This window comes from Melospiza melodia, chromosome 15 (genome assembly GCF_035770615.1).
Source record: "Melospiza melodia melodia isolate bMelMel2 chromosome 15, bMelMel2.pri, whole genome shotgun sequence".
NCBI classification, from domain to species: Eukaryota; Metazoa; Chordata; class Aves; order Passeriformes; family Passerellidae; genus Melospiza; species Melospiza melodia.
In genome coordinates this window covers 15,044,229-15,298,252 of record NC_086208.1, presented here as the reverse complement: position 1 = coordinate 15,298,252, position 254,024 = coordinate 15,044,229, and the positions used below count along the sequence as shown (strand labels likewise).

The 254,024-nt window shown below is 43.2% G+C and overlaps 3 long non-coding RNA genes across 4 annotated transcripts; all 3 read right to left on the bottom strand.

Annotated features, from left to right (window-relative positions):
* Positions 1 to 32,876: 32,876 nt before the first annotated feature.
* On the bottom strand, positions 32,877 to 38,491 carry LOC134425024 (uncharacterized). Of its 2 annotated transcripts, none has more exons than XR_010029566.1 (4): positions 36,624 to 38,491; positions 35,378 to 35,746; positions 33,859 to 34,021; positions 32,877 to 33,634 (listed from the first exon to the last, which is right to left on the bottom strand). It is a non-coding gene; the product is annotated as an uncharacterized LOC134425024 (long non-coding RNA). The 2 variants fall into 2 exon arrangements; XR_010029567.1 differs by having other exon boundaries at positions 35,391 to 35,746.
* A 16,487-nt stretch (positions 38,492 to 54,978) lies between these two features.
* On the bottom strand, positions 54,979 to 144,225 carry LOC134425025 (uncharacterized). The gene is made up of 4 exons (XR_010029568.1): positions 144,063 to 144,225; positions 61,007 to 61,149; positions 56,335 to 56,478; positions 54,979 to 55,048 (listed from the first exon to the last, which is right to left on the bottom strand). It is a non-coding gene; the product is annotated as an uncharacterized LOC134425025 (long non-coding RNA).
* A 2,302-nt stretch (positions 144,226 to 146,527) lies between these two features.
* Positions 146,528 to 234,743, bottom strand: LOC134425023 (uncharacterized). Its single transcript, XR_010029565.1, has 3 exons — positions 234,636 to 234,743; positions 152,029 to 152,675; positions 146,528 to 146,893 (listed from the first exon to the last, which is right to left on the bottom strand). It is a non-coding gene; the product is annotated as an uncharacterized LOC134425023 (long non-coding RNA).
* Positions 234,744 to 254,024: the final 19,281 nt, after the last annotated feature.

Genomic DNA, 254,024 nt, shown 5'->3' with positions numbered 1-254,024 from the left:
GCATGATGAATAGGACAGCTTTACTCGGCTCATGCAATCAAAAATCTAAGGGGAAGTTGGCTGAGATCAGAAAGCTAATCAACGAGCTCAGCTGAAAACAGAGAAGAAAGGAAACTTATGGCACTAATGTTTTTGTTTTCCTTTCATCTAAACCAAGAAAAATATCAGCTTCAGATAATTAGGTAAGTTTAGAACTAAAACAACACAACCTTTAAAACACTTTTCTCTTAGGTGTGTGATCCCACAAAATGTGTATCAAATATAGTTCTGTGCATGTTTTGTCAAAGGCTGCAGCCAAGAGAGAAAAAACTGTAGACATGCCCAAAGGCAATCTAATAAAGGTGGCTGCTGATTTAGGGAGCAGCAAAGGAAAGCAGCCTGTGTGTGCCTCTGCCAAAATGAAATGTAACAGTGCTCCTTGGATGCAATAGGAGAAAGAGATACAGAAACTAAATTCTCATAGCCAATATGAGAAAAGCTTGCCACAACATAGAGGCAATAAAGAGATAAATTGATTAACTGTCACAAGATTACCCAAATATGGGCTCTGCAAAACATGAGCTTGAGAAATTTTCTTGTCTTAGGCATCACGTAGCTGTATTAAAGATGCTGATAAGGCCACAGAATGCTGAATATCAAGTTCTTTGTTACTTCACTGCTAACTAAGAAAAAAAAGGAGGACAGTACTGGGAAGATCCTTGGCATAGGAGCTTTACATCATTGGCAGGCTGAGGGGAAGAGAGAAGGAAACACCAAACTTTGGAAATGTCACCAAGACATCAATCTGGGGGTATTTTTTTGGATGTATCTAATGTAATCTGAAGTCATCAAGAGCCAAGATGTGCATTATTATAACGATAAGTCATTAAGTAGGACTTAAAGATGAGCACTAATTAAATCCCCCTGTAAAACACTTTGTCAAAAAAAGACAAAAATGCACAGTTAAAAATCCAGCAAACAGAAGAATTTCAGCAGGAGAAATTGAAATATGTATGTCTAAACAAGATTTCTTATTAGCTTTCCATACTCACAAGGAGCCCCTGTACACCTTCTCTTCGTGCACACAAATGTTTTTCTTCTGGATTTTATTAAAAATGTCATTATCAATTCCTGTGAGGGAAGAGAAAATATATAATTGAGAACCATAGTTGGCGTTATCAAATCCTACTCATCTTTTGTGTGAATATCTCATTTTCTCTGGAGGGAAAGAAGACCTGTCTTCTCAGCAAAGAAAAAAAAAATCACAACTTTTCTTCTTTGCCTGCATTTTCTTACCCTGTATTCTTAAATGCTGTATGCATAACCCTGTATGCCGAAAGAAAAAATGACCTTCTCAGCCTTCACCAAAACCTGGCCAATGTGGATCAATGTGAGGCTGCTGAAAATAATGAGTTTAGCTCCTTTCTTAATTACAGGTTCAGCTGCAACCTTTCAGAGAGGCAGCAAGTGAAGCATTTATATCCAGCCCACCCCTCTGCACAGCCTGTTTGCAGCAGCATTTCTTTAGGGTTGTGAGGAAGAGGCATGAGGGCGCAAGGAGATCAAATCACAGAAGAAAAGAGTCACAGAATGGTTTGGGTTGAAAGGAACCTTAAAGTTCACCCAATTCCAGCCTGGGCAGGGGCAGCTCTCAATAGAAAAAGTTGCTTAATCCACTTCAGCTTGGCCTTGGACATTGCCAGGGATGGAGCAGCCACAGCTCCTCTGGGCACCATGTGCCAAGGTCTCATCAATCTCACAGGAAAGAATTTCTTGTGTATATCTAACCTGAATTTCCCTCCCATGTAAGTTAAAACTCCTTTTCCTGACCTTGCTGGTAGGGTATCTGCTAACAAGTCTTTGGAGCTCCATCAAGTTAAAAGCTTGTCATTAACTCCTCCTCTTATCTCACCTACAAGTGGAAGGTGTTCACTGGAAGCACCACCAGAAGCTTTGAAGATGTTCTTATCAGGATTTTGAGCAATTCTGTTTGCACCCACGTGCTCACCACCAGCTTTGCTGACGTGTTTACAGCACTTGGCTTGACAGATTGCTTGGGACATTTGAGAGCCTGGGACACAAGCCCTCTGCCAAGCAGCTGATAAAGGCTTTTCAAAACCCCAAAGTGAAATCTCCTGCAAGAGTTGAGTGTTATGTTTCATTTCTTTTGGACAGGTGGGTCCCAGAGACCTGGTGACCCCAAATACAGAATTACAAGTCCCAAAGTTGCAGCCCATTTTCCTTGCAGCTGAGCACCTGGTTTACAGGCAGAATTTGGAGCAGGACCAAAGGTGTGTTTGCTCCCAGCTCTCAGTGTTAAGCCATTCCCAGAACACAAACTAAGCCAACTGCAAGGTTTAAGTCATTCTGTGCAATTGCACAAATAAATGCACTCAAGACTTTAGGAGACTTAAACATGCCAGTAAGTCTGGGATTAATAAATGAATAATGATAATTAGTTATGGCTTGACTACTTTCTTTCAGCTCCAACAGGTTACCTTGAAAAACCACATATTTTCAATCCCACTTAATGTCATTATGATTCACCTTATCAGTTAAACGTGTGATGCATTCTTGAGGGGTGGATTCTCTGCCCTGAAATGTCACTGACCATTTTTTTGTCTCTGCCCACGTGGCATTTCCGCAGCTAACCTGAGCTTAAACTGCTCAGAAATGAAACCATCACAGCCTCAACCTTCCTCCTCACTTTTTTTCAATCCCATGCCCATGTTTGTGTGCAGCTTCACCATTTGAGCAGCACTGACAACATTTCCATCAGCTGTACAAGGAGAGAAGGAACAAAGATGTGAGACAATTGTTTCAACCGCTCAGGATTCATTATTAGCTTTTAAATGCCATTTAAACAGGCTGTATTTTGCGACAGAATTTATAATTCAGAATCCATGCAGTCATTTTCCTGACAATCCATTGAGCAGCAATGCTGGGGACTGCTTCTTGTGCAAACAGTGAGCTTTTAGAACATTTGAAAATTCAGCCTCTGGTTCATCCCCAGAGCAGAGCTGAGCAGTGGGTCTGTGGGCTCCCGAGACCAGATGACAACTTCTAGAACCAAAATGTAGTCAGGGATTTAAATAAGGGGTTGTATCCTGGAATCTCCAAGGAATTTATCAGCATTAATCAATGCAACCTAATACATCTCAGAGTATTGTCAGAAAAAAAGGCTGATACAAGCAAAGGGGTTTTTTCATGATTGGCTCAGGATTAGACAGGAAACCAGTGAGAGACAGGGATAAACCATGAAATCTTGATCCTTCCAGCAATATCAAAGTGTTTGGTAGGGGAGGAGATGATGAGAGACTTATTTTGGTTGGGGTTTTCTGCTTGTACTTCTTGAAAGGGGAAAACGGAACCCTGGTGTTTGTAGCTCCCAGCCCCAAGCTCTTACCAGAGCTGCAGTGAGACATTTGGTCCTTTAAAGAGGGGAGGTTGGCACCTCACAAGCTATGGAGTGTCTGAGTAATGCAAATAAGTTATGAACACAGGGCTGGAAAAATGGAAAAAACAAAACAAAACAAAACGAAGCAAAAAAACAAAACAAACAAAACAAACAAAAAACCCAAACCAGTCTTTCAATATTTTTGTAAAATTTCCCCTGAATATCCTCTCCCCATTCCTTCAAGTACAGAGTTGTTACAAGCTGATTACTGGTGTACCATCACCTCTGTTTTCTCACAAAATGAGAAGAAAATCTTCCTGGGAAGAAGATGCAAACACAAACTAGAGATTTATAGTGTGCTCCAGACCTAGTCCTGGATCTAGACAACAGAGCATGGGGCTGGGAGTGAATGTAAGGAAGAGTTTTATTCTCTTCCAGACTCTACCAAGTAAGGAATTCTTTTCCTTTTTGTGTCTTTTAAGCAAAATGTGTTCAAGAAAGACAGTATTTTCCTACCTTGAACCACACCTGTTGGAATGGGCATTTGCTCATAAATTGTCATCTGGGGTCGCTGAAGGAAAAAAGTTACACAGGTTTTAACACAACAGTTTTCAACTGTATTTTCTAAAAATTGACAGCTTAAACTCAAGGTTTACATTCTTCACAACTGACTTGAATCAGGAAAAATAAAAATAGCTATTTGCCTTTTTTTTTTTTTTTTTTTTTTTTTTTGCTACTGCTATTGTTTTGGGGATTTTTATCTCTTGATTATAGCAGAAAACTCTCACTAAGCTGAAATCCATAGCTTAAAACTGGAGCACAGCAGATCCCATCCCTGCTGGTAATACATATTTCCAGTTCATTGTTTAATCAGAATAACATATTACTACTGACACTAAGGCTTAGTCTTGTACATCCTCCTAGATGTTGAAAGAATTGAATTATTCAATGTTAAGGTTCCTGGATCAGAACAAGTGTTTACATGTAGGCACGGCCACAGATCTACTTAGAGCCTCACCTACTATTGCTCTCCAAGTGTTATCCCATGAGCAAATAGAAAGGCTTGGTTTTACAAAGCACTAACCTATGGACTCTTGTTAAATTCAATTACTTGAGTATTTTAAAGTCAATTACTTTTTAACACTAAAGACCCAGAAATTACCAAAGGTGAGCTGAGAACTACCACAACCAAGCCAAATTTGGTTTGAGAATGGCAAGCTAAAGGTGACAATCCTGCAAAGCCAGGCCAGGTGTCATATACATCCTCAGAGCCACTAGCAGACAGATCCCTGAGGGTCCTGCTGGAATTGTTAGAGCCTCCCCTGCTTCCCATGCCAAGGACAGCTGCACTTGCCAAGGAGGTTATCAATCCCATCTGCACACTGCTCCCCGTGCCAAACATTATCACACACAGACCTGTCAGCAGGGCTGCAGCTGGGAGAGCTCATTAATCCTCTCCTGTCAGAATAAACTGCACTGGCAGAGCCCTGCTAATTAAACCCCTTCACCTACCTCCCCTGGCTGGTGCAGACATGTCCTAACTACCTCGTCCAGGAGCATCTCCTGTCCTGGGCTGCCCCAGGGAGGCTGCAGATGACTAAATCTGCAGGAGGGGTAATAAAACTCACCAAGCAAAGCACAACTCCTGTGCTTCACTGTGACATGATCAGAAATGCTAAAACCCAGCAGTGCCCAGGAGCAGGTCCCGTTTGGAGACGTGCCAGGTGTGATCAAAGGCTGCCCCTCACCCTGCTCCCAGCCATTGTTCTCCAGGACAGCAATTCCTAACGGGAGAGGTGCTCTGCACAGGGGCTGACAGGCTTCAAAGTGGGTCTGTCATCCAGGCAATCTTCAGAACAGCCTGAGAGGAGGGCAGGAAATTGTGTCAGAACAAGGAAATGATAAGAATAACTGCCTATTTTTGTAACTATGGATTTGTTGGTACTGGATCATCCCACTGATCCATCAATTTCCCTGCCCTGCCTCTGTCAGGGACCAGAATTTGTCAGGGCTGAGGAAAGTGGAAACCCCACAGAAGGCATAGGGGCAATTGCACAATGCTGGAAGTTCAGGGAATTTGTGCTCAGCAGCTTCAGGAGTGGTTATGTTTGTAAATGAAAGCACAATACCCAGGAGCAATTATTCTAGCTGTGTTTTTCCTACTTCGTCAGTCTGCGTGCTCCAGAATATAAACAGGAATACTGAATTACAGTAACTGGTGAGTGCCTGTTTCCCAGCAAAGCCAGTGGGCTCTGATTCTCATTCTCTTGGCTTGCTGCGAACCAGATCTGACGGTTTCCCAGCCTACCTAGGAAAACCTACCAGGGATGCAGAGCAAAGAGTTCTCGTTGTGGAAAGGTGAAGATCTGGGGTTATTACAGAGAGTGTTGGTGGAAGAGACACAGGGTGGAGCGTGAAGTGCTGGGGTAAGGCCTCAGCTGCTATGATTTAAAACAGCCCCTGAGGCTGCTCTAATTTACTTTGGAGCCTTTCCTAGAACAAGGTTGAACATTTTACAGAGAGGACACGAAACACACAAAAGCGTTTTTGCACAGGCAAAACCAAACGAAACAATCCCTAGGCACAAGTGTCTAATCCCTCCTCTTTAAAAGCCCAGGTGTTTTGACTGGGAGTTTGAACCCTTGCATAAATCAGGGGTTTCCAGGTGGAAACCCCACCTCTGTGTACACAGATATGTTCCCTTTCCTCTGGGTTTGACAGAATCCAGCTTGAGTATAGATAATTAGAGGGGAAAAAGCACAGAGCAGCTCGGATATAACATAAAAATAAAAAATGGGAGAATTTGAGGTGTAGAAGCAAGAGGTAGCACTTAGCTTTGAGAACACTCGTTAAAATTCATCTTCCACATGTCTGAGTTGTTTATGGAGGATCACCTCAGCCACTCAGCCCCGATAAACTATAAGAGCCAGTCTGGAGATTTATGGCACTGCAGCCTGAAAAAAACCCACCTAATTCTTGTCTCAGCAGCTTGAGGCTGATACACAATATATATGTATAACAAAAGTGCTTTGAGCTTGCTTTTCCCCCTGTTTCTCTGATAAACCCAAAAGGTTATTGTTAAGGTTTTTAATACAAACCTAGGGACCACGGGGGTGAAAAAACACTAAAAGTTGAGGAATGTTTCCAGGAAACAACCAGAGCTGCAAGCCAGGTGCTTTATACATCCAGCTTCAGCAGAGCTGATAAGAGATAGGCAGGCATCAATAAGTTGAGAAAAAAGTGTATTCTGCTTTGCACAGAATGACCAAACCCATTTATGTCTGTACATTTACCATCCTCAAAACCTAGAACTAAGATGCAACAAAAGAAAGCAGAGGAGAAAAACAAACCTATTGAGTGTGGGTGTTTTAAAGGGTTTTGTAATGTATAAATGCATTTGTAATGTATGTATGCTTTTTTTATGGCATTTCAATAAATCACATGGCAAGATGTTCCAAAATGATGTATCCTTTAAGCATCTTGTTGTTAACTTTCTTTATAAATCTCCAATTGATGCAAATAATTTAGTACTGAGCAGCCAAGTTGGGAGACACTTTGTTCTTCAAAAATCAGGATTTTTACCACTATTGCAGTGCAGCCCTGACACCAGGATGTCTTATTTTCTCTAAATCCTGGGGACAACTGATGCAATCCCATTGTTCATCTATTTCAGTGGAAACCAGGGCTGCAAATCCCTCAAGATTCTGGGGAAAGTATTCCTGCATGTTAAAACTTTCAAAACTTTCTTTCACCACAGACTGCATTTCCATGCTGCAAGCTGTGACCAAGCAGCCAGTGAAGGAAGTTGTGACATGAATCCTCTTGCACCAGGGGGAAAACACCAGAGCACTTTACTTTCCTTTTAACCCCCACAAGCAGTTTCCCAAGCCTTTTCCTGGGTGATGGGAGAGGAAGAGGAGGAAGGAAGGGGGAGAATTGTCCAGCAGTGGCACAATAGGCCGAGGGCAGATCTCAGCACTGCTCCTGGCTGGAATCACACTGCAACCAAAGCTGCATTCCTGGCAGCCAGCTGCTGCTGCAGCCTGCCTCCACCTGTGCTTCATAAAGGACTAAAGAGAGCAATTCTCTGGGATCAAGGCAGAGGGAAACCAACCTAGACCATTTGCAAATCAAATCTCTACAGGGAACGAGGAAAGTTCACGAGAGCTTAAACATCTTTTTCACACAGCAAGACAAAAACTGCACTGGTGTATGTCTGCCTGAATTTAGTGCTGGAAAGAGTCAAATGATGCCAGTGAAACATCCACAGAAATGCCAATCAGCATGCACTACACTCAATATCCTTGAACTTCGAGCAGTATAATTCACCAGGCACCAGCTGGTGAGTGCTTTTATTTGTTTTCCTATGAATATTCCTTTCGAAGAGATGAGACACTCTGTTCTGCTGAAGGCCAAATGTGAAATTATAATTGCAATGATGCCTGAGTGGAGCAAACTGGGAATCCTTCCAGACTCTTATTTTGAAAACATGTAAGTAGATTGGAGAGTTAGAGAAGGAACCATGGAAAGAAAGGGAGAATGTACTGGGTAAAGGAAACAAATATTTGTTTGCTTGTAAAGCACAAATTCTTCTCCCCATCACCAGTAAACACCTTAAAATTTAGTATAGGAAAGAAGGTTTGCAGTCAAAAGCAGCCCTAGAACAGGTGATCAGCCCAGGGGGATGTCCACAATTTCACTTGCTGTCCCAGATGCTACAAAACACCCTTGGTACCTTAGGACCAATCTACATGTATTTCTTAGGAGATCACAAGGTATAGAAAACAAAGTTCTGCAGAAAAACATTGGACAAAATTTTTCTCTTTTTCTATATTCCTTTAACAGAAGATATTTTATACATGAAGATGATAACTGTGTAAATATAAGAGGTAGTTCCTGAAAGCAGACCCTTGTGCCACATTGGAATAGAGACTCTAAAGGTCCATGCCAATAATGGAACAAAACCCTCCAAAAATGAGCAATATTCTCTGGTCAGTCCCTGAATTATTTCCCATGCCCAGCCTGGCTCCCATTGCACCATTTGTCCGCCTGTGGCCAATACTCCAGAATGTTCCATTTCTAGATGGGGAAGACGCATTCCAAGACTGATACATAATCCTGATGGAACAGCAAAGGCACTCTGACCAAAAAAAAAAACCCTGAAATGAGCAGGGATTCAGCATCCAAACACTTACCTGTTCCACCTGGGAGAGGAGAGAGGCCCCAGCTCTGAGCATCCAGGGTGTGGGGTGACAGGGACACACAGGAACAGAGAGCTCCACTGCTCTGGGACAGCACAAGGGGAAAACTGCAAAACATCTCAGTGCCTTCTCATATGGGTGCAGCTGAACATCATTAATTAGGAGATGCCTTCAAGGTTTCCCTCCCACTGCCTCTAATCCTGTATTCAAGCACCCAACACAGAGCTTCCTTCCCTTCACTGCATTTTGCTAAAGAATTGCATCCTCCAGAGGTGAAAATCTGTTCTAGATTCTTTTCTTTCTCACAAAACTCTTCCCAGATAGCCTGGCCTTTGAGTTCTACTGTTCATTCTTCTCTGGAAACCCTGAGGATCAGTGAGACTCTCCCACTTTGCCTGGTTTTGCATCGCTTGGAAAAACCCAAACTGCTTGCATAAATTCAAGTGGTTATTTTGGCTGACACAAGCTGACAATCAGGTTTGCCTGAACCCTTCTCTTCACTAGCTGGGAAAGGGAAGCTGAGCTTCAACAGCATTTTAAACACTGGTTTAATGGGTCTGGTCAGCAGAAAGGGGCTCTGCCTCCTCCCCAGCCCCTTCAGAGGCTCCCTGCACTTGCTGCTCACTCAGCTCAGCCCACCTGGCACCAAATCCCTCTGCCAAAGCCCCCAACAGGGAAACCAGCACTGAGATGTGACATGGACCACCTGGGAACAGAAATGATTTCCAGCATCTCAGCTCTATGGGGATGACCCCACAGGTCACACCACAGGGCTCGTTATGGTTTCTCTTCAGGTCACACCTTCTCAATAGAATTATTGGTCCTGCCCTGGTTCCCAAAGACAGGGCAGATTAACTGGTTCAGATGCGGATTCTTACAAAGCAAATCACTTCCCACCTGAAGAGAACTTCCCTTCTAAAAATTGTTATTAATATTTGGGTTGAATTTGTCTGCCTAAAAACAGTGCCAGATGAAAACATTTCCCCTTTTTGGTTCTCAACGCACAGGGGAAAAAACCCCACATGAGTGTGGGCTATTGCTTCATTTGCCTTTATGAATATTTCACATGGCTGCATTTAACATACCTTTAAACCTTTGTGAGAAGGAGTGGGAATGCTGAGAAAGTCTGATACAGCATAAAACCTCTTAAATCTTAGACACTGGCTCCAATTTGTGGCCAAATCCAAAGTGCAACTGCTGCACCATCACCTTTTGTGCTTTTAGAAGAAATAGTGAATACTTACATGGGTATCTAATTTAGTTCCAGAATTTTTGAGAATTCTGCAACTAAATTAGATACCCATGTCAGTTTTCACTATTTTCACAGAGAAACTACATTTAGGACTGTTTTATTTAAAGAGTCAAAATTTCAGAATTCCAGAAGGAAATAAACTTTTTGTAGAAGTCTGAATATCAAAAAAAAAAAAAAAAAAAAAAAATTCAAGAGTAAGGAATGAACTCTAATCTAAAAGTGAAGGTTAGTACACTGATTTTCAAAATTACAACACTAAGAATGAAAGAAAATGCTGCTTCTCTACAAGTCTATCACTCCTAACAGCTGATATATCAATGATGTACACTGACAATCTTGTTTCTAAGATTGGTAGTTAAATAGAAAATATCTTCAGGAATTTGCCAAATTTCATTACATAAACCCAAAAAGATCTTTACGAGGACTCAACAGAATCAAAACTGGGAAAGTTATTTTTATAGCACTAGAAGAATTACAAACATCCTGTACAGCATCCAACATTCATTTCCTCCAATAGCTGTAGCAAGTCAGAGACTTCAAGGATAAACCTTAAGAGCAGGGAAAACAGTTTCAGGAATTGTGCGTGCCCAGAGTTGAGCTGTGCTTACAGTAAAGCAGATCAACTTTTGAGTCATTCTTTTCCTCCATGCTACTCTTTATTCAGAGCCTGATGTTCCCATATGATTTAGTAAAGTTATAAAAAAGCATGAAATATTTCTCTGGGGTGTTGACAACACTAGACAGACTTGATGGAAGTCTCTCCTTCTCCTCTGCCTGAAATGAATATTTCCTCTCTCTTCCTTTGCCTCTCTCTGACAGGGAGAAACCACATCAGAGCCCTCTTACAGAATATTATTTCCTTCTGGTTAGAGAAGGCCATGGGTTCTGCTGCACATCTAAGTGCATGTGTCAAATACATGTTTTCACCATTCACTGTATTTCCATTTTTAAATGGTCACAGCATCTGAACTCTACAGAAAATAAATAGCTGTTATGGTAAAAACAACTCAGATCCTCCATTTGTTTATCTTGCATAGGAATTGCTCTGTACCTGAATTAAATAAGGTTAAAAAGGTTTTTTAGCCTCTACTAATAGGCATCACCACATTTCTTCCACTTTCTATACCACTAAACTTCATATCATAGCACTAAGAAAAGCACCACTCTTACATGAGGGAGCTGAATAGAAAACACACCTGGAGCATCTTCCAAGGCTGATTTTTGGCTGCCTGTGTGTTTTGCCAAAGGCCATTTCTGCAGCATTCAGGCAACAAATGGGCTTTCTGTGCCCTTACAAAAACACTCCTCCTTTCTGGATGGTTTTACCCTCAGATGGGCTGGAAGGTGCAAACACCAGAGAGAGCAGGTCTGATGACAGAGGAGACAAAAGGTACCATGGATGAGCAAAGTGTAGTTGTGCAGCTCTGGTGCCAAATGCACATTAAGTGTCAGCCACAGAAATGGCAAACACAGGAGGAAAAGCAAAGAAATTGTCTTCTGGCTTGCCTGAGACACTAAAGATGATCAGTTGACAGCAGATGGATGGCTCAGAGGAAGAACTGTGGTCTGCAAGAAATCCACAGTGAATCTGAAATCAGATGGATAACAAATGGGTGTACAGAAATATCAAAAGCTTGAGCTCAAAGGGTATTTGAGCCATTATTACTGTTCAGACTCCCTAAATGACTCTATATCCTGAAAACTTGGCTTTCAAGACAGTCTCAGTTTACAGCTGCCTGGTGAGAAGGTGGATAATGTTTAGAAACTTTTGAGAGGATCTGAACCAGGCAATGTGGTACCAGGCATTTTCCCTCAGATCAACATCAGGATCACATCTGGGAATCTTATCTTTGTACAAATTCCAAGCACAGTGATATTTGGGGTGGAGGAGAGGCCAGAAATTAAATCACAAGGTGACTAAATGGGACAAGGAGTTAAGCCCCTGGGATGCAGTGCATGTGAAGCACAATCCCAGCACAGCTCTGAACACCAACTCACCCCCATCCAGGATCACTGCTCATACACAGATCCCAGGGCCATGTGCCAGCCAGGAAATACACTCCTGGTTATGCAAACAGCCAGCAAAAGTTCAGGGAACGTGTGCAAGCAGGAATTACTCCAAAGAACAGGATCCAGGCACATTCAGGGAAAAAACCCAACCTCAGACTGACTGAGCTGATGGAAATGGGCCCTGGAGAAAGGGAAATGCAAGGACAGCTCACCCAACCCTGCTCCAAAGCTGGCATGGCACTGAGGGGCTGAAAGTCTGACCACCAGCTGAGGGTGGGAAATAAGAGATGTATCATGGAGGTTAAGAGTATACAGAGAAGAGGAAGAAAAACAGTGAGATGCATGAAAATGTATCAGATGCTATCCAGAGCATTTGTGCTACCTCTGTAGAGGTGTTTGTACCTTCCCAAGAACAGCAAGAGGCTGTTTGGGGATTCATCAGGCTTGTCTATGAATGGGGTGGTAAGGATTCCTTTCTCTAAAAAATATACCAACCTTCCAGGTATCCATGTTACCTTCATGGTCAGAGTAGCCTTCCAAAGGCTACTTGCAGTGAAATAACTGCAGATTCCGTGCTAGAACATTCATTTGCAAAGTATAGTGGAAAATCATTAAGAGTCTGCAGAGGCTGCGCCAGTGTTCAGCCATGAACACAGATAAGCATTAATTTTGATCAATAGCACCTTAAAGAAATTCCTGGTTTTCTGGACAAGAAAAGAAACCATAGAGATTTATGAACCAGAACATGAAGATCCATTTTGGGTGGCACTATTTTTCTTTTATAATCAATGGTTAGTGATCAAAAGGAAAGTTTAAAATTGCAATACACCCTTTATTGCATCCAGCTGTCATAAGCTGCAAGATAATTTATCTCCATCTCAGCTGCAGAATCATGGAATTAAGGGTGGAAAAGACCTCTTAAGATGACTGAGTCCAACCACTAACCCACCTTGGTGCTGAAGGTTTTACTGCAGTCTGGGTTGATAACATCCCTTTCCCTCAGCCCCTGGGCAGGTCACAGGAGACCAGGCTTCACACAGCCTGGGCCTGATGCTCTGGTTCTCCTGCAATCCCACCCAAGATGATCTCTCCATAAAGTTTCTTGGCACCCACATCACTCTGACAGGTATGTGTACCTCATTTCTGCCAAACTGGAATAGACAAGAGGACAAAAGTGTGAAACAGGCAAGAGGTACAGCCCCAAGTGACAGCCTGTGCTCTGGGGGTAAAGCATCTTGAGATACCCCTTCCTACAGGACAGGCAGCCTTGCTCCCTTTGATGAGTCATTTAAATAAATTGCACTCCATTATTTCCTCTTTAAACTAGTAAATTACTCCATCTATAGGAAATGGTGCTAATTGAGGGAGGCATTCAAGTTGTCTCTAATCCATTTACAAGGAAAGCAGAAAAAATTGCTGCAGAGCTCACACACCTGGTGGTGCTTTGCCCTGCTTTCCTGTGTGACCACATTCCTGCCACCAAGGGCTGTCCCCTGCTGCTCCCTCAGCTCACTTGGTGATTGCTTAGCAAACAGCTTCTCCCTTAACCAGTGTCCCATACTGATTATGGCTGCAAATAATGAACGAGCTTCTGCTGAGCTGGACATGCTGCAGACACAGCCAACATCTTTTCTTCTGGTTGCAAAGAAATTCCTGTCCTTCTAGACAAGCAGAGGAATCATGAAGATTTATGTACCAGGACGCAAAAATCCATTTTGAGCTGCACTATTTTTTTTTAATAATAGATTATTAGTTGCCTTTCAGCCCTGTCCTTGCTTATTACTTAGGGCTCAGGCCATGGGGCAGCAAGTGGTTTTGGTACCAGGGCTGTGGTAAAACTTTGTTTTCCCTCCCAAGGATTTCCAGTGTCATTTTAGGCAAGAAGCATTCAAACCCTTGAAGACTTTATCCCAAGACTCAGTTTCTTAGTTGTCTCTAGAGAAATTCTTAGCTACAGAAAGGAAGTTTCCTCTGCCTCCATGCCTTTGTAACTTACCTGTAATGGAAGAGTCCTTTTCTTGTTGCTTTTTATTCAGGCTTCAGTGATTGCTCAGGGAATGGTTTCATGCTGTGTTTGTAGAGCCTAACAGGACGCTGAAGCTGCAATGACAATATGACAGCGCTGAAGTAAAGCACATATGCTCCAAAGCCGGGCTGATTTCTGCTATGCCTTTAATTCATCCTCAGAGAGAGGCTAAAAAAAATTATTAATTGCCTCAAAAAACCATGCAATTCAACCAAAACTTACTGGAAATGTCTAGAAAAGTTTGTGTCACTCCCACCCAGCCCAGTTCCTGCAGGAGCAAAGCACAAAAGGAGTCGAGTACTGCTGGAGGTGAATCCCCACCAGCCTTTCCCCACAGCAGGACCCAGCTCAGTCAAGCATCACCTGGCAAAGCTCTCAGGGACTGGTTCCTGACGCTGCTTTAGGACAAAAATCCAAAACATAAAAATCCTGTTTGGATTTTGCTGCCTCACTGTGGCCATGGGGAGCTGTGGCAGCAGCTCTGTCTGGTCACAGAGAGCACAGATAACATTTCCAGGCATGGTGCTGGGAAAAGTCTGAGAAAATCAGAGAAAAGAATGACAATTCTTATCTTCACTTGCTACACCTGGTATTGCAAACATGTAGAACGTGTTATAGAAATTTGTTTATCAAAGGATAATTTTTTAATTAACCAATAGTGATAGTGTTTTACTTAAAAGACCAATTAAGTCAACCTGTAGTGAACGAGTCTATAAAAGAGCAATAAGTTTCTTAATAAAGATATTATCGATCAACCTTCTGTAACACATGAAGTCTGTGCCAATTATTGCCTGGCTGGGGGCCCACCTACCATAATAGGGAGCAAAGATCTTGAGGTGAGATGCTGCAACTCAGACTACTCCACAGCTACACAGACTCCAGCCTTTGCATTTTCTTACACAAGTGGCTTATGTGGCTCATTTTCAAGCAAAAGTAGATATTATCAAAGAAATACACGGGTTTTTTTTCTGATGAGAAATCTGAAAATTAGGCATGACCATGCTGGTGAGAGTTCAGCAAGACATGGTATTGGTAGAAGCTCTTGGCATCCCAAAGAAACAGTTTTCAGCAGCCCTCAGGTGAAAGTGGATCCTGAGGGACCTAAAATGACCACCAAAAAAAGAAAAAAATAAAGTCTTCTCTCTACTGTACAGTTCCTAAATAAGAGCCCTTGTGGTTTTCCTGTAGCAGTTTCTATTCTAGATCCTCTAAATAGATCAGTATCATTCAAATACTGGTAAATCCTTTCCCACCCCCAAGTATAACCATCTCTGGGTCAAACCACATGGAAATTTTGAGCAAGCCCAAAAACCAAATCAGTTGAGTGCAAAAGAGTGCAGAGGCAATATAAAGCAAAATATAAAAACTCTCATGTTGCTTCCCAGTGAGTATTAACACTGATGTATTAAAAAAATAAAAACAGCAAAAATCTTCTTCAAATCCCACTTTGGCCCTGGCATTGAGGCTTGTCCCCATGAAACTGAAAGCAAAGCTCACTCACAGGTATCTGCTGACCACAGAGGAGCAGCACAAAGCAAAAGCAGCTTCTCCAACCCATCCAGTTCCCAGTCCTGGGGGCCTACAGGAGGTGAAAGGAAATGCAGAAAATTGCAGGCAGTGAGAGCAGCCAGTGTGAGACCTTCCACGGGCAGCTGCTTCCATTTGACTCCTGAACTTTTGTTTCAGTTTTAACAGCAAATCAAAGCTGGCTGTTTCATAAGCAGCCAGAGCATCCCCCAGCTTTGTCAAGCTCCCCCAAAAGTTGTGCAACAAGAGTGTGGATAAGATGCTGTTTCAAATCCCACAAATGAAGGGCCTTTATAAGTTGCACCTCTATCCTTCCCATGATTTAGGACAGGTGAAATTCCCTTTAAATTACACACTGAAATAATTTCAATGGCTGTGGCACTCCCTCATTTCACCCTGCCAGGTAAACACCATTTTAAGATGATGCCTGTTACAAGGTCTGATCACTCAAGTATTTCTCCATATATTTTTTTTTTTATTTGTTCACTGACCTGGAAGAGGTGACAACATCCTTATGTGACTGTCCCAGGATATAAACACATCCCCTTGCAGACATTCAAATTACCTCTAAGGTGGAACTGAAAAAGTTCTGTCTTAAAGCAATCTGGTCCCATTAGTGCTCCCAGCTTGCTGGCAGTTTATCATTTTCCTTGAAAACGAATCAGGCTGTTCATGTCAAAACAATGGTTTGCATGCAACCTGCAAGGAAATGAAAAAAGAAGGAAAAAAAAAAATAAGAAGGGAAAAAAAAGGAAGGAGGGAAAAAAATAAAGAAGGAGGAAAAAAAGGAAGGAAATAAAAAGAAGGAAATAAAAAGAAGGAAAAAAAAAAGAAGGAAAAAAAAAAGAAGGAAAAAAAAGAAGGAAAAAAAAAGAAGGAAAAAAAAAAGAAGGAAAAAAAAAGAAGGAAAAAAAAAGAAGAAGGAAAAAAAAAGAAGGAAAAAAAAGAAGAAGGAAAAAAAAAAGAAGGAAAAAAAAAAGAAGGAAAAAAAAAAAGAAGGAAAAAAAAAAGAAGGAAAAAAAAAAAAGAAGGAAAAAAAAAAAAAGAAGGAAAAAAAAAAGAAGGAAAAAAAATATTCATTTGCAGAGACCTTCTTGGACTTAAAGCAGCAATTCTGGGCATCCTCTCCCAGCTGCCCAATGTTAAAACATGAAAAGTGATGGATCTGAAATACTATAGAATGCAAAGTGCTTGATCATTACTTCTTTTGGGTTAAATATTGGCTCAAATTCAAAATGGAGGCAGTATGTCAGCTACTGCTGAGTTTTTACACTGCATTTCTCAGAGGAAAACTTTGTATTTTGTAGAAAACAAATACCTGCAACTCCACTATGAACTTGCTCAGCTCCTCTCATCCTACAGGAATGTCAGAATATCTGCAAACATGTTTCCAGTGAAAGCTTCTAAACAAGGAGGTATTTCCATCCAGTAATGTGAGAGCAATGCTTTTTGCATTCTGTCATCTCCAAAAAAACAGGTAGCCCATCATAATATCTACAAATTCTTTTTACTGATAAATATTCTGTATTAATTTGAGTCATTTTGATAAACATGACAGCAAACACAAGTACCAATATCCCCCAGCAAAAAATCAGGTGCTGAAACTCAGAAAAGCTGATTTATATAAGTGCAAGATAGAGAAAACCACCCTCAAATGTGGCCACTTATTGACCAGTGAGGGGGAAAAAAATCCATTTCCACTACAAGGTTATGCTTCTGCTTTGGCATCAGCTATACTAGTAATGGGCTGAAGATGGAGAATTTCTTTACAATATTTCCCCAATTAAGAGAAAGAAATCTCTGGGAGATCTGTCCAGCAGGATTACTGGACTCACTTGGCAAAACTAAATTACTTCATTGATCCTCACAGACATCCTCCTTCCTTTTAAAGAGAGGGAGGCACAAAGGCTGAAAAATTGAAGCCTAGAGGTAGCTGAAAAACAGACTAGAAGGCTTGATTACATTTTCCATCAAGTTACCCTGGTTTATTGCATTGCAGCCCTGGAGAATTTGATTAGCAATTTCTCCTCTTCACTCATCCTCATGTCATCTGGATTTCAAACCTCTGATCTGTATCTGCAAACATGCTAATACAGATCCCAGCCAGGTCTTGTCACTACCCACTCCTGACATACCAGAATTTAAGTGTCAGAAGCTCCACTTTATTTGTGGTTAACTGGTGCAAGTTCCCCACGGGCAGAAATAAGGGAAGCCCAGGGCAAACCTGGACTGAAGTCAAAGCAAGGTGCATGAAGCAAGTTTATATACATTTTTTTTTTTTAATATTGCACAGAATGATGTATTACCTCTAAAAAATTGAAGATTTAAAAGTGAATTGCCTTTGACACACATCCTGTCTTTAGGCTTGTGCAGTGCACATGGGCACCATCAGGACTCTGACTCACACCCAAAATGTGCTTCCCAGCAGCAAGGAGGATAAAAAGATCAGTCCCCTTGCAGCACACACCATCCCAGAGCAGATGCTGTGATAGAGGCAGTGAAAAATGTAAATTTAAAGTGCAAATTTAAAGCATAAAAACAGCTCTACTGGGTTATCTGGAGTGCTAATTGCAAAAGGCAGGGAATATCACCAACTAACGTTGTTATCACAGCTCATCTTTGCTTGGACACATCCCTTTCACATACCAGATAAAGGAAAACTTCCCTAATCCTCTGTCGCATGGATGTGTTTGGGTTTTTTTCCTTTTTTTCAGGCCATTTCAGAGATTTGTCCAAAAGTAAATCTTCCATTGCTCTGAAAGCTTTCCAGCAGTGTCTTTACAGCCCTACCTCAGCAGTGTCATTGGTGTCACTCTGCACGAAAGACAAACCCTATCCCTCAAAACCACATGGATTTAGAAGTTCAGCCTGCTAGGTTACAAAAAAATAATCTCCATCTGCATCTCCCCTTGGATCTAGGTCTGCTGCCATGGAGCAGACAGAATCCCAGCAGCACAAAGGCAGCTGTGGAAAGCCCAGCTAAACAAAACTCCAGGAGAGAGAGAGGTTTTGCAGGTGCTGGGCAGCAGGGAGAATTTGCTTTGCAAAGCCCAAGGAACCACCCAGCGTCACAGATACATTTTATGGAAAATCCTTTCATTAAGATCTCTTCTCCTGAGAAGCTGAGAGGCCTCAGAAACGAAATGTAACCAAAGATTATCTGCTGCTTTGGAATGCAACAAGTCGATTTTTGATTGGTCTCATGTGGTTGTTTTTAATTAATGGCCAATCACAGTCCAGCTGTCTCAGACTGTCTGGTCAGTCACAAGATTTTATCATTCTATTCCTTTCCTTTCAAGCCTTCTGATGAAATCTTTTCTTTTATTCTTTTAGTATGTATTTTTACACATATATTAATATAATATATAGTATGTTACAGTATACTATAATATAGTATATGTTAGTATATATACTATATAGTATATATAGTGTATATATAGTATATATGCTATATATACACTATATACCATATATATGTAATATACATCTCATGTATATACTATATATGCTAATATGTTATAGTATACTATAATATACTATATTATAGTATACTATAACATATTAGTGTATGTAGTATATATATGCACGATATATATACTATATATAGTATATATATTATTTTATATATACAGTATAAATATTATATAGTATTATATATTAGTATATGTATATATACTAATATATAATACTATATAATATTTGTATTATGTTATTAATATATTAAATATAACATAATAAGTTATATTTAATATAATATATATAAAATAAAATAATAAATCAGCCTTCTGAAACATGGAGTCAAGATTCTCATCTCATCCCTCACCCTGAGACCCCTGTGAACACCACCACAGTCCAGGAGGGGTGGATGGGGGTGACACCATCTACAAAGAGCTGCAGCATCTGCTCAGGAGAGGAGCTGGAGAGTTCGTGCACATCCAGTTGTGCTGACTGAGCTCTGTGCCAGCAGATGGCACCGGGATCCCATAAATCCATAACCTGCAGGATCGCAGCTGCTGCTGCTGCCTCCAGCGATCCTGCACTCAGCCGGGCTGAGTTTGATAAATACGCTGATAAGTGGAATCGTTCTGCGTTAACTCGTGAAGGGTTTTTTATGCTGCAGCGCCATTTATTTACTTCCTGCCCTTGCTGTGGGAAGCTGATAATAGCTGTGTACAGAGAGGGGAAAAAAGGAAGTGGGAATTCAGTGTCTTAACGTTAAAAATTTATAATAATACAATATATAACATATAACATATAACATATATAATATAGCATAATACTTCATATAATATATAATATAATAATATGTAAAAAAAATAATTCAGTGTCTATACTACAAAAAAGTAGCATGGCAAGGGCAAAAATTCTCCTCAGCACTCTTGTCTCAGCTGCAGGAAACATGATGTGAGTTTGGTCTCAGCATACCTGCATATACAGGCAGGTGGGGAGACTGGTAAATATTGTGGTTGAATTTTATTTCAGTTGTTTTTCTTCATTTGCACTGTATCTAGGCACTTCTTCATGAAAATTCCTCTCTTGTTTATCATATCATGGAGCACCTGAAACTCAGCTCAGATTTTCACAACCTTCTCAGAAAAATGACACCAGGAACTGACAAAAGGTGGGAGGGAATCACTTGGCTAAGTACAACAAATATTTTGTTTCTAACTTTGTCCCACAGCAAGAGGCCAGTATAGTTTGTCCAGCAAAATCTCTAAAAACTGTTCCCAGCAATTGCTTCAGAGGCTGGGGTATGGGAAAATGCTGCCTTGGTGACAGCAAAGGGAAACACGGGAACAGAAGAGAGCAGCTGTGATTGCAGGGCTAAGCCTTGGCCACGAGAAACTGTACTTGCAATATCCCTGAATTTCTGGATTTTATCCATTCCAGGTACTGCTCTGTAGTCTTCACCTCCAAATCATATAAAGTTTGCTCCAAATCTAAGGCCTTTTCCTCGCGTTACTATTTCCTTCTATAGATTACTCAGAGGGCTTCCAGTTTTAAGAACAGCAATATTTACATTTGCTGCTGCATACCTCCTCCCAGAGCCATGTCTTGGAGCTTTTAGGAGTGTGCCTGAGCAAACACTACTCTTTATATAGACTTCAAGAAGAGGTAACTCAAGTAAACACTGTGCAACTTAAAACCTTGAAAGCTAATATTTGGCAAGCTCTTGTGTTCACAACTGTGGAAAGGCTCACCTCTGGAAATAAAGCAAGAATATCTTCTCCTTAGAGAAAAAAAAATAAAAGCCAGTGTGGCAAATCCACACCCAGGACTAACAGTGGAATTCCTGTTATTATTCCATACATTATCCTATGCTGGGAACAACCATACCCAGATGCTGTTTGATAGAGCCAGGTTTTACAGATGCAGACCCCCAGGACAAGACTTTCAAGAGGAGTCTTTGTACCTGCCTGATCTGTATGGGCAAGTTGCCCCAAGGCTTGTGAAAAAGCTGAATATCAGCACAGCAAAAGTGGGAGGAGTGGAAGAAGTCAGGGACTGATTAATAAAACAAAATTAAACAAACAACCAAAAAATCCCAACGACCCTGGCACTAAAATAACCCAAAACTGAGCACTTGGGGAAGCAGCTGTGAATGCATTGAGGGCTGTAAAGAGTGCCCCAGCCCTAACTGTGCTCCCAATAAGTAAATTCAGGTCTCTCACAGCTTTAGCAGATGCTCTAGGAAAGGCTGCATCTCTAAGCTGAGCTCTTTTGTAAACTCCTGTGATTTCATTGCTCTCCATGTGAGCCCACCACTGCGGCAAAGCTCTCAGTTCCATATATTAGTGATAAGGAGGGAGGGTCCCACAGAAGAAACACTCAAACATTTCTTTCTTCTTCCAGACAAAATAATCCAAAGATCAGCATCATCTCCCACATTTCAACATGAAAACTGAGGCACAGAGCAGGGGATGGGCTGTGCCAAGCAGGCTGGCCAGCAGTTTGATTAGCAGATCATTCCAGATTGTGTTTGCTGTGCATTGGCTTGGCCCCACAGTAACTTGGAGAAGAGGCAGTGCCCAGTTACCATTCTACCATTCTTCTGCCACTGCTTCCAAACTCCTCAGCAGAAAAGGAACACAAAAATAATTTTCCCAGGAGGATATTGATAGCAGGATAGAAACAACACAGTAAACATAATTATCCTGAGCTATCTGGCTCAGTGTAGAAACCAAAGGGGGCAATTTGCAAAACAGCTGCACTCAGCTCCGTAGAGGTCTGGGGGAATAATTTCTCACACATGCAGGACTGGATATTTATCTGATTTTTTTTCCCTGCTCTTCCAGAGACTTTGAACACAGTTCCAGCTCTCCCAGTGTCTGTTTAGGAACTGCTCTCAAGTTGCAGGTGGTCCTTGCTGCAGTGAATGGCACTTCCACAGGGACACAGCCTGTGAGCTACCACAGCCAAGAGCACTGCTGAGGTCTATGCCAGGGCAACACAAACTATTGCAATGCCACATCTTTGACAGGCTCTCCAGGGACCTCCACAGATGTTTTGGAAGCTATTTTGCAGCAACAGCTTCATTAGAAGAACTCAGCAGGAACTCTGTGCTCCCTTCTCCTTGCAACCTCCCCCTGCCACATTATAACACTGCTAAGTCTTAATTTTCTTTGCTGACTCTGTGACAGGAAGAGATGCAGAGATGATGATGGGGAAGCCCTGCTAAGAACCCCATCTGTAGGTAGCTGTTTGCAGCACTCGCTGTCGCTCCCCAGAGCCAGCAGCTTTGGGAGGTGATAAGTGATCTCCCACGTCACAAAAAACCCCACAACATTTTCATTTGGACACTGGAGATCATGGCAGCACAACCTTGCTCAGAGCACAGGCTTTAATCCTTTTCAACATGGCAATAAGGAAGCTCGACAGCAATGAGAAAAAAAAAATCTCTCTGCATGCAGGTATTTGGTTAAGCACAAAAAGGTTCTGGCATCTCTCCAGCCCAAATTGCTCTTTCCTTTGATGCAGGATTCCATCTACCTCATGTAATGGCCCATTGGTTTGGCTGTCAGCAAGAACTGGACCTGAGGCACATACCTCTGGAGGTAGCTGACTAATCCAATTAAGTGGAAGCAACAGAAAGGTGAGATCCCTCTTGTATTCTGGACATGGGCAGGAAAGAGGCATAAACAAGGGATTTTTATTTACCAAAAGAAGCTAACTCAATAGTTTAATTTGGGAAACTTGCCACAGACAATCATGGAAACAATTTTACTATTATAATTAATAACTTTCCTTCAGCTTATCTCCACATGTTTTCATGGTAGCTGATATCACTGCTTTGATTTTACAGGAAATCAAAGACAGATGAAATATCCCCTCCAAATTTCTTCTTCCTTCCAGGCCAGTAGCAGAGCCGGGAACAAAACATGGATCTCAAGAAATACCTGAAAGCTTAGATCCTGCCAGGCTAACCTTCTAATCCACTTTCAAGTTTGTGTTCAGACAAGCTCTTCAGAAGCTGCTAAATAAGCCCAAAGAATTGCTGAATTACATCACTTATCCATACTTGTTCTGATGCAATTCCTTTTTGCAGGCCAGTTTGGTATCCCTTTTTCCCCCCATCTTCTGCAATTAGTGCAAAGCCACCCACATGGTGCCTGTTTCATGGTGAACTGGATCATTTTAGCTGGCCCCAATTCTCCCATAAGCAAGAGCAGCCAAGCTCTTGAGCTCAGGTCTGTAAAATCACAGAATGGTTTGGTCTGGAATGGACCTTAAATCTCATGGCATGGCCAGGGACAGCTTCTCTGGGTAATATCTGCTCTGAAAACACTTAGAGGACAATAGCAGTATCTGCTTTTTTTGGATCTATTTTTTTACTTTTTCATTGAATGCAAGTTGTCATTGATAAACTTGAATTTTTGCCAGCCCATTCCTTCTGGCAACTCTAGGTCCAGATTCCCTGCTCCTCCAGGCACTGGAAAGGATTGCAGGAACTGGCTGAACACCAGAGCAGGATGCATTGCTGAGCAGGTACCCAAAGGTGTCCCAACAGCAGCTGCAGTGGTGGCTGACCTCTCCACTGCATCCTCATGGAAAACACTGGGAGCACCAGGAAACACCAGAGCAGGCCTTCATCTGCCACATTTTTCTGAAAACTTCTTTATAGTTAAAAGAAAACCAGTGTCCCAAAATCCCACACAGCCTCACTGCCCCCTTGGGGGCAACAGGATTTCAAGGAACAGCTACTCCACCCCAAACATGATCACAGCTACCTCAGTCACAGCCTACCCCAAACATTCCATGTTAGAGGTCACTGTCACCAGCTTTTCAACAAGTTGAACTTTTATTACCTCCCACAAAAGACACCCCAGCAGTTTTGGGGCATGACAATTAACACTCTCTCTACAGGATAACTCCTGTGTGTTTGTAGGCTTGTTAAAACTTATCAAACTTGAGTGAAGCTTCACCATAGGAAAAACAAACCCTTTAATATCGGTAAAACCCTCATATCAGATCAATAAACAGTAACACAAGGCCTGAACAGGAAGTCCCTTTCAATAGGGACTCTTGATAAGTAACAAAAATTCACATAAATCAATCAGCATCTTTATGCCCATACACTTCTGATTCTGCCAGGGGAAGCCACAGCCATCACTGCAAATATTGGACTTGAACAATCTGCTCCAAAGGATGGGAGATAAGCAGCAACCACAAAAATCTGCTAACACACACAGGTAATCTGAGAACTAAACTGCCAGCTGCGTCTGCAAACCAAATTTTATTTATTTTCCCCATGTCCTACATTTAGACATAAACCCCAGAAATTTAGGGAGGATTCTTCCAGAGTGTTTCTGCAAAAATTCTGTAACTACTAATTGAATCATCCTTGGCCATAGTCCTGACATTTCTCTTCAGAGTTTATGCACACATAGAAGAGCTGCACACAAGGGCAAATTTAAATTTCACATTTTGGACTCTGGGGTGAAAGATTCTTCGGAGGAATATCACAGGATTTTCATACCACCAGTCTTTCTCTCAATATTTATAGCAGAAAAACTGGGCATGGATTTGGGAATAGCTGATGAATTTTCTATTGGCTTGTCCTGCACTTATTCCCCCAAATTTGCCTCAAAGCAATTAAAAATATAAGTCTTAGTATGAGCAAAATATTTTCTGTGAAATTTCTGGGGTCTAGGTGATCATTCCTCAATTGAAACTCTTCCAGCACATAGGGAATGTTTGACACTTCTGCATGAGGAGCAGCTCCCACTGCATGGGGGCACAGGGCACCTGACTTTGCAGAAATGTTCAAATTTCCCTGAAAAATTACACTGGAAGCCCCCAACCATGTCTCTGAGCTCACCTTTCACACTCCAAATCCATTCTCTCCAGCAACCCCAGCTCCCTGAGAATGACTTGGCTTCTGGGTTGGGATTACCCTGTTTCACCAAATTTTGTTCAGCCTATTTTAGGGATATTGCTCATTAAAGAATTTGTTTAGAGAGGTGGGAAAGAATCTCCCTTTCCTTTGTTGTTAACTGGATCAAACACAACATAACCCCAAGCTCTTTTCTATGGCTGGAACCAGCCAGCACAGGTAGCCAAGATGTGCTGGCAGGCAGCAGATCACCACTCAGTAAATGCACATTACTCACCTCCTAGCAGCCAAGCAACCCAACTCTTCATTTCACCTTTCAAGCTCTAATTAATTGCAACAGCGTGGAAATGTAATCCATGATCCCCCTATAAGCTGTCAAGTGTTTACAGAGGGGAAAAAGGAAAGTTTTTACAGAGCTGGGCAAAGGCAGCTCCCACTCCACACCCAAATTTCTGCTCTGCCTCACAAAAATCTGCTTTTATTTCATTTTTATCATCACCACGTGTTCACACCAGAAATGCCTTGGTGGGAAGTCAAGGACAGAGACAGGGCAATAGGAATGGCTCTAAAATGTTTAGATTTCATAGATCCCCTCCTTTGGATGAGCCATCTCAGTGCCTTTGTTTCTTCCCCTTGCACACCCTGAAGGGGAAAAAGTCATTGAAAATTCAAGAGAGGAGGAAAAAGTACTTCTGGCCTTGCCTTTCCCACAAGCAGCTGTGCCAATGCTTCCCTGCCTGGTCCAATTCTCAGCAGACAGGGATTTGCAGCAGACAAATCTCCTGCACTCTGGCACTTCGTTGGCAGCATCACCAGGACTAGCAGCCCAAAGGCTGGAACAGCCATCCCAATTAAACCACTGCCACCCCGGAGAGATTTCTTTCTTTGAAGGGAGAAAGCAGGCTCCAATTCCTCTGGCACAAAGCTGCCATCTCTGCCACAGATAAACAGCCAGCCTTTTTCTCTGCAGGTGCCAGCTTTGCCCCTCTGCACTCAAAATTCAGCTTTTTTTTCTTCCTCTTGTTCTGTCATCACAACTCACTGCCAGTGGCACTTTATCACATCCCATTTCATGGGTCACATGTGCGGCATTGTCTTGTTCAAATTATGAAGGCACAAACACCACCTGCCACTGGTTTGTGGGTTGTTAATCTGCCTTATCTGTGTTCAGGTAATCCATGTGCCGTTTTCTAAGCACCAAAACTCCATGATTTCTATTTGTTTTACCCAAAACTCCATATTCTGAAATCTTGTGGTTATGAGAACCCTGGGTTTGATTTAAAATAACAGTAAAATCAGCAAATTACAGAAATTACTTTTAGTCACATGAGTGACCCTGTGCTAAAACCAAAAATAATTTAAGGCAAGAGTCAAAAGGAAGAAATGGAGAGGAAAAAACCACTAGTACCACCAGAATAACATGTACTGCAGTACAGACTACAAGGGCAATAATAAAATCCAGATACAAGGTACTTCAGGCTAAGGTTAATTCCCAGTGAAGTTTCCAAATTGCATTTGCCTTACACTCATATCAGCACAACTCCTCTCAGGGTTGGAATGGTATCACTGAAGGAAAAATAAATAGTATTTAACTGCTCAGAATTCCTCTTTTTTTTCCCCTCTGCCTGAATTTCCTATGACATTTATCTGGGATCAGTGCAATACCCCCTGATTTCCAGAAATGTGCATTGGACACCCAATACATGCATTTTCTTCAGGGATTTGGTAATATCTAGCCCAGAGAATTTGGGGTCCAACCCCTTTCCAGCATGAGTGTCCCCTCTCCATGGATCCTCCCACACTCCCTGTGTGTGCACTCCTAAACGTGCCTGCAGCATTTTCAGGCACCTTTACAGGAACCAGTCCTCCAGCTGAGCCCATTTCCAAAGAGGAACAAAGACACATTTACCCAAGCAAAAAGAAATATTTGAAAATTCAGATGATTAAATACAGCCTGCTGTTCATTTTACCTCTGTGGTCTCTGCTAAGTACCATAAATCCTGGTTTCCCTTTGAGACAAATTGTCACATTATAGCCCTGCTATACAGGCATACACACATTCCTTGCTATAAAGAGAAGGAGAGAAATCCATGCCAGATTAGGACATATGGAATCTCTGTTTATGGATAAATCATTTTTAACCCCCCCCCTCTCTCTCTCCCTCCATGAGTCATGTGTGAATTGCTTAAAGTGTCCTGTCAACAATAGTTTATTTACATACAGAACTAATTAGCATTATTATGGCAGATTGTAGAAGCAGGATTATGGCTGGGAGACATCATCAAATGAGTGATGCCATTTTAGGAAGGTTGGGGAATGGAGGTTTGCAGCTCTCCAGCCCAGAATTCCATAAATTGGCCACCTTCCAAGGGTGTCAGGATGAAACCCATTTTTAACATTTCTTCCATTACTGATAATATCACTTCACAATTAAAAGCCTGAGTCCTAATTTGTATTATCTTGATTTTTTTGTAGTATGCATTTCAGAGTAGAGCCTGATCAGCTTATTTTGCTTGTAGCCCACTTTCTCAGTTCCATATCTTAGCACCACAAAGTTGAGTTTAGATTTGCAGTATTACAGATCTATTAATAATTTTTAAAAGCTTTAAATGCCCTAAAACATTTATATTCTCTGTTTGAAGATTATTTAAAGTCAGCAACTAAATTTTAAACTAAATTAAATTTATATAGCCTCTTTAGGTTAGTGAGCATAGTACATACAGCTACTCTGGGACTTGCATGGACCTTTCATCATTAATAAGTGGAACAAGATAATTACATGCTCCAGTAGCTCTTAGGGGTCTAGAAGTTATCACCACATAACCTGCTTTATAATGCAGGGAGAAATCATCTGTGCTAGAGCTGGGGGTATAACTCAAAGAAATTTCCATAAATATATAAACACTGAGAAATGAATTCATGTGATGTGCAGGCATTTCATTTCAGAGCTGCTAATGTGCTTGCCCATTAATTTGTCAGGAATGTTCACTTTGATTTGCTCCATTTACCTTAGGAGGATGTTCAACAGCAAAACAGCCAGAACTGCAAAATTAGTCCACAAAAGGGCATCTCAGGTAAGTGCTGCTGAATTTGCTCTGAAAGGTCCATGCACAGATGTCTGCTCAGGTAGAAAAATGCACAAAGAGCAAGGGCCAGAAGCTGCCTGGAGCTGTGGAGAGGATGTCTGGCTCCACACACACACCTGACTGAGGGAGATGCCTCCTCCTTTGCTCCACAGAGAGAGGATCCCCTCTTCCACACCTCTTTTTGGCAGGATCACTCTGCTCCCATCTTACTGCCTCCCTTCTGGGGCTACACCTCCACACCAGCTGGGACAAAGCACTCAGAAAGCTCTGGGAAAAAACTGTCACATTATTGGGAATTTCAGCTAATAAGCGCTTTCTGGCTGGTTCCAGATTTCCCTGGGATTATTTCCAGCAATATTCAGACTGTGATGGACAAGTTTTCCTCGCAGAGCTTTGCAAAGCTCCCTTCACAGGCAGAGTGGCTCTGTGAGAGGGCACAGCCTCCCTGCCATGGGATGGAGCCCTGCAGCTCCCTGGGGTCAGCAGGCAGGGCCTTCCAGGACCAGAGAGGAGCTCTTTGCTGGAAGATGCTTCACTTCTCCCCACAAACAATAAAACAGGGATTCCTCAAGCCTTCTGCACCCCTTTGGATGGACAAATGTAGGAGTGACAGGGGTAGGACAGTCAGGATGGATGGAGACAAGAGATCTCTCCAGCCAGATCAGGAACGTGGGTTTATTGCAAAGGGCCTGGGTGCAGGGCCCTGCTGGGATTTGGGGTTCATTGCAAAGGGCCTGGGTGCAGGGCCCTGCTGGGATTTGGGGTTCATTGCAAAGGGCCTGGGTGCAGGGCCCTGCTGGGATTTGGGGTTTATTGCAAAGGGCCTGGGTGCAGGGCCCTGCTGGGATTTGGGTTTATTGCACAGGGCCTGGGTGCAGGGCCCTGCTGGGATTTGGGGTTTATTGCAAAGGGCCTGGGTGCAGGGCCCTGCTGGGAGCTGCCACAGCTCAGAGCAGGTCCAAGAGAAGAGAGGGGGAGAGAGGATGAGAGGGTAAGAGAGTAAAAGTGGTAGGAGCATCAAAGGCAAGAGCTAAGACAAGAGGTAAAAGTGTGAAGTTCCTGTTACAATACAATAAATCTCCTTCTGTGTTAAATATTCTCTCACTAACCAATCTAGTACAACATACAAATCCTACAGCATTTCCACACAGCCTATAAGAATCACTGCTTTACCATACTGTGCTACATTTTAAACCCTAAAAACTCCTCTTTGGGCCCCTTCTGCCAAGCTTTAGAGTCTGCTCTGACCCTTGGAGCTGTCTGCAAGCAGAGGGTATCAGATGGGTATCCTCCCATCAAAAGGGGATTACCTTCAGCTGGCCATGCCATTGTTTTCCCATTGTTCAGTAACTAAAGGATTTCAAAGCTTGCTTTCATTTCAGTCTCACTTATAGTTTCCATATTCTCAAAATCTTTTGCCAGGCAATCATATTTATAAGGCTTTCCTGTTTCATCTTCCCCAACAGACAAAAATCCCTGCAAGACCTGTGAGCTCTGCAGCTGCAGCCACTGGCACGGCCGTGGCAGTCACCCCAGGCTCACTTTGCTCTCTGTCACCCCTGGCTTTCACACAGCCCCTCAGGGCTCAGGGGGGTTGCAGGAGGCCCTGCCAGGTCCCCACACATCCAGCCTGTGCAGGCAGGCCCACACAGCTGGCTTGGGAGCATCACCCAGTCCGGGCACGGCACCTGGGGCTGGAAAAGCAGAAAGCATGGCCAAGCTTAGGAACAGGCAAGTGGAAACCTGCACAGCCTTGGGCATCTAGAAGTGGTCTGAAGAGGTATTAGATAAGCACAGGTTTTGCCATCTGAACAACTTCTCTGTTTCTGTTTGGCACAGATGTTCACATTTTGGGGTGTTTTGAAGGGTTTTTTTGCAAGCATGTTCCTAATATTTCCCCTTGTCCTGATTTTTCCAGTTTCTGACCATTTTTAACAGTTAACAAGAGCTGAGCAATTACAAGATTGAGACCTGGAGAAGTTGCATTGCTCAGAAGCCAAAACAGGAAGTTTTAGTCCTGCTAAGAACTGAACTTGATAGCAGTGAGGAACAGAGCCCATTCCAGCACCATGAGCATTTCAAAGGGCATTAAAGGACTACAATGCCTTTTCCTCAGGGAAAGAGGACTGGCACACAAGCCCTGGGCTGGAGGCAATAGGGAAGAATACTGAGAAGAGCATTGCCAATCCTTCCTCACCTCCTTTGGGATCTAGAAAGGGATGCTGCTGTTGGAGATAGGAATGGGTGCGAAGAAAATGGAAACAAATACTGGGGACCTCAAGAAAGTGTTTGCAAAGCCTGCCAGGTGAGATTTCCACACAAGCTGACAGGAACAAACGCTCTTAAAAGTTCCTTCCTTCACAGCACCACCCCACAGATCCGCTTGGAATGGCAGCCCCCTCAGATTCTCCCTCCCAAAAGCAGAGCAGCCAGATCTGCCCTGCAGGTATCAGGCAGATGTGCTGGGCTGGGCTCCCAGCAGGGACCACTGCTGTTTGCCTTGCACACTCCCCAGGCTGATATTTGAAACCTCAGCTTCCACTCATTCACATCTTCAGAGAGAGATAGCTTTGTTCCTTTGCTCTTGGCATTTTGATCCCCAAACACTTGAGCAAGGAGTGTTTTGATTGTGCGAGGATGAGGGCAGCAGGGATCCTCTCCTGTCACTACAGCACATTCACTTGGTGCACAAGAGGCTCTCAGCGAGTCAGGTTTCACTCCTGACATTAGGTTTTCTGTGTGAACCATTTATTTTGCTGAGTTGGCATTTATGCACCCTCCCCCTTTCACCATTTGAAATCCGAGACAAGTATGAGCTTGAAGTCCTGGCTTTTTTTTTTTCCCCCCAAGAAAGCTAAGCTGGTGTGGCCACCCAAATTCCAGACCAAGCTGCTGAAACCCCATTTCACTGTTCATAAAGCGTGTAAGGTCTGCCTGGTGCTGGTTCCCACATTCCTGATCCGGGCAAGCTGGAATAAAGTTCCTCCCTCACAGCCTGCACCTCTCCTCCCTGCATCTAAACTTACAGGGATGAATCCACACAAAGCAAAGCCTGGACAAGTGCAAACTAATTTTTCCACAAATTTAAGTGCAGGACAACCTCCCCTCCCTGGCTTTCTCCCCACCATCCAGCTGTGCCCATAAAGCAGAGTCTGACCAAGCAAGGCAGGGGTTGAAGGCAGCTATTAAATCTGCTCCCTGGAGCTTTAACACTTGGAGCAATTTGTAGTGGAATTACTCTCCCAGCTCAGCTTGCAAACCACCTCCACACAGGGTTCAGTGCTGGGGTTGAGAAAGCTGCTCTGTGCCAACCTTTCCTCTCCAGAGGAGGGGCTCAGATGGGCACACATCCCCACACTGCCCTTCCAGCTGGCAGGGGAGCCCAAATCCAGCCCCTTCTCCTTCTTGAAGCACGTTATTGTTAGTGTGAGCTAATCTGCCAGATATGCCAACTGCCTGGCAAGCAATCCCAGGCAGCATTGTTTGTTTAGGATAGGACTGGGCTCTATGAATCCAAATTAGACATGGGGTTTTTTTATAACCACCTCAGCCAGGAATGTCTGAAGGTGTGTTGGGCTTGAGGAGGCGGAGAAAAAGCAAAACAGGCCACAAGCCTAGAGCTTTATAAGGGTTTGTGTGTGTTTCTTTTTTTAGTTATTACCTCGCCTCTGCTTTAGGTTCTTTGGGAAACCAGAAACCAGAGTGTACCTGTATACCAAATTCTCCTTATCACCACACAACAGAGACACAGATTTGCTTTTTAGCAATGGACTACAGAAACCAGATTGTTTATTGTTTGGGTTCTCTTGTTTGTGTTTTCTTTCTCTCTCTCCTCTGGAGGGCCCTCAAACACTTTAATGGTGAGCACTGGAAATGTGAAAAGAGGAGTCCATCAGTACCTCAGCTCCCCCTTCTTTGCCACCTCTGCCCCAGAGGGAACGCAGACCCTGCAGTCTCATCAATAATTAGAGGATGAACTAGTTCCTCAGCAGGGCATCAAGCTGTTCTAGAGCCACATCCCATCCCACTTGGACAGCTCTCAGATGTTCATGGTCACATACCTACACAAAGTTCACAAAAAACCCAGGCAGCTGAAGAGTTGTTGCTATTTCTCTCTAGTCCCAACATTGCCAAGGAAAGGGAAAATGGGGGACTTAGTTGAAATGGGGACTTAGTTGAAATAAGCTGGAGCACTTCTTGCTCCATCCCCATGCAAAGCAGCCAACCTGGGAAACCTCTTGCAGCCAAAAAACACAGACCGGCCTTCAGCTCAAGGACTAGAAAGTGGCTCCATCATAGTTATAGAAGATGAACATTATACTCAAGCTTCAAAATTACTCACCCTTAACAAAAAACAGCCATTGCCAGCTCCTTCCTGAGACGAGCTGCCCTTGGGATGGAGCAAGAGAGGTGCTGGTGCCAGCCAGGAGCCCTGCAAGCCTGCAGGCTGCCTCCTCCAGGCAAGCCTAACCCACCCTTTAACACACACAGCCCCTCTGGGCTCACCCCTCAGGCCAGCTCTGCCTCTCAGGTGCTCAATTGCAGAGTTCTTGGTGCTCTTTGGCCCTTCCCAGGCCATGGGGGTGGAGACCACCAGCACATCCCTCCTGCCACAAGTGGGCAGATCCCACCATTCTCCAGCAGGACCATGTGTCCCTCCCTGCAAATCAGCAAAGTGCTGTAATTAATTAAAATCAGTTAATGGGGGTCATTTCCCCAAACTCAACCTCAGCCTTTTTGCATTCACATCGTTCCCAGGCATGTGCCAAGGCAGTAAAAACACATTTTACATTTGCTTCCTTCACAATCCACAGCATCACTGTAGGCTTTTCTCTTAGCTTAAGGAAATCTCTCTGCAAGAAAACTGTGTGGAATTGTTAAAGAGCTTTGTTCACCAAAATTAGCATCATAAAATACAAAGCACCAACCTGTCCCTGAGCAGCCCAGTGCCTTGAAGAAGTGAAGCAGAAACTCACATAAACCTTGAGCAAGCACACACCAGGGAAAACTGCCCTGAAATTACCCTCTGAGATCTGCCTGTTGAGACAGGGTGAAGGCTCTGTGCAAAATGAACTTGCATTTATTTGGAAATAAATGACAAATGGCTCCATTTGTCTTTTATTCTCCCGTTAACGCTTGAACCTGGGGATTATTATCCCTGCAGTGCCTCAGGCTTGCAGATGAGGTGACCTCTTCATCTGGACAGGATTTCCTTCATTTGGGGAATACCTTTCATCAGCCCATCCAGCCTTTTCACCTGTACCTTTGACCAAATTCTTACTCCTCAAGTAATTGTGAGGAGTTTGCCAATTTAGTTCCATGGCTGGGGTTGAGCTACACAGCTCTGGGGCAAGGAGAACTCCTGTGCTTGACAAGCAAGATCCACAATATAATAATTAATTCCATCAGCATGAGCTGGAGCACAAGCTCCATAAGGAGACACTCTGAGCTATCATTATTTTTGCTTTTGCCATTTCTAGCCACCTCAAGCCATTTATCTGGTGTCTCTGTTTACCTTCCTCCCTCAAAGAGGAAGTGATTGGCAGTATGAACAAATAAAACAACCCAAAAAGAGCATGAAAATGTGATTTTATCATTTTGTACATTATCAGTGATATTTGTTATGGATTTGTTATCGAGTTTTCATTGTATCTTTATAAAATCTAGATATTTTAACTCTCATTTCTTTCTCTCCCAGTGCAAAGAAACACAAGCACCAAGATCTGTTTTGTTTTCTTCCATTTTCAGTCTTCAGTTTTTGTTTTCCCTTTTTTTTTTTTGTCTTTTCTGTTGAGAAAGCAAAGTGCACATAGACAGAAAACCTGGAGGGAAAAAAATGGAAAATAGAGATTGAGAAAACTTTAAAATTACACTCAAAATGAGTCATGTTTCTGAAGTTCAATTTTGATTTTTGTGGGGTTTTTTCCACTGCAATATCAAAATACATGAAGACAGTAAGTTTATAATGTTTGGACTATAATAGAATATTGACCTATTTTGCCTTTGAGAGAGGGGAGGAATAAATCTAGGAATAAATCTAACTCACAGCACATCCTGTTGCAGTCAGCTCTTTTCTTGCAGCAAAGAGGAGGGAAACAGTGGCCATCATCATCATCTTCATCATTTTTATGATACACAGAAATGTTGATTGCAATTATAGCACGTGCCAGAGAGAGCTGTGAAGTGCATTTTATTTCTCACAAAATATCCTGGAGGTGCAAAATAGACCAAAAAAAGATTATTTCAATCTCTTTTGTTCGCACATTTCCATGCTGATTTTAGGCACTTTTAAACGTGTTAGAGAAAAATCATCAGCAACAGCAAGATACATAAAAATATATATTTTTAAAGGAGTAGCTTCCAGGAATGATATAAGTGTGATGGATGTATTATCCTGATTCATGTACACAGAGGATACAGAGGAACAACAGGTAAACTGAATTTCCAGGCATCAAACCATGGAAATCAGGGGGTGGGGGAAGCCTTAGAGGTGAAGAGGTGCTACTGCTTCTTTCTATGGCTGGACATACATGTGTCACACCACTGACACACAAATATTTTACATCAGTGCAGTGATGAAGTGTTTTATTGTGAAAATTAGCAGAGAGGAGTACAGTACCAAAGGAGTCTGGAAACAAAGACAATTCCATGCTCTGGAAGGACTCTGAGAGAAGAGGAACCAAATATCCAAGATTTTGTTATGAGCAGGGTTTATTGGGACAGAACTGCTCAAAATGCTGCCTGAGAAAAGCAGTTTATTGAACTGGGTCTGAGATGTGTGAGTGCCCAAGCTTTTCCCTCACTTGGCTCTCTAAAATCAACAACAATGTAAGAGACACTGAGATCTAAATGTCTGACTCACAATGCCCAGATGTGCCCTGTTAGCACATCTCTTGCAGCTGCTTTGCCACTCTGTACTCTGAGCAAACAACCTTTTCTTTCACCTGAAATAACCTTTTCTTTCACCCTGAACCCCTTCCCCACATTTCCTTGGCATTCTTTTTCCTCTGTTAAAACTCTGGGTCCGAGCCCGGGGAAGTTCACACCACATCTTGTATTCGACTTTCCATCCTGTATCACCACATTCAGGGTTTTCCTGTCCACTGGGGCGTTTGTGATGATTGGAAGAACTGAATGAGGAGTCAGCTTGGACTTCATCTCAGCAAAAAGACCCAGCAGGCCTTAATGAACCAGACTTCCTTCATCTTCTTCACTTCTCTCAGTCCCTTCTGACAAAACCAGGAACCCTTGGGCCATATTTCCTATTATTTCACTATCTGAAGCTAATTTGAACAGATGCACGGAGAGTGACAGTTAAACAGCCTGAAAAATAGGTTTCCAACCCCTGAGGCAAACTTTAAACAAATCCCCTTTTTTAATTTTCTTTTTGGTTTTTTTTTTTTTTTGCTTCTATCAAAACAGCCTGAGACAACCCTGCTGCTGAGCTAATGGCCAGATTAGAAATTGCTGCATTCTCTTGTTTTACTCTTTAGCCAGGTTTAGAGTGAAAGCTTTGTGTTTCAGATACAACAGAAGAACTACAACAAGAAGTAATTGTACATCACTGTTGGGTATCACCAGTCAAAGAAGATGAAGCCATTTGTGAAATGCTCCTATTTTCCAGGGCTGGTGTAGCTTGTAAGCTGTTTTATTTCTTCATTACTGCTCTCCTTAAAGCTCACTCATGCAGTTCAGGCAATTCACAAGCAATAGGAGCTCTAATCCTGCTGCCTTCTTTAAGATCTCATGGTACTTTCTGAAAAGAGCCCTCACAAATCAAATTCTTCCCCTCCATCCAATTCTTCTCTCTTGATTTTCCTTTTTTGTCTAAGAAACAGATCTGCTTTGCATCTGAGCTGGAGTTAACCAGAAATGTTTAAACCCAGAGGCAGTTGCATCACAGCAAGGGACTGCTTTGTTCCTATGGAAATCACCTGAAAAAGAAATGAGAGAAGGTAAAATATCCTTGAACACAGATTATGCCATTAAAAGTGAATTATAACTTCCTCAGAATCTGAAAAAAAAAAAAAAAAAAAAAAAAAAAAGACATTTAGAACACCCATTCCTTTATACTAAAATAATTTTGGGTCATGCTGTCTACTCTTGCATCCTTCTAACAATTTGTGTGATCACCTAGGAATCTCTGATTTTTCACTCTCTGTTTTATAGTGTTTTCAGGTCTCCAAGTATAAACTTCTACATGGATACTGAATGTCACACAAATGACTTTAACAGCCCTGCATACAGCTAAACAGCACTTTACTACCAGGGTTTTGAAACATGTTTATACAAAATATGTATACAGAATTTCAAAGAATATAAATGTGCACCAAAAATGCACACAAAAATAATTGCAGGATACCAAGAAAAGCTAGACAGGTCTAAAACCAAACATTTGCCATGAACATTTACCCAGTTCTACTCCTAACCACCAGTTAGTGAATAGAGAGCTCCATCAACCCATTTGTTTCTTTCTGATTGCTTTGTTTGGCTTTTACTCTAATTAAAGACATCCAGAAAACTTCAGGGGGTTATTGGTCCTCAGAATATATTTAGAATTCAGGTCCAATATTGTTATTTATTTGTGGAGATGAGAAGATAGAGCTGTTAAAGAACCAGAGCCATGCAGGAAAAGCACTGATAAACAAACACATTGATGTTACATATGTGTGGCATCCACACATACACATATGTAAGTGTGAATGAGAACATCTGAATATTAAAATAAATATTTCTCCTTTAGCTTTCCCACAAGCTGTTGCAGAGCTGAGTCAAAAGCAGAGCAGAAGCAAGGAGCAGTGGGTAACTCACTTAACTGTGGCTTCTCCCTGTGCCCAGAGGAGCTGTGTGTGACACCCTGCAGGCTGCTGTGGCATCTCTGAGCCACCAGAGATCAAACCCCACAAGGCATGGCATGGGTCAGGTGTCAGTGCCTGCTGAGGTTCTTGGTACCACTGCAGTTATTCCTGGATCTGGTCCTTTCCAGACACTCAGAGCTCACAGGACTCCTCTTTGGAAGTTAAAAGGACACAAGCTGCTGTTCTCAAAGGCAAACTCCTCCCAGGGATGCTGAAATCCCACTCCTGTCAGCATCACCATCACCAGTGCAGGTGATGCAGAGCAGCTCACCTTGGCTCCCATCTCTGTGCAGGTGTGAGCCTCCAGGGCCTCTGCAGTGGCCTGAGGAGGAGGGGGAGCACTGTAAATCAGTGTAAATCTATCAATAACACCTGTTCTCCTTAGGTGCTCTCCAGCATTCCTGTATTCCAGCAGCAGGAATGCAATCCTCACTGCTGCAGAGGCTCAGGCTGAGCTCTCCTCTGGGGACCAGGCACTGCACCTCTGTGCTGGATCAGCCTCGGTCAGCTCAATAGACCTGACAGGAGATCCTACACTGGTGACCAGCCCATACAGCCTTCCCTCCATTTACTCCATTTCTTATTTTTTTCATTCCCTGCAGCATTCTGCTCTCCATACATCTTGTAGCCACACTCCTCTTCCACTGCAAGTCAGGAATATACATGTTCAGTAGAAAAAAAAGACCTGTTCTGTTAGTTAGGTGCTGTCTGTGACAGGATTGTTTAGTTCCTTCCTCGTGCCTGAGCTTGTGCTCCTACAGCTAAATTTCTGACAGCATCACAGGAGGAACTCTGATGCCACCAAGCTTCAAGTCACTTCAGAAAGAAGCTGTGCCTGAGCCAGATGGCTGGAGCTGGTGGAGGCAAATCCAGGGCCTTGGAACCAATGCTAAAGTATTATTTCATCTGAGCACAGCACACCTGGCAGTCCCTGTGGCTGGATAAATGCCTTTCAATCCAAAGGAGCTCAGTAAATTCAAACACGTCATCTCTACGATAGGAAATCAATGCCTACTTTTAGTGCTCAGCTTCCAGACCAGCTTTTCCCTTTCCTTTTCTCACTGCCCTTCCAGTGGCTGCCCTGTGCTTACCCATGGGAGTTGAAGAAAAGGCTGATGTGAAGGAAAATGACCATTGACATCTATGTCACAGTGAGGAGCTGCAGGTTAATGGCAGATTGGTGACAGCCCTGAGGTGACAGGTTTCTGCCTGCACTGTCAGCCTGTGTAGGAGATGCTGGCTGTGGCACTCACTGGTCAGCTTTGCAGCTAAACACTTTACAGTACTGTTTTCAAAATCTTTCAAAATGCTCAGAGCCAACAAAAAGAAAGCAGGGACTCAAACATCCACAAGGCTCCTGACAGCAATGTCTGTGCCAAAGAAATCTGGCATGTCTGAACTCCTCATCCTGAGAAGGCTTTTTCCCCTTTCTTCCCCACTCTCTTTCTTTTCTTCTTGGTTCCCCACCATATCCTGAGGTTTGAGTCACTGTGGGTTGTACTTTTATCAACAATGAAACACAGAGACACCTTTCACAGCTGCTGAGCTCGTTTCTTGCTTGGAATTTGGCTTTCTAAAGGTGAGTTGTTTGCCTTTGGAGAGTTCACACACGTGTACACACAGCCTCAGACTTGCACACAAAGAATGCTCCTTGCTGTAGGAAAACAAGAGCCTTACACAACTGGGTCTGTCACTGGGGGTGCTGGCTGCTGCCCTGTGGCAATAAGAGGATGCCAGATAAGCACTGCCAACCTAATTAGAGCCCTGCAAAATAATAAAATTAATAATAATTTAAAAACCCCAATGGATGATGAGCCTTTTACAAGATGCCGCATACACTGAAAAGTGACAACAGCCTCAAGATTAATGTTACTGGTTTGGGATTCTCACATGGAAAATCATTTTAGAACTGCATTTGCAGCCTCTCATTTCATCCTGCTGCATTCCTCAGCCACAGGGGAATGTTATTACCTGGGCTGGAGCAGTGAGGGGGCTGAGTTCCTCTTCCAGAGGCACATCCTGCTGCTCCCTGGCACAGCATCCCATCCCCACAAGTGCTGATACCTTTCAACCCTGGCATGTTTCTGTGGCATTAGAGAGCTTGATTAACTTTCCCTCTCAGTATCCCTTCTTCCCACTCATCCCAACCCCAGTACTCTGTTTTACATTCTGTCTCAGCCTCTGCACTTTCTAATTCTCTCTCCTACCAAAAGTTTTGAACTCTGGTGAGAAAGGCTCGTTGGATTGTAATTTCCTGCCTGTCAAACAAGAGGAAGCATCAGCAGCCTTGTGAGAAAAGCACTTCTCATGGCCATGAGGTGAATGAGCTGGGCCCAGAAGACTTGGAGAACTTTGGAGAGCATCCACTTTAGGATTTAAGTGTTAGGATGTTTATCTGAGCTTTTGATCCTGTAACTCTTTCACATTCCCTGTAAACTTTGACTCTGCCTGCCATGTTTTCCCTGGCCAAGTGCATTACATGAGGAGGGTTGTTTTTACCTCCTGATCAGCTCAGGGTATGCACAGTGCTTCAAACTGCTCTGCTTGCAGAAAGATACTTCCTGGTGGTGCTGCTCCTTTTGCTTTGCTCCAACTTGTGGGGCATCAGCTCACACATATCCTGACAAGTGGGGATCTGTGTATGTTGACAAACCCCTTTGCTAATCCTTTTGACATGAGCTAAAACTCTTCCAAGTAAAGAAAATTTTCTCCTTCATTGTGTTTCAGTCAGCTAAAACTGGGAAAAAGAATTATATTGTGTGGTTCAGTTCACTCATTATGTGAATTGAATAGGAAACAACTGATTCAAAGAGTACACACCATCCAAGCCTGTTAATGAATATTGGGACTTGAAAGAGGATAGGTTCACTTTCCAAATAATTTATGAAACAGAAAAGGAGCTCTGGTCCTGCTTGGAAAAGCAGTGGGTCCTTGCTGGATTAAAAATTCACCCTTAACAATAAACACATGCTTAAATCCACCTAAGACAAGTGAGACTAAGGAGTGCTGAGCTGGGACTCCATTGTAGAACATTTTCAGCTGTTTTCAACCCTGGAATTTTCTCCCCACATTCTGCAGACGCTGCCGGAAATCCCCAAGACAGCCGAGGGTATTTGGGTATTCACTTCTGCACGTCAAAATTTCCCCCTAGGCTTTGCAAAACTCCAACCAGCTCTGCTTTGTGTTTGTCTGAATGACAATGTTAGCTACTGATTTCTGTTGGAGATGGTATAGCTCCAAAAATCAAAGGTTCCATTTTGCTGTACTGGTTAAATGGAAATAAAAAACAGGCAAAATACCAATTTCCTGCCTGAAATGAAAGTTGCTACCAAGATGAAAAAAAAAAGTCAAAGATTCAAACTGTGTTATTGAACAGAGTTTCTCAAGAAATACCTTAAAGTGACTCTTCACTTTATTTTCCTCATCTATTTCCAGGTAGAACAGTCTTTCTTTACTGCAATGTGTTGGCAGCAAATAACATTTCATGAGACAGATACAGCCTGCAATGTCCTGCCTGCAGTTCTTATTAACAATTTTTCCTGCTCATTTATGTCTGTGTCATCTGAAACAGAGTCTACATGTCAGATGTTCATTATATTGATGATGTCCCAATGACAACCAATTTATTTTCCTGCCTGCACCTCAAAGAATTGTATTAGTAATGATGTCTATCTGCTCTAGAGATGCTTTGTTAAAACTGATGGTCTGCCATGAGGATACTTAATTTTATCTTCTTAAAGGAACACAATTAAGTTTTCAGGTAAAAGATGGCTCTAGAGTTAAAATGTATTTATAAATTTGTTTTCCTGGTGGATAGGATGTTTAATTTTCATTTTGGTAGTCAAACTGGAGGATTGGTCAGAGCGATCTAGTAAGATGAATGCTCTGGAAAGCAGAGCTGCCACTCATCAGAATTCTCTTTTAACCTTCAGCCAGTGTGATATTTGGTGGTTAAAAGGGAAACAACAGACACACCTGGCAGTGAGAGACCCAGTGTGGAAGGGACACTGCTGATGGGGACAGGGCAGGCATCCCTTGGGGCTATCAACCATCAGACAGGACTCTGCTGAAACTTGCAGAAATTTGCATTTCAATCAAGAAATGCAGAAATTTCCATTTCTGTCAAGGCTTCCTAGGACAATTTCAAGGAACCTTCATTCCCAGCCAGATCTCCAATGCTACTCGTCCTGTAACAAGAAGTTCATCCTGCACACCTGTGTGTGTTTGGCACTGGAACTATAAATATTCCTTGCTTGAACAGGCCTCTTGGGGACACTTGGCCATCCCATAATGGGGTTCAGGGCTTGGGGCACCACCCACACTTCAATCCTTTGCCCAGAAAGGGTCAGTGGGTTGGCCAAGAACCAACTCATTGACCAAAACCAGCAGAAAGTCTCCTCTTCTCCTGAGCCCTTAATGGAACCAGGGCTCTTTCATCTGTGGTTTCCAAGCTGTCCTGACACTGGCAGAAATAAGACTTTCTGTAACAGCTTCATTTGATTCCTTTATGGGATCATTTGTCCTCCCAGTTCAGTGTGATCCAAAGTTTTCCACATCACCTCTGACATATTGAGTTTCCACATTAGCTGTACCATATTCATTATTTTTAGCTGAGCAATTACTTTCTGAAAGCAAATCACTTTTTCTTTTTTTTTCATAGCATCTTGGAAACAACCTCCAAAAGATTCCTGAAAGGAATGTCATGAAAATACATGTAGCAATACTTTCCTGCAATACAAAACAGAACTCACTTAACATGCAGATCTCTGCAAATGTTGGAAGCCACCTGCCTCCCAAAGCACACAACTTCATAGTCCAAACCAGAAAAAAAAATAAATAAAAGTATCTACATGCACACACATACTTCTATGGATCCTTATCCAAGTCTATTTTAGTCCTGCAGAAACCAGAAACTGTGGATGTAAAAAAGGATATAAAGAAGAAGGTCCTTTGTGCACAACTAATTTAAAAATAGTCTATCATAATTATTTCCAGAATATGTCAACATATAATTTAAAACAAATGTTTTGGATGAAAAAGTAGCTTTTCAAATTACTGGTGGCAAGTAATATTTATAATAATATTGATTTTATTTGTGGTCTTTCCTCTCCTGCTTTCTGGTAAGCCACTCATTACTGGAATATATTTACCATACAGTTTGGACAAGAAATTGCCAATCTGTTGTCTTTTTGCAAATTGTACAGTATGATATTTTGTTAGTTAATTTTAATAATGATGATGATACCAGCTGGTTCAATCATGTGCTAATATTTTTGTTTATTAACTGGGGAGACAAATCAATTAATATTAAATCACAGAATGGTTTGTGTTGGAAGAGACCTTCAAGATCATCTTGTTCAATGGACAGGGACACCTCCCATTATCCCAGGTTACTCCAAACCCCATCCAACCTGGCCTTGAACACTTCCAGGAGTGGGGCAGCCACAGCTTCTCTGGGCAAACTGTGCCAGGGTCTCAGCACTCTGACAGCAAAGAATTTCTCCTGCATATCTAATCTAAATTTCCCCTCTTTCAATTTGAACCCATTACTCCTTTTCCTATCACTACAGGTCCTGATGGAGAGTCCCTCTCTGATAATAAATGATAATAAATGCACTTCCAGGTGCAAACATCTGGTTGAAATCAATGAATATAATTAGTTTAATGAGTTGCAACTCATTAAAAAAATCCTGCAGAGAATTGGCAAGTATTAATCACAATGTGACCAAAGTCTTCATGCTGATTAAATTTTCCATGTTATTCATGAGTCAATTTTTGAATCAGGCTTTAAGTACTCCACCTGAAAGAAAAAGAAAGAAAGAAAGAAGAAGAAGAAGAAGAAGAAAAAGAAGAGAAAGAAGAAAAAGAAGAAGAAGAGGAAGAAGAGGAAGAAGAGGAGGAAGAGGAGGAAGAGGAGGAAGAAAAAGAAAGAAAAAGAAAAAAAGAAAAAGAAAAAGAAAAAAAGAAAAAGAAAAAGAAAAAGATTATTGTTTTGAAAAAAAGCCAGATGAGAAATTTGAGCTGGGCAGTGTTCAGGGACACTGGGAATATTCTTTGTTCCCTTGGTTCTCATGGCTGGAGATCCCTCACAGATGCTGCTGATGCTGCTTAAGCCACTCTCTTCCCAGGTTAAAAGTTTCCCTGGAACACCAGATCCAACAGATCTTATCCACTGAGGAAACTCCGTACTCCAGAACTACGGATTTTCCATGCAAGTACAAGAGATTAAATCAAACCTCCAGATACAACAAGCAAAAAAAAAAAAAAAAAAAAGTCCTCCTGTTCTTTAGCAAAGCTTGGATCAAGGTTTAGATCCAAGCTTCATGGCTTGGGATCATTTCCAGTTCTGTCATGTCTTTCCATTCCTCTTTCTGGACACGATCGATAGCGGCCGTGCCAGTAGAAATGAGTGTTGGAGGCCGTTTTTAGAACCCTGGTGATTTGTGCAAAAGCAAAAGAAAGAAAAAAAAAAAAATAGAGCAATACTCCAAGTGAAGCCTCACAAAATTTCCATCCCCGTCCTGCAGGCTGGGGTTTGGATGAGGTTCAGGTTTGAGGTGCTCAGCACTCAGCTCACCACCTAACAAGCGCCGTGCCGGCCAAGACCGCGTTCTGCTCCATTTCAACACAGCTCCAACTCGTCACCAAATCAATGGATGGGCTTGAGATTTCACCATAGTTACACACAAGGAAAATTCAAGAGCCCTAGGAATTTGCTCCTTTTGCTAGATTTTGAATGCTTTAGTCTAATTCTTCACTACAATGTGCTGACCCTGGGCTAAAGCTCTTGAGATCAATGCATGGACCAGCTTTGGCGAGCTCTGCATTCAGCTTACTCCGAGAAAAACATCAACCCTTCGTATTACAAGAGGACTGAAATTGTGTGGGTAGGTGTCCCTGTGAGAAAAATGTTAAAATTATTCTTGTTCTCTTACACATTTCAAACACGAACCACAGAATTTGTGTACTCTTTATAAACAAGCCGTATATGAGACTTCAACATAAATATTGCATTCAGTCAGGTTCCTGACACATTATTAATAGGTTTTCTGTTTTCACCCAACAGATTTGATAGAAAACATTGTCTGCTCTGTGAGGAATACACAAGAACTAGTTGGCATCCATGCAATATATGCTGCTTGATGTAAATTGCTTCAGAGCTAGACTTACAAAATGTTTATTCAAGGCCTTGCAGCAATCTGTTTGGATACATGGCAGCTAGGGAATGTGTCACCTACAATGCTGCTGGGCAGAGTCTCCATTTAAATCATTTTAATGGTAATAAAAGCCATGCTGCACAGAACTCTGTGCAGAGACTGCCAGCCAAGCCATGTTCAAGCAAAGCTGATTTTTTATTTATCTTTGTGGGGGGGCTGACAAACTGAGGCTTTTGCTGGATCTCCTCAGCAGAACACATGGGGCCTTTTGGAGTGAAAAGCTGGGGGTGACACTCCCTGATCACCTCCCCATGGTAGTGCCCCCACCTGCATTCAACAGTACCACTCTGCCCACAGTTTAATTTTAAAGGTGTTTCAGAATATTTTTTTTAATACTATTTGTGATACTAAATTACCTGCTCATCTTGAGGCTTGCAAATCAAAAACTTTTGTGGTGCACGAGGGCTAAAAGGTCACCCTCACATTTACAAACCAGCAACAGGCTGAGCATCCTGCAAGGAATGTCACATGGGAATGACAACCCACAGGGAAGCTTGCCATCCTCTGTTACCAGATGTAGCAACATCTGGGGCATCCTTTTCATTTGTTTTCTCAGTGGGAATCTCACCAGGGTCTGATCAAAGAGCCCAGTGGAGCCCACTCAAAGCCAGGTGCTGCCCAGGGCACATCCAGGTGACACAGAGCCATGGGGACAGGAGCATCATGTCCCCACCAGGCTGAGCTGAGTGGTGTGGTGGCTGTGTGGCTGCTGTTGTGCCACACTGGCTGCCAGTCACAACCAGAGCAAGCTGCTGGTGAGGTGGGATGAAGCACTGATCCCTCACAAGCCCTGGCTGTACCCTGAGAGCCACCACGGGGGTTTTGGGTTGTGCTTTGTTCCTCAGCTTGACTCAGCACGGAGCAGGTGCAGAGCTGGCAGCCAGAGGCAGCAAATGTTGAAAATGTTGAGCTGAGCAGGGAGGAAATGATGGTGACCCACCACATAATTGCTCTGAGGATAATCTTTCCTCCCCAAAGGCCCCGCAGCCCTCCTCTCAGTCGCTCACACACCGAGCTCACAGGGTCACAGAGGCTCTTGCAAACCAGTGCAGCCTCCAAGTTTTGGGTAACAGTATTAGCTCTGATAGCCCTACACCACTCTGTGCAGCTGTCAGATGCATGGCTGTACAGGGCTAGAGCCACATCTATCCCCTCATCTGTTTTCTGTTCAGATCTGCAGATTTTTCTATTCCTCGCTGCCTTTAACTCATTGTCTCCTGTTAAATTGATTGACAGGCTTGGCATGCCCTCTTAAAAAAAAAAAGAGAGAATAATAAATAAATAAAAAATCAATCTCTTGCCAGACAGAGTTTAGAGATGGTTCTGCATACATCTGGAATGTAGCAAACCATGAAACACTGGTGTCCTCTTAAAGCTCCCCTTTACCCAGCCAGAGGTTGCATAAAGACAGTGCTGTAAAGGTCCTGCCCAGCTGGCCTGTAGGTAATGGACCAATGTTGGAGGAAGAACATTTTAAAAAGGCTGGATCACTCTGCTCCTTAAGCTCCCTTGTATTCTCCCTGTAAATCTGGCCACACTCACCATGACTGATCTAAAATATTCCATTTTTAATTAGTTCCAGGCTCACGAATGTGATTGCTACATCTGCACGACACAGCAGTGCCAAATCAAAGTCTGAGGCTGATGAACAAGTACTGCACAGTTTCAAGACCTGTGAAGGAGAAAATAGGGCTACTCTGCTATTGGAAATGCCTTTTGGAAAGTTCAGAACAGCCAGGTCTCCACCTCAATCTCACAGGCCCACTAAAAATGAGAAACTGGGAGATACTCTTTAACTTCTACCAGATTGAAACAAAACAGGTCTCAGAAATAATAGAAATTTATAAATGTTGTGCTGTTCTGAAGATGTCTCTCTACACAGATACCACCAGGAATTGTTTCTGGAGGCTGAGGAATATCTTGACTCACTGATGTCATGTTTTAAAGCTGTCACTGACAGTGTCTGTGTTACTTTCTCCTCCATGGGGCATCTCACGACACAGGGGTGGAACAAACATCCCATCTACTCCCAGGTGACACAAAAAACTTCCTTTGCTCTGGATGTCTGCTTTCAGTGCCCTCTTTGGTGGTTTCTAACTCAATGCTGTTAGTTCTTTGTCAGAGACACAAGAGGTTAATAATGATGAGACCTAAATGGGTCTGATGGGAGCCCTGCTGGCCCAGCAGCCAGGTGCAACCTTTTCTCCAGAAATACAAATCCCTCTGCTGTGGAGCTCTGCTGAGCAGCTACTTGAAATGCAAGGCACTTGAGGGGGAAGTTAAAAGAATTCCTTGAGGAATTATCTTATAAGGAAGACAATAACTTGTGTATTTCTCACAGAGTAGACAATAATAAGAAGGAATGCATCACTAATAATAAAGCATATGAGCATGGTTGATAGACAGAGAGACAGATAGACTGAGAGATAGTCCCAAGTATTACCCTGTGGAATTTTATGCCAACTGAAACTAACATTTCTGTGGTTCACAGAAATCATTGCTGTCCCTAATTAGATGTCATGACTAAGCCACCCTAAGTCTGTACATATGGGTATTTTTTTTTCTTTTATTTTTGTAAATGTTCTGTGTTACTTTTTTACTCTCTTGAGAGCAAGGCTGAAACTCTCACAAGGACTAGGAGGTGAAATCTAAACCATTACAAAATGTGGCTTACATAAATCTAACCATATGCACTTTTGGAATGTTTCTCTATATTTTAAACTAGAGGTCTGTGTGTAGCTATTCTGGCTTTCAAGCTTCAAACCCAGGATGTCTCTGGGCTCTAATAAGATCTCCTGTGCTAGGATACTAGCACCTGGCTTCCCACTGCAGGATAAAAATTTATTTCCTCCTCTTCTCTGCCTTTGTGAGACCCTATCTGGAGTTCTGTGTCCCCAACACAAGGAGGACATGGACTGATGTAGGTCCAGAGGAGGCCACAGAGATGATCTGAGGATGGAACACCTCTGCTCTGGAGCCAGGCTGAGAGAGCTGAGGTTGTTGAGCCTGGAGAAGGCTCTGCACAGACCTTAGAGCACCTTTCAGTACCCAAAAGGCTCCAGGAGAGCTGGAGAGGGATTGTGGACAAGAGCATGGAGTGACAGGACAAGGGGGAGGTTTAGATTAGGTATTAGTAAGAGATTGTTCCCTGTGAGGGTGGTGAGACCCTGGCACAGGGTTCCAAGTAAGCTGTGAACATCCCTGAAAGTGTTCCAGGGCAGGTTGGATGGGGCTTGCAGCAACCTGGGACAATAAGTGGCATCCGTATCCATGGCAGGGGAGGTTGGTCCCTCCCAACCTAAACCATTCTACAAAATCTGATCCCAAAATCACTTTGCAATTTCTTACAGCTCCTGTGGCTGGGGGCTGCTTCCAAGGAGGTGCTGAGATGAGGCTGAAGGGTGAGTTCCTGAGGTTCAGAACTGTCTGGAGGCAAAATGCCTTTGCTTCCCAAAGGCTCGAGGCTCTGGCTAGCTGGAACACAAGGCTGTCTGTTTCTGCCTTGCCTTGTCAGGATTAGCAGTACCTACCTGGGATCTGCAGTGTTGACCATGGCTGTCAATTAAAACTAAACACATTTCAGCGTGGCTGCCAGCCAAAAACACAGAACCTGCCAAGTAGTAAACACAGAAGATCTGCCTAGTTTCAAAACAATTGTGCCACCTCTGCGAGAAGAGAGTGCACGTAACTCCTCAGTAATCCAGGGGCTGCCAGTGCAAATTCCCAAATGACAGATGAGGTCTTCAAAAGCAGCCCTCCAGAGCTGACTGACTGCTACCTTTCTTCAATGTGAGATTTTTTTATTTTGTCATTACCCTCCTTAAAATATTCCTGATTCATGGCAGCACTTTTGTTCAGTAAGCAGCGAGGACACTGAAATGCATCAGACGCAAGTAAAGCCACTGCACTTCAGCAAAAGACCACAACAAGTGGATTTAGGTTTGTAGAATGGATATCTATTTGTGATGTTCCATGAAAGAATACATTGAGCTTTTGTAATTAAATAATACAAGAAATTATTTTGATAAAACTATTACTGAGGGTGAAACTTTCCCATAAGCTCCATTCTGAAAGGCACATGACAGTCGTCATATGGTGGTTCAAACTAAAAAAAAAAAAAGGTTAATCAACTATAAAAAAAGTAATCTGAAACTTCTAAACTGCAAATGGATTCTCACTGAAAGAAATATGTCTAAAATAACAGTGATGATTGAAAAAATATCTCAGAAGATGGAAACAGATTGAGCTGTGCCTGAAAGCTTTGGGATATTTTGACCAAAGTGCCTCAAAGCTGCTTGTGCTTATGGCAGCAGGGAAGAAATGGGGCTGCTCTCATCCCACCTGCATGGGCCTCCAGCCCAAAGCTTGGCTCCAATCCTTTGGAACTTGGAAGCAAACAGTTTCTGCTTCCTGAACTATTGCAGAGCAATAGGAAATACATAAGAAGATGATGAGGAATGGTGACAACTCTACACGCTGCCCATAAGGTGATGGGTAAGGCAGCCTGCACAAACTCTTGTGGAGATGACACTGTGGAGATGAGGAGAGACTTATTTCCTGGCATGTCAAGGGCCAGACCTTGGAAAGCTGTAAAGTTCTTTTTATTTTTTTTAAGTTTGTAAATCATCCTTAAAACCTACAACAGATGAAATATGTTTTTCATTTTATATTTAAAATGGAAACCAAACAAAGATGCCAGAGCACATTCTACTCTGTTTAACTGAACTTGGTAAAGCCTATGACAGCCACGTTTTCTTTTGCCAGAGAAACCCACTTGCCTTTTCAATTAGGCTTAGATTCACTCCAGAAATATGATGGTGCTGGGTTTAAATAGGGCTCACATGTTCCAGCTTTCACCATTATTGACTCAAATCTCAACCATGAAGATCTGACAACACGATGGGACAGGTAGATCAAGGGAAAGAAATATGGAGACACTAATAACCAAATACTCTACTTCAATCCCTGCCTTTCATTCTGAAAGCCCCTAAAGCACATTACAAATTGGGTTCTTTATCTCCCAAAACAATTTAATTCACTCACGAAATAAAACCATCTCAGGAGCTGGGGTATGAAGGAGGGCAGAGAAAGAGGCAGATGTTTAACATCAACCCAACAAAATAATTTCCAATTGGAAAAAAAAAGGAAAAAAAAAAAAAGAAAACTAGCAAACCCAAAGACTTATTTATGCAAACACCAGATACTGTGTGTCTCACCTCTTTCCTTTGAGTTTTCTATAATGCGGGTAATGGAGCCAATACTCAAAATTTACCAAGTTCTCAAAATGTTTTGGCAGCCCACAGGGAGTTAAATATTAAATATGACTGAATGCCCTTCTGCCTGTCCAGCAGAGCACTCACTTGCTGCTACAGCTTTCCTCCAGGGAAGTACTACAATGTAAACCCTCAATCCAGACTTCATCAAAGTACAGCAAGATGCCTTGGTTATCCTGATTTCTCTAATTTTCTGAGTGTAAATAACTTCACTGGGGAGGCAACAGAAGAAGAATCACCAGTGTATTATGAGAGCACTCATCATCTCTCCTTCCATCTGAGATGATGGGCAGCAGTGGCACGGAATTTTTGGCAGCAAACAGAAAAACAGGTTTGCAGTCCCTGGACTTGCCCACCTTCTCTCAGCAGCAGCCTCAAACGCTGTTTTGTTTTGACACGTGTTTCCAATAAAAACACAAGGTTTGTATTGACAAGAGGAATGCTGGAGCAGACCACTAGCATTTCAGAGCAGCCACAAATCCTTCTTTCTCTGAGCCCCCAAGGGTCAATTCCTCACAGCAAGAATCCTACTCTCTAATTATTCACGTTCCTCCACTACCAGCCTCATTATCTGGTGAACTACTGTCAGCTGAAGCAGATTTTTTCAATTATTTAAAGAGACATTGTCAACTCAGCTATGCTCTATTTACATACATAAAATCAATAATCTGTTTTTCATACCTCTGCTGTATCTGTTTTAAATACTGCTGAATTTTGGAGAGGGCCAGTAGAGGTTTTCTTCTTTACAGTAAATACCCCAGAGAGATATTCTGGTGACCCACATAAGGTCTGGGCTACTAAGATGTGTGAATAAAAACAAAATGTTGCCACTGGGATATGTTGCTGAAATGTCCCTAGTTTCATGCCCAAGATTTATTTTTGTTTCTTAGGCTGCCATCTAAGAGTTTGTGATCTAGAGGGTATTTAGCTCCTGACTTAGAAAAGGGATCTTCTTGTAACCTAGCAAATGACAGAAATTTGTCAAAGTGAGGGAAGTTGTTCCCAAAACCATGGTTCCTGGCTGTCATCAAGTCAAGTGATCAGAGTATTAAAGAATCAAACTCCTAGTCTGTGTTTCTGCCCCACTTCCTCGCACACGTGAGAGAGGAGCAGGAAAAGCTCTGAGGGTCCCTCAGAGTTCATCCCTCTGGAGCAGGGATGTGCGAGCCCCACATGGTCTGGGAAGGCATCAAACCCTTCTGTATCCTCAGGCTTGCTAAAGGGCATTCCCAGCTTTGCACCTCTTCAGGCACACAAAAATTCCCCTCACAACCTTCCAGAAGAGTTACAATGCCAAGTCTGCAGACTATCACCAAATGGACTGAGAAGAAATGCAGCCAGTGTGAGCTAAATGTCCCAAAGAATCCCTCACAATCCTAGCAGAATTACTGGGAAAAGGGCACTGGCTCCTTTTCATTTCCTTCAGGGGCAAGAGGGACATTTTTAGTGAGGCTCCTTTATTCATCAGTCTCAAAGACATATCCTTGTGTTAAGAATCCTTTCTACATAAGAAACAAGGAGTATAAGCAAAACAATTGATACCACAGGACTTTTGCCTCACTGACAAGTAAAAATGGTGGGATTTTTTTTTTTTAATAAATTCTACTCAGATTTCCAAAAACAACCAAAGGAAAACAAAAACACAAAGAACACAGAAAGAAAAAAAAAAAAGCCATTCCTGAGACACATTGCTGTTACACACCATGAATTGCCATGTCTTCCCATTTCACTTCACACTGGCACAAACCTTTAATGGAAGCCCGAACAAATTTCTTGAACCAGCAAGTCAGGCTCTCAGGAGAACAATTCAGAACTTTTTTTTTTTTTTGTCTTTCTGTTTTGATGTGTTCTACAATCTCACACGAAATCAGGCCACAGTGGGAACAGCCAGGCTCAGAGCACCAAAGGCAATGGGCTCCCCTCCTAGGGAGCTAATCAAAACCATCCAGTGTCAGCACAGGGAAGGCAAAAGCAAAGCACCAGCAAATAACTAAATAAATACAATTGCTACCCCTTAAATAACCTTGTCACTGAAACACAGAAGTACACTGATAACTCCATCCTTCTTCTGGGCAAACACACTGTGTGTATTTAACTTGACAGGTTTTCAAGACTCATATTCCATAGCTTTCCATATTGTCCTCAGCAGGACATAGGCAACAGCCTGGAAAATAATGTCTTCTCTAACTCCACTACTCCCTCCCCCACTTTTTTTTTCTTGTAATCATCCATATTATTAATAGGAGGCAGCTGGTTCCCATTAATGTTGGGAAAAGTGGTCTATCTCAGGAATTATGGTTTAAATTGGCTTGTAGTCTGGGGGAATTAGCCATCTGCACCTGGCCTAACATGGATATTTTCAGCCATACTAATCATAAACAGGGCTTTGTTCTAGTTGTGTCCACTCAGGTCTCTCACTCTCTCTTTTTTTTTCCTACTTAGAGAGTGGGGAAAAAAAGAATAAGAAAAAAAAAATAATCCCATTAACCCTTTCACAGAATTAATAAAAACCTAACTACTTTATTACTATCCTGCATTTTATTTTGTGCTTGTAACTGAGCACATCATTTAAGTTTGAGTGGGGCCCAGCACAAGTCCTGCAGCTTTTCAGAGGCTGAGCAGAATTGGCAAGAGGAAGAGGCAGTTGTTTGGCAAGGCAGCTGTGATTTAGCAATAATTTCATGACGTCCACACGAGGCTGAACACCACGTGGGCAGGACAGGCCGAGCACCAGGGCAAAGCTGCAGGGAGGGAGGGTTGCACAATGTAAAGCAGGAACACCAGAACATTCCGAATCACGCCAAAGAATGCACTATAATGTAAAGGGAATGTAGGTTTTGGGGTAGCTTTTCCCCCGTCTTCCATTTTATGTCCATATTTGGCAAAATGGTTGTGTTTTCCAGGGCTTTGGGGCTGAGGAAAGAGTGGATTCAAAGGTAAGTGAAAATAGATGACATCATCAGGTCAGGGGGCTGCTCTCTTTGTCTCACAGACTTGGCAGGGAAGGTATAAGCTCCATCCCACCTCCAAACTCTGTATGGAATCCATCCACAACTGCAGTTATAGGAATAAGGAGTTACTCTGCTGAGCCTGTCCAAAAGTTTGACCTCTTTTTTTTTTTTTTTTTTTAACAGCTGGATCTTTACAGAGATTTTTATAAAAGACAGGATTTTCTCTCTCTGTCCCCATCAATCTTTCTGCCTTAGTGATCATAAATTGACAGTGCTAATGTGTTTAAAAACTGTATAGACAAAAAGTCTGGGAGAATAGGTTCATCAGTGGCCCTTAATGATCTGGACAAGAGTTTTGGCTTGAAAGCCACTGGACTACTGCACACTGGAACTGCTGAGGCTCTGCCAAGGAACTGCTCAGCCTGATCACATCCAAACCTCCCTCCAGACAGGATATTGCATTAGCCATGACACTGCAGCTGTTTGTACACACACCATTATGGGGGCTTGTAGTGCAAGCAAAAATCCACTCCTTAATCTGTCAGTCTATAGATCTGGGGTTTTGTCTGAACAGAGCCAGCTCCAGCCAGACCTACCCCTGGGCTACTGGCCTGAGTTGCCAAATCCAACGTTATGCCAACACACAGTCACTCCATCCCCACTCTGTCAAATGCCTGCAATCACTGGCAATGCACATCTCAAGCAGAAGGAATCAGAGAGCTCCTTACAGCTGCCTCGTGTTTCCACCTGGTTGATGGGACCACCTAGCTCTAAATGGGCTTGTTTGCTTGCTCACTCCTTTTTTAGGATCCAGCTAAAACAAGCAGCCAAAACGCTGACCTCTCCTGCAAGAGCCTGTTGCCATGCTATCTGCAGCTTCTCTGGGATCAGGAAGTGCCAAAAGCTCAGAAAACAGCCTTCCCAGCTGGTCCTCCAGGCCAATTTAGAGTCCCAAGAGGCCCGGATAGTTTGGATAACCTACAGTCGAGCATTACAATTTATGGGAGCTTGTCCAAACCAAACCGGGAATCAAGTCACTCACCCATCAGAAACTGAAACACCTCTGAGAACAAGGTGTGCTGCCAAGGGCTCTGAGGTGGGGCCAGGCAGCCTGAGAAGGGACAGGGTCAGCTGGGGATGGACTGCTGGAACCAGGCTTTGGAGGGCAGGAGAGGTGCAGTCAGCCTTCCATGGAAACGTGGGCAAACAGCTGGCAGCAGAAGGAAACAGAGCAGAAGGGAGGGAGGTTTTAATAAGCAGCTCTGAAAAACTCCTTCAGCTGCCCCCAGACAGATGTAAATCAGGAGGAACTGGTTTGGGAGAGTAGGGAATAGTGCTGAAGCCATAAAGGGGGAAAATCCACAGTGAATGTCAGTGTAGGTCCCAGGGGACTACAGCTGAACATGAGCACCATGACTGCCCCAGTGTAGGGTTTGGTAAAAAGGAATGAAAGGAAGGAGGTGAGGGCAGAAAGACATCCTTAATCTTGGTGAGCTCTTAAGTTCACTGAGACAGCCACAAATTCCTGGAAATGAGAGTTGCCACCTCTTCTGGGAGGAGGATTGAGGCACAGAAGCTAGAATAATGATTCTTGCACAAGAAAGGTATATTAAAAACAAAATAATAGAAACTACACAATGTAATAACTGAGAGGAAAGGCACCTGCAATCCCCAGGTATGTCATGCTGAAGGTGTGCACAGTATCCATGATTCAGACATAGCAACTCAGGAGAAATAGAAACCAAAAGCAAAGACTCCCCTGTGGCTTGGTCCTTTGCCTGCCTCCACCAGCAACAAACCAGCCCAGATTTCCACCTGCTCCAACTCTCCTCCTCCTCCTAACTGAGGTCCTCAGGGCTCATCTTTGGAGTAATTGGTGCAGTGTCTGGTGCACTGCAAACCTGCTCTCCATCTCTGCTCCAGCTGGACAGTTAAAATTATTTCTTCTTCCTGACAGCGCCAATCACAAAGTCCAGAACAAAAAGTGCAAAAGTCAAAGTATCCTGGCTGGAAATGCAGCTGTGGAACAAACTTGCAGAGGAAATGAGAGAAATCCAGTTAAAGCACCTTTGGGACACAATGAAAAACGTTTTCCATCACAAGCAGGATGATGTTCACAACATCACCATCCCTTCACATCTGAGGAGAGGGATATTTTTAACCATAAAAAAGACGAGAACCAGAGAGACCCAAATCTTGCATTTGCTGACCTCTGTTTTCTCTCATGAGCAACAGTTCTGTATTAAATTGCTGTGATAACCAGGAGGATAAACCATCAGGAAGCTCAGTATAACAGCAAAGAAAGGAAATCCACACACAGATGGGCCATCCACATTTTTACTTTTGGTTTGTGTTTTGGGGTGTTTGAGTTTTTTTTCATTTTGCTCCCTGTCCAGGAAAATCTTGAAGTAAATAGGTAATAAGCTGACAAATTCATGAAGACCAACATTTATTCCCTGTTGTGCCATGAATATCTGGGCTTCAAAGAAAAACACAGATGGGTCACAACACAGCAGCAATCAGAGCTTGCCACAGAGAAAGGCAGAGAAATCAAGAGCCCAGAGTGTTGTTGACTATTTAAGGTCTTTGAAGACTTCATGAAACTTATTTCTTTGTGTCATGGTGACCAAATAGAATGGAGAAAGCTCTTATGTACATTCAATGATGAGGGGAAAAAAATAAACAGCTATAGGGACTGGGAACACTATATGTGACTTCCTTCCAGCTTTCCCTGCCTGCTGCTCTCAGAGCCACCTTAACCCCCCCAGGCCCACAGATGATTTTTAGCAAATAATCTACCTGTAAAAAATGTGTTTATTTCCATCTCATTCCTGAATTTTTGTGCACATCCCAAATAATCCTTCTTGGTGCATTCCAAAACCAAACCTCTTGGAACTACCTGGGGTTTGGAGACTGATATCCTGACCATAGCTTGTCCTGCAAGAAGAGAGATCCATGCCACCAATCTCATCACACGAGCACCTCTGAAAATCCAAGCTTAACATGCTGCTGGACTCCAGCAAAAATGCAGTCTTGTAACAAAATAAACACAAAAAAACCTCTCAACAGCACAAAGACCTAATTCAGGGAGTAGATTTCATTATGGGAATAGCACATGTCTGTCTCACAGACCTTAAAGTATCCCACATGCTTCGCTTATTTCAGAACCTGACTCCATAAAACAAAACACTGCAGGATAATCATATTTATTTGTTTGGTTTTCCACTTTGTTCAGTTATCCTAGCTTAAATCTAAGCCAAATGTTACACTCCAAAAACCCCATGGATATACATGTTTTTTGATTTACCAACAGAAGTAACAAAATAGGTTCGGAAAGCCAAGAGCAGAGGTCCTCATTTGTAACCATTTATCCTCATGTAGTTAAAGGTCACCCACAAATTACAGACTGTGGGTTCTAGCACCGTTTTTTGTATATAAATATACATGTATATTTACAGCTGCTGCATACTTATTTTCCACGGTGTGGTGCCCAATGTTTCTGCTGCAGCCTGGAAGGAGCTGCCTCACAGGCAGGCAGTGCCTGGTGCTATATTTAACACACAAGAACTGTTTTCATTGCTTACAAGTGGGAGGAGGAGAGGTAACTTGGTTAAATCAGTTGTGCCCGAGACAAGAAAAGGTAACTGTTGTGGTTTGTGAGCTGAATGGCTGCTCGTGTCCCACATGAAATAGAGAAACAAACCTAGGAAACCATCCCATTAAGAAATGACTCACTCAAACAGAAAAAAAAAATGTTTGCAAGTACCCCTATATTTCCTTAAATAAAGAAGAATTTGGAATAACAAGCTGAAGTTTTAAACAACAGAATGTCTAAATAGCAATAAGATTTGTGAAGAATTATAGAAATGGTGGAATAGTGTATTCTCATTTATGATTCTTTAAGCATGAACCTTTCAACATTTCTCTGCAGCTCCTGCCACTTGAAAAACTGAAAACCTGCATTCTCAGGGAAATACATGACTCAGGAAATCAACACTTTAAGAAAAACTGCAAACACTGTGGGACCAGCACTAGAACTGTGAAAGTGGGCAGCAAGCCTGTGTAAATTGATTACCCAGCAAGTTTATAGGGCCTGTGAAATTATTAAGGAGTAATTTGTAGTCACCTCCAAAAAAGAGATCTCAGGTTAAGCAGATGGTGTGTTAACATGCAGGGAACACTTAAGCCAGTTAGATGGAGCTTCTACATTATTTACAACTTACCATTTAAATTAGACTTCAAAGATGACCACACTTCTACAGGTCTCTTCCAACCTGGGACATTCTGGGAGTTTAAGATTTTGGCATGTATCTCTCTTCAGGTGGGATGAGGAGGAAGGTTCTTCAAAATGCAGGAAAGTGGCAATCCTAGTTGAAAAGTCAGAGGTGAGAAAAATGAGGGGTTTATGCTTGGGCTTTATTTAAAGTCCTTCCTGCAAAATGTGTTTTGAAGTTTTGGGATTTTCTAAGTGGTTCTTCGAGGAAATTATACAGACCCTTCAGTTCTGTGCTGCTGGGTGAGGTGCAGCACAGTGTTGTCACTACTGTGAGGGATTTCACACATTCTGCACTATTAGACTTGGTGCAGTATGAACAGACTGATGATCTCTCCCTTTGAATTCCTACAGTTCCTTCCCTTAGTTTATAGTTTTATTTCTGATCAGACTTCCCATGAAAAGTCACCACAAAGTTCCTAAGTCCCCAAAGATAACTTAGGTTTTCTTGCAGACTCAACAGCCCCACATACTCCACCTGGGAATAATTCCGGGAAAAATTACCTAACCTTGACTTTCATACAAAATATGTTTATCTCATAAAAAACCATCCTTTATATTCCAGTTTTAAATGGATATTTCTCACTTTCCTTTTCTCCTTTTCCTCACCTTCCATCCCTGTGCAAGCACAACAGACCCAGGAAAGAGAATCAGAGAATGGTTGGGGTTGGAAGAGACCTTAAAAATCATTGAGTTCCACCTCCCTGCATGGACAAGCACAACTTGCACTAGACCTGGTTGCTCAGAGCCCCCAGGAGAGTCCCCATGAACAGAAGTGGGACAGTCCCCATGAACAGAAATAGGACAATCCCCATGAACAGAAATAGGACAATCCCCACAGATTCATGCTACTGCCTGTGCCCCATGCTCTTCCTCTGAGTGCTGTGCCAAGAGGGCACAGAGGAAAATACATGACACTGCACCCCAAAAGTGGAAAGCCCAAGTGGTACACACAGGGAAAAGGGAGAAGAAACCAAGCCCTGCTTCTCCCAGCTTTCTGATCCCTTAGAGAATCACACAAGTACAAAACCATGAAAACAATAACCCCAGCTGCAAAGGCAATGAAGCAATTTGTTAGGGAGATGACATTTTTAATGAGAAACACTTGCTGGAGGAGAACAAAAGACTCTGTTTGGTCAGAGAGATGCTCTTGATACTCTTCTGAAGTGCATGAAAAAGTAATTTCATTTAAGCGTCATACACAGAGCAGCTGAATTTCCTGGGGCTCCAGATGTTGTCCTGTGCAGATGCTGAACAAATGGAACTCTGTCTTGATGAAATGAAAAGAAAAAAGCAAGCCTTCCTAAACCAAAACCCATGCACCAGAGTATTTCATGTCTTAGAAGAAGAAAAAGAGAAGACAAAGAGAGAGAAAGCCATGCAAAGTGGGTGAAAAGGAAGTTCTTGAACGCAGCAGCATTGCCCATAGGATGGACTGTTCTTAATCACCCCATGGGTAATTGAAGGAGAGACAATCTGGATTTGCAAAATACCAAGATCTGGCTCTGTCGCCTCTTTTTCTTGGCTTTGCTCCGTTTCTCTCTGACAGTTATCTGGCTGTGACTACCCTGAGTTTGTTCCTTAAGAAGGGACAGATTCTGCAAGCTTTCATTAGGCCAGAAGTTACTGGAACATTCCGGGGTGAGTGACAGACTCAGAATCAACAACTGCAAAACTACAATCAATGTTTCCCTGTATTGACAAAGGGGAAAAGCTCCTTGCTGAAATGACACGAGTTTCTTTCCTGAATTTTGGGGAGGGCAAGGGGTTTGGTGCCTCAGTAGTAAAAGCTTTTGAAATAAGAGATCAGACCAATATCAGCTCTCACGTTAATGAAGACTAATGAAGAATAATGACCTTGATATTCACACACTTCATTCCTGAACTTTGGGGTGGGTGACAGAAGTAGATGGAGATGATTCCTAGGCTTTGTAAGCCATACAGGGCCTGTAGAGATCCTGATGCAAATCAGAATGGCCTCAGGCCTGCTGGCTTATGCTCTCATTTTTTTTCTTCTGCCTTTTTAGGCTCTGAAAAAAAAATGGACACTATTCACTCTTTCTTCTAAGGCACAAGACTCCTTCTGACACAACATTATCCTTCTGCTAAGTGGTAGCAGATGACAGAGTCCAAAGCACTGCACAAACACGAGAGCATTCCTGCCTCTCACACAGGGCCCCTTCCCAAGAAGGCAATGCTGTCTCAGACAACTCTGCCTTTGAAAAGAAAAAAAAAACCCAAAACAGTAATAAAATCCAGGTTTGTGATGCTGGTCCATCAGCAGGTGGTACTGTGTAGTCAGTTTACAGTGAGCGAAGTGAGAAGGATAATATTGTTTTAAATTGGGATTTGGAAAGGTTAGCATCACATCTGACACCTCCCTGAAGGGCAAAACTGAAGAGTGACACACCAGAGTACACACCAGAGGAGGGGCAAGCACACAGTGGGTGTGGTAAGTAGATCTGAATAAGAATAGAGCTAAAAACCTGAAAAAGAAAGCAATGTAGTGCACGCAAGTTATGAGAAACCAGGGACTGACCTTTTGCTTCTCTGTTGAGAGGCAGAGACAGGCAGAGAGCAGCTGCTCTCCTACTCACAGGGAAAAAGCTGCTTCCAGTAAGCCTCACCAGTCAGAAATTCAGGCAGAATTCAGGCAAGGAGCAGATAAGAGGGTTGAAAAAGAGCATTCCTTGTTATTTTTTTTTTAAAGCAATGCATCATAGGTCAAATGAGCTAGTTTTGTCCAAGCTCAGTAAAACCTAAATCTTAGATGACCTAATGTAAACATCAGCAAACCAGCCACGGTGCTGGTGGCTCACAGAGGAGCATTGTGCTTTGGGAGAAACCTGCTTGAAGCAATGCAATAAAATGAATTGACCTTAGGATGGAAAAATCAATTTTTACAGAATTATTGGGTGTGATCTAATGACTGCACTGAATAACCCAAATTCCAACAATGGGTAATGCTTTTAAGCACGTTACCAGGTTTTGTTTTGTGTGTATGTTGCCAAAGTAATCCCTTTGCACACACAGAAAGTAGTCAGTGAAACTTCACTTCTGCTGAGCACTCATGAGAGCCTTCCACAAGCAAGCAATCTGTTATTTTATATTCTAAAGAGGTTTGCCTTAAGGCCTGCCCCCACCAGCAGTCAGCAGCGTGCTGACAGTCTCCAAGGTCTGATTGCTAATGAGGAGAAAATAATCACTGGGGAAGAGGGAAACTGGAGATAAATAAGATATTTTGCCCTCATTTTTTCTCCAAGCACACCCTCCATGCTGGAGCCATGTGGGACACAGGTTTGATCCCACTGAGTTTTTGCTGCAAGGATTTTGGGGCAGGGAGCGTTTTGGAATTTCCAGAGCAGCAGCAAATGCTGCCACACGAGCCAGCACAAAGGAGACAAACAGGGAGTGGTGCTCAGGGGCTGGGGACCTCAGGGCACTGAGAATCACAGTATTTTTAAGGGTGTGTTTTTATGGGTGACCCTCTTATTAATGATAACACCATTCCAGAGCAGGCGCCCTTAAATCCTGCTCATGGGAGCAGAAAATGCGGAATGCCACTGCCACCCCATGTTGCCTCTCTCCTGTGTTGTTTGCCCCAGAAATCCAAGGATCATCTGCATGGCAGATGCTGGGTCTTCATCTGACAGAGAAGCCAAGGGAAATGGGCTGTGTACCTCTCCTTAGAACCATGGAATTATCTCTCCTTGAGCATCTCCAAGCAATGGACAGCCAGGCAAATCTTTGGTAGTGCAGCAGCATCCGGGGTATCATTAAAAACAGCCTGGATTCAAAATCCAAACTGTCTGTATCCATCTTTTTAGGGACTTCTTGGCTTTCTCCGTATTTCTTTTGGTATTTTAGAATAATTTTTAAAATTCCCCTAGGCATAAATAGAAAATAATTTCTTAAAATCATCGGGAATACCCAGCTTCCTCACAGATTGCTAAGTGAACACACTTATCCCCTCAAAAACACCAGGGAATGATGATTTCCTCATTCAGGAATCAAATGTTCATTTTCATGGATCATTAGAGATGGATAGCTCTAAAGGTAGTCTAAACCTTTAAACTCCCCTGTCTTTTAGCAAGGGGAGAAAACCAGGAGAAAGACAAAGAGAAAGGAAATAATGAACATTTGCAAAGCTACTAATGAGCTATTGTGGGTCATTACTTCTATTTCCAACAGGAATTTAAATTACAAACTGTTTTGAGAATCACTTGCACTAGGCATTTACTTCATAATGAATGTGACTGCAATTTTAAAAAGCTGGTGTGCAGGATGGTAGAGAGGCCATAAAAAACCCAAGTTACATATTGAATTCAGTGTACACATAATGACCACATTATTTCTAGGGAATTAACTTTTTTTTCCCCCCTAACTTTCCAGACTCTGAATCATTTTCTAATAGGATCTCAACAGGCAATAGTATTAAAAATGTGTTAGATGTTAGCATCTGGGCCAGAAAAAGCATGACAATCTAATAGAGAGAGTCTAACTAGGGCATTCATCCAAGCCTGCCATCCATCTTTCCATTCTCTGTGGTGTCTCTCCCACTTCAGGGTACACAGATTGAGCAAACCCTTGGAATAATGGCATTTAAATGAGCTCAGACCTACCTGATGAGGCTTCCTTGCCAGGCAGGTTGCAGGTCCCAGAGAACTGATCCCCAAACTGCAGTTGTCTCCCTGTCAGCAATGCCAGTTTGAACGCAGGAGTAGTTTCAGTCCATGGAAGCAGATTAAAACCAGCAATCTCACTCCTTTAAAGGGAAAATAGAGCCCCAAGGAGAACCCCAGCTGTCGTGATCTTGAGACTTGATTTTCACTCTACAGTGGAACCAAAATGAAACATTTCAACAATTCTCATGGAAACTTTCAGGGGAGAGAGGCAAGCCAGAGTAATGAACTTGCTGGGTGGGTAAGATCAGCAAACTGGAACAGCCACGTTGGGATAAATTTGAAAAAAGGTTTGCCACCTTCCTGTACTCAAGACAGAAGATTCAGTTTCAAGATCCTTGTTTATATTAAACAAATCTAATAATGACTATAAAGCACTCTGATCTGCAAAACTCATTCTTTTCCACTTTCTGATAAAATGGCTTCTTTGATAGAAATATATTTTTTTTGTGGTCATAATCCTTAAGACTTCAGGGAAAAACACCCAAAATCTTATTTTGACTAGCATGAAATTCCCTATCAAGATTTAAGATGTCCATTTACCCTCTTCCTATTTATCACAGTAGAACAAATGAGGTAAGGTTGGGGAAAGAACAGTAAATAGCTAAATGAAAAATATCTGCATCTTTCCAGTATGTGCACTTTTTCTGAGATACCCAGGGAGGCTAAAAATTAATCAATTAGCTGCACAATGTACAGCTGCACATCATATTTGGATGCTAGCGAGCTTGATTAAAGTCTTACTTCAGTAGGGCAGACTGCTAAGAAACCAAAGCTGTCTTTGAAGGCTTAAAATTGCCAAAGGCAATATGAAGAGAAAGAAGAAAAAGCATTTTAAACAAATTAGCCCATTCACGTGTTTTAGCTTAGGAATCTTTGCAGAGAATAAAAGAAAGCAAATCACTCGAATATACTTCCAATGGGTTCTGTATGCAATGATTATGTTCCCTCCCTTTGGAACAGATTTGCATAAAGGAGCTGAACTCAAGTTTTGTTCAAAATTTATAACTAAAGCCTTAGTGTTTAGAGATATTTGTTTTCCTCCTCATACACACAGAATGTGGTCAGAACAGTGGACAGGATCTCTCTGAACACTGTGTCCAGTCCCTTATACTGCAGGTACTTATCATTTTATAGAATCATTCAGAAACAGTCTTCGTTTTGAAAAGCAATCTTAAAAGATCAATATAACATCAAGATGCTGCCTCTTTTTCTAACATGGACATTCCACTTTATGCCAGTCCACCTGCCTGTATTAAAAAGCAAACCTCTTGCAATCATTAATCTATAGGGAGACACAGAAAAACATGAATTTGGCAAACATTTCCTTTCCAATTGCTGAGCTTCACTTCTAATTTGCATGTGTGCTTGGATGACCCCATAAATACATTAGCCCAGTTGAGCTGGGGTGCTCTAAAATCAAAATCCATTTAACTGAGTACATTTTGTATCCTCAGTACCCCATTCTAGATGCCCCAAGAACATGAACATTTCTGTGTTTCTAATATCTCCAGTGGCCAATAGAAAGTAATTTCTGTGCTTAATTTAGTACTGACTCAGGAAATGCCTAAACAAGTCAGAATGGGCTTTGTTATTATTATTGTTATTATTATTGTTATTAACATTATTATTGTTGTTGTTTTAAGCAAAAGACAAAACAAGAGGGAACAAAAGTTGAAGCCATTGAGAGTGAATGGTGTTTATTTTCATTCCAAAGGAAAAAGATTTACTTCCAAGGCTTGAGTACTTGCAATGTCCTCATTAGTCAGAGTGCATAAAAACAACAGAGAGAGGAAACAACATCTGAGCTGGAAAAATGGGCTACCCAGATGTTACAGGACTTTGAATTCCTACCTGTGTGTGGTTATTACCTTAGTAATAAGGTAAAAAGCAGAGCAGTGCTCATTTTTATTGCAAGAGAAACTACATGTAAGCATGTGAATTATGCTCTAGCATGTTCCATCCCTTATTCACTGATATTTTTGATGTTCAACTTTGCTTCTGTCATGGATATTTACATCAAAACAACTTGTGAAGAAGCTGCTGCATAAAGTGCTCAAATTACTGGGAATCCCAGGAAACATCAAACATTCGGTTCTGCGTTTTGTTGAGAGTATTTTCAGAAAAACTCCAATTTTGGTCTGGTGTTCTCATCTGAAAACATTCAGGCTCATAATATTTCATGAGAACATTTACACAGAGCTGCTTTGAGGAAAAATAACTTGAAAATGAGCAATAGAAACTTCATTTTGGCTTTAATTATAGTTATTATTGCAGATCAAGGGAAATTAAAGTAGTCCACTGCAGATGGACTCACACATATATTGAATCAGAGGTTTGAAGGGAAATATTTCATTGGCAAATTGCTCATAACTCCTTATTGTTACACCGCAGGGGAAGCCAGTCAGTCAGACAAAAATCTATTAAAAACCCCTTTTTAGGTATTACTCCCACACCTGGAGAAGGGCATATCTCATTTTCAATTGTGTCCTACAAACTTCAGCACAGGAGCAGTGGATGAGAGTTAGGTGGGTAAGTTTGGGATGAGGGAATGAGTTGCTGAGCTAGATGAGGATTTAAAGGAAAACAATTTGATTGAGAAGTTTGTTCTGCAGAGAGGGTCCAAAGATAGGACCAGAGCAAGAAGTTTTAGCAGATTGAAATAGCCAAACCAAGTCCTTCAGCCAGCATGAGCAGTCAGAGCAATCTGAGAAGATAAATAGAAAAAAATAAAATTAAATTTTCTCTCCTTCTGTGACTGCCTTGCTGATGTGATTTTGCATGTTTACTGTCATGCCCAAGCACATGTGGAGTGCAGTCAGAGGCAGGGAGGAGGAGGGAGAGGCAGTAGGAAATCAAACAAAAGTCCTATGAAAAGAAAGTCTGGAGTAAAAATAGCATGAAAGCTCTGTTCTGTTATCACAGGGCCAGATGTGGCAGGGCAACATATCTAGAAATAGTGTGGGCCTCAGATGGTGTTTATGTATCCATCTCTGTTTGTGCTGGTGATATATTGCCTTTATTACTGCACTCCTGTGCACCCACAGTGCTATAGTGCAAACCTGAGTAATTACATTAATTTATCACACACACCTTTGGCTGCCTCAGCACCTCCTCCCTCCTGAATTATCTCAGCCTTCCAAACAACACTTTGTGTGAGAAAATTTTAAAGTGCTTAAGAGGGAGGAAACCAGTGGGGTTCTATAAAACCTGAATAAGGTATTACAAAATATACCCTGGCAATATGTTGGCTCCTTCCTTCTTCTCTAGCAGTGCAAACCAAGAGTAACAGCAGTGTAGTCACAGTGCTGCTCTACAAGAGGACAACACAGGTCAGACCCAAGAACCACAAGGAGAAATCGCCTCCAGCACTAATAAAGCTTAATATCTCTGGTAAAATTATTAACCCTAATTAGGGTCATTACAGCTTCTTAGCACTAGCACCTCACTCATTCATCTGTGTTTCAAAAGCAGACCAGGCTTTGTCACCACTGTTGGTGTTCAGGGGTTACTGCAGAACATTTCTGTTGATGAAGAACCCCCTTAATTTTTACAGCCTAAATTAACCATCGTTTTTTCAGTTCTTTAAAAAAATTAGATTAAAAAGGGAGCTAAAAAACCTCTCACAACAAAAAAATCCCACTCCAAGCAGATCAACCTTAGACTTGCAACATCTAAGGACAGACAACAAAGAGCAGCACTGAGCTTTTGGAGTTTGGGCAGTGGAAGCTGCACGTAACTGGAACACTACACCAGGAAAAACAGATGAAATTTGGTATTTTCAGGAGTCCTCCCTGGCCCCCCGCCACCTCTTTAGTGTGGCTGCTGGTACTCACAGCTTCCCCAAGGGCAGGACAATGAAACAGGTTTTGCTATTCATTTCACATCTGCACCACAAAGGCTTCCTGGACACTGGCAGCAAGAAAAGAGCTTCTTCTGGCTCAGGAATCCTCATCTTCTGGGCTTTCCTTCCACAGTCACCAGGTGAATGAGATTTTTCAATTGTCCCCCATCACACCTGCAAAATCATGGCCTTTACCTTCTGTGAATAAGATATCATTCATACATTTACACACATAGATCCCAAAGAGATTTTTGGGTGCAAGGGGGAAAAATTCATCTGTTTCTTTGAATGCAAAATTATCTACAGACTCTTAGACCTGCTTTAAATGTTCAGGCCACCTTCCATAGAGATAGATCCTAAATTTCATTTTCCTCTGAATCAATATAAATTCCCAAGAATCCATAATTCTGCCTGTAGCATTCCAACACTGACCAACTTAATATTTTACACTCCAAAAATCAAATTAGAAACTTCCACAGATATCATTATCATTATCCCCATTTTCCTCATAGACCATCTCTCCTTCATCCCTTTTTGAAAGTCCTTTTATCTCATGTTAACAGTCATGAATGCAAACACAGAGAGAGGATGGTTCAGCTCTCTGTGCTCATGCCAGCTGAATTCATCCCACTTTTAAAGAAGTTTAATTCCACTTATAAAGAAGTTTAATTCCACTTTTAAAGAAGTTTAATTTCAGTTCTAAAGAAGTTTAATCCTACTTTTAAAGAAGTTTCTATAATGGTCTCTATCTGCTTCAAGGTTACGTGACTGAAATCCTGAGATCAGAACCAGACACAGGAGCAGCTTATTCAGCAAAGCAAGTGAACTATTTTAATATAAATCAAATCTAGCAGAGAGTGTGATTAGCTATCTAGTTTAATATCACACAGCAGGAAAGAAGATTGAATAGTAAGGATTTTGCATCTGAAATACACTGATAATTCAAATTCTTTGGTTTCTGATGGCTGGGCATGTTTGTGTATAATTATTTTAGTCTGGCAGTCTCAGTTTAAGAAGAAATTAAAGAAGCCAGCCTATAAGAAACTAAGATCTTGTGATTTCCATCATCTCAAAAGAGAGATAAGGCCTCTTTAAGCTTCTGGTGACAACTTGACAGCTCAGAGAGAAGCAGGCACTTGGTTTAACACCAGTGCACAGAGGTGATGCTCAGGGTCACCCCACAGCATCACCCACCCTGGAGATTCCTCCTTGGGGACATTTAACAGACAGGTGCTGGGGCCAGCTCAGCTGTCAGTGGGAAAATGCCCACATGGGAGAATCAGGCTGTGCAGGATGGCTCTCAGTGCTACCTACAACAGATCTCTCAAAAATATAAAATTTTAGCATCTGAAGATTTTTAATCTTGAATAGTAACTTTCAAAGCTGATCAGACTGAGCCAAGGAGTTGTTTGACGGCTGAAATACCTGGGAGAAATTCCTGCACCCCACTTTGGTCATCATATTCAAGATGTTTCTCCCCTTCTCTGACTCTGTTTAGATGTTAAATAAGAGAAATGCCCTTCAGTGATGGCATCACACCGTGCTGCTGGATAAAACCTGGCCTCACAAATTCCAAGAAATCAATTCTGCACAGATGAATCCTGCCACCTTTGATATGCAGAATTTGTACATAGCAGAGGGGAAGCCTGGCAATGAATTCCTATTGCTCAAAATCTGATCTCGATGCACAAAGCATAGCCTTGAGATTAGAAAAACGCATTTGCTTCTGGGAAATATTCTACATGCAGGAACGTGTTCAGAAGGCAGCTTTTCCTAGCACAGGATTGTGATCTCTATCTGCAGCCCTTTGTTCAGAAGCAGAAAAAGGAGGGAAAAGTGGAGAGATCTGGGTAAGAGGCTTCAAACTTACTGATACAGCTCCAAAGCTTTCATAACTCGCTCCCACTCCTGCACAGGCAGGAGACCCACAGAAGCAATTCCCCAAATGAACCCTCAGAAATCATTTCTTCATCTAATTAAAATCTCTTATGATCCACATAATCCAAGAACAGCAGATGACAGAGCATTACTATCCACCTGTTTTAGTGCATAAGCAGAAGTGGAACAAAAGACAGTTCAAGTGAAGATTTCCAAATACAGAGACATGCCCAGGTTCTACCAGATGACTCCTAAAGATTGATTTAATCAGGGCTGACACTCTTTTGAGGACCCAGTCAACCTTTCTTAAGTGATGCAAAATAAATGGGGGCAAAACTCACATTAATCTGAAACTGAACCCATAGGCCTTATGAAGGCTGACATCTGCATATGAGAAAATTACACATGGCTGATCAAAGTTTTCTCTCTGACATGATCTATTTCCACATTTATAGATTTCAGGATTTTACGTTTGCCAGCAGACATGCATTCCTCACACACACTGGGCACACTCCCCAAGGCCCATCCTGCAGAGATGCTCTGCAGACTCCAGGCCTGAGCCTCCTGCTGCTGCTGCATGGAATGGGGAGCAGGACTGGGTTGAGTGAGGGAAGGGCTCACATTTGCTTCATTACCGTGTCCCATCAAAGTGTCCATGCAAACCAGAGCCACTCTGATGGTCACACAAGGGCTCAAGGTGCAAGTGCAGCATTTTCTCCTCCAGGGAGATGGAATGTGACCGTGCTCCCTCTCAGGCTGAGGGAAGAGATGAGGATCTGACTCCATGTTTTAGAAGGCTTGATTTATTATTTTATGATATATATTACATTAAAACTATACTAAAAGAATTGAAGAAAGGATTTCACCAGAAGGCTAGCCAAGAATAGAAAAAGAAGTAATGATAACAAAGGTTTGTGGCTCAGACTTTCTGTCCGAGCCAGCTGACTGTGATTGGCCATTAATTAGAAACAACCAACATGGGCCAATCACAGATCCACCTGCATTCCACAGCAGCAGATAATCAATGTTTACATTTTGTTCCTGAGGCCTCTCAGCTTCTCAGAAGGAAAAATCCTAAAAAAAAGATTTTCCATAAAAGATGTCTGAGACAACGGAACAGCAAACTCAAACTGTTGCCTGCAGAGGTTTATATTCACAAAACAGTGGCCAACTGCTTTGAATTGATGTCAGCCTCCCAGTGCCAATGAAGATATTTAAGCAACCAAACCCTGCAGCCAGGAATTACAGCTGTTTTCCTTACCCTGGGGACAGTCAGCTCCCATTAGCTGAGCAGGAGCTCAGGGAACAGGCAAGCTGAAAGGAAAGGTTGTGCTGTGATGATGGGATTGATGTGTCTCTTAGGGCACGATGTCCCACCAGCAATGCACAGAGCTCACCCCAAATTCCCTGAAAGACACAGAAACGAGGACACCTGTATCTATCCAGACACCAAAAGTCCTTCCAGCATTTCAATCCTGAATTCTGAACAGCCTCAGGAAGCACACACAGTATCTAAGAAATCTCCCAATATCCGGCCATCCACAGGCACAAGACAGAAGCATCCTGATGAAACAAGCTCAAACTGGTCTTTCCAAAGGGTGCACAAGCACAGATGTTCTGACAAATGTGTGCTGCAACTGGCAAAGCTGCTTCCTCTGCCTTCAGTATCACTGCATCCAGAATTACTTCCATATTATTTCCTTAGACCAAGACCTTAAGGGAGAAATAGAAGGGGAGAAGTGAGGCGAGTGAAACAATCTCTGTGTTAAATCCACCTCATGTGTGAGCACATGAAGCCAGAGGAGTTTGCTGCCTCATGCTGTGAGTGTGAGTCCCAGCTTTTGGCAGAGGAACAAAACCCTGGGAGCAGTCTGGAGGCATTCACATGTTTTGCTGCTTGCTTTGGCTACTGTCAGAGCAGCCTAAGCCCTGTGTGCTCTGTACAGAAACACGTTTGCACGGCATTTTTCTGAAAAGGGTCACAATGAAAATACCTGCCATTTAGACTCCTCCATCCACCCCCTCCTTAAAAAAAATATATATTAAAAAAGCTGATTTTCACATTTTTCAAATAACAACAGCAGCCTTATCCATAAGGAAAATCCAAACAACTGGTTAAAATTATTCTTTTCTAGACTACCCTCTGCATGCCTCATTTATTATTCATCACAGCACATATTCTCTCCTCCCTGAGATCTTACCAGAATATAAAATATATTCGGCCTTTGCTGCCTAAGGAAGGCCTGGAAGCCTCCAGAGCTCTTCTGAGGCCGTGCATTTGACACGGGAGGAAGGCAGCACACCTGAACCAGCCCTTTCAGGAGTCACAAGGCAGCAGCAGATGGCTGTGGGGCATCAACCCAACACTCACTCTGCTTCTGAAGCTAATTTAGCAATGCCTTCTCTGCTGCCTTGGCTGGGCAGCCCCTGGTGTATTTTGAAGCTGTGCTTTGACTTTTGGTGCCACACACAGAGCACGTTTTGTTCCAGCTCTCCAAAATGCCTGGACTGGGAGTGGGGCTGTGGTCAGCTGCATAATTGCCCTCAATACCTGACACTGCTTTGTCTGGGCAATTCAGGGTTAGGAATGGTCACCAGTTACCTGAGTCAGATGCCCCCTGGAATGAGTGCTGAGCACATGGGAGAGGGAGGACTTCAATCATGAACAAAATTACAGCCTGGACCATGAGCCAGTTGCTCTGATGAGCTGTCCCAAGAGGGGCAGAAGAAAGGAAGCAAATCAGGAGCACATCACTTTGGAAATTTCCATCATCACCAAGATCACTTTACACCTGAAGTGACGGGAATTAAATTATCCTGCTGCTATTCCCCCAGCAGATCATAAAGAGCTGTTAAAATGTGCCCATGAGTCCAAACCCAGTTTCTTTCAGTCCTATTCATTGCTGCAACTCTTCAAGTTTGCTCCAGCTTCCACTGGCTCAAACTTTCTCCTAGTGCTGTAAAATACGTGAAGTATGGCATAAAGAGCAAAAAAGCTGAATTTGATTGTTCTGGGTCTTTGCTCATGGTCTGATTGAAATATGAGGCATTATCTACTCTTCCTTTCCATCAGAGGAGCCTCAAACCACTGGCTCTGAAATGAACTCCTTTGAGGCTCTCTGATAATGCACTTCTGCAAGTATTTCACAATCAAAATGAGTCTTGGTATTTCTGAAAGACGCCAGGATCATGCCAGCACATCTGCTTAGGCTGGATGACTGACTCATTTGGCCAAGTTCTGCTGCCTCTGTTTCCCTTTCCTAATAAAATAAGGATAAAAATTAAACCCTCAGTTGACTGAAGTTCTCATCCCAGTTCCAAATATTTTTTCCTCCATTTTTTTAATGGCTTTCAAGAAAGGAGAATGCTTGGGTTTTTTTTTTTTTTCATTGTTGTCATTCTCATCTGTTGTTCATCACAAAACAGATTGCGGGATTTTATTGATAATGATATATGTCTGATTTTTACATGACAGACAGCAAGGCAGAAAAGCATTTTGGAATGTGAAAAATACAAGAGATATAAAGAGGGAATGGAATGGAATGGAATGGAATGGAATGGAATGGAATGGAATGGAATGGAATGGAATGGAATGGCAAAGGGAAATTTCTATGTGAAATACAGTTGATTAAGAAAAATGCTGAGAGAACTCATCCTAAGCTTGAGATAACAATACATATTAAATAAAATGAAGTGGCCTCTGCAAGTGTAATAAAATGAGGAACGCTCTAGGATCTTTCCTAAGGTATCAGCTATTTAGGAAATGGACTGGAAGATATCACTCAATGAAACAGGTAGGAGAATATATTAAAGGGGCATCTAAGAGTTTTAATTTAATTAGATTATGGCCTGATGATGGGCACTGGCCCTTCATCTGCATGGTGCCTTGGTTTTAGCTCTCTCTGGAAGGCAGAGTAAGGAAAATGGATTGGGTAGGTTGTCTTTAAGGCATAGAACAGAGAGAGCAATGTCATCTGTAAAAAAAATCACAAGTGCAACAACCGCGGGACTGTCTTTGTTTCCCCAAATCTGCTGAAGCTGTGGTGTGTTTTACACATTAATCTCTCCATCCCATGGGCAGCACAGGGCCAGATGATGCTGAGGTGATAGGTCACTGAGGCAATAAAGCTATGCCTTATTAATGTCTCTGCTCCTAAAAAATGAATGCACCCCCAAATTCCTTCCAGATATTCAACCACGTGATGGAAGTTTTATTTGTGGGTTAAACCATAGAGCAAACTGCAACCCTCCTGCCCTCTTAAATCATGCAGCCTCCTTGGAATGACTAAAATTCCCTCTGAGTTGCATTACCCAGAGTTTGTAAATGTCTGGAAGGCATAAACCACTAATGCATGTAATTTTTCTTTTCTCTCCCGCCATTTCTCCAGCTTTCCCACATAGATCTCTGCTTTTTTCCCAACCACTTCAAGAACGGCATAGATTTCTGTCTCCAACCCCTTGCACTATCTCTCCCGATCCAGGGAGTCAGATTTCACTGAGATCCAAAACATGCTTCCTCCCTGAACAAATTGGACATTCCTTCTGGCCCTGCCAGGGGCTGTGTGCTCCAAACCAGGTGTGACTCAAGAGCGGGCACCCCCAGGGTTTCCTTTAGGAAGGGTTGGAAAGCTTTGAAGAGAAGTTATTGATTGACTACAGCCAAGAGCAAATCCCTCCGTGCACGTGCAGTGCTCAGCACGGGATCACCTGCCCTGTTTCTCTGTGGATCCTCTCCTTGGATGAGGTGTTCCCATGCGAAGCCCTCTGCAGGCTCCCTGCCGCCCAGCACTGAAGGTTTCCTCCTGCACAAGACACACACATCAAACCTGTTCAGCAGTTCTGTTCTGCTCCCCATCACTTCTGCCAGGTGCACTTTGCATAATGCCTAGCACTGGTTCCCAAGGATATTTTTCACATGGAAGGAGCTTCCATCCCCTCTGAATACTCTCAAGTTATTAGCATATTCAGAAGGCACTTGTTTCTGTACTCTTCTTTCAAAGTAAGGCACTCAAAAGACTCAGGCACCAAAGCCAAGGTGATCTGGGCCACTTCGCCTTTAATTTTGCGTCTCTCCAGCTCAATAAGATAACATGCTCTGCATCAAAAATCTGTTGCTTGGGTTTGAGCATTTGGATTAATTTTTATGCAGAAGCTTTGCCTGGATCTCTCTCAAAAATAATTTTACAGTCATCCTGTGGAGGAGCTTAGCATGAGCTCAGGCATTGCTTCTCATCCTTTCTTAATGCAAACTCTGGTACATCTCAGAGCTGTGTGCACCCAAGGCCTTTTCTCTCTTAGTCACCAAATCCCTGCTCCATCCAAGAGTTATTCACAACCACCACACTAAAATCACTCTCACCTCTGAAGAGCACAGCTAAGAATTCTGGCATAAAATACCTCTGGTAAAAACCAAAGGGGAAAAAAAAATGTCCCTCTCCTCTCAGTTTTATACTCAGATGCATGGCAATAATAAAGTAACAATGTTTTTTATTAATCTGTGTGACACTTTAGCTGTCTCAGCTACTTATCCTTGAAATTTAAAACCCTACTTAACATTCTGTTCCAAGCTTAACCTCCAGAAACCTTTATAACAAGAAATGGAATGTTCTTGACTTCTTGTGGTGTTTACACCTCTGCAAGGTGATGACTATTGTTGGCAGCATCTCCAAAAGTCAAAAATAGACTAATCACTTAACATACACAGACAGGCTGAATTCAGATAAGGATATGAAAATCAACTTGCTTTTCAAAACTCACATTGACAAGTCAAAACTTCTTCCATTTATGACATTAATTCAGAACAACAGGGAGGTTCAGACAGAAAGATACAATTTTGGCAGGGATTTCCAAAAACGACAAAGATGATACTAAAGGTAGGTGAGGGAGGAAAGTAAACAAAACCAAAGATTTCTGATGCTGAAGGAGTTTGATATAAATGGAGCTCAGTGAATCTTGCAGGAGGTTGTTTCCAGCATGTGTTCCTTTGCTCCTGAACCTTTTCCCCCATCTCCTCAAGGTCAGTGATTTGTAACCCAACATTACAGTGTTGGTTTTGAACCTCAAAACCCCATTTTTAAGATTTTAGTTCTTGTTTACTTCAAAGGCAGAAACTCTGCACAGCACTGCAGCTCCTGCCCTGGATCTCACCAGTCTCTAGCACCAGCTGGCAAATACTTGTGTGCCAATGATCTCCTGTGTCTGCTGTATCTGGGGCTCCTCTAGTGGATAAACAAACACTGAAGTGGCACAACTAGTTCTGCATGAAATCAGTGAATAGGCCTGATTTGGTGTATGCTAACAACCCTCTGCTCCATTCATTTCCTCCTCCTTCCTTCTGTTGCGAGGATTCCTCTCTCCTTAGGCTTTTTAAATTATTATCCTCACTTTTTAAACAAGCAAAAATACTTCCAACCCTCTGTATTCCTTTGAACCTCTGCTCACTGCAGCTAATCACTTAATTGTGGGCTGGCTGGAGGTACCAGGCATTCCAGATGAGCTTCTCCATGCACCAGGCAACCAAACCCCGCCAGGTTTCCCAGCCGCGCTCAGCTGGGTGGAGCGCACTCCGGTGCTGGGTTTGGCAACCCGGCTGCTCCCACCACCCACACCTGCACGGCCCCACTGGTGCCTTATCCCTCCTTTCTGCTCCCCCTCGTCCCACCCACGGTGGCAGCAGGGCCAGGAGGGGAATGTGCAGTTCAGCAGTTCAAAGGAAAGCTGGTTCATCGCGCACTGGAAGCGGTGCCGGGGCGCTGCTCTGACTTGCCTGCGGTGAGCAAGATGCTCCAGCTCTGAGCTCCCATCTGGGATCCTCCTGCTGTCACACCAGCAGTGCCTGGCATTCCTCTCCAGCCTGCAGAGGAGCAGGATTCTCTGCTGACATCTGAAGGAACTTGGTGCTGCCAGGCAGATGGGAGCCAAGGCATCAAAAAGTCCACCCTCTCAGCTTTTCCAAAGCAACACAGTAATACCACGGCTACATAAAGCCCCAGTGAATGTGGGATAAGAAACAAAATAAAAGCAAAGGCCTTCAGCTTTAAAAGCACCTCAAACAATGTAAGGACTTATTTTTCCTGTTGTATTATTTTTATGACTGTTTTTATTCTCCTTGCAAAACGCTCAGCATTCGAGCAATATTAAAAGCACCTGAACATTAAACATTCAAAAGGACACAGCCAACACTTGAAACTTTTTTTCCTTCCCTTTTATCTACACCTATGAAAAAATAATAAAAAAAAAAAGCAGAATGAAAACACAAGTTAATATTCCTGGAAAACCAAAAAAAAAAAAAAAAAAAAGAAAAAGAAGCTTTTCTGCCTCCAGACTCCCAGCTGCCTTTCAACACAGCTACAGAAATGTAATGTACTCCCTGAAGTCCTGCTGACACTGTTTGCTGATTATGGTGCACAGGGATTACCTGACCTGATAAAGCTGGGTTTCTTCTCCTCCTAGTGGGGCAGTGCTCATTTCTGGATGCAAACAGAGTTTTTCAAGAGAAGCACAGCAAAGATAGGAAAAAAAATTTGAATGGTATATTCCTTCCTACAGAGCATGGAAAATAAACAGGATATAAAAGTGGAAACTCATTCTTACCTTCTATTTCCTTGCAAATCATCTCTATCTGCTGCAAACTCAGCATTTCAGCTGAGGCAAGAACCTGCCCATGAAAATGTGATGCCCTGGTGCCAAGGTCACTTGGGCCATTTTCCCCAGGAGGTTCAGGCATTAATCTAAGGTCAGACACCTCCTGTGTGAAACCAATACAGGAAAGCTGGAGTCTCACCTACTTCTACCTCACCAACCATGGCTTGGAAACAAATATAATTAACACTAAGGGAAGAAGCTGGTTCCACTTTATTGTTAAATGTGTTGGTGTTTGTTTAGTGCTCAGCATTCTGCTCCCTCCAAAGGATGCTCTCCCTCCATCTTCACAAGCCCATGGGACGAGCAGAGGCCCAGGGATGGTGACAAATCAGACTGAATCGAGCTTGTGTTTATCATGTCCTCCTTTTACACCCTGCCTTATCTGTAATTAAAATCTGTAAAGTGTTTGGAACTTTTCCTTTTCTCTTATCTCAGCCATGGCTCAGCCCCCGGATGTGACGAGTTGAAGCAACCCCTTGGAGGGATTTGGGCTGGCAAAAGGGAGGAATCTCTACCTGCTTATCATTTTTGTTTGGCAGGATTAAAAATGATCGTGGCCAAGCACTGCTGGCAATCTTTCATATTAATGCGGTTTATTTTGGTCAGCAGGGTGACTCTGTTTGGTAGTGGCTCAGATCAAGCTGTGATTTTCCAAATCTGACCAAGTTTCTCTCAGCAGTTTGCTTCTGCAGTGATAAGTACATGCCTGTGTAACCTGAGAAACTTCAGGGAGGTTTGAGGAGGGCTTTATACACCAAACCAATCTGAGCCGGGCTGCTCTTGGCTGTGTCAAAATACGACCCATGTGGCTGGCTTGATTCCTTGGTATGTCCACAAATTCCCCTCCATGGGGACTATAAAGCACAAACCAACATTTTAATTTGTGACAAACAGTTGCACAAAGTAATTTACTGGTAAAAGATCCAAAGTAACTCACCACCAGCCTGATTCTGATTTTTTTTTTTTTTTATTTCTACTATCTGTAATTACAGGCACAAAATCCAGGTAATAAGTGGGTTATATTTTCTGCTAAGAAAATGATGTCTATAATTACAGGCACATGTTCAGCTGAGATACTGTGGTATCCAGTGCTTCCACAAAGATGATAATTGTCAACCTTTGCACTGTAATTAAGTCTAAATGGGAATCCTAATCATTTTCCAAATGAGCAAACAGTAAGCCTATCTTGATTGGCTCTGTTGTGGCAATGAATGAAACTGATTTACTCTATGAGTTAATTAAGTTTTATGAAATCCCATGCCCCCCTCTCCTCAGAACCCACGTTGTCAGCAAATATTTGAGCTAATTAGTCCTGTATTGTTTTAGTGCTGTGTGATAGTATTACCTGCATTATCCCATTAATTATCCCTTGGTTTTCTGCAACCTCGATTTCAAATTTTCTCCCTTGGAGCAACTCCTTTGCCTTTGATTCACCTGTTCCTTGGGTTCACAGCCTTCCCTTGCCTTTGAGGCTCATGATTTCAGCAGGGCTCACTAACAAAAGGGGATGCTGTGCACTTTGGTGCTCAGCTTTCCTAACAAATGCTCTTTATGCCTCTAAGGGTGACCTAGAGGCTCTGTGTAAGTGATCACATCTCCAGGCTTGCTGTGCCCTCCCATCCATGGGGGATACTTTTTCCTATCAAATGCCAGTGCAGGCAGCCCAGCAGGGCTCTGCTGAGCTTGGGAGGGAGTGTGGATGGCTGCAGGCAATGCATCATCCCAGGGAAGATGTTATGAGCCAGACAGAACCAATGGAACCTGCCCTTGCCCTCTGCTCCCACATTATACACAACATAATTGTGCTGGAAGTGTCCAGAACTTTGGGGGTGGATGTGGCACTTGGGGATATGGTTTGGAGGTGCTGGGTTAACAGCTGGACTCGGTGACCTCAGAGGTGTTTTCCAACCATAAAGATTCTATCATTCCATATCATTAAATCAGCTGCAGCCAAAGAGGCCATTTGGAGTCTCAGGTTGATTTGCTCCATGCCTAGCAATTAGCATCTAACTGTGCAGAAGAGTCAAGAAACTCTTCCACATCACATCCTCAGTCTCCCAGGAAAGCCACAGACAGATTTGGGTCCAGGTAGGGGTTTGTGGGGAGCTGCCACAGCTTGGGGTGGAGAACAAGAGGAATTTTGGATCCCCTCACCAGCCAATAGAGCACAGGCACACTGAGGCAATACATGTACACTGATCTGTGAAGACCAGCTTTTGTTTCCCACTATTTCCCACTATCTCTGCTCCCTTTGCTTTCTCCCCCCAGTTTCCCTAGAAGAATATATTTATTCTTCCTTTCACGAAGGTACTGAACTGCAGAATAAACGCAGAGTAAAAATGTTTCCAATGCACTTGCTCAAATATAAAGATTTGCGCAATTTAGCGGAAAAAATCACAGAGCTGAAAAAATATGTGTGCTTCCTGTGGCAGGAGCACCTGAAAGGCAATGAAATTCCATTACCTGAAACAAGTCCATAAACAGCATTACATAGCAGCCACTTGTCAGTGCTGGATGCTGTTTGTGGGAAGCCACTAATTGCAGCTTTCATAAAAAGGGTTTGACTCCCTTCCAGGCTGATGCACGGAGCATTCCAAGTGGGTGATTTAGGAGCTGCAGAACGCCAAATGCCCCAGCCACAGGGGGAAAGCTGCCACTTTCAGCATCCCCCAGGAGAGCTCCCCTAGCTGAGCAAGGTGCTGGACACATCCTGCCTTCCATCCTGCCAGGGTCTCCTCCTCCAGCACAGGGCCACCCTAAAAATCAGGGGAGCAGGAATGGTAGCAACCATAAGGGTGAGCCTGTGCATCCAGCAGATTCCTGGGATTTAATATTATGGGGAAGCCAGGCAGAAAGACTGATTGCCATCTATTTGCCTAATCAGAGACAATTAATGTCCCCTAGGTGTGATGGTTGTCACAGGGGTCTTATGTTGGGGGAAGTGATGGAGATCTGACTCCATGTTTCAGAAGGCTTAATTTATTATTTTATGATATATATGTCATTAAAACTATACTAAAAGAAGAAAAGGTTCTCAGAAGGCTGGCTAAGCTAAGAATAGAAAGGAATGATCACAAAGGTTTGTGGCTCGGACAAAGAGTCTGAACTAGCTCACTGTGATTGGCCATTAATTAGAAACAACCACATGAGACCAATCACAGATCCACCTGTTGCATTCCACAGCAGCAGATAATCCTTTTTTTACATTTTGTTCCTGAGGCCCCTCAGTTTCTCAGGAGGAAAAAATCCTAAGGAAAGGATTTTAATAAAAAGATGTCTGTGACACCTAGGATGTGATTCTCAAGAGTTTGTAGTCCTAGCACAGAGAATACTGGACCTACAGAGAGATCCTCCTTCCTGGAAACACAGCTGGAGCTCAGGTGAAGCCCAACAAGTTTGGGATGGTTGGGCAACACCCATAGCACACAAATTACTTTCCCATGGCCATACAATGAGCCTGCAGCAGAAGTTGCTTTTCCAGTCTAATGCTTTGCTAAAAGACCTTCCTTCCTGATTACCTTTCTTCTTATGTAACCTGGGCCGCCTTGGAGAACAAATGAAATTTAAGTCAAAAAAAGCACTATCTTCATTCTGAATCCAAAACACACAGGCCTCACCTCTGGCCCCAGCATTGCTTCATACCTTGCCCCCTGGATCTGTAGGGATGACACAACAGGACATGCTTGACTGGCAGGTGGGGAAGCTGGCATGCAGCACTGTGATTCATCCGTCCTTGCAGAGCACACACAGAAGACAATCTGCTGATGTTTGGACAGTTTGCATGTTCTTATCTCAGAGGAACTTGTTCACACAAGCAAGGTTTGATTATTATGTTATCTTAAGCCTTGCCCCATACTTGTCCTGGTAGCTGAAAACAAGTTCTTTTAGCCAAAGGCTCCAAAATTCTCACTCTTTTTTAAAAAATAAAAATAAACTGATCGGTGAATTAAAAAAAAAAAAAAAAAAAAAAAAAAAAAAAGAGAGAGAGAGAGAGGGAAAAAAGAAATAAAAAGGAAGAGAAAAAAACAGAACAGTATTTTCAGTGGCTCATGGGCTGGAAAAACAACATTTTTTAATGAGGGGAAAAAAAAAGATTAAGGCCACTCAGCAGCTGAAAAAGCAAGCACTTATTAAACCAAAATATTTAATGTTCACAGCTGTTCAATGGTTGGAAAAGCATGTTCTAATGACCATGTTTAATAATGTTTAGAGCCACCCAGGGCCTTGAAAAGCAACTTCTTGCCTAACTTTACAGAGCTGCTGATCCTAATAAATAACATGCATGCTGAACCCACATGTAGTGAATCAGATTCCCGGGCTCTTCTGGGGAGAAAAGGGTTAAAAACCTGAAGGAGAAGATGCCCCTCTGCTTTAGGGTACCTGGTGGAGGGAGGAGGGGATGGAAGAACGTGCTGCAGAAAGAAGCTTGGATTTTTTGTATTCCAGGATCTAGAGGGTCACCACATCATCTCCATGTGAGAAATTGTAGAATAAATGCAGGTTTTCTACTGCCAGCTTTGTGGTACTGCAAACTGTGTTTTCACAAACTGGGAGCACTGGGGAATTGCAACTGGGCAAAAGGGGCCAGGGACAGATTTTTATCCCTGTTTCCAAGCAACCTATAACATAAAACTCTTCTTCAGTTTGATAATCTAATGCCTTGTCCTGAGGCAGAGTCCCAGGTTCATTCAAATTTCATCATTTTGGCACAGATGATATTTGCTGGAGAATGCTCCTGCTTTAGCAGTTCCTTACTCAGAATCAGCCTGTACATATTGGAAATGGTCTTAATTCTGCTGCTCTGAAAAAATACTCAGGGTTTGAGTATGAGCTGAGGTGCTGTGGGCCTGTGACTGCCTTGCATTTGAACCAGTGCTGCAATTTGTTGTCAGCATTTGACACTCCTCTAATTTTCATTTGTGGAGAACGAACGCTCAGAGCCATCTCTCCTTGTTGAGGGGATGCAGGGAGTCATTCCCATCCCTCCGGGCATCTGGAGCCTTTCCAGCAGCTCAGCGTGCTACCTGCACAGCAATTTGTCTTTGCAAAAATATTTTGCCATTTAAAGCCACTAAGTGGCAGGGGAAAGCGAGGCCTGAAATACAGAAATGCACGTTGTGCTGGTTCACACTGAGGGGAAGGTATTGATTGCTGTGGATCAGCCCAAAAGGAGGATCCTGGAGGGAAAAAAAAGGAAAAACCAACACAAAGGACTGAAGGTAGCAGCTCAACAGGACACATCTGTTGCTGCTCCCAGCAACATTCGAGCATCCTGTAAGAAATTTGTGGTCACTTCTCATGGGACTTCTCCCCATTCTCTGCAAACATCCTGACAAAATCCTACAGCTTAGCGTCCCCAGCAGCTCCCACCACCTGCTCCCTCCAGCCTCCAGCCCAAGCTCTCACAGATCCTGTGCAGATGAGAACAGGCTGCAGGAATCCTGGGGAGGAAGCACATGTCCGTCTGTACATCCAAATGAAAAATGCCCCGGATCCAGTTTCCTCCTCCCATTAAGACCGCACCAGACACTGGTGCTGTTCTCTCCTCAGCAGCTCCAGGGAACCACCTTAAGCCCTGTGACAGTTCTGACAACAGCTGCACCAAGATTAATGCTCTAACTGCATTAGTATCCTTAGTGGTACTAAGTGGTTTTTCATATATTTGCTCTTCCACAGTGGTGCTAGAGGATATTTACCCACTGGGAATGCTCCACTTTAAACAATAAAAAGGACTTGAGGCTGTTTTCTCCCACACCAAATTTTCACTCACCATTCACAATTTATTGGGATTCATCACGATTTAGAGTAATGCAAACAAAGCAAAAGAGAAATAAAACTGGATCTGGAGAATAAGGATGTTCAAGTTCAGCAGGGAATGCTCTGCTGTAAAAGGATGCCCCAGCACCCTCCAAATTTCTCCTGCTCCTGGAAATTTTATAGGGTGAGAGCTGATGAGTAAACTGTACAGAGCAAGTTGAAAATCTCATGTCAAGAAAAGCCAAACACAGTAAACTGAACTGGCACGGTTAAGGGAAATGAAGGAAATGGAGGATAGATGGGGCTGCTGGTGTGAAAGCTGCACATGTGCTGAGCTCCAGTGGTAATTAATAAAGGGAATGGGGGCTGGCTGTGGTGGGATATGCATGGAAACAAGTAGGATCCATGTTGTCCCAAAGAATAAGAAAATTGCCTTAGAATCTGCAAGTGTCATTACAGTGCAACAGGGGCTCACAAGAACTTGAGGAGTTAAATCTTCCATTCACTTGACAGGACTTTTTTTCCTTCTCCCTGAGAAATAACCTGGTTAGACTCCTTGGAACAGCTGTTTTCTACCATCCTTGTCATCTATTTTTCAAATTACCCAGATATTAGGTGATTATTTTTTATGATTTCAGCTCGAGAGCATCTGGATTTCTTGAAATCTCCCATCACTTCTGGTTTCCCTTCCACCTCCTTTACATCCTGTCTTCCTCTCTTTGGTCTCAAAATTAATTTTACCCCTAACATGCTGATATTGTGGAACTCAGAGAGCTGGCAGGGTCTCAGTTCCAAGAGTACAGGCACACACAAAGAGGAAAGGGTGTTAATTATTCATCATGAATACTGACTATTTCAAAATCTTGTCCCTCTAGTTATAGTTCCAAGGGAAAGGACTGAGTCAATTGTAACATTTATGTTGTTGTACAATCATTCCTCAAAAGTCTTTAAGGCACATAAACTATGCAAACAGTGCTCAGCCCTGTGCTGAAATGAGGAAATTGCTCTCCTTCCCCTCCCATCTGCTGGATCTCTGTCCTAATGGCCAAATCCATGACTTTTCTAACAAACCTGAGGCTTATTCCAAAGGTGAGTTGCTGTCCAGGATGCAGAGCACAAGCCTGAAGAGCTCAGTGCTGGAACATTTACCTGCAAGTGTATGACCTGAAATATAACATCAAACAACAGGGTGAGCAGCATCAGCAAGGTTGTAAAAGCATAAATGATTGCACACATTAAAGAAATGAAACATCATCTCCCAGTTCACAGCGTGATGCCCTTTCCAGGTTTGTAACAACAGGGCATCTTGGGACTTTAATTGCAGCAAATATATTTTGCTCGTTTTGTAACAAGATATTGCATCTTCAGTTTGCCACCTGCTGCCCACGTTACTCCATGTGCATCCTAAATCAGGAATCCCTCACTACAGCTGCACATTTTCTCCCTCCCCAAATCACCAAACACCTCTGTTCCCCCAGCTAAACTGGCTCATTAGTTTACCACGTTCTCCTCTGCAGCACAGTGATAAAAAAAGGACTCGGGATTTCCCATTTGGTTTTCCAATAAAGATTCCTTGATGGAATATACCAGGGACTCAAAATGACTTTTATTTGTCTGCCTTCAGGTCATTTGTGGTGATTGCTTGGTCTCTGCAGAGGTTCCAGCTGTCAGCACAGGCACCCAGAGCAGCACACAGATATGTGCAGTGCCTGCAGCTGTCACATCCCACCCTCATCACATTGTCACTCTGACTTTTTTAGATTTTCTAAGCCTTCTGATGTTTGCATTCTTGTAACGAACTTTCTCACACATTTTATGTATCCACACATCTTTCAGGCTCTAAGGTGGGATCTCTGTGGCAGGTGGGCTGGCTTCCTTGAAATGAGGTTCAGCACCTGTGGCACATCATTGCAGACAGGCCTTAATGGGATCTACATCTACAATGCCATCACTGCAGACAGCCCTTAATGGGATCTACATCTACAATGCCATCACTGCAGACAGCCCTTAATGGGACCGCCCTTGGACCCAGGGTCACCGTGAGCAACAAAAATGAAATATCCAGTGAGAAGCACAGCCTGGAGAAGCACCTACTGACCTGATTGATGTGGGCTGGGCCACGCTGGAATGAGGAAATAAACTCAGGACTGAGGTTTTGCTGCTTGCCACAGCTGTCTGACACCATGGCTGCTGAATTGGCACCACTGAGGCCAGTGAATGATGGGTTGAATTTTTGTCCCACCTGGATTTTGAACACTCAGCAGCTCCCAGGCACCAGTGCCCTTCCTCACAACCACATCCATCACAATTGGCATTGATGGATTAGCCAAGGACTGACTGGACATGAACTAATGAGCAGCACTGGGGTGAGGCAGGCACGTGCTAAAAGGGCAGCATAATGGGAGCTTTCATTGCACAGGATGCATCTGCACTGCAGCCCTTGTCCAGCCTTGCAAACCCTGCAGCCTCTGCTCTGTTTGGGATGCAGAACCTTGCACAGCTTCTGACAGCAGGTGTGGGCAGCGTCCTTGCCCCATGTGCAGTTAAATGAACATTTCAGCCTCTCTGGAGGTGTCCAAACCCACCCACACTCCTTGGGGTAGGACCAGGGCATGCCGTGAAATAGTAAAACACCAATTAGTAAATAGTAAAATATCAGTAAGTAAAGAGTAACATATCTCTGATGTTGACACCAAGAGCAGGGTGGGTGGAAGCTGTGATAGCTGGATCTTGTTCTGAAAAACAGTTTAAGTGACAAGCAGGCAGCAGAGACAGTTCCCAGGACCACAGGGGAAAATGAGGCTCAAAAGACACTCAGCAGCATCTCAAGCCTAAGAGCAGAGCACCTCTAGTGTGTTGGTGTCTGTCTGGAAGGACAGCCTAAGGCAGCTGTTCCCTGAAGCTGGGCTCTGATCCCAGTTACTGTGCTCACATCTGCTCCAGCCCTGCCCCATTCCTCCTCTGAACTGCCTTGCTGTCCTCTCTTCAAGCTCTACAGTCATGGATCAACAATCTCCACATGCTGCAGCAACAATCTCCCTTTTCAAAAATCTCCCTGAACTAGAATTACCCAGGAACCTCAGAAACATCCAGTTTTATCTGTGAAAGGCAACATTTTCCCTCTCCACAAGATGCTTTGCAGAGTATTTTCCTTAACACCCCGGAGCCTGCAGCAACTGTTTCCCATTTGCAGCACCTTTTATTTCCCACATGACCCGTGTGACCAAAACCCTGATGTAAATGCCGTGGTGCTGCATATCTTCATGAGTACACACTGACACATTTCCTTTTGAAGATAACTGGCAGCTTTGCTGGATGCAAAGAGCAGCTGGAAGTAGGAAAGTAAGAGGCAGATCAGATGGAGATGTGAGTAAATACCACAGAGATTGTGTAGTGTGGGTGTGAGCTGGGAGATTCTTAGAAAAGAGCAATAAAATAACAGCCCTTGCCTTTAAACATTACTTACTTATCCACCTAGACAAAGATTTCAACTGGTAGGGAATAGCCAGGGGCAAATAAGGATATATCAACCAATCAACCAAAGCAGTTTTGATGGTTGATTTGTCATAAAGGGCCATTTCACACCCATCAAGTGTTTAATTACCCACACAGCTTTAGGAATCCACCACAGGGGTTCTCCTCCCAGAGTTTCAGATGGGGAGAGGTGACAGCACAGATCTTCCCCAGTGCAACATCCAGCAGCAGAATGGTGATTGATGTTGTATAAAAAATAGATCATCTGCCTGCTATTTTCCATCCTCCTCAGGAGGGAATCTTTTAATTGGCTGATAATGTCCCCCCTTTAGTCTGTCCTCTGAGAGGATTATATAAATCCGGCATATAAAAGGTCAGGGGATTCCCATGGGAGGATCCGTAAAGAACAGAAAGTTTGTGTTGCAGCCGTCCTAATGCCTCCCCCCAAGATGCACAGAGCTCCAGCTCTCCCCCTCGTGTGGCCAAGAAGCTCCTGTTGAGCAAAAATGAATTAATGTCCTCCACTAATGAACATTTGATTCTGTCTCAGTAGGAAAATCCCAGTGAGTGGCACCAGTGGCAGCCAGTTCCAGTTCCCAGTGGGTTAATGACAGAACCCACAAGTCAGATCAATCTGTGGGTTTTGCCTTCAAATGGGAAATTTTAAAAAAAGAAACAAAGAAAAAATAAAAAGAGCATCTATTTGCCTTCATTTGCCACATTGATGAAGTTGCTTCCAATACTTGCAATTATTCTCTTCTTGAGAAAGGAATTAATTAGCATCATAATGTATCTTCAAAGTTCCAAGAAGAATAAAGGAATCTGGCACAAAGCAGGATTCCTGGCATGGAAATCAGCCCCTCATCTAAGCAGCAGGGGTGATTGTACAGGCATATTAGTGTGAAATGGGGATGCACTTCCATTTGCTGCTGGAAAAATTTTGATGAATAAATCAGTATCATATCATGTCTGAATGCACTAATAAAGGTTGTGGTGTTGGAGGAGGATGAGCAAGTGCTGCGTGATAAGGGCTTGATTCAGCTCCTTGGGAAGCTGCAGGAATGCTGTCCCAGAGCTCAGGGGGACAGAGATGAGGGAGAGAGAAACATAGTTCAGAAAATGCTGCCTCCAGCCAAGGCAGCCTTCAGGCAAAACGTGCACCTCCCTTCTGAGCCACCCAAGCAAAACTTGTTCTAAGTTGGGCACAAACCATTTATAACCTCAGACAATTTCAGCTCCATGCATGGCTGTTAAAAGATGATGTTCTTTATGCCCTATTTATCGAGGCATTTGGATAACGTATCTGGAGACAGTGTGTAGACACATTAAAAAAAGGCATCCCCGTGTCAGACAGCACGGGCCACAGAAATGAAAGATGATGTAACAACAGATGAAGGCACTTCATCACAGATCTGCTGCTTGCAAAATTCAGAAGAGTAATAAGGTGGTGGGCAGCAAGGCTCACAGGCTGCCACACATCCAGTTGCCACTGCAGGAACAGGAGTTCACTGTAAATCACAGCAGGAGATGGCTCAGAGGTGGTGCTGAAGGACAAATGGCCATTGCTTCATGGGCCACTGACACCCAGGCAAGCCATGGTGTGGTGGGCTCTGTTACTCAAAAAATGATGGAGCAGATAATGAAAGCATCAAATACAATCCTCACAGTCCTACCTGAGCTGAACGGAAAATTCTGAAATAAAGACATTGGAAAGAAAGAATGATTTTATGTATTCTTTAAAAATAGTGACTGGCACCTGTCATTGCATCTCACATTATTCCTTGAAGGTTTTTGCTGACATAAAGCTGGAGTGTAAATAATTCTAATCTCACCCCTAACAGAAGGGAGGGTGGAAACAAAAGAGGTGAAGGTGAAATGCAATCATGTTCTGCAGGGAGGATGAGCAGGCAGGTGCAAGCAGCTCCTGAGCAGCCAGCAGAGCCATTCGAGATGGCTGCACTTGTTATCTCCAATCTGTTTACAGAGGAGTAATTGAAAGTAGAGATGTCTGTCAGGCCAAGTGTAACAGTTTGTTCATGCTTTTCTGCCCTTTCAGTGTAGCTGAAACGATGGCAGGAGCGATAAAGGACAGGGTCCAGGAGGTGTGAAACCTATCTGATTGGCACCGGAGAGGCTGTGATGTGTGTCGAGTTCACCTCCACTGCGACGTTGTTTTTACAGCCTGTGACTCATTTGGGTTTGTGCAACTGCTACAAAGCCATTTCTGGCCACTGGGACGTGCATTTGGCCAGAGCAGACTGAGGATGGATTTTGTGCAGGTCACTGTGTCTGTGTTTTAAAAAGAGAGCCCTGGGAGCAGAACCCCAGAGCTGCTGGTGCAGGACTTGCCCAGGAAAAGGGGCTAACTCAATTTTCCTACTACATTTACTCAATTTTACAGTTTCCCCTACTGTTTTCTTAGTGCTGTGACAGGAAAGCCCTGTATTAGGCACTTTCAGACAAAATTTGGTGGTGAGTGAGACATTCAAGTTGCTCTTATTTCCCCTCTTTCAGACCAAAAGCTGTGCACTGGGCAGATTTTCTAGAGTGGGAATTGTGGCAAACATTCCTGCAAAAAAAATGTGTGCTGACACAACAGATTTGATACTGATACATGTAAAAATGTGTGAGAAGAATATTTCTGGGATATGATTTTTTTTTTCTAAAATACAGAAACCTTTCTACTAGGACAATTCCTTGGAGCCAAGTCTCAAAAGGAGAGTGTAAGGAAGCAGGCTGTGCTTAAGTCCAGCTCAAGAAATAGCAAAGTTCTCTCTACACGCAGCTCCATCAACACTTCTCACTGCAGACAGGAAAAAAATATTTCCTGTTTTGTTTCCCTCCAAATCATGTGCACAAATTGCTCACAGCATAACCCACCCTGGAGAAGGAAAAGGCAAAACCCAAAATACTCAGGATTCTCCTGTTTGGTGCTAACCAAGGATGAAAAATGTGAGGAAGTTACTGGAAAAGCTGGGAAAAAGGGCATCACAGGGTAGTGGCAGCAACAGCCAAGCAGAAAAATAAAATCAGCACCTGTCACCTAATGAAAAGAGCCAGCCATAAGGGAAGGAAGAGAATATTTGGAAAGAGGTAACACAGGGAGAGTGAAACCACTGCTCTGGCTGCAAACTGCCAGGTGTTTGTTCATGCCATGATTACTGGGAGCATCACTCAAAGGAAAAACTAGAAAGTAGCACTGAATACTGAAAGACAAGGAAAATTAGACTATTCCACATCTTTGCCAAATTTAGAAGAACAAAGGCACAGGAAATTTCAGTCTTCTTTGCAGTGTTTAACCCATGGCTAAAAGGGCATTTATAAGGTTATTTAATATATAGGAGAAGAATAAAAGCTGACACAAAGGAAAAAGGAGAAGAGCTCACAGTGGTCCTGCCTGGGCCTAAAGAAATAAATCCAATGAGAAAAGCAGGTGAAGTCTAGACTAAGCTCCAAGTATGTCTTTGCTTTTGGGATGATCTTGTCATATTTGATTTTAAGGTGTTTAGTAGAAAGCACCTTAAAAGTGAGAAAACACCATCTCAGATCTTCCAAGTAAAGTTTGTTAGCCTTGCCTGAATGAATTCAGACATTCCCAGCATGCACGCACGTAAAACAAAACCCACCAGGCCATGCTACCCCCAAATCCCATTTACTCCTTGTCATGCTCTGCTGTCCTTGAGCTCCAGCTGGCACCAGCAGGTCCCAGGGAGCATCCCCCTGCCTCAGCAGCTCTGGGGGAAATCTCACTAGGAAGCCTGCACAGCAAAGATTTTTTTCACCCCTTTTTGAAGGCACAATGTGACTGAAGAATTTAGATAAGGCTCCAAACGCAGCTGTCCCTTGGGCTGAGCACTTGCAGCCAGAGCCTGTTCTACAGACCCAGGCTGAAGATTCCCCCTGTCACAGATAGGAACTGGATTAGGCTTTGCACATTAAATTTCTCCCCTCTCTTTTCCATGACTAAGAAGCAGTTCCAGCTAAAGGGCTGCAGTCTCTGCTGACACAGATGCTTGTTACTGCACTGGTTTGCCCCACAGTCAGAGAAAGGAAAGTGAAGAGAACCCCTGGAGTTTTTAACCCGTTTAAATAAAAACCAGCATGGATGAATGTGACTCCTTGTGTCCTATTAAACAAACAATACAAAACACTGCCAAACCTACCAGAGGCTTGAATCTGGGGCTGAGATTTGTGGCTAGCCAGAACCCAAACCCAAACCCAGACCTGGCTTCCACCCAAGCAAGTCTGAATTTCACATCTAGTTTTCCTAATGCCGTTGCTTATTCAAAGCCTGAAATAGTCAACATCTTCACAGCAAGCTTGGTTTCCTTCTTGCTCTGAGGGCCAAGGGATGGCAGAGCAGAGCACAGAGGGCTGTTTGTCTTTTGCAACCTGTCTTCATCTCCCATAGATCAATTTGGCAAATTAAATTCAGGGCGCGAACGGCCGCGCCGCCCAGCGGCTCCGGGATCGATCCGGCGCTGTCTGTGCCCCTCAGAATATTTATGCCAAAGAGCATCCAAAATAAATAATTAAATGCTGCCTCTTCAACACACCCTGACATTCAGCAGAAAGAGAAATGCAGGCGAGGTGGGGAGGGGGGAGGAGAAGGGGAAGCAGGCAGTTCCCAGAATGAAGAGCGCATGTGTCAAATGATTTTTGTCTGGAGCAGTGGGACTGGGTAGCAAGAGGATGCTGCAGTGGGGAAAACACTCAGCTTTCCTCCCTAGCAGGCAGATCTGCATAATTGCAATTTGTTTGCAGCGTTGGTCCCCTACCTACATGCTTTGCTGAGGCAAAATTCGCTCAGAGGTTAAATTATTTAGCGTGGCAGAAATGAAGGGAAGAAAATCAGGTTCAAAGTTACCTGCTGGAGGGGATTTGCTAGAGAGGAGTTGATCGTTGGGAAATGAGCATAAATAAACCCCATGCCCAAATTTTTTCTCAGGGTCTGGATGCTAATCTCACATTGCATGGATTACATGGATAATCTGAGCAGGCAGATCCCCAGCCGAGTGTAACAAGGCTGCTCTCCACAGGGATTTTGAGGCTTAGCCCTGCACATGGACTCCCAAGAGCTGGAATCTGCACCAAACCCAGAGCTGGAGGGCAAAGACCTGTGCTAGCACCCAGAAACCAAACCTGCTGCTCACAAAACAGACACAAAGCAAATCTTTGCAGGATTTGCTCTGAGGTTGTAGCTCTGAGACAAAATTCACCAGGATATCCAGCAGAACAGGGAAATACTGTTGTATTTCTCATTTACCCACCCACAACTCATCAGCTGATTTTACCAGGGAAAGGAAACATCAAAGCAGCTCCTTGCCAAGCCCAGGCAAGGGCTGAACACATCCACTCATAAGCTTGGTGGCACTGTTATCTGTGTTTTCCCTCTTGCCCTCCATTAGCTGTCTGAAATATTCCAATTCACTCCAATCTTTCAACCACTTCCCCTTTGTTCACCTCTCTTTTGTGTTTCCTTTTCTGCAAATACTCCAGCAAATGAGGTCCCTGGAAGGAACAAAGGTGTTTAAGGATAATGTTGCCATCCTGCAGGAAAATGGCTTTCAAATTTATCATCATAAATAGAGCTAGGAAATATTTTAGAGACTTGACTTATTTTTCTTCTTTTTTTTTTTTTTCCCATCCAAAACATTTCACAAATTTGGGCTGATTAATATGTAATTACTTTGTCAGGAAAATGGGGAGTAGTGGTGGGGAATAAAAATGTTTGGTTTCAGTATTTAGAGGATAAAACACTAGCTTTCAGCTGCACTTAGGGTTTTTTTTTTTTCTTCAGTTTTATATAGCAGATCTTTTAAAGCCTCTGAAATTAGAAAAGAAATCAATTTTGGTTTAAAAAAAATCTCTTTTTTCATCTGACTTCCATTTTTCTTAAATAATGCAAAAATTATTTCCAGTTGAAAGGAGTTCTTCCTATTCTCATAACAGTTATATATCATTAATGCCTTGTAAGAGCTACATTTAGCCAATGAGCTAATACAAATAAACCATGTGATTGGCAAAGACAACTCTAATTAGAAGGACTTCCAACAAATTGACCACAGATGAGATAAAGGGCAGGATAAGTAAAAGTGCTATATAAATTACTTGCCATGAATTATCTACCAGCTCAAGCCAACTGACAGTAATAGACCTGGGCAGCACATTGTGTCACCTTTCATTTCAGATCCCAATTTTTCCAGTGAAATCAGGAGCAAAAATCCTGCTCTGCTCACTGGGGAAGCACACAAGACACAGAAAATAGCAGGGTGGGTTTTTTGTGTCAGAGATTTTGTGTCAATTGCACTCCCTTTGCCTTGAACCCAAAATTCTGAACTCTTGAGGATTTTGGTGTGAGCCAGATTCAGGTCCTGAGCAGGAGGGAGCACAGCAAGCATTTCATTGGGCTGGGGGTAAGAGGGATAAAATCATCATCCCCAGATGTGTCCATCCAAGGAGACAAAGACCTGTCAGCCTGCTCCCCACTGAAAGCACAGCTGGTGTGCAGGAAAAGGCAGGAAAATATTCCTAGGGTTGGTTTGCAAGCCTTTGGTTTTCACGTAGCCAGGAACATTTACCGCACTGGACAGCAGGGTGTGTGCGGCATTTTAAACAAAACCTCCCAACGTCTCTCTGCAGGGATTGATTTGGATGGCATGATAAATCATTCCAAATAAAGGTATGGGATGATATCCAGAGACTCCAGGCTTCGATCTAATTATGAGGCTGGGAGCAGCACAGAGCTGCTGGCTGAGCTGGGCTTTGTGCACAGACCCACAGCCCCGTGGGCAGCACCTCCCTCCCTTCAGGGCACATCCAGACCTCCCAAACCCACATGGCTGTGGTGCTGCCAACACCCACATTGCATCCAGCCCCCACAGCAGATCCGTGGTCCTGGTGGTCTCAGTGGGGAGGAACGAATGGCACAAATGCCCTACCTACCCTTAAATCAGCGTGCAGGGAACAAAAATCACCTTGTAATGCAGTGCCAGCAGCAGGAAGCTTGTATTTCTTCTGGTGACACGTCAAAGCCCATGACATCATGCCTCAGTGTCGTGGCCCCACATCATTTCATCATGAGGTAATCAGGTCAGCACCAGAGTAAGGACCCTCTAAATCAAGCCACGAGAGCCAGAGGCTGTTTGTGATCCAAGGTGCCATTCACAGCCTCAGAATGCTCTGTCCTGCAGCTGCACAGCTCAGGGAGGAGAAGGGAGGAGGAAAAAAGCCCCCAGCACCCAGGTGTTTGTAGTTTGTCCTTGCTTGGAGGCAGCCAGATGCTTTAGCATTTCAGAGAATAGGTGGAGGAAGGGGAAGGAAAAGAAATCCCCTTTGCTTTTCACAAGGAGACAGAAAGAAACGAGAGAGTCCATTAGATGTTAATAAATTATCCTGCAACATGCTGGGCAGGCAAGGGCAGCTCCTTAACTCCAAAGCTGGCAGAGCTGGGCAGAGATGCCAATTTATCCATGTCTGCAGTCCTCTGCAATAATGTGCCAGATTGTTTGATACCTTCCCCTCCTGCACCAAATGCTTCCTCAGGGCCCATCAGCAGCAGCACTGTGATTTAAGACTGGGGTGAGTGTGTGACCTGCAGGGCCAGTTAAAGCACTAAAATAAATTGCCAGAGGAGGGTACAGAACCAGCAGCAGCAGCAATTTCTAACAGCAGGTTTGACATCCTGCCTGCAGCCACAGGGATGGAGCAAAAAAACCCTAGCAAAGTCCTTTCCAATGTGGTTTTTTATGATATCAGAGGTGACAGAAGCAGCTTTGAGAGTTCTGAGCCTTATTCCACATTTTCTGCTGCCTGACCAGGAAAAAAAAAAACCCTTAAATATTATAAAATCTGCTGGACTTATTTTTTCTTAGTCTTGGTTTATTAAAAGGCCCTCAAATCCAATTTTAGAGGTTCTTCCTTTACCAAGAGAGATGTTGCCAATTGCCAAGGTTCTATCAGCCCCACAGGTTACTGCCTGGCAAAGGTCTCTGTGCACTCTCTGCTCCATGGACCTGCAGTAGCTCAATCCCAAACTGCTGTCTGAGGACTGTCCTCTTTCAAATCCACCAGATTCACAGCTAAATCCTGAAAAGGGCTCTTGCTGCTTCACACAAAGACTGGAGGGGTTGAGAGCCTAAGTAACAGCCTGAATGGATAAATTAAAAATAGCTTTAACTGTTATCAGAACATCCCTCCAGGCTTCAGAGCCAGAAGATGAGATGCAAGCCAATCTTCTGATCATCTCAGAACTTTAAAGTTCAGCACCTGAATTTTTGCAGGGTGAATGTCTGAGATTTGAAGGTCTGAGCCTGGCAGAATTGAGACAGTGCCAGAGCAGGGCCCAAAAGGTGAGGTATAGATTATTGCCCTGGAGGATGCTGAGCACCCTCACCTTGGCTCTGAAACACTTCACTGGCTCACCCTGTCCCTGGGTGCACTCAGAGCCTCACAGGACTGAGCTGAAAGTTCATCAGTTACACCATTTACCCAAATGAAGATAATGACATGACAAGTAAAATCAATTTTCATATGGTTTCTATGCTGAGAGTTGCTTCCAGAGGTTAAAGACACCAGGCAATATCCTTCAGTGGAGCTAAACAATTTATAGCAGCTGAGGATCTATCCTTCAAAGCTTAACTGCTAAGAGCAGGGAGAAATTAATTTCTGAATCCAGTGCATGTTCAGCCAAGCTTAAAATAAATGGGGATTATTATTCTTTTCAGGTGAAAAGCAGATTATAAAAATAAATATACATTGCAAGTTTAAAATCAAGACTCCAGGGAGACAGCTGGACTCGGAGAGAAATTAATCAGAAAGCAACATCTGAAAGCATTGAATATTCTCTGCCATTTCCCAATCGATTCTTAACTCAGAGAGCAAGAAACCAGCCACTTCTAATAGCTGCTTTTGGAAGTGCAGCCTGCCCAGCAGAGTGATTTGTGGGGCCTGCATGAGTTCCTGGCAGGCTCTGCAGATGAATCAGTGGTTTCTTTTTTAACATCATCTGTGATAATGGCCTGGCAGCGAGGAGGAGCGTTGCTTTCCTGCAATCCAGCTTTGCAGGATGCTGTTCTCTTTGGTAAGGCAGACATTAAGATTCAAAATCTGAGAAGGGCCTAATGCAGAGAATATGAGCTAAATATATCCACTCTGCAGATCGATTTTCCCCTTGCCAATGTGTTAACTTGTTTTTCCTTTTTATTCTCTTTTCCTTTCCTTTCCATTTTTTCCCTTTCATCTGAGATCAGTGCTACATTTTCAAGCACTTGGCCAAATTAATAATACCCCTTCATTATTTCAAGTTCCTGCAGTTCTAACTCCCTGTTCTGCCTTCTCAAATAAATGCAGAGAGGCTGCATAAGCACAGGATGCGTCTGGGGTAGAGAGAATCTGGGAATCAGACCAATTGTCTCCCCCACTTGAGCTCCATCAGGGAATTTTCAATCCAAACTCAGCTTTCTTCCCCACCTAAAATGGGTAATCTGGGCCTTGCTGTTAAGAATTGCATCACTCCAGGAATATAAATAAATAAATTCTTCTGTGAGATCACTGCTCACCAGCAATCTCCCTGTCAGCCACTCTTCCTCTCACAGTCTTCTCATTAATTAAAGGCTGCACAGTTTGGACCACTGAGGCAAATCACAGTGCAGCACCCAAAATACTGCCCTGGGAATAGCCTGTGAAAGCTCCCACTGATCTCTCAGGAAGGGGCTCAGAGCAGCCCAAGCAATCAAGCCTCAGTGATTCCTTGACAACTAATGAAATATGGCAGGGGAAAAAGGAAAAAAAAAAGATAAAAAAGGGGGGGGAAAAGAAACCAAAACAAACCCAGGGAAGTTTTCTGAGGTCTCTGCATTAGGAGACAAAAGCCTCTCCCACTCAGCTCAGCTTGACACTGCTGAGTGCCAAACCTTTGCTGCAGATTTCCCTCGGATTTTCCCTGTCCCTGATGTGGGCTTTATCCCCCCAGAGCAGCAAACCACAAAACAGCACAGGGGTCACCTCAGGGCTAAAGACCCAGCCATGGACTGCAGGCTTCACCTTCCACCTCTGCACAAACACCAGCCAAGGGCTGCACAAACAAATCAGCTGCAGAATGGATTGGGGAGGGGAAAAAAATCCTGGCAAAACACTAAACACAGCTTTCTTTTCACCTCTTTCAGCACTGAACCAATGCATGTTCCCCTAGGGTAGAGTAAGGAGGGTTGAATTAGTGCTATATAAACAGGTGAAGCACATATCCAAACCTGTACTTTTTTTTAGGGTTATGGGTAGAAAGGTAAATAACACAACAGTACGTATCCCAGTATTGCTCAGGAACAACCATGTGCATAAAAGCATCTATTAAGTTGCTTTACCTTTCCAAATACTTCAATGTTTGACACTTTCTGCATGGCCTGCTGCAAGGATTCAGTTATATTTTATCTTTATGCTTTCTTTAGTTTACTATTAAAAAATAACAGGGAGGATGTGTTTCAGTTCATTACAGCTCCCCTGCCAGGAAAAGCCACAGCGAAGCACATAACCCTCACTCAGCAGAGACCAACAATTCCAAAGCAGAGAATAAACCAACCTTTCCTTAAGTCATGTCTTTCCTTGACCTTCCCAAGAGCAAAACAACTTGTGTGCATTAATGATGGCCCTCCTGAACCCAAATGTCCTCCTTTTCCAGCAGTACCTGGTTTTTCATCTGACACCCAGGGGGGGATTCCTGCAGGAACAAAATTCCCTTGAAAAGCAAGTGCCAACAAGGAGGAACCAAGGCATTTTTCCTGCACATTTCAACATATGAGAATAAGTCAAAACTAAGCCCCAATCCTGATCCTGAAATCTCTCTACTTTTACTTCTAGTCTGGATCTCTAACATCTACCAGAAAAAGTAGGGTTGTTATGAGCACTAGAAAATCCAGTTCCCAATGCACAGCTCAAGGATTTTCATCTTAACCAGGGTATAAAGTAAAGATGGAAAACTGGAGTTCAAACAGAACCAAGAATGACTGTTTCTCTGTCATCTGCTTTGGATTTTTGCAATGCCTTATTAGGAGTTGATTGACAAAAAAAGAAAAGGAATAAAAGGAATAACAAATCCATAGCCTGTCTAGCAGGGAGAAGGGAAGAATGCAACAATTTTACAAGACTGATAAATTGAAACGAACACAAACTCCACAGCCATGACCTTTTAAAGTGTCACTTTTACTGAGAGCATTGGCATGGAACGGTGCTTTTGATTTGTGCTGAGAGCAGAAACATTCAGAAAATCCAATCTGCACTTTGACATTGGCTGAGGCAGATCAGCCTTTGCCAGTTCATTTAGAAAAGCCCAGGATAGTTTGTGCTGCAAGGTAAGGCTGAACATCTGCCTTCCTTCCCCTTGGCTGCCCATCCATATGGACTGAATCCATAAGGTCTCTTTAGGGGCTATATAACATGGCTGTGACTTTCCCAACCACTCCGCAGCCCAAAGCTGATTTCCCCAGTTGGAGAAGTGTGTAGGGGGAGCATGGGGAGGTCATTGCCAGCACTACTGCCTTCTGTCAAAGTGTTCCCAGAAATATCTATCAGCTTGGCAGCATCTCCATCAGTTTTCTGTTACCTTCACCTCCTTGACCACCCTAAAACAAGGAGAGCCACCAGGCCAGGTGATGTGTCGCAGACATATTTTTATGAAAATCTTTTCCTTGGGATTTTTTCCTTCTGGGAAGCTGAGAGGCCTCAGGGACAAATGTAAACAATGGTTATCTGATGCTGTGGAATGCAACAGGTGCATCTGTGATTGGTCTCATATGGTTGTTTCTCATTAATGGCCAATCATGGCACAGCTGGCTCAGACTCTCTGTCTGAGACACAAACCTTTGTTATTCATTCCTTTCTATTCTTAGCTTAGCCAGCCTTCTGAGGAGAACCTTTCCTTTTATTCTTTTAGTATAGTTTTAATGTAATATATATCATAAAATAATAAATCAAGCCTACTGAAATATGGAGTCAAATCCTTGTCTCTTCCTTCACAAGACCCCTGTGACCACCATCACAGGTGATGTCCAACCAGCCAGAAAATCTTCTCTCTATTGGACACTCCAGGTCATTTGAGATGTCTGGAAAAGGTTTTGTGCTGCCTAAGGTCTGAGATGAATGAGATCACTTCCTTCCAAAGACACCAAAGACACCATCCTCCAAGACAGGCAGGGTTTGAATAAACATGGGTGTATATCCTTGCCCAAGCCTGAACTTGTACAGTTATGTTACATCCACAATGGGAAATCAGCCTCTCACAGCTCTGCTTTCACATGGAGATGAAGGCAGTGCTATCAGGGATGAAAACATGAATACAGATGTGTGCCAGAAGTTTTAGAGGGGAGGTAAAATGAGCCATAAACCTTTTGAGGAGCCTGTGTCTTACCCTGTCCTGCTAAAAAGCAAAACCTTTCCTGCATTAGGTTTTACAAGGATTTGGGAGGTGAGCAGGCAATCCAAGGGAAGCACCATCACAAGGTACAAATTCAGGCCCAAAAGCTCATTTACTCCTACACCTTTTCCCAGCTGCTAACCAAAGATGGGACTCTGGTTAGTGAACACTTAAACTATTGGCTTATTCTAACCCAGTGTGTCTGGCTTCAGCTGAGAACACTTTGTGACACTCCCTTGTTCATAAAGAAACTGAGCCCAGAAATTGTTAAAATTTCTAGCCATGCCAACAATCAATATGCTTTGGAAAATCACAATGAGCATATCTGCAGCCTCACTTTAATAGTTTTTGCTCATTAGGAAAAGCTCTTCTAAGCTGAGCAGCAGCTCCATACCTTTGGAAGTGAAAGCACAATCCCTTCTGCCAGTGAAGAAATAGAAAATTGAAGAGCTTTGTCCCCAAGTAGATTGAGTAACGAGGTTGCTTTCTATTAATGCAGTGTAGGAGAGAGGGCAGGAGGGAAGAAGCACTGGCAAAGGAAAAGGGCTCTTGAGCTAACAGACAAATCTGTGCAACAGCACTGGAGACAACCAGCCATAAACTGGATAGGGGACATTAGTCTCCAAAATTCCTCATTATTGAAACACATGGTCCTGGAAGGGCCATTTCCTCAGGCCACGCAGGACCTCTGGGCCCTCAATTCCCAAGTAATATGTTAAAACATTATCTTCAGAGAATTCAGTTTGGATAGGTTTGGCTCCATGGGCATACCAATCAGCTGGGAAGGATAGAGAGAGTTTTTACAAAAAGTCCATTGCACTGGGGATTATTTTAGCAAGAACATGGAAAAGAATTCGTTGCCCTCTTCCCTTGCAGCCAACTCTGTTTTGGTCCGCACAAATCTTCCCCTCTCATCTACATTAAGATGTTGCAAAGATACTAAACAATCAATTGATTTCTCAAAGGACTTTTTACATTTATCAGCCTGCAAGACTAAGATTAATTCAACTCCAAATTAAAGCAAAGGCACTGGCAATGCCTGGAGAGCCCTGCAAATGAATCCTTCAGAACCCTTTTTCAGCTCTATGTGGACTTGATGAAACTGCACATTATTTTAAAATGTTTGGAAAACTGTGGGGCTATTTTTCAATTACCAGACATTTGTCTTTTTCACAGAGATTTCCTCTGCCCTATTTCAGATTGCCCAAGAAACAGAATAAAAGCCTACCATGATTCAAGACCTCATCCTGCAAACTCTGCCATTGTGTCCAGATGACTTTGCCCACAGCTGTACAAGTAATACCTTCCTAAATTAAAAGGCAGGTGTGATACAACTTTTTATCCCTTTTATTTTTTCTTCTGCTGCTCCTGAACTATGAATAAAGAGAAAATTCCTGAGCACAAGTAGATAATCCATGAATAATTCATCACCCTGTGTTCTTTTCCAGATGTAGAGACCCATGAGCGGATTCCTGTGCCTTTGAGTCTCCTGGGGGGCTTGGATACAATTGAGAGACAGGTTTCTCTTATGCTAAATCTTATTTCATCTCTCAGACCTGTGCTAGCAGCTCTCTCGGGCTGCAAGCAAGCCCCCTGATGAATTCCCTCACCTCCTCCTCTTTGTTTGCTCTCCCTTTCATTTGCTCTGTCCCAGTTGCTTACACACGATCGCACCCTGCTCCGCCACTCCCGCGAAAAGGAATAAAACATGGAGAAATGCTTCACATTCACCCCAGAAACACATCTCCCTCCTCCCACACGTGTCCTGCCTCAGGTTTTACTGCGTGCATGCACATCTGATTGCACAGAGGAGAGTTACCACATTCAGCTTCGCATCAGACAGGTCACAAAAAAAAACCCCAGAGTGCTTCACTGGCCTATTTGCTTTTTCATTTTACCAAAGGAGCTTGGCTTGCATGAAAGGAATGGCAGAACAATGCTGATAAAGTATTTATTCCTTCAGTTTTTAAGCTGCCTCATGTAATAGAGAATATTAATCAAAGCACAAAAGAAAATCATATGCTTCCCCAGCCACAAATGTCATTAGAATAACTTTCCAGCTTTAGAAAGTTCTTTCCAAGTTGTATCTTGAGTGGCAGATACTGAATTAGGCTGAAAGTCATCCATCTATTCTATTTTCTCCATAGAAAACACATTATTTTAAATTTATCTCATAATGTGGTTTTTTTTTTAAATCTCTTTTTAATAATGCTAGGGAAAAGAAGGAGATGAAGAGCTTTTTTTTTGTCTTATTTTGTTTTTATCCAACAGTACTTAAATTTGAGTCGTTTTTTGCAGTGCATAGAACTGGATACTTTAGAGGTCTGATTTTTCAATGAGAAATTCAATTTTTTCTATTAAAAAAAAAGTCACAAGTGTTTCAACCAGCTCAAGGAAGCAAATATTTACTGAAAAACTGAGTATTAGACCCAGCACTGACAAGGGGTCACCCAAAGATGTCCCTTTGCCACTGGGGTCACACAACCAAGAAAGTTTCACAACAGGGATGAGAGCTCCATAAGAAGGAGAAAAATACAACACAATGCAGAGTTCTTAACTAATCCTTCTTCAAATTGTACCCTTACACCCTGGAGTCAGTCCTCAACCAGCACTGATAACATTTCCTTCCGGCTTTTGGACTGAAAAAGTGATGTTGCTTTGGGTCACAGCATCATGAAAACAGGTAAAAAAGAGGGAGCACCTCACTGCTTGCTCTTCCTTAAGTATCATCCTTGTTTCCCAAGGATTTGTCTAAAAACACCCTCACACAGCCATCTAAGAGAAACAGCAGGACTGTAGAGACAGAAAACAGAACAACTGGCCACGCACAAGGGCTGTCAGCTGCAGAGAGAAAAATTGAGGACAGACACAGAAAAACACTGCTCTTCATAGTCATTTATAGCCATCTTTAGACAGTACAAGGAAAGCCAGCACGCAGGCAAAGGGTCCATCCCATGCCTGCCTTTCCCATGGATTGGGTCTTGCTCAGTGCTCACACCACCACCAAATATTTGGAGGGGTTTAGTACTCCCCTAACTCCACATGGAAGGCTTGTGAAGTCATCAGTTTCATACATGCAAAAAATCCAAATTCAGCATGAGGGAATTTTGCAATTGAGTTCATTTGGGAGCAGGCCAGTTCAGGGAAGGGAGATAGATCTTGTTTTAAGATGTATTTATTTGCAATCCTCACACCTACACACACACACATTTGATTATTAATGCGGGTATCATAAACAGGGCTCTGTGCATGCCTGTTTCTCCAGGAAGAAGTTGAGTGGAAAGGAAATGACAAAACGTTTTCTAGAGTCCCTACCATGCTTATAAAATGACTATTCCAACTGTGAAATAATGCTGGATACCACAAATGAAAGTTGTGGGTGTCAATGCACCACCAGAACGTGTCTAAGTGTTAATTTCTATATAACATTAACACCAACAGATTTCCTTTAGTCAGACTTGAGTCAGACCTGCTGGGCACCTCCACTGACCAGAGCCACACTTAGTCCTGAGCCTGTCCACGTTGCCATGAGCAGAGGCAGCAGTTAACACTCGGCAGAGGATATTAGAGTTTATAGGTGGAAGTAGTTTGTGCCGTGTGAGTCAGCCCTGCTGAGAGCATGGCAATATTTAGGTGTATTACACCACTGGCTGCATGAAGACTGAATTGCTGCTTATGGAGTGTGACCGTGTTCCCAGGGGTCTCAGGATGAGGGAAGAGATGAGGATCTGGCTCCATGTTTCAGAAGGTTTGATTTATTATTTTATGATATATATTACATTAAAACTATACTAAAAGAACAACAAAAAAAAAGTTTCATCAGAAGGCTGTCTAAGAATAGAATAGCAAAGAATGATAACAAAGCTTGTGTCTTGGACAGAGAGTCCGAGCCAGCTTGGCTGTGTTTGGCCATTAATTAGAAACATCCAACATGGGCCAATCACAGATCCACCTGTTGCATTCCACAGCAGCAGATAATCAGTGTTTACATTTTGTTCCTGAGGCTTCTCAGCTTCTCAGGAGGAAAAATGCTAAGGAAAGGATTTTTTATAAAATATATCTGTGACAATGGAGCTGGAGAGTTTGGGGCTTGGCACGGTGGTTGTGTGGGGATGACCCTCAGGAACGAGAGCTGCAGGTGCTCACATCTCTCATTCGGCACATTACGAGTTTTAGAGGGCTGGGGGAGAATTGTGATTTGAGGAAATCGGCAGGACATCAACAAGTACTCATGGTCTGACCTCCCTGTGCACCTCTGGAACCCCCAGGAGAGCGCCCAGCTGCAATTTAAGGCGCTCAGTTACTGCAGACACTCCTGGGTGATTCTGTGAGAACCAAGTAAAGATGTATTTCCCTTTCCTCCATGGACCAGAAACGAAACAAATGCTTCATCAGCTGAATCAGGAGAGAACAATAACATGAAACATTTTCCAATTTAAAACTCCTTATATCTTCCAATAAATATCCACCATCTTCTGCCTTGCAGTTTTTATAACTTACTGATATATTTTGATAATCAAATTATCAAAACTTTGACATGGGATTTAAAGCAAGAGAATTGGAACACAGAGGGGCAGGCAGGAGGAAAGGAAAACATTGGAGCCAGCTACTACACCAACAGAATGACACCCTAGAGGAAGAACCTGAGATATCCATCTATTTTTCATCATCAAACTAGTGATACATCATTTGGCAATTAACTGAGAGCTAAAAACATTAAGTATTGATTCCAATTAGCTCTGAGGTGTAATTAATTGTTTTTTTTCCTTAAGATCTCCAATGTAAAATAGCAGTTTGTAACGCTGTGTCATGAAAAAAACAATGGCTGGTAAGAGCAGGGAGACTTTGGACACTAAAGGAGAATTCAATGCATTTGGTCTGGTTGGGAAATTGTCCCTGCTTGTTATTTAATTGTGTGCAAAATAAATTTACATTGTACTTGATTTTTGGCAGTAATAAATCTGTGCTCTCAGGGAAGAGCCAAACAATTCTGAAATATTTCTGATGAGCATACTGACACAGAGACTAAAATGCATTTTCATAATTGCACACCCAGAAAGTCTGCCCAGTGCTTGGGGTGTTGCTCCAGGACTGAGGACCAAGGAGCACTTTGCAATCCAGAGTCATTTATTGCTTTACTCTCCCTCACTGCTTTGTTCTTCAGTTTAAGGCCAAGAAACAGATGGGTGGTGACTAAAGTAATGTCTTTTCCTGAACTCGTGCCAGGGCAGGTGTGTAATTCAAGCTACAAATGGGAACCTTGTGCACTGCAATTTGAGAAGTCTTGGGCCAAGCCACAGGTGCAGTAAATCCCCAGAACTCCTCTGACTCCTGCCCCATAGAAGCATCCTGCATCCATTTTCTGCTCACCACAACTACACCAAATTGCCTAGCAAGCCCTGGCAATAGCTGAATAATTATATAATTAGCTGTGATTTAGACAGCTGGATTTTGCACATAGAGGGATGTTTAATGAGGCTGTGCTGCAGCAAAGGGGGCTGATTTGAATTTCAGCCTTCTTCTGGCTATTCCACAAGGTAAATTCACATGGACTTGCTCTTTGGAGACAGCAGGGAAGTAAAGCAGGTGAGGAAACCCAACAGAATTTTCCACATTAGTGGCTCAAGTGCTCAGCTGCTCTGTCTCCTGGTTGCAGTTTTCCCAAGGCCATTGTTCTCATCATAAACAGTTGACTCAAAAGATTTCAAATAAAGCAATCCCGCCCCATCCCCTGCTGCTCTCTCCCCAATACACAGAGATGCTTAAAACAAACCAGATGTGCCACATAAGGCTCTTTTGTGATAAAACCCTCAGAAGGCTCCTGCTCTCCCAGCCTGTCCTCAAGCATCACAAGTGGCCGGTTCATTTCCGTAAGTCATTATGCAAAATAGCCCGACAAGCCAGGGTGCTGGGGGGATGATTTCCCTTCCCTAAATGTGACTTTCACACTCTCCTGATGATATACAACTTTAATAAAAAGCATAAAAAAGAAAGTTCAGCCCAGTTGGGCATGTGGTGCACGGCTCAATCCCATTCCCCCCCTCAGGCACTAATTTAAAACACATCCCAGGATACTGATAGGAGCCCAGCGTGCTGAGAGCCCGGCGAGAATGCACACAAGTTCAGGGCTGGAAGGTCAAAAACTGGCAATGTCATTTTGCATAAGGATTCCCAGGTGGCCTTCATTTCCAGAACAAAGGCAGGACACATCTCACACAGCTGATAAAAAGACACGAGGTAGTACTAATTGCTTCTGTAGCAGCACTTTTAATCCCTTCAGCTTCTAGATAAGAATTTTTCTGCTGCGTTTTGGAACTGGGGGATCCCAAGTGGCCTGAGAGGTCACCAAGAGTGCAGATAACACTCTGATAACTCAAGGTGTTATGGGGGCAGAACCAGATTCAAAACAGCACTGCCAGCCCACCACAAGCTCACCTGGGGCTTGACCAACCTTCAGCAGAAGGTAAAATTACCTGCTGGCTTTTCAAACGCCATGGGAAGCACAAATAGCACCTTGCAACTGTACCCTAACTACTCCCACCAGCCCAAATACCCCAGGTGCACCAGGAGATGGGCACAAGGTTGGAAAGAAGGTGATAAAAAAGGGGAGGGAAAGGGGAGAAGGAACAAAAATAAATTCATTTTCTGCTTGTAATTGCTTGAACTATCTGAACTTCCCTTTGCTGAATGCTACTATTCCCTGTAGTCCTCCCCTCCATCATCCAACCTTAATATTGCTAAATCCTTCATGCATGTGTCTGCTCAGGTATAAAGGCCTTCAGGACATATAAAGACCTTCAGGACAAAGCACAGGCCAGGCTTGGTGAAAGGTTTCTCATTCCCCCACCTCCAGAGCCAGCCATGCAGAAGGCTCCCATTTGTCAGAGTGATTCAAATCCCTCATCAAAATTCAGCCAAATGGTGTTTGCAAAGTGATGACCCTCCTCTGGGTCATTACTATGTAAGGAAATAAATTGGAAAGAGAGAATGAGGAGGCCCAGGTGGATGGTCACACAATGGGAAGGCTGCAGTGATCCCAGTGCTGCCACGTGCTGCGAGCTCATCCTCAATGCTTTAAGGGACCAGATTCTCCCTTTTCCAAAAAACACAGTCCCCTTTAATAGAAGAACAGCTTAAGAGCTTCCCCATTGAGAGAAAGGAAGGAAATTGTTTCATTAGAGCAAGGCTGGTTTCCACTCTAGCTCCAGTAACACTGGGAATTGATAATTTCTATATCAGCAAATGCAGGGGTTATACTGAAGAAATTATGCTGAGGAAAGGCTACTATCTCAAATTTCTTTTTGGATTTCTGTTGGGGTTTTTCCAGTGCTGCAGTTCTGGCACCATGAACAGCACCCCATTGCACTGGGCATTATATAAATGCAGGTGGAAATAAGGATCCTTGCCCCCAGCCCCAGGTAAGTGATATCAGGTGGACACAACTGATGGGGACAAAGAAATGGTGAAATCAGCATAGGCTGCCATCAGGGCACAGTGGTGAGGAGGCTCCCTGCTCTTCAGGTAATGGAAAGCATGTTTGTTTTAATTCATAATCTCTTTAATGAATCACAGTGGGTGAAGCCACAGATGCTCCATCTGAAGGGTACAGGGGGTTAAGATCACAAAGCAATCTCATGCTGTTCCTACTGACAGCATTTGTCTTTGCTTCACTTTACATTAGATTGAGCAATGAAATCGGCAGCTAAAATAACTTCCAAGAAACAAATATTTCTTTGTTGGATGGTCTTTGGGGGGTGGGGAATGGGAGTGTTTCCCCAATTTAAAACACATTATTTCTTTTGAAAGTAAAGAGTCTGGAGAGGAAAACAAAAAAAGACCTAACAAAAAATAAACACCAAGTTCAGCTACAGTTGACTTATCGCTCAAAAAAATAGAATTTGTTTTCATTTGTTTTCCCAACTCCTTTTTGAAGGGGCATCTTGACATTTGTAAGAGGAAGTCATTGGATATGTGAATGCCATGACTTGCTTTCTCCAAATCTGAGATTCCCAGTTGTGAGAAATAGCAATAGGTCCCGTGAAAACAGAGAACATAAAATAGGCATCCTGTCCCAGGGGTTGTAGCCAAGGCTGGAAAGAAGAGGACAGAGGGAAACCAGACAAAGGGAGAAGAAAATATTTGGGGCTTCAGGCCCCTTGGGCTCATGTGGCGACTCACCAGCAGCTGCCCAGCTCAAAATTCATGATTCCCAGTTTGTCAGGACTGACATTACCTTTGGTATTCCAAAGAGCCAGGCAGCTAAATAAGGATGAAAAATTCACCAGGGGAGAGAAGAGAGTGATGAGCCAAGTGATGTTAACTGTTCAATATGTTTTGGTCTTTCTTGTGGCACAGAGGGTTCAGGACTGACCCAGCTGGGCAAGGGGCCTCTGTTCATACCTTGGGGTTTTTCCCCTCACAAAGATGAAGACATGAGAAAATGGGCCACAGCAAAGCTCCCTTATCACTCTCTCTTCACCCCTCTCCTTCCCCTGCCCCCCCATCCTGAGGCTATCTGGGGACATTCATATCCAAAAATACATGGGCACATGAAATAAAAAAAATAACAAATCCTGAGGATCCAATATCATTCATCAAAGAGACAGCCCTTGCTCTTTCTGATGACAATGGTGCTAATCTTATCCCCTGGCTGCTGCCCAGAAGTGACATAATGTTTAAAAATGTGTGTTTGTTTTAGAGGCTATTTACCACAGGAGGGGAGGGGGGAGAGATGCAAAGGCAGGAAAGGAGCTGGATTTGTGGTCACCCCAGAGCAGATCCTCGTTCTATCACAGCCCATTTGCACAGCTCTGTGTCACTCTGAGATCCATCAATGCAGAGGGGAGGAAAAGAATCCTTGTGCAAAGGAGTTTAAGCTGGTTTTGATCCCTTTGGAGCTGAATATGTATGAGCAGGAGAGTGACACAAAGTACCAGCTGATCACAGGTCCCTCTTCAACACCCACACTGAGGCGACCCCATTTAGCAGCAAACAGAGATCTTTTAATCATCTTTTTGATTTTTATTTCTTCAGTGTGAACTCAGGAGTGATTTAAAAGCAACAGGACCTGCTCTTTCAGCATCACTCTGATAAAAGTAAGTGGTTAACTGAAGAGCCATCGATCTGCATGAGCTTTGGTCTATATTAAGAACACTCCCATCAGAAACCCCAAGTGCAGACATGCTGTACTCATGCAAAGGAAAGCCAGATTCCTAATAGGAAAATTACTTCAGCATCTCACCAGCTTAAACCATGCCACTATAAAGCTTTCCTGTCAAATCCAGGCCCCTCACCCAGATCTGTTGGAGGCAGTGTAGTCAAACTGGTTGTTAAAATCACAGCCAGCTCCCCAAGCACTTGTCAAAGGCTCATTTCAGAGCACCCAGGTCCCTTCTGACCCCAGCATGGTGCTTTTCAAGATGCTCATCTTGGAGAGAATTAGAAAACTCAATCCCTCTAGAAACAGATCTGAATTTTACATGTATTTATACACACCCAAATACATAAATATACATATATATATATATATACACACACATATATATATACATATATTTGTGTGTGTATATGTATTTAAATGCATATAAATGCATATATGCGTATATATGTGTATATATGCATATAAATGTATATATCTGTATGTATATATATGCATTTATATATGTTATATATATACACAGATATATACATACATATAATGTGTATATATATGTTTGTGTGTGTGTGTAGATATATATATATATATATTAGTGCTACCATGAGACACAGCACCATGGGTAGTCTGTAGTTTCAGGGGCCATTGAAACAAGAAATGAGGTTTGCACTATTTATCCTGAAATAGATGTGTAGGAACTGAGAAACCAAGGAATAATTTAAAATCGTGGTTCTAAAATACACATTTCATGCAGATTTTACTAATCCACTGTCTCCTAATTAGTAACATGTGAAAACAGAGCAGGCCATTTTGAACTTTCACAGTATGGTAGATTAATCACCATTACACAGTGATTTAAACTCCCAATACATTTGCAAACAATAAATACTCAGAAAGCATAAAGTGATGGCCTAGATCTAAAGTAAATATATTTTCATTTCGTGCTCCACTGTCACGACAGGAGCAAAAGGAGACCCCACACAGAGCTGCACCAAAGCACGTTGGCTCCCAAGGCAAACACAGCACCTCACCTCCCCAGTTTTGCATTTCCCTTTGCCCATCAGAGGAACAGCCACCAAATGTGACAGATTTGGCCTTCCCAAGGAGATGCTGGGTGTGCTGTTTGTGTAACAAGGGTGGGTTTTATAATCTGGGTATAAAACTTGACCTGTACAAAGCCTGAGACTGAACCCGATCTGGCTGGGAGTGCAAAGGGAGAGAGAGCAGGACATAACACCACCAAAAAGAGAATCCATTCTCTGACTCTAGGATTCACCAACCCTCTGCCTATCTCCATCAGTACATGACACATCAGGACACAAATGAACACAAAAAAAAAAAAAAATCCTGATAGTACCTGACTTCTAATCACACAGGGCCAATGTGCTGGGGTTTATCCCTTTAGGAGGAATATTTGTCATTAGGAGGAGTGTTTTCCACTATGAATTTCATTGAAAAAGCAGAATGAAAGGTTGGTAGTGAGTGAGCCAAATTCTCCAGTTACAGTCCCAGCAAGATTGATAGCCAGCATCATTGTCCTGGGCTCCATAAAGAGAAACTGGCTGGATAAATCCTGACTTATTGCCTGATCCTCCCATTGCCTTTCAGAACAGTTTTGCCTGGCTTTGTCCAAATAGCCTGATATGACACGTAAGAATTACTTTTTTATTCTTTGAATGCTTTGTGTAAAGATTTGCTCCATAAATCTGGCTTAAAAGTAGGACAGAGGCAGAAAAGAATAATCCATTCTTCAAAGAATAGAAGTCAATCCCTGAATCCAGCCACTTTTAGATACTCAGGCCCTAGAAGGTTACAGAAGGCCAGCTTAACACACAAAATCTCCCTAGAACACTAATCAGTGCCTAGCAATTTGACAAGATAAAAATTTGATAACACATTGGCTGGCTGTGATTGCCCAGGGAACAACATCTCCTTCATAATAATCTTATTATAGGCGAGCAGTGCTATTTTTTTTTGAGCCTATTCTTTGCGTGGAGCAATTTATTTTTATGGCTGGCAGAAGGAAATAAATTCCTCAGAAACGGCTCCTCGGTGAATCGGGGTCTCTGCAGCTCATTTTACGCTTATAGATAAGCAAAAGGTCAATTGAATGTTATGTCTTTGATGGCACGGTTTGCTAAGCCTTGGTGTAACAGGAAGGGAACACAACCACTCCAGTGCTCCCTCCAGGAGCCTTGGCTGAGGGGAGCCTTCTGTTTTGAGAGGTTGGAGCAAGACATGGAAGATTGGTCACTTGTCACAGGGTATTTGTCTTGCTTGTGAGGTTTAATAGAGTGCACAGTGGGAGATAGAGTAGGTATTGCTGTTGTGAAGGTGGGAATGTGATGGGACCCTCCAGTATTTCATGGTTCTCATCACACACAGATGCACCCAGGAATATTAACTTATTAGAGGGTGTTTTCTGTGGAGTTTTCATCCCTGAGCAGAAGAAGCTGGAAGCATATTCCCTCTCATGTGCATTTGATTTAAAGCTTGGATCCTCACAGCACAGCCTGGCTCCAGTTTTACCTGCTGAATTACACCTCACCCTTTTCCCACTCTGCCTTTTCTTGTGCTGTGCTTGGCATAACAGGGGCTGTGATCTCAACTGACCTTTAAGAGAAAAGATAAAGGTGAAAATGGCTAATGCGGCAAGAGTGGCTGCAAAACCTCACAGCGTGTTATTGTACTTGCTGGAGTAAAAAGAAAAAAGCTTCAAGAAGCAGGTTCTGCTAAGAGAGGCTCCTGTGAACACCCAGCAGCACGTTCCTGACATTTTGAGCGTGTTCACAAGCACAGAGGGCAGCGAGTGCCAGAGCCTGGTATTTCCAGGCTGTACTGTTTTCTTTGAAGATGTAAAACAAAAGTACATGCTGAACAGATCTAAACAGCTACTCATTACACATGCACAGCTCTCATTCCACTTTTATCCTATTTTCCTTTTAGGAATCCTTGCTATGAGCCCTCTCTCTGCCCTCAAGTTCTCTACTCTTTAGAGTTGTTCCATCCCCTTCTCTCCCCAGCCCCAAGGTGTACAGAGAAGGGCATGGCCTGTCAGTGCTCCCCAAATCCTCTGAGCCAGTGCTTGTCCCAGCCCAGGTGGAGGAACAGCACAAAAACCTCTCATCCATTACTGGAGATAATATATATATAATTAATAATATACTATAATATTATACTACAATATACTATAATATTATAATATACTATATTATACTATACTATATTATACCATACTATACTATAACATACTATAATATACTATACTATAACATACTATAATATAATCAACCCACCAGTGCATATTTTCCGTATGATCTTGCTGCAGTGCTGAAAAAGCAAGGCCCAGCTATCTCTTTCAGAAGCTCTGCCAGTTTGATAAACACAACGATTCTCTTGCTAATAAGTGTTTTGGGAAGACAAGCCTTGTGCTCCCACCTCTGCTCTGATGGATTTGACCCCCGTGCTCCTGCATCCACAGGGAGAGCAAATGAGCTATGACTGAGCCCCCATTTCTGAGCAAATAACACTCCCAGCTCACTTTTAATGGAGTTAAATATCTTTACCAGGTATTTAAAGCTAATCAGAGAGAGCAGTACTCAGACAGCTTCTTAGCTGTCCTAGAAGTTCTGTTTGTGTGTGCATTGTCCATGGGGCTCAGCACTGCACTCTGCACCCCTCCTGCTCTCATTTATTGTTCGATATCTGAATTATGCGCCAGCTACACCGTTAAAATGAGCTCTCAGAAACAACCTTTTCCTCATCCACTGAAGCAGCTACAATTCCCCGACATAACTCATCTAATCACCACCTCAATGAGCAGGGCTTAATCTAAATGCATGTACTGAGCACCTGCCACATGTACTGTTCATTTATCTTACACAGCTTTACATTAAAATCTAGCGTGGACCTTTGATACATTATAGATGACTGTATCAGGCTGTACACGGCGTAAATTAGGAGCAGCCACTCAAAGGACATTACAATTATCTCCTCTCCAATGCATAGCTTTAATTAAGCTACTGCCACCTTGAGGGATTAGCAATCAGATCCCAGGCCGTATATGGCAAGAGCATGAAACGCAAAGCCCTGATTATTTTGGCACCCTCGGAGCGCTCGAGCTGTAAAAATTAAAATGCCGTGGAAGGAAGAGCCCGTTGTAGCTGAGGGATTGTGTTACCTGCCAATGCAGCCCTCTGCACAGGCACTGCACTCCAGAAACGTCCCTGACACAAGCCTTAATTTTTCAGCAGGGGAAGAGCAGGCAGAGTTCACTGTTGACTTGGCTAAGCTGGCTGTTTTTCACACAAGAGGTAGCTGGAAGTTCAGCCTCTTTTTTTTTTTTTTTTTCAATTTTTTTCCTCTTTTGTCTCTGTTTCAAAGATAGCCTATGACAGAGTTTAGCTTGTTAAAGATTTTTCTATACATCTTATATTCTGCTGTTGTCTTACAAAGAGGAACTCATTTCCTCAGGGAACAGAAGTGGCTGAGGTCTAAAGGACTTTTTTTTTTCCCATCTTTTAGCCAATTTTCCAGAGAAGCAGCAGCCTGGTTGCAATCTCTGTGTCTGCAGCAGGGCTGCAGATTGCACTGCAATTTTCCAATTCTGCCCTTAGGATAATGACTGTGACTCATGGCAACAGGCTTCCACAGGGCACATGTGGAACTGAAAACTCCAGCTACAAACCAAGCCCACAGAAATCTCCAAAGGTTTTTAAAAGGGTTGAATGTCCATGGCAAGTCCTTTCACTGTACTCGTGTCACTGAAGCTGTTGTACCACCAAATTGGTGGATTTTAGACCATTCTGTCCTGGAAAGGGATTTCAAAATAGGTTGTAAAATGCAACTGCTAAGTGCAACACCCATGAACTCGGCTTCAGAGAGGGCACCCCATGGTACTGTCCAACAGCTCTTCCCTGAAGATTCCATCCCAAAATACAGACAACATTTCATTTCCCTAACAAATGTTCTCTATGAAAACGAGTATTGCATGTGCCTGCAGATTTGGGAACGTGCTAAAAGTAGTTCTGATCAACAATCCCAATACTAATGATATATATCTCTAGATATATAGAATAAATCTTAGATGGGTAAGAGGTAAGCAATTTTTTTGGTGATAGAAGGCAATCAGTAGTAAATCAGAAGAAAGAAGAAAAAAAAGGGAAAAAAAAAACCCACCAGAAACCTCAGGACATTTCTTAGCTGTGGATCTCCAGCAGAGCTATGTAAATATTACTGTACTGATGATCAGCCTGCCTCTGTGGCATTGCTGAAAATTAAACAAAACCCCAGTGATGCTAATGACTTTCTGTTAATTTCCAGTAACACCACAAGATTTAAAACCTCTTTTTTCACATCAGTGACTGCATGTACCTCTCATCTCTGGGAAAACCAAGGATGGACTCCTCCCAAAAGAAATGGAGCAGAAAAAACGTGGATTTCAAAAGGGTCAACTCTGCATTTTCCAGCCTATACATAAATTCATAAAGGCAATAAACCAGATTATCTTTTCAATTTTCATATCTAATAAATGCAATGAAAGAATCTTTCTTTCCTTATGCAATATTTGAATTCCATGAAAGAGAGAATATTAAAAAGGAGGGGAAACTGGAGACAAAGCCACATTATTTTGACAAAAGCAGCTATTACACAGATTTGCCAAAGTTGAAGTCAGCAAATATTATACATAAACAAGCTGAATACACTTCCACCTTCTCTAAGTAGACATCTGGACACTCATCACAGAGACATTAGCATCACCAGATGTGCAGAAATATCTAAATTTAGTTCAGGATAAGGGGGTTTTTGTTGTTTTTTCGGGGTGGGCTATTTTTTTCTTATTTTGCCTTTTTTTTAAAAATTAAAAAAAAGCTCATTTGCTTTGCTTAGGAAGTTGAAAAGAAGGTTCTGAAAGGTTTCTGAACTGAGTGGTTGTCAAATGCCCAGCATAAATCAAACCTGACAGGGCAACAGGGAACGCTGATTTAACAACCCCTAGCACCAGCTCATACTCAGATCAATATAAATTCTCCAAACCTTTAAAATAAACGTAAGCAAAATCATTCCAGCACCATAAACATTCCTTTCATTGCTTTTTCCCCCCAGATGCCATTTGGATGGGGCTCTGCAAGCCCTCCTCCATCTGACACTTCCCCGAGCTGGCTGTCAGGGTTTGATTAATGCTTCAGATCCTGCACACCACATTTGCCAAAGACATGAAATACTCTCTGCAGCCCTGGCTTTGCAAGGCACATCCTCCCTCCCAAAAGCTGCTGCAGTCCCACAGTATATTTTCATGCCTTGCTTTCCATGGGACCTGTGAAATTTCGCCCCAGCAGTGAGGCCACAAGCTGAAGTTTTTCGTGGCAGGTGGCCCAAATTTTTATGGTTTAAACTGCGCCATGATGCGGATGGAACCACACTGGTCACGTCCCGTACATCAGTGTTACATACATTACAAAAAAAAAAGGATATTGTTCCCATGGTGTTGGAGTTCATCTTGAAATTGTAAATGGAAAATTAATGTGTGTGTGTGTCTAAAATTGTCTTTGTATACTGCAAAAAATATAGACTTATTGTGGAAGAAGTACAATCTGGACTGGTATTTTTCATTGCTGCTCAGACTCCAGGGATTCTCATCCAAGGCTTTTCCTTCAGGCAGCAATCTAGCAAGGGAGATTAATCAGAGTCTTTGAAAGCACTAGTTCAGATGGCAGGTGAAGAAGAGCTGTGCACATCTGCTGAACTGAATCCAGCCAATAACCCAGTCCAGGTTTCCATGAGATACCTTTCCACTCAGGTCAGAAGCATGAAGTTTGAGAACAACTTCTTTTTCTTTTTTTTTTTTTTTTAGGATGTTGCAATGCTTTTTACTTCTGGACTCATGCACTTATCTAAAGCATATTCTGTTCCAGCAAGCCAGACAACCTAGTGAAGAAGTCCAGCTGGAACAAGCTTTGGATCCTAATAGGTGCTGCCTAATTTGACATAAAAGGGACTGAACTCCACAAAAAGAAGTTCCAAACATCCATTACATGAAAATAATTTCACCTAGGACCTTCACAGGATTTCTATAATTGTGTAGACACAAAAAAGGCCAATGATTCACTGGAAAACTATGCAGAGAGGAAGACTGTGGCACAGAAAAAGGAGAAATCATTGATTTTTTTTCCTTTTCTTCCTCATTTTCATGCCTCATAACTTGGAAGAAAAGAGAAATCTGAAGGTCTAATCTGAGCCATAAAACCAGTTCCAGTGTGAGCACTTAAAGACAGCAGACTCACAAGCATTTAACACAAACAAAATTAAGCACAGCCCCATCCTCACACAACTCAAACAGCTGGATTAAGTTCTGTTCCATACTCGACAGAGAACATCTTGAGTCCGTTCTGTCCTTGTATTTTCACTAATTGTGACGTTTTCTAGGAACAAGTGTGGCTAAAGACCCTTAAATTTACCAAGCCACAGATTTAAAGTATTATAAAAGAGCACATTTCTACACAAATCTTTATTTTTGGAGTGGAACTTGTTGCCACATAACATTTCACAGAGCATAAGCAGCGCGGGTTGCAACTCTTGGCGCTTTGCTGTGACATAAATCAAACACTATTTATTTTCTGAATGTTCTTAGTTTTCATCAACCCTTTGGTAGCCTGAGCCAGTTCAGCCATCTCGAAAAACAATGACAGGAATGTCATGCAAAGTTCCAGCCCTCCCTGCAGCCTTTTCCACCCTCCAATTCCAGAACCTCACCTAGACTAAATGTTTACAGGATGGAAGAGTTGTCAGACACTTATCCTTTGCCATCTGGCAGTAATTTGCACCCCCACCCCCCCCCCCAAAAAAATCTCTTTTTAGGAGTTCAAACACCAAGTTCAAAGGAAAACCTCAGAATAAACAACATATTTCACCTGGTATTGAAACCCCAGGAGAATTTCAGCATTACCTGGTTTCATCTTGAAACCATAAATCTCCCCAGGTTTACACCAAGGTTCAGGACTTGCTTGGGACAAACTGAGGCTTTTCACAGATTTTTTCACACCAACTTCACGTGATCCTCATCAGCAGCACTGATGGGTTTTTCAGAAGGGGAAAACAGACCTGAAAATGCCAGCTTTTGAGGACACTTCAAGTTTAAACCTCAGCCTATATTTGAACTGTTTCCATTCATCTTTTTTGCCTATAACAGGCTGAGACAAATCAGTACATGTTCAAGAGCACAGCATGGAATAAGTATGGATGAAGGTGGATACAACTCCTGTGCAACTCACAGTGGGAATGCAAGTATTAAACCAGATAACCCATTTTAAAGAATTACAGCTATTTTTTAGGAATATTTCAAAGATTAAAAATCTTACAGGAAAGCCCCAACCCTAAAATCCTGGTTTTCCTGCACATGCCATTTTACTGTTCATTAGTACCTGCACTCCTGAAATTCTAATTAGAGCTGTTACAGATCTTTGAGAAGGATTGATTCTCACTGTGTTAGATGGCCAAAGTGTCTTAAAGGCATGAAAGCCCTCTAAGGCACTAAATCTTGAAAATTAAAATCCAGGCTTTATAGTTTTTTGGGTTTTTTTCTTAAGCAAACTGCTGCTTTGTAATCTGTCCATCATTCCCAGCTACTAGAGTTTACAAATACTTTCATTTGTTATCACAAAAAGTCACTTTGAGGATGAAAATACTCCTAAAGTAAAGGTTTATTAATATTCACATCACTTGACATTTGTGCAGAAGCATTGTCCCGAGTTAACAGAATACAATCAAGTTTAACCTTGTGATTTTATGCTTTTAGCAAGTGAACAAATTTAATGTTTTTCAACCCTTATCAACTGCTCTTCAGTCCTGCCTTTAGAGCATAATCTCCATCAAATGCTGCTGCAAATATCCTCCAGGTGACCTTGAAACGAATCAGAATATGTAGAGAATCCATTTTGAGGAGCATAACTTTTTTCATACTCGAGGAAAACAGACATCAAACCCAAAGAGGATTATCTGGGGCTGCCTGGGGAGGGTGAAGCCTCAGCCACCTCCTACTAACCAATTTCATTAAAAACATGACACAGTGCAGAATAACACCACTGAAATAAGTGCCCTGTCCTGCATGCTTTGAAGGGGAAAGAGCAGTCAGCTGTGTCACACGTATCAAACAAAGAATCTGAAGGTGTTTTTTTCAGGAAACAGGAGCCTGGGGGGGATTAGAATGAGAAATGAACCATTTCCCATATGTGTTCCCAACCTGCTTGTTGGGCAGATCCATATCAATAAAACCTCTCTTCCAAGTTCTGGCTACCCAAAGTTAGTTCTGTAAGCCTTGTTGCTAAAGCCCCAGTAATTAGGAATATGGGCTTGAATGGCACCTCCTCATTGATATGCTTAGCAAAAGAAGCAAGAGTTGAACCTTTGTGGAACAGTGGTAGAATTGTTGTTTCTGTGGCCTCCTCCTACTCAGGCCTCAATTTATCTTGGAAGGAGGAAAAATAATTAGAGAAAGCATATAATCATAACTTATTTATATAAGCAGTTATCAGCCACACTTTCTGCTGCAGCAGAACCACCAGGAAAATTAACAAGAGGCAGTGTTGGTCCTGATCACAAGCAAAAAAATATTGACTATTGTGTTCATAAAAGGAGTTCTGCTTTCGTTAATGTGGTTCCCCAATGCCCTCTCCTAGTGAAACAGCATCACTGCCTGAAAATTCAGGACAAGACCAAAACAAAAATGCTTTCTACTTTCTTACAGAGGTCTGAATCACTAGGACAAACAAACAAAGATATTTTAGGTCTATGTTTATCTTTTGAGTTAGTGTTAAGTTGTAGTGGTATACTGTGTTTGTTGTTCTTTGGACCCACAATACCATAAGACCATGTCTTTTCCCTCACATTTAAGTACTGAAAACTTGGGAGATGGGTGGGTGTGGGGGTTTCTCTCTCCCTTCATAGATTCTTAGGCCAGAAGGAAATGCATTGATGGAATCATGGAGTCACAGAATGGTTTGGGTTGGAAGGAGCCTAAAAAGTCATCTTGTTCCAACACTCTACCGTGGGCAGAGACACCTTTCCCTAGGCCAGGCTGCTCGAGCCCCATCCAACCTGGCCTTGGACACCTCCATTGATAAGGAGCTCACAGTTTCTCTGGACAACCTGTTCCAGTGCCTCACCACTTTCACAGTAAAGAATTTCTCCCTAATTTTGGATCTAAATTACCCTGTTTCAGCTTAAGGCCATTCCTCCTTGTCCCACCTCCACATGTCCTTGTGAAAAGTCTCTCTCCAGCCCTCTGTTCTCTTGTAGAACAGAATCAGCAAACTCCACCCTGACATTTCTCTACCAAAATCACAGGTGCTGCTCAAGCCAGTGTATTTTACAGGGAGGAGGGACAATCCTCAAGCAGACCTGGGTGAGTTGTTGGTTACCTTCAGTGACAAAAACAGCAGAGCTCCACTTGAGGCAGCTTTACCTTCCTACCACTGGATCTCCTCACAAGCTTTCCTTCCCACCTGGAGATTAATGGAGCTGTCTACTACCTATTAGTGGATCAAATCACCTCTTAACCTCCTCCTCAATAAACTGAATAGATTGAGGGAAAGGAGACATTTAGCTTTCTCAGAAGGGTGTGAAAGGACACCAGTCCCTCCTCATCACCAGAACAGGGCTGATGAAGGAGATGTGATCAGTGGCAGGCATTGTACCAGTCCCCAGGGGCAATGTACTCATCCTAATCAGGTTGGGAAGTTGAGAAAAATATGGGTTTAACTGGAAAATTTATGGTCAGCTATTAAAGATTTCTCCCTTTAGCTGGCTCCTTAGATAATACTGCCTTTGATATTTCCCAGTTTTTGAAAGGCTTTCCACCAAATAATGCAGGAATAATGGAGGTTTTTGGGGATTTTTTAAACAATCTCCACTCATTAAAAAAAAAAAAAAAATCAAAAATAGTACACTAACATCACAAATGTATACCAAAAATTTCCATCTTTTCAGTCCATTCCAGTAACCTATAGAACCATATCAAGCAATTGGTAATTATGCCATGGACATTATAATAGAAATGCACTGTTTATCATCCAAAGAGCCCAGAGCAACAGCTTCCCTCAGGACTTGAGGGGGACTAAACTCCACTTGCCTGCTAAAATTGCAAGCAGTTGGCTGGACTGTGAGCCACCTGCAGCTCAGCTGTGCACAAGCCTAGGGGCTGTTACTGTATTTTTATACAAATATATTCACAAACCTCAGAATATCTAATATGAAATCACCTTTCAAGGCAAAGAAAACAGAAAAGTATGATATTATTGCCGTAGTATGATATTAATACCATTTTGGAGAGCCTAGATGTTTCATGGTTGTTTTGAATACTGGTGAATCCAAGAGAATAGGCTGGTTTCCAAGTATTTTCTCAGTTCTCTTCTGTGATTGGCATGGGTAAGACCAATTGCCAGCTTCAGAACTAACCTCACAATTTACTTATAAGATTTCACCACCATTGTAAACACAGCTGAGAACAGATTATCAGAATTAATAATCAAGTTCCTGGAATATGAATATGCATACAGTTTTTATTGCTTTAATATTCCAGTCTTATCATTCCCCAAATCCCAGAATATTTCTGCCAGCAAACATGTTCATTCAAGTGCTTGCAGAGAGCATGAGAACTGGTGAAATAAATGAGTTTAGAAAGAGGAACAGGGGATAAAAATAAAAGCAGCTTGCTTGTTGAGCACTCCCGTCACCATTTTCCTTCCACTTGTCCCAAAGTATTTGTCACATTCCTCAACTGCACAAGAGAAACTCAAAAGCTGTAACAGCACCATCAGAAGCAGCAGAAGGGGGAGAGGAAAGCAGGAGGTGGAAGGAGCCTCAGCAGTGCCTGATTTGCTTGAAGACAGAGTTGCTCCTGAGGAATAATGAGCAAATCCTGCCCAGGGATGAGACTCATCACCACTGCTGCCTTTAATAACCCTGATTCCTCAGAAGAGCCCTGGGTGCTGAGGATGGGGCTGCGAGCTGGCAGCTTGAATTATTCATGAGGGCTGGTGGAAAACAATCATCTGCTCTGGCATTAATGGTCTGTAAAGAGTTGCTTTTGACAAAACCATTTAACACCGGCAATAAAATAAATAAATTAATAAGGGGGAGGGGGAGAAGGGGAGCATAATAATGATAATAATAATGATGTACTGATGTAAGCCAGCCCAGAAAATATTGGTGTCTTGGATTGCAGATCACAATCCTTGTGCTTTTCCATCTCATCAGGGAGGAAAGGAGAAGGGGGAAGAAAAAAACCCCAAAACTAAACAAAACAAAGACACAAAATAACAATTCTTGCTCCCAAAGGGTGAAATGCTGGAAGATAAATTTGGGTCGGAGCTGGACAAACAGCAGATCTTGCAGAGGAAAACATGTAGAGGCCAAAGGAAGATATTACAGGTAACTAAATCTCTGCTCTGAGCAGGGAGGGAGGCATGGGGAAACCTGGAATGGTTTTCTCGGGTTTTTGTTAACGCAGCAGTGGGAAAAAGATTCATAGGGTGAATGACAACAGATCTTCTGGCTCCACCTCTACCACAGCCTTGCTAGATTTCCATGGCTGATTCCTACATGAAAACATGACACTTGTTCTGTCCTTGCTAAATAAAGAGGTTTAACACACAGGGGACTTGAGAATTCAAAGTCCAGGTAAGAGTTTGAGATTTTAAGAGAAGGATTTTTCATTGCTCACTTCACTAGAGTGGATTATGCCTGTCAGATCCCCTTCACAGCAACTTACAAAAGAGCATCTTTGGAAAAGGAAATAGTTTTGCACCATTTTCTTCTATTCAGCATATTCCAACTAATTTGGGAACTGTGGCTTTTTGAGAAGCAAAAATTAGTAGTACTTTGCACTATTATTGTGGCCCTTGAGTTGTTTGACCCTTGTCAGGAAATCATGTCAGTATAAATTTTCATTTTAATCCGTGTAAAACAGATCAACTCTACAATTGGGAGGTAAGATTCCAACAAGACAAATAAAATAAATATTAAACATTTGCCTGGCTAAGAAAATCAGTCTACACTCTGCTCGTGTCACATTTCATTTGTTTCCAGTGAGATTTCCTTTGTAAAAAGGGAGAAAAGAGATCAGAAATATTTGCACTCTTTGTTTAATGATAGAACCACTGGCATGGGAACTGCTCAGATATTCATCAGTAAAAATTTTTGCGGGCTCAGGAATCAAAAGCCAAAGTCTCAGAGCTCCCCAGAGCAGGGCTGATTTTGGTTGTCACCCATGGGGACACTGTCCTGCTCCTGCACTCCTCCATTGGCAAGGGCTCCTCACCTGATCATTTCTCACATTATTCAGATTTCTGACCAATCTCCTTGCCTTTTTTCCAATTCACCAGGTCCACAAGCAAAAATCTTACTGAGCACCCCAAGTGCCACAACAATCAGTAAATTGCAGCATTTACATCAGGCCATTTGTCAACAGAGTAAATTATAAATAAGCGGCTCTCCAACCTTACTCCAACAGCCCCAGATCCAGTGAAGCTTTCCAATGTGCAGCTCCTTTAACAGGCTATTTTTCATCACCAGGCAGGCAAAGCAATTGAACACATGCTTAATTTCAAGCACACACCTAAAACTCACTGCTTCCAGTGAGACTAAAGCAGTGATTGTGTCTTGATGAACCAAGCTGTTGTGCACAGATCGAGCCAGCAGGATTATTCACCTTCTAAAGTCATACACCTGTTAAGTGCTTTATTGGACTGAGGGCATAATTAGTGCAAAATGTAGCTATATTTATTTAATTACAAACACAGCTAATGACTAAAATTATTTTTAAAAGAGCAGGATATTTCCAGAGGCCAACTGTGAAACCAACTCGTATTTCCAAGATCTAATTCTGCATCCTCTTCGAATCCAAAGGGAGACAAAACAACCGCTGTGTTTTTCTCAGCCCCAAAGAAATCATACTTGAATCAAATTATCTTTTGTATTTATCAGCTAAATAATTCTGTCAACTGTCCAACAACTGCAGCAGCCCCAGGAGCTTTTGTAAACTAGCTGATGAATGATTGGTTAAATAAATCTGCTACAATTATTCTGGTAATGAAAAACAAAAACGACAGCATGTCTTCTCTAACACAAGCTAAATCCCATTTGCTGCTTTTTGGTAATGGGATATATTGTATTTTCTCTAACAGTGAGGATTTACATTTGTGGTTAATTGCAAAGCTCAAAATAGCTGGAGAGTCTTTTTTTTTTCCTTGAGATAGGATCTTAAAAAGCTAACATTCATATTGTCCAGGCTTATCATAATGTAGCATCTGATTTAATGAAACTCACGGATGACTCAAGCTCTGCTGAATTTATAGACTTTTTGTGCGTTAAGAAACAGACATGAGCTCAGACTTCAACCATAATGAATAGAGCAAGAGCACGAACAAACAGCTATTTATATGAGGGCAGTGTCTCCACAAAAAGCTACGAGGTCCCTGGGTCAAACTCTCAGCTGATGTAAATGCCTCTTTGCATTTTATTAGAAATATGTTTTAATAAAAAGCACAGCAAGGTGTCAAAATGGAGCCAAACAACTCATCTTTTCCATAATCCTTCCATAATCCATCTATAACCTGTCTCAGTCACGTGTCTGCAAGAGACAGAAAAAACCAGCAAGTCTTTCATGCTCCTGAAATAAATTGCTGATAAATTAATAACCATAAGCAAGCAAAGAATTGATGTGTTCTTGCCATTGCAGGATCTCAAAATCTGTGTTCAGTCATCAAGTCAAAGAGGTTCATCTCAGGGAAAGCTGTTGTTTATCCATTGTCTGGGATGGATGGCACAGTTCAGTTATTTTTTGGTTGTCAGAAAAATAACATGAAAGAAAGAAAGAAATAACTTGGGCTTTTGTGTGGAGCTGGGTTTTCTCCAAGAATTATATACACAGATATCCATCCTCTGCAGGGGGAAAAAAATTTTGTTGATTTTTTTTTTCTTCTTTTTGTGCCTTTGCAGGCCCAAATCCACCAGAGTCTTTGCAGAAGGAAAGGCATCCAGGAATGCTTGCATGTGTTCTGACCTAGGTTTTGATCCATCATTTGTCACTGTGTGTGTTCTGCAAGTGTTTATACAAGCCAGGCAGTATTTAAACAAAAAGCAAAAAACAAGATCCATGGGCTAGCTGGGCTTCATTTTAAAACTGAAATTATTTTATCAAGAGAAGAAAGCTCACCTGCAGTTCAGAAAACTGTGCAGGAAGAATAAAAAAATAAGGTATAAGGAATGGTTGACTGAATTACTGTTGAAAGGATAAGGGAATTCACACCTGCTATGTGGATAAGAAATCACAGAATTATTTTACAAGCAGAACTTTGAAACTTGCTCAAACACACTTGCCTGGCAATTTTGGATAGGCAGCAATCCATAAAAAATGGGTTCTTAAATCACAATCTGATCACAGGCAACTCATGGAGCGAGAAAACCCTGGATGAATGCCACCCAGGTGTACTTACTTCATCAGCAGGTGATGTTATTTGGGCTGTAAAGTGCTCAGGAGAATCTTAGCTGGCAATCCTACAGTCCTCGAGGAATAAATTTGTTTATTTGTTTCAGTTTGTGGACAGTTACATTTGCTCACCACAAGCATTGCAATACCATGGACAGAGCACTTACATTTGGGAAAATGGAGGGAAAAGGTTGCTTGCAGTCCAAACAAACTGCTCAGCTCTTCCCATACTCTGTTGTGACTCTGGGAATATTGACATCACCAGTAAGAGCTGAAGCACTGCTATTCTGCCCTCACCAGTAAAATTGTGACCACGTTTTCCCTTTTGGAAAGGAAAAGTTGTGTTTGATTTCACTGGGGCTGGAACTGGAGGGAAATTCTAAACCACAGGCACAGAAATACTGAAGCACAGGAAAGAGCAGATAAAGTGAGAGTCAAAGATGAGGCGGGCTGAAGAATTCAAGCCTTTGCAACTGAATGTTAGAGAGGCAAATATTCTGGCAGAAGCACAACCTCAAATGGGAGTACATTATAAAACAAGATACATAAGTGTGTTGATGTCAAAACATGGAGACCTTTTTCTTCTTCAAATGATTAAAAAAATCCCACAGCTTAAGTTTTAATACACAGTTTGTGTACTGCTGTCCTTTTGTGGTTGCAATTTTTTTTTTCTTCTTCCAAGGATGATCAAGGTCAGTCTACAAAGTCTGGGGATCTTAATCAAATGCAAATTAAAACATGAACGCACAGAAGATCATAATATTCAATAAGGCAACTTTGGAAGTAGAGTAAGTGAATTAGGGGGTTGAAGGCATAATTCATTTTCAATGGATAATGTAAAGCTACACAGGAAGGAAATGCTTGTGCATTTGCAAAGCCCAGAGTCAGCTCAGAATAAGAAACTGGAGAGATGGATTTAGCAGGTAACACAATGTTTCCCTGAGGTGACTGAATTTCCCTAAGAAATGAACCAATTCTTGCACCTGTGCTACAGGGTTATGAAACCCTGGGGAATGAAATACCCTGTCTAGAAGTTAAAATTTGTTATTGCATATGCAAGATTTAAATCATGAATATCTGTGCAGAGAGAACCATTTTCCATATAACTGCAGCTGTGTTCCAAGCATCCCAACGAAGGGAGAGCAAACTCCAGTGAGGCTGGGAGAGCAATGTTCCCTCTGAGGGCCTCCTGCTGACACAAAGTCCTTACAAGAACAGAAAAAATCAAAGCATATCTGCACCTACAGCAAAAAAATAATTGCTGATGAGAGGCTGATAGTGATGAGAGGGTAGTGAGTGACAGTGGTACAAGGTGATGTCTGCAAACTTGTCTGCTCCTGAATTCCTGCACTATTAATATACAGAAAATGCCAAAAATTAGCAAGGACATAATGATCTAAAAAAATCTTGAAGCGATAGCTCATTGTCGCCCCTTGAAAACAAGTAGGAAAATCTTGAAGGAACAGCTCATTGTCACCCCTTGAAAACAAGTAGGAAAATCTTGAAGGAATAGCTCATTGTCACCCCTTGAAAACAAGTAGGAAAATCTTGAAGGAATAGCTCATTGTCACCCCTTGAAAACAAGTAGAAAGTGAAATTTGTGAACATTTGTCTCCTTTTGAGATGTTTTTAAAGTGAAGTATCTATTTTAAGTAAGTTTGCAATCAGTGCTCTCACTTGCAGTCAACCCACATTGGGCACCCAGTTTCCTCACCAGCCCTTCATGGTATCTGCTGAGTGCATGACAGAACAGAACAGAAATCTCTAAAATATGCACCTTGTCAGCATCAAAGGCTCTCTCTGGCTCAAAAGGCATGAGCTTGTACCACCTGTGTAAGGATACCTGAAGCCCTGGAGGAGCAGCCCCCATCCACAGAGGACGCTGCTCACCCTCTTAGGCTGAGCTCAGCACACAGGACAGGCTGCTAAATCAGACCTTGGCAGATCCAGCCCTCAAACAACTGTGCTGCAGCTCAATCCCTGGTGGCACCAGTCCATAAGCAGATCACAGTTGCTGCGTAAATTTGGCCCTTTTTAAAATGGGTGAATGCATAATCTCATGCTAATTCTTGCAGTAATTCCCTCGCACACAGCTTTCATATTTCTGGGTAATTAGAAGAAAATGTAATCCGTTCCCAGAGACACATTGCTCTCAGTGTTTCCTCTTCTTTAATAAAGACTTTGCAATTTTACTTCCTTGGCAAAAGGCCCAGCTCAGTGACCTTGTGTATTTTACCTGCAGGATAAACAGCAACAGGAACGGAGCACAAACAGCCATTAGTGTTACAGCCTGCATTTAAATATTTGGAGAAAAACAGGAGCTTCTTAGAGCAGGGCTGGCTTTGTGAACACTGCAAGTGCCATCCCCAGGTATTTAACCTGCCATCAACACCATCAGCTTTTCTTCTCACCTTTGCCACTCAGCAGTAATTGAATTGCCCACATCAGAGTGCACTAAACAGTACAAGTTCTCCTGATTTCTAGTAATCCTATTTCAGAAACATCAGCTTTCCACTTTAACTTATTCTTTCTCCTAAATCCACTATCAGCACCAAACTATTCCCATTCCTGTTATAATCTTTAGTGAAGGAAAAGGTCTCTAGAGTACTGAGGAAAATAAAAATACATTAGAGGTCCAGAGTCAAGGATAGCCCTTGATATCCCTTCACTACCTGAATACCCAGTTAATTTATTTTAGTATGGCATATCTATCTCCTTGCAGCCTCAGAACTACAGAGAAAAACCTACTTTTTTGTTTAAATGAGATTAAAAAATTGGGGCATTCTGTGGCTAAGCTTGTGGCAGAAAAAAAAGCACTTTCCACCTGTGAATCTATAAATACTATCCAGGTAGTAATTCACCTTTGCATCGCCTCCTGAGCAACAGGTTAATATTGTTTCACTCCTTTGGGACTGAAAAACCGAGGTGCAGAGAAGCTCAGCGATTGCTCAACATGACACAGCATTTTAGTGTTAATAAAACCGAGGCAGCAGAGTTATTGCGGCCCTTCCAGCTCACGAATGCACGTCGGGGAGATGTGCGTGTTGGGAGGCTGGCTGGCCACAGATGAACCCGGTTTTATCCTGGTGCAGCTGATGGAGCTGGTGGGACACAGGATGGCAGCAAACACGACCAAAGCCCATCAGCAGCTCTGAGGGTCTGACCTCATTGCTCAAAGGCAGAGCAGCAGGAAAGGACCGGCAGCTATCAGACCAACTCTCAGCTGCCTGCTTCCACTGCTCACGGTGTAGTTAAATTATAAACAAAAGGAGCAGTTATTGATCAGGTTAAAATATTTTTGCCAGGAGAGACGCTCGCTTTGAGCCAGGGCATCCTGAGAGATTTGAGAGATCAATCTCAGCTCTGCGCAGCAAAGCCCTAAAAAACCTTTAACATACTGAGAATGGGAGTGAGGAACGTCAAATAGTGACTTATCCTTTCCCTTCTCCACTCAGAATCCACAAAACTTTCCTTTTCCCCTTTACACCATAAACCAAAACGACCTCCAAAGGTCCAGCTTATCCCTGGGTCAAGAAAAGATTTTAACAAACACCGTGGTAATATCTCCTGTGCTAAATCAAGGTTCAGGCACCAAAAACACGCAGCAAAGTAGTCAGGAGAGAGCTCACAAGGTTAACAGCTGACAACTGACTGGAGTGGCACGGAGGTTAATTGCTATTTGCAAAGCACTTTTCAGGTCTCTTCTGATAAAAGGTTTTCTGTCTCCATTAAGAAACTTTGAAGCAAACTGCAACCGGTGAGTAATCAGTGCCCAGTGCCTCAAAATGCTCGAGACAATCAGCTCCTAAATGCTGCCAGATGAGAAATATTTTGAAGGATAACAAGGTGAGAAAACACACTTATTTTTTTTTCCACGTGAACTTTACATAGTGCAGCCCTGAGATATGGGGAGGAAATGCAGCCAGGGATTCACCACCCCAAAATTCACCACATGGAGCCACCAAGGCCATCCCAGAGTGGTTTTTTTCCCATTCTGACACCCCACAGGGGATGGATGTGACTTGCCTAGGGGGCAGGAATAAAGAACATCAAGAAGTGAAACCATCCCTGTGTCTCATCTCCCTGCCAGGTCTGCTGGTGCCACAAAGGGCTGGGACTGTGGAAGAGGAACAAACCAGGAATGTGAAAGGGGAATGACCAGAGATGAGAGGAAAAGAGACATCAATTAGCTTTTTGAAGCCAAACCCCATTTTTTTTAGGGTAGCTACACAGTCAGGACCACAGTGGAACAGGGGAACATCACTCAGTCCACACCAGTGTCAAAAAGCCCCTTTAGCTGTAAGGTGTTGCCATCTGTACTGTTTGTACATTCCAAGGAGAAGCATCCTTAGATCAAGATAATCCCCTTTCTCGCTTGTGCTTTCAGGCTGTCTTTTTTGTCAGCTGTCAGCAAATTCTGGATTGTTTGTAAGCCAAAAAGTGACAGCAGTTTGATCTTAGTTCACCCAGTACGTGCTTGCCATGGGACATGTGGCTCCCATACACCAATCCATTTCATTAAGGTGCAGGAACTGAGAGTCTGAGATGGTCCTGTGACCCAGAGAATTTTTTTAAAATTCTTCTCAGGCTTGCTAACCAAAATAAATTAAAAACAAACAAACCAACCCATACACACAAAAAACCAACAGAGGCCCATGCTGCTTTAAGGAACAACTGATTACAGGTTTGCAGTTTTTTAAAAAAGAAAAGCTTATGAACATGACCAACACAAATCTTTTCATTGAATTAGAGTATGGGAGAAAAGTTCTATTTATTGGTGTAGGAGGGAAGATAGATAGAAGTAAATGCACACCCAGGGGCAGGACTGTGAAAAGCCTGAATTCTCCCTAAAATAATGAAAAGCTGAGAAGTGTGACATGTTTGCAGATTATTTATTAACAGGACAGAAGCTATTTTAGGCACACTTCTTTAGACCATTAACAGAGTAATTTACTCTCCAGAGTGCCCTTTCAGGAAACAGTAGGAACTAAGTAAACCCCATATATCATTCAGAACCAGGAACAATTCTCATTGTTTCTTTCCTAAATCTATTTCCTTTCTCAGAACTTTGTCACCATATGGTCAAGAAGGAAGCAGCGTAACAGGATCTGATAAGATTGGATTATATATTTTAGCAAGCTTCAGGAGTTGAGACAAGGCATTTAAATAAATCAGTATAAAACAGAATTGGGACAAATTGTTTGGCACCTTATTAAATGGAAAAAAAACCACCCAGAGAAAGGAAAGGCTTCACATGTGATCTAATTCATGAGGGGCTTTATAGACATGATAGCAATGAAGGGTCAGGCACAGTTGTTTCTCATGGCAGCATGTTAAAAATGGCTCTTTCCTGAATATTTTTGTTTAATTCCTCTAAGAGAAGCAGGCAGCAAATATGAGATAATGTGCACCAAGGCCTGACAGCAGACAGGATGTGTTGCTGTTCTCCATCACTGCACGTGTTTGGTTTTGTGCTGCTCCAACAGCTGCATCCTCCCTGTCTGCACATCTTGTGTCAGATTAAAGAAAAAAATCAATCTGAGAAAGAACAAAAGTGCCCCCTCACACACAAATTGCACACTGACGTGTGCTGTGAGTTTGGAACTGTTGGTTAAATGGCCTCCACTTCCAGCAAGGCAAATGGGAAGAGTGGATGTAAAGCCCAAAGAAAAGCAAAACCAGCCTTCTTCAACAGGTTCTAATAATATTAATTGGGATGAATAATGTGAACAAGAAGAAATTTGTGTTCTGGTTTTCTGCTCAGAGAGGTCTCCTTTGATTTCTCAAAATGGGACCTCCACAGGGTTTTTGGTAGGTTCTGTCCTCCAGAGGTAAATTTCATGCAAGGAAAGAAAACAAGTTGCTAGGTACATAACAATATTAAATTGTTTCTTCCACACAGCCTTTTCAGTATCTTTTTCCTAGCCCAGCTCCATTCTGACACCATCCCTGTCAAGCCTACAACTGTGAGAATCTTCCCCAACGTGATGACAGGACATATCAAAACCTTTTGTGGAGATTGATGGTCACTTTGAAGCAGAAGAAAAACACGACAAACCCATCCAAGTTCTCTTTTGTATCTCCTACAACAAAGCTGCAAATTGATTTTGTCAGAAGATGAGCAAGATGCTACAGCTGGTGCTGAGGATTTGGAGTGTGGAAGTGACCCTCACGCTTCACTGCAGGGCTCCAAAAGCCACCAGGGAAATCCCTGCAGATGTGGGACTCTCCTCAGCACCCAGGGGAGCACAGCAGTGGATTGAGGAGGAAGTGGATGATGTCAAAGGAATGCATTTATATAGAGAATATATGGGGGAAAAAAATAGATGTGTGCATGTATGTATGTGTGTGTGTGTTTATAATGTATGTATATATATGTGTGTGTGTGTATATATACATATACATATATATATATATATATATATGTGGAATAGTATTCCACAGTCCGAAACTAATCCTGAAACAGTGTAAACAGCCGAGCTGCTGCTAACTGTGTGTGTCCTCACTGTGTCAGCCTCTCAAGCTCTGCTTCCATTCCCATTTATCAGATGCTGGTTTCTCCAGACCCCTGTATCTTTTTGGAAAGCCTGCAAAGGGCACTCAGCTCTTGCTCTCAGCTCATTGGGGTAAGCTAAATGATCAGCTTCCCCAGCTGCAGCACTGGGTATCACACACTTTATCTCCTGTTCCTTCAGCTCCAAAGCCAGGCCTGCCTTACCACCTTTTCTTTCCCCTGCAGAAGGAATTTTTGAGCCCTCCATTTAGCAAAAACATCACAGAGAAAGTCTGAATGTAAAAGCCTGTGAGCAAACCCTCACAACCCTGTACGTCTTGAAGATATTCTCCTATTGCAATGTGTAAGCAACAAGTATTTGTGTGGACAAGGACAGCCTGGGAGTCACACTCCTCTACCAGCAAGCTCAGGTTAATTTGCTGTTATATATATTTTTCTAAGAAATTCAGCTTCCTTTAAATAAAGCAGAGAAAACAAATAAAAACACAGTCCAGATGGAAACAAAGTCTGTTCCTTCTTCATTAGCCAAGCCACAGACAAGTTATAATTCACATCTCCCCTGAGTCTCATCATTACCCAAATTTGGAAAACAAGCAAAAGGGTTAGGGGGTAATGGTGGGGGGCTGGGAGGAGGGGGGGGCAGCTTGCCAGCAAATTACACGCTGAATTTCTGTGCTTTTAATTGTATCCGAAATAAATGAAGAACTTGCTGTGGTGCAAGTCATGGGATTCCTTAATCAAGGGGATGGAGCTGGGCTTGCAAAACCAAAGTCCCTGGGGAAATGGCTTCACTACTGAAGGAAACAAGTGACTCAGAGCCCCATCCTCAGGCCCCAAGCTTTTCTGGTCACGGCAGGGATTGCCCATGCACAGGATTGGGAGCCTCACACATTTCTGGTAGGGAAAGTTCAAAAGAAAACATCACCCTCTACTCCTAGCAGATGAGGTGCACTGTAATGTTATTATCTGTAGGGAAAAAAAATAAAAAATTATCAAAAGATGGGTCTCTTTAACAATGGTTCCAGCCTTCTTAACAATTAGAACTGTTAAGGGTAGAATTGTATCTTATTTGCCTGATGAGTCTCATCTTTAATGCAATTAGGCAGCCAAGGTTTGACAGACTAGACTATCAGAGAGCCAAAGGGAATTTGCATATATTAGAAAATAATTGGAATGGTGGGGTAAAGTAAGAACTAACCTGACCTAAGCCTTCACTCAAATAGAATTGTGTGAATAATTGATTTTCCACATTCCTGGCTGAACAAATAATATGAAAAAACAAAGTTCATCAGAAAGAACAGATTTTCTAATCTATGACAAAAATATATTCAAAACCACCTGAATGTACGGAAAATGTTAAAATTAAATGCCTGTTTGAAACAATATACTGAAGCATTTAATTTTGAAGGTAACATATTTGCAGCCAAAATAAGCCAGCAAAATTAATATTTTTAGGGGAAAAAGCTTTGGACTGAGAAGTTTCACACATCTTTAATTCAGGATAACAAAACCAAACATTCACTCAAACATTCATTTCTTTTTCCTCTGCAGAAAAAAAACCACAGATGCTAAAACTATTGTTTTTCAATAGTTTTGATGACACTCTTGTTAAGGATGCATTATCAACCACAAGATTTCCAGTCAAATCCAGAGAGTTTGGAAACACATCCTACACAACCAATAGCAGACATTAAAATCTTTATCTCCCAGCTATTGGCCATTCCCCAGCATGGTACCCCCTCTTCTATTCCTGAACTCTGAAAATTCTAAATATCTTCTGGACTCATAATAAACTTTGCAATCTTCAAATGATAGTTGTTTGAAGAAAAAAAAAAAGTCTATTTCCTCCTTGTGTTTATGTACATTGTTTTGCTTTCCAAACTGCAGCCTTTCTACTCATGTCATGGACCAGTCCCAAAATATCAGGAAAAAATGGGTTTTGGCAAACTTCCTACTCTCATCAGAGCCAAAAGGCTACCAGAATAGGGGGTTTGGAGAGGGGAAAAAGGAGGGTGGGTCAAAGAAAACAGAGCTGATGTCAACCAAATGTACTGAAAGGAAGCACCTGATCTTCTTTACAACACTTTAGTTGGACCTGAGATTTTACATTTCACCTACTTGTTATTCCAGGACATAAACAGAAGGTAAATCCACTTTGCCAGACTCCTTGTACCTTAACTCTTGACTGACTCCTGGAGCTAAACTGAAGCATCCATTATTCTGCTCGTGCAGCTTAACTCTTCCCAGAGGTCAGAGGAGCTCCTGCTATTAAATAATGCAGGCTAGACGATGCTGACTTAATAAAACTCACGTGTCATTTTGTGTTGAAATTGATTTTCTTACTTGAGGGCCGCTTTGGCTCGCAAATCAAAAGTGTCTTGTGTTGGTGCTTTCAAAGGGATGCTGCAGCAGCCTGAGCTTCCTTCAGGAGCAGAGATTGATGGGCCCAGACCTGTGCTGGGTCAGTGTCTAATGGCCCCCTCTCAGGGGCCTGAATTATTCATCAGGGCTGGAGCATCTCACCAGAACGTGTACCAGGGAGGATGTGTCACAGCTGCAGCATCAAACTGCTGCTCTGCATTTTGAAGGCAGAGTTCCCTCTCGCCCATTGCCAATCCAACAAACTAACTTATTTTGATGGCAGACACATCTTTTCCTCACCCTAAGCCATCCCTAGGCGGGTAGACCAATTTCAGTAATTTCATTTGGATTCTTCACACAGTTAATATATTCTCATTTTCCAGGTAATATCATCCCAAGCTTCTTAAGCAATGGCTCACCTGTGTCCACCTGAGCTATGAACTTGCTAAGATCACCAGACCATTCCACAGCAGAGTTAAGAATACATTCACTTATAAAAATAAAAAAGTATTGTAAATTATATAACATATATTCTATAATATATATTCTATAATATATATTCTATAATATATATATTTTATATATATAAAATATATATTTATATATATCTATTATATATATTTTATATATATGTAATATATATACACATATATACATATACATACACACACATATACATACATACATATATATACACACATATATATATATATATATATATATATATATAAAATAAAAATAATCCTCTCTCCACTTGCCCCCTTTCATCCATCTTTAAATTTTCACTGGTTCTTTTTCAGAATTTAAAAAAAGGGCTTGCAATTCACACGTAGGATCCAGTTGCACAAGATGTGAGACCCTTGCTCCGTGGCTGTAATACCCATGAAACAGGAACACTTTTCTCACCTTCCAGCCCTTTTCCTCTGGGCTCTGCCCACTGCCAGCAGCAGAGCTGGACTTCAATACACAAATCCCACACCAGCTGTAGGAGCTGTGACTATCAGACCTGTTGGCTCAAGAAATAAGGCCCAAACAGAGCAAGAACTCTGAAGGGGAAAGCAATTAAACCACTTCTAGAATTAATTATGTGGCACCATCATGTATTTTCTGTAAAAGGCAGTGAGTTTTAGCCCAGGAGCATGCAGAGTGGCCTGGGTCTCCCCAGAGGTCTGCAGGAGGTGGGGTGCAAGGTGCTCTGCAAGCAAAGCCTGCAGGCATGAGACAGGATGGGAGAAGGAATTCTGCTCTCATAAAAAGAGGCCAAATGTGGCTACTTGCAAAGCATCTTTCTAGAGCTAATATGCAAACAAGTGAAGGAGCTTTCTCAAACCACAGATGAACTGTCTGCACCGACTTGTTTCTGTTCCCAGCTTTGCTACAGACTTCAACAAGTGAGTTTGGGAGAGTAATTCCAAATTTCTGCAGAATTTTACTTTTGCCCTCCAAGACATCCCATCCCAGCTCTAGAGGCACACATCAGCAGGGGTGAGCCAGGTTTGCAGCTGCTGACACATTAATTAATGCACCTCTGGTTCCTCACAGTTCTGCTCACTGCTGCAATAACTCCAAACCTCATTTGGAACGGTGAAGCATCGAAAATGGCAATGACAGAACAGGAATCAATGTTTAATGCTATCCATTGCAACAATGACATTGTGTAATTGGAAAAAGCAAATTACAGAAGACAGAGCAGATCATAAGTCCTTCCTCTGATGATCCACGCTCAACTTTTGGCTGATGGATTAGCTATGTTCATAATTGCAGCCACTTAAATTCTGCAGAGCTGAATCTTCTCAGCTTCACTCCAAATTACCCTAAGAAAATTCAACCTATTAAAAGTAATATCAAATTCTGAAGGAAAACATGAGTAGATATTGAGGTACAAATTAGAAAGAGGAAACTACTTATTCAGAGAGACCCAGCAAATTAACTTTCCTGTGTGCTGAAGCGTGCTTTGCCTGAATTTGAAATGACGACTATCAAGCTGAAATGAAAACCCCAGACCTATTTAACCTATTTTATCTCCACCAAGTGAAATCCTTTGCACTGCCTTCCCTGACCCACCAACCAGGTAAGCCAAGAGGCTCCAGGAGAAACCCTGGGTTGAAGAACCTCATTAGCAATTCATATTTCAGCATTTCTGAGTTTCTGTTTACTGTCCCTAGAGTTCATTCTTGATGCACCAGGCCAACCTCATGAATTCATGAATAGACACAAAAGACTTATGGTCATCATTAGGATGTATTTCCCTCCAAATAGCCACTTTTTAAATGTCACTAATCTTTCTCAAGTCTGCAGCACGGAGCACCTAATTTGCTCAGGAAGTTTGGGACTGCACAGTCCAATCAAAGACAGCATGTTAAGTGCACATGCTTGAATTTTATGAAATCTAAACATTTTCAGAGTCATTTATATTCCACTCTATCCTTGTGACCTTCTGGGCTGACAAGGAAAAAACCTTCCCTAACCAAGAGAGGTAGAAAATACTGATTTCATTTACACATTCCCTTTTCCCCTTTGTCTTCAAAAAAAAAAAAAAAAAAAAAAAAAAAAGGAAGAGAAAAGAACAAAGATCAAGCTAGAAATCTTACTTAATAATACAACTTTTACTAAGGCACTAAGGCTATGCCTGTGTTTAAGATGTGGAGCTACTTCTTGCTCATTCTCTACTGAATTTGATTTAGTAATTTCACCCACTCTTTCCTGCTGAGGGGTTTATATTTGATGGGTTCAAGCTGTCACCTAACGAGGCACATTAAAATTAATTAAAAAGATAAAGTGAAATAGGTGTATTTTTGAAATTAGAAATCCTGAAATAAATTACTGAGCAGGCACAGGTGATCTATAAGTAAAAGATGTAAGAGCACGAAGAGTATGAAGGGGATATCAGGCACAGAGGGAACATGAGCAGGGTGTGCAATGAAGCAAAGATGCCAAAGGAGGAAAAACACAAAGAAAAATGAAAATACAGAAAGATAAATAGTAGGGTCACAGACTACCCTGAGGGGAAAAGGAGCATGAAAAAACAAACAACCCATGTCAATGTGAAAAGAATAAGCCAGAAAGGAGGTGGGGGGAAAAGGCTTCAGGAAGATCAGAAGAAAATCTGATAGAGTGACAGCAAAGGGTCTCCCACCTGGCAAGGATGATTGCATCATTAAATTGATGACTAAAAAAATGAGGGTATTCAGGAGGGCTCTGAAATTTCCAGGAAGACGCCACAATAGCTAATGCAGCCAAGCCTGGGAAATGGCAGGGGAAGCCTCTTCAGCCCCATTCCCAAGGGGCAGGAGGGAAGGGATCCATGGGGGATCAGAGCCTGTCTGTGCATCCCCACCCCCTCTGCCACTGCCACCACACCTGCAGGGAGCTCGGGGGGCTTTGATATGAGCATCCCCCAAGGAGAAAGGGGGTTAAAGCACCTTACTGTGAGGGAGGGAGCAAAACCCGTAAGGGTGATGGCAATTCAAGCTCTGCTCAAGGCAGAGACCCCACGGGGCAGAGGGACAAGGCTGGGGACAGCCCCAAAAGCTGGGACTGGCACCCCACAGATCAGGCTGCAAACAGGTTTCCTTGGGAGTTGGAGGGGAAGGGGAAAGGCAAGAGGTAAAAGGGAGGCAGCTGCTCTCTCTGCAATATAGGGACAGAAAAAATTCCCTAGGAGAGGATTTGTGCTCAGAACAAAGGCCTGGTACATCACAATCTCCAGTCAGAGCATAGCAATGGATGAGAGCTTTTATTTCTCATCAGGTGCCTTTATTTTGTTTCTAATTGCAGATGACAGCTTGGATGCTTTCAGCTCAGTGTCTCAGTGCAATAGGAAAACTGCTCCACGCTGCACTGCTCTGTCTGAGCTGGGCAGGGATTTTCATGTCATCTATTATTCACATCACAACTTGCTGCAGTGATTCCAGGAAGACCTCAGAAGTGCCCTGTTCTCCTGTCAGGAAAAGGAAGGGAATATGATTTCCCCATGCAAGGGGTCAGGAAACTGGAAAGCCAAACTGTGCCTTCTCCCTGTGCACAACCCCTGTGTTTTACAGCAACACCAGGACCAAGAGAAGCATTTTGAAATTTAACTATGGCAGCAGGCAGAAAGAACCACATCATTCATAAGTATTAATCAAAATAGGGTAAGAGAGAAGCTATTTTCTTTCCTACACTTCTAGACAGGAATTTGGATGTGAGAACATTCCTGTAGACATCTCCCCATGAAGATGAGACATGAGCAATGAAATGGCTTTGCCAGCCTTGCTCTGAGGGAGCTGGTGCCACTCGCCCATCCCTGCTGACAAGAGAGGCTTTAATTGGTGTGCTGAGGTGGGGATGTGATCACTGCTGCACCCTCACCTCCCTCTGCTCCTGTTTCTGACCCTGTCCCTGCTTGTGGCACAGATCACACCTGACCTTAAGTAAAAAAAAAAAAGAAAATAAAAGCCAACACACAGGTTTGCATTTGTGTTTGGGATACACTTGAGAGCTCCCAAGGAATCCAAGCCCTGTGCTGCAAGGCACAGGCTCATTTAGGGGGAAATAAACCAAACCAAAACAGAACGTACTCTTCTGGCTTTCTAAGATACATGTTTTATAACCTGACTGTGCCTTAATTAACAGCTTAATTAATTTAAATTGCCAAAGGAAACAGAGTGGTGGGCAAAACTGAATACAGGCTACTTCAAATCTTAATTTACTTTAGCTTTTCAAGAAGTTTTCCTGCTTTGCACTTTCTGCACCCACTTTTTTTCCTACATTCCCATTCTGCATTTGGACCAACTCCATTTTTGCTGAAGCTAAATTCCCTTTGGCTTCAACAGAACCTGACTTTAAAGAGGCACCAGTCTCTGTTTTTCTCTCTGGCTCCAGGAAGGTAAAGAGTATTTTTACTGTTTCTTTTGTCATATTTGGCTTTTGGTGATTTTTCAGGAGAGAGGAAGGGATCCCAGATGAGGAGTGGATCTGTATTGACTTCTGCAAGGAAGATTTGGGCCCATAAATAAGTGACGTTTTAATTTAATGAGAGCATGGAGAAGTTTTGTGTACTGCATCGTGGCGTAATGCACTTCCAATCACTACAACCTCATTCAGTCCTTCGAGGCAGGACATTTATTGCTCCTTTTTATGGTTATTTGCAATGAAAATGTTACCCATGAAAGAGTCATACCAAAAGGAAAGCACAAACATGCAAATACACACAGGAGAGCCAAAGCATCACAGCACAGCTACTCCTGGGTTAGGGCTCAGAACCCTGCAGAGTTCACACTTTTGAGGCAGAGCGGAAATTTTCCAGGGTGGAAATCCATTTTGATTTAGGTGAAATGTACATTTTTGAGTTGAGTCTGTGGTTAGAAAACATAGCTATTTAGCCTGACTGCAGAACCTAGGCTCAGAGAAACTGCTTCAGTGAAGAACAGAGATAAGGAGGGGGAGACAGAAGGTGATAGAGAGAGACAGAGGCTGTTGTGAGAGCAGGTCAACCTGAAACAGGAATTCTTTCGGATTTAGGGGCAAATGTCATGCGACATTTGTAAAAATGAACATGTATGAACCTATGTATTGTATGCATATGTATTTGAGAGGGGGATAAAAAGGGATCTGAAGTTCCCAGAGGTACACATGTCATTTTAGGGGAACGATTCCCACACGCATCCAGCGCTGTAATGATAAACATACCGGCTGTACAACTTTCACAAAAGCTGTGGAGTTTTGATTATCTCCGTAAAACACTTTCAATAGACAAGATGGGGGGAAAACATCCATTTTGGGAAATAAAAGCAGCAGCACTGGGAAATAACAGCCCAGGCCAGGGATTCCCACACCTGAGCTGCCACCTGGGCCATGCTGCTCCCCCAGGTGCAAGGTGAATTTGATGCCTTCACCACCACTGCCAAAACAACCTTCCTCATTTGTGAGGTGTGATGGACTGGGGCAGCAAAGCAGGGCCCAGCCCGCAGCAAACTCCTGCACATTCGGCTCCAGCTTTAAGGGAGTAAATATTTAGCAGGATTCTGGAGGTTCTCCTGATTTTTCTAGTGACTTCCTGGAAGACACAGATGGGTTAAAGGCTGGAACCTCATCTCCACGCAGAGTCACCCGAGGATATCGGCACAGCTGGGGGAGCAAGTTCTCTCAGGGTCAGCCATAACCTGACCTGAAGGTAAAAAGAATTTTCCTGAGTTTTTTCCCAGAGATGACAACATCCTGCTCAGTTAGAGGGGAGCAATCCTTCAGCAGATATACCAAAAACTAATCTCTTTCCTGAAAAATAGGGCAGAGACTCCGCAGCTATACTTTGGAATATTTCTTCTAGTTCAAATCATAAAAACAATAAAATAAAAATATCCCAGGCTTCTACAAAAACTGCTAGAGGGAAAACAGCAACTGGCTCACAACAGAATAAATTCCCTCCTCCCACAGACAATATTTCATTATTGCAGCAGCAACTGGCCCACTGCACAGGATTTGATGATACTTGAAATTATGAACATGGCACAAAAGTTCACAAGCTGATTAACACAATTACTGTTCATTTGATCCTGATTGCTGCAGCAGGGACTTCTGATTAAGTCAGGCTCTCCTGCAATTTCCCTGGCTTTTCTTCCGTGCTTTGAATACCATGGGGCAAATATCCCAAATGCATCCTGGTTATTTCACTTGGTGTGCAGCAGCCTCAGCAATCCCAATTAGTGCATTTGTAAGCAGCCATTTAGCTTTGTTCCCCACAAGCTACACATTCATTAACATCCCTAAGGTTAATGGTGTAAATCACAAGTCCAGTCAGTCCAGCCTCCACTGGAGGTTTTCACCATCTCCTTCCATTTGCTGAAAATAGGCTCAGTTTAATCACAGAGACAGATTGCAGGTTCCAGTTGGGAAGAAAAGTGGGAATTTTCTCTGAGGTTGGGGGGGAAGAAAGGGAAAAAGCAAAAGGAAAGATTTCCCTTTGCATAGCACCAAACCACTCTTAGTTTGCAGATCCTCACTACTTGTATTTCCATGGAATTAAAATAGATCAAAAACAATCAATCCTTATATGCCATCAGATAATAACAAGTTCCCTCCATTTTACACCCTTTCCTACAACCACAGCTGTTTCATAGCCAAGGTTTTACAGTTCCAAACATTTTCTACTCCCTGCAAATTGAATGCTGAGCTCTACTCAACAGCACAGAAAGCACAGGGATCTGAAAAAGCTCTGAGATGAGATGCTTCAAGAGCAAGAAAAAACTGGTGTTCCTCTTTATTTTTCCTTGTTTTCCCCCCTCCCTGTGCCCCACATTTTGGGTGTGATGGTATCCTGCAGCCACTGTATGTGGAACTGAAGCAGCTCAAGACAAGGACAGAGGAAATGATGTCCTGGAGCATCCCCAGTGAGAAGGGATGAAGTAATTGCTGGCTGCCAGGGGAGCTGTTTTATTGAGCCTACCTGCAGTTAACTTCAGGCATGTGTGATAAACCCTGCATTTTAGTATTCTTACCCTATTCCCCACTGGGACATTACTGCCTCCAAAACTGTGCTTCAGCTGAAAGCCCAGAAAGCTTCAACCAGCTGGAAATCTCTTGACAAGTACTGAATAATCACACTACAAAATAACTGAATAAATGGAATGCTGTTTTCTTGGCCTCGTGTATCTGGTGCTTTAACAACAATCACATTTTGCCTGCAGCAAATCTTGTGGAGGCTAAGTATTGTTTTATTGTAACCTAGAGAAAAATTAGGCTTAGGTTTTAGAACTGAAGATGATCCTTTTCCACTGTATAGAAGGTAGTTGGGTTTTGCCTTTTTTTTTTCTTTTGGATTCCCTGCTCTGTGTTATTATCACTTCAAACCTCCCATCATCCTCCCAAATGCAGGTGTGTGTTTGATACCAAGGTCTTAGCAGGCCAATTGTTTCACTTAAAACTAGCTTAAAAGAACAAAATACCCTCAGGTAGACCAGCTCCCATCAGCAGCTGAGGTACCAGATCCATCTATACCATTTCTATTTGGAGCAATAACCTTGCAGGATTATTTTCCCTATCAGCTTTTCCTTCTTCTAGGTAAATCATGTAGCCTATCAAAGCCATTTCTGTGATCTCCCTCAACAATGCATTTGAAGGTGATATCAAAGAATTGCTGCTGGTGTTACACATATTACAGTAAGCCCCTGATAGCAGATGTTAATGCATTTTATGATTGGGAATGTTGTCTCAAGATAAAAACAGGCAGTCTGTGGGAATCAGCGAAAACCCACTTAATTTCACACATGTATGGCCACTGACGTGTGCGCAGTGAGATTAGGCGATGCCCTTGTCGGCAAACTTATCACAACTTTCTCCAAACAGCAAATCCCTAATTAGTTTATCCTGTGGCTTTGCAGAGGGTAAGCATGGCTGGAGAAGAACAAACCAGCTGATTTCACAGGAACATGCTTGCTTAGCCATTGTGAGAAGGTAAATGCTGCGTTAAAGGAAAAAAGCGCTCGAACTGAGAGATTCATCTGGTTTGTTTCAGCAAGGCTTGCAGATTTATCTAGAAACTTCCCAAATCCCCAGCATCTCAATAAACTGGAGCTGGACTACATCATTGCTAGAGGCTGTCTCTTAATTTAGATGCTATGTTGTTGGAAAACCTATTGGATTTGCTACTTACTGGTCATTTTTCCCATCCAGTGGCATGGTTTTTATTCAAGCAAGCTGATGTTGTTTACATCAAATATCTGTAGCAGCATCCTGCTTCTGAGGGAGCTATGGCAAAGGAAAATGTCAGAAAAGAAAGGCTGAGCTCATTTCTGTAGACAGCAGAAATTAAAGGGGGGGAAAAAGCATCTTTCAAGACCTTCCAGTGCCATCAAACCTGGGGAGTGAAGTGCAGGACTAATGGGGGATCAAAGTGGTTTGGACAGATTTTCTCAAAGAGAACTCCCTGGAGAGAGGATATAAAGGTTGTGGTGCTTCTGCTAATGAGTTGTTGAGGTCCAGATCTACTGGTCAGCACAGCACCAGGAGATCAGAGCAGGGCCAGCAGCCTCAGTGACCACAAGTGGATGAGGAGGGCAGGGAGACAACCACTGTGAATTATTGAGTGAATTCCTACACGACAGTCACACTGAGTTGCATTAAGAATTAGGTATGATTTTGCTTTGATGCAGAAAAAAAAATAAAACTTCTGTTCTGAGTATTCATTTTAAGAGTGAAAACCATCCTGGAATAACTGTTGCATTCAAATGTGAGAAATCCATCCTTCAACATCATGAAATCAGCTCCAAGAGGCCACTCATCTGCCTTCCTTCAATTTCATGTATCAGTTAATATATATCAGATTACTGACTTCTAAATTACTTCTCAGCTCCCTGCATTTTCAGACACAAACTTATTCCCTTTGATCTTCCCCTTTTTAATACATACAGAACTCTATAAGAGACATAATAGAGAATTGGAATGGAAACATTAACTGGGCTATTTATAGATTTATCTACAAAATAATGTTCCAAATGTTCTGATTGTCCTAAAACCACCTCTCCAGCCCCAGACCTTCACCTCCATTTGCTGCAGCCTTCTCAGGCCACCTGTGCAATTCCATCCTGACTTTTCTATACAAAATACAATGAAATAAATTTTAATATTTTTTTAAATAGGAAGTACAATTTTTTTTTAATTCACTTCTTTTTTTTTCCCTCGAATTCCTGTTCCACTTCTGGAAGCATCTCCTGGATAGGTAAAAAGTGTATATCCAAAGAAGTATAATTTCCTCTAGTACCCCTCAGTCTCTACCTAAAGAATCACTTCTAATCACAGTGAAGCACATGATGGCTAAAGGTTAAATTATATTTATTTACTCATTAAAAGATTGTTTGAAAGGTTTATTTTTTTCTTCACCATAAGCAGTGTAATTTTTTTTATACTGACAAATGTACAAAATACTTCTATATAAAGAACTTATAACTCCTCAAGAACAAAACAGTGTTCAAAAATTTCTATTCTAATTAAGACTGAAAGAGAAAAATGGAAAAAAATCACCTTCTACTAGACTCAAGATCATGAGCAAAACCTTCAGTTGCATCCAACAAAAAGATTTTTTAGCATTCTGGAAGCTTTAGCATAGTATTTGAGAGGAGCTTACATTTGGCATTTTCACCCTCCAAAAATAAGGGGGTTTTAGAGCCATAATGTGTTCCTGCACACCCACTGAATTTAAGGAAAGGCAAGGATAGTGATACAACAAAGTAACATCCACAAACACAATTGAATTGCATTTTAAGTACTGTAGGAATAAATCAAGTTTAACTGTAAGATACTGGAATATTCTTCACATATTGTCTATACCCACATCTCTCATGTAATGGTTCTCTGGAGTAATTTACCTTTTTTTTATTATTATTCCAAGTCATATTGTTCAGCACCAAGGGAAAGAATATGTAAATCAGAAACATAAATGCACCAGTTAAAGCTGCCAGATTGAAATAATGAGGATGTTATAGCAATGACACAGCTACATTTTGATATTTTTTAAAGGGCTAATTAAGGCTTCCTAATTACCCCAACCAGTGAGAGTATTACACTCTTGAATTGCTATGAGTAATTAAGTTAAAGCAATTTTCAAAAGAAAAGTAATATAAGCTTCAGATAATCTTTGAATGCCCCAACAGCAGCTGATGGATTATGTGGGAGAAGGAGTTATCCTGGCAAGAGCTTCAGTTCCTGAGAGGGACACACAGGAAATGTCAGTTCAACTGCTTGGGGAAGGTGAATGTGCCATTTGAACATAGATTGAGAACTGGGTTTCTATTCAGTTTGCACCAACAGAAAAAAGTAAAAATTCAACAGCATTAAAAATTCAATAGCGTAAAGTCACCTGTGGGTTTCTGTGGAAATATCTGAAGTACAAAGAATATTCTCCATATAAAAGAATTTTAAGATTAAAAGGGCACAATGAACCCCCCTGAAAGACAGCACAAAGGTTTCATAAATACCATCACATTAAATAAGAAAATGCTGCAAGCAGAGCATTCAGAGTTGTCACCACGGAACAGAAAATGCCACAAGTAGTTTGGACAAAGCTCTAATCTGAGTTCTGCTGCAGGAATTAGGGTTTGTCTAAGTGTGCCTCACTTGGAGCAGCCAGGTCCCACCTCTACTCTTGCATGAGCCAAAGCACCACATACACCCAAACCATCACTTCATCCAGGGTTAAATACTCATGGTTACAATCCACAGCCCTTCCTGACTCCTACAAACCACAGAAAAAGCCTTCAGAGTCCTTCAGGAAAGGCAATAAATACAGACTATTTTAAATTAGCAACTTCCTAATAAAAGATAGAATCGGCACATTGGTGAGAAACTGCACGACCAGACATTTGGATCCGTGGCTTCTGCCCATTCAGTGCCACCGCAGCCCCTCTGTGCCACCACCTGCAGAGCATCTCCAAGTTCTTGTGCTCCCTGCTCACTGTGCACCAGCAGCCAGAGCAGGGCAAGGCTATCACACCATAATTCTCACAGAAAGACTTACCCCAGGTCACACCAGCAGCTCTGTGTGGAGCCAAGCAGGGAATCCAATGTCATCCAATGTGAAATCATCCTTCTCCAGAGCCTTACAATGCTTCTTCCTCTACCAGGGCTGCTGTTTTGTGTCATTCCTGACTCTGCTGCCAGCCCACAGCCCTTGCCATGTGCACGGCACGTAAACCAAAAGGCCTCACCTCTCCTAAAGCCATTTCTGTGAAGAGATGTTTTCGTCCCTAAAACAAATTTTACTTGTGAGTGCTTCAGCTCCTGCCCTGAACCAGAGGAACAACCTTCTCCTTTGCTGCTCACAGGTAATTTATAAACCTCCCTGCTGCCCTGATCCCAGCTTTCCTGAGTTACCAGCACATTCACCAGGTGGTTTGAGTTGCTCTGAAGCTCAGGGCAGCAAAGGCTGATGTTTTTGTTTTGGCCAGAGTATCATTTTGAAGGTTCAGTAGAACCTTTTCCCTGCGGCTTTCTTTGAGCTCAACCAGAGCTGGTGTGGGAGATGGTCACATTATCACACCCCTGGCTGAGTTTTACCAAAGGCTATTTAGAACATGAAAAAGGGCCATCAGATAACTAGAGGGTATTTCGGAGTATTGACATGGGACTAATCCATGTAGGCAAATTCTGGCAGGAAGAAAGGTTTTAAAATAGAAGATGGAGCTTGGGAGACACTGTGGAATAAGAGTTTATAGACATACACACACAGACCTTTCCCTGGATCTTTCAGAGAAGCTGGGGGCTGTGAAGAGCCCAGCACAGCTCTCTACCAGAGGGATGTCACCAGAAATCACAGAATGGTTTGGGTTTGAAGGGCCCTGAAAAATCATCCAGTTCTGGCCCTCCTGCTGTGAGCAGGGATAATCTATAATATAGATTATATTGTATACCTGTAATATATAACACCCATGACATCTGTGATAGTGACTGTACAGAACTCACATGCCTCGCCCTGCCACCTGCTCATTTTGGCACATCACTGCACACCTCTGATGCAATCTGGTTAACTGATGGGAAGTTCCACACTACCACTCCTGCTCTGTCCCAATGCTGTCACACCCAGCCCTCATGCTCAAACTAAGCTCCACTGTGTCATGCCAGCTCTGTGCCCAGGTGCTGGATTGTCACAGTGATTAACAGAATGAAAAATCCAAAATCCTGCTGTGGAATGGAGAAAACACCCAAAAGTTCGCCCTGTAAGCAAGGAACAACTGCTTTTATTTTTGGGTGCTGCAGCAGACTCCAAAAGGTCCCTTTTAGGCCAGGCCTAAAAGGGTTTAAAATAAAGGAGTCAGTTGCAAAGAAGGAATTAAATCCAATTATATCCGTCTTTTTTCATATACCTGGGTCCACAACAAACAAATGAGTCAATCTGAGAGGAAAAAACTCAATAAGCAGCCATGCACCAGTGAGTGTGGCTTGTGCATATTGCTGTTCCAGGGGTGTTATCAGCAAAGCCTGAGTGTCCAGTCACTGCAGTGCTCATAATTGTTTTTATCCCCTTGAAAACAACCTGGTTAGGAGCAGAATGAAATTGATTTGTGAGCAATGTTTACCCTTTTTCCTCTCCACCAAGCAGACAACCAATTAATGGCATTAAAGATTAATTAACGGGGAGGGAGCGTGCACTACCTGCCAGACTGACAATTGTGTGTGGTGTTATGTGTTCTGTCCTAAGCAAGAAAGACCTGCAGTTTTGCTTGAAGTTTCTCTTTTGAAAAACTAGAGTGCAGCAAAATCGTGGAAAATGGTTTGAAGAAAAAAAAGAAAATTAAAAAAAAGGAATGAGAGGTTAGGGGATTTTCAGCTGTTATTTGCCAGTGCCTCATTTGCAGGGAAAGGTGCAGAGTGCTCAGTGACTTTGGGAGCATTTGGCCTAAAATGGAGTGGAAATGTGGTCTGAAGAGCTGGGTGTGTTTGTGTAAGTTGGAAGGAGGGAGAAAGTATATATTAGGCATTTCTCACACACACATACCCCACACCTGCTCCTGACAGCTTGTTCCATGTTTCCTATCAAATGTATAAATAAAGTATATACATTTTATATATAAATGGAGTAACACAAGCCCTGCCAACTCTCCATCTGTATACTCAGACACAAAAGCATAGACAGAGCTAGAAATTCATGCGCACAGGGATATACAGGCACTCACTTAACATTTAAATCCTTCCCATCCTGTGAAGTTGCAAAACAAACCCTTCTTCTCCCCTGAGGTAATAAGTCTCTTAATTATATTTCTTGTCCTGCTTTTCATTTTTATTCTCAGACTAATCTGGTTTTTCTTTTTCTTCAGATGTGTGTGAAGTGGAGAGTTTATTGGTATTGGTTTTGGGTTTGTTTTTTTTTTTTTGGCTTCTGAAGGATGTTGAGAACATTTTGCTTAATTTCTTGTGAAGTACCAAAGGGACTAAAAGCAAAATCAGATCGTGCCTCCTGCATTTTCTATGCTGACTCTGTCCAATCTAACAGGTTGCAGTAGGAATCTTCTGTCTCTCTTCCTCTCTGCTTTGACCCAGTCCACCCTTGCTCAGAGCTGTTCCCCTGAGCACAAAAAGCAAGCACAAAACAATTCCTGCTGTTTGAGGTGAGGGAGAGCAGGCCCTGGCTCCCAGCCCTGCTCGCTGCAGCTGCTTGGCAGAGCCACTGGAGTGGGTAGCAGAAATTATTAAGAAAAAAAAAAAAAAAGGAGGGGCACAAGAATTTTGGACAGGATGTGGAATAGCTGAGCAGGCAGCCAAAGGCTGGGTAAACCCACTGCAAGGCAGCAGCCAAGGGGTCTGGGGGCTGGGATCACACAAAGCCGGCTTGACCCACTCCTGCGCAGGAGGCCCCAATGGTACAGAGGGTCTTGCAGAGATTCACCAGCTCCAGCTTTGAGCCTGGCTCCAAACCTTCATTCCTCTTTCCCTTCCCCCCTCCATGATGCTCTCTTACTTCCAAACAGGGTAGATTTGTCCCAAGTTCTGCTTTAAACATGATTCCCCCTTACCTTCATGTTTCCCTCCTCTGAAACTTCCCTGCTCTCCCCATTTGCTCATCTGGTTCCTCTCTCTCTCCACCAAGGCCTTGAGGTTCCAGCAGACCCCAGAGTGTATTTTGTGTATATCTTATATGAAATGAAGAAATCAAATATATTACAATCCTGGACTGAAAGTGGCTCTGGGAGATTCTGGAGGAGAGTTAGGACCCAGTGCAGGTGCTTTACAGAGCTTTCACTGACTCAGGCTGGCAAGGTACAGAAGATTCCTCTGTTGGAGCGAGGGCAATGACCTCAGGAGTCAGCAGCAGGTGACTCAGAGGCTGTTTCAACATTTTCCAGGAACACAAAGAGAGAAAAACAGCAGCTGCCATAACAATTTCATTTTTCAATTAAGAAATGCTTGCATTGATCCAGCTGCAAGCCAGAGGACTTGAACAAGGAGTTGGGTGACATCCCATGGCTGGCATGTGCCTCAAGAGAACAGCACAGCAGTCCTCCCTGGCTTTGAAAATCTCAGCATAGACCCAAGGAAAGTGTCTCTGAGTGTCTGACAGGGACTTTAAACAGAGGAATCAACCTCTAAGGCATCACAGCCCTTTCTCTTCTCCAGTGGGACACCTTCACCAGCACGAGCACCACCACAGAATGGTTTGGGGTCTTAAAGATCATCCAGGTTTGGGGTCTTGAACATCATCCAGTTCCACCCCTTTGCCATGGGCAGGGACACCTGCCACCAGGGCCAGGTTGCTCAAGCCCCATCCAGCCTGAGCCAATCCAGATTCTCCCCCCACTTTAGTTTTCTGGCTCTGGAATAGAGGAGCCATGCAGGCTTTCTGTCCTCTCTTCATATTCATCAGCTGGAGAGATATAAAGACAGAGTGTGATGGTTGCTATTTAATTATCAACAATTTTGTGTTCATTTCTGAGGCATCTTTCAGTTTTGACAAGAACTGCCCACTGCTGGTCTGAATGGTATGAGGGTCACCTGGGCCAAGGGAACATTTATCACTTTCTTCTCCGGGGAGATAATAACAGCCAAGACTTTAGTTAAAGCTTATTAAAGTGCCCAGTTATCTGTTTCAGCACGGATAATTTAATCAGACAATTTAAATATTTATGAGGCTGCACGTTATTGTCGACGAAAGATAAAAATGTGCTTTAAGTGCTATTCAGAATAAGAATTATAATGATGATTAAAAAAGCCATTGGTAATGACACTTGATATTATTATTGTTAGCTCCTAGGATTACTGAAGCATCACAGAGGACTGCAAACAAGAGCCCAGGAGCTGGACTGAAACACGTTCCCTATCTCTGTCCATGCAGGTCTTGTGAAGAGATCCAAGGCTCAGCAGCACCCAGGCATGCAGCCCGGAGCTCTGTTGTGTGTGCTCAAAGGATAAAGTGTTTTTTCCTCAGCCCAGCAGAGGAATAAATCATTTCAGCCCCTCCTGCCATGATTTAAAGACAAAACCCACACAAGTGACCCTGGGAAAGGAGCCACAGCTGTGGCTGCAAGGCACCAGAGCTGCAGTGACAAACCTGAGAGTCCAGCCATACCTGCAATGCCTCCCACCCCTCACAAAACAGCCAAAACCGGCCAGTTACACACACTTCCCAGCAAGGAATGGCTTCATTTTCACCCTGGGTCCTCAAAAAGGGTATTTAGCACAGGTTCTCCATTGAATGAGCTTTCCCAAGGTGAGCAGCTTCACTCCTGGGGGTGCAGAGACCTCAGAGCTGCTGCCAGGAGAGGCCTTGATCAGCAGGGTGTTCACACACCCAGCCAGCCCTCAGCACATGGACAATACCCACTGGTTTGAAACAATGGCAGAACACATTATTTATCTGAGGTCAGAGCTTCTGAACCGAATATTTTGCTGGAAGCAGACCCATTTTAAAAAAAAAATTAAATTAAGAAAATGTGTGTGGGGAGAGCCCTGCTTTCTACTTCACTGGATTTTAATTTTTTCTAATCTTTATGACCATTAAAGCTCAAACAATTTGAAGGCATATAAACCCTGCATGCAAGCTGAATACACAGAAAGCAATGCAGCCTGCCAGCTACTTTTGTTCCACCTCACCTAATCTCAACATTTTAAAATTATATTCACTCCCTTTCCTAATGTTCAAACTCTACTGGGTCACTATTTTATTTATGAGTGCCAGCTATATAAGCAGGTGGCAAAAAGATATATTTTATTTATGAAATATAAATAGGCAGCAAATCTGAATTAGCTGAGAGAAAATCTCTCACTTTGGGAATTTTTTTTATATTTGAGCTCTTATTAATGCTACATTGATGTCATGTATCATCTCAGCATATACTTCATGGGCTTGGAAGTGTGACATAAGTGGAAGATGGATATTAAAATTCCTACCATTATTTCTTCCTTCCCTACTCATAGTGAAGACTACCACTTCCACTAGAACAGAACAGACAATAAAGCCATTTGAAAACAGCCTGTCATTTATTTTATTTTCATTATTTTACTTCAGAACCAACAATACAAATTATCTAAAAATTTTGGTGGTATGTCAGGTAATATTCCAGCTGTTCATTAGCTGAGGTTGGATTTTTGGGGAGGGTGTCTGGTGTTAATTTGTTTGACAAAAGACATTATTAAACACTTAGTACAAAAGGTATTTCACCTTTTATTCTCGCTATTCTCTGTCTCAAAAGCAAGCCAGCTAGCTCATCCTGCCTGTCACACACATGCACCAGGTGTCCCGTGCATAATTATGCAGTGCTGCTCAGAAACACTGAGCCTGAAGGAACTTTTCATTCTTTGGAGGTGGAGAGGAAAATTCTCTTGTCTTCCTGATCAGATGAGGAATCCACTTTCAAGGAGGAGAGGAAAAAAAAAATCATTTTTTAAGATTTAAAAGCTTTGACTCATTTTCCAATCAATCATTTTCATTAACAAGTGCCTCTAAAATGCTGCTGCTACAGAAAAATATTTCAACCTGTCAAGGGCTTTCTTCCCTTCCTCCCTCCTGCACCCAATTAAGGCTTCTCCTGCAGTTATTCCACTGTCTACAGAAGGCTGAGCCTTTTTCAGACACATCCTTCCCTGTGGAGAACTGCCATTTACTTGCAGCTCTGAGACACTAAACCACAACAACTCCTATTTAAAAGCTGTGAAAACCCTTTTGGAGGCAGAACTAGGGAAAACACAGCCCAGCAAACCAGTTGTTCTGTCACATATTGATGGGATAAAGCTGCATGAAAATTTGTTTAAAAAAAAAAAATTACTGGAACCAAATTCATGTAACTTGTTGAATCAAATGCTAATAAATAGATATTAATACACAACAAGCTCCCAGTAAAGACAATGAGCTAATGTCTTGTTTTCAAGTGAAACTGAGTCCCCAGAAGCACTTTCCTAAATATGTGAAAAGTGAATCAGAGGAGTGTTTTCAATGTAGATTCATTCAAAACTGCCTCCTAAATTCTGCTTTGCTTGTTTATTTACAGGTGCCTCACTGTGTGGTTCTTGATCCCTTAGCAGATGCCATTATGCTTTTGAAACAACTTGGGAATTAACAAAAGATTTTTTGAAAACTCATGGAAGTTGGCAAAACTTGGTTCCACCAGCTGTCATCTCCCTCCCTCGCCCCCAGCTTACACGGTCAAAATGTTGAATTAATTGAGAATTCATTATTTCAAATTTAACAATTTCAGTGATTCTCTCAAACACTGAAAAACCACTGAAACCTCACAAACATTCCCTTGGGTCCAACAAATTCTCCTCACACCATCTTTCTTCTGGCTCCTCACCAGACCTTAGCCCCAGTGGGGATATTTGGGGTCAGCATCTCCACGCAAATGAGGAGGGAGATGCTGAGGAACAAATCCAGCCTGTCCCTGAGACCAAAAGAGAGCAAACCCAGCCTTGCCCTTTATTCCACCCTCTGTACAGAGCCAGGGTCTGTCCCAAGCCAGCAAACTTCACGTGGTCTCCTTGTGTGATTTCCCACCCTAGGTGAGGCTCTGTGAATGTGGAGGTGAAGCAATACTGATACAAAACTACTGGAAGATCTGATTTAAATTCCAGATCTGATTCCATTACTGTGAGTGAGATAATAGCTTGCTTCTGGGTAGGGAAAGGAGAAGGAAAAGGCAAAGATGGGGTTGACTCTGTGACTGCTTTGTACATGTTTTAGCAGGGCCTGCTGTGACAGGACAAGGGGCAATTGTTTTTAATTTAAAGGAGGTCAGTTTAGAGCAGATATAAGGAAAAAGTTTTTTACAATGAGGCTGGTGAGGCACTGACTCAGGCTGCCCAGAGAGGTGATGGATGCCCCTTTCCTGGAAGTATTCAGGGTCAGATTGGATGGGGCTCTGAGCAACTTCATCTGGTGGAAGACGCCCCTAGTTACAGCAGAGAGCTTGGACTAAATGTCCTTTAAAGATTTCTTTAAGCCTAAACAATTCTATGATTCTATATTTTTAAAAAATAATTTTAAATTTGTATAAGCAGCTCTGGAACTCTTCCTGTCCCATCTCTCATCGTTCACAAAGTACACAAAGTACAGAGCACTGAGAGCAGTGTCCTTATGCATAATGGAAATGAGGCATGAATAGGAAAAAGACAGGTTTGTCTGCTTTGTTAACAATCTGCCTCTCCCCCTCAGAGGCAAGATGTCAGCTAGATAATTTATTAGAAAATATCACCATAGTGTAATACAGTATGTACTGTCCTTTGGGGGTTGAAAATCAAATATCCACTTGTCACTGGAAGGGCTGATTTAATTGATACACATAACGATTCACCCGATGGCTTTAAATGTTTTAAAGCAATGTGGGCTGGATTTTTCACAGTAAGAAGAGGTGGGGTTTAACCCAGATAACTGGGAGCAATCACCAGAGTGACATACAAAGGTTCCTGAGCTTCAGACCCCGAACACCCCAAAACCCACTCAGACAGTCCCTGCAGCCTGTGGCACCTGCTGGCCAGCCCATGGGATGCCCCAAAATCCAGCTGGGAAGTGTCAGGCCATGAGCAATTCCTCCTCAGCCCCACGGCCAGGGAAACAAGGGCCACACTCCTGAAACCTGAGATTTCAGCACAACCCAGAGGATTCTGAGCCCAAGCAAGACCTCCCACAGCGGGCTGTGTGCTCTGCGCCAGCAGGGAGTTTGGGTTTGGGGAGGAGGGATGGGGGGTTTTGGGTTTTAGTGAGTTATTTCCTAATTTCCCAATAACTACTTTGTCATTCTGGGGGCAAAGACACAGAGCCAAAAGCACAGAGCCAAAAGCACAGAGCCAATCAGCTCTGCAGGGTAACCAGACCTCCCAAAGCATCTCCAGTGTGCCTGCTTGGTTTGTCCTGTAACCCAGGGAGCATCAAGAGACAGAGAGATCCCAGCAAAGGGTTCCTATTTCCAGGGATCCACTAATTCCCCAGGGACAAGATGGATGGGGGGAGGAAGCTGTGATGAAAAGATTTTCATGAGCAGGTGTCTTCCTGCCAGCAAGAAGAGCCTGAACTGGAAAAACTCCTTCCTTTATGCCAGTGGCAGGTATAAAATAATCCTGGGTTTCACCTGCAGAGACAGCACCTTGATTTGGTCTCTGACCAACTCAAAGACTGTATTTGGCAGAGTCAGCCAAACCAATATCTGAAACTTCCTTAAAAATGTGTATTTCAGTTAATCAGAATTAAGCTGCGTGTTTCTGTCAGTGTCAGTACGTTGTTTTGATTGTGGAAATATTTGGTTTTAAAACAAAATTTAAAATCCACACAAGTGGATTTTTAAATAAGCTTTTTTTAAATAGGCTTTTTTTTCAGATGGAAGTGACCTTCATTTTTTAGTTTGTGCTTAAAACAAAAAAAAAATCCCAAATATTTCATTTTGAATATATAAAACATTAGACTTGTTTAAAAACAGTGTAAGGCATTTTTATATAAGGGAAGGAACAGAAAACCCAAACAAATCCATTTCACAGTAACCCACAGTGAAATGTATTGCCAGTTTTTCATTTGGCCAGTGACCTTGAAAATCATAACTCCAGTTTAGGGTCTGTCTGTCTCTCCTCTAAGTGACAGCCAATGAATCAGATATGTGTCCTGGCACAGAATTAGAACTACATCCTTTTGATATTACAACTTTTACAGACATTACTTATACAAATTCACATTCCCATGCTTCTTGAGGTAGTAATTTTTCTGGTCCTGTTGTTTCAAACCTGTTCTGTTACCAGCTCCAGTGTTTAACTGGTGCTCTGTGTTTAAGGAGGGAACCCAGCTGCATTGTTGGGCTTTTTTACAATCCCTTTCCAGGCTGCATCTGCACTGCTAATGAATAGTGACATCAAACACATAAATTAGACTGTAGGCTGAAGATAATTAAATTGAGAAAGTTGACAAAAATAAACTGTATCAACTAAATCCCCATTTGCAAATGATTGCATGCAGTCTTCAAGGTTTCAGGAGAACAATGGATGCAAGGGGAGGAATACAGCAAGGTTTAAATTTCACAGGGATAATTTGATATTCTATCTGCGCTGTGAGCAAGTCATGTTGCATCAGATCAAATCCCGATTTCATTTCATTGTGAAAAAAAATCTATTGTTGCCACTCTTTCCCCTACTTCTTCATTATGAGGATGTAATTTATCGAAGCACCCCTGAGAGCTTGCAGCAGGGAATGGCTGTAGCTTTATATATTTCAAATAGCTTCTTTGTTGCAGAGTGCTGGTTGTTAATAGGAAGATAATGAAAATATGGAAATTAAATTAATTTGGTGCCAGGGCTGAAAAGAATACTCTCTTTAATTTGCAGTACAGCAAGGTTATGAACAAAATTTGAAGAAAGAAAAAGGAAATGTGACTGCTGCATTTTTCCAGGGAAGCTGGTAGGGTGGGGATTATCCTGCATTAGCCTGAGCTTGGAGAGAAATCAAGTGTTTTGCATATTGCTTACTAATGGTGAGGATCTAGTTTTGGATAGCATGGGAAAAAATGTTACTTAAACAGCATGATATGGGAAGGCAAGATATTGATCAGTGACACTCCAAGGAGGGAAACCAAAGTTTGAGTCAATAAAAAGCAAAAGAAGTGCATGGATTGCCCTAAACCCCAGCAAGATTTATTACCTCCATGAAACATAAATTCTAATTAAGGGCAAAGTCCTTTCTGGCTTTTTCAGACTACACCTAATTAGCTCAGGGAATTCAAAATTCATTATTGGTGCCAGATACTAATTTCTGAATTGAGAAGAACTTTGCAAGAGTGCGTGGAGTTTTATTTCTGGGTGTGAGCAGCAGTGAAAGAGAGAGCTCATCCCATGGGATGCACTGGGAGATCAGCAATTCCTGCTGGCCAAGGCCACTGCAGGTGGACGCCAACCTAGACTCCCTTCACTGGGAAGGGAAGAGCTCAATTCCAGCAAGTCAGCCGAGCCCTGCATGAGCCTGCTCCCATTGCAACGCTTTGGATGCTCTAAGAGTCCAACAAACTCAGATTCACCCCATGATGAAGACTGAAACAAACCAACTCACCCCCACGGACATCAAAGCACGTTCCTGCTTCCCCAGCATGACCACATTGCTCATTGAGGTGCTTAGCACAACATTTCCCTCGCCCTCTGATTAAATAAATATCCTAACGGGTCTTGGAGAGAGATTTGACACACCAGCTTGCATCCTTTATGGATCTGGCAGGCAGTTTAACAGAGTGCTAAGTGAAACACTAATCACTCAGGCAGACAAAACACTACTGCTATCCAAAATCGTGTTTTTCTCACTGTAGACACAAACCAGCTATATTAAACCTGTAAATATGATGATGATCAATGGTGCTGTGTCTGCTCCCAGCTGCTGTGAGGAGCCAGCTCCTGCCTGTTGTGGCACCTGAGGGTGCAGCCCCCTCACCTCAGGCTTATTTGGTGTCCTCTGTTGCTGTCACCTGGCAAACCATGGGTCTGAATTCCCCACTTACCTGGATTTATAGCCCTCACATGCACCCATACCTTTTATATAGTCAAACATAAACGTGCCAGGGTTTCTAAAGCTGGATCAGACTGTCCAAACAACTGCCTCGCAAAGATTTCTTCCCACCATTCCAGAAAATGAGAAATGCAGCAGATTAAGCTTGACAGCTTTTTCTTTCAAGTATGATTTCTCTATCTTGTCCTCCCCACAGGCTTCCAAGAAGCAATGCATAAATATGAATAATAAAAAAAATCTCTAAACTATGCCAGCAGAACAAAAGCAATATGGAGATGATAAACCATTGTACTTCAGAAGGAAAGCCAATGACTTCTGGCCAAGTTTTCAACAGGGCAACAAACAGAGCAATTTGTTTCAGAGCTTCAAAGGGGACATGAGCTCATCTCAAAAAGCTGGCCTTGGGGTGAGGGAGAAATCCCCTCTTCCCTCGTGGGCACCCAACACCATCCACGAGCACATCTGGGGCTTCCCATGGTTGAGGCAGGATGAAGCAGCAGATGGATCCACGTGAGCACAGGTGTGATTATTCCTGTTGGCAGCAGGGGTGGAAGGGCAGGATAGGGAGCTGAGCTGCCTTTCTCCAGAGGGGAAGGACACAGCAGCCCCCGGCAGCAGGAATCTGTCACCACCTTCAGGCACGGACCCAGGCACTCGATGGGACAAGAAGCTGAAAAGTGAAATCAAAGCAATCAGCAATTAGTGACTTTGCTAAACTTGGCCAGGATTGCTGAGCTCGTTATTTCCTGATCAGCCACAGAAACAGCAGGACCACAAGTGGTAAACATGACTCTGTGGAAAGGGTACAAACAGCTATGAAAATACTGTAGCGGTTTTTTTGTTGCGTTTTTATTCCTTTCTGTCTTTCCATTATTTTCATCCTCATTTCTCAGAATCTTCTTCAGAATAGTTTTGATGTGAAGCAAGCATTGGCAGGAGCTCCTCTGTACTTTTTCATTCCCTTCATGTGGAAGAGCTGCTTGTACAAACTGCATTACACATTGGTGGAACAATCCCGGGCTTTGCGGACCAGAGAGAACCAGTGAAATCTTGACTCCGTCAAAACTAATTGCAAAACACTTGTTGCTGAAATAAATCCTGGGCCTATCTCAAAAGTTAAAATAAATTAAAATTATGGCAGGCAGAAATCTCATGTCTGGGAACATCACATATCAGGAGAAAACCATCCAAGGGTACTATGAACATGAACATTACTGTCACGATCATTATAATGAGAGAGGGAGATTCTGATTTACTGAAATCAGGCAAAGATCTCTATCTGGTTAGCATACTCCTGACTGCAGTACAGTATATTTCAACACTGTGGTTGCAAAATAATCTTTATTTTTTTTCCATGGGAGATTGCTCAAACCGCGATAATGCGTTTTTCCAAATTAAAGAGATAACTTTACAGACTACTGGGTAATAAAATACGAATAAACACGGAAGACATACCTTATTAAAAAATTAGCTTGTCATTTTTCAGGCTCTTCTTTTGATTTGCAAGTTAATAAAAACCACAGCCAGTTGCCATAGGGAGGATAATTAATTATCCATCTATAAAATTAATGTGGGGGGGTAAGGAGGCTTTAATTTGAAATATTCATAGCACATATATTCAAGCAGTAGAGATGGTGTTAGAAGTCTCCCACACAGTCTGACAACTAAACCTAAACAAGTGTAATTATAGTGGGTTTTTGACTGAAGAACAGCTCTGATGGTGCTAAAAGGTGGTCAAAAGAATGACTCAATTTACCAGCTCTCCTGCTAAATGTAGCACACGTGTCTTCCTCTGGAAGGACAAAGAATTGCAGGGCTGGATTCAGACAATGAGCTCTGCAAGCTGCAATCCCTGTTCTTCACCAGGAGTTTGAATGGGGCCAGTGCCAGGTCTGCCTGCAGCACATCCAGAGCCATCTGAGAAAGCTCCTGCTGCTCACACGGACACCCCGGCATCAGCTGCACCCAGAAAACCCCTGGGAGCTGACTCCAGACACGGCTGGGTGAGCACAAGGCTCCCAGAGATGGATCTGGGCACCAAGTCAAGCAAATCTCTGAGGTGCATCCCAAAGATCAGCTCAAGAGAGGTCACAGAGAGAATTCAGTTCCCAGCCCAGTGTTGGGCTTCCCAGCCCAGGAAGCCAGAAAAAAAATTAATAAGAGGAGATAATGTCCCCAAATGCTGTGTGAATATTTTAAAACTGAATATTTATTCCAAAGTGAATTAAGGCAATTTTAACTTTGCATGAATGCTTCCCCCCAGAAGGTTTGAATAATCCACTAATGTAGTTACTTAGTTAATTTGAACCATTTTCTCTGTACCCTTTTCAGAATGTTACCATGTCTTTAAATTTGCTCTGATGCTGCTAGTGAGGAAGAGGATAGCTGTGGAGCAGTTCTTGTGGCTGAATGTACTCCCACATCTCCTAAAAACCTGAATAAAAGACATATATACCTAGCTCATTATCTCATAGGACAGCAAAAATGTGCTAAATAAGTAGCTTATTTCTGAATTCTTATTTGGACCAAATTTATTATGTTAAAATAATGAATATGATTATTCTTTATCTAGAATATAAAATTATTCAGATATTATCATTACTAATTTTGTGTCACCATCACACAATGTACTGAGCCCACCCTGGCCTGAATGAGGTCACCATCCAAAGGCAAGAGATGACAGGAATGTGCAGAAAGAGGAAAAATTGCAAGGAAGTGGTGATATCAAGATGAGGACTGTGGCAGGCACCTTCCACAGACCCAATGATTATCATCAGGCAATGGGGTAAAAAGAATGGACTCCAAGGCTGATAATGGCACTTCTTGAGGGGGGGGGGCTGATGGTGGCTTTCCTCCAGGAGTGGAGGATTGCCTGAGAGAAAGGAGCAGAAAAGTGTGATTGAAAATGTAATGAGCAGGTGATGAAGGCCAGCATTATGGGCTGATTGGAGGCAGGAACTTTGCTCCTGTTTGATACAGACTGCAAGATAAGTGGGGAAGAGTCTGTGAAAGCTCTGGGAAATGAAGAAAAGCCATTTAGAGGATTAGAGAGGGAGGAATGAGTGCACAGGTAGCACAGTCACTGTGATATATTCAGGTCCGATAGCTGAGCCACACGGCACCTGTCAAAGCCAGAGGAAAAATGATGTTGCTGAAATGAAATAAAAGCTACCACCTGGACATGAGTTTTATTTAAATCAGCAGACAGAACAGGCTGCTGACTCAAATATTACACAGGACCTAGACAAGAAGTGGATGTAAGACTTCCAGAGCTGCAGGAATCTAAACACTGCCTGGATGGGCGACATCTGCAATGAGCAAAAGCACGGTGGTGATGCTTCAACCATAAAGGCGTTTGGGACCGCGAGTTCAGAAAGCTTCAACAACACTGATCTGATGTCTAGACATTCCCAAGGAGCTGTTGGAGGCCCATGTTTGAGCTTGGCAGGGAGGGCTGCAGAAGGCATTTGGAGGAGCTGTCACACACAGACAGCAGCACCATCCTGTCCTCGCTTCCCTTGCGTGGCCACAGAGCTGCCTGTGCCCAGACTGAAGCAGCCTGAGCTGCTCCTCTCCCCATCATGTTTTCAAGCTGTCAGGGCTTCACTTTGACAAACATTCCAGTGGGAATAGCATCACGGTGTCTCACAGGAAGAATAACTGCAGTCATCTGTGAAGTGCCTTAGAAAAAAAATGAAATACAAAGCTCCGCTGCAGTGTTTGGGCTCCTTCTGGAGAGGACATCAACTGCAGTAAGAGTGTTATTAATTATGGCTCATAAAAGGAGGAGAACTACTCTGGATGATAAAATGTTGGTTTTTTTTCCTGGGGTCTAATAATTTCACACTATTTTAAAAGTAAATAAATGAGGCTGCCGTTCTGAGAAAGAAGCCACAGTTTATTGCCCTAATTAAGCCTCTATTTATCACAAAACTCCTGGTTCACCCTCCCCTCAACACTAAAATTATGTTATAAATAAGGATCTGAAGATCCAAATCCCACTTAACTCGGCAGTGATTCATTTTGCTAAACTGCTGTTACCTGAGGGTAGACATATTTTAAACCACACTGAAATAACTGCTTGGTCCTTGTGGTGTTTCCTGAAGTTGAAAGCAAAATATAAAAGTTGACATTTGCTCTACAGCAGGACAGGTAAGAGCCCACCACTGTTTCTACATGAGTCAGCTTCTTAAGTGAGAAATTCTCATTAATCAGGAGCTGCTTGGGCAGGTTAAGTGAAGCAGAAGAGAAAAATTCTGTGTTCCATCACAGATCCAATGGGTGACAGTGTCCAGCCTAGAAAATACATTGCCCTGGGGATGTTTGCTGTGACAGTCTCCATTTGTGCCTCTATTCACTTACCAAAAACATTTCTGAGCAATACCTCATCCCTGATTGTTAAGGTGGCATTTACAAAATGCCACAAGTCCTGGATGAAATGTGTCAGAATGACAGCTTCACAGATGGAAATCTCCTTTTCTGACCCTTAAGATTCACATAATCTGGAAAACAAAGATATTAAGATGATGAGGATTTGGAAGTTTAAGTACCTGATTTGCAAGCACAATTAGGTATTTACATTTCAGAATATCGCAGAATTTCAGCCTGCAGACGAAGATAGGAGCAGAAAGAAAGGCTTTGTGAAGACAGATAACAGGAGGCTAAAATCTGTGCCACTATTTGGCAAGATTCTCAGAATCCTCTGCCCAGAACAGCCCTCACATCATCATTTTCTCCTGCTACCTCTGAAACCCATGGCCAGCTACTTGTATCAATATTTTTCCCAGCTGACAGTTGCTAGATCCAGCTCAGGAAGAAATTTATCACTAATAATGTTGCCTGTGATTGCTCTTTAGTTTCTTGTGCAATATTTTGTCATTTTCCCTGATTCTTCCAGCAATGTTGAGGCTGGAGATGCCCAGCCTGCAGTGACCAGGGCCCTGTGATATGAACCTGCTCCCCATAGAAATGAAAAGGTGAAAACAATGCAGTTCACATGGACAGCATCACAAACCACATTGCTCATCTGCTGCTCCTCTCACCACCATGAAAGATACTCCAGAGACACAGGGAAGGTTCATTACCAAGCACTGCATGGATGGAAAAACCCAGAAGCACACAGTTCGTCAGCTTACACTGGGAGCAAATAGAGGTCTTCCAATATCTGCCTCAGCTACTCAATCAACAAAGGATTTGCTTTAAAAAAAAATTAATTTGCAGGACACTGTTATATTGTCCTGCAAGGACACAGTTTTGCTCTGCTGGATTATGGGGTGGCTGTCCTTGCTCACTCACCCCTCACAGCAACACACTCTCACCTTCTCCTGGCAGTAACTCAGCAAGACAGGCCCATATTGAACTCTGGCTAAGCCAGGCAGGAAGAAATGGAAACATTACACCGTGTTTTCTGAACAAATTAAAATTTCACTCCTGTTTCTCCGAAAGCCTGAACACCAACTACTCCATTCACTCTGCCCTGCATGGGCAAAGGGTATGGGTAGATGTGAGCAGCAAATCACAGTATCCCTCAAATGGGATGGATGCTCAGCACTGCAGAGCTGAAGCATTTAATTTCTCATCCACAGACAGATCCAACCCTTCCCTCCTTCACCTCCTCAGCAGAAGGGACCAAAAGAGTCTCACACTGAACCATGGCTTACTCTTCTGACTGAAGAAACATGGAATGAACCATGCCATTGACTCACAAATATCTACAGGGACTTGCCAAGCAGTGATTTGGCTGGGGTGTATCTAAAAATCTAAGTCCATAATTCAATATTTAACCTGGCCGAGGAACAGCTCAAAAATATTCCTCCCATGGAGGCCCAAAACATACATGCTGTTAAATCTAAAAATGGCATTCCCCTGGATTTTGTTTCATGACTGACAGATGCTGTTCATCCTTCCAGTTCTAGTAGCCAGAAAGGGTTATAAAAAGATGACTAAAAAAAGATGAGAAATTGGCAGAATAAAACCTGGTGAGAGTTACCAGTTTGTCTTGCAAGGGTGAAGACATGGCTGAATTATTATAAACCTCTCTATTTTTATTTCTATATTATATTCTAAAGGCTTTCAATTTCAAACCATTCTTTAAGGTTTTTAATTATTGTTACTATTATTATTATTACTATTAAAATAAATAGACCTGTAGTTGAGAAAATCCCTCTAAGAGTAATACCTCCAGCGTTCAATCAGATTTTAAGTTGTGTAATTGGCCAAATGAAAATAAACCACGTCTTTATTTCAGCATTGCACTCTCTGAGACAATAATTCATGCATGAGTTTAATCATAAGATAATAGAGTTGTATGTGACCAAAACAGTGTAATTATATATCAAAAAAAACTATGGAGAAAAATGAGATTCCACAGTAAACATGGTTCCCTACATCCACCCACCCCACAGGAAATATCCATAAAAATAATAACAGTTTTTTATATAGAAAAAGAGTACCTTGGATAAACTGGCTAAAAAAAAAAAATCCTCAGTCCTCAAGACTTCCAGAAATCTTGCAGATTTTTGCTGAAAACTAAATACCCACTTCATTTCATGACAGGCACTAACAAGCTTGATTTCCTTCTTTGTAAGTGTCATCAAACCCAGAAATATTGATTTCCAGTTTGGACAACCGGTGTCAGATACAGCACCATGCTTTCATGTAAAATTCATCACAGAAATCCTTGCAGCCTTCTCATTAAGGTCTGTATATATCTGCCTGCTAATAAGTGAAATTACTTATCTCCCTCAGAAATATAAATAGTTGTTGACTAAACATCAGCTTTTAGTAATCAAATGCAAATAATCTCTCCTCGATATGAAAATTGTTTCTGACATGAAGTAATGTATGAATCAGGCTCCTCCAAACGAGCATTTCTGCACTCCAGTTCAACATGGAGAGTTATGCTCGTGTGGTTTGCTGCACACACAGTAATTACACGTGCAGTAACTCTCCCATTGGGTCTGAAATCGTCTTTTCTTTGAGGGTTTATGTCCACATCCACATGGAAAAGTCAGATGATCCCAGAGCTTTAGTTTTTTGATCACACATTTTGGGTGCCCCATCCCTGGAAGTGCTCAAGGTCTCCCTGGATGGGGCTCTGAGCAGCCTGGGTTAGTGGAAGATGTCTCTGCTCATGGCAGGGGAGGTAGAACCAGATTATTTTTAATGCCCTCTCCAACCTATTTTTAATTAACTTAATATTTAATGAACCTACTTTAATTACGTTGCAAGGGTTTAAGCCAAAGAGGAGGGAATCAGAGAGGCAGAGTTAGCTTCTGGAGGAATTGCCAAGCCAAAAACGTAGCTGTCTCTCTTGCCATCTGCTCTGAGAATGCAAAAAAAGCAGCTCAAGCATGAAAAGAGCAACAAGAATTCCTTTCCAAGAGCAGCAAATAAGACACCCTCAAAGCACCCACACCCAGAAAAACATCTGTGTAAACCCTTAATTCTTTGTGAATCTGCATTGCTTTCCACCCCATGTTCTGGCTTTCATGTGCTGCAATGACATCCCAGGCTCTCCCTGTGCATTGTCCTGCAAGTTCAGGTATCTCCTTCAGAGCTGAGCATCCAGAGCATCTCAGCAGGGATTGAAGGGACAGTTTGTTATTTTAGTTCCTTTGGTGACTTGCCCCTTCCATTTACTCAGACTTTTACCTTCCCATGAAGAAGTGTTGAATATTTGACAGATATTTATGAATAATTTTAAGATCTTCAGATAAAAATTACAATACAGGTGCATGTTGTTATTTCTCATAATTAGAGCAAAGGGTTCCAAGAGTTCCTAAGATCTAAAACAGTTGCTAATGACCTCTGGCAAACCGCTCATATTTGCTGGTTTCCACACATACAACTTAACATGATCCAGAGTTTTAAGAGAGAGGTAGAAAGTGGAACCAGTAAGCAACAAATAGCTCAGTAAAATCTTCCTGAAAGTAGACAAGACATAAGGAAAACTAAATAGTCTGAGACCACGAAATAGCTGGGAAAATTGTGAGATGATTCAAAAAGTGATTTAAAACCTAGATGTAATTCCTGACTGATAGATCCTTTGTTTCATCATTGGAAAATTCCACAAGGAAAGAGGCTCAGCACTCTTGAAGGAATGGGAACACCTCAGTTTGCTACAGAAAGCTGATGTGAAATGGTTCACACAGATGTGTTAGCAGATACAGGTTTGCATCAAGACAACATCTCTGAATGCATGATCTCACTGCTATAAAATGATCTTGCAATAGAGGGAGGGAGAGGGAACAGGGAGGAAGGATGACTGCAGATTATCTCTTGGAGATGCTCAGAAATACTAATCAGGTTCAGCTGCCTCCCCAACCACTCTGGTTTGCACAAGAGAGTTTGCTCAGTACATTAAAAAAACAACCCATATAACCAGAGGGGAATCAAATGAAGAGAAATTAAATCAGAACTGGAGCAAAGGGAGATGTGTCCAGCCACAAGAGAGTCCACAACACAAGACATTTTGCAGAGTCAAAGAGGCTAGTGGACTGTGTGAGACAGCAGGAGACAGGATCATGAAACCATCAGCAATTGTGTGCAGGTGCAGGATTAGGTAACCACCAGCAGTTGCACATAGCTGCAGGGAGAGGCTCTTTGTTCCCTAAATTACCTGTGGTACCCATTATCTTTGGGATGAACTTGGCTAGAGACCCAGAGAATGCAGGAGATGCCATCTCAGCTAAATGAAGAGATCCTGTCTGTTTTCCTGTAGTTGTGTATAAAACCAGTAGTTGCTATTCCATGGACTTGCTCCTCTCAAGACTCTGATCAAACCCTAAAGCAGTTCTGGAAAAGGAAAAGGAGATTAAAAAGCATAGATAGTTCCAATAAAATCCTATGCCATCCAAAAATGTAGGTGCCCATTCCCTGCTGGTAGGCTGAGAGTCAATGAGGCAGCTGAGTTAAGGTTTGATGATAAAAACTCTTGTGAGTACCTGGACACAAGACACAGAGAAGATGGATTTAAAAAGGAGTTTCATCCAAGAAGGAACTGGAATTTGTCTTGCAGTTTCTCCCTGAAAATGTTGTTCCTAATCATTATTGAATAACTCAAAGGCCAACAGTGAAATCTGTTTTGTGAGCCCAGAGTTGTTTGCCACAAGCTGAAGTTAAAACAATTTGTGACAGAAGCAGCATTGTTATATCAACAGCCTATCAGGGTTTTATTAACACATACACAACCTCATTACAGCCTGAATCAATCTCAGCTCAATCAGATATTGCATATTTTATAAGACAGACCATCACAGACAGATCACCCAGACAGCCTGAGCAGAGCAAGCAATAGGGCAGGTTTACAGGACTGTCATGGGATTACTTTCAAAGAAATAACCCTAAAAGCTTGAGGGACTACTTCACACCCAAATCCCAGTGTGGAACACCATAAATTCCTTCTCTCAGCTCCACTTTCAACCTGACCTCATAAGCCAAAGACAGCCAAAGACAGCCACACATTCTCTCCCTGCATCACTCCACACTATTCCAGGATTTGGGTATGCAGATTTTTGTCCAATTACCATTAATACATTTATCGTTGCTAAATTTTGGCAGGGTTTGTCAGTTTGGGGTTTTCTTTTTTGGTTTTGTTGTGTTGTTTCTTTTTTTTTTTTTTTATTCTTATCTGGAACTTGCTGTCTTAATTACCACTTTAGCTACTGCCTGAGAGGGCCATCTGAATATGCAATTTCCCAAAGCCAGCTCCCTGTTTTGCAGGTCACTCAGCCAAGTTTTGGCCACAAACCCAAGTTCCCTGCATCGTTGGATTATTCTCCCCTTTTCTGCTCCTCTCTCCAAGCACTTCCCAGATGAGAAGAGAAGCTTATCCAGGAGATCTTTCCATGAGGTCCCTCCACCCAGCTCTTCCCTCCAGCTAGGGCAAACTGCAGTCTGGTGCCAAAACCAGCAAGATGCAGCATGTGTGAAAGCACTGTTTATTTTCTAGGGGAATAACTGCAACCTGTCTCCTCATTTCCACCCTCCTAAAGGCTACAGACACCCCAAGCACCAACTCATGCATTTCCAGCTGCACTGAACTCTGCTGAAGGAGCCCACAAGAGGGTTCTGGGGATGGATGTACACAAGAAGAGCTGGAGTCCACTGAAAATATCTGCAGGGAACTGAAAATTTGATTTTTTGTAGTGAACTCTTTAGGAAATAACTATCTAGCACTCACCCATGGCTACGTCAAAAGACAGATGGCCCATACAAGAGCTGCAAAACACTTTCTCTGTGAACATTTATGCTGTAAAGCCTTGGCTGTTTATTGTAGAGGTTAATGAAGCTGTGAAGAGAACACGGTCTTGCTGAGATTATTGCTTCTGGGCAGCACAGAGCACCAGCCATTCTTAACCCAAACGAAAGGCATGACAGACCAATTAAAAGTGTTTCCAAACAAGCTCTGAGACACAGGGCAGCTGTAACGTGACCATTTTTTCTAATCCCCCTATCCTACAAGCACTCTCTAATTGCAGTACCCAGTAGTCTCTGAATTCAGCACCCTCAGAAAGATTTGCAGTGCATTGCTCGTAAATCAACCCCGTCCATTCACATGATCCAGGTTGACAGAGAAGCAAAAAATCCCCATCAGAGCAAATTTGCTGTTTTTTTATTTATTTCTTGCTTCAACAGCCAAAGATTATTTCTGAATGCTGTCTGGGAAAAGCACAAGTATTCAGAAAAGTGCTGCTTATCCAGTCCCCTTGGTAGCTCAATATTTTTCTTAAACCATCACAAAAGCTTTTTACCCTGCAGAGAGAGTCCACATGCACTCATGGCTGAGCACATATATACTGCTTGGGAAACTCTCCCATAAATGTTTTCTCTGCTTTGACATAATATCATACAAATATACATCATAAAATTCTCTCTGAGGGAGAAGTTTTGTTCTCAGGTATGTGGTTTGCCTTAGTCTGTCTGGAATGCACAGAAAATCCATAAAGGAGAGGGACCAGATACAACCTCTGTTTATAACAATCATGGGTTTATGGCTAAACAAGCAGAGAAAAGCAAAAAGAAATAAAAGTTTTTCCTTCTTAAATCCTCAGTAATCATTCCTACTCCTTTACAGATCCTTACCTAGAGGAGTAGAACAGGCACCTTTAGGACTCAGCAGAATAGGGGCCTCTACTAGGTGCAGAAATTGGAGTTATGCCTGAAACTACATCATTCCCACCATCCCAGAATTACAGACTAAACTCACTAAATAGGTGTTGGTCAGTAAAAGGCAGGAAACTACATTCTCACCCTTGCAGTGGGTTCTACCTACTATTGGTGGACCATTAAGCACAATAAAATGCTTCCAACTCTTGGCTGGCTTTTTTTTTCTTGACTGTTCATTGTTTTGCATCTATTTTGCAAGAATGGGCTACTCCAGATCTCACTGGAGAAGTGGAGCAGTGTCACAGACATCTTTTATGAAAAATCCTTTCCTTAGCATTTTTCCTCCTGAGAAGCTGAGAGGCCTCAGGAACAAAATGTAAACAATGATTATCTGCTGCTGTGGGATGCAACAGGTGCATCTGTGATTGGTCTCATGTCGTTGTTTCTAATTAATGGCCAATCACAGTCAGCTGGCTTGGGCTCTCTGTCCGAGCCACAAACCTTTTCTATCAATCCTTTCTATTCTATTCTTAGCCAGCCTTCTGATGAAACTTTTTCTTCTATTCTTTCAGTATAGTTTTAATGTAATATATATCACAAAACAATAAATCAAACCTTCTGAAACATCGAGTCAGATGCTCATCTCTTCCCTCATCCAAGAACCCCTGTGAACACCATCACAGAGCAGAGCTCAACACTCCTATTTTCAAACAGATATTAGCACCAAAAGAGGAACAGACCAACTTCACAAGGAGTTCCTGATCCTGCATGACCACACCTGAAAACCTTCAGGAAGGACTTGAGCCCGGGGGTAACAGGCTTCAAGTGAAATCTGTGCCCTGGAACTTCCCTCAGACTCCGTCAGTGTCTTTGAATCCAAATGCTGGGACTTTTTCAGTGATCAGGATGTTCATCAGTGACATCAGTTCAGGATGTCGCAGAGCCTGTCACTGGGATGTGCCTCTGCTCACCTCAGCTCCCCTGCTGCTCTATTTATCTGTGCTGCTGCCACTCATTCAGGCGTCGGTTTGCAGGAACAGGACTGACACAAACTGCAGAGTTGCCATTTTCTTGAAAGAGAAAAGAGCCTTTCTCGAGCTGTGCTTTACATTTTAGCGTTCCTCCAGAGTGGCCTCAAATGATTCTGTTTTGCCACAGACTGGGAGACACTGCTAGGGGAATATCAATAATGTGGAATTTAAACACCTGGTCTCCCCAGTTCACAGATTAACCAGTCACAGAAAAATGAAACTGTAACCCAAAACTCCCTAATCTCATATTCCATTAATAGAATAACAAAGACCATCATTTGAGGAAGCTCCAAAGACAAAAGCTTGCTGGCTCTAGGTGCTAATGGATATTATTTCAATGAGAAAACTGAATGGATATATAGAGAAAACTAAATAAATATATACAGCATTGTATTCATTTTACATGGAGATTTTTCAAGGAAAAAAAGTACCTTTTCTGGAGAGCATGTTGTTTTAGAGGTAGATTTTTCCATGAAAATATATTCCTTCCCTTCTTCCTGGCTCTTCTCCTCAGATTTTCTGGTTTTCTTTGCCCAAAGGTGTTGGCTCCTTTTCTCTGGCTTGGCCCTCTATGGGTTTCAAGATTATTCCAAGTTGATTTTTACACAGCCTTCTGGATCATGTTAGGAAAAGGTGCTTTAAAAACATGTTAAAATAATGTTATTTTTTAACCGAGTTCAGGACTGACAAAGGCACTGGGCTGACTGATGATCCAATTTGTTTCCATTAGGAATACATTACCAGTGGGCCAGTCAAAAAGCATGTAGAAAATGTTTATTGACACTTCCATGTAAATATCTGTCATTAGCTTTTCTTTAATACAACCAGGCTCCAAACCACGTGCAGTTTTTAGTTCCTTCTCATTCAAGCAGTCATTTACTGTGCACCTCGCAGGTGTGTGGAGGAGCACCAAGGCCAGAGCCAAGCAGGAGAGGCTGCCAAGGAGCCCATTCCATTCCTTCCTGCACCAGGGATGGGAGCAAACCTGAGAAAAAACCCTCAGAAGAGTCTCCACACACACCTCTATGCTTTGCCCAAACTCATTTGGTGAGATTTCACTGAAACAGGAGCTGGATCATCTACAGGTCAAGTAAAGGATGAATTTGTGCCCTGCTGCCTCATGCTCAGGGGACAGCTTCACCTGCTTAGCCTCACATAGTTAAGCCATAATCAAATCTTGACAGGACAGGTTCAGGCATGAAGACACAGAGCAGGAGGAAATCCATCCACAAAAAGGGCAAATGCAAGCAAACAGAACAGCCCTCGCCAGAGCAATGCCAAAGCATCAACAGAATCCTGCCCAAACCATCCTTGGGTGCTCCTGAAAGCAAACTTGTTCTGCCATGGGTTTGGGCAGAGAGCAGCTCCCATGGCTCACAGCTGGGATGTGACTTCAGCTGCGTTCCAGAGACAAAAAATACTCAAGATTCCCTGAAAGCCAAGTCCAAGAAGGACGTTGGGCAGGTTTTACACACACAATAGCCACAGCGGGACAACGCCTCTCTTGGCCATCAGCTCATCCCTGCAGCAGAGAGAAAAGCACAGAAATCCCCTTCACACCCCTGGGTTGTTCAAGGGTGTGTTTGTTCCTGGTTTGACTCCTCTCCTTTCAGATTACACAGACCTGAACTTCCTGCCTGGCTGTGTGTTCAGTGTGTGTCATTGTGCCTTCATTGTTGTGAATTGTTTGCTGATTTCTGGGCAGCAGCCCCACTTTCCACACCACTGGGATTATGTAAAGGGGGCAGGGATGATGCAGAGCGTTTGGTCATTCATTTCTCAACAGGAGAGCTCATTGATTTAACTACAAAAGTTTGCACTGTGCTGAGAGCTCTGAATTTCTCCATACCACAACTTCAAACTTTTATAAAGATGACTATCAGCATTGCTATTAAAACACCGTTTCTGCTCTCAGAAGAGGAGAAATCTGTCCTAACACAATAAACTACTGATTGTTTTGAAAGCTGGAGTTGAAAGATATAGCACTGCTAGCCCCAGGACAAAACTTGGAGACCTAATAGTCTCTGAATTTCACATGCCTCATACTGAGAAAAAAAAATACACTTTTTCAAATAAAACTGGTCATTTTTTAGAAAACAATTTACAAAGATACCAACAGAGAGGGTAAGATTCAAGCCATGTGCTGAAAAACTGGCTTCTTGATATTTCCTGAAGTCTCTTCCACTTCCTGATCCAAACTCCATCAGTTCCAGCTCCATCAGAAGGGATCCCCATCTCTCTCATTAAGGGGAAGCCATTGCCATGCCTAGCTCTGAAATGGAGCCTATATAATGCACGGTAAAAAAGGAGAGCGTTCAGAATCTGCACTTCAAAATGTGATGTAAGGAAGGAACAACAAAATATCTGTCGCAGACATTTTTTATGAAAAGTCCTTTCTTTAGGATTCTTCCTCCTGAGAAGCTGAAAGGCTTCAGGAAGAAAATGTAAACAATGGTTATCTGCTGCTGTGGAATGCAACAGGTGGATCTGTGATTGGCCCATGTTGGTTGTTTCTAATTAATGGCCAATCACAGTGAGCTGGCTCAGACTCTCTGTCCGGGACAGAAGCTTTTGCTATCATTCTTTCCTATTCTATTCTTAGCCAGCCTTCTGATGAAATCCTTTCTTCTATTCTTTTAGTATAGTTTTAATGTAATATATATCATAAAATAATAAATCAAGCCTTCTGAAACATGGAGTCAGATCCTCGTTTCTTCCCCAATCCAAAAACCCCTGTGAACATGGTTTTTTTTATATCCAGCTACAATAAACCCAGAAAAATGTAGTCTCACTCCCACAAAACTCCTTTGCATTGTTTCAGCAATTTTAAAAGAGAGTAAAAATATAAATAATGCAAATTTTAAAATATTAATAACTACTTAGGGTATTTTTGAGTGCGTTTGCCCCATGACATCCAAGGTGCAGCTCTGAGTCCCCATGGCCACAGCCAGCTCCCCTTGCTGTTCACAGAGTGCACAATCCCACACTGTCCAGCCAGCTGAGGACTCCTTTTGGGCTCAGAGGCAGCTGGACTGCCAGAATCTCACACAATGCTTAGCAAGAAAACTTATTCCAGCTAATCAGTGCATCTGACAAACAGGAAAAGGGTCACAGCTCTGAGAAATGGGTTCCCAGTGCATTCCCTTCACACACACAGCCCTGCTCTCCCCAGCTGAACAGCTGGGAGCCAGCTGAAATATAAGAACCTCTCCCCTCCAGACTGGGCTCTCTATCTGGGGTTTAAGACAATTACACAGTTATTTGGTGTAAGAAAAGTCAGTCAAGGGGGAGACAAATTGTTTTATTTCTCACCCAGCTACATTATAGATTTCTAGGAGTGCTAACTCATCTGTCTTCCCACTATTTTACTTTCATTATAAGGTTGGGAATGGGAAGTCATTTTTCACAAGGAGGATCTTTAACTGGTAAGAAATTAAACTGCCCAAACTGGAGCGTCCTGCAGAATGGAACATCTATTATCTGGGGCCCATGGCTTTGGCTGCACCTTATTTATCACCACAGCAGGTCCTGCTCCAGAGCCAGCCTCACTCACCAAGCTCCCAAGACACAAAGACGAGTGAAATTCATGTGACAACGAGACAATAAGGTCCAAAAATCCAAAACCTCATTATAAAGTAAGGCAGTTGTGTGACAGTGTTCACAGGGGTCTCAGGTTGAGGGAAGAGATGAGGATCTGACTCCATGTTTCAGAAGGCTTGATTTATTATTTTATGATATATATTACATTAAAACTATACTAAAAGAATAGAAGAAAGGATTTCATCAGAAGGCTGGCTAAGAATAGAATAGGAAAGAATGATAACAAAGGCTTGTGGCTTGGACTCTCTGACTGTGATTGGCCATTAATTAGAAACAACCAACATGGGCCAATCACAGACCCACCTGTTGCATTCCACAGCAGCAGATAATCAATGTTTACATTTTGTTCCTGAGGCCTCTCAGCTTCTCAGGAGGAAAAATCTTAAAGAAAGGATTTTTCATAAAAGATACCTGCAACAGCAGTAGAGAATCCAAACTGAGCAGCTGTGCTGAGAGCAACAGGACTGTCTCCCCAAGCAACCCATGCTCCCAAGCTGAGTGGGCAGATCTGGCTTTCATCATGCCCAGCCTCTCCACCTCAGCACAGCCTCCATTGCATTGCTGCTGCCAAGCTCCTGTCCTGTCAGGAATAAACAACACATGGGCATCATCCCTTGTGACCAGTCCCAAGCAGATCAAAGCCATCAACACTCCCACCACCACGATGGTACATTTCACCATGATGACTGTCCCCATCACTGGTGAATGTCCCAGGCCCTCAGAGGACCTGAGCTGGAATGGGTCTATCTTCTTCTGCAGTGCAAATCCAAAATGCACAACTTAGTCTTCCCTAATTCTCCTTCTGGGGCTGCCCAGAAGGGACAGAACACCATTACATTTTTACTCCTGGTATGTAGGGAGCATTTCAGTTTTTCTTGGCAATTTATCTATCTTTATTTATTTATTTTGCAGCTTGTTACAGCAGGCAGCTGAGCTGTGCTTCATCCTCTCAGATGTTTAAAGCATGAGGTGGCTGCAGTGGGTGTTTCTCATGGGTAACACTTGCTGCCATAATGTTGTGCAGATCCCTGCACTCTGCTCCTGGTTGAAACAGAAAATTATATTCTTAGGAAAAACAAACACATGAGGTATAAGCAATGTTTCCCTGTGAGGATATTGCCACTGTAACCAATTTGCTCTAATAGCAAACTTCAACCACTGGTAAAAGTTGCAAAAATAATAATGATTTTTAAAACCACCCTCTTCAGCGGCTACCCATGAGTATTTTGGGGATTTTACCCTTATAGGCAGTTTTCTGTTATGCTTTCAGACAGATAGCTCTGGTTTATTGATTTTCTTCAAAAAGTTGATGTTAGTAATAATCTCAGATTTCTCACTAGGGGATGAAATTTTAAGACTCATTCTTGTCACTTCCATTTTTTTACTGCCGCAGCTTCCTTTAAAGAGGAGGAAAGCACTTCATCCATGTGTTCCAGAGGCAAACATATTTCCAGTACCTCTTTGCTTACATGTCATGCAAGCACATCTACCCTCTCACCCACCACAGATCGCTTATTTCCAGTCTCAGCTGAACACCCTGAAGAGCCCAATGGTCCAGAGCTGCTTCCTTTGCTGTTTAACAGGAGTTCAGTAACTGCCATCTACTATTTATGAGACTAAAGCTCCAAATTAATTACTTCTAAACACTATCATTTCAATCACCAAGAGTCCTCATAAGTAATTACATGGATTTTAGAGCACATGAAAGAGTAAAAAAATCCTAGAAGTCAAACCTTTTTGCACCAAAAGTTTGCTTCTTTCTTTTTCCATAGCCAAAAGAATCCCAGAGAGAAACAGGCTGAATTATTGTGACCTTTCTGCCTCCCAACATTTTAATTAGTAGAATTGCACAGCTATGGCTTAAAATACTGTCACCCTGAGACTGTGGTGATTGACTTTGACTTTACTGAATATGAAAGGTGTATTTACTGTATAAATTGCAGGTCTGTGCACTTCTGAACGACACTTGCATTCATCTGAATGTCACACATCAGACCACCTTATAAACATGTTATTTAAGACTCACAGTATGCCAGCAAGCAGAGGCAAAGGTTGAAAACCTTCTCTACTGAAATTGTTTCAATTGCTGTCTTCATCCTCTATTTTACATCAGGAAAAAGTGGAAATTACAGAGCACCAAAGACTCAGGAGCAGAGTTCAGGGCTGTGAGAACGAAAAAAGTAATCAAGATAAAAACCAGGATATCTATTGCCAGGAAAATCTCTCGTAGAATAATGAGGAGAATTGTTTTCACAGCCCAAAGACAAACTTCCGAGAACAAATCTCAGCTCAAATAAATTCATTGCTTTGTACAAAGGTTCATAGCTTACACACCTGCACACACCATGACAGCTTTTCTTTCAAAAGGTGCCTCAAATATGAGTCAAGCACAGTGCTCAGTAAAACAAGAGGCAGGTCTTGGCTTTGAGCTATGACAGCCTTTTGTCAAAAACCTTTTCACCTGTTAGTGCCCTGCTGAGGGAAGTAAATACCCAAGCACAGAGTTGAACACAATGAAGTTTCCTCAATAATTCTATTTTTCACTCTGTCACCTTTTGGCCATTAAAATCAGTGTATATACACAAACAACCTTAATAAAACCCACAGGAGCAAAGCTCTGTTTCCAGATCCCCTGCCATGGGTGCCACCAGACCAGGCTGCTCCAAGCCCCATCCAACCTGGCCCTGAACGCTTCCAGGGATGAGGCAACCACAGCTTCTTTGGTGTTTCAAGTGTCTATCTAAGCTGTAAAAATGAATATTCTTCAGGCAATGCTACTGGGTTCACTGAGAGACTTCACTCACAAACATTTCTCACGCTGCCTCCGGTGCTCAAGCCAGCTTTGAGTTAGTTCATATATCAGCCAAAGCACAGGTATTGCCTTTGCTGGGGGGACTCATAAAATTCATTACCAGGACTGCGAGGATTTATTAGAACTTCTTTCATAAGGTCAAATCAATCAGAGAGATTTGTGTGAGTTTCACTGAGCAGCACTGGGGGTGTTGTGGCCCTGGCTCAGCTCCCCTTGCTAACACAACAGAAACCCAGTATCTGATCTTCCTAAAGGAACTGAGTCATGGTTTCAAAAGCCCCATCCAAGCTTTACTGCTCACACCTGCACCGAGCACTCACAGGTGTGCTCTGCACACATACCTTTGCCATCTCCTCAGCATCTTACTCAACACACGTTTCCCAAAAGCACCCAGCTGGCACCAGCACGCTCCTTTGGAAGCCAGACCGTGCTGCCATGTGGAATCACCCCAGGGAAGAGCTTGTATCTGCTGAGAGCCTGACCTAGATGTACCTGCTTAACTTTGGGCACCCTATAACTCTGTGTCTTCATTTGCAACAGCCTGATCTGTTAATTACATCCCTGTGTTCTGCTAGGAAAACTCATTTTTAGTTCTTTCCCACTAAGTGCATAATCAGGTCTTTTCCTCTGCTGTGTATAGGGATGGGTGGAGTGGGAGGAAGACTGAAAGAGGGGATGTAATATTTTTATTTAATTTTTTTTAAGAGGTGTGATGTGATTTTTATTGTATGACTATTCACCTGCTTTCTGTGACCTCCTAAGCATATTTAAGAGGGAATTTGACACTGTGACTGAACATGAGGCTGGGGGAGAAGTCAGCTAACAAAAACCACATGTGCTCAAGCATTTTGCTTTGCCTTGCTAATATTGAAGAGATTTGTTTTGCTCGGTAAAGCACTTGAATTTCAGCTCAGTCCTGCAGGGGAAAAGCTAATCCTCGAGTTATGGCAATGCAGGCAGCTGATATGGGGAAGGAAGGAGGGGGCCAGAGAAGCAGGGGAAGGAGAAAGGAAGGATTCAGCATTTTAGCCTGACCTGACTCCAGGTTCACACGAGAAGAGGTGAAGCTGCAGCTGTCATGCCGAAGGGAAACGCAGTCATTTTATAAACCCAAGGAAGTCTCCTGGGAAAGAGAAGTAACATAAAAAAAAAAAAAAAGAAAAAGCATTCCTCAAGACTAGAGCTAAGGGCAGGTTTTTCCCACCGTGTGAGAGAGCCAGAGCAACCAGACCAAACTCTGGCACCACTGTCAGAGCAGTTCTGGCCAAGCTTCCTCCCTGCCCCAGCAGGGACAGATGCCACCAGCCTTTTCCACACCATCTCTCCAGAAGGCCTCCTCCAGTGTGAGAAGCTCCACCATCAAAGCACACAATTCCATCCCGTTGCTGATGCACAAAGGATCTCATGGGAACAGCTACTGTCCAAAGTGGCTGAGAAAAAACCCCAAATTACATCTCAACTCTCCTTCCCTCCCACCATCCCAAATATCACTTTTGCTCAAGGTTTGGCTCATATCTGCTTTTGGTGAAAATTGTCTATGCAGCTGAATGCAGAGTAACCACTATGAATATGCATGATCTGATATTGGTATCTCTTCTGGTATTTCAGCACATCTCAGAGGTAAGAGAGAGAAGCAAGACTGAGTACTCAGAAGGTTGACATCCACAGCAAACAGCAAATCATTCAGAAAAGTGTTTGATCAACACAGAGATATAAGATTGTACAGCAAACTGGTCTGTGACCTATAGGGCAGAACAACTCAAATTGCAAGAGGGGCTCAGGGGCTCATGGGGAAGGAGGAAAAAAAATACAGCCAGCAGGATTCCCAGGCTAAAATAAAAACTACAGCTGCCAGCTGGTTCGTTCACATCGAATATCCAAACTAGGCTTTCTGGTTTCTCTAAGACTCATTTTGTGAGGAAAAATAAAATAGGGATAAAAATAAAATTCCTTTCTTATGGCAGCTACTCGGGTTCATGGTTTGTGTGACATGCCACTGAGAAAGATGTGATGGGAGCACTCCTTCTTGTGCTAAGTGCTCTGGCAGCGAGTGCTTAGCCTGGCAGGGGAGCCCAGGGTTTCACCAAAGGGCAAATTATATCCTGCTAATTGAACCAGCATCGTTTTAGAGTCTCCCCATGAGCCTGTCAGGTTTGTGCATGGGCAACTGTGAAGATCTTAATGGACCTGGGAGGCTTGAATCAAATAGAAGGAGCAGGCAAGAGCAGAGAAAATGGGGCACAGCAGGAGGGTATCAAATCCTCTCGGGTTAATAACGCACCTTCCCGGGATGGGAAGCAGATGCCCAGAACTCGGGGCTGTGCTGGTTAATTACCATACATGAGAAAAACCCAGCAAGGCTCCCAGCACACACAAAGCTTTGGCAGGGAGGAAGGAGGGGCAGGGGAAAGAATCCAGCCCTCCCCAAGCAGTGCAATTAATACATTTGCTGCAGCTCTGTGTCACGTTCCCTCAGCACCACTCAGCTCCAGTTGTCAGCATCTGTCTGGAACGAGCTGCGTGGAGAGGCAAGGGATAAGATTTCAGGAAAGGCTGGACTCCTCTGCTCAGGGATTTGTCCCATATAAATTGCCTGTCAGCTACAGCTGAAGTACGGTGTTGGCTGCCCTTCTCCTGGTGAGTAATAACAGGAGTTTGCTGAGCACAGAGGTACCTGATTCCCATGGAAACCAAAGTTTAGCTCTGCTCTGATGAGTAAAATGCAGCTCACTTCCTTGTGAGAGGAGGTACCAAAGATGAAACATAAAAAAGGGGACTTGAAGGAGTATTTCTGCTTTTGCTCTTGAATCGTGTCTGGTCTGCAAGAGTACAAAGGAGAAATGCAACAGCAACACCTGAGCATTGCTAAAAACCCTGACAAAATCAAGCATGTGCGCAAAGACACAATTCCTTTTTCTGAACACGAAGAACCAGAGCAAAAAAAACAGATAAAAAGGATTTCTTTGTTGTCCCAGATGTACTCAGTAGAGGATCTGAGGCCCAGAGAAGCTAAATAACTTGCCTGAGATGAAATAAAGGGTTGGAAGGTGGATCTAGCATATAAATCCACATGTTATTTGAGCCTATTCAGTACTCTGACCCTGCTTTCTCTCTCATATGCTAACTCATAAATAGGCTTGGGTGTATACCTCATAACACCATTTATTACACACATACATCTTCCAGCATAGGCAACCCAGCTCCTTGTGGGATTTGAATTTTGTGTTTAATTGGCAGGCCTGTTTGTGGGACCGACAGGTGCATTAGAAGCGAACAGAGAGCACATTCTCACATCACAAAATATGCTCTGCAAACCATGGTGTGGGAGACTGAGCCAGGGAGCAAACACAAACCCATCCAGCACCATCCAGATGGCCAGGAGCCCTGGGAGGAGCTCCATGCCCTCCCAGCCAGCAGCCTGGGATGCCCTCAGGCTACCCACACAGGCTCTGGGGAGGGCTTGATCGCTTGCACCATCTTTTCCTTGCCTCTCGCACCTCTTCTCATCAATGCTTAATCCCAGTGAGTGACAGGGCTTCCGTACTGGATTCACTCTGCCCACAAGAAATAAAACATGCCGGGAGGAAGACTCAAGAGTTTGGAGAGGGCTGTGGCTGATGTGGAGTGTCGGCATCACTGGCCAAACATTGTTCCTCACTCCTTTCTCCTTTCTGGTTGGTTTGTGTGAGGACAAGGAGAATCTGATGCAGACACACCTATACCTCAGAAGATGCAGGTTTGTGGTAGGGACTGGAGAGAAAATTGTTTTTTAATATCTTCCTCCAGCTCATTTTGTTTCTGCTACCGAGTGCAAAAATCTGGTCTGATTACAGCTGATTCCAAACCCCTTTAAAGGAAGAGCTACATTAAAACAGCTGAAAATTTCCCTTATCCTCCCCTTACGAAAATAATTTTTTCTTTTAAAATTTGCTACAAACAAAGAGAATGCTTCGGATGGAAAGAAACTATCTCCATTTTGATTTTAAAAAAATTCACTGAAAACCTTGGGCCAAAGAAAAGGTGACATCTTCAAACTGTGCATGAGACTGACATCTTCTCTTACCAGACCCAGATGGGAGTGATGCCCACAGGAGTGTTTACAATTAATCTGGGTAACAGGACTGCTGCTACTGTTGTTGCAGTCCTATAGCCAAATTTATTTCACACTCAGTATGTTTTTCCTGATGTTCAGCCAAGGTCTGTCTCTTCGTTTCATTGTTAAGTGTGCCTGTACCTCTCTACCACTCAATGCCTCCCTCCTGGGAGGTTTTACCAGCAATAATGTATAGTTTATTTATTACTGTGACTCTTTTCACAAATTTAATCATGGCAGTAGGTGAAAAGGGTTGGGACAGGAAGATAAAGCTCATCATGTATATCTTAAGCCTCATCTCTCATTCCAACAGAGAGCTACTTTCTCATCTGAAGACTAAAGATCCCCAGCCTGACACAGCAGCTTTTCCACAATCCCAGGAGGCAAAACAACATCTCATGAAACCTGGGACTACATCCCACTCCAAAGGACAAAATGACACACTCTAACAGGATTTAAGCTGTGCAGGACTCAAGTCAATCGTTTTTCCCTTGAAAACAAGCTGCAAATAATTGGATAAGCAGTCTCCTATTTCCAGGGTATAGACCAACATACTTGGAGTTGCTCCAGCTCTGCTGCTGTGATAAACTCAGTTTATATTCTCCCTTCTGCACACACAGCTCACAAAGAGAAATTGGATTGCTCAAAGCAAAGGTAAACACCAGTTTTGGAAGCTGGCCTTGTGCTATCCAGGATTCCTCTCCACTTAGGGGAGGAGCCACCAAATCTTCGTTGATTTTTAGTACACATTCTTCTCTTTGCTGAAACATCCAACTGCTATTCAGGAAGGCCCAATTATGAAAAGGAAAATCTGCCACAAAAATATCCAGTAAATGCACACAGAAACCATTTTACAGTGGCCCCAGGTTAGTCACACCTTCCCAGGATGGAATCATCCCCAGCTGTGTTATGGTTGTCCCAGTCACTCTGCTGGTCCCAGCTGGACAGCAAACTCCTCAAGGCTTGAATCCACATCATCTGGGCTTGTGCAGATGCCAGAAGGTTTCTCACATTCAGCAAGCTGTTTCCCTTGGGCAGAAGCCTGGCCATGCTCTTTACCCACCACTGCAGCCCCCAGGGTTGGTTCTTTTCGGGTGGGCACCATTGTCTGTCCCCAGGGACCCTTCATATTGACAAATATTGATTCAGTCCACCAGGCCTGAATCTTCCTGATTCCAGTCTTCCTGACACTGGCTTTCAAGGGGACCCCAAGACAAGGATAACATAGCTGGGCTTGCAAAAAGAATATCATCCAACAATTCAAACCCTTTCTTGAACAAATTCTGGAATTCTTTTAACCCCTGACTCAATTAGAAAGCTGCACTCATTTTTTTCCCTGCCTTTAGCATCTCCCTTTGGTTTCTCCTTCCAAGGTAAGTTGCAGCATGAGCTGGCAGCCCCTGTTAACAGGAAAAAGAGCACACTCTGTTATCCTAGAGGGGTTTGGACTTGTGATTTACTCTGAGCACTGCTATGGAGAAGCTCTCTCCAGGTGGGTTGTGCTGGACAGAGATGCTCTCTAAGAGAGGGAGGACAGCTGGTATTTAAAGTGCTTAAAGCCATAGGATGGCACCAACCAGCTGGTCAAACAACCCAAGAGAGGTTTGCAGCAAAGGTGGAAGTCTCCTTGCTGACTTTTGGGAATAACTGCAAATACAGAGTTATGCCTCAAATGCCTCCATCAGCACACAGAAACAGTTTTTTTTTTTTAATTTCTGGCTTTCTGAGAGGAATGCAGCTGGTTTGGCTCCTCTGCTCTGTGTGCTGGGCGAGGAACCTGAAGAGGAGCTAAACCCACCCAGTCTGGAGCAGCAGTGTCCCAGCCCCAGAGCTGCCTTCTGCTGGGGCAGGCTGCGTGTCCCATGGAAATCAACCCTGCCAGGCTGCCCCAAAGTTGTCTTCCAAGGCCCATACACACAGAAAAACTCAGGGAAGGTGCCTCAGTCTAGCCAGGCTGTTCTGGATGCCTTTGAGTTCTCTGTGAAGCCCTCAGGGCAGTGGTAGCCCAAGGATTCTCCAGCAAATGGGACCCTTTTATGGGAAAGTCTAGACTTCCTAATGACCTTGGCAAAGCAGCCAAGTGCTCCTCCATGCAGCCAGTGCTGCCTGCAGGCTGCTGTCTCTGTCCCACTTCCTGGGGAACCCTTCTCCTCCCACTGCTTCATATTCTGCAGCTGCTTTTGCTCTTCAATGCGACAAATCACTTTTTTCACAGACTTTCCTCCCCTGATGCTCCTTATCTCCGTGGTTAACATCATAATTCCATATCTCCATCACCAAACAGGTACCCTTGGAGGTACCAAACTTCATGCTGTTGACTAAACACATTTATTTTCTTTTAAAAAAATAAATTCAAGTAACTAATACATTTCCTGACTCGGTTCTACCTGCACCTTGCAACATTTCTGTGACAGTGTTCACAGAGGTCCGAGGAAGGAGGAAGAGGTGAGGATCTGACTCTATGTTCTAGAAGGCTTGATTTATTATTTTATATATATATTATATTAAAATTATACTAAAAGAATAGAAAAAAAGGATTTCATCAGAAGGCTAGCTAAGAATAGAAAAGCAAGAAGATAACAAAAGCTTCTGTCTCAGACAGAGAGTCCAAGCCAGCTGACTGTGACTGGCCATTAATTAGAAACAACCACATGAGACCAATCCCAGATGCACCTGTTGCATTCCACAGCAGCAGATAACCATTGTTTACATTTTGTTCCTGAGGCCTCTCAGCTTCTCAGGAGGAAAAATCCTAAGGAAAGGATTTTTCAGAAAATATCATGGCCACACATTTCCCCTTTGCCAGTATTAGCTACTCAGCCAGCACAGCTTCCACTACTGCTCCCTTCCCCACACAGGCCAACTCCCAGCACTCAGCAGGTAGGTTTTAGTCCCATCTCACCTCCTCAACAGCACACCAGATCAGTTTTCTCAGCTCCAACAAGAAAACTGAAGAAACTAGAATGCAACCTTTGCAACCTTCCCCGCGGCATCCTTGACCTTCCCTATCCACAAGCTTCTAGGACAAACCACACAGAGCACAACCACAGGATGGTTTGGGTTGGAAGGAACCTTAGAGATCATCTCGTTCTGAGCAGGGGCATCTTTTTCCAGATCAGCACCTGGAGGAGCTGTGGATGGTGCCTCTGCCATGTCCAGGACACATCCTCACACAAACCCCTCTGCCCCAACTGGTCCTGACCCAGCCCCTAAGGAAGGAGGGAGCTCTCCCTGCCCTGTGAGCTGCAAACCTCCACACCCAGATCCCCTCCCTGCACCTTTAAACCTGCTGAATGGCTCAGTTCAGCCCAGGAGCAGGGTGTTTGACTTCAGCACAATTTAATCAAAGAGGCACAAGTTTCTTTGGCTGCCCTGGCGCTGACGCACGGCTCTCTTGCATTATGCTCCCTAATGAGGGCCACCTGAAACCCAGAACAGTGTCTGAGCACAACACAGAGCTCTCTTTTCATCATGGGCTAACAGAAAAAATAATAATAATACTCTGAGTATTTCTTGCTCACAGATAAACTTGGCCATGGCACTAAGGAAATTAAAGCAAATAGAGCCAGTCTGTCAACTGGAACGCTCTGCCTGCTGCCTGCCCTGGCTGTTACTTTACATGGGTCTTAAATTAAATGTCAAATAGTGTTTGGCACAAGAGCCTTGTGACTGCCCTTAGAGAAAATCTGACACCTTTGCTAACTGTTTCCCACTGCTCTCTACTGCTTGGCAAGGGACAGGGGAAGTACAGACTGTCTTGCTGCTATTTTTTTCCCCCTTTATTTTTCTCCACCAAGAATGCATGAAAATAAAGAAACGCCTTGTGTTTATCCAAAGTGACTGCAAGGAGTGCAGTGTTAAGTGACATCAGGCACAATTTGGGGCCTGATTTCATTTCATTTGCCTTCCTGGCACTTCCACCCCAGTTAAGCTGACACAACAAACATCCATCAGTGCTTTCTCATCTCTACCTGCTCCACTTTCAGCACTTTTGACTGAGTTTTAGCAAACAAAAGCCTAACAACTCTACATGTAGAGTGCCAATACACCTGTGCCAACCTGATGAGTCCCCCTGCCACAACTTTAGCACCACCTGGATGTTCCTTCCTGCTGCACCCCCAGGAGATAATCCATGCTCAGCGCACTGGAGACCTCCCAGGAACTGGCATTCCCTAGCTCCAGATTAGAACTGGGCTTTGAGACAGCACTTGGGTTATTATAATGAAACAGCAATGACAACTGAGCCCCAGCAAGTCTCCGTGAGCACACACAGAGCCAGAGGGAAATGGAAATGGGATTGCATCCAGCTGAGACCACCCAGGCTGCCTGCACCATGCCAGTCTTGGTCTGTCCCCTCCTGCCATTCTCCATTCAATGCAAGCAAACCCATCCAACTGCCAGGGTGCAGAATTCCCTCTGTCCCATCAGGAATTACTGAGGAACAGAAAGTGTTTATAGCTACAGTCCATGGAAGCAGAGCACCTGCCATGAAAGGACAAAAGCAAAACAAAGTTATCATTAAGTGTCTGGCTCCTGCTGCCTCCTGTTTGTCTCTTCCACCAGAAATGTGCTTTCCTTCAGGGTCTGGAGGGTTCTGCTGTGCCTCTGGATGATAAAGAGCTAAGTGCCAATGGCCACAGATTATGTAAGTGTATACACATATCTTAAATCCAGCTGAAGACCAAGCGCACTGTTCCTCACAGACACCTGGAATCCAGCTTGGGTTCACACACACTTCATCTCCACCCTGCTGCTTTAATCCCTGCAGAAAGTTCCTGGCAGCATCAGGGAGGGTTTCAGCTCTGCCTCTGTGCTCGGGGAGGCTCACACTGAGCTCAGACTGCTGCTGCAAGGGCTGTGAGAAGATGAGCCTTTCCCATGGACTTGTTACTACTCCATGTCTGCGCCCAGCTGGAGCTCAGGAGCTGCAGAGAGGAAAAACAGGAACCAATATATTTATTGTTTTAACCCCTCACCTCCCAGAAAAAAAATAGGGGAAAAAATAGAAGAAGCCTGTGGGCTGAGGAGAATTCCACGCAAAGGCTGAAGGGATGTGAAGGGGAGGTGGTGAGTGGAAAATATGAGGAAACAAGAGAACCAAGAATAGGTATTTTCTGCAGTATTCCAATTAAACGGTACTGTTTTGAATCCTGCATCGATCACACTGGCAGCCAGGACTCATACAGTGATGATGGCACTGGGTCTGTCCTGGATTTGTCCCTGCCCCTGTGGCAGTAGGAAAGATTGCTGGGCACGGGGAGCACAAGGGGCTCCTCCTTTTCTGTGGGAACTCCCTCACTGAGTCCAAACCAGTGCAAAGCTAGTGCAGTCAGAGCTCAGTTCAAGGGATGTGTGAAGCTGAAGGTGCCTGAAGGCAAAAGCATTAAAATGGCTCCAAACTCTGCACTCAGCTGCAGCAGGGACGGCTGAGCTCTTGAACTGAGCTGAAATAGTGTACTCAGCAGTGCCTTTCATCTAAGCAACTTGGCTGATGCGCACAGTGTTAAGTGCTACACACTCCAAATCACAAGCCTGATGCAGAAGAACTAAGTGACAATTACCCAAAGGTTCCCCAGCAAGCTCTTGAGGGAGCACAGGCTGGTGGACACCTACACTTGCCAGCACCTCCCTATCAAGGGCAATCTCAAAGCCCATTCCTTCTGCTCAGCAGTTTTTTGCTATTACAGAGAGATGGCACAGGATCATCGAGCAGCACAGTGACAGCTGACTGGAAACACAGTAGAAAATAAGTGTTTTCTTCTTTTTTTTTTTTCCCTCCCCAAGGCAGCCTGTAGCTCTCTGTGATATTCTCTGCTGATGGGTCAAGCAGAGCAGGAAAGACCCTCAGTACTTCCTATGCAAAGGGAGGCCTAGTGGGATAAAAGAGATGCTCCTCTTTTTCCCATCCTTACCTCTCCCACCTTATTTTCCAACACATAAAACTCCTTGTTCTGAATGAACTCCTGAACTGCTGCAAGGCTCTGCTTAATTTCCTACATGCCCCCGAGGCCTCCCAGGGCTTGAAAAAAAAACCAAAAAAAAAATCTTTGGAAATGATCAAGTATAGAGCAGGGGAACTTCCATCCTGTGCAGCGCAGTTATTTGTAAACTGGTGTGCAATCAAAGTGCTGCCTGGGCACAGCAGGGGCTGAGTGAGGGAAGCCTGCCATGAGCTGTGCCTGCTACAGTCACTCTCCTCAGCAGCTGATTGAGCTGCTAGCACTGGGTTGTGTCCCCCAAATGGGAGAGAACAGCCTCATCAAGAAGGGGGTTAGAGGTGTGGGAGTGAGCATAGGGTGGTATGGAGCCCACCTTCCTATCTGGAAAATATCCTCTTAACTTCAGATATTTTGCTCAACCAGTGACAGACTTCTGTGAGACACTTCTCTTCACATCCAAAATGCAACACAGGAGCAGGAAAGACCCCTCCAGCACCATCCCCTGCAAGCCCCACGGCCCCGGGATCCACAGAAAACACAGAATTTTCATTCCACATTTCCACAACAGCAGGCAGAGGGTCATCACTGGAATGCAAGTGTGGGCAGAAGAAAGTTTGGAAAAAATGGCTCTCCTGCCATCAACGCTGTATCTGACAGGAGAGGAAAACAGGAAGAAGGATGCCAGCTGTTTTGATAGCTGTTCTCAGTCTAATGTTTCCTCCAAGGTAAATATCCTCTCCTAAAGGAACAAGATCATAATTGGGCCTGTGAAAATTTGCCTCTCAAAGCACTAGAAAACCCAAAGCACTGTATACCACTCAGCCAGGAAAGAAAGGCAAAGATAAAAAATGCTGCTTGAGGGCTACAATATATTAAGACCTGACAGGAGAAGAGACATCCCACACAGCCAGAGAAGTCATTGGAAGAAGAGCCAACAACAATTACTGAGGTGATGTCTCAGTCTGTGAGAGAGGACTAGAGAAAAGCCTCGAGAGCGGGCTGACTCCTATTTTGCAAGAAAGACCTCAGCCCTGATCGTGTTTCACTTGCTCCACGGGACAGTTGGCAGCCCACAGCTGGGCAAGGCTGGCAGAGCTCCACCAGCATTTATCCAGCCTTGCCCGCTGGCTCTGACCATGGGGACTGCAGGCATTTACTGCTGAGCAGGGCCAGGCTTTACCACTGCAACCACAGAGCACCTCAGAATGCACATTCTCCCCCAGCACCTATGGGCAAGCAGAGGATTTAACTGGAAAATGCTAATCCCTTTTAATAAGATGACCTTTATGGTCTGTACTTTGCTGGTTTTAATGAGCCCGCCTGCAAGGGTTGATTGATTTACTTGCCTGGTGCTCTTAGACTCAAATTTATTATAATTAAGTTGTTAGTTAAAGAAGTTTGCCTTGCTCACCATGCCTGGGACCTCAGGTCATTATTATTAGGCTCTCACATGCATCACCCCCATCGTTCTGCATCTAGAAATTAATGAGAGATTGGCAAGGCAGCTCCCCTCCCTCCACCCCAGCCCTGCCATGGTTACTTTGGCAGCAGAGGGGCATGAGCAAATGGAAAGGCAGGCTGGAATATGGGTTTCTGTGCAAAAGCAAAGAGCCTGACTCACAAAACCACTTGGAGCAGAGCGAGCAGAGGTGAGGGCAGCCCTCCAGCTGCAGGCACTGCTGCTCTCACGGCACTCGGGGGCAAGGAGCTGAGTGGATGGTGATGGTGCACAGAGCCTGGGCAGAGTTCTGCATGCTGGATGAGGGAGGAAGACTGGAGAGCCATGCTTTTATTTACCTAATCAGTAAAAGAGCTGTTTCCCCCTGCCCTTGTCTAGAGAATAATGGGGCATTATGCTCTCGGTGCAGTAACGGGGCCGCGCTGGCAGGATTAGATCACATCGCCAACAGAGCCAGGGACCGAGCTCAGGAAGCCAAGGATCCCGGTCAGGAAGAGGCAGCAACAATTGCTGAGGTGGTGTCTGCAAGGCACAGACCTGGGGAAGACACAGGACAGAGATTGCTCTTGTTTTGCGAGCCCCACCAGAGGCCAAGTGTCGCAGACATCTTTTATGAAAAATCCTTTCCTTAGGATTTTTTCTCCTGAGAAGCTGAGAGGCCTCAAGAACAAAATGTAAACAATGATTATCTGCTGCTGTGGAATGCAACAGGTGCATCTGTGATTGGCCCATGTTGGAATTTTGCAACTAATGGCCAATCACAGCCCAGCTGACTGAGACAGAGTCCGAGCCACAAACCCTTATAATTCTTTCCTATTCTATTCTTAGCTAGCCTTCTAATGAAATCCTTTCTTCTATTCTTTTAGTAGAGTTTTAGCATATAATTTTATTTTAATATTATATATCTCATAAAATAATAAATCAAGCCTTCTGAAATATGGAGTCAAATCCTCGTCTCTTCCCTCATCCTGAGACCCCTGTGAACACCATCACAGCCAAGGGCTTGCAAACCCAAACCTGCTCGTGCCTCACCACGCTCCAGGGATGCAGTGCCAGAGTCTGTATCCATCAGGGAGCACCTACTGAGTGTCCCGACCCTCTGTGAGCCACAAAATGCCTTCATTTCCCCACTGGCACTGTGTTTCTTTCACAAAGAACACAGATGCATGAGCTTGTCACTGCTGGACTCAGCCTAGAGCTCCCTTGCTATTGAGTGTGAATTCCTTTGGACACACACTGTACTTCTGCTGCTCTGTTTGGAGCATCCCTACCCTAGTGCAAGCCTAATCAGTGATTAGATTTCTCAGCCATTACAGCACGCAAATAACAAGATTTCATTGTTGAGAAATAATAATAAATCATTTTCCAGAGACATTTTACCCATCTTCCAACCTGGCCAGACGCAAGGCAGCTCCAGAAGCGAAGTTGTGTAACTGGATTATGCAGTGCCCTCTGCGCGCTAATAAATTCTGCTCGAGTTAGCTCTGGCCACGTGGCGTTTGGCCAGGTCAGCTCACAGCAGGTCAGCTCCGAGCTTGGGTCCACAGAGCTCTTGCTGGGAGCAACAGGCTGGGTAAACCCTCGGAGCACACTTCGAGGGTGGATTAAGCTGTGCCACAAAAGGGTTTGCACCGTTCACCCTATGGGAGGCTGTTGAGGAAAGAGAACAGAATGTACAGAATATACATGAAGTGTGTGCTTCCTTCACTGTCTGGCAGCTCCAACAGGAGTCATCTGGCTCACTATCACCAAAACATCTGGTTGCATCTAGAGAAGAGGATACATCAGCCTATTTTGACACAGAACTGCCAGCAACAAGGTCACCAGATCCAGTACCATCCAGAGAATGAGAGGACCCTTGAAAGCAGGCAGAGCTCAAGAGCAGGCAAACCAAACTGCTCTATAAAACTCCTGAAGGAATCACCTCTGTGAAATTGCCTGCAAAGGTGAGAATCTCAGGAAAAAGCACAAGCAGAAATCCCTTGGTGTGCTTTTGGTTTGGACACCCCTTCTCTGAATGAAGAAGTCAAGATCTCAGTCCCTCTCCTCTTCTAATCTAGTCATGGGGCTATATAACCTTTTTTCTGACCCTAAGCAAGGCAATGTTTTAATGAGATGCTCTGGGCCATGGTTAAGTCTGCAGACATGTTTATGCACCCTTGGTGAGGAGACGGAAATGATGGGAATGAGTCATGACAGGTGATGGAATGATTCAGCCATCCATCCACCAGCTTTCCATGAACTCTATCACTTCTGACTGCAATAAATTGCCCATATAAAAATAATGGGCTGTTAAATTCCAGGGCATCTCTCAAAGTCAGACATTCCTGTTTCCAGGATGGTATTTTCAATAAGCAGATTTATTTGAAAATTGGAAAAAAATGCTCCCTGGTACACTTAAGCCCAGTGCAAGAACTAGTGCTGCTATTTAATTAATTAGATTTTAGCTTTATGGACTCCCACGTTAGCCCAGTTCAGAGCAGGGAGAGAAATACAGAGAGCCACAGAAATGTGTTGCCAATGAGGTGAAGTTCATAATCAGGCTTAACTATCACATGTGTTAATGGCTGGAAAAGCTGTAACTGTTAGTTCATTTCAGTGCTTTATGAGATGTATTTACATGTTAATGACTATGACAAGTACAGCAATCTCTCTGAAAATTAAAACATTCCTGTAGAGAGGTAGTGAGGTCCAACAAGGCTGACAATGTGTTAAGGCCAGCAAAGTCATCAGAAAAATATGAAGAAACGTGTTACAGTCACTTATGTGGTGAATATTCTGGATGTCAGTGGCTTTTATGGATGTCTCTCCTGATTCAAGATGAGATTTTGTGAGCATGCTATAAAAAAGTAGTCATGAGTTATTAAATTTATCCTGACTGGTTATTAAGGACTGTGAATGACAATCAGGGAAAGGTACTGGCCCAAAATGTTTTGGATTCAAGGACTCATGCACTTTCAAGGGAAGAAAAAAACCTCCTTGGTGTTTATAAATGAGAAAATAAAATCCAGAACTATGGCAGGTGGTGCTCCAAAATCCTCTACACCACACTGGGTGGATATTTTTCAAGCCCTTTGTAGTGATGCCCCAGCCAAACTCTAAGTGGTTGCCCACTTTCTAACTCAGCTCCTCATTTTCCTACCAGGAAAAGCCATCCCATAGTGCTGCTGTGTTTCCTTTAACAGCATGTCCTGCCCAAGATAACATGGTGCAGCTCAGTGCCTCCTTTAATGGCTTCAGCACCCCTCCCTCACCAAGTTCACTGAGGATGTGTCTGTCCAACGCCTCTCAAAGCACCTTAAAATCTCCCAGCTCATCTCAGGGTAGAGTTTAGTCCTTACAGTTATTTCCTGGGTGAAAACTCTCCATTTCAGGGGTGGCTTTCCCCTGAAGGTCCATCTAGCTGCTGTCCTCACCATCCACCACTGTCATTTTCAGGTTCAGGTCCAATTCAGCAGCAGAGATTTTTCTGTTGCTTCCACCACTGATGCCAAGGCAATCTTTATCTGCAGCAGTGCTTGATTTCCATTCTGGAACACAGTTTCCTCTGCAAGCCTGAACCATCCTCCTTTAAAAGATATTTTCAAAGCACACTTGAAATCCCTTTAATCTTACCATGCTCTGAAATAAAGTCCATGATGTCTTTCCCTGCCTGTCTGAAAAGCATCCTCGCCAGGAGAGTCCGTGTGAGTCTCCCACAACACATGTAACTGAATTATGCTTTCAGAAAGTTGCTGCATTGATCTCTCTCTACTGATAAAAGAAGGCATGTTAAAAGACATTTTTTACTGCTGACATGACTGCACAATAAGCAGAATAGGATAAAAACCCTGTTCTCCCTTGCTAGCAGACAAAGAGAATCCCTGGACTACTCTCACAGTGGAGAAAAGCAGATCCTAATGTAAAACCAATGCATTAATCATGTTTGATTAGGTAAACAGCAACCGTGCTACTGTGGTGGCCACGTGTCATTTGTAATACAGACTCTCTGGTCTGGTTAAATGAAAACTAAATTGGGCTAAACAGCTAACTCCACTGCCTGCTTTCAGGCAGATCCAAGGGGGGAAATTCTGCTAAAGGCACTTGTTTATCTTTCCATCCTGGTTGAAGTTAGTTTATATATTTGTGTTCACACATAGCTAGGTATGTACATTAATGATGGGCTCTGTTGATTAAAATGTGGGGTTGAGCTGACCAACAAAATAAGCATGGGGAGAGGAGGACAGGCTTGGATCCCAGCCCAGGAAGATCTGTGAGGATCTCCCTTGTGCAAAACAGAGATTGTGCCAACTTTGTGGTCAGCTAAACCATACTCTGCCTTTAATCAAAGCATTTATTTCAAATTCCCCTGACACCTTGAGCTGCCCAATTACAGCTCCAGCTTTGACAGATCAGACAGACTCAGTATCTAAAGCTAACCCAAGGCAGATCCAAGCCCAAGGTGTTTCTCAGCCCATGGACACACTCATTCAGCTTTTTCCCCATCAGCCCCATGCCCACAGCACCCAGCAGGGCAGTGCATCCCAGCTCACACCCAGGAACACCAGACATCCCCACCTGCCTCTCCAGCTTCCCACCCTGGCACCCAGGCTTTGGTCAGGGCTGCCACTGACAACTCCAGCCCTGGGGCAATGCCAGGGACTCCACTGAGGCCAGTGGAAATTTTCCTTTTGGCTTGAAGGAGTCTCCTAATCCTCAGGGGTGGAGGTGGGAAAAGAAGCCAAGCTGGAGAGATGCTGACCAACACAGGACCTTCTCTTCTCCCAGAATCAGCTGCCAGTCCTTCAGAGGCTCACTCATGCCCAGCTTCTCTTTCCCTGCTACTCCATCATTTTTTCCTCCCCATCTATACTGTCAACTAAAAGCTTATAATTTTTAATTCAAAGCCTAAAGAATTCTTCCAGATAAAAAATGTTTACTTCCCTATTAAAAAAAAAAAAAAAGGGAACTCTGGAAGACAGACCATTGTTATAATAGAAGATGGAGCTATTAATATTCCAATAAATTCACTTTCCCTTGAAAATATCTACCCTTTCTCTCTATTTTGACACTTGAGCATCATCTTTGGCAGAAAAGGGAAAATGCTGCTGTTCTAATTAGGAATTAAATTGTGACTTCTGTACTCTGATGTAGATAATTACAGATCTAGCAGAGAATTATGAATCAAGAACCCACAGTATAATAGATGAAGGGAGGAAAAGCCTTTCTTCAGAAGCTGGAGGATTTTGTATGCACACATACTGATCTTGATTATTTCTGCTGCAGTGAAGGGAATCCACACTGCCCAACCTGCACAGCAGTTTAGCCAAAGAAATCACTTTCAGCTTCAAAACCATCTGAGCAGAACAACAATCATCATATAAATAAATAAACCTCTTGAGGCAAAAGCTATCCCAGTTTTAGCATCACTGATAGAGAATCCCAGCCTCTCTAATTTTCCACCCTCAATTGCAGGTTTCTGGCAATTTCTCTCATTTTCCTGCGCATTCAGTTAGAGATGCCTTGAGATAAAGCGCGAGATTTCTGTGGAGCATTTGCTCAGCTGCCCCTCCCATCCCTGCCCTGGGAAAGGAGCTCTGCTATCAGGCTGAGAGAAAGTCAATAGCTGACAGCAAGGAAATAATCTGAGCCATTGATCCTCACTTCAGCCTTCAGAGCCAATACAAACCAAAGGGAAGACACATGCTTATAAACACACACAAAAGGGAGTGAATATATTAACTCCCAGCCTGCTGCAAAGACTGGGAATGGCTAATGTGATTAATGAGCACAAGAAGCACTGAAAAAGGCACATCCAGAGAATGAAGGAGCTGCATATCAAGTCACTGAGAATGTATTCCAAAAGGCAAGAGTCAGAGAATGAAATATTCTTCCATAAAGGTCAGATTTTCTATCTGAATGTCTAAATCCCTGTGCATAGGGTATAAGAATAAGTGTCTATATACCCTCAGAGATGGCCTATTTCATGTCTGCCTAGGGGCAAAGGTGGCAAAAAGTCAATTTTGATTGATACTCATCCCCTGAGAAAAGCTGAAGTCTCTTAGCAAGTTCCTCACCAAAAAAACATTCAAAAGAAAAGAGTTCAGCACTAAGAAGGGATGTTATTGCACATTCAAGCTTGCCAAGGATGCCCTGATCCTTGGAAACAAATTTTTCCTGGAAAACAACTACATCACTCAAAACAATGTGAGTCACTTTTAAAGTTATTCTTCATTCTATCATCAAACTCATCTTTTACAACTCTGTTTTGCAGATTGGTATCTAATCCAACAGCGAGGCCTTTATTTTGCATAGACTTCATTTCTCTATCAGATATTCACATAGAATTTCAGTGTGCCATCAGAAGATGAACTAGGACACTGAGACTATTAACTATATGAAATATTCTTCATAATTAATTCACAGAGCACTCTGAAAATGAAGAGTCTCAAGGATGTGTTATGGTCAGACCATACCCACACCACTGAAGAGCTTGACAAGAAAAAGGCAATATTGATGAGGCAACACCCTACCTAGATACACTTGTATTTACTGAGAAATAACAACATTTATAATTATTGGAATTATATAAAGCAAGCTAAAATCACATCCATAAACCTGATATGCCCAATTATCACACACACAAGCCTTCAGTGTCAGGATCCAGTCCTGCACTGAGTTTCATGGTCAGACATGGCTCATACAACCCTATGTTCTGCTCTTTTTCTTCTTAACCCCAGATTCCCCCCTCCAGGACAGTCTCTAGTGGTTGCACATTGCCAGATAAATCTGGACACAGACTTTCTTTTGGAACAGAGATTCAATTAAATCCCACTTTCCAAACTGCTCTGTGCACTCATCTGTGTGCACCTCACCTGCGCTACAAATAACACCTGAAATTGGGAGAGATCTTGAGTGATATTCTTGGCAGCATTAATCACACTGCATTATTGACATCAACTTGTATTATACTGATCTACACCATCTGGTCCCAAATTTAATTTGCTTTTCACTGCTGACTTGCCAGGGGTTTACTTTCAATATTTTCCTGAGCTAGTGGAATGAGAAAAGACTGGTCTGCTTCAATTTTAATTTGTAGTCCGGCTGCCTCCTGTCAGCTTCACTTCTGCCATTCCTGCCCAGCATAAAGTTGCAGTATTTCTTATGCCAACAAGCCTTACTTCTCCCAATTAAAAGGAAAGTAATGCTAAAAACAACATGCCAGACCCCCATATTGTGTTTTAGGGAGAAAGATAACATCCCAAAAGTCTGAGCTGGGACACAACTTCCATGTCCCTGACTTTGGCAGCTGTGGGTTGTGTTTAACTTAGACTGTGCTGAGTTCTGTGTAAGGCACTGATGTCTTCTGATGCACCCCTCAACACCCCTATTGCTATTTGGGGGTGAACCTTTGGAGCAGGTTGGCCATCCAAGCATCAGGGATCCATTTCTGAATTGTTGTGCCATTAATCCACCCCTGAAATGGTCTCCAGCAGCAGCACAGTTCCCTGCCTGTTCATTTTCCAGTTGTTTCAGATCTCTGAGTGCAGTACTGGTTGATGGACTCCCAAATTAATGCCTGCCAGTTTATCAGCCCTGGGGAAATTCTATCCATTTTCTGCTGAATGCAACAGTTTTGAAAATGGTTTGTGTGAAATATTACTATCCCTTACATGTGCAGTAATAGGATTAGGTCTTTCTATGCATATCTGAAGAGATTATAAAATAGTTAAAATATATTAACTCCATTTCCTTCAGCATTTTTTACCAGAAAAACAATACACCTTCTATTTACAGATTTTATAAGTGCTAAATCCAAAAGTAGACCTGTTTTTCAAGGCTAACTCAACCTCCTTCTTATGAGTCTCCATCTTCCTTTGGCTGCAGTTGTGTGAGATGACAAGTTTATGATCCTCAGTGCATTCCAATTCTCCTTCTCTGGGATATTATTAGCCCCTTTGTTACAGAGTCTTTCCTGTCAAAATGAGCTCATAAGAGTTTGAGCAAACTGGATCATCTTTGTTCAAGTGAGTTAAAAATCAGGAACAGCCCCACGAGGGGCTCTATGGAAAATAGCAGGGGATAGACACATCTTCAGCTCACAGACTCCAGCAGAAAAACATAGAAAATTGGTAGTTTTGTGGAGGTCTTAGAGCATAAAATATGGTTTTATGGGGGTCTTGGAGCATGATTCACCTCCCAGTTCCACCCTCTGCTTGCAGGGGATCTTTCCCATTCCATCACAGCCTCCCAAGCCAATCTCTGCTCCCACCAGCCCATCCTCACAGCAAGACTCATTTAAAGAATGGGTAGCAAAGGGCATGCCCACATAACTCTTAAACCTCTCCAGGACTGGGAAGGGGTGTTAAATCTGGCCCAGCAACGAGCTGGTTCTCCCACCCACTGCTGGGGTGATGCTGTGCAGGCAACACAAGCCACGAGCAACCCCTTCTAAACCCAAATAAAAGCAGGGGATGAAATCAGGGGCTGTGAAATCCTGCCTGAGGGGCCACCTCTCTCTCCAAAAGAGCATTTTCAGGCATTTCAACATGAATGGGCTCCCTGGCTGCTCCCCACCTGCCCTGCTGGCAGCACCTCTTTGAACTGAACACCAGTTGTGTGGAACATGAAAGCCTGAATGATCATATCCCACAGTGACACAACCTGATAAGGGGCATCTCTGAGTTTAGTTTGCCTTCAGCTCAATTATTCATGCCCCAGCTAAAATAACTCCTAATCTTTGGGCCATCTACTAACTAAGCATTACCCAATAAACTCTGACCCTATTACACTGCACTCCAGGGAAATTTATTTCTGACAACAGTTTACAGCCATCTATGTATTGCCTGTAGCCTTTTAAGTTTAGAGACCAAGCTGAAGCCTTTCCAAGACTACAGGGTATAGGCTGCTGTGATTTGGAGTGAAGACAGAAAAGCAGGTCAAAAATCCCATGTCTGAAAGGGAAAAGAAACACTCCCAGAGAAATCAAAACCCAGCACTGAATAGCAATTAGGTGAAACTGGTCTATCAGTTTTTTCTTGGCCCAGCTAAATCAAGTGTGCCCTGAACAACTATATAGCAACTATTGAGTAAAGCAAACCTCACATTAAAATTGGGTTCTCCAGAATAATTTGCAGCCTGATTAATTATCACCTTCATTCAGCAAGGTACTTAAACAGCTGAGCAATCCCATTAACCTCCCTAGGACTGCACAGAAGATTGATGCTGGGTGAATGTTTGCTGCTAGACCTTGTGAGGGTTTTGCAGCTAAGGAAAAGTCTGCAGGTTATCCATCCATCTCCCCTGGCCCTCCATCTTGTGAATATATGGGCACCCACATATCTCTGTGCTACGGTATTGCCCTTCCAGCCAAGTGGAATGGATGTCCCTCTGTCTGCAGGTGAGGAAGAAAGGAAGGAAAAATGGATAAAGGAAAAACCTGTGGCTGAAAAGATCTCAGCCGCTCAAGAGGTTTATCCAGCAGCAAGGAAGATCTATGGCCTTTACTTGTCTCTCCTAGAGGCAAGATTTCATTTTTAGATTAAAAACTTCAACACCCACTTGTGCTGTGTGTGAACAGCACATTTCTCCCGTGGCTAAAATTGATGGTATGCCATGTGCTGTAAAAGGTTAGCACCAGCACTATTGTAATCCTTGGCCACAACTTTCATTTCCTTAATTTGCTGACACGGGGTAATGGAGGGCTGTGCTATGTGAGAGAATACTAAACAATCTGAGTTACAAATTTTCTCTGAATGTCTAAGCTGACCTTTGAAGCTTTCAATAAAAATATAATTTAAAGAGGGGGAGAAAAATTGTTAACATGGAAATGGAATTACAGGAACAGGACCAAATTCATTCCTTTGACTTGGTATCTGCTCATGTTTGATGTCAGCTATATAATTATACATCACAGCTTGAGTGAAAAAGGCATTTGGTTCCACACTAAAAGCAGGCCACATATAAATGGTTTATTAACTGGAAAGGAATCAACAGTGCTCAAGTGTTTGGGGACAGCACTTCATTAACAATCTGAACATCCTCCCTCTCACACAGCCCTGATTTCTCATTTTGGGCTGTTTTACATTATTCTGTGGGAGCACAAAGCGAACTCTGAAGGCCATTTTTTATTTCTGTCTACCCTAGAATGCCGTGCATTGCTAGAGAGGTGAAATGTGGCTTTTGTGTACATAACAATGCAGCCTGTGATATTTTAACAAAGAAAACCTTTAAGAGGAGCTGCCAGGATGAAAGAGAAGAGCTCCTTCATGCTTAGGGACATAGCTTAGTGGTGGACTTGGCAGTGCTGGGTTAACAGTTGGACTGTATGATCTTAAAGGTCTTTTCCAACCTAAACAACTCTGTGATTCCATGATTAATACTCTCCAGAGATCCCAGAGCAGACAGTAGCTGACATGGGTATGCCTCCTCCAAATCCCTGTCAATTAGCAGGGCTGCTTCAAGCACAAGGGGACTGTTTTATGTGTGTGTGAAATAAGGTCAAAAAAAACCAGGGAAAACAAAGCTAGTCTTGTGGCCCTTGTGATAGATGCAACCAAAAAAAAAGGGAGCCTCATTTTGGGCAATAGGGAGAAGAAAGTTGATCCTTGATGTGCAGGAAAAGTTGACACCATAAAAGGTTCCTTGGAGTGAAAACCAATTTCTGCTCATTTAGAGAAAACCTGTAAGTCAAGATGATGTTGGATGAACCAAGTAACTGAGAAAAACATCCATCCACTGGCCTTGAGAGGGAATGACAGCTTGAGAGTCAATATCCCAACCCCTTCCCCAAAGCCCTTTTGGTAAAGGCTAACATGATCTCCTTCATTTCCATCACAAATTTTGCTGCTGTTCTCCAGTAAGAGCAGAGCTAGAAAAGGAAAGGAACACATGTAGGACATCACTCAAGCAGAGGTGGAAGCACCAGTGGATTTACTGATCCAAAACAGCAGTTAATAACTGTATTCAGTCATTCCAGCAGAGAAAGGACCCACCTTCGCAGCAAAACTCTGTGTTAGCAAAGCTCAGCTGCTCAAATCCTGCTCTTTGTCAAATAATTCCCCCTTGAATCTCTGGTTACAAGACCCAGCACCACTATCCTAACATTCTGGAATATTTTCTCCCAAATCTAACCTGTTGCAGGAGCAATAGAGAAAGCACAGCTCTGGAGAGTTACTCACAGACATCCTTAATATTTGCCTTTTGGAAGTCCGCACTCTGTCACCTTTCCCTGGAACACCATGAGATGCACATGGCAGCACTCAGCTACAGCAGGTCAAGGTACTTGATGCAGAGAAAGCTCCCTGAAATCTTTCCAGTCCTGTGACATATGGCAAGGGATTTTAAAGCTCTGCCATAGTACCTAAGCACACCACAGCCTGCTGCAGCAAGGCAGGTTTCCACGGTCCAATGGTAGTTAATTTTCTGAAGGTCAGATTTTACATGTTTATTTTGCCGGGTGCCCTGTGCAGTACAAAGACACAGCTATATTAATGGCTGACAAATTAAAAGCTCAGCTCATTCTGAGAGACTGTGCAGGGTTTTTGCTCTATTTCATCCAGAGTGACATTTCATCCCAGAAAAGGCCAGGGCAGAGTCCCAGCACAGAACATCTGGTTGGCAAACACAATGGAGCACAGCACCTGCAAACACGCTCAGTGTTTGCTTTGCAACTATTTGTTCCCCCATCCACAGAAAAAATATGGTTTTAGGCTGTCAAAATCCATTCCTTGCCAGGGGAGTCTGGTGTGATAATGCAGCCCGTTTGTCTTGGAAAGTCCTCATTTCTGGGCTGTGCATGGCCAACATTTCTGGAAGGTGAAAGGGAGAAAAGAAGGTTTTCTTCCCTCTTTTTTTCCTCTCTGTGGTTTTTTTCCCCTAGTTTTTGCAGCTTTTTAGACATTCTGCTGAATGTCTAGTGGGATCAGAGCGAGCCAAACAGCACAGTTAAGAAAGAACAGAGATGGATTGCAGCAAGGTCTGTGGTTTAAAATCTATAATCCAGGGGCTAAGGAAGTACAAACAAACTAATAAAAGCAGAAAATTATGAAATCCTGGCCTTAACACCAAGCAAAATTTCTTAATTTAGGGCTCTCCCAATGGCTGAAACCACCACCAAGCTGACTCTGGGGGACAATCCCTCCTCCTGCCAGACCCTTCATTTGGAAAGGAGAGACTCCAGGATCCCAGCCAGCCTAAGGTGTTAGTGGGGAAAGGAGGCTTTCAGGAGGAACAAGGCTGGGGGAATGCAGAAGTCTTACAAAAAGTCCTGCCAAAGGGGAGGTGCAGGACTGCAGCTGAAAGTTTGAGGTACATTCTGCAGGCTTTGGTCAGTCGGCCAAATTCTCCACCACTCCACATAGGCTGCAAAAATACAGCAGGACTGACCACTGAGAAGGATGCCCAGTGGTCTGGAAGAAGTTTGCAGAGGACCAGACCTGGCTGAAGATGTGGCAGCACCGTGATGTGTCACAGCCTGGGGAGCAGACCAAGACGGGAGGGAGGGACAGTGAGGGGACATCAATGAGCCCACTGCTGGCAGCCCCATCACCAAAGACTGATCCAACCAACCATCTCTTCCTTAATTCTGTTTTCTGTGTTGTAAGAAGTGTTTGCTTACAATGAAGAAATAATGAACAAATAAAACCTCTTTTTTCTTTTCTTTGTAATATAAGACAAGCCACATCTGAAAGGCCATTTCTTCCCCTACCCTACTTCTTTAAACCTGTAGGAGTTGCTGACACTTTGTGCCACTGAACACCTGCCTTGGTGGTGGCACAATATCATTGTTATAAAGGACATTCACAGGAATAAAAAACTATGTAAGACATTCCTCCTGGCACAGCCACTCACTGTGTGGCCTTCAGCAAAACAGTTCACCCCTTCACGGCATAAGCTGGAAAACTGAGTGAGAAATATTAATCCCACCAAAAAAAAAAAAATGCTACATTTTAGCTGAGATTCTTAATAAGCAGCTTCCCCCATGTTAAACAGGACAGAAATTTTAAGGCACACCAATTTTAAGGCACACCAAGAAGGCAAAGCTTGGCAAAGCCTTCACTCAAGAAGAATCCAGCTGATAAGACAGAGCTATTGAACAAGAGCTCAGGTCAAGCCTCAGGTTCAACCAGGTCTCTTCTTTTCTCTTTATTTCACTTTATCTCACCTCAACCACCCCAAGAAGCTGCAGACCACATGGGAATGACAAGTTGTCCTCACTCACACAGGTAACACCTGCCAGCACAAGGGGGTGAGTAGAGTCCCTGCACCCGTCCCATGGTTTTAATCCATGCCATGGTGTTGTCTCTGCTTTTTGTTGTCTTCTATGTGAATGGAAGATGAAGTAGAATTAAAAAAAAAAAAAAAGTTCTTACTGGGGCTGCCAAAATGTCATTTGAAATTAGATTCATACTTCAATTTGCAAAGACTCCCCATCTCAGTAGCCTGTCTTAGGCACTCTTCTAAATAAGTGTAGATTAAACAAGGCACAAGTCAGAGCAGAGTGTCAAATGAGTTGTGACATCTATTTTTAATTAAAAATAGCAGTAATTGAAATGTATTTAGCTCCACTGAAACATTCTGGGCTGGCAGCCTCCGGGAAATATTCAGCACAGGCAATGAAAGAGCTCAGAGTCATTAAATTCTTACCTCCTCCCCGGCCTGCTCCAAACCCACCCATAAACCACATTGTTCCAAACAATGAGAAGATCCATTTAATGCAGTCCTTGGACATCCCTCAGAGGCCAGTGGCCAGAGTGTCCATTAAGGGGCAAGGACAGGAGAAATGCCCTTTTAGCCTTCTTTGTAACCTCTCTTTGTCTTGCCCCTGTTCTGCTCCTTTCTTCCCATCCTCTCATCCCCAGAGGCTGGAGGAACTGACTTTTCAATTTCCAGCTCCTTCCTGAGCATATCTGCTGTTTGTCAAGCACAGGCATTAAAGTACAGCACTCCTTTGTCTTACTCCAGTGAGCGTGTTTTGGAGGTTTTATGTGAAAGGTAGGTACATGTGTGCTTAATACAGTCATTTTTCATAGCAAGAAAGACATCATAAGTGATTAACATAAATCAGATATCATTAATTATGTGGACAGGCTCCCCAAACTACTGCTGAAAGAAAGATGAAGAGGAAAAATAGTCATCTCTGTAACAGAAATGAGTTAATGATGTATATTTCCTTCTTGTAACATTTTTCAAATTAGAAGTTTGCACAGAATTGCTTTTGACCTGTAATTGAACCATCTTCAAATTCCCAGGGACAGAAAACTTAGTTAAATTCTCAATGCTTCTTCCCTGTATCACAAGAAAGCCAAGCAGCCCTGCTCACCCAGAAATTTACATGCTATAACACTGATACAGGGGGAAAAAATTGATTTCTCCCAATACACAGAATTTGCAATTCAAGCAAATTGAAAAATAATAAACCAATTGTAATCAAACTATCTTATCTGAAACACAGTCTGTTGGTGCAATGAGGGACATAAATTTAGGAGCATCCACTCCCATTGGCATCCCTTTGGTGAACTGACTGTATTTAACTCATGAGTCATGCCATAAAGTATAATATAAGGAAAAATCACTAAGCAGATAAAGAAGGACCTACAAACATTCGCAAATGCTGTGATAAATATTCAGATTGTTGACTATAGTCTCATAGCATAATAAACCCACATATTTTATTTTAAGGTAAATGCTTATCTATCTTTTCTCTACTATCTGCAGGTCCTTGAGCAGAGATGCTATCGGTATTTTCATTTTGTACTTCTGCCAAAGAGTCAACAAGAGCAGTTTTCCAAGTCTCAAAATTCCCCTAACCTGCATTATTTCCACTTGTGTTTTTAGCTCTCCATCTCCCAGCCAGACTGAAATCAGCCAAACATTTAAATGTAAACTCCTCAAGATGCCTCATTTCTGTTATTTTCCAGCGAGGTGTGGAAATTCATAAACTCCTGTTTCTACTGGAGCCATGCAGAGAGAGAAAGCTTTCATATCCCCAGCCTCAGGCAAAGCCACCAGAGCAAGCTGGAATTACTGACAAAATCCATGGGCCAGGAGAAAAGGTGGGGCAAGAAGATCACAGCCCTCAATGCTCACTTTGATCCACACAGGCTAAGGTCAGAATTTATTTCCCCTGCTGTGCTGGACACAAATGTCAGCAGATCCTTTGGCGTGGCTGGCACAACAGAATTTCACTTCTCTGCAGCTGCAGGATGGATTCTTGAAATGATTTGTCTCCCAGAGCAAGTGTAATTACCTTAATAGCCTTTAATGCAAATGGGTAGTGAGGAAAGAGTTCATCACCAGCACATATGGTGTTAGGAGATTTCTGCTGAAAAGATTCATTTAGGAGGGTAACAGGAAATGGCATACGAAAATATACATAAATAGCATACAAAACAAAAATAGGGTAAGAATAGAAGATGGAGAAGCAGAAATCCCTGACATCTCTTATCATTTCCCAATGGATTCTTTCTGATAAATCCCTTTGGCCATAATCTCCCAAGTGATCAGGGTGCACTTTTTGGGATGACCTCATGTTGGGCAGCCCAGGAGGGGAGAGAAGTGGCCAAAATCCTGCAAGAGCAGCTGAGGCAGCTTCCTTCAGCCAGGAAAAGCACAGTGTGCATTGCCTCTGGCCTCCTCACCCTTGGTTCCTACACTCCCAATCTACACCTCAAGTGTAGACCTGGAAAATTCCTGTGGTGATGCCCAAAAATACTGGGGCATAATCTCTCCACTAATTCCTTCATAGAAGGAAGAAATGGATGCAAACACTGAAGGGTCAGAGATCAGCAGAGGTGATCTCTGATAAGGACATGAACAGCTCCATTCAGCTCCAAGTAATGAGCAAGCCAGCAATGTTAACTCCTCCTCCATTCCTCACTAAAGCAGAACATTTATCACTAAGTGTAATAATAAGGAATAATAATTAATTCCACTGGCTGCAGAAACACTGGAGTAGCACAGATGGTAAAAACATCATCTTTCCCCCCCAGGCTTGTTACACCTGCACACATACCAAATTTAAAAACAATGATGGATAACATTAGGTCCTAAAAGACATTTTTGTGATTCCATCTGCACAAAAATGAGGCATTGAGCAGGAAATTCACAGCTCTCTATTTTCCAATGGCACAGGAAAAAAAAATATTAAACAGACCCAGGGGTGAAACGCTACCCAGGCCTGTCATTTGACCAGTAGGGAATTCTGATATTTACAGTGATGCTTCAGGCCTGAGCTTTCTAGCCCACTCAGATCACATTCTTCCTGAGCTGTCTGCCTTGTTCCTCCTGCTGAAAGGGCAGTTGCTAATCTATTCATTTTTTTAATATATATTATTATAAAATACATATTTTATTGTTGTCAGCAGGGCTGACAACCAGAACTGCTCCAAGAGAAAACAGCAAAGGGTTTTTGGACTGTAAGCCCCTCTCTGTGGCACTGCTGGAAGGCATCTGCAGGGCTGGCTGTGCCTGCAGAGCTGCTGAGTGGGGATGGCTGGCTGCCTCCTGAACGGGAGCCAGGCTCCACCACGGTGTCTGCAGCTGAAGAAGGAGCAGAGCATCCTCCTGGGGCTCCTGTCAGGCTGAGCCGAGCACACAATGCATCCCTGCCGCAGCCTCCCAGGGCGTGCTGGGTGCTGAAAGGCCCTGCTGAGCTGGGGGTGCCCAGAGAAGGGAGGGAAGGGAAAGAGCGTCAGGATCTGTTGCACTCCAGGCGCATCTTCCTGTGCCTCCAGCTGATTGTAAGGTCAGGATGACACCGCTCATTTCAGAGAGGGCCAAGGAACCCAACCTGCAGCTGCCATGAGCTCTTTGGACACCAGGGGCTGAGCAATGCAACCCACCTTCTGCACGGCTTGAAGCCCCTGCACAACATTTCCTTAAGCAATACATTTAATTCATCAATTTGATGTGTTAATACCAAGGAATGGAACCCCAAACAGAACAGTAAAGAAGGGCAGAGCTGATGGATACCTCTGGTTGTCAACAAAACCAAACTGCAGCAGGCCCTTGGAAGCCCAGAAGTAACTTCAGGGCAGAGAACATGAAATATAATTTCCACTTTAGCCAATAACCCAGTCCCTCTGGTCACAGGGGCTGCTCAGCTGCAGCTGCCACGTGTATGTCCAGTGTACAATTAATTTTGTGTGAGCTGCTGAGGGGCACGAGTGTAAAGAGAGGGGAAAACCCGTCTCAGAGCTGGTCCTGTGTTCTTACGACTGGCTAACAATGGCCCTAAAACCCCAACAGTTGCCTGCAGCTCCACAGATTACCTCCAAACTGCACACCCACATCAGGCTTTTGGCATGGGACCTTAATATTGTTAATATCTCGAGTTCCTCTGAAGAAACAGGCAAGTTTAGAAAATTAGTGGTGAATTTTGATCAGTTCTGCAGGTGTGAGGAAAACATAACACAGGAAAAAAAACCACTAGGAGGTGAATAAACTCCAGGCTGATACAGAGGAAAGCAAAAGGAACTTTCTACCATGTTGAAAAATTTCCTGCAGTTCCAGGAAAAGGCTTTAAATCTCCTAAGAGGAAGTTCTCTCCCCAGCTGTTTCAGACTTCTCAGGTAGTTCTGTTAAATGCTGCTTTAATACTTCCAAGTCCAAGCACAGCCAGAATTTAACAAAACAGGCAGTATTCAAGGCATTAAGAAACAAAGAGGAGGAAAAAAAAAAAAAATCAACACATTGGCTGAGGTTTTCAGAGACCTCAAGAACAAAACCAGAAGTGAGCAAAAAGCCCCAATTCCTGCTTCCTGAAAGAACTACAATTAATCACTAGTAGTAAAGAATTGAACAAGACCTAGAACATTCTTTAAAAATTGAGCAAGCCAGCAATGTTAACTTATATCCACATTAACCCTGCTTTTTCCAGGCAGGGGCAATGTGGATATTCTGGGATTCCTGTGCTGGGAATGGGAACAGGTGAGGTCATTGCCTCCAAGGCCAGCAGAAGCAGCCCATGACTGCTGATAACATTCAGGTTCCTCAGAGTTTCTGCAGCCACACATCTAAGCTGCTTTCAGGGACAAAATTCTGCTTCAGCACCTCTTCAGAACTCACTTTGGGTTGGAACCTTTAAGTGTTTCACCAAATCTGTGGGGAACAACTGACTCCAGTTAAAATGGGAGCCCACTCCTTCTTAAGAAGCCTTTTCATGGAATGAAGAATGAGTGAGATATTTGATGTTTCTGTTTCAATCCATTCAGCCATGCCAAATAACAAAGGAGGTTCAGGGAGAAAAAGGGAAAAAAAAAACAAAAAAAAACCCAAAAAAAACCCTAAAAATATCCTTTATGAAAGAAGTTTGAGTGTTTGAATTACATCTAAAGCCAGTCTCACCTCACTTCCCACTGTGTATTACTGAACCATCCCCAGTTTTATGAGGTATTGACAATCCAGCTCTTCAGTGTTATTGACCACTGCAAAGTCAGCAAGGGCTTTAACACCAGCTCAAACCACAGACCATAAATAAGCAACTAGCAGATCATCTTAAGGGCTGGGTGGAGTCCTTTCCTTTCCATCCCCAGCATCTCTCTCTATCCACCATTCCTACAGCCAGGGAAAAGAAATGCTTGGGATGCAGTGCGGACTTGGGGTTTATACAACAAGAACCCAACTGCCAACTTCTCCTTGTAAATCTCTTCCTTTGTCCCACTGAGCCCCTAACAGAAGCACCAGGAGCCAGAAGCTCCTTGTTCTCTCACAAGTGAAAAAAAAAAAAATATTACTTTTCTGTTTTAAATTTAGTCACTTTTCACTTGTCTTGGCTACTTTTTCCCCCCACTGCAGCCTTTTCACAAATTTGATGTTGGGGTAACCAGAACCAGGCAAGCAGTCACATTTCAGAAGTCCCATGAAATCCACCTCCTTGGCAACCCAACAGCTCCCACTACTGACCTCCCAGACAGAAAATTGATGCACTTGACCTTACCTGAGGCAGTGCAGAACAGGGAAGGCAAGGGGTCATTTCAACCCATCACTTCTTGGCCTCCATTTCATTTCTGGAGTTAATTTTATATCACACAGTATCAACAGGTACTGGGAATTTCTTAATACCACCTTTCTCCACCCAAGCCAAGTGTTCTTGTAGGCAATACATATAAAAAGAGATACACAGAGGTTTAGAATTACCAGGTCCACTATATGAGCCCATGCTTTATTTCACCACATGGCTCCAAGCTCCATTAAAGTGCCATTATGGCACTATGGCAGAGCCACTTGTTTGAATACTAATTTTTTAATACTAAATTTTAAATACTAATTTTTTTTTAACCTCATTTTTTTTCTTTTACCTTTTCTCCATATTTTCCCTGAATTCTGAGCTTAATCCCTTTGATCTTCATAAGGGTCTGTGGGCCAATGTCACACCTAACAAGCTGCCTGTGGAGCAACATACCAGCCCAAAAATTCGACATGAGAGAACAGGACCCAGAAAGGCAAACCACTCTTCAGTGCTCAAAACTACCTTGTATTTGCACTGTGAAAATAAAAAGAATCAAAGTGTTTGATACAAGACAAACAGCATCTATAATTCACTAGCTAGGTCAAGGACACACTTGTTAAAGAAAATCATCTCAGAAAAATGTTTATCTCATGCCAGATCTTTTCTATAAGAGGACCAGTAGGTAATTAAGGCTTCTTTTTTCCAGCAGTCAAAGGGGACATCAGATTTTTTTTTTCCTTTAGCTCCTAAAGGAATGGTGTTCTTTCACTGATGCTGGAGCTGTTTCACTGTGACACGTACCATACTCAGCCAACATGTCAACAAATACAACACAGCAGCTGCTAATGTAATTTTATGTTATCTTTTCCTTCAAGGAAAGGAGAACATAAAATTCTTTGTTTGCCCATCTGCTTAAAAAAGAAACCCAACACAACTAACGCCTACGACAAGAGCATCCCAAATGTTGTTAATTTTCCATGTTCCTGAAGGAAGATCTGCCTGGGATTTGAAGGACAAGCTCCACCTTTGCATTGCTACTCCACAATTAACCCTATTCCTTTTTCTGCCTCAGCCAGCAGATCAGAAACAATGGAAAGTCCTTCAATAAGTGATTGAAAAAAGCCACTGGATGTGTCTTCCACCCTACACAGACTTCAGCTCCAACAAGGCTTCTCCTGCACGCCTAAAACAGGGTCACTGTTTCCACCAGTGCAAGAAATTGATTATGAGTACCAGTTTGGTCCTGGCCCAAATGCTTCTGTGTCAGAGAAGACAGAATGATCCCAGAACAACTCTATCAGCAGGTTGCAGCTGTGAGAAGGAAGATTTAATCCATTCTGAACCCCACTAGACCTCTCCCAGCTGCACTTGTTTATTTGGGCACCAGTCAGAGATAAGAAGTCAAGTTTAAATCCAGACTATTTCTATATAATGCAGAGGACTGAGGTATTTCCCCATGGTCCAGGCCAGCAATCAGTTCCTAGCCCATTATATTCTCATCCATAACCTCCAGATATTTTATTGGCAGGTTGGTCCCACCTTAGGAATTACAGGAAATGGAAGGGATTGAGAAATGCAATGTAAATGAAAGGCACATGGCAGAGTTTCATGGAATTCATTGGAAAGACTCCAGGAGTGGCCCAGGTTCTCTGAGCTTATTTTCAATGTGGTGAAATGCTGTGTGATTCAGGTTTGGAAAATGGCACCTATGAAACACCAGGATGAAGAGACAGGGGTTACTCACTCTGAAAGACAAACCATTTTATGAGCTTTTTGTCAGGGACTGGAAATTGGAAGTTTGGAGGATAAATCCTTCATGGAGAGAGGCACACACTTCTCTCCAAGCAAGAAGAGCATCATCAAGGATGCACCTGGCTTCTCAAAGGGGATCAGATAACATTTTATCACTTTCTGCCTCAACTCAGAGACTGAATGCAATATCCATGAAATAAGAAAAATTTTTGTTGTTGTTGATTAATGTATTCATAGTCTTTTAAATCCCACAGTAAAGGTGATCCAGATTTTTGCAAAATAGTCCCAAAAAACAAAAAAAAATCCAGCAAGAGAGAAAAGAGGAGCAGCATCTTAACACCCACTGCATACCATCTACTCCTAAAAAGATACAACATAGGAAAAATGTGCAAAAAATGTTCTGAGGAAAGATGGATCACAAGTTCAGCTTCAGGAGAGATAAGCTGTTCTGCCTGAATTTCACAGTTTGAACATAAGCTTTGCCTGGATTCAGTTCTCCCCCTCCCCAAAAAAAAGTCAATCTCAACCAGTTGCTATGATTTCTGCAAAGTTTCACAGCTTTGTACATCAGGAAATGGATTTATAAAAGACTCTCAGATTCCTTTGGCCTCCATAGTTTTGATACCATCAGAGCTGTTGAGAAGCTGCTTGCCCCCTTTGTTTCCTCCCTTTTTCTCTTTGTAGACTCAGAGAAGCATAATCCTGAATTGATAGCTTCTCCCAAAGCTCAGGCCATGATTTATCAGTCCAGGAGGCTGCAGTGGAGAAGTAATTGCATTAGCACTGCCACTGATAAATAGTGCTTCCTCCAGACTTACGAGCCGCTGAGGGCTAATTACTCCTCAGATTCCAGATTCCGTTTGGCTTTAATCACAGGGTGAATCATCTCTTTCCAAACATGGCAGATATTAATGGTGGCACACTTATCCTAATTAATCTTCCATGGGGAAGGCCTTTTCTTTTTAATTAAAGACACAAAAATGTGCAAAAATGACAAAAGAGCACGCGGCCACGTAAGGACAAGAGTCAAAGCACCGCAGAGGATGGTGAGGATTGTTTTCACAAGGAGATAATGTAATGAGCCATTTTCATCCCTGGCATCTGGATTTGGACATTATTAAGCTGGCACATTGAGACAAATTCATCTTCAGCACTTCAGCCAAGGGAAAGTGGTGTTGATGAAGGAATGGAGGAGCCATTCCAGCATCTTGGGCTCTGTGGCTCAGCCATTTATATTCAACCCCTTCCAAGACCTACAGCTCAATTATGAAGATATGGAAAATCCAGAGAACCAGCAAGTTATTAGGCAGGCTGCAGAAAACTCTTGTTGCCATCTCTCAAAACATAACACAAAAAAGCACTGGAGCTTGAGACAAAATCAGAAGAAACACATCAGAATCAAAATTTCCATCAAATCTAAGCAAAAAGTAATGTTTTATTAAATGCTCACTAGTTCTGATGAGACATACTTTGAAATATCAAACAAGTTAATTGGATATATCATATCAGCTCTGAGAAGTTTGCTTCTGGGAACACTGTTCACAAGCACAAGTTCAGGTGTCAGTCATTGTGCCATGAACTGGCTGCTGAGAGCATGAGTTTCTTTCAAAGGCAAGCTTCACATAGGATTTCTGTGGACAATATCTGAAATATGTTCTGTGAAATATATGTTTCTGTAAATAATTGAGGATCCTCTCTAGGTGATGATGCTTTCCAGCATCAAGAATTCCTTTGAATTGGGAGTCCAAGGGAATCTATGCTCATGGCATCCCCTTTGGGCAGACACAACTTTCCTGTCCTGTATCTCAGAGACAGGCTGTGGAGAAAAACAGTCAAGAATGGCAAGGACAACTCATCAGTCTGCCTTATTACATTATTTGGAGTCAGTTGTCAGATTGTTTGCCACCCTTGGAGGTTCAGTTGATAAATACTCATCCAGGCTCTGCACAGTGGGGCTACACAATGGGAAGAGAAAAGTATGTGGGATAACATTTTCCTTGAAAATTCTCAGAGCAGATCTACTGAGGAGCTCTTTGGCTCTCAGAACCTCCAGTAATTTCAAGGAGACCCTTGCAAAGCGCTGTCCCTGGGGATTTCACCTAAGTCAGTACCTTTTGTCTTCCTTATGCAAAAGGCCATTTGGGCTGCACGTGCTCGTGTGCTCTTGCAGCTGCCAAACAGAAGAAAAACAAGTTCAAAGACCCCCTGAAAGGAGACCTAGATGCAAAGCAGTTCTTGCCCTGACCTGGCATATTTCAAATATCAGAGCTTTAGTCCAGCCTGAGGTTCATGGTGCTCCCAGGCACTGAGGAAATGCTCCTAGTGGCACATTAAGTGAGACTGCAGTCAATACCTCTAAAGTGCCTGTTTATGCTGCAGCAGAGAGCTGATAAACAGCCTTGCTTCTAGTTTCTCTTAATTTAGAATTCATTACGTCTCTCTTTCAATGAAAGATAAACCAATGGCTGCCCTTGACAGCTGTTTTCTTTGGGGTCATTCTCTCTATCCACCCATCTACTCTTTCTTCAGGGGGTTTTGCTCACTGTAATGCTAGCTCTATCAATTTCATTCAATTCTTCCAACACAATCTACAGGGACTGAGCAGGACAGCAGAGCCAAATGCATTTAACCATTTGGGTGCCAGGCATCAGCGTGGATTATGATAGCTGAAGGAACTGTGGCAACAGCAAGAGCTCTATCACAATAAGGAGCATGAGAAAATGAGAAGATGATGCCAAAAGGTGAGACACCCAGCAGGATGCCAGCTGGATTGACTTAAGAGGCTTTATTTTAGCTCAGTTAGTATTGCACCTGGCTGCAAGCTCTGCCAGGGTCTCAGCTGGAAATTCAGTTGTGTTAGTGAGCCAGATATACACACAGGACACATCCAGCCTTTTTAGAGTGATGACTGCCTTCCAGGACTCCAATTTATGCTCAGAAAAGGACAGATATGACTGCTTGAAGGGCCTGAGAAGTCCCTGTTAGCTCAGTGGTTCATTTCTCCAGCAGCAACCGTAGAAGATGCTGTTGACAGAATATGAAGCCTGTGTGAGCCCTTCCTCAGCAGATTCCTCCAACACCCACAGGCATTGCACAAGGGACTTGGAAGAAAACATCCCTGCCTACTCCTTTTAGTATCCATTCAGAGAGCAGTTACTTGTGAAATTCAGAGAGCAACTACTTGTGAAATTATCCTTCTCAAGCCCGCTGAGGTTGTTTAAAAAGCTGCTCAGGTGGGAAGCTTATGAAAGAAGGTAAAGATGAGAACAAAGAGGGCAGTGGAAGATGAGCAGCTTAAACTACACCATCCTCACCACCAACTCAGTAGTACAGTGGAAATTTCCTGGTGCCAAAGTCTGGAAAAGCAGAGAGATCTTGTCCCAGGAGCATGCTGAGGATTTAGTGTGTTCATTCCTATGGTGGCACCACAGCAAAGACATTTAGACTTTAAACACCTCAAAGAGGAAGCAGAGGCAGGATCTTCATATTGGCCCCCTGTGAAAAATTCAGTGATATTCTTGTAGAACTTTTTATGATACTATAAGAATGTAGTGACTCCTCCTTTTAGGAGCAGCCTGTACTATCCAAAGTTTCTCACATTGGTCCTCAGCCTCTTGTTTAGCATCACAAAAGATGGGATCCAAAAGAAATCCTCAAATTACATTTTTCCTGGTCACAGCTGAGTTTATTTCTGCTCATATGCTGTTGTCAGCATTTGCTCACTGAAGCTACAAAACCTTCTATCTGCAAAACTCACAGTTAGCAAAAGGCAAACTACAATAAATTAGTGCAGAATGGCAAGAACAATATTGACAAATCGTAGATGGCCAAAGTCTCAAAATGCTGATAGCAGCAATAGAACTGAATTAGGTTTTTTAAGTAATCAGAAAACAAAGTGACCATCAAAAGGCTTCCAACCACACCAGGACTTAAAAGTAGGCTAGGTCTTACAATTTGTTATTCTTCAAGCTGAAGAGACTTCAATAAAACCACTATAGGCCTTTTAAGCTGTTTTGTCAGGGACATCCCAGCACTCCCTCCTGTCTTTGCTGTAACAGTTTATTCAGGCATTTTTCTCTGTCTGGTTGATTTAGACTGTCTGATACTGGCTCAGTTCCCAGGCCACACAGTTCAGAAGTTTACAGGGACATGGTGGACTCCAAAAAGCCATTCCATGACTTTGCACCAACAATCCCATGAAAAGTCTTCAATGTCAAGGGGTAGTGGCTAAAGAAAACTGTGAGAGCAACCTCTGAGCTAATCCTGGTAAAGTTTCTGTGGCATCTCTGTCCCTGCAAACTGATGTCTGAGCATCAATTGTCTGATCTGGGGCCATCAGCCAGAAATTGTGCCCAGCAGTCAGTGGGAAATAGAAAACAATCATTGCTAACCCTGACCCTACCACTCTCTGTACACCAGTGGATCCACCTATGACATTACCAAACTGGAAATACTGGTAAAAAAAAAAAAAAAAAAATCTTCCCCCCCTCCTTCCTGTCCCCCAAAAAGCGAAAGAAATGCCACCAAATTTTACAACTGTGTCAAATCCATCTCTGCAAAGCGAAATCCTGCTACCAGGAGGAAACATGGGGGGAAAATGAACCACAAAATGAGCCAAAGGAAGCAGCTACTGTCTCTATGGTGAGTGGGACAGACACCTAGTTCAGCATGGTACTGGAAGGAGCCCACATTCCCTGGCAGCAAACCCTTCCTCTCCCCTCAGCTGTAACAAAAATCCACCTCTCCCTCTCTCCTTACCAGCCTCTCATTAAAGGTTCAAATGATCCCCAAGCAGAGATGTAATTAGGAGCCAGCTCCTGGGAATTGCTATCAGTTTGCTCACACTGGCCGGGAAAGGGCTGAACATTTGCATCCACCTGCAGGGCCACGATGGAATTTCCAGTGGCTTCTGCATGGTGGCTCCCAGAGCACAGGAGAAATCCTGCCTGCAAGCCCCCAGCACAGCCCAGCTCCCACCATTCTGCTGATAATGCAAACTGCCAGCCAGCAGTTTTAATTGGGAAAAAAAGCAGTTACAGTGGAATAAAGTAGGGATTAACCCATTGAGTCACCCTGCCCCATTTTCCCCACAGAAATAAACTTGTGTAGAACCTCCTTTCGTTATCATAGCGCCAAAAACAAACAAACAAAAATCAGCAAGAAGAAAACAAACCAAGATTTCACCCTGTAAACAATCACAATACTATTCCTTTTTTAAAGGCAAGTGGTGAATGGTAGCAAGAATTGTCTAGGAGAATTCTTCAGCCCTCCTCAGTCACCCAGATGGAGCAAGCCTGGAGAGCAGGAAGCTTTTCTTCCCTTTAAAGCCAGGCTCTGTGTGACCCCAGTCATGTCCTTTTGCCTTCTGGACCTCTCTCTCCACCCAGTGATTCAGGACTGGTTGTTCAGACAAAGGTCCCAATGTGCTTTCAGAAATACCACATCAAATGCTCAAATCATTAAGGGGAAAAAAAAAAAAAAAAGCTCCTGTGCTGTTTGTCAGAGATCTAACCAGTTCACACTGCAGTTCCCTTCTGGTCTGTTAATCTGTTTTTTCTTCCCATTAAAAAAGGAAAATGCATTCACCCATGTGTCTAATGCCGCACCATTGTTGGGAGCTGGGAGCCCTGATGTTCTCCAGCTGTGACATTTTGCTCTCATGGCATGGATTTCATTCTTAGTTTCGTTTATCTTTGAGCCCTTGTGTCAGCTTTATTCCTCATGTTACTCCACGAGCCTGTCCTGTTATTTATATTATCTGTGATCAACTGCTGCTCTGTACCATGCTGATACACAAAGGTTTTTTTTGTTTTCAAAGGGTGGGCTGACCTGTCCTGAAATCCACACAATGAGGAATATCCAGAAATAATGATGGCCCTTGCCCTGATTCAAAATAAAGTTCTTTAAAATGCCCAATACTGGGTTTATTATATTAAATCAGAACCCTGGCATTTCCATCAAACCTTAATCTGAAGTGAGAGAAGTGTGTAACATTCTGCCATGGATCCACTTCCAAAATTGTGTAAAAAACTGGTCTACAAAGGTTGCAGATTTTTAAAGAAAAGATCATTTTCGTGGTTAAAAATGAGACAGAATGTGTCCCAGCATTACAGGGGATGAAGAAATGAGAGCACAAGGATGAAATAAAGGTGGGGACATGAGAGTCAGGATTAGGCCAGAGCTCAGGATGGGGAGGTCTCCTTGCTTATGGACCAGTGGATTTCCCATCACTATGAACATTTTAAATCAAGCTGCATGAGGTATTAAAGCAAGCAGGATTAGAAAAACCTCAGAGGGCAGAGAACTGACCCACTTCGGGCCTTTCCTTTGAAATGTTCATAATTAGCTTTTCCCTTTGCCCTATTATCCTTCATTTTATTATTTGGAACCATCACAGCGATATTCTTCTCACTCTTTCCTCTGAGCACAATTAAACTCTAAAGAAAGCCTTCACTTCAACAAGAAATGAACAATAAAAAATCATAATTAAAAAAAAAATCCATATTATCCACCTGTGCTGCCCTCACTTAGTTTCTCTGCTTCAGCAGGTAGGAAACCACTGAGCTCAAACTGACAGGAAAGATGCTTTCAGCTTTCATGAATTACATCTTTAATTTCAGCTGCATCTGGCTTCAAAGAAACATCAGATTCCCATCTGGATTTTACATCTCAGCTTCAAACAAGATCTCTGCGTTAAGGTGAGTAGATCCTTGCTCTGTCTTTTTGTTTTTTTGCAGGTATTTCTCAGGGCATCAAAGTTTCATTTGAAGAGTTACCTCGGAGTCAAGAAATATATTGCTTATGGATCTCCAGGGGGAATGACACAAGTGAAAGTTATTAAGTGCACAGCCTCAATATTTGTCCACCCCTTCCCAAAGAGGCAGGAGACAAGGCCACTCACTTCCCACACAATAAGCGGTCAATCATTTTAAAGCCTGAGGGGGAGCAAAATCACCAAGTGTGCTCTTCCAGCAGAGCACTGACAGCACTGTGTGCTCATGGCAGAAAAGGAATATTTACAGCCAGCACCAGTTTATGCACTGGGCAGACCTCTCCCCTTTCCACAAAGCCACCTCTGAGGTTTATTACACCTTCAAAAAGGGTCAGACCTAGAATTATAAACCCTGGGGACCTTTATCTGGGTGTGCCTGAAGTGCCAAACCCAAATCTTCTCTGGCTGTACGAGGTGGGCAGAGATTTGCATTGCATAATTCCAGTCAGGCAATAAACGTGGTGTTTTAGCACGATCTCTCAAGTCTAACAGCTTTAAACACACACACACCATCCCTCCCCACAGTCCCCCAAAATGTAAACCTGCTTGTAACTGGCTCAGCAGCAGCATGACCTTGCTCAGGAGAATTTTGCTAGAAAAGGAGCTCTGGCATCACCATGCATCAGTGGGCCCAGGCTGCCCAAAGCCCGAAATTCCAGCTGGTTTGGATATATTGCTGAATTTTCTTACGTGCAGGAGGCAACAGGCACATGGATGGCAAACCTGACACTAAAAGCACAGCTTGGAAAGCTGGTTGGAAATTTTGGCCATTTGGGCCAAATTTATCACACCCCTGGCTGGTAGCTGGCAGGTTGTCAGCAAAATACAGAAGCACACAGGGGATTATTTTCAACCAGCTTATTTTTGCAGTCAGGAGAGGACAAGCTTGACAATTAACAGCAATCATGCTCTGAACAGATACCAGCAAATTAACTCTGTTTTTCCTCCTTGCCATGCACTGCATCCTAAGGTCTGTGGACACAAGCAGAGAATAAAGTGGATGCTGAAGGGAAAAACACAAGGTCTCATTTTCAAAACAGTCAGGAGATCTGTAGGAAAGGGAGGATAAAATATTTCAAGCTAACTACAGCAGGGAAATGGCATGAGCCATAGCAAAGCTGCTGCTAACGGGGATTTTATTTAGAAATAATATCTGGAAAGAGGAGGAAAAAAAAAAGGAGGAAAAAAAAAGGAGGAAATAAAAAAAGGAGGAAATAAAAAAAGGAGGAAATAAAAAAAGGAGGAAATAAAAAAAGGAGGAAATAAAAAAAGGAGGAAATAAAAAAAGGAGGAAATAAAAAAAGGAGGAAATAAAAAAAGGAGGAAATAAAAAAGGAGGAAATAAAAAAGGAGGAAATAAAAAAAGGAGGAAATAAAAAAAGGAGGAAATAAAAAAAGGAGGAAATAAAAAAAGGAGGAAATAAAAAAAGGAGGAAATAAAAAAAGGAGGAAAAAAAAGAGGAGGAAAAAAAAGAGGAGGAAAAAAAAGAGGAGGAAAAAAAAAGGAGGAAAAAAAAGGAGGAAAAAAAAAGGAGGAAAAAAAAAAGGAGGAAAAAAAAAGGAGGAAAAAAAAAGGAGGAAAAAAAAAGGAGGAAAAAAAAGAGGAAATAAAAAAAGGAGGAAATAAAAAAAGGAGGAAATAAAAAAAGGAACACCATCCACAATCAATGTTCTCTAACTTTATTTTAAGCTGACAGGCTCTAAACCAGTGGTCATTCCCCCAGCAAGGACTTCACACTCCTGCAAGTGAAATCCCTTCACAGCTTAGGCAAACTGCTATTCCTTATCACCACCAATATCCATTCCTGGCACGCAGCTCTTTTCAGTACTGTTGTTATAAGGAAAAAAAAAAAAAAAAAAAAAAAAAAAAAGGGAAAAAAATTATGCAGGATGAATCTGGTTGTGACCTTTAGTGTAAACTTGCCCCAAAAAGAAGAACTCCTGAATTCCCCCTGCCAAGGCACAGGATCCACTGAGACACTGCCCTTTGGGCTTCCATCATTTCTCAGGAGAGGAGATGTCAGAGCTTCTCCCTGACATCCACCGGCTCAGCAAAGGGAAGTGGTGGCAGTTTACAGCAGGAAAATAATAGCATATGGCCGGGTATTTTGGCAGGAGGGGGGGAAAAAATACCTAGACAGTAAAATTATCCTAATGAAAGATTGGAAATAGTGGCTGAGCAGAGGTTTTGTGATGGCAGAGCAGAGAGGTGATTATTCTGACCCAGGGGAAGCATACCCTGGAGAGCAGTTTGGGTGGGGGGAACTGGAAAAGCGTAATGAGAGAATGTCTAAGCCTATGTTTAATGCATTAAGGGATTTCTACCCATTAACACCTCATATCCCCATTTCGCTCATGTTCTGCCCAAAGCACCTGAATTCCACCACGAGCTAAGGAAGAGAGGGAGGAATTCTGCCTTTGGAGGTAAAAACGTCTTTCCCTTCCTTGATCCTTTTTACATCTGTATATAAACACAAAGGCTACGTTTCATATTTGCTAAGGGAGTGAAGGCAGGAACCCTTCCCACAGCAAACAATATCACCTGGAGCACCTCACAAAAGCTGCATCATACTGGGGAGGGATTTATGCCTTTCCTCTCTCCATTTACATTTCACAATACTTTACAACACAAGCCCTTGGCATATACCTCCTACTCGAAAGGTTAAATCATTTCCTTTATGAAGATATTTGGGGTGTGAAGAAAATAAATGTGTGCAATAAAAATAAATCAGCTCTTGCTTTGCTGGTTAATGCGTGTTACCTTGCCTATTGCCTCATTCAAGCTCCATCCCCACAAAAACTTTGGAGAGCAGAGAGGCAAAATTAAAATAAAAATGACAGTGGAGAGAGCGGAAGGGGAGAGGAAAGGAAGGAAAGATGAGTTTTCAGATGAGTTCTGAAAACAGATGGGGAATGGCTGAGGCACAGAGATTCATTGTTCTTGCAGAAATAGCTCTGAACAGATTATTAAAAGCAGCCCATCTTCCTCTGTCACACTGCCTTTCCTAGAAACTCCAGCAGCTTTCTGCCCCATCCCCAGCTCGCAGCTTTGTGCGATCAATCCCACAAGTAACCACATCCTTTCCCTTGAGATCTCCTCCTCCCTTTTGCCTTTTTCTGCCCACAGCTGGCAGGGGGAACCCAACCTGAGCTGTGCCCCCGTTTTCAGCCTGGCAGTGCAGACCCCACAACTATCCCAGGACACAGACTGGCAACCTAACAGGGTCAGCATGAAATAGAGATTTTTGGAGTCCACTTGAGTTAGCAATATGAATTAAGCATTCAAACTGTAGAATTATGTGTTGAATTTTAACCTTCTTACTTAAGAAACCTCCGCCATGGTACAAAGTCAATAAAGCAATAGTCAAAGTAAATAAAGCAATAAAGTCAAAAGCACATAGTCAAGCTTTTCCCTGTGCTCAGATGCACTGTTGGAGCACAACAACGTGTGCAGCAACTCTGAATTCCCTGCATAATTGATCACAATAGATTTGACTCCTAAGCCATGCGAACACCAGCTCAGAACTGCCTGACAAAGCATGGCAGCCTCTGGCTTGATTGATGAGTTGTTCCCCAGCTGCATGAAGGTCAAGACACACATTTTGCTTCCCCATGTTGCCCATCTTTGCTAAAACCAAACCCAGTTTCTCCTGAGCTGGAAGGAGAGCTTTGATGGTTTGCAGGAAAAACACCCAAACAAGAGAATCAGAGCTCCTGGTCAGGTTTGAGGGAGCTTTAGAGACAAGACCTGGGAAATGCAATCACCAGCAAGGCTCTGTAGACACTTCAGAGAAAGATCCGCCTTGCTTGGATTCATCTCCAGGCTTTGCTCAGATTCTTGATCAGCTCCTCCACAAACCTGACTCTGCTGACCAGGATCTGGACACTCCTAAATAAATTATGGTCTAAGCAATGAATTTTTTCTTGTTATGCCTTCAAACATCCTGAGAGAGGAACACAAACAGTGTTTACAAGTTGCTGAATTTATCCCTCCCTGTGCTGTGTTTAGCCACTGGAGCTCCTCTATAAATTACACTCAGCAGAACAAGACCAGGTATGAGCATGACAATTTATTAATAGGGGATTTTAAAATGACTTTCACTTGTTATATGTCTAAAGCCCAGACTTATTTCAGCTTTTCTGATGGAGGGTTATCTCCCTGGAAAGATTTAAAGCCTTTCAGATAAGATTTTATTTTAACACAAAGGAGCAGAGCAAAGGAGACATTGCCTCCCCAGTCACACCAAGTATGATATATGGCAGGTGGTAAAAATTCACTTCTGAGAGCATCAGGAATGTTTTTGCTCACTGCCTGGAGTTCATTTGCCAGGTTCCACCTCAAGCAGCAGATTGCCACCTTACCTGGGCATTTCACATGCCTTGCATGGTCACTTATGTCAAAAGCAAAGTGATTTTCAGATGCTCCAGAATACACCTGGCAAGCCTCAACAGCTTCAGGGCATCTTTGCTTGCCACATCTGAACATTGCCCTAGGTATTTACTCAATATCATTTCACAGCTATTTCAGGAATGCTCTGTGAGTTTGAGTTTCAAAGCTCTCTGAGGAATTTTATCTTTGCAATTGGACAGCAAGTTCCACCAGAAGCTCAAGGGCTCAAGCCTGGCACCATGAATGGTGCCCTCAAACTGCCCTGGCACACAGCTGGGCACCACTAACTCAGAGAAACAAAGGCACAGGATGTGAAACACCAACTTCAGATATTGCTCCCTAAAATAGAGGGCTCAAATCCTGCCAAGGCACTCGGGGATGACAAGAGTGGACCATAGGATCACACAGGAATTGCCTCAGAGGCAGAAATACCACCCGTATTTCTAGTATCTGTCCAGGGCACTGACCTCTCCCATCCCTGTGATAGGAGGGATAAACAGGTCCAGACCAACCCCTCAGACATCCAAGACAAGGCTTGGGCTCTTTCAGGAGACATCTCTGAGATAACACATTGGAAAGCAAATTTCAGCACTAGAACATTAATTAGCTTCATTTTTCCTGGAGCTGGGCTAGTCTAGACCAGAATCCACCAGGGCACCCAAGCTGAGGAGGGAGCTGGTGGCACCTTGGTAAACCTGGATAGCAAAGGCCACAGAGATGCACCAAGTTACACAGAGATCACCAAAAATCCTAGAGTTCTGGCAGGTTGCTTGGGGTGCGGTTTTTGTGGCCCTCTTACCCCTGTAAGATTGCTTTTCATTGAGGAGTCTCATTTTTCTCATCCTCATGCACCACCAGCCCCAGTCCTGACCACTCTCACAGAGCATTGCTCTCCACTCTCAGGGGCATATTTTGTACTGTCTGTCAGAGCCAAACAGCAATGATTTTTCTGCTGTGAGCACAAAGAATTCTGAAGAAATTCCCCAAAATCATGGACTAAGCCAGAACTAGAAATAACACTGAGTATTCTGAGTAGCCTGAGGTCCAACAGTGTCCTTGGCACATTTTCAGCAGAACTAGCCATGGCCACTTCATTTGCTGAGGACCCTCCATCACTGACATGTCATGGTGAACTCTCTGCAACTTCATTTTCATTCAAAGATTCAGATTTGTAGAATGCTTTTTTTCCCCTCCAAAAGCCTCCGTAAGTTCTTGAAGTTCATAGACAATGGTGCAAGGTAATCACATGTTACCTACTATTGGAGGCAGGTAAGATGTTTGCTATTGGAGAATAGTCTGTCTTCCAACAGCACAAACCACAGAAATGGTGGCCAAACAAGCAACCAGGATGAAAAAAAAAGTTCAGTGAAGAAATCTTTTTTCTTTGACACAGCTTGCTTTAGACACCAAGGTTCCAGGGAGCTTATCTGATGTCACTAACCACGCCAAACGTGCATGGCCAACACCTGCTGAGCAAAACATCCAGGTGGCATCCTCTGAACAATGCAGGGGCTTTGCAGTGCCATTGCTGACCTCTCATGGTCACAGACAGACTTACATGGCCAGGGACAGACCCCAGGACATGGTGGGAGGGTCCCCCACTCCTGTGCCTGTCACTGCTGCACTTCAGTCAGTTCCTGAGCTTTTTGTCTCAGCTGTCCCAACCATCAGGGACAAGCTCAGGGTGGAAAAACCAACTGAGGAGTAAAACTTTGCTTCAACTCCAAGTGAGTCAGAGACTGGTTTGAGCAAAGTCTTGGGCCACAGGGGTAGGACAAGGTTGACGCTCAGTGGCAAGACCATCCTTGAGAATGGAATTGGAAGTCCCACCTTTCTCTCAGCCCTCATCTGCCCACAGTGAGCTCACAGCACACCCAGGTAGAGCACAGGGGGCGTTCAATGTTCATCCTTCTGCCTGCTCAGCCTCAAACTCAACACTGGCACCACTGCAGCTGCTGAACCCTCCTGTCCCAGCAGCCACAGTGGGCTCAGGAGCTCCAGCTCAGACACAAACAGTCAAACTGGGATCCACCACGACTGATAATTCAACATGGCCATAATCAGTGCCCCCTCACCGCCCCAGAAATCCTTAAAGAGGAAACACCTTGCAGGAGGAAGGTGCTGGAGAGGGTCTGAGGCATTTCAGACCCTCCACACCCTGTTCCTCCCCCCTCCCCAAAAAACCATGGGAGCTAAAATAACATTTCTTTCAGCAAGTGTCAGAAGAAGGAACTTCCATGACTCATCAGCTGTTGTTTTAGCCTGCAAGGGACTATAAATTACACTAATTAGAACATGGTATTTTTCTTGCAGTTATACAAAACACCGTCTCTTCCTGCGACATCTGAGCACGGAGCCATCAAGCAGGAGCCTGCTCAGTGCATGTTTTAACTGGAATCCACAATTCCCCTGCATGAAAATCCTCCTAGCAGCAAACTGGGGGGGGGGGGAGCTGGCAGAGCACGTCAAGAAAGCTGTGCTTGAATTATGAGAGGAGGGAGAGTAAATTAGCAGCCAATCAAACCTGTCCGACCAGAAAGAGCCATTCCTTACTGTCAGGGACTGCAGCACAGGTATCACTTTCACTCTGAGCAGAAAAAAAGGTGATTTATGTGGTCTCCAGTCCATCAGCCCATGCAGATAATAAGTTTAGCACTTGTGACTGTGTTTTCTGGGAGCAGCTTATTTGCATTTAGCCACAGCAACACACATCCACGATCATGGACAAGCCAAACAGAAAAGCCTGGCTATAAGCTGTCACTTCAGTTTTCAAGCCTGAATTAGCCCAGCAAAGTAAAAGCCGAGATTTATTCGGAGCCCAACATCTTAAATCTGGCAATTACAACAGGCTCCTGCAGAGCCATTGCCCTGATCCACCTTCCAGCAGGATTCCTTCAGGGACAGATACAAAAAGGGATTTTCTCCCCTCCTCCTGGAGCATGGCAGTGCTTTATGGAGCCCTATAGAATCCCCCAAGGTGGGCACAGGCAGGAACAATGCCCATGGGATAACAGCACTGATGAGGAGGAGCTGCCCTAAAGCCAAGCTGCTTCTTGCAGTGTCCTCACAACAACAGAATTTGAGGGCTTTGGCTGATTTTGCCTCTTCAAGAAGGAAGAGAATTGCCTGACCCATGAAGGCTGATGGAATTTAGTTGTGCACACTGATGGCACAGCTCAGCCCAGGGCTGTGGGGAAGGCTGGAGGAGGATCTGAGGCAGAGAGAGAAACCTCTACTCATGGCCAACAAGTTACCAACTAGATCTAGTCATCCTTAGCCACACTTTTTCCTCAGAAATCTGCTTTTCCTTCTGGAAAGACAACGATCTTCCTCAAAAAAAGGACTCCCTGGTGTTTCACAGCTTTTAAAAGAGTTTATTAAGTCCAACACTAGTTATTTTACTGATTTTTCATCATAAGCTCATGTGTCACCGTCTAAAAGCAATATAATGTCCTCATTTCTTATTGCCACCAGGCTTTGGAACAATTTGAAAAGCCATGAAAAAAATAACCTTTTTTTTTTTTTTTTTTTAATTAAAGAATACCATCTTGGTTGCAAAGCCAACACAACCCAGAGCATGAGGCAGGACTGTGCCTCCCTCCTGAAACTCCAGACAAACTCTCCAGCAACATCATCCACGTATGCTTCTCATGGAGCCTGCAGCCCATGGGCTGGAGGGGAACAGCAAGGGGCAGAGCCCTGAGATTAATGCTGTGCTAAGCATTAATAAAATTTAATAAAATTTTATTAATTAATAATTAATTTTAAAATAAATAAATAATTAATAAAATAAATAAAATTTAATAAGGGCCTTTGGCACACAGAAAACTCAAAAGGAGCCTTTCCCCAGCTGTCTGTGGGGGTCCCTGGTTCTGCTCCCTGCAAGCCACCAGCGCAGCAGCCAAAAGCAGCTGGAGAGGAGTGCTGGGGGCAGCTGTGACAACAGCCCTGTCCCTCCCTGCAGGGTGGGGGGCAGAGAGGGACCCAGCTGCTGCAGATGCCTCCCCCAGGGCTGGCCCCACAAGCCTGGCTCTCTGCTGGGGGGTGTGTGAGCTCCTCACCTGCACCTGGATAGCAAAGGTCACGCTTTGCTCCAGATGCGCCAAGTTAGGCAGAGATCACCAAAAATCCTACAGACTTCTGGCAGGTTGCTCGGGGTGGGGTTTTTGTGGCCCTCTCACCCCTATAAGATTGCTTTTCCTTAAGGATTCTCATTTTTCTCATCCTCATGCACCACCAGCCTCAGTCCTGACCACTCTCACAGGGCACTGGCTCTCCACTCCCAGGTGCACATTTGCGTTGTCTGTCAGAGCCAGAGAGCAGGGATTTTTCTGCTGTGAGCACAAAGAATTCTGAATAAATTCTCCAAAATCATGGATTAAGCCAGAACTAGAAATAATACTTCTAAAGAGCCTGAATAACACTTGTAAGGAGCCTGAATAACACTTCTAAGGAGCCTCTGCAAGGAGCCCCCTCTGCCGCAGCAGCCCAGCAGGATCTGGAGGACATCTGGCCACCTGGATTTCCAGACAATGACTCATGCACACATCCTGGGACAGCAGAAGGGATATTTCCAAAGGCCCCACGTGCTCTTGGTTGTGCAAGGTTTAATTGGCACCTGAGCCTCGTTTAGGCTGGTTTGGGGATCAGAGTAACCCCCCAAAAAACAGCTCTCCAGGCAAGGCAGAGATGCACCAGCACGAGGGGCTGCAGAACACGCAGCTCCACAGCCCGGGGTATTACCAACACTCTGAGTTAGAAAATTAATTCCTTAAATAGAGGAAAGAGTCAGAAAATTTGTTTCTGCTGTTTGCCATGAGCCGCAGCCCAAACGTAACGCAGGCAGAAATCCCCAAGGCAAAAGGAGTCACAACCCCCTGGCCTGGCTCAGCCCAGAGCAGGTTCTCGCCCTTCACACTTCACTAACGCAGCATTGTTGTCTGTGAGCTATCAAATCTGAAGAGCCCTAATCTGCACTAACACTGCCCAGCCAGAGGATTATTAAAGACAAACAGGACACTGCTAGGTGCTGGAAATATCATTCCTTTAAGCACAGAAAATGTTGCTGTTCCGCAGCTGGCCAAGATACACATCATCTTTTTGAAGAATGTACAAACATAAACGGGCCCAGCATTTTCTAGCTGTGCTTTTTCAACTCTTAACAGTAATGAAAGTCAATAAAAAAAAATTTACAAAAAAAGAAAAGGAAAAATCTTTGGTTTCTGTTAGGGTATCATGACGTCAAAGAAATAGAGATATGTAGTCAGGACAGAGCAGCTAGACTCACAACCAGATAAAGCCACCACAAACCCATGGAATAGTTATCCTGCTCACAGACCTGCTGCTCCTCAGACTCAGAGCTTTTCAGCAATTTCTGTTTATCCTAAATGGTTTATCCTAAAAAGGATAGAGCCCATAGCTCCCTTGGTGCCCCCAGCCCCACCCTGCTCTGGCAGGAGAGCACAGGTCTCCTCTGTGTCTTCCCCAGTAAAAGAGACAGCATATGGCATCCCACCATCAGCCTCATGATCTCATCTTGTCTGACTGCTATTTTTACAGCTTGTTATTAATAAGCATAAAGAAAGAATGTGAGGTGCTGTCGAGTTGGATATTCACACAGTTCCAGCCCAGATGGTGCTTTATCAGGATTATGGATTGCCAGGCAGAGGAGCTTGCAGAGGGAGCCACACACACAAGCTCAGCTTTGGGCAAGGCAACAGAGCAACAGCCCTGTCCCCAAGTGAGAAAAGGGACCTATGAGCAAAACCACAATCCTACCTTGGTGAAGCCCTGGAGGATGAACCACAGCTTGCAGGTCCCAGCAGACAAACCAGCCCAGCCCAGGGCTGGGTGGGTATTTGTGCTCTCTGAGCAGGGGCATCAGCTCAACACCTGAGCTCTGGGGCTTTAATTATTGCAATCACCCTTCCCAACAGACAGCAGAGAGGAGCCACCTGTGGGCAGGTTCACCTGTGACCTGTTCTCACCCTCCCCACACCTACCTAAACCTCTCACTGTCTTCAGGTCTTCTCCACCAAATAGTGACAAACAGTGCCAACTTCAGGCTTCACAGCATGAATGGAGGAGAAATCTGCTCAAAAAATGGGATTCAAGAGGAGGCCTGGCCCATTGTTCCACAGGGGTGAATAGACTCCTGCTATAATGGACATGAAAACATCAGGGACCTGCAGCACTGATGCCCAGCAGTGGCTGCATCCACACCAATAACCATTATCTGCTGTTGTGGAGTGCAACAGGTTTGATTAGTTTATGTTAGTTGTTTTTAATTAATGGCCAATCACAGTGAGCTGGCTCAGACTCTGTCTGAGACACAAGCTTTTGTTATCATTTTTTCTTATTTTGTTCTTAGCTAGCCTTCTAGCTAAGAACATGAAGAAGCTAAGATGAAATCTTTTTTTTTCTATTTTTTTAGTATAGTCTTACTGTAATATATATAATAAATATACATTATATATATTTATATATATATAAATATATATAATAAATATATAATTGAATAATAAATCAAGCGTTCTGAAACATGGAGTCAGATCCTTGTTTCTTCCCTCAGCCTGAGACCCCTGTGAACACTGTCACAACCTGTGGCTGCAGGAATGCCTCTGGACAACCCTGACAGAAATATGAATAGTGAGGGAGGCAGAACACTACTGACAGATGACAACCAGAAATAAGTGCCCTAGAGATGGGAAGTCATCCCTCTGACCTAACTGCAAAAGGATGGGGAGAGGAAAAATGCAGAACCAAGTCAGGGAAGGCAAAGCATAAAGAAAAGGCAGCAAGGGGAAGAACAGGAAGAAGGGTTTAAGGTCATGCACGGAGAGGAACCAGGCTGGCTGAGAAAGGCAGTGGGAATTGGCTGCTTCAGGCAGCCCAGAAATATTGTCCAGCTGTGCACAGCCCTGGGGCCAGAGGCCAGGGCTGGGTGCCTGGCTGGGGGAGGAGGGAGAGGAGGGGCACAGGGGCTGCCAGCACCTACCAGAGCCTTACTGACCTCATAAAACAGAGCAGGCTCCAGCTGTTCCCTGCGCTCAGCCTGACACACACATGCCATGGGCTGTTCCTGCACAGCCAGGGGCTGGGGGATCATGGAGATGGGTGAATGCCCTGGTGCAGCACAGCCACCAGGAGAATGTGTGTTTGTGTCTGTGTGTGTGTGTGTGTGTGTGTGTTTAAACGCCCTCAGTGTAGGCAATGAGGAGCAGTCCCTCCTTCCCCCTGCCCTGGAAGGGTGATGGAGCTTGGAAGGCTCTCCTGTCTCTGACTCCTCTGTCTGCCCTTCCCACTGGGTTGTGTGTGCTGCTGATTCATTTCATCCACCAGGGATCTCTCTGTAGCAGTGCCTTAAACCTCAGCAGCTTTCTGCTGCTTGCAAGATGCTCTGCAATGTGCCCTGATGGCCAGGCAGGCTTGAGAGGGGGCCTGCAATGGTTTGATTTGGGTTCTAGTTTAAAAAAGAAATGGGCCCAGGATTTCCACTTTTTTGTTTGACCAATCCTCCTCAATTCCTCCTCAATTCCAGAGGAGCAGAGGGATGAGTTTTTTGGAGGAGACAGTACAGAGAGGAACGGGAATTACAGAATCATTCAGGTTGGAAAAGCCCTCTAAGGTCATCTCTGCACAGCCAATCCCACCACAAAATCACATCCCCAGGTGCCACATCTACATGTCATCATGTCATTTAAACCCCTGCAGGGATGGCGACTCCACTCCTTCCCTGGGCACCCTGACAGCCCTTCCTGTGAATAACCCTTTCCTAATTTCCCACCTAAACCTCCTCTGCTACCATCTGACGAAGGAAAAGTGGGTCCACAGCACAACCCTATTCCAGCTGCCCATCCCTGAGCATCCTCAGAGGATTTCCATCCCCTCCCTGTCCATGGGGACATCGCAGGCACAGAGGGGCTCCAGCCTGCAGCTGCTGCCTCCCTGGGGCCCTCTCCTCCTCCTCCTCCTCCTCCTCCTCTCTCCCAGCTGGAAATCCCACTGGGGAGGGAGCTTGGGTTTGGAAGCCAAAGGAGCTCCTTAACTCGCCATTGTTCAGTGGGTAATTGCTTCCTTTCTTTCCCTCTCTCCTGGTGAAGCCAGGGGCCATTCCTTCTGGCTGGAGGCAGCCCCCTCCAGGCTTCTGCTTAAATCCTGGAGAGAGGCTTTCCAAAGAAATAATTGCTGCTTTTCTACTTCACGGCCTCAGCGAGTATCTTTGGACCTCATTTCAACACTTAGTGGGGTTTTATTCAGGTGATGAAGGGATTGTCTTTCTTTATCTCAGCTCCTGCGGTCTTTCCTCTTTTATCCCTTTCTGATTCTTTTCCCTCTTTCAGTCCCCAAAAGTTTTCTGTCCACACAAGATTTAAGCTCAATTCAGAACTATTCTAAGGATTCAGTGTTGTGCAAATTTGAAATTATTTCCAGCAGTAATGTTTAACTCTGTAAAATAGAGTGCTTTGGATCAAATTAAAGACTTGTCTGTAAGAAATATTCATTTATCCCCCAATACATCCTCAGTTAATACAGGCTAAAATTTAAAAACAAAGGACAAAATTATCCATCAAATTCATTATTAAAGCCTATAAACATCTCAGGAAGTGAACAGGACTCATCAGCTCAACACATCCAGCAAAAATGTGGGGAAATCTCCGAGAAAAAAAACGGATTTAATAAAGCCATTATGGTTTCAGTGGATGGCCTCACTGTAGCAGCACTGTAGGATTCTTTTTCATGCATGGAAGAACTGCACCTCCTGCACTTCCAAGGAAATCCTTGCATGAGCTCTCTACACCTTTAGTCTCCTGGACAAAGTGAATATTCAATGTCAGGATTTCCCCCCAAGCTTCTCCTTTAGTCCCCAGGACTTTCTTGCTGGAAACCATTGCATGATCCCACCTGGAAACCGTGGGATGCTCTGCAGAGAAAGAAAGGCTGAGAAGCAGTTCCTCCTGAGGAGGGAGAGCTCCAGGGTGGGCTAAAACCAGAGAAAGTGCAGTGCAAAGATCCTGTGTCATTCTAGGAGTGGTACCCGAGGGCACAGCTTGGATAGCTCCTTCACCAGGGGAAATGAGATGATCACAAGGGTTCCCGGGAGTTTTCTTTTTAATTGCAGACCCCAGATATGTGAAAAGTCTCTGTTTCGGCCCACGTGTCCGAAGAATGAACTGGATTTCTTCAGTTTTCATTCTTAAAGTTATAATACCTTATCTATAAAATGTTCCTCCTGCCCAGCCCAGATCTGCTCAGCAGGGCAGCCAGTGGCACTCTGACCGGGGCAATGTTGTCTGTTTGTACTACAAGCTACGTATAACATGTTTGCAATCACTTTCCAATAACAGATTTACAATTACTTTCCAATACCAAAAGTGCACTGTCTAACATATCACCTTTGTTAGACAGTGAACTTCTACTCTAAACCAATCCCAAAGTGCCAACATCACAGCAGAAGATGGAGGTAGAGAAGAAGAAGCAGAAGGACTGGACACACCCAAGTCCCTCCATCTTGTCCCCAAAACCCCCATTCTAAAAATCCCAAAACCTAGTGATAATTTTGTTATTATACTATTTAAACTTCTGTGGCATTCAGGTCCTCATACAAAGCTGGTGATTTGCTCCACGGGTCATAATCAAATCCCCAGGTGTTCTGGGCTGTGTGCCAGGGTCTCCGAGCCCCCTGGCAGCTCTGGGCACCCGGAGGGATGTGCTGAGTTCCAATAAAGGGTGTTCAAGGAATGACTGGGGTGACAGCCTCCAGCACGACCTGCTCTTGGTCCTGGCACGCCAAATAACAGTTTCATGGTGACACCTCACATTTCAAGGTTTTGGGAGGGCCTAAATGTGAGAAAGCACTTGTGGCAAATGTTCCATACAGTTTAAGTCATCTAAAATCACAGATGCACTGAAGGCTGAGAGAGCCCTGGTCGAGAGCTGACCCTTGACAGCCATAGCAATCCAACATTGACCATCTGTCCCGATTTTTTTTCCCAAAGCAGCCCTGATGTGTTTCATGCTGTCAAGGGCTGAGCGAGAGCACCTGGGGCTTAGGAGCCCTCGCGTTGCCTAAAGCCCATGTGAAAAACGGGGGGAAAACCCATGAGGATTCCCTGCAGAGCTCAAGGAAACATCTGAACCCTTTCCAGCCAATACACAAGTTCAGAGCCAAGCAAATATTTCCCAACACCTCGGTCTGTCACTTTGGTTTTGCCTCCTTATCGGATTGGCCAAGTTGCATTCCTTGTGCTCTCCAGAAGGACAGGAATAAATCACACAGGAATGGTTCGAATGCCTGAGACTTAAGCTCCTGCCTAAAATTAAGCATGTGTTTAAGTGATTTGCCGGTGAGTTTAAGCTCGGGAGCATTTTGCTGAATTGAGCCTAATGGGGTAGTCCCGGTGGAATAGTCAGATTTGTGGAATAGATAAAAGAAAAACGTTCTTAAATAAATCGCAGCGTTGCAGAAGTTCAAAAAGTACTAATTTTTTTATGCTTCAGGTATAGTTTTGCAGGGAGGGTGGTCTGATTTTATCAGGTGAACTCATTGTCCCTGCGTTTATGGGCAATTTCTACCTGTGAATTAGCCCTTTCTCTCCTCCCTCTCCAATCCACAACCTCAGATAAGCTTCTTCTGAGTGGATGCATTGGCAGAACAAAAGAGTCCTTGTGAACAATGCATTTATTGTTCCGGTTTCAAAAAACAAATATTTTCTTTACAAACAAAATTTAGCCAGAGGGCTGGAGGGAGGGGATGTAAGGGGATTTGTATTCTTGCTATCACACCTTCTCAAATGAACATTATTGCTAAACAAAGACACATCACAAGACATTTTTAATTAAATTGATTTATGGGAGAAGTCAGTGGATTTCTGCCAGTTTACACCAGCAGAGAATTTGACCCTGGGTGATTCTGTGTGTGAGAGATATTTGTACTTCTGAGCTGGGGGGCTTCAGGGGGGATATATGAATTTTTAGATATTCAATCTCTATTTGTGCTTATCAGACAGCACAACCTTGAAGTGACTTCATGGGTCGATCACAGATTGTGCTTATTTGAGATTATTCTTTCTTTAAATAACAAGAACCTGAAAAAAAGTCAAAACTTGTATATCTTTGGTGGATACGTGCAAGCTGTGGGGGCCGAGGGTGGGGCAGTGTACCACCAGCCTGAAAATAATTCTGATTGGGAGCAAGGCTGAAGAGAGAGACCAGTCTGAAAGCTTTGCATGGGAACACCCCTGAAAATCAGGTTGAGCCTTTGGAAGTTTTCCTTTGGCCGAGCATCCCTTCACATCTGGCGGCTTGCCCTGCCCAGGACCCAGGAGTTTTCAAAAGAGGGGAGGATGACCCCCCTGCCCCTCCCTCCTCCCCTCTTGAAGCCACTTCAGAAACCTCTGCCAGATGTCCTCTCATCTTTATCTGTGCATCTGCAGGCTCTGGAACCTGCTCTTCCCTGTGCCACTGCCAGGCAGATCCTCATCTCATCCCAGGGCTGGGAAGAGGGATGGGACAATGCAGCCTGCCAGCCCTGACTGGACTGACTGGTTAAGTCAAGGTGGAAATCAGAGTGACTGCAGGAGGACACACCAAGTGCTGTTTTTTTGGGGAGTGGGTATTTTCCAGCATTTCTGGATGGTAGTCCTGTCTAGTTTCAGAAGAATATTAAATAGCTTCCACAAAACTCTATTTCATCACAAGCAATTCTCTTCACAGGCCCCTTCTCTGCAGAGATTTTATATTGATAGGAAACAGTATGGTTCAGGAAAAACAATACTTAAACCAACACCATCTTCCTCAGGCAGATGGAAGTGCCTTTCAGTTTGCTGGAGGTTTAGATATGAATTTATGGCTACAGTTACAGAAAGCATTCTTCCACTAAAGGAGGTCATTCATCATTCTAGGCACCTTCCCATCACATCAAAATTGAGAAGCCAACACCTATAACCTGTATAAGTGTGGGCTGCTTGTGTGATCATGCAGGAAGAATATTCAGGCTTCCTCCTTCCTACCAGCAGTCCCCTCTCTCTTTACATTTCTCTTCCCCTTATAGCTGGGGAAAAAATGGGTCTGTGCATCCCAAATATTGTTCCAGCAAAACATCCAGACATGGGAGGAGGCTCCAGGACTCTGTGCCCTTTACTCAGAGTCCCATTAAATGCTGGAAAAGGAGATTTGAAAACCTCCCTCTGCTGCCACATATGATTTGTGTATCACAAATACAGAGAGTGACAGCCTTCAGGGCTGTCACAGAAGACCAGGACCTGCCCTGCATCTTCCCCTGGTACCCAAACACTCTGTGCCAGCCCAGGAGGAAGGAGACAACACTGGATAAAGTCTGCCTCTGCAAAGGAAGGTCTCTTCCTGGTGTTTCCCCACTCCATTGTCCAGTCAACACATCTTGTCCACACAAAAAGGCAGCTTTGCTAATTTCTTGGAGTCTTTCCCAACATATTGTCTGCAATTCTCTGCTCTGTTTTTGTTCCCTTGTTTTGAACTGATGCTGTGACCCCTTGACTTCACCAGACACAGCTTTTGCCACTCTGTCTGATGGGACTCTGCCTTTGCCCCACTGGAATGAAAGGCCTGACAAAAACCAAAATAATGCACTTTAAGTGGCACAGCTTGAACAGAGTCATGTACAGGGAGGAAGAAAAGGAAAGGTGCCAGAGGGAAAAGTATAACTGTGTCCAGGACATATACATACTATATATATATTATTGATTTGTATTTTATGTATTATATTAGATTCTAGATATATTTCATATTAGTGGTCTAGATTCTAGATATATTTTCAATATCACATGTGGAGCAGCTGAAGGACTGTTGTGCCTAGGTGAAGACCTTTACTTGCCTGTCTTATACCCAAAGCCCAGCTGTTTTTGAAGATATCCATTTCTCCATGTGTCCTGCAGATCCAAGCATGGGGGTTTGGTCAATGCCCTTTTCTCCTGGACCAGCTTGGAGAGATCAGGGGGCAGTGGGGATAAATCCCATGATAAATCAATGTATGAAGCTCTGAGGAGACCCCAAAGTCAGTCCTGCAGTCCGGGTTTGCATGGTGATTCCTAAACCCACTGAGCATATTCTGGTACCTTGCATGCCCCTAAAAGCTTCAGAGAAATTGGTATTTTTGTGAATTTCCAGGGCAGGAAAGCTCAGTGCTGAGCAGTGCCAGCATTGTTTGAACACTTCATCCTCCACTCCAGACATTACTGCATTTCCACATTTGTTCCTAAAGGATGATTTAGAGGTGATTTTCGTTGAAGATACCCAAAGAGAGTGAAGCATTGCTATTGCTGAACCAAGTCAGGTTTAAATTATGCAGAAAGAACTTAGCAGGGTCATTCTTATGACGTACTTAAGGATCACATCTCTCCTGAAAATAAGATTCAGCCTTACTCTGAGGCTTACAAACTGTTTAGTAATTTTTCTTTTTGATTCCTTTAATTTCCCCAATAAGTAACTTACTGTTTTACAGCTAAATACTGTAAGTTATGTATAAAAAAAAATTAAAAAAAGTTGTTTGTTTGGGTTTTTTAAAATGAAATATCTGACCATGAAACCCCAAATGCAATAAAATACTGAGCTATTCAGTAATGCTGGAAAATAAGATACAGCCTTACTCTGAGGCTTACAAATTGTTTAGTAATTTTTCCTTTTGGTTCCTCTAATTTCTCCAATAAGTAACTTACTGGTTTACAACTAAATACTGTAAGTTATAAAAAAAAATTTTAAAAAAAGTAGTTTGGGTTTTCTAAAATTAAATATCTGACCATGAAACCCCAAATGCAATAAAATACTGTATAATAGAATAAAATTCTGTAATATATTCTATATACTAAATTCAGTAATAATTCTATAATAAAATAAAATTCAGTAATGCTGGAGCCTCTTCTCTCTGATTCTCCTAAATAAGCATTCAATGAGATGGGCACAGTCGTGGAGAACACTGAGCCTGGGACAGAAATGCCCTCTCCAACCACACCTTCACCATGGGGTGGTTCTGTCATGGTGTTTCCATCATCTCCACTTGCCAGAAACACTGCTGGAATTACCTTCTACATTTACAGACACAGGCCCTTCATCTCCCAGGAGCCCAGAGTATTTTTGAGATTGGAAATGAGGAGATAAGCTTGCCCTCCCCCCTGGAAAGCATCCCTCTCTGCCCTGGGTTTCTGCAGCTCATTAAAAGCTGTCAGCACCTGCAGCCCTCCCAGCAGGGCACCAGGGATGGAGGGACATGTGAAGAAGAGCCCACAGAGAGTATTTGTGGAGGAAGGATGAAATGCTTGTTATGGATGCTGTGGAATCTCAGAGAAATGAGAACCTTAAAGCTGAGCAGAAGGCTCAACTTAAAATCGAGCTGTGGGTTAAAAAAGAGTTAAAGAGTATGAATTTTCATTTGGAGCAAATGTTGTTCTTGGAATATATGAAACATCTATTACCAGACATCAATTCCTACCATATGGCACATGCATTACTTCTCCTGCTAAGCAGACCTGCAGTTGCAAGGCTTGTAGCTCACATCCAGCCATCACACTGGGATAGAAAAGTCCACTTTGATGGAGTGCATCAGTCTGGCAAGCTGGAGGTGCTCACATGGAGCTGTGGAAGCTCCCTGAGAGTCTCTGCTCTTGTAAAATCTGTGCCTGAGCACTGCAGCATGCACTGTGTCTGAGGGGAGCGAACACCTCCAGCCAAATTATCACTAGGATTAGGCAAACTAATTCAACTCAGATAAGTTCCTCAGATCTTTTCTAAAGCTCCAAGCAGGCTCTCAGTGAGGATTTACTTTGGCAGCTCTCAGTCTCTTCTATCTCATAAGCCTGTGTTGCAATGGAAAAGAAAGATTTCAAGATTCTTTTTCCTGGCAGTTAAAATAGGACGGAGGCCTCTTCTATTCCCTTGCAATTCACAGGTTGAAAGGGTCTGATCTGTGCGATCCCGTCATCTTTTATTTCTTAACCTGGAAAAGAAAATGCCTTGCAACATTTCCAGTGCACCTGGAGCAAAGACTGGTGGACTTTGGATCTCAGGATACATCCAGGATCTCGGGATGAATCCAGTTTAACTTCTTTGGAGGGACAAATGAAGAAGAGCAGAAGCAAAACCGAGCATGAGTCACAAAAACTCAGAACAGTGAAATCCAGCTCTGAGCAGGTGTTTTTGCTAAGTGAAAATACTCATCCAAATGTGCCTTAGTGCATCAATTTGGCACAAATATACAGAAAAAAACCTTGTTGCATTTTTCTCTGGGTCATGACCCTGAATACACTCAGTCCTGCCCAGGATCCCAGATTTACTGAGAACAGACTCACAGCCTTGGTGTGACCTCATGAGGTTTAATTTCCTTTCTCCCTGACAACAAGATCATAATTATTGAGGTTTTAGCTGACAGGCACTGACTGATTAAATCTAAAATAAATACTAATTGCAGACACATCATTAAAAAGGAGAGCCAGTATCTGACTCTAGGTCAGACACAAGCAAAGATCCACTCTGAGTTAAGGACAAACCCCAGCTTGGTGATGAGCTTGATGTTCTTTCTAAAAGTGACAGTCTGTAACGATGAGAAGCCTGAAATTTAGCTGAGGGCATGAGCCTGGAAATGTTCTGTCACCAAACCACACTGAGCACACAGCACAGCTGAAGGAACTGCTCAAGCCCAAGGTGACACTAAACAAGTCCTCTGCTGCTCAATCTGCCACATCCCTCGCACACTGATACAGCTCTGGAAATACAAAATTCACCCTTCAAGCCCTGCCCGGCCTCTGTGCCAGGGTGGGCACGAGCTGAAAGCTACAAGCATCATTTTATGTCAATTTTCAGACCTGCTTCCTCCCCTCAAGCCTTGCTGCACTCCTGTGACCTTTTAGGTGCAAATGTCAAAAGGTCCCAATCAGGAATGAAAAAATTGCCAGCACCTCTGACAGCTTGCATCTGGGTTTGGCTCATTCTTTTTTTCCCGAAGCTTTTTCTTGTCTTTCAATGTGGAGCTCGAGCCCATGTTCCCTTTTCCCAAAAACTGATCCAGCCACTTACGGGATTCTCAGTGAGATCATTCAGGAAATATTTCCAGTTGGAGGTCTTTGCTTGGGGATTTTTTTTTTTAATTTATTTATTTATTTTGTCCTGTGCTTGGCATCAGTTACAGGTGCTTTTCCTATTTTGGATGGAAAGGATATTAAGCCGTATTCCTAAAGGTCCTTTTGGCGTTTTTTTTCCCCCTTTTAATTTGCCAAAAAAGCTTTTGATGGAACATCCTCCCCTGGCCCCCAGTCTGACAGGATTCCCTGACCTGCATAACGCTGTCCAGATTGAAGCATGAGAAACATTTTGAAAATGAACTATGCTGGAGTCTGGGAGTTATTAGCTGCCAAGAAATCCCAAAAGCTTTTAAACCTTGTTTGCAGCTGCAGAGTAGGAAACCTAGGTGCTATTCATAGAGGAATTCAACAGGAACTGTAAATTCAAGGCAACTTGCTGCTAAAACACAAAGGTAAAGAATTAAAACAGACTTAAGGAAAGAGCAACCCAAGCCATTACCATGCCAAAGTGACTGATTGAAAAGGAAGTTTGAAAAATTTCAGTATGCCTGGCTGGGATATAAAACTCAGGCTGAGGTAAAACAGCACATTCTCTAAAATCGTGTGTCCTTTGCAGCTGGTTGTAGACCAGGGCTGAGAGAGGAGGCTGAGGGGCTTGTTAGCACTCCAGGATGGGAGATTTTTGTTATGCAGATGGAACAGGAGAAGTGGACGTGGTTCTGGGAAAAGACCAGACTCAATCAGCCCAAAATTGCCAGAACTTTTTAATCCTTGGAAAAGGCCAAGTTGGATGGGGCTCTGAGCAACCTGATCTAGTGGAAGGTGCCCCTGTCCATGGCACAAGGGTTGGAACTGGATGGTCTTTAAAATCTCTTCCAAACAAAACCATTCCATGATTCTCTGAATAAACATCTTTATCGATGAATCAAACACTGCTCAATGCAACAACCCTACACACTTTATTTGCTGTACCATCAGAAAACTGCTCCTCCACCATTAAAGCAAAAAAAAAATTAGGGTGAATATTTGAGGTGGTTTCATAACTAAGGGTTGTAACGAGCATTGCTTGACAATCAGAAGTCACTGGAGCATGCTGGCTGTATAGAAGGTGCTCACCAGCCACTGCCCAGACTGTGAGAATGGGCACAGCCATTCGATTTTCATTTCCCAAATGAAAATTGGGAATTTTCAGGCAGAGCAGGAGCAGGCACACAGTGAGTTACAGCTTTTCCCTTCCAGCCCAGCCCCGAGGCCCTGCCTGGTGGAAAACACCCTCGTTCCCCCCTGCCCTGCTGCCTGCAGAGCAGCCAGCAGCCCCAGCCAGCGAGGGAATAAACTGTGAACACCTTTCAGGGAATGATCTCATCCCGAACAAAAGTTAAATAAAACAACTTGATAAATCACCCTTCCCCTGTGTGCACCAGCGCACAAAAAAGCAGAGTCCTCCTGCGAGCTGAAGTGAACAGCTGCTCCAGGGTTTGAGGCATTTTTAGGGGGAGAGGAGCTTGATTTTCAGATGGATCCTTAAGTGCAGCCTCTAAAAAATCAGGTCCCATCAAGTTACCTTGTGTTCAACAGAAGCATCCCAAATGAACTTGTCACTTGTCACCATCTCTTCCAAGGACTCCAGAAGGAGAAACAAGACTCTTAAGGCAGGAGAATACTTTTGCACACCTGGCTTGTACTACTTTAAGGAAAATTACTCTCAAGAGCTAATTAAAATGCATTATTTCCCCCCTCTAGCTGTATAGATTAATCTATTTCATTTTCAAAATCTCATTTTTTCCCATCACTTCAAGTATTCAGGAGAGATTACATTATTACAATCACAACTTGGCCTCGGTCCCAGAACACAGAGATGAAGAGAGAAAAGGCTTTTGTTGAGGACACGCACACACACTCACACACACACTTTAGACAAAATGAAAGCACATTAATCAGCTAATAGGGAGGGGGGGGAAAAATCTAAAGTCTTATGACAGAAGCATCAAAAATGAAAGATTTCTGCTGGAATGTAGTGTCAATGTAAAAGCAAAAAGACCAGGGAATCTCATGGAAAAGTATGAAGCTTTTTTTCTTTTTTTTTTCTTTCTTTTTTTTTTTCTTTTTTTTAACTAGGGAAGAACACAGACCTTGGTCTTTCAGAAGCAACCAAATGGAAAGGACATTTTTCAAGGACACAGGGCGGTTCAGGCCAATATTATGTTCAGGTGAAATCAAGATCATTAAGATAATATGAAGCCCAAAGAGGTTAAAAAACTACTATTACTGTGGCAGTTTTACTGCAGTGAAAGACCTGTGAGGGAAAAGCAAAAAGAGAAAAACCACATGATGTATTAAGATGCTTCACTAGAGAGCAGGTACTCAAACTTTCCCTGGAAGAAACAAATCCCCCGAGGTGAAGGGACCAGATTTTTTTGGTCAGTTTTGCCAAAGTGCTTTCTTTAAAATGAATGTAAGCCCTGGGAAGTTCACAGAGTTGAAGGAGAGCAGAAGTGCTGTCCCTGCAGGATGCCTCCTCCCAGCCCTGCTGTTCCCCCTCTCTGCAGATGTTTGGGGAGGGGGAGAGGCTCAGGCTGTGGTTGCACATCTATTAATATCACATCTGCTGTGCTCTGAGGTTTCGTGGCAGGGCAGATTCGATCTGGATCAAGCACAAACACATTTTTGCTGAATTAGCCTGAGCACATGATGGGATGTGCTGCAGCTTTGAGTTAGCTGGCCACGTTATGGCAATCTGACACACAGCTCTGGGCTTGGCAAAAAGGTTCCCAGGATCAAGGTATGCCACAAAGCTGTCAAATGCATTTGAACCAGGTGCTCAATTTGTACCAGATCAGGAGTTCCCATCACAGGGATCAAGCTCCTTTGATCCGCTGCTGGGCACCTTAAATCCAGGTGTATCATCTTGTGAGAGCAGCCTCCAAATCCCAAACCCATGAGTGTGAGATAGTCACCACTCCCCAAAACCCAGAGCCCAGAAGTTAGAGAAAACAAACTGGGGCTAGATCTAAGTTTTATAAGTATTCCTTTTTCTTTTCCTTGCTGCAACAGGGGCCGGTTCCCTGTGGGCACAGGTCAGGGCAGGGATGCTGCTGCCTTCACTGTGCATCTCCCCACGAGCCTCTGGCTGAAGGGCTGTCTCAGGGAAGGGGCAGCACATCAGAGCAGTGAGAAATGAATAAATATTCTATTTTGTCGGAAGGATTTGGGGTTTTAAATTATATATTTAGCGAAAACACAAATAATTCATGAGTGTTTTCAAATACATGAATAATTCAGGCTGGAACCGAAATAGCTAAATCATCAGGGCCATCATCCTCATAGAGGCACCCAGGATAGGTTATTTCAAGTACATTTCACTGCAGACTGGCACGTGCACAAATTCACTAATAAGCAGCTGCATCCCTGCCTTTTTAGCTCCACAAACCCCAGCCAGTCACAAATCCCTGACTCAGGGTGCCAGCCCTAGGGCTGAGATGCATCAGAGCCCTAATTGAGCCATGGCTTTAAGAGCAGGGACAGAACCAGTTTGAAATCCCATTTTATAGCTCCTCAAACCACATCTGAACCATGTGGTACATGTGTGGCATTTAAAGAACAAATTATCTGAGCACCATACAAATGTTTCACTAACAGCTAACTCCAAGCTCTAGCAACCAGCATTCCTGCCTGCATATTTGTGGCTGACATTGTGTAGACTTTGAGGCATGTGTATTTGTTAATTTGAATTCTGTGTATTTTGTGGGCATTGAGGGTGTAATACTGAAACCATAACTTCATTGTGAAAAAGTTTGCACTTTTGTATATATATGGAAATGTGGTGTGAGCTGGACAGCCAGATATCGTAGCAAGAATTCTCAGAACAAGAAATATCTCAGGTTTTTAAGTAATTTTGTGGCACTGAGGGACATGGTTTAGTAGTGGTAGGCTTGGCAGTGCTGGGTTAACAGTGGGCCTTGATGACCCTAGAAGTCTTTTCCAACCTTAATGTTTCTATAAATCTAAATACCTTTTAATGACAGTTGCTGTCATAAGAAGATGGAGCTGAGCTTTGCTGGCTCTAAGCATTTTGACAAAGAGCATCATTCTGGTTCTTGAACTCCCAGTGCATCACCAAGATACCCCTGTGGCAATGGGGACATGGTGACAATGGTGACATTGGTGCAATGGGCAGCACCCCAGCCACCCTGTGTGGCTTCAGCCAGAGCCCTGAACAATTACCAAGGAGCACAGGCAGCTTTTAGAGAGCAATAATTGAGTGAGCAGCTGTCCCACATGGCCCTCCTGCATCCCACTGCAGCAGAAAGTTATCTGGCATGGGTTACACAGCTGCTCCTTGGCTGTGTAACCCATGGGAGACAACAGGGACAGCAAGAAAGGGTTTTTGGAAGGAAGCTGTAAGTCTAATATTTCATTGAGAGGAAATGAAGGAGCTGCATTGTGGTATTGACTTATATCTGATGGCATTTCACATTCTCTGCTTGTCACCCCAGCTGTGTCTCTGCTTTGGGAAAACCTGGGGCTCAGAACCACCAAGAGAAAAGCATTGCATGGCGAATGCCTGACACTGAGTGTGCTGGAGGCACTTCTCTAACCCTCTGATCTTGGGACACATAACAGCTCATTCATTCTGCCTCTCTTTTTTCAGTTTTGCAGGAATTCCCCCATTGTAAGGAGCCCTTGACCTTACCCCCATTCCTTCTGCTACCGCCTGACATCTTCCCATCATATGTTCACAGTGTGTGTGTCTTCAGTGAAAAGCAAACCACTGCTGCTGCTCCAGGGCCCCAGAGAAAACCTGGAGAAAGGAAGAAAGAAAGAGAAACCTCAGCCTCCCTGGTTCTTCCCAGAGATGTGTTGCTCCAGCAACTGGAAGTCAAACAATGATGTCAAGAAGACAGAGCCAAGCCCTTGGAGTGCAGCGTCCAGTTGCCACAGCAACTCGTTCTTAAAGTGGTGCAGGGAGGCTTTCTTTTCCCAGTAGTAGAAAAATATGAGTGAGCAAATGAGTGTAAAGGATGTTTACCTGGGGCTGGGGGTGTTAATTTAGGGGGCTGGGATGCAGCACCCTGCCAAAGGGCCAGGGCAGGGAGGAGGAGGAGGATGCTGTTCCCTCCCAGAGGAGCGGAGCAGCTGCTTGGAAAGGAACTGCTTTGCTCTTCCTTTCACCAAAGGAAATGCCAGAGAAGCAAACTCTGCTGCCAGATGCCACATGGACACCAAATGTTCCCCACTGGCTCCCCCCAGCCCATGGTGCTGCGAGGGGAGGGCTCCTGGTCTCGCTTTCCTCCCTGAGCTCCCTCAGCTGTTGCAGACCCATCTGTCCCACACTGGGCAGCTCCAGGCTTCAGACAGGGAGGACAGGTGCTGGGGGGGTGGGGGGACCCTTGGGCCACCCCTGAGCTTAAGCCCTTTCCCAGCTTCCCGCATGGCTCTTTTGTTTGGGGCCATCACTTTGTGGCTCCCCAAGAACTGAAATCTGTGGCAAAAAGACGCAGCTTTAGGATTTCACTGCAAATAAAAAACCTCCCCCAGCTCTCTGCCCCACAAAGGGCTAAGAGGGGAGGTGGAGTGGGAGCTGTTGGTGTTGCTGGGGGACAGGACATGGCCAATTTTGGAGGTGACAGCCAAGGTTTTTGTTGACGGAGCATTTGCTCACATAGCTCCTTGCACTTTGCTTCCCAGAGCTGCCATCCATCCCTGTGGATGTGGGACACAGGAGACACCTCCAGCTCTGGCCCCTGCTTGAAAGGCACCACGGATCTCCTGAGGAGCTGCTTTATCCCCACGTGCCTGTGAGGAACAACCTGATTAACTCTTGCACTGATTCATCCTTATCCATTTATCTAACACAAACCATTCCTTACTCCATTAGGTCCTTGCTCTCACTGAGTAATCCCCGGTTGTATCATGCTTTGGAATTAGTCTGCAAGGTCCTCAGGGCAGGGATCATGCCTTGGAAGGTGCCTCACAGACTTTAGGGCCATTGCTAAATTAATAAGAATGTAATAAAAGTATTAGAGCTCTACCGAGGGAAGCATTGTTATGCCCCAGAGGCAGCATATCTGGTTAACAACCCTGAAAAGAAATGCCAACAACATTAGCCTCTGCCCCTACATCCCTCCACCTAATGTAAAATTAAATAGCTACAAATTACCTATCTATTTTTCTATCTGCCTAGGCAATTAGCCCATGCTCATTACTGGACATGTGGGGATACATCCAAGCTCACCAAGATGGGAGGCACGACACACAACGAGGCAAGAGGAGATGCTCTGAGGCTTCTGCTGCCTTGTAAAACACACCGTTAAACCACAGCACGTTGGACCAGCAGCAGAGGTCAGAAAAAACCTGCAAACTCTGGCAGGAAAAGTGTCCAAAGGGCAAACTGAAAGCCAAGGGCAGCAAACAGGCTGTGAAAGTTTTCTCAAGGGTGTGGGCAGGACAGAGAGGAGCAGCCAGGGATGTTTATTCATATGGGAAAGGCAAACACCAAGCTATAAGCAAATGTGGCGTTTATCTGCAGTTAAGCTCGTGCATACATCTCCATGAACTGGAGGTGCAACCCCACTGACAGGGAGCCTGCTGCCAGTGGGGCATTGTCAGGGATAAATCCATGGAGCTGCAGCCAGGGGACAGCTGAGCATCACACAAAGCGTCCTGGAAGGAAATTCAGGGTGAAGTTTTTCAGTCAGCAGCACAGACAGGACTCCCTAGGCCTGAGCTGAATTTGGAGCCCCCACAACTCCCTCCATGAGCCAAGAACTCTCCCTCAAATCCAGTGCTTCAATCCAGTTAAGTTCAAGCCCTCTGCTCTGCTTGACAGCAATGCTGTATTTTTATTCAAGGCAGGATCAGAGGTCTGATGAAACCTCACGTTGCCAGTATAAAAGTGGAAGGAGCTTCAGCTAATCCAAGGAAAATGAAGACCACCGCTTTCACCCCACACCCCTCCTGAAAAGAGAGAAAATGCAAACCCCACATTTGACTCTCTTGGAAGAGAAAATTTCCTGCAGTCCTCAGATGGTTAAAGCATGCAGCTTTAGTGTGCTGCAGAAGGAATAGCAATTACATCCCCTTCACCTCTTGCCAGCTTGGGCTCTTTGTTTTTGGGTTTTTTTTTGGGGGGGTGGGGGTATTTTGTTCTAAATCTTTCAACTGTTTTTGTTTGGTTGGGTTTTTTTTCCAGCCCTTCTTATGGGGGAAACATTCTCACCCTTCATGAGGAAGGGTGGTTTAGAGGTGGAAGAAAACAAGAGGAGGGAGTTCACAGGCTGCTTCAATGTCATTTAACAAATGAGAGAGAAAATGGAAGAAAGGAAAGAAAAGAAAAAGGAAAGGAAAGAAAAGGAAGGAAAGAAAAAGGAAAGAAGAAAGGAAAGAGGAAAGAGAAGGGAGAAAGAGAAGAAGAAAGGGAAGGGAAGGGAAGGGAAGGGAAGGGAAGGGAGGAAGGGAAGGGAAGGGAGGGAAGGGAAGGGAAGGAAGGGAAGGGAAGGGAAGGAAGGAAAGGAAAGGAAAGGAAAGGAAAGGAAAGGAAAGGAAAGGAAAGAAAGGAAAGGAAAGGAAAGGAAAGGAAAGGAAAGGAAAGGAAAGGAAAGGAAAGGAAAGGAAAGGAAAGGAAAGGAAAGGAAAGGAAAGGAAAGGAAAGGAAAGGAAAGGAAAGGAAAGGAAGGAAAGGAAAGGAAAGGAAAGAAAGGAAAGGAAAGGAAAGGAAAGGGGAGAGAGAAAGAAAGAGAGAGAGAAAGGCCAGGTCTTCAGTGGAGTTAGCCTGGCCATATTAAAGGAGCAGGTGTTGTACTGAGTTAATTTATCTGGGAGGGGACCTGAGCAAATCCCAGCAGCCCTGCTGAGAAAAAAGCTTTGTGTGCTGACACAAAGCCCTCCCTGCTGCAGCGCTGCTCTTGCTGCTTTCCCTTCCCTCCTCCCCAGCTTCTCCTAATTGCAGGGCTAATGTCCTCTGACAAGTGCCTCAGATGGTCCAACAACAGCCCTATCACCCATTCCCCATCCCTGATTATTATGATTTTCACAGCCCAAACCCCTGCCGACCTCGGGCTGCTGCTCTTGATTATTCTCCAGCACAGCCCTGTCTGCTGAGGAGCTGCAAAACCCCCCCTGTGCCACACTGAGCACCCAATTGCTTGGCTGCTGTGACACTGCTGCAGTTTCTGGCACGGGGAACGGTGCAAAGGGGGTTCCAGAGATTCCTCTTTTGAGGCTGCAGGCCCAGGAGCCACATCAAAGCTGGGTGTTTGTCTGATGTTTGCTTGGAATGATGGTGTTGGAGGGAGGGGGCCTATCTGCCTGCCATGCCTGGAATATGTGAGTTATTGGCAGAGCCCCCAGCCACACCACAGGCTGTGTGTCAATTAAAAAGGGGATCTGGAGAGCAGCAAGCCCAGGCAAGCAGAGATGGGGAGCAAGTTTATTTATGAAGGGATTGAAATAGGTAGATGGTCTTCATATGAGGTCAAGAGGAACAACCTGGCAAAATCCTCTGTTGACAATGAAAAGAGAATTGCATTTCTCACTCCCAAATCCATGCCCAGAAACCAGCATTGCCCTGAGATCTCAGGCTTTTACACAAAAATCACCATTTCCACCAGGGCCACACCACCCACCCTCGATGCAACCACTTTTACAAAGCCCAAAACGTGGAGCAAATATCTCCAGCAGCCCCTCTGTGCTTTGAGGCTTCTCTTCTTCTACTTGGAGGACTTTCCTCTGGGAACAGAGGCAATGATGGCAGCAGAAGGGAAGCCAACACCTTCAAGAGCTGAGCATTAAGATGTGCCACAGCTTCTCTGCTGCTTGGCACCACAGTGAAATGGATGCTCTGGGAAGGCAGAGGGAGCAGACTTTTATCCCTGCTCCCAATACCTCCAGAAGATGCATGGATGTTGCTGGAATAACCTCATATCCACAGCAGCCACAGGAGGGGACAAACAGGGTGGGAATGGGGTCCCCTGGCCATGAACAGCTGCAGGGACAGGAAATTTATCACTGTGCTTTGGAGGGAGAGGAGGTGCCCATCAGGCAAGAGGAAATCATGCCCTTGCATCAAAGGGTTCCTTCAATGGGAAGGAGAGAGGGAAAGATTTCAGGACTCCAGCAAGCCGCAAAGGGCATCTCACTCAAAAAGTGCTCAGGGGTTTCGTTGCACAAAGCAAAAATAAAAGGCACCCTTTAAAGTACAGTGAAAGGAAAATCGTGTTGGGGAGGAAAAGGAGGGGCTGTGGAAAGGGATGAGAGCAGCTGGAGAGGAATTCCAGCGGGACAGATAGACAGGCAGTCACACAGCCTCTTAATTATTTAAAAAATAAACGAACACAGAAAAGGACGTCCTGGGGAGGAGGGGGAGGCAGAACCTCAGGGTTCCCATCAATTATGCACAAACCAGCTCAGGGGCACTGTGAAAAAGGGTCCTGTGGGCACCGTCAGGGAAATGTCACCAGGAGCTGGCCCCAGGTGACACAGCAGTACCTTGGTGACCCTTGGTCACCCCTGCCTCATTGTGCTGGGCAACTCGAGCTGGCATCCACACGAGGAAACAAAGGGACACAAAGGCTTGGCAGAGGTTTGTGTTTCTGATTGCACTGCAGCCACGATTTCACCTGGCACGGACAGCCTGGAGCCCTCCTGCTTTCTGAAACAGTGACCACAACAAACTGTTAGGTGTTAAATGGAAGCCAGCCTCATCCAGGTAAGCAAAGCTACACAGGAAATAAATCTGTCCTTACTGATCATTTCTCCTGACTGGAGCATCTCCTCCAGAGCTGCAGGTTCCAAGTTCTTAACAGGATCATGTCACACACGCTGCTCCTGGGGACTGCACAACATGATTTTTCTTGGCTGAACAGCCACCTACACTGCTGGATTTCAGATCTCTTTTTTTTTTTTTTCCAAGAGTTGCATTAACAGAAAACCACCAAAATATGACAAAGTGGAAAAAGTATTTCTTCCCAGTTTTAATGTTTTTCTTATAACCTGAGCCTTGCAATAGTATCCCAATATCTTTTGTAAAGCTCTGGCCCAGAAAGTCTGAAGCTTAAGAGGGGAAGAACCATGTCAGGTTCAGAGTGGTAATCCTGTATCCTGTGTACACTTCTATTGTTTCTTGCTATGATGAGAAAATACAAATTATTTCCTAGAAACCAAAAGCATTAACTTGCCTCTGCACACCATCAAATAGACATTGAACAGTAAGAGGTTTGGCTTGCAAACTGGTGCTGCTAGAATTCCAGTTTTCATCCTTGTCCTGGTTTTAAACCACAACATGCTTGTAAGTATGAAGACCCAAAGCCTTACAAAATCTTAACCCACCCAGGTGGTCCTGATTCCTCCTATTCCTCCAGCTTTTGTTTATCCATGGACAAAATGGCTTTTATTTTGCATTGAGCTACTCCTCAAATCCTACAGAAACATGCAGCTTGCAAGCAAGAGGGGTGATGTGTGTTTGATAGAAACCACCCATAGAAGTGAAACCACAATTTTCACGATAAATCAGCAGATGGGCAAGCACGCAGAAACTGTATCTGCCATAATGATTTATTTAAAATAAACAAATCCAGCTGTGGCAAAATAACGAGTTCTCTGCAAATGCACACACAAATTCTAGCTATTTCATTATGAACATATTAAACCTAGTCCCTCAACTCCAGGTCTTGATGATAATTAAATACACATAGATGTACTGCAGTGGATTTGCTCCTGGTAATTTGCATAGCAGAAAATAATTACTCTGGCAATTAGATACAGTGCAACGTGCTGCTCCTTTATGTGCACCACAAATTTCTTCTGATGTTTTGGCATCACCATTTAAGAAATTAATGAAGGCCCCTTTCCTATTAATAGCATGCTGCAGTGGGTTCATGGTGGCTTTGCCTCATATGTTTGGAATAACTTTTGTCCTTGTTGCTAGGGCTGGTGCTGCAAACCTCTTGCTGCCTTTAAATAGCCTGCTCCTTTGCTGGCAGCAGTGCTTTCCATTTGTTAGCTATTATATTGGTCATTTGTCCAATTGTGCTGCTCTTGTCCAGTGATCAGCCACGCAGGGCCAGGGCATCCTTCAGTTCAAGGGAAATAATCAGTTTGTTCCCCTCCTGTCCAGGCTATTTGTCCTGTCATACACAGGGATGAAGAAGAGTCTCTGACCGAGGAGAAAAGGCTTGAATCTGTTTAGGTGAGGCCCCTCATCCCAGGCTAAGCTCTAAAGCCCCCAGGTTGAGAAAAGAGGTCCCCAAACACCAGCAGCAGCAAAGGGAAGGATTAGGCAGAAGAGAAGCATCAGGAAAACAAAGGCACAGAACAGATTTGCAGGTCTGAGTTTTGTGCAGCCAGAAAGCCCAGCCTTTTCCTCTCTAAAGGCATTTCCCTTTGAACATTGGTCATAACAGCCTCCGAGAAAGCCTTCTCTCCCTCTTGAGGCTGCTGCCTGAGCTACAGCTGGTCCTGCCTGCAGCCTCCCCTGCACTTCAACCTGAGCCTGTGCCGAAAGGAGGGGATGCCTTAGGTCACTTCCAGCAGCTCTGGGTAGCCAGAGAGTATCACAGCTTCATTGTTTAAAAATGGGAGGCATATATAATAAATTTTCGTTAATCAAGTCAAGAATTTTGATGTTTGAGAACCCATTTGCTGCCAGTGCACATCTAATAATAAAGGGAGAACAGGGAAGCATGAAAGGCAAAACAGACGACAAGAAATGTGTGTGCGAGGTGAGACCATCACCATGGGGAAATTCTCTCCTCACCCAGACAGCTCCTGGTCCTGATTCCTTACAACCTCAGAGCATTTTCCACTGGTGCTGCCACTGCTCTTGCCCTGCTGTCCCAGCTTCTCTCAGCTCTTGCCCAAATTGCCCTGAGCAACACCTCCTCCTTTCTGTTGCCCTTCACTCTTTGATTTTGAGTGAGGTTTAGTCTACTTGCACAAGAAAATGTGGCCCAGAAGTGAGGGTGACAGCCTGGGCAGGGGAGAGCCACATTCAGTTCTCCCTGCCACTGGCTCCTCCCCTAACCCTGGGCATCCTATTTCACACCTCCTGCTGTCCACCACTGCCTTCTTCAAAGCACTGCCCAGAGATATTTATGTTTTATTTATGAACATCTATTAAACATTCCAAACACTCTGAACTTGATGTTGGCCACCAGCCACTTAAAAAAAATTTTAAAATCCTGTCAATTTTGGCTGGATGCTTATCCTTAGGTGAAACTGCAGTTCTGCCATCACCCGCAGCCAGACTGGGGCAGGTTTCACCCTCCCTTCCTAAGGGCCAGCACTGCAGCTCCATTTCCCAGGGCAGAGAGTGTGAGATGAGCATGCAGAGATGCTGCAGTTCTCCCCCAAAGGCACCTGGAGGCCAGGCAGAGCTGGAAGGGTGGGACATGGCCACCCAGCCCTTCCCAGAGACACCCAGCCTGCTGCTGCTGGGGCCTGAAAAGGAAGAGGGAAAATGCAACAAAAGGCAAGAATAAAAAGATTTCCATTCCAAAGCACAATTAGGAAGAATGCACCCCTTTTTCTCAGGGTTAGGCTTTTTTTTGCCTTTTTCTTTCTCTGGCCTGGCTCATGGCTGCCTGCAGATCCCTTTCCTCGTTGCCTAGCAGGGCTAGCATTCATGGCAAGCTGAGGTACACCATGGATGCTCCCTGCAAGCAGGCTGCTATTTCCTACCCAGATGTCTTTTATTTCAGTCAGTGTCGTTGCCTGAAGAGCAACAATAGCACTTTATTTCCATGGCACTCATCTTTGGGTAGTCTGGTAACAACCTTGCCTTACCTTCAGCTCTGTTGTACTCTCCATGAATAGCTCAAACAGAATAATTCAAAACAAATCAAAAAGGCTAAACCTGTAAATCCTGCCATTCTGCAGGGCCAAAGGGTTATTTTACAAAGCACAAGCACTCAGGCTACACAGCTCTGCTGAAGGGCCCTGTAACAGTCAAGAACAGCTGAATTATCAATGCCCCATCTCCTCCAAAAGGAACAAACTCCAGGGAAGGAATCAATAGGAAAACTTTACCATACAGAGCCCTTAACTCAAGACACATTTTAGGGATAAAGCCTTTAAAAGGCAGGGGATAAGATGCTAGACTAGGACTTAGGAAAAGACTGAACTCCATCCTTGAGTATCTGGCCGTGCCATGGGTTCCCCCATGCAAAATGTAAGATTTTGATATTTGTTTCCTCAATCAAATGATTTGGAGTCCACTGACAGAATAGGGTTAATAAGAACTAAACCTCTGAGCTATTTATACCTCCCTATTATTTAACAGAATAGTTTTAATGCTGAGATGTGCCAGAGAAGACACAGGGATAAAAGTTTCTGCAAACTTCTAACTGCAGGCACCACATTTGCAGGATATCTGACAGGACATGATCCAGCTCCTCCTGATCAGTTTTGGAATGGGATTTGTGACATGTCCACTCGTCCAGGCAGGAGAATCAGTTTGCTGATTCTTACGCTCCCATGTCTCTAAAAACTGCACTTTTTACAAACTAGAAAGGGGAAATGTTCTCCTACACCTGCTACATGATGGATGGAGAGGCAGTTCAGCCTCTCAGAATGAATTGCCATTAACAGAATTGGAGTGCGGGTTTCCAAAATACTGTCTGAAAAGTGAAGCTTACCCCAAAGCTTTCAAATTTAGAAATTTCGCCTTCACAAGCCTGTGAAGTATTTCACCTGAGATGTTTGTGATTTGTCTGTGCCTTTCATCTTCATACAAACACCTAACACCTCTGCCACATAAGGCACTGAGAACAGGACATAGAGAAATATTGTGATTATAAAACTGATTTATTGTTTACTCTCACAGGGCCTAGTTGTTACTTCCACTGAATTCAATGGGAGTTTTGCCATCGACTTCAATAGGGTGGAGCAGAGCCAGGGATTTTTGTCTGTTAATTCCTTGTGGATCATTTACAGCTTTCCAAGCACCACTGCGAAAATAAACTTCAGATTTTTAAAAAACCACACGCACACACAACAAAAAACCAACTGGAGTTAAAATGTGTATAAAGACCAAAAGAGAACCACTGGCATAATATCCCTACAGCATTTCAGAATAATTCATTATTTACTCATTAAATCAGCAAGCGACAGCTCCATTCCTCAGGATCAGCAGCGTGTGCGTTTCTCACGCTGGCAATCCAATCATTCACAAGCCATGTGCATAATTTGCTCTTGAATATATATAAACTTTAGATATAATGAGTTGGGCACAGAGACATGGCCAAAAGTGAGCTGGATGAGTGACAATGCTCTGAAGGAGCCAAGCAAAGACATCCAACACAAGGGAGGGAATGTCTCTTCTGGGTACCTTTCTGCTGTGGTTCAATTGACCAGCTCTAAGATGCCCAAGGTCCTGGTAAGGGACAGAAAGCTACAGAAAAACAGATAAACAGGGAGCCAAAAAAAGGGAAAAAAGTTGAAAACTCATGCACTCCTTATTTCCTCCACCTTTAAGGTGCCTCTCCAATCTTAAGTGACAAAACTCAACATTAGGATTGAATTTGTGCATTTTGCACACTGTTGTTACGTGTTTTCAGACAGAGCTCATCTGAAACTAAATAATTTCCTCGCAGAAGCATGGGAAAAGTCACTCTTTTCCAAATTTCCACCAAAGAGTCAAAAACTACAGCCCTGGACTAAAATGGGGCAATGCTCCTGGATGAACCTCCACCATCCTTCTGAACTAATTCTCATGTCAACTGCTTGGGAAAAGTAGGACTAAGACAAAGGGGAGCTGAAAGCCTGGGGCTTGAATGGAAACTATAAAAGGAACAAAAGTAGCAGCAACAAAACTCCAAGGACTCCTTTGGCACCCAAGGAGGGAGCTTAAAATACAGCCAGCATCTCTCAGCCTTTTTTCCCTATCTTGGTCTAAAAAAAAAAAAAAAAAAAGAAAAAAAAAAAAAGAAAAGAGACAGCTCTTCGAAACAATCTCTTTCTGTGTAAGCTGTTGCCAGAGTCTGAGAGAATAAGCCAGGGTTTCTGTGCCAGCCCATTCACATGGCCAGGTGAAAAGAAACCCATTCCTTTACAGCCTGTGCTGCCCCACACAACATCTGCTGAGAAAGTGGGATGGGAAACACCAAAAAGGGGAGAAGAGAACAGCCGAGGCCTTCAGGTTAGAAGGGCAGCCCGTTCCCACCAGGGAGTCCCTCTTTCACTCGCAGACAACTGCTGCATTTGACATTTCAATGGGAACTGAGGCAGAGCAGGAGGGAGGGCACGGAGGAGGGGGCGGCAGGACAGCGCATAAAGGGACCGGAGTGAGAAAGGCAAGGAGACAAAAATTCTGCATTTTCCCTTTCATTTCTGCTCTCAGGGTATTTCTTCTATAACACGACAGCCAGGAGAAAGAGGAGAGTTTGTTCTAAAATCGCACAGATAGGCACAGAGGGTTGGTCCTGCTAAAAACTTCTTCAAGATGAATCAATTTTATGGGGCTTACAGAGCAAAAATTTTTTCTTTCTTTTTTTCTTTCTTTTGGCCATCCCTTTTTTTGTTTGTGTTTTCAATGGGAAGGAAAAAGGATTTACATAAAACAAACAAAAAGAATGAATAGCAGCAAACCCTGCCATGGGCACCAACAGTGGATGCTTTTAGAAGAGTTACATGAATATAGTTTCAGTGTTCAGCATTGTCTGAGGGTTCAACACAGACACATTCATCCTGGGAAGTAATTCTGGGGTCCTGATCACTCCATACAAACCCCTCAATGAGAGCTGCATGCTTTTTTAAATCTGCTTTAGAGAAACTTTCATCCAAACACATCAGAGTAATTCTGCACAGGCTTCAAAGCAGCCCTGTGCCATGAAAGGGTATTATCTCAATTTTACAGAACAGGAAACTGAGGCCCAGAGGGAATCACGCAGGCAGCATCCAGAAATGAATCACTGGCAAAGCCTGGAATGAAACTGGTTCCCTGGAGCACCACGCTCATCTGCAGTGAATGCAGCAATGGCCTTGGCTGAGTAAGAGTCTCTCTGCTGGGTTTCATGTCAAGCCCAAATATGCAAACCAAAAATAATACAAATGAGGCCCTAACCAAAACAAGGCTCTCACATCTACAATCAAGGGATGTGGATTCATAGAGAACACCAGTCCATGTGCTAGGAAGAACAGAGGAACCTTTCAGGATCTGGAGAGGGGATACCTGAATGGGCAGGTGTGATGGTGTTCACAGGGGTCCCAGGATGAGGGAAGAGATGAGGATCTGCCTCCATGGTTCAGAAGGCTTGCTTTATTATTTTATGATATATATGAAAACTATAGTAAAAGAATAGAAGAAAGGATTTCATCAGAAGGCTGGCTAAAAATGGAAAAAGAAGGAATGATAACAAAAGTTTGTGTCTCGGACAGAGTCCAAGCCAGCTCACTGTGACTGGCCATTAATTAGAAGCAACCACGTGGGCCAATCACAGACCCACCTGTTGCATTCCACAGCAGCAGATAACCAATGTTTACATTTTGTTCCTGAGGCCTCTCAGCTTCTCAGGAAGAAAAAATCCTAAGGAAAGGATTTTTCATAAAAGATGTCTGTGACAGCCAGGGAGGGAAGATGACAGAGGAGAGCCCAGGAACAGCTTCTCTGAGGGGGAACTCGGGGATTTTAGGGCTATCCTCAGGACAGTGAGGTGAAACTGGGGTTCTGCTGCCATAAATCCAAATGGGAAATGAGAGATTACATCCACAGTTCACAGATCACAGAAAATGCTTTGGGTCGGAAGTGACCTTCAAGCTCCTCTTGTTCCAACCTCTCTGCCATGGGCAGAGGCACTTTCCACCATTCCAGGTTGCTCCAAGCCCCATCCAACCTGGTTGCTTTTCCCTGACAGAATTCCCATGGATTCCAGTTATGGAGGCAAAAAACCCCAGAGCTGGCAGGATTAGCACCACGCTCAGCACATGCTGTGCAGCAGCCAGGGGTGTGTTTTATTTGCTTGGGACAAGGGTCACACGCAGCAGAGGATCTCCAAAAAGCCACAAAGCCCTCAATGTCGGGGCTATAACTCAGAAGTGAGGATTAAGAGGTTAAAATGCTTTGTGTTCAGCTGTAATCAGTCTAGAGAGAGTTCAGCATCACTTACCCTTTTGTGTGTCAAAAATAGCCAATCTTTGATCCTTCTTGACTGCTGTGACTCAATGTTACTTCCTTTCTGTCTCTGCTCCCCTCTGGACACACAGCAGTGGGTTCCTGTTAAAGGGCCAGCTTGCCTGGGGCAGGTTTAAGGGTGATGGAACAAAGCCATGGGTGCTCCTCAGCCACCCTGGTCAGTGTGGGATGTGTCATATCCCAGTGAGCAAGGACAACCTGGGCATTCTTCCTACCAGCCTCATGGCTCTCCAACCTCTGCAGTGACCATTTGCACTTTTATGCTTCACAAGCACCCATAAAAATAATCCATAAGGTCCATCAGAAGGCATGGAGAGAACTTGACAAGTTATTTTGGAGCGGTTTGTTTCAAGGCAGAAGTCTCCCTGCAAACACCTCTGAGCTGCAGGTCTCTATTTTCCATCTGCAAAACAGAAAAAAAAAATACAAAATTCCCACAGAAGCTACCCACATTGAAACCCTGTGGGGAAGACAAAGCTGCAAAGCACCAGTAAGAGGTTAAATTTCTCCTCACCACCAGCTGTCAGGGAGAAGACAGCAGGAGATAGGAAAAAATGAAAGTCCTTCTCTAACTATAAATAAAAACTTTCCCATATCATTATTACAGTTATAAGGCAAGTTAGGAAAGTTTCCTATATCACAGTAAGAAGAAGTAAATAATTGAGTGACAACAGAGCAGAGCCACTGAGGGTCTCTCAATTCAGGCGCTGAGGACAAGCCCAGAGGACAAATCCATCCATCCCTTACCAGGTGGGGCTGAAGCCACTTTTGTGTGCCCAGCACTGAGAGGTTTCAGTGCTCTGCTCTGTAACACACACTCAGACACCAGATATCCACGGGGTAAGGCTGAGTAATGTGCTGGCTGCTATCTGCCTCGCTGAAAGGGTGATAAGAGTCAGCCAGAGATAGTCCTGCTTCCCAAATTAGATAGCTAAATGATCAGGCCCTTAGAAAAATAACACCAGCAGCCCTTCCCCACCATCACCTATCTGCTCACAGATAAGTACTGAGCATTGCTAAGGCAATGTTAACTGCAGCCTCAGCCCCCAGTCTTTAAAAAGCCATGACTCAGACGAGATCATGGAATTGGTTTAGATTTAATGTGACTTTTTCCATTAAAAAGCTCATTTGAATGAGCTTTGGGGTTTTTTCTCCTCGCTGCTGGACTGGAAATGGGTTTTAAAACTGAAAACGTGATCAAGAGACAAGTTGCTGTTCCTGCAGCTGTTGGGCTTCAGAGAAATATTTCCATTTGCAGGAAAGGTACAACTCATTCCCGGCCAAGAGATGTGGCGACAAGGAGTCTCTGTCAAAAGCATTCCTCAGGCTAAGTGAGCTGCCTCTCTGCCCTCAGCTCCAGCCAAGATTTTAAGCCCCAGTTCATATATATATATATATATATATATATATATATTCCCCCAAAATAACTGCCTCCGAGACGCACAAGTGTGTCAGCTCAAAGCACTGCCTGGTGATAAATTTGCTTTGCTGCAGCAGCTGATCCGTGCATTCACATTCACACCCAGAGCTTGGGGGTCCCTTCCAGCTCAGGATATTCTGTGGTTTTGGCCAATAATTTCTGGCAGAGGAAGGGCAGGTGCCTGTGTGGGCACTGAGGAGAGGCAATGACACCTGCACCATCCCTGCTGGCTGATCCAGGGCACCAGAACCAAGCTCCTGAGATGTTTGGCCGCTGATTTGGAATCCCTTGCAGCGCCTGCAGCGGGGCTTTGTCCCAGGAACAATCAGGGAGGGACCTCAGATGGTTCAGGCTGTTTGAAATCTTGTTTGTGTCCAAGGTCCCATCCCCACTGACCTCTGTCCGCAGCAAGGAACAGAGACATGCCTGGAGAAAGCACTGGAATAGGGTGTGAAGGGTTTGTTTGGGGGGGAAAAAAGAAAAGAAAAAAAGAAAAGGGAAAAAAAGGGGGAAAAAAAGGGGGGAAAAAAAGGGGGGAAAAAAGGGGGGGAAAAAAGGGGGGAAAAAAAGGGGGGAAAAAAAGGGGGGAAAAAAGGGGGGAAAAAAAGGGGGGGAAAAAAGGGGGGGGAAAAAGGGGGGGGAAAAAGGGGGGAAAAAAGGGGGGGAAAAAAGGGGGGGAAAAAAGGGGGGGAAAAAAGGGGGGGAAAAAAGGGGGGGAAAAAAGGGGGGGAAAAAAGGGGGGGAAAAAAGGGGGGGAAAAAAGGGGGGGAAAAAAGGGGGGGAAAAAGGGGGGGGGAAAAGGGGGAAAAAGGAAATAAAGGGGAAAAAAAAGGCATAAAAGGAAAAAAAGGAATAAAAGCCATAAAAGGAAAAAAAGGAATAAAAGCCATAAAAGGAAAAAAAGGGATAAAAGGGAGAAAAAGGAAATAAAAGGAAATAAAAGGAAATAAAAGGAAATAAAAGGAAATAAAAGGAAATAAAAGGAAATAAAAGGAAATAAAAGGAAATAAAAGGAAATAGAAGGAAATAGAAGGAAATAGAAGGAAATAGAAGGAAATAGAAGGAAATAGAAGGAAATAGAAGGAAATAGAAGGAAATAGAAGGAAATAGAAGGAAATGGAAATAGAAGGAAATGGAAGGAAATAGAAGGAAATAGAAGGAAATAGAAGGAAATAGAAGGAAATAGAAGGAAATAGAAGGAAATAGAAGGAAATATAGAAGGAAATAGAAGGAAATAGAAGGAAATAGAAGGAAATAGAAGGAAATAGAAGGAAATAGAAGGAAATAGAAGGAAATAGAAGGAAATAGAAGGAAATAGAAGGAAATAGAAGGAAATAGAAGGAAATAGAAGGAAATAAAGGGAAATAAAGGGAAATAAAAGGAAATAAAAGGAAATAAAAGGAAATAAAATAAAGGCAATAATGGGAAAAAGGGAAAAAAGGAAAAAAGGGGAAAACTGGAAAAAACTGGAAAAAAGGGGAAAAAAGGAAAAAAAGGAAAAAAAGGAAAAAAGAAAAAGAAAAAAGGGGGAAAAGGAAAAAGGAAAAAGGAAAAAAGGAGGAAAAAATGAAAAAGGAAAAAATTGAAAAAAGGAAAAATAAGGAAAAAATTAAAAAGGAAAAATGGGAAAAAAAGGAAAAATGGAAAAAGGGGGGGGAAGAGGGGGAAGGGGGGGAATGAAAAAAAAAAAACCAGAAAAAATGGGGGGGGGGGAGTTTTATTCCAAAAAAATGGAATAAAAAGGAAAAATCACCCCCACATATCCAAATTGAAAATCCTTAAGAATTTGACAATAAAAAGACCCCAGATATTTTGAGTTCTTGCGACACTCATCAGCTTTATCTGCCCTGGATATGAAATACTGTCGTTCCACAACTCCTAAAAGCAACGAGGTGAAAGATCTGGGGCTCATCTCTCACTGAGGACCACACTGATCACAAAGCTGAGATCAGACTTCAGCCAAACCCTCCTGTGGGCACAGGAGCATTCATGCACTGCACCAGGGCAGGTATCAGCAACCCCTGGAGCAAGGGCCATTTTAACACCAGCTTAGCACCGTTCAATTTTCCATCCCAAAAGGGAAAGCTCAGGTTTGCCAGGTTAGTTCTGGGCAGTGCTGCACCATTGGGAGGCCTGTGAGCTGCAAGAACTGAATTTGGAGCCTCCTCTACCTATGGCTCCTTGTTCACACACTGAGAAATCAAAGAGTGGGAAAAAAAAAAAAAAAAAAAAAAAAAAAAAAAAAAAAAAAAAAAAAAAAAAAACAGAGAAAAAAATTTAAACAAAAATGTAAAGAAGCCACCTGTAAGATGTACATGGGTACCTTGCCTGCTTGCTGCTACAATTAGCAATAATTTCAGCTGAACTTAAAGCAGATGAAAGCCCTGAAGGGTAAAGCCTGCTAACTTTGCCTCCCACCTACCCACCAGCTCCAGAAATAAATCTTGTGGGTTTGGAAACAGCTCTTTCCCCGCCTCTAACCACAGGCTTGACAGTCCCCGCCAAGCCTCTCTATTTCATTAATTTCTGGATCCCTCACACACACTCCCAGAGCTGCCCACTTCCAAACCTGACAGGTAAAATTATTCCCTCCCTCTCCAGCCCTCCTAATTGCCTCCCTTGGGTCCCCGTGGAGTGCAAACGTCACTGTTAAATAAGAATTTCATGCAGTGTCACCGAGAGCCTTTCATTGGAGCAATCTGTGTCTCAGCCCAGCCCCTCAATTCACTGCCAGCACCCACAGCAGCCTGCAACCCTCCAGCCCAAATTTAAATCATTATTCCAATTGCCCTCAGCCATTTAAAGATAATTTTCTCAGGGAATCGTTTGAAATTGAATAGTGATTTTTTTTCTTTTTTTAACTGTATTTTTTCTAGAGCCCGTTTTGGTTTTTTCTCTTGACAGCTTTCTCAGGAATTATTGGTAATTCAAGACCAAATTCCTTCAATATCATTAAAACAGAGTCATCATATAAGGGTTATTAACAGCTTTGCAATATTTACCATCCTAAATCTTCCCTGCTGGAGGCTTGTGATAGCTCCACAGTCTCTGCATTTCTTTTCATTTATTTTTTTGGAACAAAAGTGAATTTCATGGTGAATTTTCAGAAGTGAATTTACCCTTCACAGAAGCGTTGCCTTCACAAGCTGCTGGTTGTTTGTGGCTCCTGAAATCCAAATGAAGATCCATGCCACCTGCAAGGAACAGCAATGATTTTAATTGGATTGGAGGAACTATCAAGAGATAAACAAGCAACAAAAAATAATTAGTGTCAGCAGCTCCTTTTTTCAAACTGGGACCTGCAACACTTGCTCCTGAGTTCAGGATACAAACAAGGTCTCCCCAAAGACCTTTTGAACCTTGGGATCTTGAAAATTGAAGAATCAGCAGAGAGACAGAAGAAACTGCACAAGAATTAGACTTAACCAGAGAAAATGGAAAAAATAAATAAATCTGACTTCTGCTGGCTGTGGGTTACTCAGAAAACAGCAGTAACAAATTAAGATTTATTGTGTTAATGTACAGAAAATTTCTTCAGCCTGACATTTTGCAACAGAGCGAATTAACAAACAGAATTAATTGACTAATTCATTACAAAATAAACTATTTTCAAATTGCTTGGATTAATGATAGTGCTGAGCAGCAATTGTATTTGTTTTCCTATCTTAAAGGTGCAGATAATAAAAAACAAAGTATGCAAACCCAAGTGCTTAAACCTGAGCTCCTGAGGATATATTTGGGAACCCAAAGTCCTTATTTTAATTTTCAAAATGTTCTTAACAACTCAGCAGCTTTGAAAACCAGACCATACTGTTCGTAGCCAAGCAGGAATTTTTAAAGTTCATGATTTAAAAGGACATGACAAAAAGCACTGAAAATGAACAGCTAAAATATCAAAGCACCCGCTGACATCCCAACTGATTTCTTTCAGCAGTTGAAATCTGTTGGTTGCAGATTGAACAGGGAGTCAAGAAATCCCATTTCTATTTCCAGCTCTGTCAGTAATGATGTTTGGCAGTGTTTCTTTTAGCGAAGATCATCTTCAAATCCTTCCATGTTGGATATCAATTGGTCAGTGCTGGTTTGTGGCAGCGAAGCCTTTGCATTGACAATCATGGAATCATTTAGGCTGGGAAAGACCTCCAGGATCACCAAGTCCAACCAGCTCTCACATCTCACCCAAGCACCACATCTACACAGTTTTTGCACATTTCCAGGGATGGTGATTCCCCCAGCTCACCCTAAGGTAAAGGCAGAACCAACCCCTGGAGCTCAGAGCATGGATGGGTGTAGGGACAGATGTCACAGACATCTTTTATGGAAAATCCTTTCCTTAGGATTTTTCCTCCTGAGAATCTAAGAGGCCTCAAGAGCAAAATGTAAACATTGATTATCTGCTGCTGTGGAATGCAACAGGTGCATCTGGGATTGGTCTCATGTGGTTGCTTCTAATTAATGGCCAATCACAGTGCGCTGGCTCGGACAGAGTCCAAGCCACAAACCTTTGTTATCATTCCTTCTTATTCTATTCTTAGCTAGCCTTCTGAGGAAATCCTTTCTTCTACTCTTGTAGTATAGTTTTAATGTAATATATATCATAAAATAATAAATCAAGCCTTCTGAAGCATGGAATCAGATCCTCATCTCTTCCCTCATCCTGAGACCCCTGTGAACACGGTCACACACAGGAATTTCCCAGCCCCACCACCCCATAGCTTGGCCATAGGAGATTTTCACAGCCCACCTGTGCTCCTGCTGCCAGCATCCTCTCTCAGACTCTAAACCAGCACCTTGGTGACTGCACCAAACCATTTAGGATACAAGCAAGTCTAATAAAACCAGCTGCTACTGCAGCTATGAATTTATTTTCCTCCTTTGCATAAAATGCACGACCCTTCTCCAAGAACATGGAAGCACTTTCGCTCCCCCAGACAAATACCTAAAGCCAGTCAAAGGTGCAGGAATGCATACATTTACCCCAGCTGTGGGCTGCATCTGCACATTAAACACCATTTGTTCTGGGCCTGACAGAAAAGCAAGCTGCAGAAAAATGTGTCAAAGACAAGGAAAAACCCAAACCAGTCAGGCAATGGCTGGAAGCTAAAAGCTGATTCCCAACACAGGTGTTTTATTTCCCCTCAGGGCCAGCTCTTGCTGGTTGTGTCCCCCTCTCCCCAGATGCTACAGCCCCAAAGGCAGCAGGATGGATGATGCACACACTGGAGCAAGCCCTGCTCCCCTTCCTCTCCCCCTCCTCCTGCTAGCAGAGGCAGAGCAGCCACTTTCCCCCACCACACCTCACTCCTTTCCCCATCCCAGCTGTATAATGGTGCTTAAAACACCCCCAGAAGATGCTGTTCACTGGGCACTGACGGACACATGCAGGACACTGCAATTAGCAGCTGGCTCCCCACCAAGGGTAATGAATGAAGGAGAAAAAGAAGAGAGAAGAGGATTTTCAGGCTCAGGTGTTCAGGTACTTCAGGGTAAAAAAAATACAACAGAAAAACCAACAAACCATCCTTGCCCTGTGTTTC